The following is a 247316-nucleotide window of genomic DNA, read 5'->3' on the forward strand; positions in this document are numbered from 1 at the left end:
CCCCAACCCCCCATTGCACTTCCTGGCTGAAGGGCCAAGAAACGGAGATCAGCACCGCCGGTACGGACTGTAAAGTCTAATGCCGTATCCTTTACCTTTTTTTTACCTTTTTCTTTTTGACCCACAGATGACTCAAACCAATAGTCTTGGAAAATGGGTTCATTCAGCGAGAAATTGAAAGTTCTAGGGTTCTTTTTAAGTGGCCAATTAGATTGCGATAAGGGAAAATGGTAGTTTTTTGTGCTATCTATTTGTATCAACTACGATTTTGACCCAAATAGGACTAAGTAGCTATAAATTGAAAATTCGTGAGGTAACCAATCAATCTAAAAGTACCGAAAATCTACATTTTGAGCATCCTAGTTGTGGAGGAAGCAATGCTACACGGTCGCATTTTTGTTCCTATATTGCCATATATTTCATACAACGTAATGGGTATATTTCATACAACGTAATGGGTATATTTCGTACAACGTAATGGGTATATTTCATACAACGTAATGGGTAATTTCGAACCTTGGCTTACCTAGGTTGATTTTATTGATAATTCATAAAATATTATGCTTTTTTCAGAAGAAGGACCCATAAGAGTTCATCGGAGAGAAAACTGACCATAAAAAGCTTTCTTCAGGATTGATTTTTTATTGTTAAGGGGATTGCTCCACGGAGGGGAATTTTAAGGCCTTGTTTGCAAAAACTGTTGGAAATTAGATTTAAAAGGTATTTTCTTTTTCAACTGAAAGTTAAAAGTAGCGTCAAAACTTAAAATGAACAAAAATTTCGTATATAAGAAGGGCTGTCCCATCTTCTACCCCTTGTTCGTTATACTAAAGTATTTAAAGTTCAAAAAAGCTTCTTAATCCAATTTGTCGGCCTTTTTGTTTCAGCAGTCATTCCTAAAGAATTAGGATAAAATGTCAAACTTTTTGTTTATGTGATGAGTATAAATATGACAAAATAAGTGACAAACAAGCAAAAATCACATCCATCACATCCTGGAAAGATTTGGCTCTAATCCAAGAAGATCACTGCTGGGATTAGTTGACAATTTAACCAAAAAAGGATTTAAAAGATAAGAGAACTTGGTGGCAACGCAAGGTTTTGTGAGCTGTCAATACAACCTCAGCTCTCCCCCCATCCGTCACAGAATCCGCTGCCCCGCCGAACACAAGAGGCTGCCTACTTCCATTGATTGGCCAATCATTAATTTTACACTTAATAGTTGGACATTGTTCAAATCAACACATTACGAGCCGCATACATTATCATTAGTTCTGTGCGACTATACATAAGTAGAGATCCACAATTATGATTATAATATGACCTGGGCATAAGATCCTTAAGAGTATTTTTTTGTGATTTTCATGTAAAGTCAGTAAAGAGCTACTATCATGAGATTAAAATTTCGCTGAAGTATGTGCTCTTTTTGCACTGAGTAATTGATAATTTATATGCAAAAATAATCAAAATATTCAAACAGCATCATAAAGCAGTCTGAATTATTATCTGAACATTTGCAGTATCATGTGGATACTTTTATGTGAACTTTTGAGTTTTTTTTTAGGAATACAAAAGTTTGTATGTGAATTATTTTTTCCGAATTTTATTTGTACTTTAAAACTGGTCATTCAAACGGCGAAGTTAGTCAATCTCTAAATAATTACTATATCTACCTGTGGAAATTAATTTTAGCGTCAATCCTAAACAAATTTAATTATTTAAACAGAAGAATGACTTGACATCTTTTGTGTATGTTTATCTTGTGTCGAACTTTCATCCCCCTGGTAACATTTGGGTTGTATTATTCTTTAATACAGCCCTTTATGTCGGTTAAACCATCTCTGTCGGTTAGTGTTTTTTTTTATTGTCAGTTCTGTCTTTACGACGTTTATAGCAATCTTTGGCCTTTATTAACTGTTCTATGAGAAAGCTAACCTGAAAAATGCAGCGTAAAGTACTTATAGTGTAATTATTAGATGGCGTTTGCTCCGTCATTATGTAGTGTAGGTAAAATATGCCTCATTGCATCATGTTGATGCCCGGGCCACACTTATGTCGCAAGATCCAATGCATCCTGTGAATAGTTTTACTCATTTAGGGATTTTAAACTTTAAAACGTAATTTTTATAATTCACAAATTAAAATGAAGATGAAGGTAGATTCTTTTATAAGTAGGTAGTGCTACCTAAGTAAAGAGTAATGTGGATACAGTGTATTTTTTTTTTCACTTAGTCAATTTGTTTGGAAGGAGCTGTCATTGAAATTTTGGAAGAGGCTCATTTGATTAGAAATAAAAAGTCTTGGTGTTCTTTTCCAGAGCCAAATGTGATTGGAAGGGAACCAACCCGCTCCCTCGCACTTTTTTACCCTAAGACACATGAGCAAAATTCTGAGATAGGAATTTTGTTCGTCATAGTTGAAAAGTCAAAAAACTATGTCTTGAGGGATGACAGATCCCCGCACCCCTTGGGGTAGGGGCTGTAAGTTAGGCAGTTAACCCGTTGTTTATATATAGCACTTGTTATTAGCAAGGAGGGGGATGTTTGACCTCTTGTGTCCAAAAAGACAAAGGTCATCTACGTGAAGCTGTCAGGGAATTTTGAGGGGACCGTTGAACTAAATCAAAACACACTATGTGAATACCGGTTGTAAGAAGGACACTTAGGAATGGCTTAGCGTACTAAATTGAAACTTCCAGGGAATGCTGAGGGAAATGTTAAGCCTACCAAAAGGCAATATGTGCATACTTCTACTGCTACTACTAATAATAACACAATTACTTTTACCCCTACTACAGCTTTTATGACTTCTAACACTACTAAGGCTAAGGGTACGAATGTGAAACTTTCAGGGAATATTAAGGAGAAATTTGAACTAAATAAAAACAAAATCTGTGCCTACAGTTTGTCAAAAGTGCGGATTTCAGTAATGGCTTACGGTATTAAGTTAGATCTTTCAAAGAATAATGAGAGGCGTAATCAATTGACGAAGAGGCAATAAGTTCAGGATGTTACTGCTATAACTGCTTCATCTGTTTTGACTGCTACTGAGGCTAGAGATATTAAGGTGAAAATTCAGCAAAGATTCAAGAGAAATTTGAACTAAATATAACATTCTACGTGCATACAGGCTGTCCAAAGGGCATTATCAGAAATATCTTAGGAGCCGCTTAGACTTACTTTTTTTTTACTTTCGGTTGGAACCAGACGAAGAACTGTCCTGCACGGCTCTAACGGACTTTGGAATTACGTGTGACGACCACTTCGATTGCAAATTTTTTTTCTGGTCTCTAGAAGACAGGGGTAGTGTCAGCCCTATCCCTCCTAGTGGCTGCTTGTTTTGAGCTTGAATCGGTTATTTACTGCAATTTTGACCAAAGATCCCATGCTCTTGGATGTTGACCATGGGGAAAACCCCGAGGATCGACAGTCCTGTATTAGATTGAAGATACTTATATGTGTTTCACAAAGTACATATCTCCACGTAATTCTGTTCTAGAAATTTACCCACCTTTGAAAATTTTGCCGGCTGCAGGCCTTCGTGAATTCTATGTACTGTGGTCTATTTTTGGACTGCAGCAGGATATTCAGCTTCGCTGTTTTGGTGATTTTTGTCCATTAGGTCTACTGTTCATTCTCACGATACTAGGGGTAGTGTTGACTTCCATGTATCTAGAGGTATTTCTTCCTGTTCATTTTTTTTCTGTTTTCTATAGAGGTACACGGAAATGGAATAAATAAACTAGTGATATTAAGATTATTGGAGACTCCAATATATTGAGAAAAACCATTAGGAACTGATTTTTACTGAATAAAATTTGATCCAATAGATAAGGATGGTATTTCTAAGATGCATATGCCGATTGAATTCACCCCCCTTGTATCTCACTTTCAGCTTCTTTTTCAAATGTGTCTATGTACTTCATTCGTACCTGAGAGTTTTCTGTGTGGCACTGTTTCGTCAATTTTAAAAAGGGGAAAGTCACCGACTGATTGTTCTTGCTATCGACCTATTACTGTATCTTGTAATATTAGTAAGGTTTTTGAGTATATCCTTCTACCATTTTTGACTAAAAATATTATTGAGGATGAGAACCAATTTGGTTTTCGGAGTGGGGTGGGTTGTCAGCATGCGCATAAGATTCTGTCTTCTCTATTGACTGATAATTCTTCCAAGGGAAATGGTCTTTATATTTGTGCTTTGGATCTTTCGAAAGCGTTTGATAGTGTGGTCCATAGTCAGCTCATTTTTTCCTTGTATAATTCTGGGGTCAATCTCTCTGTTATAATGCTTCTTAGGTTTTGGTATTCAAATTCGTTTCTTCAATTAAGATCTGCACCAGACACTATTATAAGAATGCGAAGAGGAGTTAGGCAGGGTGGTGTTCTGTCCCCTACGCTTTTTAAGATTTGTATTTCTAGTGTGCTGGCTAAGATTTCAGGTACATACCTTCCTGGTCTTGCGGATGTTTCTTATCTTGCGTATGCTGACGACTTGCTTCTGATTAGCCGTTCCAAAAAGGGTTTTTCCAAAATGCTCTCTATAGTTTCTGATGCTTTCTCTGATATTGGCCTTTCAATTAATATAGATAAATGTGAGTTTCTTCCTTATAACTGTACTACTGCTACTCCCCTTCACTGTAATAACTTCACTATCCCTCTTGTTGATTGCATTCGTTGGCTTGGTATCTCTATTACTAACAATCTTTCGAGCTTACGTCAGCGTACTGTTTGTGATATAAGTAAAAAGATTCAGATTGGTTATGCAAAAATTGTTGCAAATAGAGGGAAGTATAATAGACGTGCGCTGGCTAAACTTTATTCTACTTTCTGCGATCATTCTGTCTTTTATGCTTCAGGTCTTTTCCCCCTTCTTAATAATGGTAATTTAAAAAGAATTCGGATAAATTATTTCAAATTTTGCAAATTTCTTCTGTATCTTCCACCTTGGACAAAAAACCGGACTCTTGTTAAAATATTTTCAGTTCCTGGTATAACTTTAAAGTTGGAGATTCTTCACAGACAACTCTCCAGTACAGCTTCTGCGCGCCTATCCCCTTACCACCGTCTTATCCGTTTTTTTCGTTGACTTTGTGTGTGGATTTGTTTTTCTCTTTGTGTTTTTTGAATTTCATTTTTTGTGTGTATCTAATGTTCTTTTTTTTCCATAGTTCGTTATTTTGTGTGTTTATTAAATTTTTTGTATTAACGTAAAAAGTTTCTATTGTCATTACTTTTCATTTTTGTATGTTTCGCTTATTTTGTGTGTATTTAATTGTTTGTACTCCACATTTTAATACTTTTATAGTGTTGTTGTGGGTAAGAAATAAATTATTATTATTATTATTATTATTATTATTATTATTAATATGAGTTTTGATTGGTTTATTTATTTATTGCAGGGGTTTTGCTGATATGATGTTCCCGGAGGAAAAGTGTAATATATGATATTCTTTTGTATTTATTGTTTAGTGTAGTGGTATTAGTGGTGTCGGTGGCAAAATTTCTTTTTGTTTTAAGGATTTTGTTTTCTCTACCTCCCCCACGGACAAGCTTTCTTTTTTAGGGGAAGTAGCAATTATTTTTTGTTTATATGTTTTGTCAAAAAATCCTTCTCCCTCTCTCTCTCTCTCTCCCTCTATCTCTTTCTCATTAAAAAAAAAAAAAATTAGATAGTTAGAGAGCTAAAAAAGAAATATGAAGATGGTCTGAGCCAATCAGTTTAATTTAATTTGTTTTTTGGGGTTTGGTCGCATATTTAGGCTTTACGAAAATGTTACATAACGCACTTTGAATTAGAGTAGGCAGTGATAGTATCGTGAAATAAATCCTTGAGTGTCCGATTTCTTCAAATGTTGGTCGTATTGGGACATTATGAATAATGCATTGTCTTTTCATGTGGAAAATGTAAGGGAATCGTATGGGAATCCTTCCTAAAATAAAACTCAAAATTCCTTTCACGTACCCTAAAAATTTCTTCTGCATACTCCCAGGACAGTGGCGTTAATTGGGGGAGGATCCTCCTAAATTTCAAATTGTACCTTTTTAGAGATCATAGATGCTTTTTTAGATGCTTTCATTGAAAAATATTTGCAAATTTCAAATCCCCCAAGATTTTTTGTCCCACCCCTTAAATTTTCATCAATTGACGCCACAGCTATAGGGGTGCATCTCTGACCAGCTCGAAGTCTACGGTATTCTGGAAATTGGTTGAAAGTATAGGCCTATACTATTTTCGAGACCTCGCTAGAATCGCCCTTATTCGGGATGGTTTTACCATCTCCCAGAAATTTCAGCGTGATAGAGCTGTCTTTTTGGAACATCCCAAATTTCAGCCTCGTTCCATATAATTTAGGATATCCTGCATTCATGAAATGTCAAAAGGTTTAAAATGAAGTATATTCCAATACATTTTCCTCAAACCAGATTTTGCTGAAACTTTAAGTGGGTAGAAAACAGATTCGATTCTCACTGTATTAAAGGGGTGTTATAATAGGCTTAACTTGTTGTATCAGTGAACGAATCTATATGCTGTATTACTTTCTCAATCAGGAAAAGAGGGGGGCATCACCCTCGTAATCTGAGATGCTACTTAACTAAACACATATTGAAAATTATAAAAATGTATCATAAGAAAATTATAAACACTATTTGAAGACCGTATCAAAAGTAAGATAAAAGCCGCCAAAGATGGATCTTTGAGTGCTATTTTTCATGTATAGATTTTTCAAAACATTAACATTTCTGTAGCTCTGTAACGGCTCCAAAATAATGTGTTGCATTTGTTCATTCAACGGCATTACTGTTTAAAAAAAGGCTATTTTTCAGTAGCCTTCTTTTCTTTTCATTCTTACTCTTATTATTTTTCCAAATTAAGGGGTGCTAGGGGGTTAAATCCTACCTTAATATTGACCTGAAGGATAGTTCACAAGAAGCGGGAAAATATGGCTCAAAGGGGTGTTTGAAGTCTAAAGATGTTGCATTTGCTACACCTGGAATACAGAATATACACAACTGGACCAGTCAGGGGGAATCTCCTACCTGAAAAATTAAAAACTTGTAACCTGCAAATGCACATTTATCCTATTTTGACATCCTCTCCTCACCAGGAAGGGCTAAAAAATTTTAACATAAATATGATCTCTATCTCATGCTGCTACATTCCCCGAAAATAGCAAATTCAACTTTGAATCTCCCCCACTATTAATGAGGGGCCAGCGACTTCTAGACACCGTTTTACACCGTTGCGACTATCTTCGGGGTTACGAGAATCAGTAAACCAGGCCTTGAAGCAGTTTTTTCCGAATGCTATTTTGTTTTTAACATTTTTCCCATATTACTTTGTTAAGTATAAAAAAAATGAAAGGGTCCTCAGATGGGTATTGAGAAGAATTTTCCTCTGTGTTCCGCAGTAGTGATATTTAAAATGGTTTCAAAATGATGCGGAAAAATACAAAATTGGATCTGATAGTTGTCCGTCCAACAATTCCTACAAAAAAAAAGAATAGCTTTTGTTTGTTTTTACAAGACAATCCGTCATCTATTTTCTTTGTTATCTCAAATCTACCTTAACTTATGACTTAAATATTACAAACTATTGAGTTAGCCGATCAAAGGATGCCGCGCCTTTATTTTGGCTCGGAGCGATGAGATTTCTATTTGCGACAAAGGTCCATCATTATTATAACTCTTGTTGACTTTCTCTCGAAAGAGGGAGAAATCTTGCTCATTAAAGGATATGATGTTTGCTGATGTCCCCCCTTGTGTAACTTTATTATCCCTGCTCTGATTCAATGCTTGTATCAGCGCCACCAATAGTGACTTTTAGGGTTTGCAAGTGGCTCTAAATCCGTTTTTTTCCTCAGAAATATATATAAATCGAACAAGTTGTGTCATCTTAGCACGAATTGGCAGAACAAAAAGCACTTTTTATGCTCAATTTTTGGGATTTTTTCGGCAATCTTTCTGTATTAGTTTTGAGCACTGAAATTAATCGAGCTGTCTTCTATTTATGTGATTTTCTTAGAAATATTTAAATGTATCAAATTTGGTCCGTCTTAGAAGTGATTAAATAAGAAAAACAAGTTCTTTTAACTGCAAGTAAGGAGCGACATTAAAACTTAAAACGAACAGAAATTATTCCGTATATTTAAAGGGTTGTCCCCTCCTCAACACCCCGCTCTTTACGCTAAAGTTTGACTATTTGTTACAACTCTACTTTTTAAAACAATAAAAATACTTTAGCGTAAAGAGCGAGGTGTTGAGGAGGGGACAACTCTTTAAATATACGGAATAATTTCTGTTCGTTTTAAGTATTAATGTCGCTCCTTACTTACAGTTAAAAAAACCTGTTTTTCTTATTTAATTTCTGAACGTTTTTGAATTAATGGATGTTGTGATTTTGGCTCACTGCACATGAATAATTAAAAAAAAATTTGCATATTATTTTTTTTTAGCTAAATCGCTTTCTCATAGTTTTGATCGCAAAGTTTTGATAAAAAAAGCGGTGGGGGAGGAGGCCTAGTTGCCCTCCAATTTTTGGTTACTTAAAAATGCAACAAGATTTTTTTTATTTTATTTTTTACGAAAATTTTTGTTAATAATAAACATACATACCTTACGAATTAGCTTACGTAACAAACTTTTATATTTGTGTATTTTTATCATGTATATCAGGGAGTTCACCCCCTCGTCAATACGTCGCTCTTTACACTAAAGCTTGAATTGCGCCCCAAATCTTTAAGAATGACCCCTGAATCACAAAGGCCGTTGAATAATTAGTTGAAATTACTATAAATACATTAGCGTAAAGAGCAAGGTACTGTGGAGGAGACAAACCCCCTTATAAACGTAATATCTTATGTTCGTTTTAAGTTTTAATGCTGCTCATTACTTCCAATTGAAAATTTTTTTTTTTCATTTTTTTTAAATAATGCTAGGAAATCCTGCGCCCCCTTCATGGAAATTTTCTTCCCTCGTGATAAATTCTTCCGTGGAAATATCCTCCCACGTAACCCCCTCCCCCCTACCCACCCCCCACCCTAACGCAAAAAAACCCCCCTGAAAACGTCTGTACACTTCACATAATAACCATTACTATATGTGAGCCATGGTCAAAGTTTGTAACTTGCAGCCCCTCCCCCAGGGATTGTGGGGGATTAAGTCGTCCCCAAAGGCATAGTTATTAGATTTTCGACTAAGCTAAACAGAATGGCTATATCAAAATTTGGAGCAGGTGACTTTGGGTAAAATGTGTGCGTTGGAGTGGGCCTATATGCCCTCCAATTTTTCAGTCACTTAAAAAGGGCACTAGAACTTTTAATTTCCGTTAGAATGAGCCCTCTTGCGACATTATAGGACGACTGGGTCGATACGATCACCCTTGGGGAAAAAAACAAACAAACAAATAAACACGCATCCATGATCTGACTTCTGGCTAAAAAAAAAAAAAAAATCCACATTTTTGTAGATAGGAGCTTGAAACTTCTATAGTATTGTTCTCTGATACGCTGAATCTGATGGTTTGACTTTTGATGGTTACTTTTGATGGGTAAAACTAAACTTGATGAAACTGATATATTTAAAATCAGCATTAAAATGCGATTCTTTTGATGTAGCTATTGGTATCAAAATTCCATTTTTTAGAGTTTCTGTTACTATTGAGCCGGGTCGCTCCTTACCACAGTTCGTTACCACGAACTGTTTGATATTGAGCTGAGAGATATTCCAAAATTAGCATTGCCTACGTTAATAAAAATTTCATATTCCAAATGGGTGGAACCAGAGGGAGTTTCTATGCTCTATTTTTTGGCATTATCAGACTTGGACCTGTATTTGGACGTTTCACGGGAATAGATTTAACCATACAGGTCTCCACTCCCTGAAGGCACCCTCTGCGGTTTGACCTAGTAAGAATTGGGATAGGGAATTCCGACCGTTTCCACCTGACTACCACAATGAGGAGACCGCAGTACGATTTTTCCTATGTTTAACTAGGGACGAAAAACATTATCAGAGCACTGATACGAATTGACCTGTTTTCTATTTATGTAATTTTTATTTATTTTTATTTTTATTTATTTTTATTTTTATTTAATTTTTATTTTTATTTAAAAATAATATTTATGTTTAATTATTTAATTTTTTTATATTTATATTTAATATTTATATTTAATTTTTTTTTTATTTATGTAATTTATGTAATTATGTAATTTTCTCAAAAATATTTCAATTAGACAAGTTTTGCGATCTTAGCAGTTATGTTGAGCTGAGAAATATTTCAAAATCAGTATTTCCTACAATAATAAAAATTTCGTATCTCCAAATTGGTGGAACCAGAAGGAGTTTTTATGCTATTTTCTTTGAAATATTTAAATGGAACAAGTTTTGCGAACTTAGCTGTGATATTGAGCTGAGAAATGTTGCAAAATGAGTATTTCACGCATTACTAAAAATTTCATTTTCCAACGATACCAGAAAATGTTTTTATACTAAATTATTTTGTATTTTAGAGCAGTGAAATGAGCTTAATTGTTTCTTTAATTTTCTGGAAATATTTAAATAGAACAATTTTTGCGGACTAAGCAGTGATATTGAGCTGAGAAATGTTGCAAAATGAGTATTTCACGCATTACTAAAAATTTCATATTTCAAATGGGCGATACCAGAAAATTTGTTTATACTAAATTGTTTGGTATTTTAGAGCAGTGAAATGAGCTTAATTATTTTTTTAATTTTCTGGAAATATTTTAACAGAACAAGTTTTGTGAACTTAGCAGCAATATCGAGTTGCGAAATATTTCGTTATAATCATTGTCTACATTAATAAAGATACAATATTTTAAACGGATGGAACCAGAAGAAGTTCTGTTCTCAAATCTTTGGCATTTTTTTTAGCACTGAGATGCATTTTATTGTGTAATTTTCTCGGAAATATTTCAATGGAACAAGTTTCACGTGCCTAGCAGCAATATTGAACTGTGAAATATGTATTGAAATATGTGTATTGAAATGAAATATGTATGTATTACCTACACTAATAAAAACTTTATATTTCAAATGGGCGGAACTAGAAAAAGTTCTTGTGCTAAATTTTTGTCATTTTGGGTATTTTTCAGTATTAATTTTTAGCATTGAAATTAATTAAGTTTTTTTCCATGTGTTTTTCATAAAACGGGCTATGCAAGCTCGGCAGCGATATTGGGCTAAGAAACACCTCGAAATGTGATTCTTCCGCAGACCAGACCAAAGCCGGTCAATTCAAAATGATAAAAAACCTGAAACCTAATTAAAGTAGAGCCAAGACAGATCCTCTCGGTGAGAGGCAAGGTTGGTACAGCTTTTTTAAGAATTACATAAAATGACAAATTTCGATTCTTTATGATGGTCTATCATCCTAAGGCGGAACTGCTGCAGTTAGTCATAGTATTTCCTACATTAATAAAAAATTTATTTTTCAAATTGACGGCGCCTGAAGAAGTTTTATGCTCAATTTTTCGTTTTTTTTTTTTTTTTTTTTTTTTTTTGTCGGTATTATTTTGATGAAATGAGCTTGGCTGCTTTCTATTGGTGTATTTTTCTCAGAAACTTACTGAAAAATCAAACAGTTCGTGGTAAAAAACTGTGAGTAGGGAAATGACCCGGTTCAATAGTAACTAAAACTCTAAAAACGAAATTTTGATACCAATAGATATATCAAAAATAGCAGCTTATTATGCTGATGTCAAATATATAAGTTTCAGTAAGTTTAGTTTTACCCATTAAAGGCTACGAACAGGAGAAAATTTGCCTAATTTTCGAAAAAAGAGGAAACACCCCCTAAAAGTCGAAAAATCTTAATGAAAACCACACTATCAGACTTAGCGTACCAGCAAACCCTACACTAGAGGTTTCAAGCTCATATCTGCAAAAATGTGGATTTTTTTGCCAAAAGAAAGATTGCGGATGCGTGTGTAATTTTTTTTCTAGGGATTATCGTATCGACCCAATGGTCCTGAAATATCGCGAAATGCCTCATTCGAACTGAAATATAAGTTCTAGTGTCCTTTTTAAGTGACCAAAGATATTAGAGGGTAACTAGGCGCCCTTCCCTGCCCCTTTCCCCAAACTCGTCCGATCAAAATTTTTATACAGTCATTTTGTTCGTCATTGCTGAAAAGCCCAGTAACTATGCCTTTGGATATAACGTGATCCCCTAACTGCCCCAGGGGAAAGGTCCTTAAGTTATAAGATTCGCCCATAGTTTACACATATTATCTTTTTACTTGGATTTATGTATATATTTTCGGGTTGGGGGGATGAATTTTCTGCTTAGGATTTTTCCGCGGAGAAATTTTCCTGGGAGAGAATTTTTCAAAATATTGTCCGATCAAAATGTTGATATAGCCATTTTGTTCATCATAGTTGAAGGGCTCAATAACTGGGCCTTTGGATATAATGTGACCCCCCAACTTCCCCAGGGGAAAGGTCCTTAAGTTGTAAAATTTGCCATTTACACATATTATTTTTTTATTTGGATGTATGTATACATTTTCAGGTGGGAGGGACGAATTTTCTGCTAAGGGTTTTGCCACGAGGAAATTTTCCTGTGGAGGGAATATTTCAGGGGGTAAACTTGTCAGGGGAAATTAAACACTGGGGGAATTTGCCAGAATATCTATACAGAATTATTTTTACATGTCTCTATCTTTTCCGTCTCAATTTTACGCAAGGAGTATTAGTCCGACGTAAATTTTCACTGGGATTGAACTGTCTAGGGGATATTTTCGTGGGGAGGGGGATTTTTCCGTGGAGGTGGGGTCAGGTTTTCCGGCATTATTTAAAATAGATCGGAAATTAAATACAAAAAAAACAAGTTTTTTCAACTGAAAGTCAGGAGCATTATTAAAACTTAAAACGAAGAGAAATTATTACGGATACGAAGGGGATTGCCCCCTCCTCAACACCTCACTCTTTACGCTAAAGTTTGAATTTTGTCCCATCTCTTTAAGAACTACTCCTGAACCACAAAAGTCGTTTAATTAGAACAATAAAGAGCTCTTTTAAAAGTACAAAAACATTTTTACGTAAAGAATGAGGCGTTGAGGAGTGGGAAATTCTCTTCATATACGTAATCATTTCTATTCGTTTGAAGTTTTAATGTTGCTCCTTACTTTCAGTTGAAAAAACTTGTTTTTTATAGTTTTTAAACGAAACGGGTTTTGCTAATATAGTAAAATATTACTACCCCCAATCAAACAGTTCGTGGTAACGAACTGTAGTAAGGAGCGACCCGACTCAATAGTAACCGAAACTCTAAAAATGGAATTTTGATACCAATAGTTACATCGAAAGAATCGCATTTTAATGCTGATTTTAAATATATATGCTTCATCAAGATCAGTTATACCCATCAAAAGTTACGAGCCTGAGAAAATTTGTCTCATTTTAGAAAATAGGGGGAAACACTCCCTAAAAGTCATACAATCTTAACGAAAATCATATCAGATTCAGCGTATCAGAGAACCTTATCGTAGAAGTTTCAAGCTCCTACCTACAAAAATGTGGAATTTCGCAGTTTTTGCCAGAAGAGATCACGGATGCCTGTTTAATTGTTTGTTTTTTTGTGTTTTTTTTCCCAGGAGTGGTCGTATCGACTGAGTGGTCCTAGGATGTCACGAGAGGGTTCATTCTAGCGGAAATTAAAAGTTCTAGTGCCCTTTTTAAGTGACTAAAAAATTGGTGGGCACCTAGGCCCCCTCCCACGCTCATTTTTTCCCAAAAGTCACCGGATCGAAATTCTGAGATAGCCATTTTATTTACCATAAGGGACAACTTAATCCCCCGCAGTCCCCGTGGGAGGGGCTGCAAGTTACAAACTTTGACCTGTATTTACATATAGTAATGGTTACTGGGAAGTGTACAGACGTTTTCAGGGGGATTTATTTTGGTTTAGGGGGGAGAGTTGAGGGGGGCTACGTGGGAGGATATCTCCATGGAGAAATTGCTCATTTGGGAAGAGATTTTCATTGAAGGGGGCGCAGGATTTTCTAGCATTATTTGAAAAAACAATGAGAAAATAAATATGAAAAGTTTTTTCTACTGAAAGTAAGGAGCAGCATTAAAACTTAAAACGAACAAAAATTATTACGCATATGAGGAGTTTACCTCTTCGTTATATCTCATTCTTTACGCTAAAGTATTTTTAGTAATTTCAACTATTTATTTTTCGGCCTTTGTGATTCAGATGCCATTCCTAAGGAATTGGGACAAAATTCAAGCTTTAATGTAAAGAGCGAGGTATCGACGAGGATTGAACCCCCTCATATACGCAATAAAAACATACGAATATAGAAGTTCGTTACGTAAGTTATATATATTTTTTACCAGTGAAAACGTTTGTAGAAAATTAAAAGTTCTAGTTGCTTTTTTAAGTAATCGTAAAATTGGAAGTCAACTAGGCCTCCTCCCTCGCTCCTTTTTTTTCAAAATCTTCCTAAAATTTTCAAAATTGCAATTAATTAATATGCAAATTTCTTTTTAATTATTTATGTGCGGAGAGCCAAGATCAAAACATGCATTAATTCAAAAACGTCCAGAAATTAAATTAAAAAGACAATTTTTTTTAAATGAAAGTAAGGAGCAACATTAAAACTTAAAACGAGCAGAAATTACTCCGTATATGAAAGGGGCTTTTCTCCTCAACGCCCCGTTCTTTACGCTAAAGTTTCTTACTGTTTTAAAAATAAAGTTAAGACAAAGAGTCAAACTTTAGCGTAAAGAGCGGGGCATTGAGGAGAATAGCCCCTTTCATATACGAAGTAATTTCTGCTTGTTTCAAGTTTTAATGTTGCTCCTTATTTTCATTTAAAAAACTTATTTTTCTTTATTTAATACACTCAAATACGAGCAGAAACTTGGCTTCCTCTTCGTTTTACCCAGAGTTCTTTTTAGATTCCGTGAATGTCAAATCTTTCCATTTCATCTGAGTAAAAGAATTTATTTTGCCTGAGCTCCCTATAAAATCTCTGAGAAACTTGTTCAGATACATATTTCTCATCCAAAACCTCGTTAATTCGATAATGAAACTGGCCTTTTCGTTTCGATCCATGAATTTTAACAGAAAAGGTATATATTCAAAAATGTGCAGATTATTACACTTTTAAATCCTCTAATAGATTTTTGAGAATTAGTATTTTCTTTAAATGAGGAACAAAGATTTCCCTTTTCATCGTTCTAATAAAAACTATTGTTATCAAGTTTTGCTAAATCAAGTTTGAATTAAAATCGAATAGTTGTGGGCATTAAGTCATTGCTAATTGTAGAAAAAGCCAAGACAGATACTCCAATTGAGTGAGATATTTGTTTTCTTATGCTGATAGCGAAATTCTCTAGCAAGCAGATCGTTCATAACGATGAAGACCACACTGCCTTTCCATCAAAAACAAGAAGAACAATAGGGAATTCTTTTCGTAAGACAGTAGAAACCTAATTTGAATGAATATTTCGGCCCGATGTCCAAGGGCCGTCCTTAGCAAAACATAAATATATAAAACAAGAATTATATTTCCATTGTCTTATGAAAAGAATTCCATGTTGTCTTCTTGTTTTTGATGTTTGAGATCGTTCAAAAATAACTGTTTTGTATTTGAAGAAGAAGATTGAAGTATCGAAGAAGAAGTATTTGAAGTGCAATATTCCAAAAATCGACGTGCAAAAATCGACGTAGGATAGCTCAGCTATGTAATTAAACCGATTGAGAATCTTCTTCTGTTAGTGGCCTGTAAATATCTTCAGAGATAAGCTAGTCCAATATATTGTAAGTAATTGTTTCCTAAAGTTTCCATTTTGTTCAAGTTCCTGAATAATTAATATTTAAATATAGATTAGAAATTACACACGAGGGGTTACCCCTTTCAAAAATGCCTTACACCGAGAAGTGTACACAACACGTGGTGGAGTTTTGCCACACGTTGCAGAAGTGAACCACGCAAAGCAGAACAATTGGAGTCTGAAGATATACACCAGATGATGGAGAGTGGACAATACGGAGATTACACCCTAGCATATTTACCTAGAACATAAATTATTTGACATCTGCTTGTTCACTGTTCTCACATTTCTATCCTTCAAAGCCTTACTCGAGCATTTTGAGTCTTATCACAGCAACCGTCTGCTTTATGCTTAATTTATGTGCGCATGTCTTAAAATTATGGTGAGTCCAAATAGTAAAGCTATTAAACTTTTGGGTAAAAATTATCCGGTTTTCATTAACCGGTGAATTCAAAATTTTAATGAGTTAAGCATGTGATAAATTTCAAACTGATAAAATTAAAGACTTCACCAGCTAACCAAAATTTTATTTTTAAGTTTTAATTTGATTTTACTCCAATATAATTTCTGCACGCGAAAGTGCATACACATTTGTGGATAATTCACATAATAAGTAGCCAGTAGCATCCAGAAAATGTTCAATGAGAGTTTTTCAGTACAAAAAACATCAAATAAAAAAATTATTCGCCTTTTTTGTTTGGGGACAAAATTCTGAAATCAAAAAACCAGTTGTCCACCGTCTCGTTGGCAGCATTGTCCAGCCGTTATAAGGGGGGGGACGGACTCTGCTGAAATGCACATTGTGAAGGATAAGGCTGGAATAGACCAATCTGAGGACTCTTCGTCGTTGAAAACCACAGTTTTCTTATAATTTTCTTTTATTTGTTTTAAAATTATGTGGTTTTAAATCAGTACCACATTTTCGTTAGTGTTGATAAATCGAATCGTGGCAATAAGCCATCAACACTGAATAGTTAACTTAAACAATGCTTTTCACTCGTAAAAAGATTAACAATTTGTTGATTCCAGGAGCGGATCTGAGGGGTAGATTTGGGGCGTGTTCCTCACAAACATTAATTCTGGATCCACTCCAAGTTGACATTTACACTTTTCAGAGGAAAGTGGCACCTTCTTAAGTAGCTTTAAAACACGTGTTTTAGATTATTTTTTGTTTATTTTTCACCAACGTGTCTTTCTTTAAACTTGGCGCCCGGAACTACCAAAAATGCATACGACGGCCTTTTTCATTCAATGTCGAATCCCCAATTTTCCAATTTTTTCAAGTCACATATGGCCATGCCTTATCCAGGAACTTTTTGGGGAGGGGATTTTTTCCGGTAGAGTGGAAGTGTACAAAAGAAACTTTAAAAAATACGTCAAAAATGTTTTATGCATTTTTTTTACGTTTTTACGAGTTACACAAACATCTTAGGGCGGGGTTGGAGGGTTAGGCCCCCTACCTTCTGAATACGGCTTTATATATGGCCAGCTTTCTACCAAACCAATTCAAACACTCATAATTAATTTTCACTCTCCTTTGTACGTTATCACTAAATAGCATAATGTTCAATTTATAAGTCAGTCAACAGCTTTCATTACTTGCAGTTTCCCAATGTGCAGATACCACGCAAAGGGAAGAGGGGTGTCGGGGAACAGTCCCCCCAATCCTGAATGTCTTGGCACTCATTCAAATTATCAAATAGGATATCTCTTATTGTTGGGCTTTCTCCCTTAAAAAAAGTATTTCCGCGTACGTGCCTGATAAAAAGGTACATGTCATAAAAGTCGTGTGTCGCTATACTGAAAGACACTGTCATGATGACTGTAATGAAATTCATTCTTTCGACATTTCCTAACTTAAAATTTGAAAAAAAAAATTCAAGTGATAAATCTTTATTTTCCTTTAATTTATCACTTTTTATAAATTCTTTACGCACAATTCAGAAAAAAATGACTCAAGAGGTGAGCCTTTACTGAATCGAAAAGTAATTTTAGGAAAAGAATCAAGTGGTGAGCTTTTACATTGTTTTTTATTCATCATTTTGACAAGTTCTTTACGCACAATTCAGAAAAAAAAAATCAAGAGATGAGCCTCTACTTTTTGAAGTACTTAAAAAGCAATCGACATTTCAATTATTGTTCCAAACGACAAGAATCTCGAGAGGTCCAATACTTTGTCCGCAGATGTGACAGATACAACACGTCAAAAGGGATTTGAAAATCCATTTAACTCGAATTTGCATTTCAAACCGTCCAGAGAATAAATATTACCCTGGGGTAAATTCGATTGTTAAATGGGGCATGATATTAGGATTGGAAGTGTCAACTCAAAATTATTTTTAGATGATAATTTTAAGCGGTTCTTCAAGAGCTGTACGAAATATCGATACTTCTATTCTATAAAATAAAATTTGTAAATTTATAAATTTCCCTAACTAGCAGCCAAACCTATCGGAAGAAACTTTTCATCTAGCGTGTTCGGGTTTGGCGAAGAGTAAAAACCGTAGCGTATATTTTTTTGCAAATGACCAGAGGAAAAATTTCTAGCACCCCTCCCATGGACACGAGATTCCACGAGTGCCCCTCAGACAAAAAAAACTTTTGATGTTATATCTTGAACCCCCTCTGTGCAAGAAATCACAGCACACTTTCAAAGAACTACGTATAAAATCTCTAATGTTTTAGGAGAACCTATTGACTACAATTTGCCCTCTCGTCCCACCTCTGAGACTTAAAAAATTAAATTTTCGGTAGTTTCATTCAAAATGGCTTTTTGGTTATTTTCATTGAAAAATTGAAGAAACGACAGAATTGCTTCCCTCAAATTCAAAAAAAATTCTTTTCCCCCCAACAGTCTGTGAATTAAAGCCACTTTACGAGTGATATTTTCAATTTACGATTCGAAAAAAAGCCTTACTCAGATTCACATATATTGATAAAACTAAAAGTTTGACAAGTTAGTTCTTATTTATTATTATTGTTTACTTTATCATTATATCATTTTGCATATTTAGTGGTAATTTGGCATTTAGTGCTAAGAAGGTAATGACCTTGTTTTTCTTTTTTTTTGTTTTGTGCATTCAAATTTGTCAATACTTATTAGTCAGGGTGACAAATGGAGTCCACGGCTCTCATTCAGGTCACCCATTGTTCTTGCAAATTTAGACCATCGCTTTCAACGAAATGGCACAGTTTCCACTTGTCACTGAAACTGCTCCGCTCCTCTAAGTCAGAAGCACTACTTTCATTTGATTTCTTTGGAGGAGGGATAATAAATACGACAATAATCTCTGAAAGTAATTTCTTACACATTGACGGCAATTTCTCTTTTTCTTTAAAACTGCTTCGTTTTAATAACCTTGGTTAAAATTTGTAACAAGTACTCAATGTATTTCCAGTTCCGTAATTCTTTCTACCAATAAACAAATGGCTTACCCATGGGTGCGCCTATCTCCGGGTTACTGGCGAATGTTTGTGTAGAGCATATCGAAAATTGGGCATTAAATTCGTACTTTTTGAAACACATCTTTTAGGGATGTTACATGGATGACGTAATTTCACTTTGAAATTATGGGGAAAATGAACTTAGGGTTTTTTTTAGATCACCTTAATACATATGATAGGAATTTACAGTTTACTTTAGAAAATAAAATTGCAAATAAAATCTCATTCCTAGATGTGCTAATTATTCGTAGCATAGATGAACTCAATTTTGCTATTTACAGAAAACCAACACAATACAATAGATATTTAAATTTTAATTCAATACCCCCTACAAGTTAAAAGAGCTGTCGTAATATCTCTCATCGACCGCGCCCTAAACATTTGTTCTGATTCCTACGTCACAGCTGAAATAGACTTATCATGGACATACTTTTTGGAAATGGGTATCCTCTTTTATTTATTAACTAGTTGGAGGGGGCGCTTCCCCCCCCCAAAAAAAACCCGCGCGCGTAAGTCGTTACGCGCCATATTAGTTACGTGCTATTGTAGTTGTGTCCCTGTGTCCCAGTCGTCATTTATATTCCCTGTGTCCCGGTCGCTATTTGTGTCCCGGTGTCCCAGTCTGTAATATCTCTTTGAGTGTCCCGGTCGTCATTTATATTCCCTGTGTCCCGGTCGTCATTTGTGTCCCAGTCTGTAATTTCGTCAGTTGACAAACAACTTCATGACGACATACAGCTCAATCCTTATAATGACATCAGTCGACAAACATGACGTCAGTCGACACACAACCATGACGTCAGTCGACACATACGTCCCAGTCGTCATTTGTGTCCCGATGTCCCAGTCTGTAATTTCTCTTTGAGTGTCCCGGTCGTCATTTATATTCCCTGTGTCCCGGGGTCTGTACATACATTCGTTTTTGAATTGGTATATGATGAAATAAATTTTATGTTTTTTTCCTTTTTTTCTTTTTAGTTTTTCTTTGGTTTTTACCTTTTTTTAGCTTTTTTAGTTTTTTTCTTTTTAGTTTTTTTTTGTAGTTTTTACCCTTTTTTTTAGTTTTTTTTTTATTTTTATTTTTTTAGTTTTCTTGTTCTCCTTCATTTTTTAGTTTTTTTTCCATTTTTTAGTTTTTTTTTTCTTTTTCAGTTTTTAGTTTTTTTAGTTTTTTATTAGTTTTTAGTTTTTTTCTTTTTAGTTTTTTTTTGTAGTTTTTACCTTTTTTAGTTTTTTAGTTTTTTTTCTTTTTTAGTTTCTAGTTTTTTACCTTTTTTTACTTTTTTTTAGTTTTTTAGCTTTTTTTGTTTTTTTAGCATTTTCTTTTTAGTTTTTTTTTGTAGTTTTTTTTATTCTTTTGTATTAATGCTAAAGCCAAGGTTCGAACCTCGAACCTCTCGGACCTAGAACCTGGAACATAACGCTTTACCAACTCAGCTACTTCGACTTGAATACATTCGTTTTTGAATTGGTATATGATGAAATAATTCAGACGCCATATGCGAACAGACAGACAGACACACAAACAAACAACTATATTATATATATATATATATATATATATATATATATATATATATATATATATATATATATATATATATATATATATATATATATATATATATATATAGATAATACAATTAACCATAGACTGAAAAGACACTCCCTTAAAATCAACGATAATTCACCATTTGAGAATCCCGATAAGCCCCAAAACATAATTTACCTCCCATATTTCCCAAAAATCACTAGGAATCTTAAAAAAGTATGCACACAAAATAATCAGTATGTTGTATTTACCAATAATTTGAAAATCATAAATCTCCTAAATTCTGGTAAAGATAGAACTCCAGTTACTCGCCAAAAAGGTGTCTATCAAATATCTTGCGACTGTGGCAAATTCTATGTAGAGACAACTCACCAGAATTTCGAGAAACGCCTACAACAGCATAAGGATGATATCACCCAAGCTCTGAATTCTAATATTACTTCTGTTTCTTTTGATTCTGCTTTAAGCAGCCATGTTTTTGAAAATCCTATCCACAAAATACTTTTTGATGAATCCGCCATTATTAGCTATGACCTAGGCATAAAGCAATCAGTTCGAGAAGTAATTGAAATCAGACTTTAGATTAGCGGATCAGACTTAGGACTTGGGAGAATATTCACTAAATGCTCTATACCCAAATTTAATTAAAAATGATCTTACAAACTACTATAAAAAACAATAGATATTAACACAGAACCTGTCAAACAGTTCGTCGTAACAAACTGTAGAAAGGAGCGACCCGGCTCAACAGTAACCGAAAGCCTGAAAAACAGAATTTTAATACCAAGAGTTACATCAAAAGAATTGCTTTTTATGATGATTTTTATGTATCGACCCAGTGGTCCTAGAATGTCGCGAGAGGATTCATTCTGACGGAAATTAAAAGTTCTAGTGCCCCTTTTGAGAGATCGAAAAATTGAGGGCACCTATGCACCCTTCCCTGCTCATTTTTCCCCAAATTCATCGGATCAAAATTGTGAGATAGCCGTTTTATTCAGTATAGTCAAACAACCTAATAACTGTGTCTTTGAGGATGACTTACTCCTCCAAACTCCTCGCGGGAGGGGCTGCAAGTTCCAAAGTTTGACCAAAGATTACATATAGTAACGGTTATTGGTAAGAGTACAGACGTTTTCAGGGGGATTTTTTTTTGGTTTGGAGGGGGGAAGGGGTTGAGGGGAGGAGTTTATGTGGGGGAACTTTCCATGAAGGAATTTTTCATGGGGGAAGATAATTTGCATGAAGGGGTGCAGGATTTTCTAGCATTTAAAAAAGATGAAAAAATAAATATGCAAAAGTTTTTTCAACTGAAAGTAAGGAGCAGTATTAAGATTTAGAACTAACAGAAAACATTACGAATTCGAAAGGTGCCCCACCTCCTTATACGTCGCTTTTTACGCTAAAGTATTTTTAGTAATTTCAACTACTTATTTAACGGCCTTTGCGATTCGCGGGTCATTCTTAAGGAATTGGGACAAAATTTAAGCTTTAGTGTAAAGACTGAGGTATTGACGAGGGGGCGAACCCCCTTATATACGTTGTAAACACATACGAATATAGAAGTTCGTTACGTAGGTTAATTCGTAGGTTACATATATTTTTACTAATAAAAACATTCGTAAAAAATTAAAAGTTCTAATTGCCTTTTTAAGTACCAAAAAATTGGAGGGTAACTAGGCCTCCTCCCCTGCTGCTTTTTTCTCAAAATTGTCCGATCAAAACTATGAGAAAGCCATTTAGCCAAAAAAATAAATATGCAAATTTGTTTTAATTATTCATGTGCGGAGAGCCAAAATCAAAACATGCATTAATTCAAAAACGTACAGAAATTAAATAAAAAAACAAGTTTTTTTAATTGCAACTAAGGAGCGACATTAAAACTTAAAACGAACAGGAATTATTCCGTATATGAAAGGGGTTGTCCCCTCCTCAACGCCTCGCTCGTTCCACTGAAGTTTTTTACTGTTTTAAAAAATAGAGTTGAGAGAAAGATTCAAACTTTAGTGTAAAGAGCGGGGCGATGAGGAGGGGACAACCCCTTTCATATACGGATGAATTTATGTTTGTTTTAAGTTTTAATGTCACTCCTTACTTGCAGTTAAAAAAACTTGCTTTTTTTTTATTTAATCACAAATGGACCTATGAGATCAGCAGCCAAAAAAGCAAGGATGGCATTAAAAACGTGTTTTTAAATCATTCTCTGTCATTTCAATGAATTGGTTCGTTTTATCACAATTTATTTATCAGTCCTGGTTAAACTTTGCTGAGGTAAGGATGCTGGGACTGTTTTGAAAAACTTTTTTATTTTATCTTTATTGATTTTGTCCTGTTGTAGGCTGTTTCCTCTTATATATTTTTGTATTGCTGAGGACGGCCCTTGGACATAGGGCCGAAATATTCACTCTAATTTGTTTCCCACTGTCTTTAGAAATTCCCTATTGTTCTTCTTGTTTTTGATGTCTCTTTTTCTTTATGTGGTTACACTCCGCAAAGTCATGTTTTGGTTCCTGATTATGAAATATTTTCCACGTTTTATCAAACTTAACTAAAATTTTAGACAAAACAGTTATTACGTAGTAAGATAAATAGCAATTTTGTGGAAGTTCAGCGATACCATCTTCTGATTGGCTAAGGAGGTGTGACCCGGGCTGCGACCCCTGTTGATTTATCACTATTTCAAGTGATTTTTATATTATGTAAAAAATCACTAAATCAGCACATAAATCACTAGATTACTGAACAAAATCACTAAACCAACCAAAAATTACTAAAACCCAGTGATTTGTTTTTACCGGGTAGCAACCCTGGGTGTGACCCCCCTAAATTTACTTATTATTAAATCTTACGCCAAAATTGAATGCCAGAATAGATCTCGAAGGTTTTTTTTCGCAGTCTTAAAGTACCAAAGTATCTTTCGTCCGCCGGAACCAAAGTATATTCATGCCTGAAAACTACAATCTTCAAATATGTTTCTTCTGGGTGGTTTCAAATTTTGGAAGTTATTAAGGGAGTCTCAGCGTTGCCACGTTGAAATCGGGAAAATAAATAAACAACTCAAAGGAAAGTTATACTTTTTTAATGTTTTTGATACCATATGGTTTTAGCTGATTCCTCACCCACACTTCTCTTTTTTCTTTAGTATCCGCTTCTATAAAAAACTGCATAACTGTATTTGGAGGTCTTTTTTTTATTAAAAAATTCAATTCCTGGTTTTTACTAATTTTCTTAGATATATATGGTTGTGTGAGTTTACACTTAGCCTATGCAAACAATTAAATTTTCACTAACAGTGAACCTACAGGGCCAGTTAAATTTGCATTTTTTGAGCTAAAGACAACCGCCTTCAAGGGTCCATTGTAAATTTGAATATTTGTAAAGAAAAAGCAGGTTAAATCTGATGTTTTCATGAGCCGAAAAAGCCATGTTATCGGCTAACGCACACAAACTTTTAAATGCTCAGACGCAAACCATGCTTGGAGCTAATCTCTGGCCCTATAAACTCTTAGAGTATAGATAGATATTGACCCTTTTCATAAAAAAAGAAGAAAGCTGAAATATTACTACTGTTATGGCTGGTAACAAGTCACTGCAGCACCAAGCTGCCTGAGGCCCAGAGGCGCCATTTGGGGGGGGGGTCAGGGGTGGGCAAATGCCTTCCCCAGATTTTCCAGGGGGCCCAAGCTTCCACCACAAAGGGCCCTTTGCCGGCCATAATAATCTATTATGTCCAACATAATCCATTCTGTCTAATTGATTTGAAATTCCTGCAGGCCTATTAACCAAAGAGCGTAATTACTTGACGACCCTTGGGGTAATTACGCTATTTGCAATTAATTATTGTAAACTTTGAAAGTAGGTAAGATACATAACAAAATTCTCGAGTTCTGTCAAATGTCCATTTCCTAGATGATTACGCGACACGAAGTGAGTTGGGGGGGGGCAATGATGGAGTTTTTGCCCACTTCAAGGTTTGGTCCAAATGGCGCCTCTGCTGAGGCCCGCTAAGCTAATCTGATCAAATCCTACACATAATCTGACCAAAACCTCACTCTTTATACCATTCCATGATCTTGTGATTTCATTTAAATCCTTTCTTTTACCTCTTGGCCTGAGAAGGATCAAAGGCCTAAGGTGGTTTGATTTTGTAAGTAATGAGACGCTGTTACAGCTCACCAAACAGCCTCGGTATTCTATCCAAGCAGCCGAGCTTACCATACGATGGTTTGGACACCTACTTCGAATGCCCCTGCACTTACCCGCAAAGACAATCTTTGATTTCGACCCTATGAAAGCCGGTTAGAAGCGATTTCGCGGCTGATACAAAAAACGAAAGTCTGACAGCCTGTCCAACCCTGTCATAGAGTTGGACAGATGACAAGAATCAGACCTGGCGATGACAAAAATCGGACCGAGCGCAGCACAAGCGCTCGCACCGGACCGAGGCGTGTGGAGGAAACAGACGTCACTCTCTACGCCTAGCAGTGCCCAGCAGGATACCTAAGTCAAGTCAATTTATAACCTCTTCCCATCTTGTTCGTTGACAATCTGCTCTTGGTTTGGCCCCAGACGGATGACCAAAAATAAAAGTTCTATCATTTATTTATCATTAATCTATTATCCTTATGTCCGTAAAACGTGGCATGTCCGAATTTTATTTTGTTACGCCCGTAGAAAATGGGATCAAGCCTCATTTTTGTACAACTAATTGTTTTCATCAAACAAGTGCCTTAAGTTACCGATAGTTAAGTTACCGGCACTTAAGTTGCCTTAAGTGCCTTAAGCTAGACGATTCCTCTGGAAAACGTCCAGCGTATCTTCTTCAACTAGAGCTACAAATCAAATCCAAGAAACAGCCAAAACTGAAAAAAACCACGCAAGATGTCATTATATTCTATAATGGTGCTTAAGGTTATCATCTTTTTTCAGTATTTCTATCCATATTTTATTTTCTTATAGATAAACTTCTAAAACCCGCTCCCAAAAGTTCCCAAGTTAGAAAGTGGGGAAAGATTTTGACATGTTTACTTTTCAAGCCTGCCTTTCTAATATCCTTTTCCTGACACACCAGGCCCTATTTTCCCAAGATGCATATTATCTAAGCCATGTTTAGCCTTTGGGGAAAGAGGGCAAACTCATATAATCTCATATTTCTCAAAGTTGCCCGGAGCAAAACGTTTCCAACCATTAGAGGAATAGGAATTATAAGTATATAATTGTTTAACAATCATCTTATGAAACTGAAACTTTAACATGGGCAAATAGTCATTAGAAATAGGTTTTAAACGTTTTCAAATTGCACAGAGAACATGAACATATGAGGGATTTCAGTTGTGTACCATTTTCAATTTGATGATGGATTACTTGTATATGACAGTTACGGTAATTACAAAAACCCTTCTGGTAATATCGGTAGATGTCTTCTCTATTTATCGTAATTATTAGATAAGAAGAATATTCCTAGTTATTATTCGGTGTATCCCCATGCTTAATGATATTGACCGTATCGTAGTTCAAAGTCACCGTTTAGATTAGTTTTGGTAAAATTCTCCACTATATATCACCATAATTGGTGGCCAGAAAAGTAATAATTATTGCCGAAATATTATAGAACCATAGGATGTGCAAACAAACTCACACAAAGTATAAAAGTTTTGGAAGGCGGAAAAATGGTGCTGGAAATTGGCGAATTATTGCAAAATGGCAGACACTGCTGATCTTATCTCAAGATTTCACGTCTAAGGTCCTGATGATTTTCAAGCCTGGGGCGTATGCAATGACAGCTCCAGCCTCTCTTGCACCCGAGGTAAAATCTTAATCAGCCCCTCCCCTTCTTATCCAAATTTTTTATTGCAAATCTTAGCAAAAATAATCGGTTATTAACAAATTTTCATTTATTAACACAATTTTTTTTTATTTATATCTGAATTTTCTTACTTATTTATTTTTTTGATTATTTATTTGAAATTTTACACCCCTGAAGTTTCTGCACCCGGGTCAAATGCACCCTCAGTTCCCCTCCCCCTAAAACGGTCTTTTGGTGTATGCGCCTTTGTATATTTATGTACAAAATAATGATACAGAGACAAGTAGCCTAGATTGCTGGCTATTATCTTTGACAACCTATAAATAAGATTTAGTGTATCTCGACATATCTAATTTTTTTTTAGTTCCATGTACAATAGTTCCTCAAAAAATACTTGATGGCTCACGGACACTTTAATTTTTTGAATGAAGACAAATAAAAGGTATTTTTCAATATTTAGGTGGAATGCACCTTTTCTGCATTCAATTTGACGTGTTTCAATAAAAATAACAGAAAAAAAAACTGATTTTTAAAGACTAGGGTGCGAATTATCCTACTAGCGAATTATGTGCAGTCATATAGCGGCAATCTGAAGCTAGTATTTCTTGATGGCTCAAAGACCCTATATATAGAAAAAAACTACAAATCAGTATCATCATGTGCTAGGGTGCCAATTTACAAAAATATTTGGGGGAGAGCAAGAAATTTTGTTTGATTTTTGGAATGAAGATGTATGAAAAGTAGCGTAGGCTACTATTCAAAATTTAGGGGAGGTATTTTCTTTTGTTTATCCATATTTCTTCCTTAGTAGAGCAGAATATGACACTTCAAAATAATTTTTTTGATTTTCTTAACCTTGACTATGGTATTTCTTATTCTTACATTTTTTTTTCAAAATTAACAGTTTCTATTGCTCTTTGTTATTAGAAAGGGATTGTTTTGTTGTTTTTGTTTTTTGTTTCTTTTTTTGTCACCAAAATCATGCTACTAGTAAAAAAAAAATGAAGAGATGAATAAAGAGAAGACACTGATGTTAATTCGCGTAAATACACCACTACTACTACTAATAACTCACTGCAGCACCAAGCAACCTGAGGCCAACACAGCTACGCACGCTCCTCCTCCGACCTAATCTATTCAAGGCCTCCCTCTTTACACCCTCCCACGAAGTTCTCATTTCCTTTAAATCTTTATTTATGACATCTTCCCAACCCAGACAAGGCGACCTGCTTTCCGTGTAGCCCCAGACGGTTGGCCAAAAAGGACTTTTCGGCAATCTGTCTTCTTTCATCCGCAGAACTTGGCCTAGCCGTCTCAACCTTTCTTTCGTTATAACCCTATAAAGCGGAATTGAGCCACGTTTTTCGTACAACTTACTGTTTGAAATACAGTCAGTCAGCCGGGTATCCAGAACAATCCGTAGGCAATTTCTCTGGAAAACATCTAGTAAATTTTCGTCCGCTATTCGGAGCGCCCATGCTTCAGAGCCATATTTGACCACTGTCATCACTGTAGCTTCCAATATTCTAATCTTGGTTTGCAGACTTATCTTCCTATTCTTCAAACTTTATTTAACTGTGAAAAAACACCCTGAGCCTTAGCTAATCTGCTTTTCACATCTTCACTGCTCCCACCGTCCTTACCAATAATACTACCAGGGTAAGTGAAACTGCCCACCTGAACAATCTTTTTGTTACCCAACGTCACCTTCTCATCTTCACTTAATCCTAGCCTTAGTGACTAGTCTTCTTAACATTAATTTTCAAACCTATTCTAGCACCCTGAACTCGCAAAACCTCTAAAAATTTATTCATTTTGCTCATACTTTCATCTAATATGCTTAAATCATCAGCATAATCTAAGTCCAGGAGCGTTTTTCCTCCCCATTTGATTCCGTGGTCTGCAATTGCCTTTCCTGTAGAGTGGGTAAATAAGAATGTTTCAAATATGGGGGGAAGGGTTTTTTTTTACTTTCGGTGGAAACACAATGAAAACCTTTTTTCAATGACAAAAACAGAAAAGGTGTTGTTCGTATCTAAGGGATGCAAAATATCATGGGGAAAAAGGCTACCCACGCCAATTTGGGCCACTGAGAGAAGGAAAAATGACAGGACATTTCACCTTTTTTAATTTAAAGAATAATCTAAGCAAGGAAATAACAGCTTCTTTAATTCGTATTACAAGAGACGAGAGAGGTCACTCCTTAAATCCCTGTAAATGCGAACGTAACCCCGCTTGATTTTACAACACCAAGAAAAAAGAGCCAAAAACTAACACATTGTCTACAGATCAGCCAAGAATGGGTAGGATTGTAATTAATAAGGGCAAATTTCAAACAAAAGGAACATAAAACACTAAACATAAAAGTAACTAAAAGAACATACAAAATGAAAATAAAATTTCTTAAAAAACGATCGCAATGTTTTATCAAGACCCATCAGAGAGATATCGACTGTAAACACGGTCCACAGCTGTACATTAAAAAATATATATATATAAAGAAAAAAAAAGTAGTTTATATGACTGTAAACTAATACGTACCAATATCTTCACATTGGCTTGGACACAAAAATGGTGATTTTTCTATATTCCTTACTCAAAAATGTGAAGCATATAGATATGCACCACAAGGCCATATAATCTATTTCACAATTATTTTGTGTTATTATAAGCTATAGTATGGAATGTAAACTTCATATTTGTGTATCATTTCTAGTGTTTTTCTTATATATTATATATATATATATATATATATATATATATATATATATATATATATATATATATATATATTTACTAGCAACACCTAGTTAGTGGGGGCACTTCGCACCCCCCAAGCCCCCGCGCGCGTAAGCCGTTACGCGCCATATTAGTTACGCGCCATTGTAGTTGTGTCCCTGTGTCCCACCTGTGAATATAGATAGATATATGTATATATGTTTTTAACTACGTAAAACTTTCGAATATACAACATTCTTCGCTGTCCCATTGTCTGTGCATATAAATAGATTGTCAGGTTTACCGACTCTTGAACATGCAACATATAATTGTCCATGGGAAAAAACAATCCGCGTTCAAATTTATACCTCACTATTCTAATGATTGTCCTTGATCTTTGTTGATGGTGATTGCTAATCGAACATTCCCTGTGTCCCCGTCGCCATTTATATATTCCCCTATATATCCCCCTGTGCCCCCAGCGTCCCCGTTGTAGTTGTGTCCCTGTGTCCCGGTCGTCATTTATATTCCCTGTGTCCGGTCGTTATTTTTGTCCCGGTGTCCCAGTCTGTAATTTCTCTTTGAGTGTCCCGGTCGTCATTTATATTCCCTGTGTCCCGGTCGTTATTATATATATATATATATATATATATATATATATATATATATATATATATATATATATATATATATATATATATATATATATATATATATATATTTCTAATGTAGAAGTTATCAGTGGCATCACTCCACGAAAACGTGCAGGGAAGGAAACAAAATGTGTTTTTTAAAAATCTAGAGGGATATATTTATTTTTTTCTACTGAATCAATGAAAACACCAAAACAGGAACACCCAAAAAAAGGTATTTTCAAAATATAGGAGAGACAAAAATCTCATGGGCACCCCCCCCCTACATACAATTGATGCCATTGGCATTCTAAAAACACACAGAAGATTGAGACAACTCCAAATGAATTTTCTAAAATACATCAACTCCCAAATGCGGAACCATTAAACTCAAAAGCCTATTACGCCTTTGCGAAGTCCTTTAAATCGGTTAAAGAGTAAAAGTTTCTCTATATTCATCGAAAGATTCGAGACTCGCAATTCATAGATTAAATAACACTAGCCCCTCAGTCTCGCTAATTACCCTCCCTTGCAAAAAATAATAGCTCAATTTCTTTTGTTAAATGCCAGACGAATTAACCTATTGCCAAATACACTTCCTGTGACAATCCATCCTCAGCAATGATTGAATATGAAGGATTTTAAGGTTCAACCAGGATATTTTTGAAAAGAGTAGGGTCAACTTAACAACTGTTTAGGGGTGCAATTACACATCATCACTTCTAGACTTATTAATATTGACAAATTAAAAAGAACAGCTTGAGGGAAATAAAATGCAAGAAAGCTCATAATCAATTATTAACCTAGATAATGCACGATTCATATACATAGACTACTTAATAAATAAAAGTTTCGTATATATACTACTACTACTAATAACTCACTGCAGCACCAAGCCGCCTGAGGCCAACACAGCTACGCACGCTCCTCCTCCAACCTAATCTATTTAAAGCCTCCCTCTTTACACCCTCCCAGGAAGTTCCCATTTCCTTTAAATCCTTATTTATGACATCCTCCCAACCCAGACAAGGACGACCTGCTTTCCGTGTAGCCCCAGACGGTTGGCCAAAAAGGACAATCTTCGGTAATCTGTCATCCTTCATCCGTAGAACGTGGCCTAGCCATCTCAACCTTTCTTTCTTTATAGCCCCAGAAAGCGGGATTGAACCACACTTTTCGTACAACCTACTGTTTGAAATACGGTCAGTCAGCCGGGTACCCAGAACAATCCGTAGGCAATTTCTCTGGAAAACATCTAGTAATTTCGCGTTACATAATGGTGCACTTTGTTTAATATTTTTTAGGATTAAGATTTTTATTTTCACATTCACAAATAAATAAACAAACTAAACAATACTTTCGCGCTGGAGAAAATCATATTGCCACTGTTTGAATTTTACGGACGAAACGTGTTGTCAAATCTAACTATTTCGTTTCGCTTACCGTATTTTAACTTTTTCAACGTGACAACACTGACAACAATGTTGTATTACCCTTATCTTACAATTTTTATCAAATGCGTCTGGCGAAAAAAGGGTGTCATGGAGGGGGGCTAGTTGCCCTCCATCACTGTTGACTCCTTAAAGAGAACTAGAAATCTAAATTCCAATCAAATAAGCTATTAAACGCAACTTATTTAACAATGCAAAATACTTTACTGCAAAAAATTAACAGGTCAAAAACTTCTCGTTGCTGGGTCTTCCTAATACTTCACTAAAACTTAGCAATGTCTTTTACTATGAAAATGGTGAATTCGAAAAGCTGTTTTATTTGAAAGAAAAGAAGGTTATAATTTAATCAATACTAAATGCGTTTTTGAGCAATGAACAGGTATGTGATAGATGTTATAAGCCCGATTCACAATATATAATCACACTTGTTACTACATAATGCTAGGCCCGACTGAGTACTTCTATTATTCGCCGTGGTTTCGCCAAATTCCCTCGAAAGAAAATTTCATTCTCAATTGTCTCCGACAATTAACGTTGACGAAAATCAACCATATTTAAATTGTGTCAGCGTTCGTGTATTTAAAAAGGTTAATTTTAGGGGAAATTTTTGAAAATCTATTTTTCTGTCAGGGAAATTTGGGGAATCCCTGCAAAATTTGGGGATAAAGGAAGCATTGGCGTAACTAAAGGGCCATTTATGCTTCACATTAATAATTTCGTGATTTGAACAGAGTTTAGGTTCAATCGTAAAATTGTTTACTGATCGATTGAAGTGAAGATTTACAGCATATTTTTTGAAAATAGATAAGATTATCAAGAGTAAAATAAGATTTATCAGTCCCAAAACAAAAAACATCAAAAATCACCCCCCCCCCACATGGCTCTATGGTCGGGAATACAAAGAGAAAGAAGAAAAAACAAAACAAACAAATGACAAAAAAGAAACAAAAGCAGAAAGGGAGAAAAATAAAACACACAACTACTAAAAAGGAAAAAAAAATAATCAGCCGCCAACTGACTTTTCTCTGGAAACCAAGCCGGGGCAAAGTGCCATGTCAAAGAAACAAATTATACATATATAAGTACCTTATATATGTATAAAGTATATATATATATATATATATATATATATATATATATATATATACATAATGAAAAGAGAAATCACCAATGCAACAGAACAATCACATTAAAAAAAAAAAAAAAAAAAAAAGGACAGAAGGAGAAAAGGAAGACTGTTTTCCTACATTAGTGATTAATATAGATCAACACTTGAATGAGGCCTTAACCCAACTCATCCATACAATCACATAGGTCAAATAGCATAGCCATACACAATCAACCATAAAGAATAATCCAGGGACAGGCAGTCATGTCCTCAATAAGTATAAGTCGTCATTTACCAAACAATAAAAACTATAAAGACAAATAATTCAGAGGCAACAATATATTTATTATATATTTTATATTTTCGATTTTTCAATAAAAGTACCAATCATGAGTATTTTTCAAATCTAGGGGGGCAATAAGTTATAGCAGGAAGCGTGAGAACAAGTAGTCTACCCTCCCTCTAAATACCCTAAATTTTCTCAAATTCCTAGACTGTCAAGATTCAAATTATTAACTTTTATTATTATGTCCCGCAACAAAAATTCACATGTACGTGCCTGACTGAAGGTGTACCCGATATAATCAAAAATTCCCCCCGCTTAGGTCTACTTGTTTCCAGTGTCGCCCCTAGAGAATTTTAGTTAAGTTAGAGACCCCTCAAAGGGGATCATCAAGATAGTTCGGTTGCAATTACAGAAGCATTAAAGATTACTATCAATAGTATATTCCGAATGTCCAGGATGAGAAATTAATAAGAAACTGCAAGTTAATTCATCAACTCAACTTTGATAGGTTGAATTTCAAGTGTCTCTGCTATAATCACTCATAAGCAATATAAAAAAAAAAAAATTGAGAAAGAAAAATAATTACATACTTTAAAAATTGGTGGCTGCGCCGTAAAGGCCGATATAAATTTTTGGGTCTACTAAGTAAGACGGAAACCGTACTTACGTCCAATTATGTACCTTGTTCAGCATCGTGAATTGAAGGGACATAATTATGGAAAAACTGATCCCACGAAAATGATAAACAAAGTAATATAAGCTTCAAAAATAAAATGTCAATGTGCAAAGAAGAATCAAGTAATAGGAACTGTACAAAAACTTGCAATGTAGATAAATACTTAAAACAAGGAGTGAAATTTGAAAAGAATCGGAATTATTTCAGGAGAAATTGCTTTACAAACAAAGACGAACTGCAAGCACAATCTGGGGAGAGTGGTGGAAATCTAAATGTCTTGAGGGACCGAGGCTCAAAAACTCTCTCCCCAGCGTAAGGTATGTACTCGGGACTATTTTTTGGAGGGTACCAATACAAAATCAAACATTATTTGATAATTTCACTAAGAAATGTCCAGAACTTCAGGAAAATCTAGGATTTCAGGGAGTCCCGGGCATCCAATCGCTCCTCTTGCGTACGTATTTTATTGAGGTGAATAATTGAATTAAATTGAATTGCTTACTAAGCTGATTTTTTCCCGTGGGTAATAACGTGGAAATACAGAGAAATTTGAACTAAATCAAAAGATACTGCGCGGTTCCCGGTTTTTAAAAAGGGTGTATCAGCAGTATCTCAAGTACAGCTATGGGCAATACTTGAAACTTTCAGGTTATATTGAGGAGGTTATTGAAAAGTAATCGAAGAGCAAGCATTACTACCTCAATGCCCTTTCAAAATGCTCCCCTTAATACTGACCAAAATTTTAGGTATATTTATCAGAGAACCCCCTCTCGGTGGGTCGTACCCGCAAGGATAAACCGCACCAGATTCCTAATACCAATAAAACGCTTATTCCTCAAAAATTTTCCCAGCCACAAGTATTCCCCCTCATATTCTCCAAGACTTCATTTCTTAAATTCCTTTAACTCTTCACACTTCTGCATAAAATGTAATAAATTTTCCTGCCGGTCTCCACACATCAAACATCTACAAGGACCATTCTTTATTCTAGCCTTTCACAAATATCTTCTTATTTATTCAAGTGGGATGAAACTACTTCTTTACGAAATCACTTTTTTAATATCATCCCTAGACAACCCAGTTCTAAAACAACCCCTCTCTCCGTTTCTTTTTATGTTAGAATACAAACCAAGAGAATCTGACCATCAGATCTAACACATCCACCTTCGAAATTCCTGATAAACTAAAATTGGATACACCTGTTTAGAAACCTCTTAATTCCCTATCCCTACCATAAAGTGCTTTGAACATTGGTTAGATACAAAAAATGGAAAAATGAAAAATGGCCACTTTAGTAAAAAAAAAAAAAAAAATTATATTTTGACAGATAAGGGAATGAAACTTCTGTCACTGAATTCTTTAATATGCTGAACTTGATGGTGTAAATTTTATCAAGGTCACTGACCTTTTTAGGGATGTCTCTCTTTTTGCAAAATTGAACTTAATGAGTTTTCTATATTAGGAATAACCGTAAAAGCTGATTCTTTCCATCAATATATTTTTATGAATTGTCATTAAAGCTTCGAATACTATTATCACGAGTCGCATCTTACAGTTCGTTACAATCAACAATTTAAAAAGGGTTGGATGTGCTTCTCAGTGATTTCCATTTGGTTATTTCCTATTTTTTTCTTCTGTTTTGTCTATCGCATAGAAATGGCATACTTGACACCCTCCATTGATAAAGATGAATGGTTTTCTGATGCTTGGTTTTCACCAGTAAATACCGATTTTGCACAGAGGTTCAAAAATTACGCCATCTTTACAATTTTTTATTGCACTCAGTGCAAATTAGTGCAAGCGGTCAAAGTTGAATATTAAATTCTACAAACAGTTCGTGATAACGCACAGTAAGTAAGGAGCGACTCGGCCCATTAGTAACAGAGCCTCTAAAAAAACAGAATTTCAATAGTAATTGATATATCAAAGGATTTTTTAATGCTGATTTATTTAAAAACTTTTCCAACGAAACCAGTTTTTCAAAGAAAATTAAAGAGTTCCATTAAACCAAAAATGAGCAAAATTAAAGTCAAAGAATCTTCCAAGCGTAAAACAACCACAAGTCACTATCAATAAATAAATGAAACCCAAAACGAACAGAAATTACAATAAATAACAGAGTCAAACGCAAAAAAGAGCGAATATTAATATGAATAGTACTGACAAACCCCATGCCTTCTCAAGATCAAAACATGATTTGTACTTTACTGAAAACAAAATACATTTTAAATGTTTTCCCTTTTTGACTTTAATAAATAAAAAAAATATTGAAACTTGGGGTAATAAACATCAGTATATGTATATTAAACTGACAATACACGGTCATTTTTCTATCAGTAAAGTGCAAATTATGTTCTGGTCTTCAGGGAGCACGGGGGTTGTCAGCACTATTATTGTCAGCATAGGCGATGCCTATGATTCCCAGGGTCGTATCCAGGGGCTAGTAGGGATAGAACCCTCCCCCAAGTTTTATTGGCAGGAAGGGTGTGCAAAAATTAAAGGACGGCTGGCCCCCAGCCCCCTATTGCACTTCCTGGCTGTAGTGTCACGAAACGAAGATCAGCCCCGTCGGTTTGAACCTTGAGGGTCTAGTGACATCATACTTACTTTTACTACTTTTTTTTACTAGTTTTATTCGATGGGTGAAAACGTAACAAAATGCATATGAATAAATATCTGGTGCGTTTTCTATAGTTTTTTTTTGTAAGCCCCCCTCCCTCCAAACAGAAATCCTGAATACGGCCTTACTGATTCCAATATACAAAATTCATGACGCCTAATGTTACCATTCAAAAGGTTTGACCTTGAGACAATTTGAATGGTTTTGGAAATGGGGGAAAATACCCCCAAAAAGTCAATCGGCTTTAATGAAAATCAACGCATTAGATTTAGAATATCAGTGAACCCTACAGTAGATATTTCAAGCTCTTATATGCGTGTTTATTTGTTATTTTGGCGTTGTTATTATTTTTCCCAGAGGTGATGTCCCTTCTTCAAACCTCACTCTCTACGCCAAAGGCTTTTCGTCGGAATTTTCCAAGAAAGACTTTTCAAAAAACAAGGGCCGTTGAATTTGAATGAGAATTATTTTTAAAGAGTAGTGTAAAGAGCGAGAATTGAGGAAGGGAGCCCCCCCCCTTATATATGGAATAATTTCTGTTTGCTTTAAGATCTAGTTTTACTTCTTATTTTCAGTTCAAAAAAAAGTTTGTTTATTTAATTTGTACCCGAATTTTGTCGTTTTAATTTGTGCCTAGATTGTGTTTTGTATACCCGATTGACTGGCCGTATTTTCAAACATTCATGGGAGAAAGGTAAAGACGGCTAAGACATGTTCTATGGATGAAGAATGAAAAATTGCCAAAGATATTCCATGTCGGGCTACCGTCTGGGACCAAACGAAAAGAAGGTTATCACCGAAGGGCGTGTGAGGAAGTCGTAAGGAAAAACTTAAGGAAGACACAAACTTCTTGGGAGAGTATAAAGAGGCAGATTTAAAGTAGATTAGGACGGAGGAGGAGTATGCATAGCTGTGTTTGCCTGAGGTGGCTTGGTGCTGCAGTGAGTTTTTAGTAGTAGTAGTTCTAGTTATAGTAAATTCTATCAGATTGTGAAATTTAAGATATATTTCCTTAAAAAACACTGAATCTCTTTTACAAACTAGAAGCGTGTCCCAACTGCCAATTATTATTAATGGCATTTTTTAATACCCCTATCCTGAAAATGGCTGGTAACTATAAATTCGCCCCTTATTTGCAGATGATAAGCAAAAAGAGTTAGTATTTTAGTTCTTTCGTATAATATCTAGTTTACTCATTTTTTTTCCATTTTCTATTTTGAGGAAAAAAAATAAAAAATAATTGATAATCGTCATTGTTACTATTTTTCTCGAATGCTCCCTATGAGTAACCAGGATATACATGTCACTCTTAGCTTGAAAATTCGTACAGGCGAATTTACATGATCGGCACACGAATTTTCGCAAGGATCAGTGAAAACAAGCATTATCTTAGAAATTTTGTTCTATGTTGCACAACATTTGAGTTTGAATGTAAACGTCCCTGTGCATCCCTATGATTAAAAACTACAAGCAGAGTAAAAGTTGCTACCGCCTTAATCCCTGCCTTTTTTTATATCCGTAAAATCTTCCATTGTTGCTTAGCTCCTGACGGAAAATAATCGGATAAAAGAAAACTGACAATAACTTAAAAAGCTTTTCAGAAAATTACTATTTATGGTCATACGGGAAAATTAATAAGTCTCAATAATTTTAATTTCCGGTACAGTTACAGAATCTAAATCTTTATGTGTTGCGTTTTTAATTTAACATGTCATGGTCAGTGGTTATAATTAACTCGACTGCGCGGAAAAAAGTACTTACTTGAATAGACCAGAAATGACTGGTAACAAACCAAGGTGAATAAATAAATAGGGGTAGAGAATCTGGGTTTTGTGAATGAATAATTGTTAAATAAATGCCCATAATTGACCATTTTCATAATCAATCTCTCAATAGGAAGAAGCTTATATTTTTGTCCCCTTTCAGAGGTCGTATGCACACCCGCGGTGGACATGTTCTGTGCCTAACGGGAAGGACGCAGAGGGGTGGATATGTAAAACATGTATAGAAGTGAGTGGTACTTTGAGATGTAAATCAGGGGGGTGGGAATTGGGTAGACTCTATCATTTTCCTTACCATCGTCCCTGGACAACTTTCGTTATTAGTTCATATGGTCTTACATATGTCTAATGTTTCAGACTTAAAGCAGTGGCTTCAACTCGTGAAAATTTAGGAGGGGGATTTATTTTTGAAAATATAGGGGGGTTGACAAATTTGTTATTTTCCAATGAAAATAGCATAAATTATTTTTCAATGAAAATAGGAAAAATTATTTTTCGATGAAATCACCCTCTCCCCCCCTCAATAAAGAAGATATTTTTGAAATTTATGGGGACAAACAGTCTAGGGGGTACATTCACCAGCTCTTCCACCAAATTCACCTGCTTCAAAGTGGTTTTTTCTTTATCCAAATGAACCTAAAAGTGATGATAACCAAACAGTTCGTGATAACAGACAATAGGTAAGGAGCGACCATTTCAAATCTATAAGTTTTATTGAGTTTTGTTTTACCCATTAGAGGTTAGGTACCTGAGAAAATTTGCCTGATTTTCGAAAAATGGGGTAAACACCCCCTAAAAGTATTAGGATCTGAATGAAAATCACATCATTAGATTCAGCGTATCAGAGAACCCTGTTGTAGAGGTTTCAAGCTCCCATCTGAAAAAAATTGGAGTTTTTTTTGCCAGAAGAAAGATCACGGATACGTGTTTTTTTTCAGGGGTGTTTATATCCACTCAGCTGGCCTATTACATCGGGAGAAGGCTCATTCTAACATAAATCAAAAGTTCTAGTGACTTTTTTAATTGGCCAAAAAGTTGGAGGGTAACAAGTTCCCTTCCCACGCCACTTTTCCCCAAAATCATCCAATCAAAATTTTGATATAGCTATTTTGTTGAACATAGTTAAAAAACTCAATAAATATGTCTTTGGAGATAACATGACCCCCCAAAGCCCCTGGGGAAATGTTATAAAATTTGCCTACTGTTTACTTATAGTATTTGTTATTAGGAAGTATACATGCATTTTCCTGTTGGGGTGTATTTTGCATGGGGAGAATTTACCAAGGATATGGAAGTTTCCAGGGGGTGAACTTTTCAGGGGAAAGTTTATGCTGAGGGAATTTGCCAGAATTCTTATAGGGAATTTCTTAAGATGTCTTGCGTTCTCTTTACCGACTCAGTTTTACGCACGAACATGTTAAGGGAAATTGTCCGGGGTGAATTCTCACCAGGACTGAATTTTCAGAGAATGTTTCTATTGGAAGGGGGAGTTTTCCACCAGATTTCCTGTTGTTATTTAAAAAAGACCAGAAACTAAATAAAAAAGAACAATTTTTTCAGCTCAAGGTAAGGAGCAACATTAAAACGTAACGCAAACAGAAATTATTACGTATATGAGGGGGGTTACCCCTCCCCAGCCCCTTGCTCTTTACGCTAAAGTTTAAATTTTGTCCCAATTCTTTAAAAATGACTCCTGAAAGACATCGTTTAATTAAAACAATAAGTAACTTTTTTAAAGTGCTGAAAGACTTTAGTGTGACGAGCGAGGTGTTGAGGAGGGGGAAACCCCCCTTATATACGCAATAATTTCTTTCCATTTCAAGTTTTAATATTGCTCCTTACTTTGAGCTGAAAAAAAAACTTGTTGTTTTTTTCACTTAATTTTTCATCTTAGGTTGATTCGGAACCTGATATGACAATTCGCTAACACTTATGAAATGTACTGATTTGGGACAAGAGCTCGGTCGTGGAGTTGAAGCTTATCCAACCAAACCAGAGTCTTGAGAGTAATCTTGGCTAGCTTTCTAGTTGTAAGCCTCCAAAAGGGTGACATAAATGTGTTAAAAAATTATCTTGGTACTCTTTGCTCCTCCCTAAAAATGAGCTGGTTCCCTCGTGTAATATACTCTGGTGTCTAGTCCCATCTATACACATCCACTTGAGATTCGCGTTTTTGATAGCGAAGAGGATACCGATAGACATAAATATTTTTCAAAGTGTCCAGTGCTCCTGTGGAACGTTCTGAACTCAACAACTCAAGAACTCCCAGAACATTCCCAGAACATTCCCAAGAACATTCCCAGAACTCAATAACAGTTGGCAGTAAGACCAGGCAAACGAAAAGTCTAGAATTAGAAACAATGATTTTGAATCTTTTTTAGCTTGAAACATTTGTGAACATCCTTATCGTTTAACATCTTTTGACGGGACAAGTTCATCTCTCAAACCAATCAATTTGCCACGATCTTTTAGATAGCCAGCTAGAATTTAAAGATATATAAATAGAGACATCGCTTTAAACAGAGAAACTGAGTATACTTTTTAAGCCCAATTTACGATAATTTAATACAGAGAGAATCAACTTACATTCTTCCATTTTAAAAGGAGATCAGTTGACAGTATTAACACAAATCAGGTCAGTGGACAGGCAGCGTTAATCGCTAGGAGCAGAATTCTTGCCCAATCTAATTTTGAATGGTCTTTCATTTGTTTTGGCTTGGTTTTATTTCAGTATTTCCTCTGTCTTGTTACAGTTTACATCGAAAGGTTGTTTTTTTCTTGTTTTACATTTAGCTTCATTTTTTCTTTGCTCTTTTTTTGTGCTGAACACTGACGACGGCTTGTTGGAGGTCCCAGAATATTTCCTTTGTCTTTTGGTTCGATTTTCCTAATGGCTGAAAATCACCCTCGTTCTTTATTTCTTTCTATCATTCTTATATTTTTCAGTTTTTAGTCAAACGTCATGACGATAGAGAGAATACGATCAAGACGGTGTTTCATTTACAGTATGTTTTTGGAGGGGGAAAGGGACAAAACACTAAATATGTGGGAATTACCTTTAAAATTTCAGAAATTATAGGAAGCACGGTGCAACTCCTATGACTACTCGTGTGGGGGGGAATGGACCCCCCTGAATATATGCCTGGAAAGATGTAATTGATTCATTGTTTTCAATTAACTAACGTATAGAAATAGTTAGAATTATCTTTCAGTGCCTCCACTGTTTAAATCTAAGATCAAGACAAAGTAGTTTTTTATTTAATTGGGATTCTGAAAAATATTCTATAAATTAATTGTTTTTCTGGATTTGTAGCACGATCAAAAATGTATTTTTTGATATTTCACGGACACAAATATTGCGTCATCAATAGTTAATTGATTTCGATATGCTGCAGAACATCAAAATGATTTTGTTTCATTTCTCCCAAACAATCATACGCCCACATAGAAACAGAATGACTACTTGTAGATCAATCTCCCAACCAAAGCCTTTTGCTTTTTTTTCCTCGTAAAAAACTTTAAACAAAAGAACTAATCAGGTGGATCCACAGGTGGCTTTAAAACTTCCCTGGTTTTTAAGAAATTGGTGCTATTGTATCTCCAGAAATAAGGAATACAATTGGTTCTGGAAAATACGTCATAGACTTAAACTAATAGAGTTGATGTACATTTCTTACCACGGAATTACATATAAGTTTTATCACTTTCATATTCTCTTTGAGTTGCGTTGTAGCCTATCTCTAACAATTTTAGTCCTGTGGGCAGAATTATAATCTCCACTAATTATGGTTGGGATTATTAGCCAAGAAAAGGAGTTGTAGCAGGGGTTAAAGTACTTCTTTCCTGCATCAATTTCTCTTGAAAAATTTCTGGAGGCTAAGTTACCTGTGTATCAAACAGTTCGTGGTAACGAACTGTAGTAAGGAGCGATCCGGCTCAATAGTAACCAAAACTCTAAAAAATTGAGTTTTGATATCAATAGCTACATCTAAAGAATCGCATTTTAATGCTGATTTTAAATATATTAGTTTCATCAAGTTTAGTCTTACCCATCAAAAGTTACGAGCCTGAGAAAATTTGCCTTATTTAGGAAAATAGGGGGAAACACCCCCTAAAAGTCGTAGGATCTTAGCGAAAATGACACCATCAGATTCAGCGTATCAGAGAACCCTACTATAGAAGTTTCAAGCTCCTATCTACAAAAATGTGGAATTTTATATTTTTTGCCAGAAGACAAATCACGGGTGCGTGTTTTTTTTTTTTTTTTTTTTTTTTTTTTTTTTTTTTTTTTTTTTTTTTTTTTTTTTTTTTCCAGGGGTCATCGTATCGACCAAGTGGTCCTAGAATGTCGCAAGAGGGCTCATTCTAACGGAAATGAAAAGTTCTAGTGCCCTTTTTAAGCGACCAAAAAAATTGGAGGGCATCTAGGCCCCCTCCCACGCTTATTTTTTTCCCAAAGTCAACGGATCAAAATTTTGAGATAGCCATTTTGTTCAGCATAGTCGAAAACCATAATAACTATGTCTTTGGGGATGACTTACTCCCCCACAATCCCTGGGGGAGGGGCTGCAAGTTACAAACTTTGACCAGTGTTTACATATAGTAATGGTTATTGGGAAGTGTACAGACGTTTTCAGGGGGATTTTATTTTGTTTGGGGGTGGGGCTGAGGAGAGGGGGCTATATTGGAGGATCTTTCCTTGGAGGAATCTGTCATGGGGGAAGAAAAATTCAATGAAAAGGGCGCAGGATTCTCTAGCATTACTATAAGAAAACAATGAAAAATAAACATGAAAACGTTTTTTCAAATGGAAGGAAGAAGTAGCATTGAAACTTAAAACGAACAGAGATTATTACGCATATGAGGGGTTCTAAAAATACTTTAGCATAAAGAGCGAGGTATTTAGGAGGAGATAGATACCTTGCTCTTTATGCTAAAGTATTTTTAGTAATTTAAACTATTTATTCTACGGCCTTTCTGATTCAGGAGTCATTCTTAAAGAATTGGGACAAAACTTACGATTTAGTTTAAAGAAGGAGGTATTAATGAGGGTACAAACCCCCTCATATACATAATAAAAATTAAAGAATATAAAAGTTTGTTACGTAAGTTAATTCTAAAGTTACGTATAATTTTTGCTAATAAAAAAATTCGTTAAAATTAAAATTAATAGTTGCCTTTTTATGTAACCGAAAAATTGCATGGCAACTAGGCCTCCTTCCCCATCCCATATTTCTCAAAATCGTATGATCAAAACTAAGAGAAAGCCATTTAGCCAAAAAAGGAATTAATATGCAAATTTCATTTGAATAGTTTACGTGTGGAGAGTCAAAATCAAACATGCATTAATTCAAAAACGTTCAGAAATTACATAAAAAAAAACTAGTTTTTTTAACTGAAAGTAAGGAGCGACATTAAAACTTAAAACGAACAGAAATTACTCCGTATATGAAATGGATTATCCCCTCCGCAATCCCTCGCTCTTTACGCTAAAGTTTGACTCTTTGCCACAATTTTGCTTTTTAAAACAATTAAAAGCTTTAGCGTAAAGAGCGAGGGATTGCGGAGGGGACAATCCATTTCATATACGGAGTAATTTCTGTTCGTTTTAAGTTTTAATGTCGCTCCTTACTTTCAGTTAAAAAAACTAGTTTTTTTTTTATGTAATTTTACCAGAAGATGAAAATGGAGATACCGCTCGGTAGCGACGGTTATGCTCTCGAGTTTTTTCTTGTTTTTTTTTTTTTTTTTTTTTTTTGTAATATTGCAAAAACAGTTAAAATATTTTGATAAGTAAGGGTCTCGGTAGAATGAAAAAATTGCTTTCCTATGTCCTATATATATATATATATATATATATATATATATAAAAAATCAGTTTGATATTCTTCACAAAGTAACGAAACAAGATAAGGAAAAAAAAATAAGAAACAATTAATTCAAATATTAGTACCAAAAATACGAAAAGATTATAGCCTTTTGAACATAGTTGAAACAAGATATACTTATTTTGAAATCATTTGGCATGATTTTAAGGTAGTGTAGGCCTGTGATTATTATTTCTATGAAAATTTGGAAACACCTACTTACGGGGGTGGGGGACAAATGTCATAAATGCCAAAGGATAGATAAAATTTTATTTTGTAAATTGGTATCAAAAATCAAAAATTCCAATATTTTTTTGGATTTGTTTTTGGGTAATTGTTGTAGCGTTAGTTACGCGTTTGGTTTCTTCTTTTTTTGAAAGATTTTTAGAAACATAGAGACCCCTTGGGTTCAATACACAAAGTAATGAAATTTTTATGCTCATCTTAAATATATAAGCTTTGTTATGTTTAGTCATATCCATAAAAGGCTACAAGCCTCATAAAATTTACCTGATTTACAAAAGCATCTTAATGAAAATCCCACCACCAGATTCAGCGTATCAAAAAATCCTGCTGTAGAGGTTTCAAGCTCATATCTGCAAAAATGTGGAATCTTGTACTTTTTGCCAGAAGAAAGATCGGGGATGCGTGTATATTTGTTTGTTTGTTTGTTGCTGTTTTTTCCAGGGGTGATCCCATCGACTCGGTGGGCCTAAAAAATCGGGAGAGGGCTCATTCTAACGGAAATCAGAAGTTTTGGTGTCCTTTTTAAGTGACCCATGAAACTGGAGTCCAAATAGACTCCCTCCCACACCACTTTTTCCCAAAATCTTCCAATCGAAATTGTGAGATTTTCATTTTGTTCAGCATAGTTGGAAGGCCTAATAAATATGTTTTCCGACATAAAAAGACCCTTCATAGCCACTTGGGGAAGGTTTATGTTGAAAGTTTAAAGCTAAAGTTTTTTTTTTCCAATGCTTGAAAAACGATTCCTTAAACGCAAGCATTATTTAATTAGAACAGTAAGTAACCTTTTTTAATATCGAAAAATTTTAGCGAAAAGAGAGAGACATTGAAAAGGGGACAATCCCTCTCGTATAGGTAACAATTTCTGTTTGTTCTAAGTTTTAATATTGCTCCTTACTTTCAGTAGAAAAAAACTTGTTTTTCATTTAATAAATACTATAAAAACAGTTCTTATCAAAATCTAGGATGACCCTTGCCATCCCGGTTGATGCCCCCAGATCCACCTCTAAAAACATCAATATCTTTAGTCTTAGCCCCCAATTTCCGGATATATTTGTAGAAGCATGTGCAAGAAAAATATACACCTTTGATCCACCTCCTGTATCTCTTATCCTGTCTATTGTACCTCTATTCCTCCTGAGACTGGAAGAATTTGGTATATATATATATATATATATATATATATATATATATATATATATATATATATATATATATATATATATATATATATATATATATATATATTTACATCCACGTTCTTGTTCTTCTGTCGTGACCTTTAATTTTGGCTGAGGGAGTCTAAGAACAAAGTACCAAAAATTATGTAAACTTCTTCGTTGCGGTAGATCTACAGACAAGAAAAAATTACATGTTGCAAAAACAAGCTGGAGGCAAATTTAGGCCCTTGTTCCTCCACCATGGCCTGAAATGGCTTGATGACGTGGATATCTTAAGAAGCAGTATGTTACAAATTATGGATTTTTCTGGAGAGTGAAAACCTAAAAACGCTTTGGGTTTTTTCGGTTTTATTGGCAAATATTGTTTGCCCAAAAACTATGAGATAAAACAATTGCAATTTAATTTAAAAGTTTAACATTCAAATTAATTCTGCATTTCAAAAAAGAAGATATAAGACTTTCCTAAAAAGAAACATGGACTCTCCTAACTATCCTTAGACCCAAAAAAGATGAAGAAATGCAGATCGGACTGATCAATCTAATTTGTTTCATTATGCGGTCGATTATAAACACCTCTTTAACAAAATGCGTCACATAACGCCTATTAAGCTATCTTGGCCGATGTTGTAATACTACACCCTTTGTGGTCCATTTTACTTGTGATAATTTTGTTACTATTTGACGTAAATTTGGTATTTTCTTTTTCTGCGGGGTAGTGTTTGTGGCCTTTGAAAGAAAAACGGATTTCGTAAGACAGTTGATTATGTCATTTAATTTGAAATAACTCATAAAAGTTAAGAGCCACAGAAAATCTGTGAAATTCAAGAAACAGAGGAGAAATCTCCTAATAAATCTCCTAATAGGGATGCGGTCTTGACAAAGTTTAGGGATCATATTAAGCATGTCCAAGAACCTTATTGTCCAGATTTTAAGCTCCTAAGTGCAAAACACTGAATATCAGAATATTATCAAATAATTATTGCTATCCTATCCAAGGAGGCAGATGAAGAGGGGACTTCGCAGGATCAATAACGGTTTCAAACCTCATAAACTGGGGGAGCGGGTAAAGTATTCAAAAATTACTGCTGCGGCAATTTTTTAAGTCAATTAATTACATTAATGAGAGTTATAAAATATGAAATCAAAGCAATTAATTGTCAAATGTCATTAAAACTGGGGGAAGGGGGTAACTCCACATTTTTCCCATGCTTATAACCGCCAGTGTGTGGAACCAAAAACCATGTATATATATTTGTCTCAGGTAACATTCCCAAAAGAGGTCGAATCTACCGTTTGGCACATAAAAACTCTAACTTATTACTAAATATGGGCTTATCTTATTGCTACGGAAGGAAACTTGAGGAAACTCTACTACTTGTAACAACAATATGCGTATGTTTCTTGGAAGAGCGACTAGATGTTCCTTTATTCTTCTCGCGACAGTACTATTTGGACCAGCTTCTTAAGGACTTGATCGTGGAGCAAGACCGTCAATAGGGGTACCAATTAGGGGAAAGTATGGGGCTATTTATTTCCAATGTTTTTTGCCTCTTCTTCCTATTAAAAAACATTTTTTCTTGGAATTTCACTGAAGAATCCGTTTTGGGGATTTTGTTGAAAAAAAAGCCGAATTACCCCCTTCTCCAAGATTTTAAAGCATATTTTGACATTTTTTCATGAATCGGTATCTCTGGCTGCCACTCATTGAGATTAATTTCAAGATTATAAAACTTCAGTCCTGAGGTTAGGATTTAACAAAACATATTAAAATAAAAACCGCCCTCAGAAAGCATTGCAAGCATGTGCATTATTTTCATTTAATCTTTCGAAAACATTGAATTTCTGACAAGAGAATTTTTAAATGCTGTTAAATTTTCAGGGGCAGTCTTACCATGGAGCAGACGAAGCAGACACTTGGCAAAAACAAAAAAAAATCTGATATCTCGGTCTTCGTTTTATTATTACTAAAAGATGTCGAATCAATCATTTGGCGCATGAAAGCTTTAACTAATGCGCGAGAAAGTCCAGCCCCTAAGCGAAAGCTACTGGCTATGAGAGATACCTTCAAATTAAAAACGAAGATCTCAATTTTCGAAACTGCCCTCGCATATTCAAGAACTGTTTCAAGTGTACCCGAACACATTCACATTTTATCCCTGAGGGATATTTATCCCTTGAGCAGTGAAGATCTAAGATAGTCTAATCTTAGCAGTGAATCTTTTTTTTTCTAAACTGGATACTTTGGAAATTTTGAACTAGTTAACGAGCCTATTAGTGATTAAAGCGGAAATTAAGGATTTTAAGATTCAGTGGTATAGTCTACTGTATAATATAGACATCTTAAAAAAAAAATTCAGAAAGCTTTCAGCATAAATTCTATTATAATAAAACCAGATAATATATAAAATTACAAAGGTTGTCATAATTTCAAAATATAACACCAGAGATTTTATTCAGAAATTGGGGAAATCATTCCCAATAAGGCCTTCTGTGTTTGCCAAAGTTAAGTACAGTTTTGGACACTTCACGGTAACTGACAACACTGTTTCAGTTTATTCAACTACTTCGGTTTGTGAATGCTTATTTTTGAATAGTATTGTGCCTTGAGTGATTTAGAGATTTTTGGCTACCGTTTTATAAAGGATAATAAAGGCCCAAAAATTACACTGTCACAAGAAGCACCGTCAACCCTGGACGCAAACCAGCGTTCGTCATGCGCAAGAATGGGAGGATGGCTAGGGGAAAGCCATCACCATTGGCGACATGGCGCAGGAGCAAGGGGTTCCATGCCCTTTTTTGCACTGGATAATACATCTTGGCAGGTAAGATTTTGATTTTCACATCTATTTTTCTTTAGCTAAATCTGGCAATTTTATAGCCATAACCTTCGTATTGCAGGCAAAAGTGTTGTTTCTGCCACAAAAGTTTTTCTTAATATGCCCTTGCCACACATAGAGTCATATGAAAGAATTATATGAGTATATCCCTGCATGGGATATAAATTATACCCCTGCGTAGGGTATGATTTTTAACTTTCCTTTTATGCTAAGGTAAGGTACAGCCACAAGTTTGCCGTTTGTATTCAATTCCCTAGCAAAAGTGCAAAATGTGCCGTTAAATCTATTTTCGCAGTTTCTTTGACAAGTAGGAAATATGTCAAAAAGGGAAGTTTAAAGCGGCAAAGCCGTCATAACGCCTTCATGTTAAATTGATCTTTTCCTGCGTGAGCTTTAGTAACGCGAACTAAAACTGTTAAAAAAAAAAAAAAAATATTGAGCATGAGAAGCTGCTTCAAACTACATGTGATTATATTTAGATTGCTAGAAAGGATTGTAGGCATGTTTACATTTGAATTTTCAGAAATAAATCTGTTATGTACGTTCCTATATACTGAACTATCTTTCTTGTATTTGCTCTGGAATATTAATTCGGAAGCACAAAAATACTAAACCTATTCTGGTTGCATTTCAGAACTGTTATGTCTTATTAATATTGCTATTATTGTGGGTGGACTTACAAAGTCAAGGCTCAGGCTACAAAGGCCCATCACCATCCCACCAAAAAAATATACCAACAATAATAATCATGATATAGCGTCTTTGGCCACAGGGTTATTGATGCTCCCTCAAGGGGTACTAACATTTGAAAAAAGGCTTGCCTATCTCTTTTCTTCTATTCTCTTTATTCGAGAGCCCCTTTGTAGCATCAGGGTACCCACCATTGTTTTCTTCCATCCTGAGACGAACGGCACCAGGTCCACAAGATCAGTTATATCAATATTGTTTCTTTTCCTTATCTTGGATTGTTCCTCATGGTTATTTTTTGGACCCAAGATGAGTACTTCCTCTATTGGGGGAGTTACCCCCCCTGAATGGCTTTGACCGCTATTAATGGGTTCAATCTATCCAATCTCGACAGGGTGTTCCACACAACACCCTGCCTCATGGGAAGGACAACCAGTGGCTGGATTGTGACTGAACTTAGCAGTAGTAGGCCCTTTCTGCGCCTACTACTCTCAGGGGTACTGCGAGAAGGATGTCACCACCGCTCCTTGCAGTGTCTTATGAAAGCTATCCATAATAATTATCTTTTAAAACAGCACCAAAGTTCTAATTATTTTGATTTTAACCGAAATAATCAGGTGACCCTTGCTGCTTAAGCTATCATTTGGTAAAATTCAGGAGCTCTCCTTCTTGAGCGCATGTTTGAATTTCTAAAAAGGTTTCAAATTTCATAACTGTTTTTATTTATTTAAAAAAAAAGTGATCTTTTCTCTCAGTGAGCGTTTTCAAATGTGTTTTGGAAATGTATTTAGCTTAGTTAAAAAAAAGTCAACATCAGTAGACTTTCGATTAACTTTGGGTTGCCACAAACGATTCAAGTAAGGTCGTCCCACTAAATATTATGAAGACGAATAGGTAGACAAGGGCAAGGCCGACTCCACGGGTGAGATTATCTGGTTGATTATCTAGTTTGAGCCCCCCCCCCCCTCCGGAAATTTCTTTTTCTTGTAAATTGGTCTTAAAATATAGGTGAAAACAACCCTTATTTTGAACCTTTAAGCAAAGTCCACGGGAGGTAAACACCTTCTTTTTCGTTCTTTTTATGCTTCACCCCTGAATGAAAATTCTTTGATAAAATTCCCAGCAAAAATCATTTGGTATCCCACTCCCGAACGAAGTTCTAGGATTCGAAGTTCCAGGATTTAAAATCAAAGAGCTCGGGAGAAGTCAGTCAAATTACTTGAACTTTCACTCTAATTTTCCTTGGGTGCAAATTCTTTGTGTTTAAAAATTCTAGTGTCATTTTGTGACTATATTTTGAAGTCAGTTGAAACAGGCGAACTCTGATCCTGGCCTCTCTTAGGTGTACAAAATCCTTTTTTTTTTGTTGTAGTTTTTTATTGTTATTAAATTAAAAAAAAACATGCTTTTTCAACTGAAAGTAAGGAACAAAAAAAAAACTTAAAACGGACATAAATTATTTCTTATATGAGGGCACTGCTCCATCGTCAGCCCTTGCTCTTTACGCTAAAGTCTCAGTACTAAAAATACATCTTATTAAAACTCAACGGTCCTTGTGTATGAGTGGTCTTATTTAAAGAATAGTGACAAAAAATCAAATTTTAGAGTAAAGATTAAAATAATCACTGTTCGATTTAAGTTTCATTGTTGCTCCTTACTTTCAGTTGAAAAATTATTTCTTTATTTTATTTCTGACCGTTTTTTAAATCATGCTTGGGCCTCCCTCGCTTAAAATTTCTCTTGGAAAGTTTCCCCAGGAAACGTTTCTCCCACTGAAAATTTTCCCCGTGGAAAATCCCCCTGTAGAAAATGTGTCCCGAAAAATTTCCGTATATTTCCGTATGACAGATGCTATATGTGAACAATGGGTAAATTACATAACTTTTTATGGGTAAATTACGATAAATTACGTAACCCTTTACGCAGAGACTATGAGAGTTCATGTCATCCCCAAAGGCTTAGTTATTGGATCTTTCAACTGTGCCGAATCAAAAGCATATTTCAAAATTTTGATCAGATTGTCTTGTGGGGAAAAGGACATAGGAAGGGGGCTAGTTGCCCTCCAGTTTGTTTTTTCACTCAAAAGGGCACTAGAAATTTCGATTTCTGTTCGAACGAACCCTCTTTATATTATATAGGACAATTGGTTTGATACAACCGCACCTGAAAAAATAAAATAAAAATAAAGACGCATCCGTGATCTTTATTCTGGCAAAAAAAAAAACAACATTTTCATAGATAGGAGTTTGAAACTTCTCCAATAGGGATCTCTGATATGCTGAATTTGATGGTGTGATTTTCGTTAAGAACACTTGACTTTTGGGGGCTGCTTTCCAAGGGTTTATTTTAGGAGGGATAGAGGGGGCACTTCCCCCGGTCACAGGAATTTTAGGAGCAAAAATTCAATAATATTCTAACAAATAAAAAAGTAAGAAAATGGGAAAAATTGTTAATAAATGAAGATCTTGTTAGAATTCGGCCGAAAATTTTGGGAGACAGTGGGGAGGGGGCTAATCACGATTTTTCTCCGGGCACAAGAGAGGCCAGAACCGCAACTGTGCCCCCCTTTTTTCAGCAGCTTTTAATATGGTAAATATTAATTATGTATATTTCAAGAGTCAACACAGACATCACATCACAGGCACGATATCACAAAAGAAAATCACGATATCGAGATATCAACAACAAAAAATGCATCGTTTTGAACAAGGTTGGAAAATCGATAAATAACAAGATATGAAATTCTTACTTCTTTCTTGTTATGCTAGGCTGATGCAATCTGTGTCGAATGAATCTAAGCTTTTAAAAGTTTGGCTTCAAGAATTCATAAATTTAACAAAACAAAGGATCCTTTGTTGAAAGCTTAAAAAAGTTTTACGGTAACTTTCAATTTTATAAAATATTAATTATGTTTAATTATCAGAAAAAAAGAAACCAAATCACCACTTTTGAAGCCACAAAAAAATTTCATTTGTTAGAAAATTATTTTGTGTTTCTCTTATTTTCTACTCCAATTTTCGTATTGTTACCAATCAATGGAAAAACCCAAGAAAACTATACCATTTTGAACGACAAATCCTCTCTCCTGAAATTCTTACTGGAAAAAAATCTGCGAAATTGCAGCCATTTTTATTATTTCTCACAAACCTTCTTTTTGACTTACTCGACCTAAAAACTCTGAAAAAATAGTAATAACAGCGCATATACAGTCAAAAAGATTGATAGATCTATTAGAAAACAGTCAAATAGGCTATATACCAGAATTTAAAATTGTCAACAAATAAATAACTGCAAAGCAAATAATTCAGCAAAGCTGAAACATGATGCACAGAACACTGTTAACGGTTAAATAAATGTTGTACATGACAAAATAAAATAGTGCATAAAAAAGGTAAAATTAGTGCGTTTGAACATTCCACATACAAAGAATAGCCTGACGAGCTTCACCGCGAAATCCAAGCATACATGAAACTGTATTTAATAATTATCAAATACAGATATTAGACATTATGATCAAGATTATACATTATTGATAATAATATGATAAAAAATAATCTATTATATTTGGCTATAAAAAAAGCAAACCCGAGTAAAATTATTACAGGTGAACATTTGACATATCTATTAACATACGCTTAAGGATAGTGCTTATTGGCTGGCGAAATATAACATCGCAAAAACAAACCATTAGACTTAAAGTACATTTTAAAACGAAAGTAAAGAGCAGCAATCTCTCTTTTTTTTGGTTGTACCGTTTATTGCTATTTTTCTTCCTTTTTTTTCTTTTTTTTATTGTATCATCTTACGAAAAGAGTAAGTTAACATTAACTGCAGTAATTAAAAAGTATTATTTGACTCATGTTTCCTTTCCAAAAATTTAGAAATAGTTTGACTTTTGAACTTTTGATATAAACTCTGTTTATCTTACCTTGAAGGCTAAATAAAAATCTTTCTTGTAAAAACAAATGTTCGCCAATAAAAACCGAAAAACTCGAATATTTTTTCAATTTTTTTTTCTGCTCTCCTGCAAAATGTATAACGTGTCGCATACCGCCTTTCGAATTACTGCTAAAACATGTCCTGTGATGAAACCATGTAGCAGAGAAGGCCCAAATCCACTTCCATTTCTCAAAGCACTTTACTCCAAAAAACAATTTCGTTTAACCTGTCCTTTTCCAAAGACGTTTTCATCTCAATTCTAGACAAACAAAATTGATATTCAATCACGTGCGGTCATCCTCCGATTTTATATTTCTCACGGTATCCAACCACTACTTCACCTTCTTCTTGTTTACATATTCTTCAACTTTTGCGCTAATCCCCCCTTAAGTCAGGTGGATTTGTTTCTTTTCACATCATTAATCAACCAAGGGTCATAGGGTCTTCTTATTATGTCAACGAGGGAGGGACACGTGCTGAGCTTGCGACAGTTTATCAGTGTTTTTAATTATTTGGTATTAGTGGAAATAAGACCCGGGTGATTGATTAACTAAGAAGTGACAACATAGCGCGTAGAGAGTAACCTTAACCTAGTGGTTTCTAGACGTTATTTTATTAGAGATACGACCACAAATCACCTATGTGGAGAGAAGGCAGGCGGTGTCTGGGTGGGAAGTGTCTTTTGGGGAAAATGTTTTCAGTGCGAGGGTTTGATATTGCATTTTTTTGCAAAACGGAGGCACAACGTTGCAAAACGGAGGCACAACTGTTTTAGAAGGAGTGAGCATGGTACCTTAGCTTCTTTGAAAATTATTCTTAGGGCTGTTTCAGAATATACCAATTAGTAACAATAAGTAACTATATAAACAAGTTACCTAGCAGTAACAGAAGTTACCAATCAGTAACTAAGTCATCAGGGCTGCAAATCAGAAGTTACCAAACTTCTGATTTAGGGGTAATTTTTGCGAGGACGTGAGGATGATGAAAATCATCTATCCATGCTTCATTCGTTAAACATTCCTCCTGCTTCTGTTCATCTCTCGTTGAACTAAACGAGGCACTCTCGTTCAATTATCTCAAATTTAATTTTCAAGTTGGAAGACCATCAACTACATCTATTTGTGAATTTGGGCCACATCTATTAGTGGTAGATCAACCACATCTATTAGGTTGCTACCGAAGTTGCCTTCCCTTACAGACTGGGACAAGGGATGTTCAATGGGCATAACTTCAGTTTTATGCCAGTTGGTCAACAAACCAACTTTTAAGGCTTTCATCAGTTAAACATTCGTCCTCCTTCCGTCCATCTCTCGTTGAACTGACCGAAGTAATCTCGTTCAGCTCTGCTTTGAGTCTCGAGTATAGCTCAGAGTGGTGTCAACTGGGGGATGGGGGAGGGTGGGTAGGGACCCTCTAAGCCGTTTAGCCCTCCCCTCCAGATTTTAAAAAATATCTTGTTTTGGTATTTTAATCGAAAATCATTTTTTTAAATATCTTCTTAGGTATTTTATTGACACAATAAAATTGAAAACAAAAAGTGCTCCACCTCCTAGATCCTGAAAATTATGCCCCCCTTCCCTGCATGAATTGACGCTGCTGAAGGCTTAGCTTGTAAAGATGTTTGGATATAATTGATAAATTTAAAAAAGGAGTCTGAAACATTTCAGGAATTTTTGATACAGAAAAATGAAAGACATTCTTCAGTAAATATGGCTTATAATAAAGTGTTTAAAGGTTCCCTATCTGACCTGAGAGGCTTGTTGAGATGGATTTGTGGTTTTGCTGCTTGTTCAGCTAGATGAAAAAAATCTACCTTTTTGCTGAGAAGAATGGTTACTTTTAAAGAGGAAGGGAGTTAAATAAGAGCTCACCTACCGTCGTTTTCAAAGTCGGACCTAAGTTGTAAATGGTAATGCAAATTTTGGCTTAGGTGAGATGTATGATTGGGTGTCCAACGATGACCAATGCGATATGAATCTTTACTCTGACCCGGGCTTCACTCAGTAGCTCTAATTGGGGGTGGAACAGAGGGGATGGACTTGCCCAAATTTTTACCCCTTGGCTTATCTTTAGAAAAATAGCTTGTTTTAGTAAGTTTATTGAAAAGTGACCTTTTTTCTATGGAAACGTTCAAAAATTAAAAATGGCCCTTTTCCCTAGATATTGAATAATACATTTTCGCCCCCCTTCCCATCCTAAATTCCTCAAACTGACGCTGCTGGCTTCACTACACACAGAGACAGCCAAGCCGACAAAATTTGTTTGGCATCAGTAGTTTCTAAGCTTTGTGCCTAACCCTCCCGGTGGGTAGGTTTTAGCTGATCCTCACACTTTTGGCATGCAGGAACATATGGAACGATTACAGTTACAATGAAACTGAGGGGAAAGTTGAAATCGTATGACAGTCAGTATGTATCGGGGGAATGGAGCATCCTAACCCCTCCCACAAACTACCGAGATTTATTTGATGCTTTCCAAATAATTCTGCAATTTTTCACATTTTTAAGTTGCCTTTAATATACAGACAGTAAATTCTTACTGGATACTGACAAAATGTGCACGTTTTTTGCGTATTTTACGTTCTGTGAAGGGGATGAATGGATCATACGCTCCCTGTTCTCTTTTTGGTACCATTGAAAAAAAAAATCATTGAACTTCGATACTTTTACCCTATTTTATGAATATTTTTTCATTTATCACGCTACTCCTCCCTTAATAAATTTAGAGGATGGGGATGAAATGGAAATCCTCTACCCCTGCCCTGTGCCTACATCGGCACAGCCATTTAGAGAAACATTAATAAAGTAATAGTGAATTAGTCTATACACGCTTGTAGAGTGACAGATCGGCTATATTTTTTTTTGGTTACAAGAAAAATAAAGAAAAAATCTTGAATATAGAAACATTATCTAGATCTTTTTTTGTGTATTTTACATTCTTTGAAAGGGAGATGTGCCATATGCGCCCTCCTCTTTCCTTTTCAAAAACAAACTCTCGAATGAGCTACATTTTTAAAATTCAAGCCCATTAATTAGTTTATTTCACGCATGTTTTTGCACCATCTCACACCAGTTCCCCTCCCCCTCCCATTAACAAATATATGAGTCCATTTCTTCGTCCAGATAAACATTCAGAGAACCACTAATAAATTGAGAGCAAATTATAGATCCTTGTAGCATGACAAATTGCCATTGCTGCGGTTACAGTCCTTTGGTTTCAAGAAAAGTAAGATTTTGCTGAGTATTACAAAAGTATGCAGAAAAGCAAACTATAAGAAAGAAATGTATTGAAAAATAAAACTAAGTCCACCTTTTTCGTGCATTATGCATTCGATGAAGGGGATTAAATGTGTCATACTCCTTCTCTTCACTTTTTTGTCTCTTTGATCCTCCTGAACATATTTGCGCTTTAAGTCCCAATGGGAATTAGAGTTTATTCACGTCTAAGTATTGGAGTAAAGCACTTAAGCAAGAAAAGCAAGATTTTGCTGAGTATTACATACTACTACTACTATTACTACTACTAATAACTAACCGCAGAACCAAGCCGTCTGAGGCCAACACAGCTATGCACGCTCCTCCTCCAACCTAATCTATTCAAGACCTCTCTCTTTATATCCTCTCAGGAAGTTCCCATTTCCTTTAAATCTTTATTTATGACATCCTTATAAATAAAGTGTTACAAAAGTATGCAGAAAAGCAAACTATAAGAAAGAAATGTATTGAAAAATGAAATTAATCGCACCTTTTTCGTGCATTTCACATTCTATGAAGGGGATTAAATGTGTCATATTCCTCCTCTTCACTTTTTTGGTGCTCATGTAGAAAAAAGGGTTTTCCAGAACCTTTTTTTTCGAAACTCCACTACATTTATTTGTCTATTTCTTTAATATTTTTGCATGTTCCTATACTGTGTCCCTCAATAAATTCTGTGGTCCACCTCTGCATTCATTAAAACATTTAATGAAGCATCAATAAAGCGAAGGTGAATTGGGAATCAGAGAGGCTTGTCAAACAGTCCGTGGTAAAGAACAAGTGATTCGGTACAATTGTAGCAATACCAGCAACGGTAGTAACAGAATTTTGGTAACGATATATAAATTATGAGAGATGGATTTTTTTAAGCCAATTCTAAATATACAAATTCATTATGTTTAATCTTACACATCAAAAGCAACTATCCTGACAAAATTTGCGGTAATTTGAAAAAAGGGGGGAAACGACCCCCTTTTTATGATTTCGATGGTGCGATGAATATCGCACCATCAGATTCAGCGCATCAGAGAACCGTGCGGTAGAATTGCTCCCATTTGCAAAAATGTGGAGTTTTTTTTTGCCAGAAGAAAGATCACAGATGCGTGCTTACTTGTTTCTTTGTTTTCCCCAGGGGTGATCGCATCGAGCCAAAGGTTATAGAAGACTGGAAGAGGACATATTTGAACAAAAATAAAAACTTCTAGTCTCCTGTATTTAGTAACCAAAAAGATTGGACGGCACTTAACCCCCTCCCACGTCCCTTTTTCCTTCAAGTCATCTGATGAAAATTTTGAGTCAGCCATAGTTGAAAATTACATCAACTATGCCCTTGGGGATGACGTGACCACCCAGAGCCCCTGGGGAAAGGGCTGTAAATTTGCCCATTGTTTGGATATAGTATTTGTTATTCGGATGTATACATACATTTTGGGGAAAGATAATTTTTTCGTGGGGGAGATTTTCAACGAGGAGAAAATTTTGTGGGAAGGGAAGTTTCTAGGGGGGGGGTAAATTTTCCGGGGGTAGGGCTGCTCCCTCTTCAATATTTCATTCATTACACTAAAATTTGACTTTGTTCCATTTCTTTAAGAGCGACTCCCAAAACACAAAGGCGGTCAAACTAGAATAAGAACCTTTAAATACTACAAAACTTTTCCGTGAAGAGTTAGGGATTGAGGAGGGTTAGTCCCCCTAATACACAGAATGCCTTATGATGGTTTTAATTTTTAATGTTACTCCTTAATTTTAGCTGAAAAAAAAACTTTTTTTTTAATTTAATAGCATGACAGATTGACGTTGACATTAGCGACAACAAAATAAAATTTTTGCTGAATATCACAAAAATATGCACGTTTTTTTCTATATTTTGCATTATAAGAGGAAGATATTTGCCATATATCTTCTCCACTCTTCTTGATGCCTATGCTAAAAAAAAAGTAGGTTATTCCAAGGGGCTATATTTTGAAACTTAAATATATTCATTGGTCTATTTCGGAAAGATTTTCGAGTTTTCTCACACTTCCTCCAGCTCTCCCTAATAGATTCCACAGATACTATCTACGTTTAGAAAACACTAAACAAATTTACTCGTATATATTTGCATCATGATATTGCAAGATTGCATTTAATAATTTATTTCATAAGAACACTTTGAGTTTGTTTTTTTTTTAAATGCCTCTCCTACCTCTTAATAGGTGCGTCAATTCGCAAAAATATAGGAGGAATAGGAATAAAATGTGTTTTTCAAATCTAGGGTGTTAATTAGTTTGTTTTACTTGTTTCAACGAAAATACCAAAGAAAGTCATTTTTCAATGAAAATTGTACAAAAGGACATTTTTCAAAATCTAGGGGAGTTAATTTATGTATTTTTTCGCTATTTTTCCATTTACAGTACAAAAATAAGATATTGATCAATGAAAATAGACTTTTTTTCACTGACAATAGGCATCAGTCAGTGATAATGCTGATTTTTTTAAATAAAGTGGTAGGGGGCTATTTTATTGATTTTAAGTTGTTTTTTTTTTTTTTCAACGACAATACCAAGACCAGGTTATCTCTGAACGAAAATGCCAAAATAAGGCATTTTCTGTGAAAATACAAATAAAAAGGTGTTTTCAAAATCAACAGGAGGGTAAAATTCTACAGGAGGGAATGTCGCCTCCCCTTTAATAAATTCCTGAGTCCGTACTTACATCTAGATAAATGTTTAGAGGACCACTAATAAAGTGAGAGCAAATTATAGATGCGTGTAGCGTGACAAATTGCCATTGTTACAGTAGACCGGTACCCTAAGAACGCCTCTGTAGTGAGTAATGTGAATACTTAACATTTTGATGAAGAACTTTATTGACACTTTAACATATTAACTCTGCCTTTGAAATAGGAGTTATCAATTATTACAAATTCATACGGTTCATCTTGAAATTTATTCCGCCTTTACAGCTAATAAAGGAATCCCAGTACGGAGACGTTCTAGAAGTTGAACATTTGCATAAATCCAGATTTGACTTATTGAGATGTTGAGCAGTGAATTCTTAGAATATCTCTGCTGTTTAGGCAAGAGGGCATATTGCACGCAAAGATTACCCTATATTTATGTGAAAACTTTGATTTTGCACTTTCTATGAAAGAGCTCAGGGACAAACATAGAAGGGGTAAGGCCTTCATACCCAACCCCACTCTCAAAATCTAATTTTCCGAATTCTGGGGTATTTTTATTTAAAATACAAAACAAGTTTTATTTTTACTATTTCCCCTCTCTCCCCAAACAATTTAACTTACGTAGCTGGGAAGAGGGGGCTTAAACCTCTTCGGCGCCACCTGTTTAAGTGAAAGTAGGTTAAAGTGTATATGTGATCTAGCACAGCGCCGACTGATTCCTGTCTAAAAAAATATATTTTTTTTTCTTTTCTGAGTGACTGTACTTGGTTTGCATTCCTCATGTCCTTTGGAACTTCAAAGCCACTGTTCAAAGGCTGTATTTTTGAGGGTCGATGTATTTTTTTGTTTGTTTGTTTTTGTTTCTGTTTTTTTGTTTTTTTTGGGGGGTTGTGGTACAAAAAGTGTAAGGGCACATAATTTTTTTTTAGCTTATATACGTTTTTGCACATTATAAAAGTCGGGCAAAAACTCCGAGGGTGGGGGGGGGGATCTCAAACACTCTAACTCCCCTGGATACGGCCTTAACATGTCCTGGGTTTGTTGTTTGTAGATGGATTCTTTATTTCTTGAGCAGTCCCACAGTTTTTCTTTTGTGTATTATTCTTCTTTTTTCCTTTTTTTTTGCAATGAAGACTGCTTCGAAGGAACCTTACTAAAATACCTGCCTTGTTTTTTATTTTTAATTAAATAAAAAACAAGTTTTTTTTTTAACTGTAAGTAAGGATCGACATTAAAACTTAAAACGAACAGAAATTACTTCGTATATGAAAGGGGCTGCTTCCTCATCAACGCCCCGCTCTTTACGCTAAAGTTTGACTCTTTCAACTCTGCTTTTTAAAACAGTAAAAAAGTTTAGCGTAAAGAGTGGGGCGTTGATGAGGAAGCAGCCCCTTTCATATACGAAGCAATTTCTGTTCGTTTTAAGTTTTAAAGTCGCTCCTTACTTTCAGTTAAAAAAAACTTGTTTTTTTTATTTAATTTCTGAACGTCTTTGAATCAATGCATGTTTTGATTTGGCTCTCCGCAGATGGATAATTAAAACGAAATTTGCATGTTTATTTTTTTGGCTAAATGGCTTTCTCAGAGTTTTTATCGAATGATTTTGAGAAAAAAGAGCGGGAGAGGAGGCCTAGTTGCCATCCGATTCTTTGGTTACTTAAAAAGGCAACTAGAACTTTTAATTTTTTACGAATGTTTTTATTAGTAAAATATTTTAGTTAAAAGATTTTAGACTTTACTTTTTATTAGTAGTTTTTATTAGTAAAATTGTATTACTTTATTATTGATAACTTACAAATCAGCTTACGTAACTAACTTTTGTATTCTCTTGTTTTATTACGTATATGAGGGGGTTCACCCCCTCGTCAGTACCTCGCTCTTTACACTAAAGCTTAAATTTTGTCCCAATTCCTTCAGGGTGACCCCTGAATCACAAAGTCGTAGAATAAATAGTTGAAATTACTAAAAATACTTTAGCGTAAAGAGCGGGGTATTAGGAGGAGATGAGTCCATCATATGCGTAATAATTTCTGTTCGTTTTAAGTTTTAATGGTTCTCCTTACTTTGAGTTGAAAAAACTTTTTCATATTTATTTTTTCATTATTTTTTTTAATAATGCTAAAAAATCCTGCGCTCCCTTCATGAAAATTATCTTCCCCCACGAAAAATTTCTCAAAGCAAAGTTCCCCCAAAATATCTCCCTCTTCTCAACCCCCCCCCCCAACTCCAACCTAAAAATCCTCCTGAAAACGTCTGTACACTTCCAAATAACCATTACTATATGTAAGCACTGGTCAAAGTTTGTAACTTGTAGCCCCTCCCACGGGGACTTTGGGGGAATAAGTCACCCCCAAAGACATAGTTATGAGGTTTTTCGACTACGGTGAATCAAATTGCTATCTCAGAATTTTGATCCGGTGACTCTGGGAAAATAATTGGCGTGGGAGGTGCCCTCTAATTTTTTGGTCACTTAAAAAGGGCACTAGAACTTTTCACTTCCGTTAGAATGAGCCCTCTCGCAAGATTCTAGGACCACTGGGTCGATACAATCACCCCTGGGAAAAAAAAAAAAAAACAAACAAAAAAACAAATAAACACGCATCCGTGATCTGTATTCTGGCAAAAAATGCGAAATTCCACATTTTTATAGATAGAAGCTTGAAACTTCTACAATAAGGTTCTCTAGTACTCTGAATCTGATGGTGGGATTTTCGTTAAGATTGTATGACCTTTAGGGTTTTTCCCCCCTATTTTCGAAAATGAGGCAAATTTTCTCAGGCTCGTAACTTTTGATGGGTAAAACTAATCTTGATGAAACTTATATATTTGAATTCAGCATTAAAATGCGGTTCTTTTGATGTAACTATTGGTATCGAAATTCCGTTTTTTAGAGTTTTGTTTACTATTGAGCCGGGTCGCTCCTTACTACAGTTCGTTACCACGAACTGTTTGATACCGGCTCAAAAATTTTCCTCGTTATTGTCTTTATTTTTTTTTTCCTTTACTTTTTATTCGCTGTTTTGTGAATTTTATCCAAACATAAAACAATATGAATATCTTGCTTGATGCATATGGATGAGTAGTAACTGTGGAGGACACCTAGACACAAAAAGGTAGGCCTTTTCCTATTGCCACCACCTCCATGCAGGCCCGTACGCTGGAGTTTTTTTTTTGGGGGGGGGGTACCCAATAGAATTTTTTTTCGAATTTGAATAAAAATTGTCCAGAAATTCGAAAAGGCTTAGGGTAAAGTTTTAGGGAAAAGTTTAGACCCCGAGCCCCCTTTCCCAGTGTGCTTCCCTACCCCGTACAAAACATAATAAATAAAGTCCCAGGTAAATAAAAAAAATGAAATGGTCTGTGAAAATTAGATAAAGTTAAAAGAGTGGAGATTTGAAATTCATGCGATAAAATGTTTCCTTCACTTTTTTTTTATTTTGTATAAGTTATTTTTAACCATTTAAAATTTACGTCAACTAAAATGAGAAGATAAGGTTTTCGAAGGAGTGGGGATTCAAGTAATAAATTACATTCGTTACTAGGCATTCCTGTTTTTCTTTGAACTCAGTTTTGGTTAGTACAACAAGAAAATTTAAATGAAGGTAACTTTTTTTTTTGTTAAAAGACTTGATAACTTTGGTTGCGTATGACCATATTATATAAGAGTTATTTTTTGCCTGTTAAGTCTTTACGGGTAAAGAGGCATACACGAGTAATATACGAGTAAGGGGTTCTTAGACTTGACTACGCTCGATATCCCAAGAATTACATGAATGTTCTTAGCAACTTCCGTCTCTTCTTTTAATTATTATGCTCTGTGCACCTTTTAAACTCTCCCTCCTTCCAGAAATCTGCATAAGGGCATGATCTGAGAAAGTCGCAGGGCGTTATTCCTAAATTCTTTCGGGACTTTCATGAAGCAATATAAGCAAATTGGATTGAATTCCATGGCAAAGAACTAAGAAATTTTCAATCCATCTAAGAAATAATAATAGAAGAGGTTTCTCATAAACTAAACGCAAAAAATACGTTGTTGCGTTATATTTAGAATCAAAGCCGTATTCAGGGGGATAGGGGTTTGAGCCCCCTCCCACAACAAAAAAAATGTTTCTCCGATTCGTCGAAGTGTAACAAAAACGAATATAAACAAATTTTGATGCGTTTTTACAGTTTTTTTGTAACCCCTTCCCAAAACGATATCTTTTTGTAACCCCCCCCCCCCCCAACCGGAAAAAATCCTGGATGCAACCCCGTTTATAAAATAACTTTAGCAATAAGATTTTATTGTAACCATTCTTCGGGACTTTTTCGAGCCAAAATAGGCTATTAGATTGAGTTACATAACAAAGAACTGATAAAGTTTTCAATCCATCTAAGTAATCATAAAATTAAGAGGTTTTTCATATACAAAACACAAAACACATTGTTACTTTAAATTTGCAATACAACTTAAGCGACAAGATTTTCTTTTAACTATCAAGAAAATATATTATTTGGTCTGAAATAGTCACCCGGTGTTATTTCTAAGCGATTTCAGGACTTTTTCGGGCCAAAATAAGCTAATTGATTGAAAAAACTAAGAAAGTTTTTATCCATGTAAGGAATAATCAAACAGTTCGTGGTAACGAACTGTAGTAAGGAGCAACCCGGCGCAATAGTAAGTGAAACTCTAAAAAACGGAATTTTCATACCTATAGTTAGATCAAAAGAATCGCATTTTAATGCTGATTTTAAATATATAATTTTCATCAAGTTTAGTCTTACCCATCAAAAGTTACGAGACTGAGAAAATTTGCCTTATTTTAGAAAATAGGGGGAAACACCCCTTAAAAGTCATAGAATCTTCACAAAATCACACCATCAGATTCAGCGTATCAGAGAGCCCTACAGTAGAAGTTTAAAGCTCCTATCTACAAAAATCTGGAATTTAGTATTTTTTGGCCACAAGACAGATCATGTATGCGTGTTTATTTGTTTTTTAGTTGTTTTTTTTTTTTTCCCAGGGGTGATCGTATCGACCCAGTGGTCTTCGATGTCATCAAAAACATTGCAAATGGGGCTTTCAAACAGTTCGTGGTAAGTGGCAACGAACTGTATTAAGGAGCGACCCGGCTCAATAGTAACCAAAACTCTAAAAAATGGAATTTTTATACCAATAGCTACATCAAAAGAATTGCATGTTAATGCTGATTTTAAATATATAAGTTTCATCAAGTTTAGTCTTACCCATCAAAAGTTACGAGCCTGAGAAAATTTGCCTTATTTTAGAAAATAGGGGGAAACACCCCTTAAAAGTCATAGAATCTTAACAAAATCACACCATCAGATTCAGTGTATCAGAGAGAACTACAGTAGAAGTTTAAAGTTCCTATCTACGAAAATATGGAATTTAGTATTTTTTGGCCACAAGACAGATCATGTATGCGTGTTTATTTGTTTTTTAGTTTGTTTTTTTCCCAGGGGTGATCGTATCGACCCAGTGGTCCTAGAATGTTGTGAGAGGGCTTATTCTAATAGAAATTAGAAGTTCTAGTGCCCTTTTTAAATGACCGAAACAATTGGAGGGCACCTAGGCCCCCTCCAACGCTCATTTGTTTCCCAATTTCACCGGATCAAAATTCTGAGATAGCCATTTTATTCATCATAGTCGAAAACCATAATAACTATGTCTTTGAGGATGACTTACTCCCCCGCAGTCCCCGTGGGAGGGGCTGCAAGCTACAAACTTTAACCAGTGTTTACGCATAGTAGTGGTTATTGGGAAGTGTACAGACACTTTCAGAGGGATTTTTTTGGTTGGGGAGAGGGGTTGAGGGGAGGGGGTTATTCGGGGAGAGCTTTCCATTGAGGAAATTGTCATGGGAGAAGAGAATTTCTACGACGGGGGCGCAGGATATTTAGTATTTTTTTAAAGAGCAATGAAAAAATAAATATGAAAGAGTTTCTTCAACTGAAAGTAAGGAGCAGCATTAAAACTCAAAACGAACAGAAATTATTACGCATATGAGGGGTTCATTTCCTCCTAATATCTCGCTCTTCACACTAAAGTAATTTTATTAATTTCAACTATTTATTCTACGGCCTTTGTGATTCAGGGGTCATTCATAAGGAACTGGGACAAGATTTAAGCTTTAGTGTAAAGAGCGAGGTCTTGACGAGGGGCGAACCCCCTCATTTACCTAATGAAAACAAACGAATTTAGAAGCTGGTTAAATAAGTTAATTCGTAAGTTACGTATATTTTTACTAATAAAAATGTTCGTAAAATTGAAAGTTCTAATTGCCTTTTTAAGTAACTAAAAAATTGGAGGGTAACTAGGCCTACTCCCCCGCTCCTTTTTTCTCAAAATCGTCCGATTGAAACTATGAGAAAGCCATTTAGCCAAAAAAGAAAAAAAAAAATATGCAAATTTCGTTTTAATTATTCATATGAGGAGAGCCAAAATCTAATCCAAAAACGTTCAGAAATTAAATAAAAAAGCAAGTTTTTTTCTAACTGAAAGTAAGGAGCGACATTAAAACTTATAACGAACAGAAATTACTCCGTATATGAAAGGGGCTGTTCCCTCCTCAACACCCCACTCTTTACGCTAAAGTTTTTTACTGTTTTAAAAAGTAGAGTTGAGAGAAAGAGTCAAACTTAAGCGCAAAGAGCGGGGCGTTGAAGATGGAATATCCCCTTTCATATACGGAGTAATTTCTGCTCGTTTTAAGTTTTAATGTCGCTCCTTACTTTCAGTTAGAAAAAAACTTGTTTTTTTTATATTTAATAATAGAAAGAGGTTTCTCATATACAAAACGCCAAAACACGCTGTTACTTTATATTTACAATATGACTAAAGGGACAAGATTTTCTTGAAACTATTCCCCCTCATTTGGTCTCAAAAAGTTGCACGGCATTGTTCCTAAGCCATTTTGAGACTTTTTCGAGCCAAAATAAGCTAATAGATGGAATTTCACAACAAAGAACTTTGAAAGTTTTAATCCATCTTAATAATAATATAAGAAAAGGTCTCTCAGCTGCAAAACACAAAAACGTATTGTTGCTTTGTATTTAAAATATGATTTTCAAGACAATATTTTCTTGAAACTATTCCCCTCTCATTAAACGAAACGTGCTTAAGGGAGCCTTTTCAGACGAAAAAACCTATATCATAGTTTACGTTGTACTATACAAGTAGGCTAATTACGTGGTCATTAATGTGTTGCCGAAGTGGTTCCCTTAGGGTAGGTTATTCTTGCTGTGAGTATCCCTTAGGGGGGCCACGTGCTTTAAAAAAGGATTTAATTAATGCGATGGCTATATTTTGCGTGATTTACTGCTGATAGTATCGGAAGCATTTAGACTCAGTTTGGTAAAAACGGCGAAGGATGTCAAGAGGTTAACGTGGGATATATCAACATGGAGGTCAGAGTGTGATCATGCTCAGGGTTAATTACATTTTCTCTCATTTAAGCGAAAACACCACTTTGAATTTTTGGCTAAATCGAAAGGCTTCCTTTCAGATTTGTGAATAATTATCTGGTATATAATTCTCAATCTGGGGAGATCTAAAATTTATCTCGTATCCGTGAAATTGCATTCTTATGGCTTTGAAAGCAAACCATGAAATCTCAAATATTAAAAGCATTTTAAAATAGCTCAGGGAGGCAAGAAAGTGAGTCTTTATTTTAATGTCTACTTAATAACCTATTATCAATGCCATATTAGGAAAAGAATAACCAATATAAAAAAAGAAAAAAAAAATGGGTCTCAAACCAACGAACTAACGCAGGTATGAAAAGAAGAACATTTCAAAGCACAAAAACTTCGACATTTTTAGGTTTTTTTCACAACATAAAATCGACGATTAAGATTAAAGAGACACCTAATTTTCTAAAGCAATTATCATATATTTGTAACACGAGTTCTCCAGCTGCAGGAGGTGGTTTGGAACTGGGATGTTTTTGTTTCCCCGTTTGGGGGAGAGCTGGCTTTGGTTAAAGCAAACAAGTGTGTTTCGTGACGAAGGTGGCACATTTATTTCATTGTTATATTTTTTTTCTTGTGTTTTTTTTTAGAGATTTTAGAAGTAAAAAGCAGCTATCCCTTGCTTCCTCCAGTGGGAATTCCCGAAGCTAAACAGCTTCGATTGAATCTAGCTGGGTCTTAAATACAAAAAAAAACACGGCATAAATAGGCTTCTTCAATTCCTTCAGGAACGGTTTGCAGCCACCGCCAGCCCCCCCCCCCTACTTTTGAGTTCATTACTAAAAATAACTCAAAATTCGATCCTTTTTCGGGGAAGAGTCCCATAGCCGCTATGGAAAAACTGCATTGCACTATGCAACTATGACGTTTTCATTGCTACAGAATGGCTCTAACTTCAATCCTCCCTCACCAATCTTCAACAAAATCTATTCATGTGCCTATAAAAGCTAGAGGTGATTGAAGCTCAATCAAAACTGTAGGAAGCAGGTAAAATACATAAGAAGAAGAAGAAAATAAAGTAATTGTAAAAACACACGCGAATCCAGCAGATTCGACCCGGAGGCTCTTTCTTGGTAATTGAGTTCTAAGTCCAGTTCACCGTGTGTGTGGGTGTGAGAGAGGGGGAGGGGGATATAAGGATATAAGGAAAGGGAGAGTAAAAAAGAAAGAAAAGAGAGAGATTGGTTAATAAATTAATTTGTTTCATTAGCAAATTGGCGTCAATTGGGGGGGGGGTAGATTTTGCAAATCCTCCTTTTTATATTGTTTCCATTGAACAAAAACAGTGTCCCCTAGATTTTGAAAAATACAATTTAACCCTCTCCTAATTTCGGGAATTAGAGCCACTGAAAACGAATACTACTCACGCTTCACCTGTAAGTACCCGTAATTAAGTGATGGTCAGTCAAATCTTGCCGTAATGACTTTATCAAAAAAAAACCGCACCCATAGGAGTAAAAACACATTGTCATGCCCAAGACTGATCGATGGGGGGATGGTTAGGGGTAACTCATCTGCAAAGCTATAGATAAGAGGAAGACTTAAACGAGGTCCAGTATTTTCTTTTAAAGAACGAAGGGGCAAGAGGCGAGAAGAGATTCGACAGCTCCTAGGGCAAGGGCTATGGCAAATGTCCGTTCCCCTGAAACAAAGACACAATTCCATAATTATTATGTGTTTAAAGAATTTGTTGTTCAAAATTTCGTAGCGGTCAAAAACGAAAGTGAAATTTAACTTTTCAGATGAATTAAGTGTATTTAAAAAAAAAAAAAAAAAAGCCCAATTAACTCTTTGAAAAATATGTGCTGCTACAATACTTTTGTTCATTTTCGCATCAGAAATAACTTCTCGTCACTTCTACAGTGAAATTTTCAGGTATTGTTTAGGGGGATTTTGAAATAAACCAAAAGACCCTTTACGCATCCAAAAGGTCAAAAGGGCGTATTTGCAAAACCTCTGGAACAACTAAGGGTATTAATTTGATACTATCGGAGAATGATGAGCAGGAGGATGACTATTGTCAAAAGTTCACCCGCCAATATCTCAGAAACGGCTATGGGAGTAACGAAAAGGAGTTGTAACTATATCAAAAGACACTATCTGCGTTCAGGATGTCAAAAGAACACTTTTAAAATATCCAGGGAATGGCTAAAGGTATTAGTTGAAACTTTCAGTATCAAATGGAGTGTTGAACTAAACCAAAAGACGCTATGTGCATCCTGTTGTCAAACCATGTATCTGCAATATGTTTGGAACGGCTATGGATATTAAGTTTAAACTCTCAGTGAATGTTGAGCGTGACGTTGTGTTGTCAAGAAGATGAAAACACGTGACCCTAGTTGTCATGAAGATGCAAATGTGATACCTTAGAAACGGCTAAGGGTATCAAAGGCGAAACTGCCGGGAAATGTTGAAGAGTTTGATGAACTAAATCAAAAGAAGCCATTGACATCCAGGACGTCCAAGGGGCTTCAGTCTTACAGAAGGCCAACAATCATGCATATTTTCAATCTATTTATTTGAATAATATTCCCCCTATCCATCCATCTATGTCAGGACTTCTATTAAAATTTGTTGCAAAATTGTTTCTGAAATATAAATAGCAAGCTAAATCTTAGTTCCTTTGCAGAGAACCAAAAAAAAAACTGTATATCTATTCCTCTTATTAACCAAGAACAAACCAATATCCAAAAAGGAACAGAAATTAATTTTGGAAAAAAAATTCGCAGAAAGAAGTTTTCCTAAGAAAAGTAAAGAGCTGCATTAAACAGTCTAGTAGAAATAGAGTAAACTATAGTTAAAATTTAAAACAAAAAGAAATCACAATCAGTAAACAGATGAGACCCGAAACGAAAAGAAATTACAATGAATAGTCAGTTCAATGTAAAACAAACATAAATTAACAGTAACAGGGGTAGCGTCAACCCCCCCCCCTAAGCCTTATAAAGACTAGAGCACCATTCGTGCTTCACTTAAGACAAGGTATAATTGAAAGTTTTTTATAACGCTAATAATTCCAGTTAGTTTACTTTCATCACTTCTTGTTTGGAATCTTGGTTAATATGGTGATTTTTTTTTTTTTTGTTGATGATTCTGCAGTAAAGTGCAAATGGTGCTCTGGGTTTTGGAGGGTTTAGGGACCTTTAGCCCTATTCTCGTTTGCGGTAATAATGAAAAAAAAAATCAGACAATTTGAAAAAATGCTCCTCTTCAGAGGGGAATGAGCCCCCTCCCACTCCCCCATTATGTGGTTGTATCTACCTTCCCTCGCTAAATTGCCACATTCTTCTTCTCTATTCTAGATTAATATTTTTCCCTTTTGTATTATATTCCATTGGCGCACAATCCATATAAATTTTCTTTTAACTGGCTTATGTCGGAGCCATGTAATTTCTGGATTAATGTGGAGATTCTAATTATTGGTTTCTTGCATTGTCTCCTTATTATTCTTCTAAACTCTAAGGATCTTTTAATGCCATTTTGCATATATTAAATGTCTTACCACTAATATGTGGTAATTTGTGAATTCAAGGGAAATAAGCATTTACCAGCTTATGTAAAGATATCATTCAAAGAGATTGTGGATATATATTCCCTCGTTAGGGGGATATGAAAAGATGTTGTTTGGCACAAAAAGGATGGCTCGGTATATAATCAATAAGGGGTGTTGTTAAAAATGTGGAGTAGAACGTTTCAGAATACTAAAATGAGCTGAATAAGGCTTAAATATTTAGCAATGCTTTTGTCAAACATTGCGATACCTCTATAAAAAAGGGAACAAAGTGACCTAGTATCTGTTCCCTGTTGTCAAAATATTTAACAATGTTTTTGTCAAACCTTGCGATAGCTATATAAAAAAAGGGAACAAATTGTCCTAGTATTTGTTCCCTATTTTCAAAATATTTGACAATGTTTTTGTCAAGCCACGCAATAAATCTATAAAAAAAAGGGACATATTGTCCTAGAATTCGTTCCATATTGTCAAAATATTTGAAAATTTTTTTGTCAAACCTTACGATAAATCTATAAAAAAGGGAACACATTGTTCTAGTATTTGTTCCGTATTGTCAAAATAATTGACAATGTTTTTGTCAAACCTTGCGATAAATCTATAAAAAAAGAAACAAAATGTCCCATTGTTTGTTCCCTTTTGTCAAAATGTTTGACAATATTTTTGTTAAATCTTGCGATAAACCTATAAAAAAGGGGACACGTTGTCCTAGTGTTTGTTCCCTATTGTCAAAATATTTGACAATGTTTTTGTCAAACCTTGCGATAAATCTATAAAAAAGGGAACACATTGTTCTAGTATTTGTTCCGTATTGTCAAAATAATTGACAATGTTTTTGTCAAACCTTGCGGTAAATCTATAAAAAAAAGGAACAAAGTGTCCTATTGTTTGTTCCCTTTTGTCAAAATGTTTGACAATATTTTTGTTAAATCTTGCGATAAACCTATAAAAAAAAGGGGACACGTTGTCCTAGTGTTTGTTCCCTATTGTCAAAATATTTGACAATGTTTTTGTCACACCTAGCTCTATAAAAAAGGAACAAATTGTCCTAGTATTTGTTCCCTATTTTCAAAATATTTGGCAATATTTTTGTCAAGCCTCGCAATAAATCTATAAAAAAAGGGGACATGTTGTCCTAGTATTTGTTTCCTATTGTCAATATATCTGGAAATGTTTTTGTAAAATCTTACGATAAATCTATAAAAAAAGGCAACAAATTGTCCTAGTATTTGTTCCCTGTTGTCAAAATATTTGACAATGTTTTTTTCAAACCTTGCGATAAATCTATAAAAAGGGGACACGTTGTCCTAGTGTTTGTTCCCTATTGTCAAAATATGTGACAATGTTTTTGTCAAACCTTGCGATAGCTCTATAAAAAAAAAGGAACAAATTATTCTGTATTTGTTCCCTATTTTCAAAATATTTGACAATGTTTTTTTCAAACCTTGCGATAAATCTATAAAAAGGGGACACGTTGTCCTAGTGTTTCTTCCCTGTTGTCAAAATATTTGACAATGTTTTTGTCAAACCTTGCGATAGCTCTATAAAAAAAAAGGAACAAATTATTCTGTATTTGTTCCCTATTTTCAAAATATTTGACAATGTTTTTTTCAAACCTTGCGATAAATCTATAAAAAGGGGACACGTTGTCCTAGTGTTTGTTCCCTATTGTCAAAATATGTGACAATGTTTTCGTCAAACCTTGCGATAAATCTATAAAAAAGGGAACATTTTGTCCTAGTAGCGTCAATAGACAAGATGTTTTCTGTTTGATGACATGTTGACATAAATTATCGTACAACAGGAATACGACAGTCATTTATGAATTTATATAAAATTATTTAATTTAAAAAACAGTTCGCAAATAATGCTTTGCTTTGTGTGTTAACCTCTAAAGCTGCTGGTAGAATATGTATTTTAATCAACATTTTTTCCCAAGTTTTTTGGAAAATTTCCTAAATATCATAACTATCGTTGAGAGAAACCCTAAAACCAAATTAATTAAATACAATAGCTTATTAGCTTCCACGAACTCACAAAATTTTGTATCAAAAATAAACGTTTTTTTTTTTAAATTCTTCCATCAAAGCTCTTGCGTTTCTGTCTTGCGGTTAGGTCGACGTAAGATCTAATGTAAGGCCATGAGACGTTCCGGTATTCACTGTACAGAGAGAAACGAACACCAAAAGCTAATGTGATGGATCCTTAATATTCCCATTCCCTAGCATAAGCTACGTAATGTAAAAATGCAAAACGGTCTTTAATTTGTCAGCCAAACAGTATCCATCAATCAAAAACGAAGTTACAATCTTGCAACCTTATGTAAACCGAAGTGAAAACACTGTATCTATGTCCGTGGAAGAAGAATCTGTACAATTGACATAGCCTGACATAGCCTGCAACAAATCCGCCAAATCATCTATCATCTCCGCTACATCCATTCTATCATGATTGTCTCCTATGACGCATTCATGAGCCAACTATCTCGTCATTTCTGTATTTTTAGTGACCAACACAATTTTTTCATTCATGGTTCGATTATTATCTTAGATTTACCTGGTCTTTTTCATAAGACATCATCTTCTGACAGATCACACACATTTCTCACGTAACCAATGAAGTATATAAGTATACGTGGAGATAAACGGGGGTAATCAGACAGATTGCTGAAGATTGTCCCTTTTGGCCAACCGTCTAGGGCTAAACGGAAAGCAGGTTGTTCTCATATGGAGTGAGAGGATGTCATAAGGAAAGATTTAAAGGAAAAGGGAACTTCTTGGGAGAGTGTAAAGAGGGAGGTGCTGAATAGATTGGGGTGGAGGAGGAGCGTGCGCAGCTCTTTGTGGAAGAAGACTCTTGACAATTGACATAGCCTGCGGCACAACTCTAGATGATTTATTTTTATCTATCTTGGAAAGTGGTCGAATTCAGTGAATGAAACAAAAATGAGGGGGGGGGAATGTATTTTTCAAGATCTAGGGCCAGGAAGTTTTGTTGTTTTTTCGACTTTTCAAGGAAAATATAATAGAAAAGAAACTTTCGAAATCTAGGGGTGAGGTAAAAAACAGAAAAGGGGCACTTTGAAAAATATTTTTTTGGTAGTTTCATTGAAAAACAGCTTTCCTTTTACGCTCTCATTGAAAAATAAAAAAAAAAAAAACAGCAAATTGTATTCTCAGTGTGTTTTGAAAAATATATTCTGCCCTCCCTCTATATATTTTCGTGAATTAGTATCCCTGATAATTATTGAAAACTTAAAAAGAGAATAGAAATCTTAACTGATTAACGCCTTCCTCCTCTGAATTGATGTTGATCTATGTTACTTTTCACAGTTCTTCGGTTTGAATGTTTTAGAGTAAGACGACAATTTTGCTGTCATTCGATAGCTTGGATTCATTTTTATCCTTTTACCGAATTAAATTTTAAGAAAATTCGCATAATATTTTCTAAATAAAAAAATGTGTTTGAAAGCTTTTCAGAAAGAGGTGAAAAGATGGGAAAAAACGGATGTTATTTTTATTTTTATTCTCTACAAAAATTTTGAAATAATATTATAATTCCGACTTTGTGAAGGAATTCAGGCTCAATGAAAGGATGAGACTGAAACCAATGTATTTATTGATAATAGCATCTTGTTCTTTCTTTTCAAGTCACAGCTGTAGGATTGTCGCGGAATTACGTGTCCTACAGGAATATAATCGTAAAACCTGCTGAGAGCTTTGCAATAATAGGTAGCGTGCATGTATTCTAATCTCGCAACCATGGACTGACCGAATTCAGAACTAGAACAGATACAATGGACAAGTTTTTGTTATAACTTATCTTGTAGTAAGTCCAATTTTGCCAATAAAAAAAAAACCTACCCAGTAGATATTATAGAAACAAAGTATAGTATGATAACACAACACGATATATTTTTACAATATAAAAATTTGCTTAAAATAATACATTTTAGGCAATATGGTACATTTAATGATAATTTGTACTAAAGCACATAATAAAGCTGTCATTCAAAATGAAGGTTCAGGACATGATGTTGTCCTGATGCACCAAAATAGTAGTCCGCACATAGACTCAGAAGACGATCTGAACATTATCGATGAAAAGCGCTACATAAAGAGATAGATGACGTTGTTGATCGCTTTTTCTCGAATGTCTTGTTTAAACGCAATTCACGTCGAAAATAATATTTGGCGGCCCTTGCCTTACCAACTTAATATTGATCAACTGAAGTATACATATACCCAGGCATGTGTGCACCACCAACCCCCAATAGGTTTCTGGTCCACACATTCCCATTAGGGGGTACAAAAAATGCGGTCTTTATACGATGTAACGGACACCCCCCCCTCTAGAAAGCTATTTGTCGCCAATTAAAGCTATTTGTATGCGAACTGAAAGCGAATTTATTCTCGGGATCTCTTTTTAATAAGCATTCGAAATTACACTTCCAATCGTTACACTGACACCTGGGTTTCCATGCCCGATACAATAAAAGAAATAATTAGTAAAAATAAGGTTTTCACTTTCTTATGTCTCTTAAGTCGAGATTTATACCTCCCCTTTCTACACTCAGAACCCTCCAGCCCATGGTCCAATCTATTTTTCGATACACTCTTTTGGTTTGGAAGAAATTTATCTATTTTTGTTGTTCTGAAAATGTTTCATAATTTATGTTTTCTTGCCAGTGAAGATTGGTGAAAATCGAAGCTATTATAAGTTCAACAGCATTCTTATTAAGCAATAATCAACATACAAATTCAAAATTGTTATTCAAAACATAAATTCAACAACAAAAACCTTACTATTATCAAATTATCAATTATTATCAAAGAAATTCTACCAAGGTAGTTTTTGTCTTAAAGAGCTTGGTAATTTACCTTAAATTATTATCACTTCAAAAGCTTATAAAACAGTTTGGCTTACTCAACATGATTCGGCATCTAAACCAGCTACAATAAAAACACAATTCTAACTCCATCATTTTCAAAGAAGCTCAACATAATTGATTTTTATAATCACCTTCAGTTGAATGCATCCCTTCCCCCCTCCCTTCATTGGGGTATCTAGAATAAAATCGTGGGGGGCACTTTGACAAAATTGACAAGTTTGTTTTAAAATAAGGGTAAACAGAGAAAAACAAATGAGGGCGTCAGAAAAATCATGGGGGGGGGATGGTCCCCTTAATAGATGTCAAGCATCATTTGGATAAACACTAAGTTTGATGGTTTTGTTGTTTAAAAAAATGTTGTTTAAACTTTTTAAATGTCTAACATGGTACCTTTTAGAATTGCTCCGATCGGACTACTCATTCAACCGCTGAAAACCGTTTTTGGTTGCTGCTTGTTCATTAAGTTTCAAAGCTGAAGTTTAAATAATTTAAATGATTAAGTAATTAAAAAAACTTAAAATAACCAAATATATTTGAATAAATTTGAATATAAAAATAAATAATTACAGTTTTATTGCTGAACTTCGGGAAATTGTTGATATCGACTCCTACACTTGGAAGTTTCAAAATCGTCTAATGAAGATTTTCATTTTTGATTTGATTGTTTTAATTTTTTCGATTATTTGGTTTTTGTTCCTAGCGAACAAAAAAAAGAAGCTAGAAATAGATTTCTGTCAGCCTGGGATGTATTTATGATTTTTCTGAGAATATATCTGAGTAAAAAGCCTATTTTATTCAAAAATTACTATTATTATTTATCGTCACCCGTGCAAGGTTTTCCCTTTTGACTATATGAGTACAGTGCTCAGAAACTGTTTCAAGAGTTCAGAGTTTCAGACAGACTAAATTCTTATGCTAAAAATAAAAATCAAGTACAAGTTTTGCTCTAGTATTTTTATTCATCGCAAATTGTCAGAAATTATTGTATTCCGCTCCGATGTTTTATAACATCTTTATTCATTATTTTATATTTAATTAATTAATTTATTTGAAAACAAGAAATATTTTCAAAGTTGCATCTTCTACTTATTGTTAATTGAATTACTTGAATTAATTGAATATTGTTCAATTGAAAAATAAAGTAAAAAAAGCTATTTTATAGATAATAGATAATCTTTATTAGACGACTGTGAAACATCCGAGTACAGGAGTCGATATCAACAATTTCCTGAAGTTCAGCAATAAAACTAAAATTATCTATTGTCTATTATCTATAGAATAGCTTTTTTTGCTTTTTTTTTCAATTGAACAATGTTTTATTTGAATCGAGCCATAGTTTCAGACGAAAGTTGAAGATGAAATTTCAGCCATGGTTTCAGCCATTTGGCTGACAGCTTGTTCCATTTGAAAACTTGTCCATACATTTTCGAGTAAAATAAGTGAACCAGAAAGCGGCTCTTCCATACTGTTTTTATTCGCCACATCAAATCAGCAATCATGAGCTCTTTGAATCATGAGTTATTCTTAGAATTATGCCATGGGTAGTATGATTAATATGCAAAAGATTGATTAAAATATCCTCGTTGATGCTTACCTAATTGAGACAGGGATGAACTTTCACTGCAACACGTTCAATATTTTCAAATTAACCACCAAATCTCAGACTATTTCATAGATGGCTGTCAGCATTGCTAACATTCTTTCAAGCCTGACAGTCAGCAAAGCGGAAAAATTATTTTGTAAATGCCTTGTAATCGTCAGAAGCAGAGTTGCCACCCGGTAAGAAAAATCACTAGATTTCAGGGATTTTTTTGGTTGATTTAGTAATTTCCTTCCATAATCTAATGATTTATGTTTGCTTATCGGTTATATAATAGACACTCTGGAAGTGAAGTTCGATTAATGCTAATGAAATGAAAGAAAATATGACGAATATATAATAGTTTATAAGCAAATTTGAGCTATATATTTGCACATTAGGGGGGTGGGGGGTAAAGCATAGCGTATGTTAAATACATAATTGTTGTATTTAATATATTCTATGCTTTAACCCCCCCCCCCTAATGTGCAAATATATAGCCCAAATTTGTTTGTATAAACCAAACCAAAACACAAACTAAATACTTAAATAAAATATAGCTACAATTTATTTTGCAACCAAACCAAAGCTAATTGTGCAGTATAAAGACGTTGCTTGACCACTTTCTTGGGTCATGCTTGCACCATGCACGATCGAAATTGTATAATGTCTATTATATAACCGATAAGCACAGATTTATGTGCTGATTTAGCGATTTTTGAGCTTAGGGACTATAAAAAATCACTAGAAATAGAGATAAATCACAAGGGGCGGCAACCCTGGTTGGAACAATGTTTTCTACTTAGATTACAACACATAATAAAATAATATTATATATTCTACAGTCGGACTGTGACAAATAAAAAGGCTATACGTGGTGCTTCGGCTGAAATAAATAAAGTGAGAGAAAGCGAACTTCAGCTGACCTCTGCCAAAACCTAGTATTGGCATTTTCCGAAATTTCAACAAAATCTCAGTGCCGAATTATTGCACGAAAACAAAAAAAAATGTTTAAATGAAAAGAACAAAAAGGGTATTTTATAATACCTAGTAGGAGGAAGGGGTAAAAACTCTTGGGGACAATTGAATCCCCCTCAATTGACACACCTGCTCATTAAAGTCCGGTCCCTTCTAATTTGATTTTTTCCAAATTTATTGGTACTTCTTATTCGAACATCAAACAAAAATTCTTTTATTCCCCCCTCCCACAAACACATTCTGTATATGTCTGCGTTGGTTGGGAAATAGAATTGTGTTTGTGCTATCTTTAAGTGCAGACGAAAACCTTTTCTTTACCTGAAAAAAATTTTAAGTTCGTTAAAAATAAAACAAATGTAAAATGAAAACAAATGTTTTCTCTCCTTTCAAAGTCATCTTGTGTGACATACCGCCTTTTGGATAGCCACAGTCAATTTCCCACGGAGGAATAAAATAAAAGATTTGAAGCCGAGCTGGGCTACCGAAACATAACAAAGAAGCAAGCCTTGAAAAAACGAGTCTAATGCCATTAAGATGAATAAGAACTTAAGTTGTTTCTAGGTTGTTTCTGTTGTTCTTGCTTCTAGTGTACATAGTGCGCATGTAATTCAACCCTGTTCAACCCAATCCGTTTAACTCTTCCCCTGCTTAGCTCAATCCCCGCCTAACTCTACTCCCATTCAACTTAACCCCCGTTCAACACAACCACCTTGTAATTCAAACCTACTTTACCTCAATCGCTATACAAACCCGCCTAAACCAACTCTCATTCAACTTAACCCACGATCAACACAACCACCTTGTAATTCAAACCTCCTTTACCTCAATCACTTTACAAACCCGCCTAACCCAACTCCCATTCAACTTAACTTACGTTCAACACAGCCACCTTGTAATTCAAACCTCCTTTACCTCAATCACTTTACAAACCCGCCTAACCCAACTCCCATTCAACTTAACTTACGTTCAACACAGCCACCTTGTAATTCAAACCTCCTTTACCTCAATCACTTTACAAACCCGCCTAACCCAACTCCCATTCAACTTAACTTACGTTCAACACAGCCACCTTGCAATTCAAACCTCCTTTACCTCAATCGCTATACAAACCCGCCTAAACCAACTCCCATTCAACTTAACTTACGTTCAACACAGCCACCTTGTAATTCAAACCTCCTTTACCTCAATCACTTTACAAACCCGCCTAACCCAACTTCCATTCAACTTAACTTACGTTCAACACAACCACCTTGTAATTCAAACCTCCTTTACCTCAATCGCTATACAAACCCGCCTAAACCAACTCCCATTCAACTTAACTTACATTCAACACAGCCACCTTGTAATTCAAACCTCCTTTACCTCAATCACTTTACAAACCCGCCTAACCCAACTCTCATTCAACATACCCCACACTCAGCTCAACCTCCTTGTAATTCAAACCTCCTTTAATCTAATCACCTTACAGCTGTGAATATGTTTGAATTAGCGCAGAATAAAAGCTCAAAATTTGCCGCCACATCGCTTCCAGTTTGTAACTTATATTGCAATGCCCGAAACTCAAAGTCTGATTTCATGTTTTAGTAATTTTATACTTCTTATGCTTTAAGTTAACTCAGGATTTTTACGATTTTTGTGGCAAATGTTTTGGTGGTAAATTGATCGAAGTTGCAACTAACTTGCTAGTTGGAAGATAAACATACTTTGCTGATTTCAAACATACAAGACAGAAGGATAAATTGTGTTTTTTTTAAGGCAAGGAGGGGAGGATAGAGTTGTATTAAAGCTGTAGACTGTACGATAATAAACAAGCACTTGGCCACGAATTAACCAATGAAAAAAGATGGTTTCATTAAAGTAAATCTTTATCACTTGCAACAGAATGGGTTGAGTTACATCTTCTAGTTATACTGTTGATTTAAGAGATTTGAGCTGAAGGGATTGATCTGAAAGTTAGTTGAGTTGAATAGGGTTGGGTTAAACGGGGATTGAGTTGCATCGGGGTGCACCAAATGGAGTTGAGTTAAATGAGAGTTTAATTGCAGGAGGTTAAGTTGAATGAAGGTTGAGGTAAAGAAGGCTAAGTTGATGGAGGTTGACTTAAATGGGATTTGAATTAAATTGGGGTTGAAAAAGAGATAAAAAGAGTCAAGTTAATCGTAAACTGAGTTAAATGGCTTGAGTTGAACGGGGTTAAGTTAATCGAGGATTCATTTGCATCTTAACCCTATTGTATGGAGTAGTTTTTGTAGACATTTGTTTGATTTTTTTTTCTATTCTCTTTTTGTTTTATCTATTTTAACATTTTGTTTAAACACTTTCCCTTTTTCAGTGATGTCTTGCTGCATACACGTAAAATAATTTGTTTGAATGTCCTTCTTCTTCTTCTGGCATATACTCTTTGTTTACAAGGGGATAGAAAAATTATATTGACACAGAAAAATTGGCGCCGTTAAACCGAATCCGTAGTAAAGTCATTAATAACTGACAACATTGCTGGAATAACCCATTATAAACCAGTAAAAAGTCAAAATTTTACAAGATGTAGATAGACTAGTAGGCGTAACTTACTTTAAACACACCTCCTTGTCGACCTAATATATAGTCGATTGTAAATGAATAAGCTTTTTGCCGCTAATGATTTTAAATGTTGAATTATGAGTTAATAGTGGACTTAAATTTTTGCTGTGATGGGAAGAAATGATAAATAAGACAGAAAATTAGATTTCGGAACATAATTACAAAGTCCTAAATTAGGTATAAACTACATCTTTGACCCTAGGTATACTATCCTAAATAACACAATGCCAACAACTTAGAAAGAATTCGCTTAATCATTATTATTCGTTTGGAGGAGGGGGGTCTTATGCTTGAAAAATAAAATTTTATTCCCAAATTTCTAATGTGTGTTCATATGTACAGGCAATGAGAAGTTGTTTGGGCTTCTTGTAGGGGGTTGGGGGATTTGAAAGAGCTTACAATTTCATGTCGAAAAGATGACAATTCCCACTCCTTCTGCATTTAGAAAAAGGAAATGTGACTTACTTTAGAAAAGAAAATTTGAAAGTCCTACTTGATTATCTTAAGATCCAAATAAGGGTAGGAATGTATTAAACCAGTCAGGTGCATTTCGTTTACCAGGGTGAAAATAAATTCCGTTCTTGAAACAAAAGTCTCACATAACGTCATTTTAATCGATGTGACTGACTTTATAGGAGTAACGGAGTATAGGACTCCGTATAGGAGTAACGAGTTTATAGGAGTAACAACTTTATAGGAGTCGGAGTAACGAGGAGTATACGAGTACCGAGAAGTTGTACAAACTTCATATTGTGATCCTTGGACATTTTCAAAAGCGCCAAAGAAATCAAAATCAATTTTTTTTCCTACCCGAGCCCTTTGTTTTTTTAACTGAAATGGAATAGTTGTGGGCATCAAGTCATGACTAAATGTAGAAAAAGCCAAGACGATAGTCCAATTGAGTGATAAGCAATTCTGGCAAAAATTCCCCCCTTATTAGGATTGTATAAAAATGATATTAGTTCATTTGTTATTAGATATGTCTATCTATTACCCGTTCAAGCGTCATTCCTAGGGCATTCAATCGTAATCTTTGGTCCATTCAATCCTAAAAACGTTTTTCTTTTCTAAAATTTTCCAAAGATTTTTTTTTCAAAATTGTTCATAATATTCGTATGTTTTTAAGACAGTTAACACCTTTCCAACAGTTTTACCATGTTCATGGAAATAATAAGGAAAACTTATTAGTTAAATTTGATTACAGTTTTTTTTTACAAGAATTCAAAGTTCAAACTTTGTTGATTCTCAAAGATGACTACACTTTCAAAAGAACTGTACCTTTTTGAGCTGCTTGACACCATAACTATTTTTAGCTTATCTTATAGTAAACTTTCACTCGTGTTTTTCTCCTATGTATAGGTATGCTTAAAATAATCACAACATGCTTATAAGAGAAGGCTCCAAAAACGTTATTTTCCTTATTTGTGGACACGCGGTTCCAATTGAGTAGTCGAGGGAGGTAAAATTAATTGCCTTTGGAGTTTGTTATTGCTGTTTTAGTTAATTATGATTGGTCGTTTAGTTACTTTTGTAAGCTTTTTTTAGAGTGGCTGGGGGTGCAGTTTAAAATTTCAGGTAATTTAGGGGGACGTGACTTCAAATTTTGTACTTTTTTCTGGGGGGGGAGTTGCTAAAATTGTTGTTACCATGAAGAATGCTTGATTTGTAGATGCTTCTTTTTAAGTTTTTTCCTCTCTATCAAACGGTACGGGTAAGACTATGTGCACGCTCGTCCTCTACCCCATCTATTCAAAGCCTCCCTCCACAATTTCAAACATCTATTCAAAGCCTCCGACCACATACAATTGAATCCACGATCTATTCAAATTCTCCGACCACAATTTTTCCTCTCACGAATTATTAAACACCAAGGACCAACAGAAACTTCCAAAAGGGGTTTTAGACCATGCTTTCATTTCCCCTTCCTGTCTCCATATATTTATAACATTACTAGCTGTTGGTGTGATGCTTCGCGCCACACCTACACCTAGTTGGTGGGGGCGCTTCACGTCCCCCCAAGCCCCCCCCCCCCCGCGCGCGTAAGTCATTACGTGCCATATTAGTTACGCGCCATTGTAGTTGTGTCACACCTGTGAATATATATATATATATATATATATATATATATATATATATATATATATATATATATATATATATATATATATATATATATATATATATATATATATATATATATATATATATATGTGTGTGTGTTTTTAACTACGTAAAACTTGCGAATATACAACATCCTTCGCTGTCCCATTGTCTGTGCATATAAATAGATTGTCAGGTTTACCGACTCTTGAACATGCAACATATAATTGTCCATGGGAAAACAATCCGTATTCAGATCTATACCGCATTTTTCTAATGATAGCCCTTGAGTTTTGTTGATGGTGATTGCAAATCGAATATTCCCTGTGTCCCCCCCGTCATTTATATATCCCCCCTGTGCCCTTTTGGCGTCCCCGTTGTAGTTTTGTCCCTTTGTCCCGGTCGTCATTTATATTTCCTGGTGCCCCGGTCGTCATTTGTGTCCCGGTCTGTAATTTCTCTTTGAGTGTCCCGGTCGTCATGTATATTCCTTGTGTCCTGGTGTCCCAGTCTATAACGTCATAAAGTCTTCAATGGCTCTGGTGGTGCAGCCAGTTGAGGAAGTTTAACTTTTCCTGAGGCGCAACACATTCCCATTGTTTCACCATTAAATTCCAAGGCCTTGCAATAAGGACAAATTTTAGACATAGTCCCGATTTGAACACATCTACTCAAGCTATAATCATCGACGGGGCTGTACCTGAATGCCAGGCGATAATTTTGACGTTGTTCTTGTGATTCCTCGGAACGATTTTTTTTTTGTAATTTATCTTTGAGACGCAAGCTTGTTTTCAAGCTGTTCTTGTGATTCCTCGGCACGCTTTCTTTTCTTACTTTCTCTATTAGCCGCAAGCCTTTTGGCATTAACTCTTTGAGCAGCTTCCTCGGCTGTTTCTTCTGCCATTGTAGGATTTATACTAAAATTTCTCTTTGAATCGCTCCCTTATATACTTATAATGACGTCATATACAAAGCCCTATATATTTATAATGACGTCATATTCGTACAAACAAACAAACATACAACTTATTTATATATATATATATATATATATATATATATATATATATATATATATATATATATATATATATATATAAATATATATATACATGTATATATATATATATATATATATATATATATATATATATATATATATATACATATATATATATATATATATATATATATATATATATATATATATATATATATATATATATATATATATATATATATATATATATATATATATATATATATATATATATAGATGAATCTCTAAAAATCGTTACAGATATTTTCCCAAGAAAATGCCTACGGAATGTTCTGGGTACCCGGCTGACTGACCCTATTTCAAACAGTTGTCTGTACGAAAAGTGCGATTCAACCTCGCTTACTGGGGCTATAATGAGAGAAAGAATGAGGGGGTTTGGGCACGTTCTTCGGATGAAGGATGACAGATTGAACATTGTCCTTTTCGACCAACCGTCAAGGACTAAATAGAAAGCAGGTCATCCACGGTTGGGGTGGGAGGATTTCATAAAGAAAAATTAAGGAAAATGGGAACTTCTAGGGAGGATGTAAAGATGGAGCTTTTGAATATATTGGGGTGGAGGAGGAGTGTGCGCAGCTTTGTTGGCCTCAAGCTGTTTGGTGCTGCGGTGGGTTTTTAGAAATAGTAGTTGTAAAAATCGCAACAGATATATAATATTAGCTTCATAATCAATATTCTGATCTGGACTTGAATCAAAAACTTGATTCACTGGATTATGACTTCAAGTTGTTGCTTGTAATTGATATTACAGATTTTAACCCAAATATAAAAAATTCATTAGCAAAATGCGTACTTTCATCATTTCGCTTAAAAATTCCACGAAATAACTTTCTACCTGTGCATACTAGCCACGTACACAATTATGCTACAATTGAACCATGTTTGCTTATTACTAGCGTATTCATAAGAAAAAAAGAAACTTAAACCTATCTTAGATATATCAATTCTGGATGGATTTGAAACTTGGGTGATTCAAAAGATCGAGGAAGATATGCTAGATGTTTTCCAGAGGAATTGTCTGAAGTTGGTACTAGTTTGACTGACCGCTGTATAAAAAAAAGTGGTTCGATTCCACTTTACAGGGCTGTAACGAATTAAAATGGCTAGATCACGTTTTAAGGATGATAGTCATAATTTGCAATGTAGAAAGGAATAGCCTTTACAATAAGGAAAGGAAGGCAAAAGTTACTAAAGACAAAGTTCTGACGACAAAACACGATTTCTGATCCACTCTTATTTTCTATCAATATCTGGATCCTCGACTAAGCCTAAATTATTCGTTACTATTGCGACAAAATACCTAAGGAATCACCCACTTTGAAAATTGCCACTTTGACTCAGTCAATATGTGTGTTTTGACCCCCTCCTCCCTAAAAAACCTTTTTCATTTCACAGGCAGAGACAGCAAAATTTTAGCAAAGGCAATGTCAGTTCTTAGCCAGAAAGTGAGGCCAAACCCCAAAACAGCGGATTTTTATGCTTACATTTTTTTTTTCCTAAAGAGATTTCGCACCCACCACTCTCTCTTGTATAAGCATATATACATCCAGGTGCTAGACGAATTCCTCCCGGAAAATTGCCCTCCTTACGTGGAAAACTCTCACAACATGCAAAATTGAATAGCCCGAGAGAAAGTATAACAAATAAAAATAATGAGGAAAGGAAGCAGTTTTGGAATATTCTACATATTTTCCAAAACATGGGCAGAATGCATGGTTTAGAACAGGGCCGTATTCAGTCTTCTTTCGGGTGGGGGGGGGAGTTACAAGACATGAAAAATTTGTTTATATTCATTTTTATTACGAACCGGACAAACATTTTTTTTTGGGGGGGGGTCAAACCCTCTACCCCTCCCCCCCGGATACGGCCTTGGTGTAGAATATCCTATTGTATTTATCTTGTCATTTACAATTCTTGTTCGGGCTTTGGAGGGTTGAGTCATAATATCACGGTGTGATAAAGGCAAGATGGTTCATATTGGAAATAAGAAATTAATGGAAACTGTAGAATAGTCGCCCCATTGCCGTGGTCCTTTGATTGTCCTATGGTTCACACATATCCAATGTATGAACCTAACAGACTGGGAGTTAGAAGTGCAAGTAATTACCTAAGTGGAATTGGTATGGTACCAACCAGAAGCGTGAATAGCCAAAATCTTTGGGGGGGGGGAATGGATTTCTTACCGACTGAGTTGGGTGATATTTCTCTTGAAAATATTTCATCTTTTGTTCTAAACCAGCTGAGACTGATCTTCTTTCTTTGATTTTGCGTCATATATTCCCATTAACTCATTTGTCCTAATACACTAATTGAGCCAGTAAAATATTTTATCCGACTGGCTAAAAATTTTGGGTAAGGGTTGCCCCCTTCCCTCACGTCACACCCCTGCCGACAAGTGTAGTACATGATACCAGTTCACCCTTTGCTATCGAGAGCGCTCCCACTAGTGGTACATTAGAAGACTTTACCGTCTGAAGTACTTTCACTTGTAGGATAAGGACTACGTGACTTTCATGAACGAGTGCGCCAAACGTGCGGTGTTACTTGCTCTGCAACTGGGAAGCTCCATATACTATTTTTAATTCTTTTAAATTGATTGGCTGTCTCAGAATTTTTAATCGATAGCGACTTGGACCCTCCGTAGGGCAAAATCCTAGTTTGGTTCTATAAAATAGCAGAAAACACCACTTTCCCATGGCAAAAGGTTTTGGTTGATTTGAAAGGGCTCTAAAACTTTTCAGTTGAAATGTGCCCTCTCCTGATCTTCTAGAACTGCTTGGAAAATTTTCAGAGCGAGTTTTCTGTGGAAGGGAATTTTTAATGGGAGGTTTTTCCATGGTAGGGGATTTTCTGGGGGAATACACCGGGCCCCATATATCCAATAGACAATTATGGAATTTCCAATTCGTAGCAAAATGAGAACTACGCACTTTTTAAATTAAAGTTTATCAAGAAATCAAGTATGATGGTTCATTCTTGTTCAAACCATCTGCAAAGGAATTTCAGAATAAAAATGAAAGCTTATGTCAAGGTCACCAAACGAAACACTTTTCGAATTAGATTATATTGTTCTGTTGATTTTACAATAATTTCCGCCTAAAATGAATAGCTTTGGGCTGTTTTGGTTTTGTCATTGAACAAGAGATTACAAAATTTGATTCTGTAAAATAAAAGCTCAGCATACTCTACGAATAGACATTTATTGGTTTTTGTTTTTATTTTCTATTAACTAGTAAGAACTTAGTGTCAAGACAAAGAAGCTATTTATTTCAGGCAGCAGGGAGGGGGGGGGGGGGTCAAGTAAAAAGAAATGCATTGTCATAGCAAATATGAGATAGCCTGTATTGACAAAATGTTCATATAAATAAAAAACAGTCATAGGTCTAGTGGATTTTAATGCCTATTTATATTGAATCAAAGCAGAAAAGGGACAATTAATGATGAAGCCAACGCAATCATTAGAAAAAAGGAAATATGAACAACAATAATTGTTAATCTATTTTCTCTTAAGAAAATATTATTATCATAGGTACAAACAAGACCGTATCCAGGGGGTAGAAGGCTTGAACTCGTCCCCCTGAAATGTCTGTTTGACTCGTATGAACGTAATAAAAATGCACCAAAACACATTCTGATGCGTTTTTAATTCTCCTCCTCCTCGTCCACGAGAAAACAATCCCCCTTGAACAAAACCCTGTATAGGACCTTGGGCACAGGTCCTATTTATTTAGTAATAACAAAACTAAATAAATACAAAAATGATAAAATGCTCTATGCTGGATTGGCTCGCCCAGAGGTGTCAGTCGCTAAGCTTCTTCAAAAAAATTGTTAAAAAATTTCTGGTTTCTCTTTAAATGTTTATTATGTGTGTGTTTTTTTTTTTTTTTTGCGCGGGATTAATCGGAGTCTATTTAACATTTTTACCATATTTAATTATCTTCTATTTTAGTTGTGTTATAGCCTTTGTGATCCCTTTTTTATTATTTTTTTGTATGAATAAATGTTTAAATCATGAACCTTTGTGGGGATTAGTGCCGTACAGAGAACCATGAGAACCACAGAGAACCATGTGTGCTGGACAGTTCAACCACGCGTAGCACAGTTCCACGACAAATGGTTTAGCCCTGCAATGCTTGGCACAGTTTTGCCATGCTTGACATTATTTCGCCACACTTTTATTCTCCACCATTTGTACGTGATTTATTAATGTCGGCAACCCCTCGTTCACTGTATATTTATTTCACTATGAATAAATGTCATAAATCACATAACTGTCAAAATTTCCAAGATTCAATATTATAGCTTGTAATTTTTGCCGTTGTGACAAAATTACCCTTCACCCTAAATAAAGACAGAAATTTCAGCAACTGAAGTGTCGAGAGTTATCAGTACGAATAACGCTGAACAGCCTCCGCGGTTCAAGTACAAATACACGTACGAATTCCTCCGTAAGTGCCAGACGTAGCTCCATACTGGTTAGCTTATAAATCGCGACTGTACTAATAATATTAGTACGGCGGCGATTTACAAGCTATCAAAGCATAGAACCAAGTATAATTAAACGTTTGTTCCTCTCAACTTAAATACTGTTTTCTAAAAAAAACTAATTTATTTCATTTGCTAGTTATGGTGTGTGTCAAATTTTAGGAATATGCAGAGATACTGAGTGAATTAATTTACAGTCCGCCTCCTGTTGATCTGACCTTTTTTTGGGCAATAATCTTGCGCAATTCAACTGAGAATGGCCATTTTCGGACCTGTCAATTTTCCAGTAATGCAAAAGGCCATCACGCTATCTGTCTATAACCCATCAGATTTTTGACATAAATCTAATTTAAAAATAAATAAGATGCATACCATTTCCAAAAGCTCCTTATCCGTCACAACCTGGGTATCAAAAGTTTGTATATGAGTCGTGTGAATTATGTTTGTGTAACCAAATTCATATGGAGACAGGGATTTACGCAGCGGGGAGGGTGCCCCTAACCAAAATTTAGTATTTTCTCAAGTTTCATGGCACTTCTTACTAACATTATCAGGTGGATTTCTTTTTTTGCCCCCTTCCCTCCCGACAAAAATCCCGCATAGGTTCCTGTCTCTTTCTTTGGGGCAGATACATCAGTTATGCTCAGAACCTCAGGAAAATGTTGTACTTTATTTGCATAATTTACGTCACATTCCACCTTTGCATAGCTGATTAACGCTACGTTGACAAAGACGATGCAGTGCCAATCTAACTGTCTAAATATAATTAGCTCACGCGTCCAAAGCGTGAAATCAGCGGCATTTCAAAGAATTGTTTGGGCCTTTGAGTGATTAAACAAAAAAAGCAGTTTTTTCAACTGAAAGTAAGGATCAACATTAAGACTTAAACGAACAAAAATTATTACGATATGGGGAGAATACCCCCTCCACAATATCTTGCTCTTCACGCTAACGTTATTTAGAATGTTCAAAAAGCTATCTTATTCTAATTTAACGAACCTTGTGTTTCCCTTCTTGTTCGTAGAGGATTGGGATACAAAATCGAACTTTAGCGAAACGACAAAGTATTTAAGAGGGGGCATCCTCCACATCCTACCATTGAAGATTCCCCCCGAGGGATTTTGCATCCCAAAAGCTATCTTATTCTAATTTAACGAACATAGTGTTTCCCCTTTTGTTCCTAAAGGATTGGGATAGAAAATCAAACTTTAGCGAAAAGAGTAGATTATTTAAGAGGGGGCATCCCCCATATCTCGCCTCTGAAAATTCCCCCAGGGAAAATTTGACTCCCGAAAAATGTCTGTTTACTTCCCAATAACAAATGTTATGTGTATGCAATAGGCAATAGGCGTTTCTTTTATGAACTAAATGAAAAAAACAAGTTTTTTAACTGAAAGTAAGGAACGACACTAAAACTTAAAACGAACAGAAATTATTTCGTATATGAAAGGTTCTGTTCCCTCCTCAACGCCTCGCTCTTTACATTAAAGTCTTTGATCGTTTTTCAACTGATGCAGGTTCGAATTAATCTCAGCCTACATGAAAACATGAAACTAAATTTGCAAATTAATTTTGGAAGATTTATTCCTTATATGAAGGGTTGTCCCCTCCTCATTACCTTACTCTTTACGCTGAAGCTGTTAGCATTTTAAAAATAAAGCTTCCTATTCTAGTAAAAAGCCCCCATTTTTCAGTAAACGCTCTTAAAAATTCGAACAGTCAAACTTTAGCGTAAAAAGCAAGCTATTAAGGAGGGGAACACCTTTCATATACGGAGGGGGCGACCCTCTCCCACACAAAATATACTTCGGTGAAATTTCATCCAATGTAAAGTAAACCTTTCCCCCCCCCGTCAAATTCCCTCAACAGTTCCTTCTTCGCTGAGAATCCCGCCTCCCTGTAAATTTGCTTGCGGACGATTCAGCCTGAAAAATTCTCCTTAGAATTCTTTCATTTGAATAAGACTTTAATCTCTAATCGGTTTCTGAATAACTCCAGAAATGCCCCTTTCCTTGGAAATCATTTCCTGGAAATCAAAACACGCGGAAAATAGCCCCCAAATAATTCCGCCGGAATATCTTCACATGAAAAATTGGCAGAAACTGTAATACTTTCGGGCCGGCACTGATGTTTTCAATAATTTAGTATTTCTTATTAAAACATTTATAATATTTAATGCTACTGTTACTACTACTAACAACTCATGGCAGCACCAAACCACCTTAGGCCATTGACAAATTTGGGCTATATATTAGCACATTAGAGGAGAGAAGGGGTAAAGTATAACGGGTCTGCATACAAAATGTGTTAGGTACAATTATTCTGCATATTATGACGTAAGAATTGTTTTCTGACTTCAAACTGTTCATATACTTTACCCCCCCCCCTAGTATGCAATTATATAGCCTAAATTATATATTTTCCATTTACTCTGTCACTTTTCTTTGTCTTGTCTCGCGCAAAGCTGAAAGAAACTAGCGAAGTCATCCGTTTTTTTTTTCTTACTTTTCAACAGCGTAAACCTGAGTGAGTGGCACATAGTATACAAGTACCAAAATTGCTTCCCCCTACGGGTAAAAACAAACAAAGAAAGCTCACATAAAGTTTCCAAATTTAGAAAGCCTTATTTTCCACGGGGGGGGGGGTATTTTCTGGGGGATGTTTTATGGGGGGGATTCCCATGGGGGCATTTTCAGGAGGGTACTTTCCGTGGGGGTATTCTCCTAGGGGGCATTTTCTCCGGGAGAGGGGAGTAAACAACTATAACCATGAGGAGGATACCCCCTCCACAATACCCCGCTTTTCACGCTAACGTTATTTAGAATTTTCAAAGCTTCTTATTCTAATTTAACGAACCTCGTGTTTCACTTGTTGTTCGTAAAGGATTGGGATACAAAGTCATACTTTAGCATAAAGAGCGACGTATTTAAGAGGGGTCATCCCCCACATCCCACTGCTGTAAATTCCCCCAGAGGAAATTCACCTCCTCGAAAAATGTATGTTTACTTCCCAATAACAAATGCTATGCGCAAGTAATAGGCGATAGGCTTTTCTTTTTTGAATTAAGTAAAAAAAACGAGCTTTTTTAACCGAAAGTAAGGAACAACACTAAAACGAATAGAAATTATTCTGTATGTGAAAGGGGTTGTTTTGATTCTTCAACACCTCGCTCTTTACACAAAGAGCCAAGTGTTGAGGAGGGGACAGTTCCTTTTATATACGGAATAATTTCTGTTCGTTTTAAGTTTTAATGTCACTCCCTACTTTCAATGAAACAATTTTTTTTTTAAATTTAATTTCTAAATGCTTTTCAACTAATGCATGTTCAAATTTGGCTCACCGTACAGGAAAAATTAAAACAGAATTTGCATATTAATTTTGGGAGATTTATTCCTTATATGAAGGACTGCCCCATCCTTATTAACTTGTTATTTACGTAAAAGCTGTTAGAACTTTTAAAAAGCTTTCTATTCTAATTAAATGGCCCTCGTGTTTCTGTAAACCCGCTTAAAAAGATTATTCCTTCCATCTTTCGCCTTGTCAAATTTTAAACTCTATAGTTTAGTATTCAACTGTTCCTAAAAAGTATTCAACTGTTCCTGAATACTCTCTCCCGATCTTCTGAGACTATTATTTCAATAGGATCTCCCCGGGAAATATACAACAACGAAAAAAAAAAAAAACAAATAAGCACGCATCCTTTGTCTGTCTTCTGGCAAAAATAGCAAAATTCCACGTCTTTATAGATAGGAGCTTGAAACTTCTACAGTAGGGTTCTCTGGTATGCTGAATCCGATCGTGTAATTTTCATTAAGATTCATTGAATCTTTGGGGATATTCCCCCTATTTCATAAATCGGTTGATTCTTTTCAGGCCTGTAACATTTGATGGATAACACTAAACTTTATGAATCTTATCAAACAGTTCGTGGTAACGAACTGTAGTAAGGAGCGACCCAGCTCAATAGTAACCAAAACTCTAAAAAATGGAATTTTGGTACCAATAGCTACATCAAAAGAATCGCATTTTAATGCTGATTTTCAATATATAAGTTTCATCAAGTTTACTCTTACCCATCAAAAGTTATGAGGCTGAGAAAAGTTGCCTTATTTTAGAAAATAGAGGGAAACACCCCCTAAAAGTCATAGAATCTTAACAAAATCACACCATCAGATTCAGCGTATCGGAGAATCCTATTGTAGAAGTTTCAAGCTCCTATCTACAAAAATGTGGGATTTGTATTTTTTTGCCAGAAGGCAGATCACGGATGTGTGTTTATTTGTTTGTTTTTTTTTTCCCCAGGGGTGATCGTATCGACCCAGTGGTCCTAGAATGTTGCGAGAGGTCTCATTCTAACGGAAATGAAAATTTCTAGTGCCCTTTTTAAGTGACCGAAAAATTGGGGGGCACCTAGGCCCCTCCCACGCTAATTATTTTCCCAAAGTCAACGGATCAAAATTCTGAGATAGCCATTTTATTCAGCGTAGTCGAAAAACCTTATAACTATGTCTTTGGGGACGACTTACTCCCCCACAGCCCCTGTGGGAGGGGCTACAAGTTCCAAGCTTTGACCAGTGCTTACATATAGTAATGGTTTTGGGGATGTTTTGGTTGGCGGGAGGGGCTGAGAAGAGGGGGATATGGTAGGGGAACTTTCCATTGAGGAATTTGTCATGGGGGAAGAAAATTTCCATGAAGGGAGCACAGGATTTTCTAGCATTATTTGAAAAAAAAACAATGAAAAAATAAATAGGAACATTTTTTTCAACTGGAAGTAAGGAGCAGCATTAAAACTTAAAACGAACAGAAATCATTAATCCTATGAGGGGCTCACCTCCTCCTAATACCTCGCTCTTTACGCTAAAGTATTTTTAGTAATTTTAACTATTTATTCTACGGCTTTTGTGATTCAGGGGTCATTCTTAATGTAATTGGGACAAAATTGAAGCTTTAGTGTAAAGAGCGAGGTACTGAAGAGGGGGTGAACCCCCTCATATATGTAATAAAAACATGAGAATACAAAAATTCGTCACATAAGCTAATTTATAAGCTACGTATATATTTTACTAATAAAAACATTCGTAAAAAATTGAAAGTTCTAGTTGCCTTTTTAAGTAACCAAAAAATTGGAGGGCAACTAGGCTTCCTCCCCCGCTCTTTTTTTCTCAAATCATTCGATCAAAACTATGAAAAAGCCATTTAGCCAAAAAAACTATATGCAAATTTCGTTTTAATTATTCCTCTGCGGAGAGCCAAAATCAAAACATGCTTTGATTCAAAAACGTTCAGAAATTAAATAAAAAAAAAAGTTATTTTAACTGAAAGTAAGGAGCGACATAAAAACTTAAAACGAACAGAAATCACTTGGTATATGAAAGGGGCTGCTTCCTCATCAAAGCCCCGCTCTTAACAATAAAGTTTTTTACTGTTTTAAAAAGAAGAGCTGAGAGAAAGAGTCAAACTTTAGCGTAAAGAGCGGGGCGTTGATGAGGAAGCAGCCCCTTTCATAAAAAAAGACACGACCCTGTTGATACCGTGCCCCTCCCCTCTATCCTGGGTCCATACCAGACTAGTAATAAGTGGGAAATATAGAACTTCATTGGCATCTCATATTTATGAAGCAAGATCCTATGATACATACAAGCTATTCTCAGACCTATTTTTTTCCTAGCTAACTAATAAGTAAAAAGTAAAGTTGCCTTTCATTTCCAAAAGTAAAAATTAAAGTTAGAGAAGACAGTCGTCGAATGGAGTAAAACAGAATCCTTCGGTAACTAGCTGGACCAAAGACGGTTACCCAGATTTTTTTTTTTTAATGTTTAGTTATGGATTTTGCCGTTCGAGACAAATAAATCACTTTACTGGTTGTCTACAGTAAAGAAATATTTGGAAACAAGAACTAGTGGTGGTCCTTGCATCTCTTGACCCCGGGGCAAAATCTTGATTAGCCCCTCAAATTTAAACAAAATTTTCATTTACTAACAAAATTCGAATACGAAATATCACAGAAAACATTAAAATTAATTGAACTCGTTTTACTTACTTCTGTTTTCAAGGAATGGTGAGGAAGATATGGGAAACATGAAAATCTCGGCTTCAACTTGCTTATACTTACGGCCAACTGCAACCTCTACTTTAATAGAAACAACATTTCAAAAACTACAAAATGATTATAACCGTTAGACAATTTATTTCAAATTTTTCACTCTAAAATTTCTGCACCCGGGGCAATTACCTCCTCTCCCCCAAAAAAACCCTCTGACAAGAACCAAATCTATTCAAAATAAATTAGTTATCCAGAAATCTTTTGCCGAGCCTTGTGAGTAAATGAATTAAAATAACGAACAAAGTTTTTTTTTTCTGATGGAAGTAAAGACCATAGATTTAACTTAAAGCGAACAAATATTGTTGCTTCACAATTTATGCAACATAATATGCTGCATAAGCAAGCCAGCCCACGATTTATGGGACTTGCTAAGGTGATGGGAGGGAGAGTATACAAAAGGAGGATTGTAAAACCAAGGTTTAATGTTTTTGACCATAGGGATTATGACAGTATCCTTTAGATGCTTCCTACCCTTTTCACTCCAGATAAGGCACGAGAAAGGGCCACATGGCAAATTGTGACGGCATTATCGAGACAAATTTAGAAAGTTATGTAGATATAAAATCAAACAGTTCGTGGTAACGAACTGTAGTAAGGAGCAACCCGGCTCAATGGTAACCGAAACTAAAAAAAATGGAGTTTTGATACTAATAGTTACATCAAAAGAACCGTATTTTTACGCTGATTCTAAATATATAAGTTTCATCAAGAAGCTTTTCATCAAGGTTTGTCCCCTCTTCAACGGCTTGTTCTTTACACTAAAGTTTTTTTGTTTTTTTTTTAAAGTTGAGTTGTGAGACAGAGTCAAACTTTAGCGTAAAGACCAAGGCATTGAGGAGGGAACAGCCCCTTTCGTAAATGGAATAATTTCTGTTCGTTTTAAGCTTTAATGTCGCTCCTTACTTGCAGTTAAAAAACTTGTTTTTTTATTTAATTAGCTTTTAAAGGAGACCTTAAGGAGCTTTCTATGATGTTGCTGTACCCTGCTAGTTTGGTTAGTCATTAGAAGATTTATTAAAAATATTAAACGGAGTCCGAGGGGTATATACAAGAGGGGTTATTGTTTGCGTCAGGTTTAGGGTTTTCAACCATTCAGATTATGGCGGTACACTTTCCATTCATCCCAGCCTTTCTATTCCAAGAATGACTCTCAAAGTGTATTTTTTTTTATGGCGTTATCAAGTTAAATTTATACAAAATCGATTAGATATAAAAATAAAACTTCAAATGACCTCCTAAACAACTCCTTCTGATGTTCCAGTGCCCCCCCCCCTAATGGCGAAGAAGAAATAAAGAAAAAAGGGACACATCACCGTGATTTTTGTAAAATCACGAAAAGGGATTTGCTTTGTTCTTCGGGGCGGGGGTTATAATTTTCCTGGTTTGGTTTTTCAAAAATGGTATTCCAATACTGTATTTTTCATTGCAGTCTGACACCATTTTCGAGGGGTTTTAGGCTGTTTTTAAAAACCCTGTAAATTCGTTTTTGAAGGAGAATTTTACTGTTAAGATTAACTATAATAAGAGTTACTATTTCTAAATCTGCTAGAACTTACATTTTTTCAAACAAAGCGGTATTTTTTAGAACACATATAAAACTTTGGGCTACTATGGGTCACGGTTTTCTCTTTACTAGGCAGCTGTCACTGCAACCATGACAATGCGGCACATTGTTACATAGTATTGAATTGAATGTGCCGTTCAGTCCTCCCTTAAAGGGAGAGTGATAACCCCTATCCTTCCATGTGGGTCCGCTGTTGAGGGACATTTTTATTTTTTTTGTGGCCCGAAGTAAGTTTCAGCTGGTGTCTTTCACCAACAGTAGCGTCGTAAAAAGTCTTTGCTTAACCTATTATTCTTGGAGCTAAAATTCTGACATACAGCTTGCTGACCCATGAATGTATGTGTTCCGACCCTTAACTGTAGTTAATCATTGTGAAGCAGCAGTAAACTCCAAATGTTTGGACATAACAGTCAACAGCTCAACGAAGCTACCCTGAGCGTTTGCTTTGTAACTATGATGCTATTTTGATAAAATTTTTGCTGGGAGGATCCACTGATTGGTATAGGTGCTTTGAAAAGTTTAACAAATATACATGAATTACTTTAATGCCGAACCTTTCAGTCAGACGTATACGGGTTTTTATGGCACTTGGTATTAACCAACTGACATATAGCAATCGCAAACTCTGTCGGTCTGTCTGTCTGTCGGTCCCGGTTTTGCTACTTTAGGTACTTCCAGGTAAGCTAGGACGATGAAATTTGGCAGGCGTATCATGGACCGGACCAGATTAAATTGGAAATAATCATTTTCCCGATTTGACCATCTGGGGGCGGGGAGTGGGGGGCCCGTTAATTCGGAAATAAATAGAAACATTGAAGTATTTCTAACTTACGAACAGTTAATCAAATCTTAATGAAATTTGATGTTTGGAAGGATATCGTGTCTCAGAGCTGTTATTTGAAATCCCGACCGGGTCTAGTGGCATTGGGGGGAGGGAGTTGGGAGGGCGGAACCTAAAATATTGGAAAACACTTAGAGTGGAGGGATCGGGATGAAACTTGGCGGGAAAAATAAGCACAAGTCCTATATACATGGTTGACATAACCAGAACGGATCCGCTCTCTTTGGGGTAGTTGGGGGGGTGGGAAGGGTAATTCTGAAAAATTAGAAAAAATGAGGTATTTTTAGCTTACGAACAGGTGATCGGATCTCAATGAAATTTGATTTTTAGAAGGATATCATGTCTCAAAGCTCTTATTTTAGATCCCGACCGGATCTGGTGACATTGGGGGGAGTTTGGGGTGGGGGAACCTAAAATCGTGGAAAACGCTTAGATTGGAGGGATCGGGATGAAACTTGGTGGGAAAAATAAGCAGAAGTCTTACATACATGATTTACTTAATTGGAACGGATCCGATCTATTGGGGGGGGGGGGTAATTCTGAAAAATTAAAAAAAAATGACGTATTTTTAACTTACGAAGGAGTGATCGGATCTTCATGAAACTTGATATTTAAGAGGACCTCGTAACTCAGATCTCTTATATGAAATCTCAACTGGATCCAGCGTAATTGGGGGGGGGGGCAGTTGGGGGGACCGGAAATCTTAAAAAATACTTAAAGCGGTGAGATCAGGATGCAACTGGATGGAAAGAATAAAAACCTGTTTAAGATACGTGACTGACATTACCGGACCGGATCTGCTCTCTTTGGTGCAGTTGGGGGGGGGGGGTAATTTTGAAAATTGAGGTATTTGTAACTTACGAAAGGGTGACCAGATCTTAATGAAATTTGATATTTAGAAGGATCTTGTGCTTTAAAGCTCTAATTTTTAATTCCGACCAGATCCTGTGACATTGGGGAGATTTGGAAGAAGAAACCGGAATTCTTGGAAAACGTGAAAATTGGGGTATTTTTATCTTACGAATAGGTGATCGGATCTTAATGAAATTTGATATTTAGAAGGAATTCATGTCTCAGAGCTCTTGTTTCAAATCCCGACCAGATCTTTTGACATTGGGGGGAGTTGGAGGGGGAAATCTTGGAAAACACTTGGAGTGGAGGAATCGGGATGAAACTTGGTGGATAGAATAAGCAAATGTCCTTAATACGTGATTGACGGAACCGTACTGGATTCGCTCTCTTTGGGGGAGTTGGGGGGAGGGTTCAGTGATTTGGCGAGTTTGGTGCTTCTGGACGTGTTAGGACGATGAAAATTGGTAGGCGAGTCAGGGAGCTGCATAAATTGACTTCATAAAGTCGTTTTCCCAGATTTGACCATCTGGGGGGCTAAAGGGAGAGGAAAAATTAGAAAAAATTAGGTATTTATAACTTACGAGTAGGTGATCGGATCTTAATTAATTTTGACATTTAGAAGGACATCGTGACTCAGAGCTCTTATTTTAAATCCTGACCGGCATTAAGCCTCTGATTTTCCTTTTAAATGAATCCATTGATTCATAGAATTGCCCACCCCAGATTTTCCAGTGGGCCAAGCTTCCACCACAAAGGGCCCTTTTCCGGCCATAATTATCCATTATGTCCAACATAATCCATTCTGTTCAAATGATTTGAACTAACTACACGCCTATTAGCCAAAGAGCGTAATTACCTGACTACCCTTGGGGTAATTACGCTATTTGCTGTTAATCATTGTAAACTTTGAAAGTAGGTTAGATTCATAGTGAAAGTTTCAAGTTCCGTCAAATGCCCCATGCCCACCCCAGGATTTGGCCCAAATGGCGCCTCTGGTGGTATACATACCTTAGAAAGATAGTTACTTCTAAATTTTGGCTCAACATATCTTGTTAAATGTTAAGATCTTTATTTATTGGCTACGGACCCATAGCCATGCTTTCAATGAATTGTCGTGATTTTTTTCTTGTGAATAGCTAGTTACTAAGATGTCATAAATAGAAGTACAAAAATTTGGGGTTGGACCAAGGGGGTGGCTCCTTCACATTAACCCTTCATCCCCTCTTCACAGATTGGCTAAGCTTGATAACTGGTAAGTCGCTTCTAGCGCCTCAATAATGTGAAAAAAAGATCGGCACAAAATAAAGATGGCGCCTCCCTTAGCCCCCCCCCCTTCATACTTTGGCTACTGATGATAGTCAATATTGTTTTTTCTTATAAGATCCAATAAAAATATCAAACATCAAATAACCCCCATCCCCCTGCAAGGCTCTATGGCCGGGAATATAGGGAGAAACAAAGAAAAAACTTTATTTTGTAATGCTTTATCTTAAGAAACGTATTGAGCTGAACCTACACAATAACTAAAATCATAATTAATGACTCACAGAAAAATAACCTTCCAAAACACTCTGAAATCTAAATTAAACCTAAGAGAAATGAAGCTTAATTTGTTTCATCTGACATTTAATTATCCAACCTTGGTCGTAATTAGTTTGTCTGTCGTTAGATCTAGGATTAAGGCTTCCTTATGTAGATGGACCATCATTATTACTCTGCTGAGAAATGGTCTGTATAGTAGTTTAAATTTGACAGGTAATTCTCAAAGTAATTTGCAAGAAATAACCAAATCGAATCTGCAAATTTCGTAACTACCGCTACTAATAAAAATTTAAGGCGTGTAGGAAGAAGGCAAAAATTTATTTGTAGCTTTTCCTTTGGCAGTGGAAATGAGAGGTGAGAGCCAAAATTTCCCAGGGAAGCCTATGAGTTCAATAAACCCTTATGCTCCTCTTACAAAGGGTCAGATAATTGGGAATTCACTTTTTAATGAAAAATCCCCACATTCGGTTTTTAGGAGTAGCGGGTGCCAATTTTAAAAAACAGCAGTTGTAAATAATTCGTGAAAAAAAAACGAAAAAAAGAAAGCGCAAAGAAGAGATAAATGTGGATAACACAAGCCAGTTAAAAACGTAGATTACAATGCAAATATTCCGTTCAAGACCTCCGTTCGACCGTCCTCAGGGTACAATATTAAAAAGTAAATTACTGATAAAAACCCAAAGATTATATAAGAAACCAAATCTTAAAAGAAACAAAAAAACTAAATTATGAAGGCCCTCTCAAAATAACGGTGGGGCAAGGGCTTTTTTCATGTGCTTGTATTTCCCTTATTTCTCTCTTCTTTACGTTTTTTTGTTTTAAATATAGGGGTTAAAAATCAGCAAAAAATAAGCTAAGAACATATAGTATCAAACAGTTTAAAGAAGCGTAGTTTTCTCCTTTGATGGTGCAGTTGTCTTTGGGATTTGGCAGATTCATTAAGCATGAATTTTTACAGACTAAAAGCATTATAAAATTTAACTAATTTATTTTAATTATTTTTTTTCTGCTCATCATGGCAGCACATGTGGTACTACCCTAAAACCTTCACGATTTTGAAACAAAAGAAAAAAAACTATAGGAAATCGCCGTTTTCAGTTATTAATAGATCTAAAATGTGTTGGCAAAAAATATTTTGATTTAATGCGAGGTATTTGAATGATGGAATGTTTTTATTTAGATATATCAATGCGAGAATTGAGTTGCAGCTTTCCGTTTTAGAAGGCGAGGGCCGAAATTTTCGAAACCAAGGCTGGAGTTGCAATAAACTCCTAGTTCCAATCATTTTGCCTGTTATCCATAAGTACGCTATGAGAGCCTGTAACACACCTTAAATACCAATACAGTTATGAAAACTCCTATCTTGCCCATGATAAGCCTTTGGTACAGAGCTCTGAACTTGGCGCCTCCTCCAAGCCCGCGCTCCGACGCGTAGATCGTACTACAACACTATACACGGGAACACAATTTTGTTTTGTTGCATACTTATCTTAGATACCAATACTGGTATCTAAGCTGTGCTCCGACTTTTAGATTCAGACTGCCAGTTTCCTGTCTCCAGCCGCTAGCATCGCTACTGCGACTGTGTCCTAAAAATAAATCGAGTTTTCATAACTGTATTGGATCTAAGCAGTGGCTTGTACAGAAGTTTGATCCTGGTATAGATGGGATTGTCATCAGGCCAGTATTCGTGAGGACTAAAAGCGGTGGGGTAATTCAAAGGCTGTTATTTGATACTTTTTGTCAAAGGGGTATTTATACCCAATCCTAGAAACGAAGTACTTTAAACCACAGTCTAGTCACCGTTTTGAATCTTATTATTTGGGATTAATGCTTTGGAAAGAATGGATTTTCAAACAGTCCATGATAACGAACTGTCAGTAACCTATTATAATCGAAACTCCAATCCACGAAAGTGCGGCACCATTATGCACCTACAAAGAATATTCTGATTCAAAATATGTAAAATGTATTAAGTTTAAAGGTAGTCATTAAATATTATTATCATGTGTACATTTGTATTCTTTGATGACCAAGGAGAGTAACCTCCAAAAGTGATCCGGCATCAATGAAAATCTTAACATTCATTTTTGGGCGCCCAAAAACATGTCAGAGAATTTTGAAGCTTTCAACTATAAAAGAGCGATTTCTTAACATTCATTTTTGGGCGCCCAAAAACATCTCAGGGAATTTTGAAGCTTCCAATTGTAAAAGAGCGATTTCTTAACAATCATTTTTGGGCGCCCAAAAACATCTCAGAGAATTTTGAAGCTTCCAACTATAAAAGAGCGATTTCTTAATATTCTTTTTTGGGCACCCAAAAACACCTCAGAGAATTTTGAAGCTTCCAACTGTAAAAGAGCGATTTCTTAACATTCATTTTTGGGCGCCCAAAAACATCTCAGAGAATTTTGAAGTTTCCAACTATAAAAGAGCGATTCCTTAATATTCTTTTTTGGGCGCCCAAGAACATCTCAGAGAATTTTTAAGCTTCCAACTATAAAAGAGCGATTTCTTAACATTCATTTTTGGGCGCCCAAAAACATGTCAGAGAATTTTTAAGCTTCCAACTATAAAAGAGCGATTTCTTAACATTATTTTTGGGCGCCCAGAAACATATCAGAGAATTTTGAAGCTTCCAATTATAAAAGAGCGATTTCTTTTACTTTTGTTTCACAGGTGCGTGTTTATTTGCTTTTTTACGAGGGGTGACAGTATTGCACCAGGATTTCGGGGAAAATTTCATTTAAACGGAAAACTTGTGTTCTAGTCTCTTTTTCGAGAGCAAAAAATATCTGGATGACATCTAGATTTTGTTCCGAGGCCGATCGCAGCCAAAAATAGCGTCACGTCAAAACTTTAAGGTAGCCGTTTTAAAAAGATTGATTAAAAAAAAAAAAAAACTTCGCAAAAAAGAAGTTTTTGAAAGAAAAGTAAGGACCATATTAAACTTAAGAGCGGAAGAAATAAAAACCTACAATAATTCAAATTCGTTACGATCAATAATTACTATAAAAAAAGGAAACTCAAACTAAATAGAAATTAAATTAGCAATCATAGCCCAAACAATTTACAACATGTACCAATATAAATGAATAAATAAATATGAAAACCAATAAAGCTTAAATTGAATATGCAAATCAAGCTTAAAACGAACCAAAGACTTTGACTATTGAAGTATAAATGAAACCCAAAACGAAAAGAACTTAAATAAACAATCATAGCCAGCAAACATACAACAGGTACTAATATAATGATTAAATAAATTCTAAAGCGAGTAAACTTAAATTAAATATACAAATCAAGCTTAAAACGAACAAAATCAATACAAAAATGAGTTTGGGTACTCTCTCCTTCCCTAACTATAGTAGTCTAAAACCCACTGCAACTTATGGGAGCCCTAGCCTAAGCAAGATCGGACCCCCACACGCCCAAAATTAACGATATTTACTCTAAAACTTATGGGACCTAACCCCTGTCTCTCCATCAGACACACTTCAAAGGACCTTTCTGTCCCTCCATCACCAGAAATCAAAGTTCTGGCTCCCTTTTTGAGCGACCAAAAGTATTGTAGGCCAGCTAAACCCCCTCCCATGTAGGCCAGCTAACCCCCCTCCCATGCCGTTTCCCAAAGTCGTCCGATTAAAATTTTGAGGCGGCCATTTTGTTCACCATAGTCGAAAGATCTAATAACTATGTCTTTTAAAATGACTTGAACTCCCACAGCCCCTGGGGGAAGGGATGAAAGCTATGAAGTTTTTCCATTGTTGACATATAGCATTGACTATTGGGAAGTACACAGATACTTTTTTAGGGGGTTCTGGCCAGGGGGGTGTTACGTTGAAGGATCGTTCCACGGAAGAATTTTTCGTGTGGGAGCGTAAAGAGCGAGATATTCTGGAGGGGCGACCTCCCGTATATGTTTAATAATTTCTATTCGTTTCAAGTTTTAATGTTGAATCTTTCTTTCAGTTGAAAAACTTATTTTGTTGTTGTTGTTGATTTAAGTAACAAAAAGATAGGCATTTTGTACGATTTTTGAGCTAAAATGATACAATGATTCCTAATCTGTATAATTAAAGAACTAAACTGGGCCCTTGGCTCTTCCAGCATCATCCAGCACTAACAACTTCTCATCAGAATGGTTGACTGCTTGTCTGAAGGACAAATTAGGCCCTCCGACACCATCCCTCCAGAAAAATTTTCTTTGTCGATTCCAGCACATGTAAACAAATGTATATTATACCATATTACTACCTTATTATACCATACCATATATACTTTAAACCATATTACTATGGTAGACACTACCAGAGCAAGACATATGTAACCCCAAGGACGACAATTTCTAAGACGTCATTGAGTAAAGAATTCAACTATAAATCAGAAAACAGATTTTAGGGCTCACAGTTCCCCGCTATGAAGATATTTATAAACTTTTATGTCACAGAGTCATAGGTGTTCTTGATCATCTCAATTACTGCTAACAATTTCTTAGCAACTAGTTTTGTACCTGGATGGAAAGATAAATATTGACTAACAAAATACTGTTGCCGACAATTTACTTGAACGGATGATCTGCCAAAAAATTCAAATGCGAAACCACGAAACAAACAATTATTCAAAATAGCGTTTACAACTCAAAATAAGCACAAAATTGATATGCAGAACCCAAATACGAAACACAGGAAAAATAATGACAATAAACATATCTTTTTTAATCGGGTATGCTAAATTTAGAGTCACGGGTGTATTTATTCAAAGAAACTATTTTTCTTTTTCACAAAATTTGTTACTATTTAATAATCAAAACTGAGCTAGTGCTGTGTGACAGGCTGAGCTAGTGCTGTAGTGAACTAAGTCATCATCCAGTGTAAAATCAAGTTGAGTTTTGACTCAACGCAGAAATAATTAACTCCATGATGCACTCCGTCCTCCACCATGGCCAGCTTTATTAGCAGTGATGTAGGATGATAGTATTTTGTTCAAATCGGAAATCAGTACCGATTTTGTAATCTCTATGGTTAGAACTAAAAATAACAATCCAAAAAGATTTTGAAAATACTTTTTTTCTATTTTCATTGAAGAGAGTTAAAAGAAAATTAGCAAAACAAGCCCCTAAATTTTAAACAATAGATTGTTGTGTCATCAGTCATGAATAATTAAGGTTTCTTTCCCCCCCCCCACTACATTTTCATGAACTGGCAACCCCGGACTTGAAGCGCTAGTTTTCTATAATCCTGCAAACAAAGGGAAATATCACCAGTTGGTGTATTTGCACTAGTTTTATTGATACTTTTTTTAAACTGAAAGTAAGGAGCAACATAAAACTTTGAACCAACAGAAATCACTACGTATGTGAAGGAGGTTGCCTCCTAATGAACACCTCCTTCTTTACGCTAAAGTTTTTTAAGTAATTTTGAAAAAACCTTCTTATTGTTCCAATTAAACGAACATAGTGTGCCAGAAGTCGTTTTTAAGGAATTGAGACAAAATTCAAACTTTAGCGTAAAGAGTGAGGTGTTGAGGAGGTGACAACCCCCTTCGTAGTCGTAGTAATTTTTATTGGTTTTAAGCTTTTATGTTGCTCCTTACTTTCAGTTGAAAAACTAGCTATTTTATTTAATTTCTGATCTTTTTTAAACAATCCCAGGAAACTTGGCCCCACCTCCACGGAGAAGTGCCCTCTCTTTGGATATATACTCTAGACAATTCAATCCCGGTGAAAATTTATCCAGGGCAATCACCCTTAACAAGACCACGCGTAAAATTAAGACGGAAAAGAGAAAGCAAGAAAAATATGAAAAGAACTTTGTATAGGAATTCCGGCAAATTCCCCCAGTGTATAATTTCTTTTGACATGTTCACCCCCTGGAAACATCCTTCCCCATGGAAATTTCCTCCGTGGCAAAAAAAGCAGAAAATTCGTCTTCCCACCCTAAAATGTATGCATGCTTCCCAATAACAAATACTATTCGTAAACAATAGACGATTTTTATATCTTAAAAGACCTTTCCCCTGGGGCTCTTGGTATATCCAAAGTTATTGACCCTTTTAACTATGATAAACAAGATGGCTATCTCAAAATTTTAATCTGATGATTTTGGGGGGAAAGGGATGGAGAGGAGGGCCAGTTGCCCTCCAATCTTTTTGGTCACTTAAAAACTTGGCACTAGAATTTCTGTTCTAATGAGCCCTCTCACGATATCCTAGCGCCACTGGGTCGATAGATCACCCCCAGAAAAAAAAATAATAAACACGCATCCGTGATCTTCTTTCTGGCAAAAAAATACAAAATTCCATTTTTATGCAGATGGAAACTTGAAACCTCTTAGCGTTCGCCGATACGCTGAATCTGATGGCATTATTTTCATCAAGATCCTATGACTTATAGGGGGTGTTTCTCCCTTTTTTTCAAATTCTCTCAGGCTCGTAACCTTTCATGGGTAAGATTTTAATTTCCGTTCGGATGAATTATCAAATTTTTCTCTAATGCTCTGGTAACCCTCTAGCCCGCTAATAGGAAAAAAAATAAAAATAAAAAATAAAAACGAGAAACACATCAGTACTACCCATGCAAAAAGGAATTTTTTTCTTTTTTGTTCAAGGTGGAGGACTGTAGTTGTCCTATGTAAGGTTTTTGATCATGTTAAGTCCAATGTTGCACTGATTATTTCAATTTGGCACCATTTGTGAGAGGTTCCAGGATCTTTTTCGAGATCACCACAAATAACCATAAAATCACCTTTCGCAAATAAACTTTTACTTTTTAAGATTAACCGAAAGAATAGTTAAGCTTTCTGATTCAGTGTCAGATGGCAATCTTTTCTCATTGGGGATTTTTTTTTTTTTAATTTTTTCAACTTTTGGTTACGGTGGGCTGTGGTTAGCGCGGTGGGCTGTGGTTAGCGCGGTGGGCGATTTTCCCTTCGTCACCTTTAGCTGTATTTTTCTCAACTTTGCCTTGTTTAATGATAATTAATATAATTTTTAAAAATTTATTTTAGTTTCATCCTTAAAAACTAAATTTAGTTTACTCTAATATTTAGTTGTTAGGTGATATACAGCTTTGGTCTAAAATAAAAATCACAAAATATTTTAGCAATAATTCTATTCAATAAATCCAAGGATAAAAATAATTTCTATGATACTCTACAGCTTTTTGGACAACAACCGTCTTTAGACAACATCTTAGGCATAGTATACTATGTTCGAGCTGGAATGATGCACATATTTTCAATCTGTATAATTATAAACATAAAAAAACAAGTTTTTTTAACTGAAAGTAAGGAGCGACACTAAAACTTAAAACGAACAGAAATTACTCCGTATATGAAAGGGGCTGTTACCTCTTCAACGCCTCGTTCTTTACGCTAAAGTTCGACTCTTTCGTTCAGCTCTACTTTTTAAAAAAAGTGAAAAACTTTAGCGTAAAGAGCGGGGCGTTGAGGAGGTAACACCCCCTTTCATATACGGAGTAATTTATGTACAAATACAGTAAAAATGTGACACCATGTCTGAATGATTTGAATGGGTCCTACCCCGCCATCCAGTGGGTCCTACCCCACCATCCTTCCAGCAGAAATATAGACATCATTTTTGGTTCCTCCAATCGGCTTGAAGCTTGTGAAACAACTCAATCCATTTTATAATTCCAGTAAAATAAATAAATAGACATTAAAAGCACTATATAATGCCAAGGTGTCCATGAATAATGCGCTATTCACCTCAGAAAAGAGTTTATAGTGAGGATTTAGGATGCATCATTAAGCAAAAACTTTAATTCATATTGGAAAGCAAATTTGACCGCTTATAATTACATTTTTGATTATATTGCTTTGTATGCTTCATTACATTGCATAACGTTTTTCATGATTGCCATTTTATTATTATTCTTAGCAACATTTATTAAAAAAAAATTCAACTGAAAGTAAGGAGCGATATTAAAACATAAAACGAGCAGACAATCTTCCGTATATGAAAGGGACTGTCCCCTTCTCAACGTCCCGCTCTTTACGCTAAAGTTTGACTCTTTTTCACAGTTCTACTTTTTAAAACACTCAGACAAAAATTTTTAAACACAAATTACGAAGTTCCACATTTTTGTAGATAGGAGCTTGAAACTTCTACATTAGGGTTCTCTGATACGTTGAATGCGATGGTGTGATTTTCGTTAAGATTCTATGATTTTTTGGGGGGTGTTTTACCCCTATTTTCGAAAATAAGGCAAATTTTCTCAGGTTCGTATCTTTTGATGGGTAGGCTAAGAATGAATTTGATGAAAATTATATATTTAAAATCAGCATGAAAATCCGATTCGTGTGCTGTATCTGTTAGTATCAAAATTCCGTTTTTAGTCTTTCGTTTACTATTGAGTCGGGTCACTCCTTACTGCAGTTCATTACCACGAACTGTTTGATAGTCTACATTACGGGCTCGCTGATTCAGCCAACACGGCCAAAATTAATTGAGAGAAAATCTTTTAATGTTCTAAGCTTAGTTAGGGGGATACGTCACATAGGGATGCCTGTGTAGCTTAGTTGAAACCCATTTTTACGAGGATGTGAGCTAGGTGGAAGTCGTCTGTCCACGTGAACCTATGTTTTTGCGCCTATGTTAGATTTGTTCTTAGAACCTATGTTAGATTTTTTCAATAAAAGTTTCAGCTTTTCCCTCGTCTCATCTATCACTTGTTGAACTTAACGAAAAGCTCTATTTCATTTTTGCCTTGAGACCAGAATAAGGGCGTAATTTGCTATGAGTAGAGGGGGCAACTATCCCTCCTAGACCACAGTTTGCCCCCTCAGCTGAAATTTAGTTTCTCCAAAATTATTTTCAAAACTAAGGTAAGCTTGCAAAATTCAAGCATCCATTGAAACGGGTCAGTTTTTTTAGTATACCATTACCTTTTTTGTTACTATATGCCTCAATTTTCAGTTTTCACTTGATTTGGAAAAAATTGGCTTGAACTTTGCCCCCCCCCCCAGGATTTGGGCGAAATTACGCTACTGGACCAGAATTGAACTGGTGAGAAATATCCACCTTTGTGTCACATAATGGTTGTTTTCATGAGGGCGAAAGGTGAACATGAATTCAATTCCCACCCATTTGGCCCTTGGTTTTAAATGACTCATTTGCACACTTGATGAAATAAAGACGCCATAGGGATAAACAGACCAATTTTAAGACACCTTTTCATAAATTTTCGAATATCTCTGAAATTTGAGCTAATCTTTACAAAGAAGAATAATCTGTTATACTCTAAAATTTGAAAATAATTTTAAGCTTCCTGTGAGTCAATGATACTACTTCTATTGTTCAAAATGAGCAATTTTTCAGTAGCTATGAATTTAATTAAAATCCAAAATCAGTTGGGATTTTCCTAGTATTTCCAAGCTCAGTTTCAAAGCGATTTATCCTTTTTATTGAAGATAACGGTCAAACTGAAAATTTATGGAAAAATATTGCAACGCATATTCTTGTTTTATATTAAATTTTATTTAATATATGACAGAATTCCCCATCTTTAAACTAATTTCACATGTAATCAGTGAATTGAAAACATACAGACTATCTTGGGAAACAAATTCAACAAAAGGAAAGTTTATTTTTCAACTATAATGGTAATACAAAACACTATTTTCCCTTGGTAACCTACTTGTGGTTGTTCTGCGTGATCCTCAGGGTCTTCTTGGTTAATGTGAATGCTGTTCATTCGTCTCCCTAAAACGACCTTAATTTTTTTTTTCTATTTCTTTGAATAACGGAGTGGCCAGGTTCTGAAAACGAAAAAGACAAACAATAATAAAAAAATAACTAGAAAATAGAAAAAAAAAGTAGTTTTAAAAAGTAGGGTTGAGAGAAAGAGTCAAACTTTAGCGTAAAGCGCGGGACGTTGAGGAGGGAACAGTCCCTCTCATGTACGGAGTAATTTCTGTTCGTTTTAATGTCGATCTTACTTTCAGTTGAAAAAACTTGTTTTTTTATTTAATATATGACAGATACAGTTTTTGATGTTCTTTTTATTTGCGGTACCTTGGTATTGCGCCGTGTAATAAAAGAAGTCCCACAGTAACTCATAGAACAAAAACTTCTAAGCAAATCGGAGACAAACGTTTTTTGGGCACCCCTCATCCCGCCCACAAACAGATAATCTGAAATCCCCAAACACTCCGTGAAAGTTTCAAATCAATCCCGATTTTCCAATTTGGTCTGGTGCCATAGGGGGTTACGGGGATACCCAGGGAAAAGTCAAGAAAGAGTGTTAGTTAGCCTCCATTTACTTTTGGCCCTTAGAAATGGTAATGGTGCTTTCACTTCTTATCAAATGAACCCCCTTGCAAGTTTGTAGACCCACGTCTTACATACAAAGTGATCAAAAAAAATCCATGGAAGGCTTTTGACTCTTTAACGCTTGTGCATTATCTCTGAAAGATGTAAACTTTCACGTCTGTAAGTTAATTAATCCTTGTCCCAATTACATACTTAATTTAATAAGACAAAAGTGGGGAAACTGATTGGATCACGATTTACATACAGTTTCCTCAAATTCACATAGTTGTGCTAATCTGTTCCGTAGTTCCAGAAAGGTGATAATAAAATAATAATGAAGTTTGACTTTTGTGACTATTAAATAAAAAAAAAAAAAGTTTTTTCAACCGAAAATAAGGACCAACATTAAAACTTAAAACGAACAGAAATTATTACGTATATGACGGGGTTCGCCCCTTCATCAATATCTCTCTCTTTACGCTAAAGTTCGAATTTTGTTCTCAATTCTTCAAGGATGTCCGCTGAATCACAAAGGCCGTTTAATTAGAATAACAAGCTCTTTTGAAAGTACTAAAAAAAAATCTTTAGCTTAAAGAGTGTGGCATAGACGATGGGGAGAACCCCACATATACGTAATAATTTCTGTTCGTTTTAAGTTTTAATGTTGCTCCTAACTTTCAGTAAAAAAAACTTGTTTATTTATTAATTTCTGATCGTTTTTTAAATAATACTGGGAAATCCGGCACCCCCTTCATGGGAAAATTCCCCTGAAAACGTCTGTATGTTTCTCAATAAACAATGCTATATACAAACAATGGAGAGAGTTCATAACTTTCAGCCCTTACCCCGGGGACTGTGGGGGATAAAGGCATCCTCAAAGACAGAGTTATTAGATTTTTCGACTTTGCTGAACAAACTGACTATCTCAAAATATTGATCCCGTAAGTTTGTGAAAAAACGAGCATGGGACTACAGTAGGGTTCTCTGATACGTTCAATCTGTTGGTGATTTGCATTATGATATTATGACTTTTAGGGGTGTTTACCCCTTTTTCGAAATTAAGGCAAATTTTCTCAGGCTCGTAGCTTTTGCTGGATAGTATTAAACTTGAGGAAACTTATATATTTGAAATTAGCATAACATTCAGAACCTTTGATGTATTCTTTGACAGATCCCCACGATCTGTTTTTTTAGAGTTTCGGTTACTATTAAGCCGGATCGCTCCTTACTTACAGTTCGTTACCAGGAACTGTTTGATTTGAATTTCAGGTTTCAGAGGAAGCTAAAATTCGTTAATGTCACTACTATCCACATTAAAATTCATAGAAGTCAATATCTAATTTTTAAATTGTCATGACCCAGAGCCAGAGGGGTTGTGCATAACTTTGTTGGCACCGGAAGCATGGTCTTATTTATTGAAGTTTCCTTGTGAACGCATTTGAAAAAAGGTCAGTCTTTACTCTTAAATATAAGAGATTTAGGTACTTTTCTGTTATAGCGCCTATGTTAAGTTCTTCATCCATTGTCACACTATAGAATCGGTTTCTTGATTAGTTTCTTTCAGCTTACCGTCATACAAAGGCAAGAGACAGAAATATATAGTTTGGGGTATATATTTGCACATTAGGGGGGTGGGGTAAAGTATTTGGACAGTGTGAAGCTAGAAAACAATTCTTACTTGTTGCAGAATAATTGTACCTAACACATTTTGCATACAGACCCGCTATACTTTACACCCGCGTCCTGATGTGCGAATATTTAGTCCAAATTTGTTTTGAAAGTATTATATTTTCATCATGTTCTGTGATATTTCATTATGATTAATAAATTTCATTCAATAGAGATCGCAAGCTCAATGAAAACCGGTTCTACTTAGCTTTTCTACACATAGGCGATATAACAGACAAGTACCGAGATTTACCTTAATAAAATTTACCACAGTTACCATAATCGCTGGTAAAATTTTAGTTCAGGGGCTTTTTGCCATGTTGAAAAGTAATAAGAGTTAAGTGAATGAAACTCAGGAATACATCCAGAACCTTAATGTTCTCATGGGAAGATATTTTAAAGCACCTACCTCCACTCCTTCGCCCTCCAAAGGGCAATGGCATTGATGACCTTTAACAATCTTAGTGTTATAAAAGTACAACCTTCCAAAAAAGGTCTTCTGCTCAAATGAGGCACACAAAGAGTGTTACGAACCTCATACCATTGCTCAATCCCAATTTATAAGGTTTTAAAGACATATTTCTGAAATTTTGGGAAAAACCTTGATATAGCTTCAAATTCTACTGAAATAACAGGAATGGCATTTAAAAAAGCAAAGCCAATGAAAGAGACTGAAAATTCAGCTAAAACGTTTTTTTGTTAAAATTTAGGCATGTATAGAACTATTACTTATGGAATTTGCTGAGCCCTAAACACGAGAAAATGTAGATATAGCAGCTTGGGAATACATTTTTGGCCCCGTACTCATTCCTGAAAGTCCCTTTAAACTAACTCAACTACTTTCCAAGACAGCATGAAGCCCGTAATCTGGATTTTTACCTTTTTTTACATGCAGCTTAATAACAGGCACGTACAATTTTTTTTTTTTTGGGGGGGGGGGCATTCACAAAAAATGTTCAGCAAATATCACTTATCACATGAAATTTGTTCATCATCTATAAGAAACATAAATCTTGGAAAAAAATAAGAATTTTGGTGGACGCCCTAATTTTTCGGGCCAAGTAGGCTACATAAAATTTCCCTGAAGTTTTATAAACTTTATGGTGAAACATCCCTCCTTGCGTAAGGGCCGGTATAGATGACCCTTTTCCGTTTCCAAAAAGTGCTTATTGGAGGGGTAAAAAACTTCTAGTATCTGATTAAGATACTAAAACCATGAAGCGTACAATTTCAAACTAGGTATTGAACACGCCACATCGGAAAAAGGCAGAGGGCAAAATTTCTGACCCAACAAACCAGCGAATTTACAATTAAGCCAAGTAGCTTATAGCTACTGGTTGATTGAATATGAAACATATTCGGGTAAATGTTTACTTTCGTCACAGGCTGTCTAAACTGGAAACTAGGCTGATAAGCAGACTCGTTTCCATACTATAGTACTTAGAAATGCTAATTCTAGGAGCGCATCTATTTCTAGTTGACGCTCCTCCTCCATGGACAAACTAAAATGCGTAAAGTGGGCTTGCTTACAGGTAACATTACCTGTAGAGTGAAGCGTATTAATCCATGAGCCCTGCAGGTAGCAGGGCGAGGTCTCTATTCTATATTTATTTAATAAACCTCGTTCGAGGTTTTTCTTTTTAGTTTTATCACTCTTTGTTGAATAAATATAGAATACAGACCTCGCCCCACTGTCCACGGGGCTTGTGGACTAATATGGTTCGTTCAATAGGTAATGTTACCTGTAAGCAAGCCCATTTTACACATTTTTAGTTTCGTTGGAGGGGGATTTTAGAAAGCTAAAAAATTGATGCGCTTCTCTAATAATGATAAAGAAACAATACGCGACCATCAGGATCTTGCTATATGCAGTCATACGCACTTCAGACAGCTTCTGACGAAACTAAAAACTTACCCATATTCGTACGTATCTATAATGGAGGTGGGATAGTATACCCTTCGAAATTCTTCCAAAGAACACTTAGAAAATTTGGGCCAGAGAACGGGCTTCTTGGGATTTTTGAGTATCTGGAAAATGATTGTATTTGGCTATCTCGTCTTACCAGTTCTATACACTGGATTTGATTTAGCTAGTTAGGCTACTAGCCCCCTCCCCTTCTCAACTAAAGTTTAGACCTTTGTATACCAGTAATTTTACTGGTATACAAGCTGATATGCCCCCCTGTCACGAATGTGGTTTTATTATGGTACTTCTTTTTACTCTCCCCCTCACAAAACAAGATTAAAGTTCTTCATCTTGCCAAGCAGCCTACTAAAGAATAAAATCGCTTACAATTAATTTATTTGATATTATTTTTTCAGAAAAAAGGAAAGAATTGGGTAGACGTATAGTTAGTTTGGTTGGATGCACACTCTTGGGTTGGCTAGGTTTCAAACGGGTATTCTTGCAATACTTCAAGGATTATAAAATACCTTTTCTCCTTTTCCGCCCACCTGCAATGGGCGGGTAGTTTCTCCCGCTTTGCTTCAGGTAAGCAGAACCCAAATGCTTCAGGCCTTTCACTTGTACTGTACAAGCTTCGCTGATAGCATATTTTTGCCTTAGGGCCACTATATATATTTTTAGTTTTATTTATATTAATTGTGAAATTGTGATATTTGTGACTTTCGTATATTTCTTAGCTAAATCGTGGAATTGCTTGCGAGGTTTGTTTTATCACAGTTCAGTGATATATCTGTTTGAACACAATAAGTGCCTTCGTTTAGATCATCTAATATTGTGCAACGAATTGAACTCGAACCATTTCTGTTGACATTTTCGGTCATTCACTGAACTAAGGAAAACAAATGTCTGATACTCACATGGACGATGATATGGAAATGGAAAACTCATCTATGTCCCATCAGAAACACGAAAGAAATGAGGATGATGATAATGATGGCAATGGTCGACAACAAACAACAGCTGTTGTAACACTTAATAACAATGAAGTAACTACCGTCCCTGTTTTTCTTATCGACGCTTCGGCCCTCCAACATGCCCAGTCCTCGGAATCCGACGATGTTGATGTCGACGAGGTAACATCTGAAAATTATCCTTCTTACTAATTTAAAGGGTAAAATTGTTGATGAAGAACTTTTTGTTATCTTAGAAAGTAATTTCCATGAAGATGCCAAGCTTTTGGCTATATTCTAAGCTATTCACCTAGGTTTCTTTAATCTACGCTTATGATTTTAAAATCATATCCAGATCATCAGAATTATTTTCAGAATCTAGAGCCAAAAGAAGAGCAGACAAAATCTAGAGGAATTTATTTTGTTTGCCGAGTCTAGCCTAGATATAGGGAATGAGTAGGCCCATCGATATAGAACTTTAAAATTTCTCGTGAATAGGCCTACTATCGGGGCTGTAGTCTAGGCCTAGATCCAGAAACTTTCATGCACCTAACTCAATAGCTATACTATCTAAGATAGGCCAGTTCCATCAATCGTTTAGTATTTTACCATTGTTGTGCGGTTAGGCTGCTTCAATAAAATAGCCTAGCCTATTGCATCAAATATGTTAAACTAGCCAAATTATCAAGTTTTTTCACTATTCGTAATGTGCACCTTGATTTACTCTTTTATAACAGCCAAATAATTTCACTATTCTGTTTTTAGACTTATATTTACGTGGTCGTTGCAATTGACGAAAATACTTTTCTTGACCTAATTTCTCAGTAGCCTAGTTTGAGAGATTCAATCAGTTCAGTAACTTTATCGTTTTTATTAACCTTTACCAATCAACAGCGAAATAGAAAAAAAAAAAATTAAAGGCATTTAACCTAAAATAATACTACCATTAATCATGAAACAATCCTAAAATGTTATTCCATCACTATATACGTCCAATACAGTTTTAACGATTATTTATTGGCATCATTGAGACTATCTTGCTAACACAATCACAATGAAAATTCTACTTGCCCCTATTTGTGATCACTTTCTGTATTGACCAACAATCTTTTACCTAAAGGCTAGCAATGAGCGCTTTAAGGAAAAGCCCTTAGGAATTTTTTAACTTGTTCATTCATAAAAAGGCTTATTCTTTCCCCGTCTTTATAACGTGTTTTGTCTCATTACCAATTCTTTACCTTTTGGGTAGTGTATCCTAACGCGACAACTTTTCTTGGGTGACATCATTTGGGCTTTAGAGTTGCAAAGGGGTTATGAGCCAATATTTGACGAATATAAATAATGACTGCTTATGTTTTTCGATTGTATGAGAACAACGGCTCCATACTTTCTGTTGAGGGTAGGTATGACTCTAAGTTTGCCCCAGGCCCCTTGTGTTCGGGCCGGAAGACTTCAAACAAATGCTAGGGACCGTTTGAGATACCCACAGGAGTAAAGATAAACTTGGGATTCTACCTCGGATTGAGGATACAATTTAGAAGTTTATACGTTTGTTTAAGTTTATCAGCCGTCGAAAAATTTTTTGGCAAAGGCGTGTCGAAATACCAAAAATTTAAATTATGGAGGCAATAGCAAAGCAGAGGACATTTAGGGTGGACGAAAACAAACGCTCCTACTCTTTAACACACATTTTCCTGGGAGTACCACTAGGTTGAGTGGCCTGCTAAATTCTTCTGACATGTGTAGTGCTACCGCATAGCAGTGTTTTAACGCCACCGTGGTTTTCCGCCACCTTATAATTCAGGTAGGTCAGAATTGACATAGACTAACCTAATCTGTCTATTCAGAACCAACATTGATTTCATTGATGATACAAGATTTCCTGGGTGGCGGAAAACCACGATGGCGTTAAAACATCCACTCCGTGCTACCTACCTACCTGAGTGTTTAAAGATTACTGGCGGTGGCCTTTGGGGATGGGAATGTGGTTAAGACCTTCCTAACACTTGAGGCTCTTGAGAAACGGCAAAAGAAGCTTGGCAGGGAGTTTTCCTGTGCTATTAGATAGGCTTTGAACTTGTTTCATGATTATTTATTAAATAAAAAAACAAGTTTTTTTAAATGAAAGTAAGGAGCGACATTAAAACTTAAAACGAACAGAAATTACTCCGTATATGAAAGGGGCTTTTCCTCCTCGACACCCCGCTCCTTACGCTAAAGTTTTTTATTGTTTTAAAAAGTAGAGTTGCGAGAAAGAATCAAACTTTAGCGCAAGGAGCGGGGTGTCGAGGAGGAAAAGCCCCCTTCATATACGGAGTAATTTCTGTTCGTTTTAAGTTTTAATGTCGCTCCTTACTTTCATTTAAAAAAACTTGTTTTTTTTATTTAATTTCTGAAAGTTTTTGAATTAATGCATGTCTGATTTTGGCTCTCCGTACATAAATTACTAAAATGAAATTTGCATATTAATTCTTTTTTTGGCTAAGTGGCTTTCTCTTAGTTTTAATCAGACGATTTTGAGAAATAAGGGGTGGCGAAGGAGGTCTAGTTGCCCTCCAATTTTTTGGTTACTCAAAAAGGCAACTAGATCTTTTAATTTTTAACGAACGTTTTTATTAGTAAAAAAAAACGTAACTTAAGAATTAACTTACGTAACAAACGTACATAACTTACGTAACTTACGTTACATTTTATCCCAATTCTTTAAGAATGACCCCTGAATCAGAAAGGCCGTAGAATAAATAGTTGAAATTATTTAAAAAATTTTTAGCATAAAGAGCGAAGTATTTATCTCCTCCTAAATACCTCGCTCTTTATGCTAAAGTATTTTTAGAACCCTTCATATGCGTAATAATCTCTGTTCGTTTTAAGTTTTAATGCTTCTCCTTACTTTCAATTGAAAAAACTTTTTCATGTTTATATTTTCAATGTTTTTTTTATAGTAATGCTAGAAAGTCCTGCGCCCTTTTCATTGAATTTCTCTTCCCCCATGAAATACTCCTCCAAGGAAAGATCCTCCCATATAGTCCCCTCCCCTGAACCCCACACCCAAACCAAAAAATCCCCCTGATAACGTCGGTACACTCCCCAATAACAATTACTGTATGTAAACATTGGTCAAAGTTTGTAACTTGCAGCCCCTCCCCCAGGGACTGTGGGGGGTAAGTCATCCCCAAAGACATAGTTATTATGGTTTTCGACTATTCGGAACAAAATGGCTATCTCAAAATTTTGATCCGTTGACTTCGGGAAAAAAATGAGCGTGGGAGGGGGCCTAGGTGTCCCCCAATTTTTTTGGTCACTTGAAAAGGGCACTAGAACTTTTCATTTCCGTTAGAATGAGCCCTCTTGCAGCACTCTAGGACCACTTGGTCAATACGATGACCCCTGGGGAAAAAAAAACAAAAAAACAAATAAACACGCACCCGTGATTTGTCTTCTGGCAAAAAATACGAAATTCCACATTTTTGTAGATTGGACCTTGGAATTTTTTCTATAGGGTTCTCTGATACGCTGAATGCGATGGTGTAATTTTCGTTAAGATCCTATGACTTTTAGGGGGTGTTACCCCCTATTTTCCAAAATAAGGCAAATTTTCTCAGGCTCGTAACTTTTGATGACAAAGACTAAATTTGATGAAATTTATATATTTAAAATCAGCATAAAAATCCGATTCTTTTGATATATCTTTTAGTATCGAAATTCCGTTTTTTAGAGTTTCGTTTACTATTGAGCCGGGTCGCTCCTTACTACAGTTCGTTACCACGAACTGTTTGATATTTTCTTTTGTTCAACAAAGAAAAATCATCGTATCTTTAAACCTCCTGTGCACAACCACCTTCTTTCCCTGTGTTTAATGGGTATACATGGGCTTTATACCCGCGATTTCATGTAGTTCCACCAGAAAATCCAAGATGACATGAGAAAAGCAAAAACGAGTAAAAGAAAATTATCCTCTGCAAGTTATAGCCTACTGGTATGGTCAATGGCTGAAGCTTGGCATAGTAATCCTCAAAACACCGTTCAGCCCTCCCTGTTACAGATTTCAGTCATGACCACGAACCTCTTGTTCCTCCACCCTGTAATAACTACTAAGGCTCTCGACCCGTTCTTGGTAACCTAAGTCAATGTACTTGTTGTCGTTTTTATTCTTGTTTTTTGCAAAAAGTCTACTAAATGTCTAAAACATTTGTTTTTGTTTGCCTATTTTTGGAGAAGTTGGTCGGGTTTTAGCAAATAGATTTTTGTTAGTGCTAGATAATTAAAAGTTTCTATTTTCTATATTTCCCAAAAAATTCCATTTTATTCCCGATAACGAGTACTATAAGTGAACAATTGGCAAATTGAGTAAAATTGGAAAATGGGGAGTCATGTCATCCCCAAAGACATATTTATTTGATTTTTAGCTGTACTGAGTAAAATGGATGTCTCAATTTTTTGATCAAATGTCTGTGGGGGAAAAGGGGGCGTGGGAGGGGGCTATTCGTCCTCCTATTTATTGTGCACTTAAAAAGAGCTCGAGAACTTTTTATTTCCATTCGAATGAGCCATCTCCTGATCTTTTAGGACCATTGGTTCGATACAATCACCGTGGGAAAAGAAAACAAATAAATACGCATCCTTGACCTTTCTTTTGGCAACAAATACAAAATTCCACGTTTTTGTAGACAGTAGCTTGAAACCTCTGCAACAGGACTCTCTAACATGTTGAATCTGATGGTGTGGTTTTCATTAAGATCACTTGGATCACGAGGATTTTTTACCCCTTTTTTCGAAAATCATGCGAATTTCGTCAAAACGCACTAGTTCATGTATTGTTCAAAGAAATGAATTTAACAGGTTATGAATTTAAACAAGCTATGATCTTTGTATGAGGATTGTCCTTTGGGATTGAAGTGATCACGGGGCACATCTGAGGGGGAACAAGGACCACACTTAGGGTAAGAAAGCGGTGCCTAGTTCTCTCCTAGTTTAAAATGAAGGGTAAAGGGGTAAATAACTCCATTTAAACCAGGGAGATGGAGCTGTTACCCGAGGTGAGCCTGCATTGCCATATGTGCTAGTAATGAACTGTCGGAAGAGGTAGCTACGCCATAGCAACACGTACGAAAAAGAAGCGTTAAAATATCAGAGAGTAGAAATGATTTCACACCCTAGCTTGCTAGCACGGGTCACTATCTTCGTCTCACCCCTATTTCTTAGTACAAAGAAGTTTTTTCTGTTTCTATATTTATCATATGCTTCGCTTTCTTCTTTGGGTTGATCTAACGAACTTAGGCGGCCTCCCACAAAATCTATCCTACAAACACCCTCGCCTGCCCCCTCTATTGTTTTGCTTTGGGTAACTTCCCTGCTTGGATTGTAGATATAGGATTAAGTAGTAGATATACAGTTCCAGAATAATTTGAAAATATCCCTTTAGACTATAATGTATTTTGTTTTACAATCTTTATGTTGTTAATAAGTTAATAATTTTTTTCTGTTTCCTCTATTCAGCATGAAATGTGTTTGTTTTGGTAACCTCTTTGGGTCGAAATGCACCCCACGAAAAAAATCTTGTTCTCAAGTTTTTTTTTTGTTTTTTTTAATGACTTCTGAATTTCTCATCCAGCTTTATTTTCTCATTAAATTGTGGTTTATTCCGTTCCTCAATGTATATCCTGTTATACACAATTTACTTTGTCATATAAATGAATGAGTAATTGAAGATAGGTTTGTCTTCGAACTTCAATGAGCTAAAACAAGGACAATTTCTTAATACATTTGTTCGGTCGCATTCTTTGAATTCAAAGCTGTCACTTTAACATTGGTGATTTTTCGCCCAGTCGATTACTATGTGTTACCCAGGTGTCTGGTTTAAAATTATGATACCATTAAAGTGAAAAAGCGCCATTTTTCTAGTGAAAATGCGCAAAATGAACGATTTCTGCAGAAAAAAAATCGGCATCATGCACCGATTCAAAAAATTAATTCGCACCCCCCCCCCCTAAAAAAGCACCCAAATGGTGCAAATGTTCCCCATATGGCAACTCTGTTTCTGACCCTTCGAGTAAGTTAAGCACTTGAATTACTTTGTATATAATCTAGGATTTACCAAGGCACATCAGCAGGGGGCTTACGGACCTGTTTTCTCTTCATTTTTTATGTCTTTCTCCCAACATAGTCTTCTCATCTTCTGCTAATTTCGAATATAATTCAACTATTTTTTGTATTTTTTATCTAATACTTACACCCCCACCCTCAGTGTGTTCAAATAGCACCCGTCGAACACAAATCCTGGGTGCGTGCCCGCATTCACCATATTGTATTTATGTTACCGTGGCTGTCCGAAATTCGTCAATTTTCAACGGTGAACGTCCGCAATACCTTTTTTATTCTCCTTGGATTTAGTCAGCGTTGCCAGTCAACTTTTTCAGTTTAATGAAAGGTTTGATGATGACAGGTTTGATTAGGTCAGGTTTTCTAACCCATTTCTCATATTTATAACCAAATTTAACGTAGCCTAAATAAACAAAATACCTATTAACTGTATATGCAACAAACGTACAAAATATTAACTCGATTTGTTTATTATTAAAAATATTATATTATTCTTATATTAATATTAGAGGGGTGCAGCAATTATTTTGAAGTTGTCTAATTGAACACTGAATTTTATAACTTGCGTTAATTCGAAATCTTTAGTAACAATCTTAGTTTATGCCTTGATTGATATAAAGCACGTACGAATATACATAATTTTTTAGGGGGGGGGAGGCTCATAAAACGTAAAAACATGGACAAATCATATGAATAGTATTATGAATAAGCAATGTTTACAATAAAACTTTGATTTTGAGGTGGGGCATGGGGTCAAAGACCCTTCTACGCACTAGGCAGATGTTTTGTTTTGTAGTTTTTGTGTTTATATTTATTAACATATATAGCAGGTGGGAAAACTTGATGGTTTGTGTTATTTTGAAGAAGGCGTTAAGGAACCGAGAATAGGACTCTTTAAGTCATATTGAATTCACCACTATAATTTTACGAGATCTAGTAGCTTTTTCGACGGGGGTGCAGATAGGTGTAGGAGGTGCAGATCTAGTAGCTTTTTCGACGGAGGTGTAGATAGCCCCGAAGCTGGACGGAGGAACGCTCTAGACCACTAAAGTATCACACTTTGGTAATTTATGGCATGATTTTAGTAGGATTTTTCAGTTTCTGTCCTTCTGACAACTTTTAAACACACCCCTGCTAATCGGGCCCATGATATAACTACAATATGTGTGCCTACGCGAGATTCCTGTTTTTTTTTTTTTCTAGTCTAAATTACCTGTTATACTTAGGAGGAAGAATATCGGATTATTGAATTGATTATTGAACCGTCACACATAAGTAAAACTTCTGCTATAGTCGGAGAAAAAGGTCTAGGCGGGGGGGGGGGGGTCTGTATCTCGGCTTTTACCTGAACGCCCCCGATTGCTCCTTGGCACTCTCCCAAAACTGATTTCAAAGATTGTGTTTGCGAATCTTTTAGCTAGAATCGTTCCCAAATGGTGAAGCTGGAGAGCGTTTGTGAACTCTGTTTCAACCTTATTGTGCAAAATATATCGGCACCTATACGGCTGTATCGAGGGGGAGGGGTTAAGGGGTTGACCTCCCCCCGAAATGTTTGTCCGACTCGTAAAAACGTAACATAGATGTATATAAACAAATTTTCCATGCGCTTAAAAAAAATTACCCCTCCCCCCAGAATTAAAATCCTGGATAGTCCCTTGTCTATCCAGGCATTGTCTATCCAGGAGTTGTTACTTATTCTAGACAGTATTGAGTTTTTAGTCTGATTTCTCAAACCATGTTTTCAGACAATAATATGCTTGTTGTTACCCGGATGAATTTATTTAAGTCAAATAAGATCATTAATTTGCTTCCTAATTTAATAGAATATGTTACCTCGAGGAATTTAACTGCGAGTCGGATGCATGGTTTCGCGAATGTAAACTTCCCTAGATAGACAATTGCTTGGTAAGAAACAAAGATTTCCATCAGACACGTACACAGAAGTTGTTTCGTGAGGGGGGGATAATGAAAAAGGGTACTTACGAGTTATCTCGACCATACTCAAGCTCTTGATCTGAATAAAACCGGTTTCTCTGTCTACATTCGGAGATAATCAACTTAGCCTCAGTGAGTAAATTGCTATGCAGGTATTTTTTTGATTAAATATTAGTATGTATAGCTGGTTAGGTTAGGTATTTAATATAATACGTTCTGGGCGGCCTGCTTTCCATAATTCTCTATTGTAGTTTCCATAATTTTGTTACTAAAGTATTATATTTTCATCCCATTTCGGTATATGTCATCAGGATTAACCTAACTTCACTTCTTGAGTGTGGTCGCGATAACACGTAAGTGCCTGAAAAAGAATTAATAACTTGAATAAGGACTGCCTAAAAATGTGTAAAAATATTTTGGGGGGCCAAGCTCCTCTGTGTACGTGCCTGATCTACATATTCGTTTCCATTTCGTCATTTTAAAACCGAACGAACAAAAAATATCAATATGAATTAAAATTATTTAGTAAACAGTGTCATTTCTAACAGGGCTGTGGGGTTGGTTATAAATTATAACCAACTCCGACTCCAGACATTTTCGATATACCCTCTATGACTCCAAGACTCGGACGCGACAGCCCTGTTTTAAAGCTTCATTTAACTAGATTTTATAAGTTATAACCGACTCAAGACGTTTTCAATATACCGCCTCCGACTTCATTTAGCAAAAATTTACTATAACTCCGACCTCACAACTCCAACTCCACAGTCGTTATTTCTAAACAAATATTGTCGATGTTACGCCTAAAGGTCGCGTCTGACATCTTCATACTCCTGATATAATTTCAAAAATCGGCTGCTAAGCTATCCTCTAAAGGGAAATCAATAGGGCACTGTAGATGCCGAGGATCAATGTGTGACTGAATATCTATTGCCCTGCTGATCCTCCCTTTGAGTACAGCTTTAAAAAATTTAAATGTCAGAATGGACCTCTAGACGTGACAGTAACGATATAATCCGTTGCTAAGTCTGAAGTTTGGTCTGGTAGGTTTAGACCCAAAATGTTGCTCTGGTGGGAGGTACTTTAGCCTGTTTTCGTGTATTTTTCATTCCATTGTGCTTTCTTATTTTGGGAAAAAAGTCAGTGCATTAAGATTACGTCGCAGTATTGTAATCACGGTTCAAGTATTTCTGAAAAAAAAAAACTTTTTCTGAGAAAAAGAAATTGGCGTGATAGTAGTCTTGGTGGCGTAAAGCTTTTTTTGTAATGTTTTTTTTTCAAGGTTTTTTTCCACGAATCATACTGCATATTGTCTTCACGAAGCAATATTACCCAAGACTTTGTAAAACAAAAAACGAAAGAGGAAATCGCGTAGGATAATAATCTGACAGAATGGATTGTATTCTCATTCAGTAGGTTTATTTCTTGTCAACAGTAAATGATAATTATCCCATCAGTATTCAGCATTTTTTTTTTTTAGTTTTTTCTACCATATCTATTTTAAACAAGGATATTTTAAAGTATGATAATTTATTAACGTAAATGTTATGCTTTCCTTAACTTATTTGGCCGTCTGTCAGGGCACCAATCAGGGGGGAGGGGTGGGATGAATAGTTCCCCTCTAGATTTAGATTTTTTTTGTATCTACATAGAAAAATCTTTGCCCCTTCGCAACATTTTTGCCAGAACTCGTTCTCTCTCTGAAATCATGAACACTAGGTCGCGTGCGCCAACCGTTTCGGGGATTGTGCCAAGCATGACAGAATAGTACCAAGCGTAGCAAAACTGTAAGGTACATGTGGCTTTCTGAGATTTACACCAGGTGGAGGGAAATCAGCGCCCATTTGCATTTTAAATGAATAAATACAGGGTCGTATCGAGGATTTTTGTTTGGGGGGGGACTTAAAAACGCATAAAAAACTAGATATTGGGGGGGCTTAAACCTCCTCCCCCTCCTGGATACGGCCTTGAATAAATGTCCTTGCTATCTGCACTTCTGAGTTGAGCTATTAAATCTACTGCAGTAATTCAAAAGGCGATATGTTACGCTTTTTAAATTTTACAGGAGATCGAAAAAATTAAAAATTATGCTTTGAATTTTTGGATGTTTTGAGTTTTGGATAATGAACAGTTGGAAGGTTTTCATGTAGTCTTCAAGAAATAACAAATATAGTTTTGATGTCCAAAGCTAAAACTTTTAAGACTCTCTGCTCCTCAGGAAGGGCAATATTTAAAAAATAAGGGCCTCATAGATTTCTTTACCAAGCTGAATCTCCTCTGTATCTGAGCGATTTCCTTTTTGTAAAAGATGCAAGGTGACAAATATTATTTTTTATTTTCAACTTGTAGCTTCTCCTTTCGTAGTCTGGCTGATCACTAGTCACTAATTATCACTGATCACTAATTTCGTCCATCGTATCTAAGCCTAAGTATATATTTTTCAAAAAGAGCTGTTTCTAATCATTTCAGGATCAGCTGCCATTCCCTTTGTTTCAACATATGTGGTCGAGGGTTTTTTCAAATAACCACGGGTGTGTCTAGGATTTTGTTTAGGGGGGGGGGTGCAAAACAACCTAAAATATCCATAAAAAATTTGTTTATTTTTGTTACGTTTTTACGAGTTTGGCATTTTAGAGGGGTCAAGAGAGTTTACGAGTTTGGCCAAGAGAGAGGGGATACCACCCCCTCTCTCTTGATAACGGCCTTGCATTCAAGAACAAGTGCAAATGTAAAATTCCTAAAATAAAGCTTTAAGGTTCCCGTATCTGAAGAATCAGTATTGTATATGCATGTACTGAGAGCCATTAGCCGTATTGCAAAAGTCTTTGAAAATTCCAAAAGTTCTGTCTCGTTGTGCGTTATTAGAAAACTGATTATAAACCGACCTTTATAGATCTTCTAATGTTCACTCCCATATGTCTTTGTTGTAATTTTTATAATTTTGTTGGTAAAGTATTATATTTTCATCATATTTTGTTTTATTTGATTAACATTAACCAAGCTTCACTTCTTGACAGAACTCGAGTGTGGTGGCTATAAGGCACAAGTACCCAAATTCCTTTTATGAGTCAGGTACCAAGTTTTCATATCCGCACCTTTTGCAAAAAAAAACTGATGGGGGACGGGTGTTGTGGATGAGCTACAAGCCCAGTTTTTTCCCAATCAGGTTCCCGAAAGCTTCAGCTAAAAGTTTTATGGGAAGATGGTATGGCGGGGCTGGAAGGGCCTTGAGCCCACTCTTTGCCTTCAATCCCACAGATTGTAGCCCATTGCATGTTTCAGATTAAACGGGAATAGTAAGCCAGAATAGCCTGAAACCAGAATAGTAACCACAACAGTGAAGTTGACAACTTCCGGAAATTTTCAAATTTCACGAGTAATTTTTGTAAAAAAGAGGAGTTGAAATAGAATATCGTATACTTTGATAATTGATTTTAAAAATTATCTCCATTACCTCGAAGGCTGATTATCTTTCCATGGCAAACCTTCTAATATCATTAGTAAAAAAAGAAGCAAAAAACTACCTTCCGTTTCTTTAAGAGAGCTATTTCAATGTAGGAGGCATGTATGTTACCATTCCTTTTTATTTCAGTCCAAACGCAAAAAAAAACGAAATGATAAAACTCGGGCGAAATTACACACCTTTTAACCGCAGACGGTGGCATTTCCGAACCTGTGATAAATTGCGCTTTTTTCGATTTAGCTGTTTCCTATGTTAGAAGGTATATTGGTGATGGGAGCCTGGATGCACCACACATCTTAAGCACTTTTAGATTTTAGTCTGACTCACTCGCAGCGTCATCTTTCCTAAGTGTAATGTCACTTTCATCAATCTGGCCTGTGGTCGACACTTTCTAAAAAAAAAACGCAGAGGCTAGGCATTAAATAGATTTCCTACTAAACTAAAATTGTTGGTTTAGAAAAAAAGGAACAAAGCCAAAGTGCTGGTCCCATAACACAGATATTGTTAACAACCAGTTGTTAGGATGGTAGAAACAACTATTTAGTCTGCATTGCGATGTTGAACTAAGAATATAGTCAGATTTTGCCAAATAAAGGCTAAAAATTGGTCAAACCTAGCTAATGGCAAGATTTTAATTAATGCTGGTCCTGTTCATAACAAAATTTAGTTCTTTTGAATTAGATCTTAAAATTTTTGAATTCATCTTTTTAAATTAGATCTTCTAAATATTTAAATTTTCAATCGTGTTGTGTAGACAGAGGACCCCGATTTCCAATCCAGATAATCCTTGGAACACCTGAAACTAGTGTCTTTAGCCGCACGTCATCTGTACTTAAAATTAATATATAATTTTAATAGATGGCAGGTAAGCTGCCAGTAGAGAATATTCCGAATAGTAAATGTTTTAGCTAAACGCTATTAGCATGCCCTGAAAATGATATTCCAGAAGTTTTAAAGTAAGACTCCCTTTTTCTCGGAATAAATTCAAAATAGAAAAATATGACAAAGAACGGTGAATTTCAAAAAGAATAACCTATATTTTCTTTTTTTTTAATTTAAATATCGACTAGTTACCGTAACGCTAGTTAAAACATAATTTCTAAGCACAAAATACAAACAGTGAACTTAGCCCAAATCATAGGTTTGTTGTTTAAGACTACTTTAAAAATTGTGCCAGAGAAATACTTTATAATACTTTCTCTAATAATATCTTTCTCAGAACAGCTTTGATGTCATTTATTTTATTCGCTATAGAAAGTAAAACCATCAGGGTATTGTTCAATTTACACTTTGTGTTTGCGTTTGTTATTGGATAATTTACAATAAATTTGCGAATTTAAGAGGGGTCACTGACTCTTAGGAATCACGTTCACCAGATGCTGCATGTCAGGTGTAGAAAACTGTGCCAGTCGTGGCAGAACTGTGCCAAGCGTTGTAAGAAAAAGTACGACGCATGTGGCGCTCCAAAATGTACACCAGTTCCCTTGATAATTTCTATGAACGCAAATAATAAGAACCCCGTTGTTGTAAAAATACAATGCAAATGAATAGATGAGGAGGAATTAGAAATAATGAGATAGCAAAAAGGATTAGTTTTTAAATATGTATTAAAAGCGATTTTTAGGGAAAAATAAACCCCTCTCTAAATCCCTGCCATTTGAATTGGAATCGCAAACAAATTCCATAATCATTATGATTGTGTTCAGACTTGAATGTCAATTCATAGGTTCCGTACTCCTGCCCAGGAATTGCGTTTGGATGGGTAACATTAGGTAAATTGAGGACAGGTACATACGTTGGAATTTTTTCGGGGAAAAATTTATAAAAGAAACATTTGTTTTTTAGAATTTGAATAAGAAGTGTCCAAAAATTCAGAAATATTTAGAACTTCGATGCTGGAGGCCAAGTATCCCCACCCCTACGCAAGTCCCCGGTCTTATTGGACATGGTATTAATATTGACACTTAAAAAGTAAACTTAATGTCAAGGCTAGTTCGTTGGCATTTGACTTTCGTCACTTGTTCATATTTCCCTGATATTGGTACTGAACCAAAGATTTTTACACATTTTGAGAATTTTGTCCAACCCTATTTTTTGAATGTTTCATATTAACTTTACTAAAAAATGAATAAATAACGGCATTGTTGCTCTATGTCTGATCCTCTTACTCCAGTTTTTCAGAAATTACAACGATTAACCTGCTTTATCGGTTAGAGTCGTTACACGTGTTTATTTCTTCAACTGTAATTTTGGTTTTTTCGTGATGAGTAGCCAAGTACATCAAATTACCACCAATATATTCTGGAATGATGTTTGCCAATTTTTTTAATAATATTAACAGTTTTCTAACGATTTTTTTTTCTGATAGTACTATATTTTATAATTAGAACACTGATCGATTATGATCTGCCTGATATTCATAATTTTGGATATCAGGACAGAAGGAGATTATAATTTATTCAGCATTAGCAGTTTTGTATGTATTAGAACAAAATGAGACCGCAAACAGTCCAATTTTTGGAGTTATGTATAAATTACAACACTAAGATATTACAATTGTCTAATAATAACTGTTTTATATACATTAGGATACAAGAAGATTACAATTTCTCTGACATTAACAATTTTTTAAGTTCTTGTCTGATATTAACACTTGTTTATCTGACTAATTTGTCTGATATTAAATAAAATACTTAAATGTACCCGGCCGCACGAATTTAGAAATTAAAAAATAAATCAACGATTCAGTGTGTAGTAGAACACAAGGATAGGGTGTAGAAGAACACTAGGAAATAACACTATAGATAAATAATTTTTATATTTTTTGTCTTATTTTTTGTTTTTTATCAGACGATTTTTCCAATATTAAGACTTTATATATTAGAACATATGCAGTTTATAATTCATTCGAAATGAAATGTTTGATATACCTATATTAGAACGCAAGGAGATTGCAATTTGTCCGGTATTAACAGTTCATATGTTTTGACTCATATTTTTGAATTTGTAACGTTATGAAACTAAAAGTTACAATTTGCTAAAAGCTATTCCGAAAAATATTTGGAAAGGTCTTTGGATCCGGATTTGTAAAAACTAAGCCAAAGTATGACAAAGTCCATTCCACTATGTAAGCAAAGAAATAAGTTGGTTTGCATTGAAAATATGTTTCCATGGCTATTGACTTGTCAGAAAACCTCTTTTATAAAACAATCTTCTAATTTGACAAGTTGGAAGTATTCTGACATGGAATTATATATCAGAAGGCACTTTCCATAACTGTTTGATAATACAGTGGATTGATGAGCCCAGGGGCCGATCTCTGCTGTGGGGGAGTTGGGTGGTTATGTTGCTACTTGTCCTTGACAGCAACTGAAACGCCACTTCAGTGCCCTACGTGCCAGGAATGACTCCTATCTTCTTGTCTTGCAAGCTTGTTTGTCTGTATACCCTGGAGATTCCAGGGATATTTATTTCAGGGAAATGGGGACTCTTAACCTCCCTTGTTAAGCTATGCTTGTGGTCAAATATTGAATATTTTTCCGTGGTTCAAGAATCGCATCAAATAAGTCGAGTCCTAGTGTCGACGATTGTTTTAATATGTAGGCGTAAAGATATAAAAATAGACTAAAAGCAATTATAAATTTTTTTATTTTACATCTTAAGATTTAAGCCAGGCACATATGAGGGGGGGGGTATCTTCCTTGAAAATATCTGGATTTCTCCTATTTTATATTTGTGGTTAAAATTATCTGTTATATTTGTCATTTTTCCTTTGGGAAAAAAAAAATCCTGCACATGCACCTGTGTCTTGCCTTTATTAAACTGATTTGAGCTAAAAAAAAAAGGATTAAAAAACTTTATTCGTGTTACTTGGAATTTATCTCCATGACTAAAATTTAGATTGGAAATAGTCGCTGTGGCTTTGTTTTCAACTAAAATAGGGTAGATGCAAAGATTACGGAACACTGATGGAAACTCAAGTTCGTCTTGAAAAAAAAAAAAAAAAAAAGAAAAGAAAAAAAAAAAAAAAAACCATCGTATATCACTTAGCAAGTCCCAAACAATAGCCTTGTTTGTTTTTATATCTCTGCTTTAACTTATGCCAAAATGGCACAGGAAGTATTTGTTCACAATTTTTAACTAGTCTTTACCCTGCACAGTAGACAAGCCCATACTATAATCAATAAAAGAACAGTTAAAAGAGAAGCCTATCTACTCTCAGAAAACGGTACGCTCAAAACGGTACCAAAACAATTTGTTCCGGACAAGGAATACGGTGTTCGTTCTATTTATAGCAAGCGAGTTTGTGACAAGCCTGCAGCTCCTATTTTTCTTTTTTATTATAAAATTAATTTTGTACTTGTGTTCTATTTGGGGTATTACCTCTTAATCTTGCGATTTTCAATTGTTTTCAACATTTTTTATAACCTCTACGAGATTTGGAAAAATGGCTTTTGTTTTCCTGACCAGTCCTATTATGTTGGCTTAGGTTTTTTTTTTTTTTTTTTTTTTTTTTTTTTTTTTTTTTTTTTTTTTTTTTTTTTTTTTTGCCGATTAACTGGAAAATGTGAAATCGGTCCATCTAGACTTGTGATACAAATTTTTCAGAAACGAATCTTATCGTACTTGCACTGAAGGACAATATCCTTATTCACTAAATTCATTAGTCTCAAATCTATTGATAGATTGAGCAAGAATTATAATATTGAAAATACTTTTTTATAGAGAAGGGTCTAAAATTAGGAAGATTGTCCTTTTTCAACGATTTACAAAAATATTCAGTGCATTTTTAGTGTGAAAAACTTCGCATACCAATATAAAATTGAATTCAGTAGATGGACAGAACTGAATTTCAGCTATGAAGTAGTAGGGAAATTTTCTTCCCTCGTTGTTATATTAAAATTGGCGAAGAGCAGGGAAATGAAAACATAGTATAACTATTACAGGGAATACAGACCTTAATGAAAAAAGGAGATATTTAGTGATCTCACTGACATAGCCAACTGACGCAGCAGGGCAAAAAAAAAGAAAAATAATTTGACCATGCCATACGGACCACGCGTGACTGAAGTGCGCCGCTTATGTCGGGAAAGATACAGTGTAGTAGACGTGTGGCTGTGTATGGCACGGAGTGCACCACATATGGAAGCACATGAGGTTCCGAGTTGAACATCAGGTGGTGGATAGTCTGTAATACCTCATAGTGGGCAATCATTGCGCCTAAATCAAGCCTGTGTCACCACCTTAGCCTATATCTTATATAGGGTCCCCAAAATCAAAACACTTCTTCTGCGAAGAGAATGTGTTTTAACGCAGTCGGTGAATCATCATTATAGAGGACTCAACGCTAAAATCTTGCTTAGAAGTGTCATTTTTGTCCTTAAACAAGGGACCACCTTGTTTAAGTGAGTAAGTAAGAAAAAGAGTAAGTGAGAGTAATAATGAGTAATAATGAGTTTAAGTGAGAGTAAGGAAGCTCAGTGCCCAGTCATGAACTGTGAAGGAAATGCATTGAAGCACACACGAGAGACTTTAAGAACCGCTCGTGGTTATCTATATGATCGTTTTTTGTCATCAGATAGTAGTAAGCTAGTTGTAGCATTATAGGTCAATTATGTACGTTTAAACACAGTATTCAATAATGCAAAAAAAAAAAAAATTACTACTTTGAATTTTGTCTTTTGTCTCTTCCCTGCGAAAAAAGAAGCAAATTTAATTTGCTATCCTATCTTGACTCTTTTAATTAGCATATTCAAAACCTAAAAGATTGTCCAGTCGTCCGCGGGATCTTCGGGAACTCAAGGGTATTATCCTAAAATAGCTTATTAGATGAGAAAGTTGATTTTATCCTGCTGCTCTGGCCCTTGTGCTGGGCAGGGGGTTTACTGGGAACGACATTTCTCTGTGGAGGGGGATCTACAAAAAAAGTCAGAGGGATACAGAAAAGATTAGTGACTGTCAAGGTTTCTGTGTGCAAAAATTTGTTTACATGTATTTTTGCTCCTTTTGTACCAGTCGGACAAAACTTTTGAGCGGGCTTAAACCAGGTAACCCCTCCCCTGAATATGATATCGGTGCTAGATATTAGGTTTTTCTCTGTTAGTTGTTTATTTTATTTTTGCTTTGTTTTTACAGTCTTATAATCGTAATAATAATTGAACTGTATTGTTGAGATTAGATAACCCGGTAGCTTGTCACGAATGAAATTATTTCTTTTTGCAACATTTTTTTTTTCTGATTAGGCTGTAGGGATTTTCTTTTTTTGGACGATTTATTTTTCAGCAGAGCCGTAAGACTGTTTCTTTTCAAATTAATAATTATAAAGCCCTGAACTTGAATCTTGGTCTAACCCAACACAAAAATGTCTGTCTTTCTTCTACCCCCTTCCCGTATCTGCCCAGGGTTACGCTATTAAAATAGTTTATTCTGAGCTGTGTCTTGAATCTTCAATTCAGCCTATTTGATAATCTTGAGAATTTTCATGGGTAAGTTTTAAATCTAGTGTCAAACCATAAGGAGAAATCAGGGATTTTTCTGGGGGAAGACATCAAAGCTTAAAAAGCAAGATTTTCTGTATTTGTTTTCTTGATTGAATTAAGTTGTCATTTTGACTCATTTGAAAGGGTGGCACAATCCCCCCGCTCGAGAAAACGAAAAGGCATTGATACGAAAAATTAAAATCTATACGAGAAACATGGAAGATTTTGGAACTTGGCGGAGAAGGGATACGGGCCAGGTCCCTTTCTCATCCTGTGCTTGTGCCTCTGATTTGGTTGCCTCTGAAGCATAAGCTACAGTTTGTGGTACGTTTAGGGATAACTGCAATTCCAAAGTCCTCATTCTACCGTAATAGCCTATATGTTCAAATTTCCGATTCAACCCTTCCTTTCTGGACTTATTGTTCTCTTTGCCACTCCGAACCGGAGTCCTATGCCCTTGTCAAGCTCTTGCTTTGGCCAGGAACAGCCACGGCTTGGGTGGAAAAACGACAAAAATTAAAGAACCAAGAGACTCTCTCCATTAAAAGACCATAGAAAGTTCCGATTTCTATACTGCATATTTAAAAAACTTGACCCATTTTTAAGATGTTGTAACTCATGAATTATTTAGCCATAGGAGGGACTACTGCCCTCCTCCATATGGCGTCTCTAGAAAATGTATCAGGTTCGTCAAGTATCTGATGCGAAGGGTATTCTTAAATTATTCAATAACGGAAATTATTTTGTAATTTTACCATATTACTCCGGTTTTGGGCCATCTGTCGACATACACTGATTTGTTGCGGAATTTCTGTATCACCTGATATTTGTCATATCCCCCAGTTTGATGGATTCATTATTTGATCATCATATCATTCTATCTAATAAATTCACATCATTGAAACATTTTTGAATCCAAAGACTTTGATTAATCAGCTTTTAGATTAGTATAAGTGAATTGACAAGTAAGAAAGACGCATTAGTTAAATTGCAATACAAATTAACTGGATTTATTGATTTTTTATTAGGTAAAAAGGAAACTATTGGAGGGATTTCGGTACACATGGGAGGAGTCGACAGTCTGAGCCTAAGGCCGAAAAATGTTTTATAGTAGGAGGGGCTTTCAGCGTTTCGGTATTACAGGTGTAAATTTACCCTCCAGTCCTAATCTTGTGTTTACAATCTCAGTGTTGGATTTGAGTTTGGAATTATGTCCACACTAATGGAGGTAAATTAGGTGGTGGTGTCCAAGTGGGGTTAAAGAGCTGACTTAACAAAAGTAAAAATGCTATTTGATTGTGAAAGACGCTACCTGGATAGAACGGATCAATGGGGTCGAAATCAACCTGCTTTGGTAAGCTTTGCCCTCGCAAATTAGTTCCCTTCTCCCCTCCAAATAAAGTAAAGAAGCTTTGTAAGTATAAGAGGTACTTTTAAGGACAATACGAGCCGGAAAGCCCCCCCCACCGCCACAAAAAAAATAAAAAATAAAAATGTGACGTTAGCAGACTCTTACGCAGGATTTTTTTTATAAGGGGACAATACTACACTAAAAATTTTTAATAATCTGAATAAGAAGCTATAATAAGTTTGGGGGTATCTACATATTATATAGACCACAGTTGGAGTGAGTCACTTGGAGCATAGCCATATATGTCATTTATTTATCAATGTATGGTGATTGTGGAAAGCTAAATCTCGGTATTAATAAAATCTCATTCTGAATGTGCCCTGACCTGACCCTGAGTTCTTCTTTGATTAATTCTGTTCCTTTCCTTTATGGCATAAATATGGACAAAACTACCTAGTGCACTAATCTAACCTAAGCTTTCCTCTATCGCTATACATTGCAAAAATGAGTTATGGCTATATTCCAAATGACACTGTACTAGTGTGGTCGATATAATACGTAAGTCTCAGTTTGAGAAAAATTTAGGATTTTTGGGGACCCAGGCACCAATTCCCTGCGTACTTTTCTGAACCATAGTCACCTTTGTAATAATCCGTAGACTTAAATATAACAATTATTAATCCAAAACTCCGTTCAGAATCAGAGTTGCCACTTCGGTTTGTCAAACTGACCATCTAACCTACAAAAAGAATTACAATCCGAAATGCGTTCTGTCTTAGAAAATTTTTCGGTACTTGCATGGTATACCCCTGACCACTCAAATTGTTGATTCATTGACGCATTCTAGGCTACAACCATTTTTTTTTCGTTAGTTTATTTCAGCTGCGCGGGAGAAAAGACAAAGAGAAGTGACAGAATAGTTAGAAAATATATAATTTGGGCTATATATTTGCCCATTAGGTGTGGGGGGGGTAAAGTATTTCGACAGTGTGAAGTTAAAAAACAATTCTTGCTTCATAAAATGCTGAGTAAATTTACCTAACATATTAAGGACGGAGACCCGCTGTACTATACCCCATCCCCCTAATCTGCAAATATATGACCCAAATTTACTTCTAAAGTATTATATTTTTTATCTTACTTAGGTATGTTTCACTAGAATTGAGCATCAGAGAAGCATATTAGAAGAATATTAGGTCGGGGGTATATCATACAAGCACCAATTTTTCGTGTGTGAGGGACTGAACTGATAAAGAACACTAAATAAAGACAGAGAAATTAAAATTTTTCTCAAAATTTAGTAGTTTTAACGATAAGTACAGAAGATTAAATCTTCTTCTTCCCTTAGATTCATGCGCAAGTCACTGTTTCAAGACCAAATATGCTGCAAATATCACAAATATAAGATTGAAGTTACTTATTACACATAAATTAGATATAAAAAAAGAAATATAACACTAACTTCTCCATTTAAAGCTCTTTTCAAATATAATAATCCCTGCCATTGCAATTGCGTCCCAATCTCTCTAATGGATATTGTGATATCTATTGAAACTTTGTTGAAACGTTGAAGAGCTTTGTTACGAAGCGTCCATATGTAGCCTTGCATACTAACGAAAGTTTTCTGATTTTGTCACCTTTTCGAGGGGCCACCCATTTTGTGTCAGCTGGTGTACCTCTGACAGTGCTACGTGTGCCGTACACTTCCACCATGCATGGCACAGTCCCTGTAACGCTTGGTATGGTCCACGTAACGCTTGGCACAGTTCCGCCACGCTTGGATCACTTTGGCCACACTTGGCACGCGTCACCTGGCGTACGTGATTTCTGAAAGTTCGCACCTGGTCGATTTATTTTGGCTCATTTCTTGTCTATAGTTGGTTCACAATGCCGAATAAAGGCAATCTGAAAACAATGGCAAACTTTTTTTGTACATCTTAAGATTATATTTGGGCCATTAGGGATGGGCTGGGACCCAACTGCGAAGGGAGAGTTTTGAATGGGGAATCATTTTTTCCTATATTATTTCTGTCCAAAAATTAACCTTGACTGAATACACTATCTGTGGCAGGCATGGCCGTATCCAGGGGGCTAGGGGTTGGACACCCCCTCGAAAATGTTTGTCTGACTCGTAAAAACGTAGCAACAATGAAAATAAACGATTTTTGATTCTTTTTAGTTTTTTGTACCCCCCCCCCAAAAAAAAAAAATACCATACACCTCACCCATCTCCTCCTAAAAATTTTGGATTGAACGCTGTGGCAGGCAATCCCTCTTACAACCCTTTAAATTTAATCAAGTTTGCAAATTTCTCTCCTCGCCCACGCTTGTGCCTAGTGTCAATAGGTAAGAATAAATGAGAACAGATAAAATTTCTTCTTAGAACTCAGTGGCTTTAGTGCCTTTTGCAGGGAGGGGAAATAACTGCCTTGAGCTTGTCTAAGCATTCCCGGTTTCCTGAATTTAAAAAGTGTATTCCAGCAATGTGCTTTGTGCGTTCTTTCATCTTAGAAAGCTAAGACGTCACTCAGAGTTAATTGACCTTGTTCCGCATTGGAATAAGCTGTAACTTATTCAGCAATTAATCTAACTAACAAACTAACTGGGCACGGGGCTGGGCTTCATTAAAAGAGTTATTGTCGTCAAAAGTTAACGTTGCTTGGAACACAAAAGTTTTGTAACTCCCCAACCCCCGAAAAAAATGACCCCCTCCCCCAAACAAAATCCTAGATGTTTTTCTCTAATCTAAAATTGCTTTCCAGTTGTTGTTTTTTTGTCAAGGCGTGCTGTCGTTAAAGTGTTGTATTTATGGCTTATTTTGGGCGCAACTTGGCACTTGTGCTAGAATCCATTTATGGTAGGAAAAGAGGGGGGAGGATTAAAAGTAGGAGAACCATAGAAAAATGTGGGAAAGTCGTTTTAATCACGTGATATACGGGACTTGACATGTTCATGAATATATTTATAGTCTTAAGAATAAAATCTCGAAAACTTCGGAACAATCTAAAAGAGTGGTAGTACTTTTCAAACGTTTAGCTTTTTTCTCTCTAATGAAAATAGCCTGTTCTACAGATTATCAGTTAGATCGGAGTTCTAAAAGGGAATAACGTTAGGCTGTAATCAAGTATTTCTGTGAAACTAAAAAAAAAAAAAAAAAAAAAAAAAAAAAAAAAAAAAAAAAAAAAAAAAAAAAAAAAAAAAAAAAAAAAAAAAAAAAAAAAAAGATGAGGGAGGCTAAGGTTTGCAAACAGACACAAAAACCAGGTGAGGTACCCTGGAATTATCAAACAAATTTGCTTCTCCGTTGAAACTCTAATATTTCGGTCCGATCAACCCCCCTTCCTCTGTGTATGTGCCTGAAGTGAGCTACTTTTTCTATGAGAGTCTTCTCATCAGTACTGTTTTAGAGTGAGAGTCAGTTTCATATGAAAAATAGAAGTGGGGGCTTTGCTGGATTTCAGGCAATCTGTAGACTGCTTTTAATCGAAGGAGGTCCGCATTTTTTCAAGTGTCGGTGACTCTCACTCATCTGGTATAAATCTTGGTATGCAAATTGTTCTACCACGCGTGGCACACTTCCACTACGCATGGCGCACACCACTATTTGTCAAAGTGGTCAACTCTTTGCAGATGTATTTTATCATGTTTAATAGTATATAATAAAAATAATAATAAATTTTTATTGCCCACAAGAGTGTGCAAAAGCCCAAAACTGACGGAGTAGGAAACACAAAAACAAGACACAATGAAAATAGATTCGAAACTTAACTATGACAAGCCTATAGAAATACATTCAGGAAAGTAGAATCAAAATTTAGCCACTTTCCAAACGACTCAGTTCTTCTTCGGGTAGTGGCTAGTAAAGCTAGTAAGTGGCTAGACATCTAAGGAGCTAGTGACTCCATATCTGGAGTCACTATATATATATATATATATATATATATATATATATATATATATATATATATATATATATGTATATATATATATATATATATCATGAAAAGAGAAATCACCAATGCAACAACACAAACACACAAAAAATATATATATATATATATATATATATATATATATATATATATATATATATATATATATATATATATATATATATATATATATATATATATATATATATATATATATATATATTAGTTATTATTAATCCTTCGACAAATGAAAGTTGTGGATTCTCTATAGGCGTACATTAAATTTTACTAATCTATCTTAACTTATCAGATAGATTTCAAACAAGTGTATCATTTATTTATGCAAAGTGTGTATTGAGAGATATTTTGTTTAAAAAGGGCACGCCGCTTTGTTTTCAAAACTGTTTTCATCACCATCAATTATATTGCTGTTGATTGCTTCATTAAGAGTGACTTCTGATGAAGTAGCTTTTCTTAATTACTACTCCTAACCTACAACATGACTATGAACTTTCAGGTTTAAATCATTCCAATTGCGCACTTCATAGTTATACTTGTTAATAGCTTCGTCATTCGGAGGAGGATTAGGGTGCAATCCCTCTGGTATCGCCAAAGGTCTCATTAATTGGGGTGATAAAATAATTCTGAAGTGTTCTCGCTATTCATGTGTGCCAGCAAACAATTTGTGTGGGGTGACCGTCATTTTTTTTTTTGGGGGGGGGGGCGAGGCGGAGGTGATCACGGTTTGTAAAATATGTTTTCCCACATTTATTGAATCCTATAAAGTTATGAACTTTTGTAGACAAACACCCTTTCTAACCTGGCTAGCAGACATCCATACCACCCATTTCAAAATTAATAGTTTTCGTCTGCTTCCAATACAATTGAAATCCTCCTCATTTAAAGAACTCTTAATAACAACTGACAAACAACAAAAGTTTTGCTTTTATTTTTTTTTTGTTTTTAGAAAAGGTAGAAAAATAGGTTTTTACAAAATTCATGCTTTTTTCTGTTCTGTAAAATTTATTTTTTGGACCCTTTTACATTCCTTTTATGTTAATTTTCTATAATTTTATTTAGGCTGGCAAAATATATACCAGCCGATAAAGATGAGGGGGATTATTCAACTCAAACGTTGATCCAGATTATATCCCGGAAAATTAATCTCTGGTGGTTCTTTTGAATTATCCCAGTTAAAAAACGTAAACTGTACAATTGTTCCAGCTTCTTGGAGACGTACACCAGGTATCCTCCTGCAGGAATATCGTAGTTACCATCAGGAGATTTGGTTGAAAGAAGACTAAAAAGATCCAGATCACTAATTGTACAGAAATGAATCCATTAATCTATTAGGGATAGTGTGGTCACGGTTTTTCCCTATTGCTTATCTTTATTTTTTTTTTTTTATTATTATTTTAGCTCTGGGCTGGTTAATTATTTAAGACTCTAAGCTGACAATCGTAGCTTATATTTATAATCAGAGTTTACGAAAATTACCACTCTGTGCCAGTTTTAGTTACATCCACGTGTATTTCCACACCACAATGTCTTTTTAGTTCTGTTTACTTAAAACTGTATGGCAGAGGTCATTGCACATTACGATTGTTTCCTCTTTTATTTTTGAGGAATATAATTGTCTTTATTGATTTTCCGAAGTGTTCTTTTATTGTTCTTTTGAAGTAGTAACCCTGAACACGAACTAAAGGACATCCAAGCAAGAAAAAATTACAACAGGGACAACGGCAACCAAGGAAATTTCTCCAAGAGGAAAGTTTTTTAATGACGGGGAAGGGGAGGTAAAAATCTTTTAGAGAATTTTCCCCTTAAAAATGCCAAGGACAGTAAAATTAATACTTTTTAGTTTAAACAGTAAATTAATGCACAACTGCATCTTAAAAATTTGAAAAATTGTTAATTGAAGTTTGAATGAATAAGACTTTCATCTGCAGTTATGTAGTTTTTGGCAGTCGCGAGTGGCAGATAAAAAAAATGTAGATGAAAAATTAGCAAAAAATAAGATAAAACATATGACACCAAACAACTTAAGAAGATGTTGCTTTCATTTGAAGGTTTATTTGTCTTTGGAAATCAAACGATTGTAAACCTTCAAGTTTTAACGGACAAAAGGCATTGTCAAATTTAGCTAGATAGTTTTATTCACTTGTTCACATATTTTGATGTGGCAATCCTGGCGAAAACGTGGTGTTGCTCTAAAAACTTGATACTTTCGAAACGTCATAAATAATTAAATATTTAACGGCTATTAATATGGATTCTGATGAAAATTGTATCGAGTGTGTGCATAGTTAAAAATAACAGTAAAAGATACTGTCACAACACAATCTCCATTCGAAAGGTACCTTACTTTCCCAAATAGGGCGACCAGTTGAGAATTCAACAATTTTAAGGAGACATTGACCTGAACATTGCATTCAAAAATTCAAATAAAACGCAAACTTTTTCAACTATGGCAAAGTCAAAACCAGCCCAATTTTAGGGGTATGGATGTTAATAGGACCCCCTGCTCTTATGGTTACTTTTATACTGGAAGGACCCACCAACAACTTGGAGAGAGATTGTTGGAATACAAATCTTCCATCGACAAAGCCACGAGTCTATGCCAAAGCTAGGGTCGTATCCTGTTTTTTTGGAGGGGGGTTACAAAAGGTTTTCTTTTTTTTTGGGGGGGGGGTACAAATTTTTTAAACGTATCGACAATTTGTTTATTACTCGTTTTTGTTACGTTTTTACGAGTCGGACAAACATTTATTTTTTTTGGAGGGGGGGGGGGGTCAAACCCCCTAGCCCCCTTGGATATGGCCTTGGCCAAAGTCCTGGTAATTTTAATTCCGCCTATCCCAAACATTTACGATAACAAACACAATTCTTTCTTTTTGTTCAAAAACACCTCCTTTACTGGCGCCTTTAAAGGTCTCGTGCATGTTTTCGAAGAGCCAGTCGAAATTAGCCCTTAATAGAGATACTGGAGAAACTTATCTGAGCCCATTTGTAATGAACTTATTAATACAGAATTGTACCTTTTGTATATAATCATTTCGCATCTTAATAAAATGTTAGGTGATGTTAGGTCACCTTGAACTGTCATTCAGTGGTGGATTTTTATTCAGTAGCCCTTTCACCGTTGCATGCACAGGGCCTTCTTTTACTTTAATGATTGTTTTTTTATGATTCGTTTTGTTTATTTTAGTGGCCTTTTTTTGTGGTTTGTTCTTATTTTTGCACTGAGGACGGCTGAGTGGAGATCTTGGCCAAAATATTTGCAATGTTTTTCATTTTCACTGGCTGGAAATGCCCCCTTTTTTTTCTTCTTCACGAATATTTTCTGCGCTTTTTGAAACAAGCAAAAGAAAAATCTTAGAAAATCCATGAGGCTACGCCAAAGCTAGGGTCGTATCCTGGGTTATTTTCCATAAGTATGAATAGACCTAAGATGAATCCGCGGGGGCATATTATTTGATGTCCTTAATGCTTTAATTCTGTAAATTCTTAAAATAACTAAAATTTCCACTTATTGCTTGATAACAGATATATCCCATTCCGAAGTCAAATTTTTCGTCTTTAGTCTGCTATACCCAAATATTTCCCAGAATTGAGGACTGTCAAGTAAACTGATATATAGGCTTAATATTGCAGACTGCTATCTAAGTAGGCACAGGGGCAGTTTTAGGTCTAGGCAAGGGGTAGCTGCCCCCTTCCCCAGTTTTCTGACATCTGGTATTAAATTCCTTTTATTTTATATTTTTACATTCCTATTAAGGCACTATTTTACACTCTGTTGACACTTAATTGACTAACAATTGTTGCAATCTTAATTTTTGTATACCTTTCTCCCCCCCCCAGTTTATGGGGTCTAAAACTGGTACTGAGTAGGCATACGTATTTATTAATTTGTCCATCCCTCTCTTTATTTGTAAAAAGCTCTCATCTTTTGGAGATTATTTGATCTCTTGCCGTGGAAGGACAGCGCACTCCATACGTAATCTAGTCTATCTGATCGTGGGAGCAGCCTATGTCGGACTTTATCGATGGATGGGACCTTTTTTTTTAGAATATTAAAAGACGGAAATTATGTGAAAATTGTAGGAACTTATAGGAAGGGGAAAATTAAAAGTTATTGGCGGAGGTTTACTAGCCTTCTAACGATAAACAAAATTATCAAAGGAATAACAGTCGACGGCCGGTAAATGGTGTGGAATGAAATAGCTGCAATTTTTATCTGTCAAATATATTTATTTTTCTTGTGGATAAGATTTTGACTTAGAAATAGCCTGGTTGCTACCGGTACAGATTACAAATGGAATGACACCAAATGCCTTCAAAACCGTAAATATTTTTGTTAAAATATTTTATAGTGTTGTCACTGTTTTTGGTCTTTTTTTATAGCTTTTGGTCTCTCTTTTTATATACTATATAAATATTTTATGGATTCATTAATTAATAATATGTAAATATAAAATCTAAATTCTTTAATTCATACAACTGAATCCAATTTCTGTATACTCAGCGGGGCCATAATGCCCTTTTAGCGCTGTTAAAAATCTTTTTTATGCTCTTGTTTTTCACGTTGATTTGGCTACCGTTCTTCGATTTCATGTTTTGTGTGTTATGGATTTTATGGATTCATTCTTGTTTTTCACGTTGATTTGGCTACCGTTCTTAGATTTCATGTTTTATGTTAGATTTCATGTTAGATGTTAGCTTTTTAACATAGCACCATTTTTAACATGTTAAAATGTGATTTTTAACATGTTTCATGTTAGATTTCAACATTTTATGGATTCATTCTTGTTTTTCACGTTGATTTGGCTTCTTGTTTTTCACGTTGATTTGGCTACCGTTCTTAGATTTCATGTTTTATGTTAGATTTCATGTTAGATGTTAGATTTTTAACATAGCACCATTTTCTCTTTTAGGAGCGGGTATCAGGGCATGGTGGCTCAATTGGTCAAATTACAAGCATTGGTGGTGGTGCTACGTTTGCTGGCGGGGCACGCTTATCACATACACCTAATGCTGATTTTCAGCCACCTTATTTCCCACCACCTTTTTCACAAAACCAGGTAAAAAATCTTTATTTGTTGCAGTTTTTGGAAGGAATGTTTTTCTTTTGTATTTCTTATGTGCAAAAGAGTAAATGAAGACCTGGCAGTGCTGGAGATTCATCCAGTTTTATGATAATTTTCTTATTTCGAGTCTCCCACTTGAGAGGTAATCAATGAAGAGTAAAATGAACGGGATAGGGGTAGCTTTTCCGATATAATTCCAAACAACCTACTTGGTGATTGGGCTCAAAAGATGTCATGAAGACAAGGCCGTATCCAGGGGGCCTAGGGAGGTTTTAATCTCCCCCCCCGGGATGTTTGTCCGACTCTTAAAAATGTTACATAAATGAATATAAATAGATTGTTGTCTTTTATTGTACCCCCCAGCCGAAAAAAATCCTTGATACGGCCCTGCATGAAGATGAAGGATGTTGAAGTTAAACTCGGAAGTATTTTTTATTTGTAAGGATTGCTCTTTTTTTTTGGAGGGTTAAAATAACAAAAAAGAGTAAAATTATACACGGGCGGGATTGGGGTATCTTTTTCCAAGATAATTCTAAACAACCTACCTGGTGACAGGGCTCAAAACAAGTCATGAAGACAAGGATGTATCTAGGGGGACTAGGGAGTTTTTAGCCCCCCACCTCCGGAATGTTTGTCCGGCTCGTAAAAACGTTACATAAATAAATATAAATAAATAGCTGTCGTTGTTTGTACCCCCCCCCTAGCCGAAAAAATCCTGAATACGGCCCTGCATGAAGATGAAATATGCTGATTTAAACTTGAAGTATTTTTATTTGTAGGGATTGCGCTTTGTTTTTGGCCGGTCAACTTACGACAGACAGTGCGTAGACCCTTGGTCGGTACAAAAATATAAAGACAGACCGAAATTGACACTTCCCTAAATTACTTCATGGGTTTCTCACTCCAGATTGATAAAAGGAAATAAGAATCAGATTGGATTTTTGATGTTCTGTCTTTCCCTTTTGAAGTGCGAGTTAATTGCTGTTTTTGTTGTCGATGGGGGGTTACTGCTCAAGTCTGATGAAGAAAGGGTTAAAATGTTGTCTAGGTTCTATTGGGTCATGTAAGGCTTCAAAGAGAAGGAACAACCCTTTGTGAGACTAATTTTCAACACTTTAGCCTTTCTATCAGAAAATGAAGCTAAAAAAAATGGAGTGGTAGAAAAGATTTGGACGTATCTAAATGTTGTTTTGCATCAGTAATGATTATGTAGTAGTCTATCGTAAGCAGTAGAACAAAAAAAAAAGAAATTTTATGGACTATTTTGGGAATTATGGGACAAAATATGAAAATCTAGATAGTTGTTGGGGTGGATATCTACCTACGCTATTTAATGCTTAGCACACGTATCAAGATCCCATAGTGTCTTTATAATAATACCAGACGTAAAATTGTGCTAATTTCCTGTTTGTGAAGAAATTTTTTCCTGACAAAAAGTCTAGATAAGAAAGAATTATCTGTCTCAAAATATTTTTTTTATCATATTGATACAAACATATAAACGATGATATCAAAATTCTCTTGTATTGATGCAATTTAAACTATGTGGCACAGTTGAGTTAATATTTCCTTTTTATTGGAGCTGGTGTCCATAGTATCTAAATGCTAGTTTTTCCTTTACCATAATTTTATTTTGTTTCGACCATTATATACTCTTATAGAATTTAAAATGGGAGGGAGGGTGGCTAAATAGATTGAAAAGCATTGCCTATGCCTAAAAAGCGTACATTTATATGTGCACTCTGTGGAACATGTTTCATTACTCGTGCCTGCAACTTCAAACCATATGGGAGAAGGGGTTTAGTCATGGCTAGGGTAATGGATTCCTATTACATAGTTCCATGTGGAAAAGTCCGTGAGGAAAGGTGTTTTTTTTACCTTAATAAGGGTTTTGTTAAATTAATCAAACAAATACATCGAGCACCAGAGGCAAACTGGTTTAGGCTACTCGCCCATAGCAAACTATTTAAAAAATCCATTATATCAAACAACAGAATAATAAATACAAGAAGAAAAATAAAGTAGATAAAAAGAAATAACGACAATAGTGGCTCAACCTGACTCGTAACGCTTCAGAAACCACAAAATACTATACAATCACGTTCCTTTCTCTACATTCTCTCTCTAAAAAAAGGGGGGTGGTGAAAATAAAGTCTGGTTGTTTGAATTGGTTAAGCAGAAAATTACACGAGTTTATATGGTGCTTGTAGGATATAGCCCCGACCTGGTATTCTTCATCTAACTAACCTGATCTATTTAAACTATAAGATTGATTCCTGCAATTTCCCCATAGATTTCTCTTGCACAGAAAACACACACACTTCACGGAGGTAGTTAGGTAAAATTCTAGTTTAGGTACTTTTTACTATCTTGGAAAGGAGTTGGGTTAGGAAAATGTAACTTTCATGGATGGGTCTACAGACTTGAGTATGTCCTGAGAAGGTATTTTGAAGTACCCCTCCACTCCTTCTCCCTCTAGAGGGCAGTGACCTTTGATGACATTTAAAATCTATGTTATGAAAGTGAAATCTTGCAAAACAAACCTTCTGCTTAAGTGAAGTATAAGGAAACTTTTTTCAGCTTCGCAACTTTGCTCAATCACAATTTCAAAGATATGCAAATACATTTCCTAAATTTAGAAAAGCCATTGATATAGCTTAAAATTCCACTCAAATGACAGGAATTGCATTTTCAGAACCAAAACCAGAGAAAAAGAAACTGATGCCTGAAAATTTATGTAAAATGTTGATTTGTCAAAATTTCAATAGGTATAGACCTGTCAAGTAGGCGCATTTGTAAGACTTAGAAATCAAGTGGGTTAACATGGAATCTTGGGAATACTTCTCCAGAATATGTTTTTGGCCCTGGATTTATTGATGAAAGTTTCATTTTCCTAATCTAACTCCTTTCCAAGATAGCAAAAAGTAGCTAAAGTAGAATTTACCGGTAGTTATTCCAATTGACAACTGGATGTTAACATATGTCTAGCTCTCATTCAAACCAGGCTATAGACTACGGTTCGTAAACTCACAAATAAATGAAATGAATCGCACTAACAAATTATATTCTAATTAGATGAAGAATATTAGGTCGGGGCCATATCATACAAGTACCGTATATATATCTATAAAAAATAAAGAAAAACTGTGAAGTTTAATTGTCAGTGAAAAGACGCCCATATTCAGATTTTTGGGGGAGTTGCACAAAGTTTTGTGCAACCCCCAAAACAAAGTTTTGGGGAGTTGCGGGCGCCAAATTTTAAAAAAGAAAGAAAAGTAGATGAGAAATCAGCCAAAAAAAAGAAGAATTTTGGCCAACGAAAAGCATTGTCATATTTAACTAAGTTGATTTGCTCATTTATTTCCACGGCTTAGAGTGTCAACGCTGTCCAAAATGTGATGCCACTGAAAACTTTCATTATTTTGAAATAACCAAAATAAAAGTCTTGGATAATCGCAGTTATATGTTATCAATAGGCCTAATGTCCTTGCTACTTCAAGCGTTTGTATTCATTGCAGGTTGGAGTAGAATTTCACCACGTTACGGATCCATATACCCAGTTGAATTTACACCAGACTCATTACCAGACACATCAGATAACTCAAAGGACAAACTCCCATGACGGATTACGGAGGTCTGACAATGAAATCCATGTAAGATTATATATATTTTTTATTTTTTTTATTTAGTGCTTCCTGTTTTATCTTCCTTCTTACTTGCTAATATATTATCAGGACGCTTTTCTCATCAAAAATTATCAATTAATTTTAGCTTTCGATAGGCATATCCGCAAAAAAATGTATTGAGGTGCGTTTCAGACAGGGCAATATTTGGAAAAAAAAAACGTGAATTCTGTTCAAACATCAGTAAAGAATGAACTTTTCGAAATGGGACTAAGGTCTGGCCTTCTTAGGCAAATATCCTTTCTAAATATCCGATCTTTTATGAAGGTCTTGCTTTCTTTGTCAAAGATTTGCCTGAAAAATCTATAGCTTTATCTTGTTTTCAATTGGTTGGACGGCTTACGGATTATGTAAGTTACAATTATCCGAGAACAGGAAAGCGAAAAATTTTGGCCGATTTTAAATAATTATGCTCCTTTTTATGTTCTTTGGTAATAATTATTGTTTTTTTTTATTATAATATACAACTTTTATGTTCTTTAATAACAATTATTTGTTTTTATAATATGTTTTATAATATGGCTTTTGATAATTTTTGGGTTGACGTCAAATTTAGTATAAATTTTATATCTGACAACGATAAATCATTTTGCAATTACATAAAGCTCTAAACTTAAAGTTTTTAAAATGGATTTTAATTGTAATATGTGACTTTCCGTTCTAAAAATAAGTAATTAGGGCCCCCTCAAGGTGGCACGTATTCCCCCAACCGGTTATATCATTCCACAGGTGCACATCAGTCTGACCCTTAAAGGGGGGGGGGGGTCAAACAAATTTTTTTTGGGATTGTCGGTAGATAAAATGGAAAATTACGTTCTTAAGCCCCTTTTTTCAAGGAGGTATTCATCGGACCAATGTCGGTGGGGTCTTCAATAATGAAGTATTTTAGGTAGAAATAAAACACGAGATAAAAATTAATTTCTGTGCAAACTGCGAACCCACCTACTGTCCTAATTCTAATTAAGAACAATCTAATGTACATCCCGTAGCGAATCTCAAACGATATTTTGTTACGATGATGTCAGTAAAAATGTCACAATTACTGTGTTTTTTTATGGCACTTGCTATTAACCAAATGACATATAGCGATCGCAAATTCTGTCGGTCTGTCTGTCCCAGTTTTGCTACTTTAGGCACTTCCAGGTAAGCTAGGACGATGAAATTTGGCAGGCGTATCAGGGACCGGACCAGATTAAATTAGAAATAGTCGTTTTTGCAATTTGACCGTCTGGAGGGGGGTGTGGGGGGTCGGTTAATTCGGAAAAGTAGAAAAATGAAGTATTTTTAACTTACGAAGGGGTAAGGGGATCTTAATGAAATTTACTATTTGGAAGGATATCGTATCTCAGAGCTCTTATTTTAAATCCCGACCAGATCCGGTGACATTGAGGAGAGTTGGAGGGGGAAACCGGTTTGGGGGGGGACCTAAAATCTTGGAAAACACTTAGAATGGAGGGATCGGAATGAAATTCGGTGGGGAAAATAAGCATAAGTCCTAGATACGTGATTGACATAACCAGAACGGATCTGCTCTGTTTGGAGGAGTTGGGGGGGGGGGATTAATTCTGATAATTAGAAAAAATGAGGTATTTATAACTTACAAAGGAGTTTGGGAGAATATCGTGTCTCAGAGCTCTTATTTTAAATCCCGACTGGATCCGGTGACATTGGGGGTAATTGAGGTAAAAGGATACGGCATTAGACTTTACAGTCCGTACCGGCGGTGCTGATCTCCGTTTCTCCGTTTGCTGATCTCTGTTTAATTGAGGAGGGGAACCTAAAATCTCGGAAAGCGCTTAGAGTTGAGGGATCGGGATGAAACTTGGTGGTAAAAATAATCATAAGTCCTAGACACGTGATTGAAATAACCGGAAGGGATTCGCTCTCTTTGGGGGAGTTGGGGAGGAGGGTTAATTCTGAAAAATTAAATAAAATGAGGTATTTTTAACTTACGAAGGAGTGATCGGATCTGAATGAAATTTGGTGTTTAGAAAGATATCGTGTCTTAGAGCTCTTATTTTAAATTCCGACCGGATCCGATGAAGGGGAAGTTGGGGGGGGGGGGGGGCTAAAATCTTGGAAAATGCTTAGAGTGGAGTAATCGGGCTGAAACTTGGTGAGAAAAATATGCACTAGTCCTAGATACGGAATTTTCATAACCGGAACGGATTAGCTCTCTTTTGTGGGAGTTGGGGGGAGGGTTAATTCTAAAAAAGTAGAAAAAAATGAGGCATTTTTGACTTACGAAAGAGTGATCGTATCTCAATGAAGTTTCATATTTAGAAGGACCTCGAAACTCAGATCTCTAATTTTAAATCCAGACCGGATCCAGTGTCATTATGGGGGGGGGGTCTACGAAAACGCTTAAAGCGGAGAAATCAGGATGAAACCTGGTGGAAAGAATAATCACAAGTCCTAGATAGGCGACTTACATAACCGGATCAGATCTGATCTCTTTGGTGGAGCTGGGGGGGGGGGGTAATTCGGAAAAATTAGAAAAAACTAGGTATTTGTAACTTACGAAAGGGTGATCAGATCTTAATGAAATTTGATATCTAGAAGGATCTTTTGCTTTCGAACTCTCATTTTAGATCTCGACCAGATCCGATGACATTGAAGGGAGTTGGAGGGGGAAACCAGAATTCTTCGAAAACGTGAAAATCGAGGTATCTTACGTATGGGTGATCGGATCTTAATGAAACTTGATGTATAGAATAAGCTTATGTCTCAGATTCTCCATTTTCAATTTGAATCGGATCCGGGGACATAGAAGGTTGGAGGAGGAAACAGAAATCTTGGAAACCGGAAATCTTGGAAAACCCTTAGATTGGAGAGATCGGGATGAAACTTGATGGGAAGAATAAGCAAAAGTTATAGATACTACTACTACTACTAATAACTCACTGCAGCACCAAGCCGCCTGAGGCCAACACAGCTACGCACTCTCCTCCTCCAACCTAATCTATTTAAAGCCTCCCTCTTTACACCCTCCCAGGAAGTTCCCATTTCCTTTAAATCCTTATTTATGACATCCTCCCAACCCAGACAAGGACGACCTGCTTTCCGTGTAGCCCCAGACGGTTGGCCAAAAAGGACAATCTTCGGTAATCTGTCATCCTTCATCCGTAGAACGTGGCCTAGCCATCTCAACCTTTCTTTCATTATAGCCCTAGAAAGCGGGATTGAACCACACTTTTCGTACAACCTACTGTTTGAAATACGGTCAGTCAGCCGGGTACCCAGAACAATCCGTAGGCAATTTCTCTGGAAAACATCTAGTAAATTTTCATCTGCTTTTCGGAGTGTCCATGCTTCAGAGCCATATTTGACCACTGTCATCACTGTAGCTTCCAATATTCTAATCTTGGTTTGTAGGCTTATCTTTCTATTCTTCCAAACTTTTTTTAACTGTGAAAAAAACACCCTGAGCTTTAGCTATTCTACTTTTAACATCTTCACTGCTCCCACCATCTTTACTAATAATACTACCAAGGTAACTGAAGCTCCCAACCTGATCAATCTTTTCGTTACCTAAGGTATTAGGTAATAGATACGTAAAAGTTAAAGGTAAGGTAAAAGTTATAGATACGAGATTAACATAATTGGTACAGATCCATTCTCTTTGAGTGAGCTGGGGGTTGTTAATTTGGAAAAATCGGAAAAATTGAGGTATTTTTAGCTTAAGTACGGGTGACCGGATATTAATGAAATTTGATATTTAGAAGGAACTCATGTCTCAGAGCTCTTATTTCAAATCCTGACCAGATATTTTGACATTGGGGGGAATTGGAGGGGGAAACCAGAAATCTTGGAAAACGCTTATAAATGTCGTAGATACGTGATTGATGTAACTGGACTGGATCCGCTCTCTTTGGTGGAGTTAGATGACGGGGTTCAGTGCTTTGGCGAGTTTGGTGCTTCTGGACGTGCCAGGATGATGAAAATTGGTAGGCGTGTCAGGGAGCTGCACCAATTGACTTGATAAAATCGTTTTCCCCGATTCGACCATCTGGGGGGCTGAAGGGAGAGGAAAAATTGAGGTATTTTTGACTTACGAGTATCTTAATGAATTTTGATATTTAGAAGGACTCCAGAGTGAGTCCTTGAGAAAATCCAGCATAAAAACAGTTGTGAGGGAATAATAGAAATAATACTAATATTAAGTAAAACAATACTAGAATAATAAATTATCGCTATTGTTTATCAAAAAGTATTGGCATTATATTATTGATAAAAATAGCTACTTGATTAAATTATTCTTAATAAAGTAATAATAGAAGAATAACAACGAAAAGAAAATTAACAGAATGCCAGCTTAATACACTGAACAGTCTTTTTTCTGGAAGAGGGTAAGCTTGCTAAATTTTCTGTAGGATTAAGGCTTGGAAGTTTTTTTTGTCGATAGCGACCAATATATTTTCTGAGTATAAAAAAATTTTCACTTTTGACCTTCCAAAAATGGGAAGGGGGATATTCGGCATGTCCCCGTGATTCAATAACGCGTGAAGTCAATACCTTCTGGCGTCAGGACATTTTTAAGGGGAGGGGATCTGATACTTTGACCGAAGGGTGTTGGAAGACGCATAACGCCCGATTTACCTAATATGCAAGTATCGGGCGATGAATGTACCTTGAAAAGTCTACTGATCTGATTTTGATAGTAGGCCCAATGTCTAAACTGGCGTTTCTAATTCTTCAACTCTCCCTGTAAATGTGGATTTAAAGATTGCTTTTACGAACGGTGCCTCCAAAGGGCATTTTTTTATCTTATATTCTCCTCGAAATGAATTATATAGGTAGGTATGCGTTTATTTCATCAAATAAAAAATTACTAAAATTGCACTTACAATCAATAATATGCTGCTCAATTTAGGGATCTAAAATGTCCCTGTTCAGCAGCAAAACTACAACAAATAAATCATAACTATTCATTCAAAATCAAAGAAATACAAAAAAAAAAAAAAAAAAAAAAAAAAAAAAAAGACAAGACACTATACAATCTCTAAACAGCCATCTCTCATCATAAAAAAAGAAAAAAAAGGGATAGAAATTTAAACACTATAATTTATAATTTATTCAAAAAATAATTTTTTATTCTTACTTTAAATAACATAAGATTTTCAGAACACCTAACACTCTCTGGAATTGAGTTCCAAATAACAACACCTACATGTTTAATCATAAACCCAGATCACGTTGTATGCCTGATTTCACTAGTCAGCTGTAGGCTATAATAGTATATATTTTCTAAGAACCAAATGGTCATTTAAAGATTTAACCTTTGTTTGTGCTGTATTTTATCTTTTTCCTTATCCTCTTATATTTTCATTGCTATAGTATTTCCCCACTCTATACAATGAAATACTGAATTAAAAATATCTTGTCGCCACTGTTGCCTTGGGCTGTTCTTTAGTTAATGTCTCCTGGCAGGGTTGTTTCTGGAAACCCCCCTATTGTTTGCATATCGCCGACCCACCTTCTTTGTAGGAAATTCGAGAACAACCACCGGTTGGACAAAGGCATTTTCTAGACCAGTTTTCTTAAACAAGTTGTATGACAAAGTTCTCATTGGAAATTTTGGATTTAGAAAGATTTTAGAAACTTGTGGAAAATTTGAATTTAGTGCTGGAATACATTTGGATTAAGAGCTATTGTAATCAATGCTCATTGGTGGTTTTGAATTTAGTGACAGCTTTTGTTTTTTGTGACTAGCTCGTAAAACTCTTGTTAGAAAACTGGATTATATGGGTTTTTGTGAAATTTAGGTCAACTACAAAACTCCCATAATTAATACTTGGAAATAGTTGGAACTTCCTTTATATTTTATTTTGATTTCCTAATTGTAATATTATCTAGGAAATTTTTATATTAGGTGTAGCAAACTTCCAACTTTATTATTATTTAAATAATTAATTTCAAAGATAATTTTAGATTGAATTTAAACTAATTTTTTTAGCCATTTATAGTCCGATATTTTTGTGCTAAAAAATAATTTATTGAAGAAAGGAATATAATACAATTTTTAACATGAAGATGGGAGAAGAAATGTTTCACAATGGAAGCCCCACTCCTTTCCGATCTCTAGATTTTTCAGGAAGTGGAATTTTAGTTGTACCAGTGGACTTAAACCAGAATCAAAATTCTACTTATGCAAATGTAAGATGTTTTTCATTCTACAATTTTTTAGATTTTTTCTTCCTATTTTATCACTATTCTTATTTTTCCTTCTATCCTTATTGTTATTTCACTGAAAATCAAAAGCCCGCAAATGACAATATTGAACCCACTTTTCAATTTTTTTTCAGGTGTTTCTCTTCTTTTTTCGCTCTCTCTAATTCTACTTTCTTTTCCCAGTAATTCAACATTTTTTTTTCTCATCGCATCTGTTAGCGTCTACTAAATATAGCATGATGAATTGTGCTGATTCATAACGCCTTCAAACCTTTTTATTCTTTTTCTTCCTTCCTGTTTATTCGTTATCCCTATTTTGTCTTCCGTCCGCATTGTAATTTAGATGAAAATCGAAAGTCTAGTGAATAGTCTACTAATCTTAGATAACTTATCTTTCCATTTGCCTCTCACTAGTGTTCTTCTTTTTGTTACCGTTTATAAGTCTTCAATCTTTTGTCAGTTTCTTGTCCACCATTATTTTCTGTTTATAACACAATAAGTTAAACATACAGATGTTAAGCATAGTTATTTTCATTTTTTATTGTTCTCCCATGTTGACCTCTTGTTTTTTGTTATTTCTGTTTCCAGGCATTGAAAAATGCTCAACATTATTTCAGACACGAGGTTGCCCCAATTCAGAGCTATTATTTGACATTGGCAAATGGTTATTTATACCCTACCTATGAAACAAAATACGAACGGTCGATTGGTCGAGCCCACGTTCCTAAATGTTACTTGAGTCACACAAAATAAAATAAAAAAACATTATATATTAGTTGAAGTCGATCCACTTACTTTTATTTTCAAGGAATGGTAATGAAGATATCGGAAAAATGAAAATTTTGGATTGAATTTACTTATAATCACTGCCAACTGTGCCTTCTACTTCATTTTAATAAAAATTACATTTAAAAATAAAAAAAAATAATTGTAACCGTTAGATTATTTATTTGAAATTTTGTACCACAAACACCTATTCTGTATCACCCCCTGCCTATTCCAGTTAGATCTTGTGCATATAGTAGAATAATATGTTATCCATAATTAACGTTAAATGTTTTAGCTAACTTCGTTGTCGTAGGACTTAAAATTTCTTTGTGGAATCGAAAACAATTTTTTTCCAACAGTTGACCTTACAACAGTTTTACTTGCAGGGTAATGTACATGCCACAGCCACATTTACGTATGACCCAAATCGTAGAGAGTATATGCGGCGGCCGGATGTACTTGTGGCATCTGGTCACGTCACCATAGATGGGGAAACACTGGTGATTCCTGCCCAATTACCTTCCCATGGTATGGACGACGGACAGGTAATTTTTTTTTTTTTTATTGATTATCCGTAACTGACAAAAGCGATAGGGAATTTCGTTACCCTCGCCTTGTGATCATTTCTGTACATAGAAGTATTAAACTTAGTAGTCGGTAATTCTTATATCAAAATTATGGCCTGTTCCAGTTCATGGATCAGGTTGGATATAACATCCCTGTTGTAAGAAGTGTCACATAGCACATTTTGAATTACTGTGTCTGAACTTTAATGGCTGGTTAGATATGGAAACATATGGCCCTTTTGGGATTGAGTTCAACCATCATAAAAAAGTCTTCAAGTCTTGGAAACTATAATCTTCGCAATAATTGATTAAATACTTTATCGTCAGCTAGAGAATAAGGGTCATGTTTTTGTCCTGGGGATAAATAATTCTGGTTAATGTTAAAAAAGTCTCAAAAATTGACAAATCTTATCCCCCCCCTTCTCGCAAAAGAAAAAAAGCCATGATTTATGACCCCAGTTCCAGAACTAATAGCATTTGTCTCCTGTAGAAATTTCGATGTTTGATAAAACATGACTGACTAAATTTAAAAAGAACCAAAGTTGAAATTAATTTTTCAAAGGTCATTGCCTTATTTTAAAATTAAAATGAAAATTCGCCAGCCATTCTTTGCAGAACAAAGGATAATTGATCTAATCAGATCTCAAAGCGCAATGACTATAGTTGACATGTGAAAAAAAAAGTTTTGTCCCATGTTTATTAGGTCCTAAGATGATTATATTCAACCTTTAAAGGCTTAGAAAAAACAATATCTAATAAAATCGTTACATCCAAGTTCAAAAGGTCGTATCTGCAACTCGAAATAATTTTTATTTCACGTTCAACTGTTCAAAAAAAAAACCTTCATCTTATTAAAACATTGAAACGGATTAAAAGTTCTATTGTTTACTTATTTGAAAATTGATGTTCTTCTCTAAAAGTAGGCGAAAGATATCAACTTTGTATCGTGGCGTCATTACAGACACAAAAAATAGATGGTGGGACCAAGTACCCATGAATACAATCTGAAAGGTGGAACTTTTATTTGGAGGGAGGGGCAAGCGAGAAAGTAAGCAAAAAGGTAAAAAAAAAAAAAGGTAAAGGATACGGCATTAGACTTAACAGTCCTTACCGGCGGTGCTGATCTCCGTTTCTTGGCCCTTCAGCCAGGGAGTGCAATGGGGGGTTGGGGGCCAGCCATCCTGTGCTTTCGCATACCCTTCCTGTTTACCTTCCCCAGATTTCTCCAGGTACCCAATTAGAGCTGGGTCGACTCTGGCTAAGCTTACAGGGTCACACCACTGACCCCCGTCCCAAACCGAAGAATTGGGTACACTGGGATTCGAAGCAAAAAGGGGCAAATTAAAATGAAATTTATAGACTAAGTTATAAAACATTTGTTTTTGGTCCCTGGATCTGGGAGGACTTTGCTTATTGGTGCCAATAATCACTTAGAACACAAACCCAACAGTGGCTCTAACTCAAAAAAATATTAGGATGAAGGCAAGGTTTTTTGTATTTTCTAAAATGAAGTCACGGAAAAGTATTTTATAGAAGGCAGGGAGCGTGCGTTCGTTTTGTTTCAGTTTTTTTTTCAGTAGAAATGCCCAAAAAAAATGTTCCAAGGCTATAGGGTAATCATCCCTCCTGCTTCCGATTGGTACTCCTGAAATCAAGATTCCACTTATAGTTTGGAGATAATAGTTTGTATTAAAATCGAATAGTTGTGGGCATCAAGCCATGGCTAATTGTAGAAAAAGCCAAGACGTATAGTCCAATTGAGTGAGAGGCAAATCTGGCGTTAACCCCCCTAATTAGAATTGTATAAAAATGATGTTAGTTCATTTGCTAATAGATACGTCTATCTATTATCCGTCCATGCGTCATTCCTAACAGTTTATTGGAGCTTTGGGTGGAATCTAGTCATGTCACTGTATTCACTATAAACTTGTATTTCTAAGGGTATCAATAACTGATTTTTCGTCAGAAACACTAGGTTAGTGATAGTGTCCAATTTCACATATTTATGACTCTGGATTAATACCAAATTGCTGTTTCAAGATTTCAAGGTAATTTTTAGACAAAATATTAAAACGTGAATATTTATTTATAAAGTGTATTATTTTAAATATATTTTAAAATACATTCGAGCTCCTTGTCAAATAGAAAAATTACTTTCAGTAGTTGAAATGAATTTTTCTGAATTTCATTTTGAAAAAATAATGAAAAAAGGGGAATATTTTTTAACGTATCAAAGAGAGAGAAAATAATTGAATTTATCAAGTCGGAGCTTATACAAGCATATGGGTCGTAAAAATTTGGAAAAAACATGGAATTCCATTTTTAATGGAAAACGTACATAGGAAGTTATGTAGTTTTGGAGGTAGTGGGTGACTAATTGAAAATGAAAAAAAGGAGGGTGAGTGGAAAATCAGCCAAAAATAGATGACATCAAAGGAATATCAAAGCACAGAAGGTACATTTGTCTTTGTGAATAAGATTAAAGTCATAATTCTTGATAAGATTAAAGTCTAAAGTCATAATAACTAGATTTGCTTGTTTATTTTCATTGTTCGACATCGCAGCACTAACACAATTGTGGTACTGCCCTAAAAACTTCATAGCTCAAAAAATCTTCGGAAATTGCAGTTTTTATGTGGGATCAAACTTTAAAAAGTTTGTATTTTTTGCTCTTGGTAATTTAATCCCCAATCCTTTGAATAACGGCTGACAAAAGGATTATTAATTTAGCAAAAGATAAGCCCTTCTGTCCACAAAGACTTGTAACTTTTTATGTGTGGCTTTGGCAAGATTCGGAAGCTGAAATTCAAATTAAATTCAGTTTCACATTGGCATAAGCACATACGTAAACAGATTAATATGCAATTAGATGTATTATGATATTGTTCAACTGTCATGTATTTGACACATAAACGTTATGAGAATATTAGCGAAAGATGTACAATTCAGGGTTGAAACTCTTGGGTAACGCCTAGACACGGGGTGGATTTTAACATAGGTAATTATCGGTTATCATACCCTGATTTGCATTTGTTGCGGGCAGTTTTGGTAATTTAGTTTGATTCTGTGTCATGTCTTAAAATTTTTCATGAGTTGTTGGGAAATATTCTCTACAAACGACTTATTTTCGAAACACAGTGGAACAAACAAGAGTTAGATTTAGAATAAACGAAATTCAAATAAAACCAAATTTTAGGATTTTTCTGTTTGCCATGAATATAAATAATGTATTTCAAAAAAAAAATCGTAAATGCAATAATTTAAAGGCTAGTAGGAAAAAAATAGATTGAAGAAAGTAATAGAAAAAGTAAAAATAAAAAGTAGATGATTTGTAAGAAACATCACGTTACGTTTTCTAAAAAGTTCTTCTAAGATAAAAAAAAAAACGCTTGTAAGATATATAAACAGGGTTGTCAATCCACGATAATGTAGGGGAAGGGAGGAAAATGTAATTTTTCGTAATTTGATGGAGTGATAGTTTTTTTTTGTTTATTTCAATGAAAATACTAAACAAATATTTTCAAAGGTAGGGGGACGGGGTCAATAATGTATCGTTTCGGTATGCACCTCAGCCAACTGTCTGTGCCACCAGTTGTACACATAAACTTACAATGCTTTTATTGAGGATAACCTTGTAAAAAGCATAAGTTGTAGTACCTTCAGTCAATAAAATAGGTAGTTAAGTAGGAAGATGTATACCATCTCTTTTATTGATGATGTTTATTTGTTCAATACTAAAGATTCTTAATTTCGTGCGTTTAAAAATGATTTAAGTGAAACAAATACGCCAACCGGCAGAAATCACATAGGTTAAAGTACCGAGAACAATGAAAATGAAATGTGATTTTGTCAATTGGTCGTTTAGAAACATACAAAATCATATATGGCTTAAAAAATAGGAAAAATAGCGAGAGTCAAATAAAAAAAAAATACTTAAGTAAAAAATAAGCAAAAAAATGTCACCAGATACATTAAAAAGCTTTGCTCTACTAAAGAACTACTAAAGAAGTTGCTGCTTTAGGAATAAACATGTTGTCAATTTTTGAATTTTCACGGATGAAAAACGTTGTCGAATTTAACTAATTGATTTGCTTGTTTATTTTCACGGTTCACCACAGCAACACTGATGAAACTGTCACATTGCCCTGAAACTTAAAATTTTGGGAAAAAATCCTAAAAAATCGAAGTTTTCAGATATGAATAGGCTCGACCTAGGATAGGCCCAGAAGATAAAAGTGTTTCTATTTTAGTGTCCTTGGTGCTTTAGGGATGTCTCCCTTTCTAAAAATAGAAAAAAAGTATTTGCACTCATTATCAATCACGATAAAAAAAAATCGCAACATATGATCAAGACAAGAATTAAATAAAAAAATGTAAAAGAAAATGGCTTGGATCAATCTTTCACAAACATGGTGCAAAACATCAATAAGATATGAAAAAATTAAATAGTTGGCTATTATGAAAATTTTATCATCTGAAAAATATGGTTGCGTTAAAATTCAAGCACTTATTCATACAAATATTTTGTTTGTCCATAGTTGGGAAGGGTATAGTATTTTCTAAATCAGCAGAAAAGGACCGGGTCCTTCCCCAGTACTACAGGTATTTTTAGTGAACTGTTAAATGTCGATATACTAAAATTGTATATGAGTGATAACTGCCTTGTTTTTAACAAGAATATGTTAAATTATCATAGAATATGATAAGAAAAAAGCACCTGAAAATCTTGTCTTGGCCAAACCTCGTCCAATTCTTTAAAAAAGATTTAATAGTAAAAATATTGCATCATATTTACTACCATTGATATCATATCGCCACAAATAAATCTTTCAAAGGCTATTGAAAGCTTCAATGCAGTAACCCATGAAAAGCATACTATCTTCTAATTAAAAGTGTAGTTAAGAAATCCCACAAATAGAATTTATCTATCGACAGTTCAATAGCGAAAATTCAAGCACCTGGCCCTGCTATATCCCTGATGCGATTCAATAATAAACTATAACTAATAAATTGGTTTCCAAAGTGCTTATTTTTAAAGTAAGCTAATGAAGCCACTTTTTGAGTGTTAATTTATGAGATATGGTGTCAGTAGTTTAAACCTTGTGGGAGCTCCTTTTTTTACTGAACTTTTTCTTATTATAGTTAATATATAGGTTCAATTTTCTAGTTCTTTGAACTTTCAGTGTGAGACAATAGTTGTTGGATTTGCGCCAATAGTGTTGAATTAATGTTTTTAATGACGCAAAAAGGAATTGGCTCTACAGGGGGTCCAGGATAGTACAGCCGTCGAGAATCAGAAGACGGTAAATGTAAAATCAGATTTGGATCAAATAGCAAAAATTAATAGTCTTTTTAACTTGTTTCAAGTTCTGTTTCTCTTTTTTTCTCTTCTTTATTTTCAAGTTCACTGTTTTTAATTACGAATTGGACTTAATGAAAAGCCGTGTTGTAAAATACTAATGACTTAAAACTAAATTATTTGACAGGTAACATATATAATTTAATATAAAATAAATCTATTTTATGTAATTATAAAATATAAATTTAATAAAATATAAGATCCGTCTTAGGTCTATTCATACCTGAAAGACTTGTTTTTTTTTTACATTTTTGTTTTTTGCTGTTTGAAAATTATGAAGTTTTTAAGGCACTAGGACAGTTTCGCCAGTGTTGCCATTGTGAACCATTAATATAAATAAGCACAGCTGATTAGTTAAATTTGACATAGCTTTCTGTCTGTATAAAATTCAAACGTTAACAATACCTTCAAAGGAAAGTTACACCTTCTTAAGTGGTTAGGAGCCAAAATTTTTAGCTGTTTTTTTGCTGATTTTTCAACCATGTTTCTTTTTTGTAATTCGACGGACCCTAGTAACAAAAACTGCATGACTGCAAATGGGGGTATTTTTGATTAAAAATGAATTCTCAATTTTTTCCTATTTTTGATGACATGTATTGTCGTGTAACTTTTCAATTAACAATTCATAAAATCCTATTTAATTTTTACTGTTACTTGTACTTGAACGACTAAAAAAGACAATTAGATGGAAACATTTTTAAGTTGGGTTTGTGGTATTAAATGAATTATGGTAACCCTGGGTTAAGTCCGAACTAAGGCTTCTTCGTCCATCGTAGAAAAAATGGTTGTTGAATCCTTGTAAACAACTAATCACTGTTGCTTGAACAATTGGTTGCTTAATCATTAATCATTCGGATCTCATCCAAAAATCTTGTTGCGTTGAACATGATTTTAATTTATTAAGCAATCTCTCATAAGGAGCATATTCTTTGTCAATATCGAATATCTGATAATGTTCCTTTTCATCTCTTTTTTTAGAATGTTGATGGGGATGGCGGCTTCATGCAAGGAGAATTAGCGCTAGTCAAAAAAGAATATGGTAAGTTTCATTTTTCATTTTTTTTTTCGCAGTATTAAGATTTTGAACAATTGGTTAGATAAAACCTTGCTTTCTAAAAAAAAAAAAAAAAAAAAAAAAAAAAAAAAAAAAAAAAAAAAACAGCTGCTGTACATCAAGCTGTTCTGGTCTCAAGGCCGTCTCCAAGGGGGTGGGTTTGACCCCCCTTCCTCCGCACTTTTGACCGACTCGTAAGACTAATAATGGTTTGGTACTTGTGTATTATTCGGTACACACTTGAGAATGGGGACTTATAGATAATAACCGGTTTTTTGGCCGGGATTATCCGAAGAAAATTAGCTTAGGCTCAATTGAAATATTGGTTGTAGGTTTATTTTTGTTTAATATTTATTATATAGAGATGGCATTTCAATGTGGTTAGGTTAGGTATTATAATCCGTTTTGTGCCCCCCCCCCCTCACACACACCATAATTCTTTGTTGTAGTTTTCGTAATTTTGTTACAAAAGTATTTTCTTTCCGTCATATTTCGGTATATTTCATTATGATTAACCTAACTTCATTTCTTGTATGTGTACCGAATAATAAACAAGTACAAAAGTTTTTCTTGTAAACCCTAGTAAAGTTTTTTTAAGTTTCATTTTTTCGCAGTATTAAGATTTTTTTGGCAATGCCGAAAGACTAATTCGTCTTTGTCTTACTTGCAAGTTTTGTCTTACCTGCATATAATTCCAAGAAAAAGAAAAAATTTAGGAAGCTTGCAAACGCAATGAGCTCAGTAATTCGAAAGACTTTATGTGACATATATTTCGTCAAAGGGTATTTAACCCACCCTAATTAAACACAATAGGCTTGACCGACTAGTCCATTCCATCTATGTCGTATTTAGTTGGGTTGAAGTCTTTACCGAAGAGGGGGGGGGGGGTTAAGTCTTTTTTTGTGAAATTGGAAATAGCTAGAATTTTAATTTTTGACATCAAATTCTGCTCTTATCTTGATGACTAGATACAAAAAGAACACCTTTATACAAACAACTTTACGTGTATTTTGTTATTTTAGTATGAGTCGGACAAAAATTAACGATGGGGATCTAAATAGCTAACCCTCTCCCCCGTGGACACGATAATTTCGCTTTTTAAGGGGGGATTGAAATGAAATCGGACGCAATGGGGAAAATGTAGAGGAAGTTGCAATTGTAATTGAATAATGGCAACCCAACCAGCGTTTAAAATCGATTTTAATGATTAAATTTTTCGTGTTATTATAACAAATACTATTATTGCCTCTTCGCTGTACATTTAAGCCAACATAGGTCGATGTACTGGCAGTAAATACTTCGTTAAGCCATCGCATTTTAGCAAAAAAAAAGAAGGGCAAACTTGTTTTACGATTTGACAGTTTAAGAAAGGGCTAGTTTTAAATTATTGCATTTTTCACAGGTTTATAATAAATCCAATTTTGGTTTTTTTTTCCTTGTGATAAAATAAACTTGTATTTCTCAAGGTCTCATTAGAGATTCAAATGTCACATGTTTCTTTCTTTCTCAATCTTATAACAACGTTAAACCTAACCTTTTCGTAGGCTCGTTTCAAGCAAGTACGTGGGATTTTTTGAGGGGGGGGATGAAAATACTATTTGATAATTCGAATGGGAAGTGCCCATAAATCCGGAATGTTTAGGATCCTCCCTTTGTTGCTTAAGTCCCTAGCTTTTCACTTTATAATAAATCGTTATTTTATTTTTAGTAGTAATATTATGTTTGACCATATTAATAATTCAGTTTTGCGTAGCTTTTGACAATGGGTTTGGACATTTGCTTTTTCCTTTTTTTTTTAGTAGGTTCATTCACAAAGAGATATACCTGATGCAGAGGTTTAAGGCGTTTTCCTAAACTGAGTTACCGTTAAAGATAATTAATTATTTGTTATTACTTCTTTTTTGTTCCAAGACATTAGATAAAACAATAAGCGATTTGTATTGCTGCAAGTTCAAGTCGGGCTCCTGAGCCAAGCAGGGGCAGATCCAGGGGGCGGGGTGCGCAGTACAATAATAATCCAGGGGGTGGGGTGTGTAGTACAATTCTCCTTTTAAAACCCAGTTTTTTTGTCTTACACTTTTTCTGGGCATCTGTGATTCTTACTTCAAGGACTTTGAAACTGTACTGATTATCCTTTTGACAAACCTGCGAAAAATCCAGCATAACAACAGCAACGAGGGAATAATAAAAGTAATAATAATAAATAAAACTATTAGAATAATAATATATAATAAATAAATTATCGTGATTATTAATAAAAAGCAACAGTACTATATTATTGATATTAAAAGTTTCTTAATGTAATTATTATAAATAAAGTGATACTAAAATACCAATAATTATAATAACAAAAAGCCTTTCTTCCGAGAGAGGGCATCTTTGCCAAAATATTCTGTAACTTAGATTTGGAGTTCATTTTTGGTCCCAACAACTTGTATATTGTGCCCTTTAGAAAACTGGGTTTATTACGCATAATTATAAGCAATTTGTAGTGCTTCAAGTTCAGGTCCGGCTACTACGTTAGCCCTTTTTATGCATCTTGTATGTTTTAGAGGTTAAATCTGTTATCTGTCAATCCAGACTGAAGGTGATAGTAAATAATTAATGATGCTTGAGTTCTGGAAGTCAACCGTAGTTGGCGGCTTTCAACCCTTTTATAATAATATTAATCTGATCGGATAGTTGAGATAAAAAAATATTCACCTTGTGCCTAAATTTCTTTGTTTTATTTTGGCTACGTATTGACAAAGTTCGATAATTAGCTGTCGAAGGCTACATTCTAGAAGAGTTCGAATTCGGCGCTTGCTCTTCCAAGCTCTACAAAATCACTGAGTTGTATGATGAACGTGTCCGCCCGAAGAAATACTATGAGTATTCTAAAAAAAAAACTTTCAAAAATTCAAAATAAAAAAAAACTCAAAACTTTTTATTCTTTTTACTGGTTTTCACAAACAAGTGAGGCTTTAGAAAGACGAGACTATTGGCTTACGAAAATTGCATTAGTCATAAACCAATGAAATTAAAGCATACCTTTTTTTCATGTGTCTGACGTTAGTCAAATCTCGTTGCTAGCTAAGCCTTGCCTAATCTCATTGTGATTGAGGCTAAACCACAGAGAAACAGAGGGACTATTTGTAAAAAACCTTTTCATTCCAAAACTTTGCTCTTGACTGGCTCTTCACTTCATACAGAGAAGAACCAATAAGGTGGAATATAACTTTTCTCTTTTTTATGGCTTATGGCTTACAATTTCACACAGAAAACCAATCCAACTACTGAAAGATGAGGCTATTTTCGCCTCTAGAAATTGCGCTTCTCATTAACTACTACTACTACGGATAACTTACTGCAGCACCAGGCCGCCTGAGGCCAACACAGCTACGCACGCTCCTCCTCCAACCTAATCTATTTAAAGCCTCCCTCTTTACACCTTCCCAGGAAGTTCCCATTTCCTTTATATCTGTCATAAATCTTCCCATTTCCTTTAAATTCTTTACGACATCTTCCCAACGGAGACAAGGACGACCTGCTTTTCGTGTAGCCCCAGACGGTTGGCTAAAAAGGACAATCTTCGGCAATCTGTAATCCTTCATCCGCAGAACGTGGCCTAGCCATCTCAACCTTTCTTTCATTATAGCCCTAGAAAGCGGGATTAAACTACATTTATCGTACAACCTACTGTTTGAAATACGGTCAGTCAGCCGGGTACCCAGCCACTTCTCCTTAAGGAATAATGCGATTGGATTACAAAATGTGTCACAGTCGTAAGCTTTTAGAGTTAGGAAAGTAATATTCCTACTACTCTTTGACTAAAAGAGGTCCGACATTTATGCGATCGTCATTATTTTCTTCCAGTCATATTACCGGGAATTTCTCCGCAATTTGTCTTCCTTAAAAGGGAACTAAAATACTTTGTACTAATTCTTTAATAAGATAGCAAATTACCAACTTGGAATGGAGATCAGCAGTTGGTCTCAAATTCTTGCTTTGTTTTTCAGGCGTGTGAAATTACCTTAATAATCTATAGTAAAGAAATTATTTATTATTCAAAGGCTTTGCTGGTGTTCTTATAGATCATATTTTGCTCTTTTTATTTAAGATATCCCGTTGTTTCTGTTTGGGAGATAGGTGGCATGTCTTGAATCCTAATTGGGTTACACAGGTTGAATTGTTTCGAGAAATTCATTAATTCCTTTTATTCGGATTTCATTGTTTATATTAATTTACACAATGGTTACAAAAAAAAAATAAATTATGCAAATACTTCCGTAACATTTAAAAAGTTTACTGAGAAAGAAATTGAATGCGAAGTCGATCCTATTAGAAGCTAATCGGGTCAAGTCCACTTCGTGCATTTTAGAGGTTTTAGTGTTGAGATACTTGATTCAATCTTAAGCTTCCTGTCATCAAACCAGGTGTGGTATAAAACTACATAAACAATCCATATCGTACTTTCTGATTGCCGCCACGAACCATACATCTACATAATTTCATAAAACTTATTATTCTTTACCAATACCTGCATAAAATTAAAATTGGCCTCTTTTAAAATGTAGCTAAAACATTCGGGGTCAAGCACACTAAAAATCAAAAGTTATGGCTTTTTTTCTTCAGATGATTAATACATTAAAATCGTACCCAGAAATTGATCTTCTTTTTGATTTTTTTCCTAAGATTGTCTTGCTACGGACTTCGGCAAGTTTGCCTGAGAACGATTCATATTTACCCATTTTATGGAAATGCTAAGTGTAATTTAAATTCTAACGGTAATAATAGTTAGTGATATAAATTTTACGGTGATAAAGAAGTTGGAAAGAATGGGTAGTTGGGGTATGGAGCGTAGAGATCGTTTTATTTAATTTATTCTTTAGCTTAGAATTGAGGGTTTGTTTTGCTTTTTAATTTTACATTGAAGAGATTTGTTGCATCATCGCCCAGGCATACTTTTAATGTTCATAAATATCTTTGAAATTTAAATCAATTTAAAAACAAACATAAACCATATTTGATCGTTCTCTGTGGTTTCCTGAGTCACATAGTGAGTGGGAGGGAAGGAGGTTACAAAACTAAATTAACGTCTTATTGCGGGTAATAATCCCTGGTTTGTTGAAGTATTTGACGTCTTGGGAAGAGGTTTGCTGAAACCTAGGCCGTATCCAGGTGGATTGAGCCCTCCCCTTTCGAACTGTTTGTCCGGCTCGTAAACTCAATGAGATGCCTGTAAACAAGTTTTGAACCGTTTTTTAAAAGTTTTTTTTGGACTGGGCAACTTGGGCCACCGTTTTTGGTACCAGGGTTGGCAATTTGAACACTTTGTGTGAAATGCGCACTTTTTTACGTAATAGGGGAGACGAAGAGTGAAAATTACTCTTTTTGAGTGTCAATTTTCATTCGCTTTAAGCGACAGTAGTTGGGATATTCGTCAAGAGTGTATTTAACCTAAGGAACAGAGTTGCCAACTTGCACATTTTTCGTATTAAATGCACTCTTTTTTTACCTTAGAGGGGAAACAGAAAAGCGGATGCACAAATTTTTTGACTTGCACTCTTTTTTGGCCTTCAGTTGCACTCTTTTTAGACATTGCCAGTTGGCAACCCTGTTTGGAACCCCACGTGGATTGCCACACTTGGAATTCTGGGCACGTGCCACCTGGTTTGTGGGATTTCTGAAAGTTATCTGGTCTTCAAACCTACTTTTTTCAATCTTACAATGAATTGTTTTTGTTCAGTGACAATTGAAATGTTGCAAGCCGTGCCTCAAAAAACCCAGTATAATGGAAATTATTTTAGGCTTACAGAATGGGCCCAAAGATTCAAAATAAGCTAACAGCTTTGCAGTATGTAAGAAAAACATTTCAAATCGAGACTTGTTTTTACTCAGAACTATTTGCTTCCTATAGCAAATTGTGGATTTAATTAAACTTGGAACTATCGCACCTTAAATTTCTTCAATTATCTTTATTTAAAGAATATCTTGGGATTGGTAACGTTCTTCCTTCCATGAAGCCGTGTTCTGGGATCCTCTTGAAATTTTGATCATGTCTACACAAAACACGCATTTTTTTTGGGGGGGGGGCGATTTTGAGTCACTCTCCTTTAAAATCTTTCGTGACACACTTTTAATACAGTATTTTACCTCCTTTGTATTTATTACCATTCCAACACCCCTAAGGAAGTAAGCACTTACCAGAATGATACCTCATATTTTGGTAAGTCGGTATTAACCAGTTAAGGACCAGTCAGAGTTGTCAGAGTGAAAACTCAACATTGTTTAAGCCTAAATTTTAGCATGGCTTGTCCCTCCTTCGGTGTATAAAGACGGTAGTAAGTAAGAATCAAGTGAAACTTAATACTCCCTTAAAAGGCTTTTATGAGAGAATTGTAGTACGGTATTACATCTTCTCCTTATTTTAAAACTTTGTTACCTTAAACGAGGTAATTACCTGCTAGAATGGCATGCATGACATCAGTGTCATGCATGACACAACACATGACATCATGTGGTGCATGACAGCCAGTGTATTATTTCCAGCAATGAACACCATGATAAGCACCAGCTGGTGAATTTTACCAGTTTAGGCCTATCGTCATTTGCTGCACAGATTTAAAACTTAAAAATCGTGTGCCACTTTTTAACGAAGCTATGTTTTCAGAAGCCAACAATAATCATGATGAACACCAACTGGTGGCTAAAGATATGATGGCACCTATTATAGTGTCACCAACAGATGTCTTCTGCAGCGTTCCGGGTCGTCTTTCTTTATTGTCTTCCACATCCAAATACAAGGTCACTGTTGGTGAAGTTCAGAGGAGGCTGTCTCCTCCTGAGTGCCTCAATGCCTCTCTTTTGGGCGGTGTCTTAAGAAGGTCAGTCTTGCGTGCATTTCCATTATTCCATATCACTATCAAATGACTAGGTACTTTGAAAAAGAGGGAAACCAGTCAAAACGACTCTGCAAAAAAAAAAAAAAAAAAAACACGTAGGAACAATGCTTCTATAAATTGTAAAAAATAAAACAAAACAAACCGTTGTTTCATTCCATTTGGGCAATTATTTGGACAAGACAGCAGATTTTTTAGCTTCCGAACTTTTTGAAATTTGTTGATACTAATTAAAGGTAAACCAATAGTTGGTTTTCAGTGATATTGCATTATTGGATTACCGAAAACAGTTTTTATTTTCACAGAATCTTCTAATTATCTTGAGATTCAAATAAGCTATAGGATCTCGGAATCGGCCAATCGACGAGAGTGTATCTTGTCTAATGAGATAATTACAATTAAGCTTTTGAAAAAATACGTCACATAAAGCTGATCCAGAAATCTGGAAAAGATTAATTTTTTTTTCATAGTCACCGAAATGTCGTGAAGATTTCTTAAAGTTTGTTAACCCAACACCTATAATTGAGTTTAGTTCAAAAACAGTTTTTACAAAAATGTACTTTTTCTTGGAGGCTGGGACTATCCTTTTGCTCCACTTTGTTTCAGTGCTGTACGTTTTTGCTCCACTAGACCTTGGAAATTTTGATTTTTCAATTTCGATGTAAATATTTTTGGTTTTTCTGTTTTAATGGCAATAACTGTCTCCATTAAGTCAAGTTTTAACTGCTATGTTCTTATTTATTGCAAAAGAAAAACACAGTCCATCATTACAAACATACCCTGTAATTTAGCCCAATTTTATAAATTAAAAAATACAAAGCTTGACTTTTCCATTTCGCTAAGCGTAGCATGCCAAATAATAATACAAGAATTTAATTTTATTGACGGACATACCCAGTAACTTCAATGAATATCCCATATTGGTAGATCTGTGTCGGCTGTTTTTTCTTCAATAGTTAATTCTGTATTTGATAGTATGTTCTAGGAATCCATAGCAAATTGAAATTAACCATGGCAGAATTGGTAATAAGTCATTTATTTCCTTTTTTGAGACTACTAATTTCGCCATAAGTTCCAGTAGCAGTAATTACTACCCAACAGAAGTTATTCCTCTTTTTATTGTACCACTTGAATAGGTTTTTTTTTACTACCTAAAGACCAGCCTATCTTGTATAATTTAAAACTTTTATTAACATAAATACATTTATTTATTGTTTAAGAAAGTAAGTATTGGTACATGTCTTGCCTTTTAATTATGGCGGGTAGTTGTATTTATTCTACTGTTCTTAACGTAGAAGGCGCATCTCAAGTCTGTTCATATTTTTACATTTTTGTGTGTTATGAATATCCATAATTATATTCTAGTGTGCATTTTACCATATTAGAAAAGTGTTAGAAAACACGTTTTAACCATGTCAGATAATGTATACACCTTGTCAGAAAAATATTCTGCAGTAGATGAAGTGTTGTTGATATTTATACTACAGTACTTACCATGAAATGTGTAGTGTTATGCATACATGAACATATTTCGGAGGGGGGATATTGTGGGATGGGGGTAAAATACCCCAAAGGAAGGTAAACTACATGGAAAAAACTAAAGAATTATAAGTTGAACCGTAAAAATGTTTAGATTTTGGAGGTGGACATGGGCCTAAAGGCTTCTATTCTCCCAACGTGTCCCATGGAGTAGCTCAGTTATTCCATGTTTTTTTTTGTAGCAGAACTTAGCTTATTCCGTTAGCTCATTTTATTCCGTTTTTTGTAGCAAAACTCAGTTTGAAATGAACTAAAATTTATGTAGCAGATCTCAGTTAGAAAGGACCTAAAGCTTTTGTAGCAGAACTCAGTCAGAAATGACCTAAAATTTCTGTAGCAAAACTCAATTAGAAATGACCTAAACTTATGTAGCAGAACTCAGTCAAAAATAACCTAAAATTTATGTAGCAGAACTCAGTTACAGATGACATAAAATTTCTGTATCAGAACTCAGTTAGAAATGGCCTAAAATTTATGTAGCAGAACTCAGTAAGAAATAACCTAAAATTTCGGTAGCAGAACTCAGTTAGAAATGACCTAAAATTCCTGTAACAGAACTAAGTAGATTTCTGACGTACAGGCTAGTTTGCAATGGGTATGGAATAACTAAGAAACATAAGAAGTATAACCGAGTATGCATAAAAATATTGACGAACTCACTAATTGTTACCGAAATTATATAATTCGCTTAATTTTGTGTTTTTGTCCCCTCCAAATAAGAAAATGTATGTGTATGTACGTGGCATAAGTTTGTACGGATGGGTGGTCTAACTCTTAGAACAGTGCCAACTTATGCTTAATTTATGCTCTTTATGCTTAAGAACATATACTTATGTAAAGCCCTTTTGATTTCATTGTAGTGGTTGGGGCTAAGAACCACTGTCTGATTCGTTGAGTACTGATACTACTATTACTGACCTTTCGCTGCTGTGCCAGGCCCCTTGCGTCTATTTTAACGCAAATGGGCACTCCTCCATCCCACTATGTTTAGAGCTTCGTTCTTTACTCCCCACATGAAGGTGGCCCTCCCCTAAGTCTTTTCTTATGGCTTCTTCCGACCCCCTGCGTGGATGTCCTTCATTTCATTTGGTCTCATCTGGATTGCCAAATGGGCAATTTTTCATCCTCCATCCAAAAACAAATTTCTTTTTTTTTATTCCATTTTGCAAACAGAGTAGCAAATTAAAAAACATTTACTCCTTAACTAGTTTAAGAATTTATCAAGTTTTTTTTTTTTTTTTTTAGTGGACGGATCGGGCGTTTTGTAACTCAAAAAGCTTTATGTGATGCTTTGTGTGAAAGGGGTATTTATGCCCAACCTATTTAATAGAATACGAAAAGCTGCATTCCTAAATCTTTTTTGGGCCTCTGCACAGTTAGGAGGTTCTAAGTTTCGTTCTAAATGTGCAATTTTGGGAGTCCACACTTTCGTTCGAAATACATCGTTTCTGATTCTTATCTTTTATATCTTTTTTACATATGCAATTTTTCTATATCTTTCATTTCGATCTGACGTCATTTTTAAGGGTATTCAGGATTTATTTTGGAATTTCAATAGATTTGTTTTCGCAAAAAAACTTACTAATACGACTAACTGGAACAATAGTTATCGTTTCTGCATCAGCTTCAAATGACAACTTTTTCTCAAGTTTTTTTTCAAAACGTGTTTTAAACTTCTGGTTACTATGGGCCAATGTAGGCTCCTTCCTATGTTGCAGCTATTGCTGCAGCCAGGATAGAACCCATCTTTTCCACGCCTTTTTTATGTAAACTGCAGGAATAGTTAACTTGAACTTTTAACATAATCTCTTTATCATTTCTTAAAGGCTAGACATAAAAAACTTACACGTTTTTGTAAATAAACACTGAAATATAAACATGTACATCCAACTATTCGTCAATAACAGTAAAAAAAAAAAATGTAATATTTTTGACAGTTTTTCCCTCCTTTGTAATATTTATAATGAGCAACAAATCGCCTTTTGAATTATTGCAGCCGACTGTTTAAAAAAAAGGCAGACCTTTTATTCAAAAAATCTTAGGGGATAAGAAGACGTGACCTTGCTCACGAGTCATTGCATTTTGCTGTCATTATTTCCATAATCCGTTACAAATCAATTCTACTATGCCCACCTTCATTTACTCCGCTGGTTTCTTCTACCCTGTCAGTTAGTTAAAGTTGCAGTAATGATCATTAATGGTAAGTTAAAATACGATTGAACAGGTGGTTATTCTGGATAAGCCATTATAAAAGGCGTGAAAAATGGAATTTAGTTGAAAATAGGTTTTAAAAACTGCTAAATGCTTATTAAAATCGGCTATAATAAGATTCCAGGGGTTTTCTCGCACGAGCAAATTTAATTCAACCCTTTTCCGCTTTTCTACTGATTTAAGGAGTTATCAGACGATTAGTTTAGTGATTTATTTCAAGGGTTGTTTGGGTTTTCTATATGATATTTAGAATGATGGACAAACGCCAGAAAAGTTAAATATGAAAAATGAATACTTAGGATTGCTTAAACTGTAACTCAAACTTCTCTTGGATTTTTTTTTACACTCCTGATACGGGATACTCAATGTTTTTTTAAGAAAAAACATAGGGCGATTGGTCTCTTAAATTTTGAAAGAACCTTTTTTGTCATTGATTTCCCCCTATCTCTTGTAACAACAAAAAAGTCTTTATTTCTAAATATAAACTCTGAAAAATTCTTTTTTCTTATTATTGACTGAAAATCACCACGAAGAACAAGAGAAATGGATGAGATAAAGTAAAATAATATAAAAAAAAATATAGCTTATTTTCATTCAGGGTGTTATCAAAACCCGAAAAAGAGGCGCTTTAGACTACAGTTTTTCTTGGGTGAGTTTTCAGACCAATCTTGAAAGGGGACATCCACCCCAACCTTATGAGTTGGTATTATTTGTTTATAAAATAAAGCTTCCTTTTAGAAAGGCAAGAAACTTCAGGAGTTGGGTTTTAATGATGCTGATAATGGGGCAGTATTCTATTAGCCCAAAGAGTTATTGCCTTCCCTAAATTTTTGTAAGAATACATTTTTTGGTGTATTCACTAGAAAATTGTCCCTTCTAGATTTTGAACATAGCCTACTATTTTTTATCTTCGTTTAAAAAAAAGTAATGAAAAGAAACCCTGTCTCAATTACACTTTCGTAAATTGGCACCTCTGTTGGTTAAAATACGCTTTTCTTCTTTCAATCTTTTCAACTAAAATTAGTTTTAAAAGCTTTTCTTTAGGGTATATAATGTTATTAACTCAGTGGCGGTAATTTAAAAGGTTGGACGTTATAAAACTTGAAATTGACCGGAGATCAGAGAACTTTAGAAAATAGCTTTTGGGTTTTTCGTCTTTTATTAACGAACAACTGTATGTAGGAGGAGGGTTTTCGTCTGCTGGTGTATCAGGTCAAGTTGTTGATTTTTGAAAGACACTATCACTTTCAAGAAATTCCATTTTCAAGAAACTCCATTCCACTTTCAAGAAATTCCATTTTTTTCAACAGTTTCAAGAATTTCACACATTTCATATTTTCAAGTATGATTTAACTTAAAATTAAATAAAAAAACAAGTTATTTAACTGAAAGTAAGGAGCGACATTAAAATTTTAAACGAACAGAAATTACTTCGTATATGAAAGGGGCTGCTTCCTCATCAACGCCCCGCTCTTTACGCTAAGGTTTGACTCTTTCTCTCAACTATACTTTCTAAAACAGTAAAAAACTGTTCATTGTAGTAGACCGCTCAAAGCGACTGACGTTTTCGTCTGGCCCTCTAGCAGGTCAAATTTGCACACTAATAATTTTACTATTGAGACAGGTGATAAAGGTAGATATAACGTATTTTTGAAGAAACATCAGTGGATTGTCTTGAGAACCAATCTAGACAAAGGAAAATAGATAATACCAATTTTAGCCTTTTCTCATCTCCACGGTAACCTCCCTGAGCCCCTTAATATTTCATTGTCTTTTACCACTGGTAAAACTAATTATCACCTTCGTAATATGAGTCATATTCAAACCCCTTTTACTACATTCGTAAAGTCAGACAATCCTGTAACAGTAAGTCACACTGTATGGACTATGATGCCCCAATTAACCACTCGTTTAGCTTCTTAAAAAACTGTTGATTTTTTTCGCCTATCTCTAATTTAATCTTTTTTGTTTTATAATTCTATATTAATTATATAAACAAGTAAAAACTTTGGTGGCACAGTAGATTAAAGCAGAGCCCGAGGTTCAATTCCTGCTGTCGCAAGGTTGGGCGAGATGTTTTTTTGACCTGTCCCTTTAAAAAGAATATAGGAACTGAGTAAGGCAACTTTTGGTGGTCTTAATAAAATAAATAAACGTAAAATAAAAAATTAAACAAATTAGTAAATAAAAATAAATAAATAAATGAAATAATTAAAAAAATTAAAACATAAGTAAAATTAAAATCGTAAACGTTAAGTTAAAAACGTTAAATTAGAAACGTAAAACAAGTAATGAAAAAAAGAAAAAAACTTCATTAGACTCTTCATGTAGGCTTTTCAGACCGAACAAAGTGATCAGTGATCAACACATAGAAGGTGTTGCTTGTTTACCTTCTGAAAAAAAAAACGGTTGGAAATTTTTTGGCTTCTTTCTAAATTAATTTTTTCTTGTTTTATAATTTTATTTTAATTATAATAACAAGCAAAAACCTCTTGTGGCATAGTGGATTAATATTCTGCTTGGCAATAAGTACCCCGGGGTATTCTAGAATTCCAAGCCTGATAATTATAAACCTGATAAGATGGGCTTTAAATCTAAGTTTGCTAAACAGAAGTCACATAACATCTTTTGAATTCCTGCATACGGACTAATTAAAAGAAGTACAATTTCTGGGATCAAAGAATGCTTTCAGAATACGCTATTCATTTCTTTCAAAAGGGAGTACCAAGTTCAAGACTACGACAGGTGAAAAGGGTTATAAACAACAATCCCTAAATTGGCTATTTCACTTGCAGATTACCTTCAAGTCCAAATTGCCTTGTTTTGATTTTAAACGTTCAGAAATTGGCAGTTTCTTGTGGTTTCAACCAAAGAAAATTACTGTATGACTTCGGAATAAATTGTTGGTCTTCTTGTTTTTCAGAATCGAATGATTTTAAATTATTTCTTCGAATAATTATGTTCATCATGATAGATGCAAATAGCCCAGGTTTAGATGGTATCACAGTGTTTCTTCAAAGAGGGGGGGGGGGGTGATGTTATAAGTGTTTGTAAGCAGCGATATGCTAAAAATTTAACTTCTTAGATTATTTTCATTATTTTCCTGGGATTTGTGGATTGCAATTGAACAGGACACAGCTATCAGGGGGGTGTGGGGAGGGGGTCTTCTGATCTACCTTTCAAGTTTCAGATTTCATGGCTTACCATATATTTTGTATATAATTTGCCTGTTTCGGGAATTTTTACTAATAAGCCCTCCTTCCGGAAATGCAAGGTTCCCTTCCGAAAAAATATGTTGCATATCTGACTTGAACGGTTCTTAGGAAAGGGATCACTGGCTATATGGAGACATAAAAATTCTCTAGATATACCTATATTTACCTTATCAGTAACTACAACTGCAAGGCTGATAATTTTGTAGCCTATACTAGTTATATATGCAGGAATTTATGTGAATAGGGACGGGGGTCAGATTTTTCAAAGAGCTAATAAGGGGCAATTTATATAAAAACGGGAAATGTGAAAATCTGAAAATTTCAAGTCGCCACCTAGGCTCCTTTTTGTACTTACCTATCCAGTTGAAATTGAACATAAAGTTCTTTTATTCAAAGTGAAGAGTGAATATAATTGAAACTTAAGGGATAAAAAATGTTGTTACGGTTTGAACTCCAAACTTTCCAAAATCAAATAGGGACAGCAATGGTAACATTTCGTTATGTTCAAGCGTAATTATAGACCTATCTACTCTTTCTTCTCTTAACTATTTTTGTTAGCAGGTTATTCAATTTCTTTTATATATGATTTTTTTTGTTCAAAAGTTTAAAATTCACAATTAGCCTGTTCATTATAGGTTTTGGAATTTCCATCTTCCGGTTAATTAGCAATCGAAAATCGTATAGAATCTGTTTGGAATTTTCTCTCAATTTCTTATTTCTCTGCTCTCTTGCTTCGGTTTTGTCCATCCCATATTTATTCCCTAAGTTCCAATTGGTCAGCCCTCCGGCGAATAAGATGTAAAATTCCCCTCTGGCTAACAGCTCAAAGTATCTCATTTCCGGGGAAAATAGTCCCGGGAAAAGCAGCTTCAGGCTAATTGGGAAAAGAGACCTAAAGAGATGGAACGTGGAGAACATTTTTCGAATTCTCGTAAAATGAAGATTTTAAGTGTAAATATTTCGAGATTTTAGACGAAATCTTTTAAGTAAAATCAACAGATTACAACATTATTTTTCGTTATTTTTATTTATTATTTGTTATCGTCCTCATCTTAAAATAGCTAATTACTCGAGAATACATTGGGTTCGTTCCAGAAGGTAATTCATTTAACGATAATTGATTATTTATTTCTATTTGTTGTCCAAAATGTCAGATAATGTGAGAAATCATTAATTCTTTTTTCTGTAAGTTAAGAAAGAACTAAAGGGGCTAATTTTTATAAGGCAAGCAAATGGATCAGTCACTTTCTAAAGTAATACTTAGTCACTTTCTTTCAGTCACATAATAGGCTAAACGAAATAGTTAAGTCTTTTTTTTGTAAGTTAAGAAAGAAACTAAAATGTAAGTTCAGAAAGAGCCAAAGGGGTTAATTTTTATTAAGTGATCATATTAACCAGTCATGTACGCAGAAGGTAGGGTGATGGTTTTTAGGACCTGTTCTCTGCTCTGAATGTTTTTTATTTCTCTGATTCTGTATTATATTATTTATATCACTCGTCTATTTTTCATATATATATATATATATATATATATATATATATATATATATATATATATATATATATATATATATATATATATATATATATATATATATATACAGAAAGGGAGCAAAAGAAAAAGGACCTACGAGCAATTAGCAACAGTGGTTTATCTAGCACAAAGTAGAAATTCCTACAAATAAGCTTTGAATAAAAAGGGTACTTTCTATTCATTGTGAATAAGCAGCAATTGTTTTATCTATAGTAAATAATTATACACTACTTGCAAATAAATTTTTCTATGATGCTTCCCATTTTTCTTAAGTTAAACTATAAATTCATATTTAGGAAAACTTTGTACCAGTATATGTCAAGTATTTATGTAAACATGAAATGATTTATCAAAGCCGGATGGATTTGGAAGTACCTGTTTCCCAAAATTAATATATGCATCCAAATTAGTTGTAATTATAGAGGCGCTTCTGAAGAAGGAAGTCTGGCTCTTAAATTGTTTCAAAAAGCTAAGTAAAGTTTGGGTTTCATGTAATTATAAATTCTTTTTTTTCAGTAAAATGAAGGGTTGTAAAATTTACAATTTAGTCGTTTTATTCAAAGAGATGGAAAATGACAGGGATTGTAATAATGATAATATAAAAAGAATAATAAAGAGACCGACTTATTTCAAAGTGCAAGTAAAAATAAAGATTTAGTTATTTAATAATCTGTAATATTGTTTTATAAGCTGTGATTATACTTAAAAGCTGAGTTTTATTTAAAAATGATGGCTCAAATACACTTTTATTAGGAACTCTGTGATACAATTCAATGTATTTTACATTCTATAAACATAACATATACATATAAACATAAACACTTCTCGCAGTCATAAAATTTCATTACCATTTTGTTTTCATTGTAAATTTTGTTCAAAGTTAATACCTAAACCTTAGTTTTTAGTTATAGTACTTATCAGCGTTGTCAAATCACGAAAATGTAGGAGGGGGAGGTAAAGTTTTTTTCTAAGATACCAAAAGGTGTTTTTCGTAAAAGAGGGAAGAATGGGGGGATTTTTTATGTTGAAAATACAATAAAAGGTATTTTTGGGGAGAAATTGTCCCACCTCCCCACTAAATAGGTGTCTTTTATATTCGATAGCCTGCCATTGAATCAAACGTTTGAGCAGAAAAACTTTGGTCATATATTGTAAGCACATTATAAAGATCTAAGCAAACAAGTAAATTGAAACAAGTCAATAACTCAGTTACTTAGGGCAAGAACCGTTTTGGGACCAAGGGTAATAATTTTTGTTTGGGGGGGGTACAAATTTTTTAAAGCACATTGAAATTTGTTTTTATGAACTTTGGTTGCGTTTTTACGAGTCAGGCAGATTTTTTTTTGGGGGGGGGGGAGAGGATGTGGTAAAAGTCTAGTTTAGTGACTTATTGCTATCTTGGAAAGGGGTTAGGTTAGGAAAATGAAACTTTCAGGGATGAGTCTAAAGGCTAAAGTATGTCCCGGGAAAGTATCTTGAAGTACCTACCCCCACTCTCTCTCCCTCTAGAGGGTCCTGACTTTTGATGACCTTTAAAAATATGTGTTATAAAAGTGAAACCTTGCAAAATAGATCTTCCGCTTGAATGAAGTACAACAAAATTATTTTCAGCTTCACAACTTTGCTCAATCCCAATTTATAAGGTTCTAAAGACATGCAACTACATTTCCTAAATTTTGAAAAAAAAAAAATTGATATGGCTCATAATTCTACTCAAATAACAGGAATTGCATTTTGAGAACTAAAGGCAGAGAAAAAGCAACTGATAATTAAAACTTAAGGTAAAATGTTGTTTTGTCAAAATTTCAATAGGTCATGCATTCCTGTCATGCAGGCGAATTTCAGGGCCCTCTAGAGGTAGAAGGAGTGGAGGTGGGTACTTGAAAATACCTTCCTGGGATATACTTTAGCCTGTTGACCCATCCTCGAAAGTTTCATTTTCTTAACCTAACCCCTTTCTGAGATAGCAAGAAGTCACTAAACTAGAATTTTACCGTGGATGTTCCAACCCCGACCCCAGCCCCCCCTAGATACGGCCTTGATTGGGAACTTTTTTTGACGGGCAAGAATCAGGGCTTGATATGGAATCTAACTAGTGCATGGGTGGATAGATGTATAGAGCGTTTTCAATCAGCCAATTTTCAATCAGCCTCCTCAAAATTTTCAATCGGCCTCCTCTGTGTTTTTATTCTTGGCTGTCCTCGATCTATCGTTCCTTCGAGTATAATTTTTTGGGAAAAATAAGGAACCATTCTCTTGACCTTCCGAAATCACCGTTTTTGATGCCGTTTGATTTATTTGTGATTTTGCCAATAAACACGTTGTAAGATATTAAGTTTCGTCCTCCAATTGACACTTCTACTCCGGTGCCAAGCAGGTGAAATCCCTGCTGCTTATAGTTACCAGTTTTAATTGAGATCCAGCTACGTCCTTCTTATAAATGCAGAAAACGCCCTTCCCTCACAAAGGTTTGATCGAGCTGGGGGCCCCGACATCATAACTGTAGCTGTTGATCTGTAGCTGTTGATCTGTAGCTGTTGATCTGTAGCTGTTGGCTTTGTAGAATGAATTCAGCAAGCCCGCCTAATGATTAGTCATATGACCAGATATATTGAAATCCTCTAGTTCCCTGACACAAAGGTTGTGGTAGAGATATTCTATAAAAAACACAACTATGAGCCTAGCTCTTAGTTCTGACCAAGTTTGGTGAGGTTGCGACTTATCTTTTTAGTAGATTGTCCATGACAAGAATTTGTTGAACCCCCCTTCATCCTCCCCAAAAAGATATTGAATTGATCACAAACTTTGAGAAGGCAAAAATATGATGTTAACTGTTACTACTGACCAAATTTTGTTGTTTTTCAACAACCCCTTTTCGTAGATACCCTGCTGAATTAAATTTAGGTCCTACCCCCTTCCTTTTAAAAGGCCCCATATTGGTCTTGGACACTCTCAAAGCACAACTAGAAAGTTATCTACTGTGATACGGTTCCTCATGCGGCCACTTAAGTATTCACACTATTTTAGAGATAAGAAGTTTCCGTTAAAAAAACCGCTTGCTTTAATAACCACACAAAAATTTTCCAATAGGTTTTCTGAGAAGCACATTTTGAGGTTACACGTACAAAAAAAAGATTTAAAATTCTCCTGAACCGGTTGCAATTCCATGGTTGTCAAACGCTTGATTAATAATCAAAAATTATTATAATCAAAAAGTGGTTCCTACTGTTAAAAGAGTACTTGAGAACAGATGTTTACAATCTAAAGAACAACCATGTCAGTCTTAGAATAGTAACTTCAATAGATTGATCGCGATAGTTTTAATACCCACTAGGGTGCCATCGATTTGTCCAGTATTGTGGCCTCACGTAGCGACAATAAAGATGAACGTGTTGTGTCTAACTTTTCCATCAAGCTATTTCAAAAGATTCTGGCTTTTGTCTTCTTGAGTGGAATTTCTATGATCTGATACGGTATTCAATATGATACATTAGGTTGGTGGCCTGTAAGCTACATTTAGGATGAGTTCACGCTAATTTACTGAAATTAGTTGTTAGAGGTGAGGCGAAGTGCAGCTAATAGGGTACCTTATAATGCCAGAAATTGCAGCGAACAGTTTAATCAGTGCTTCCATGATTCCCTAATTTTTGTGATCTCTTAACACCTGGTGCGCATCTCAGAACGTCATGTGTGTCACACTGGTCCGCCATGCTTGGTGCAGTTTTTGTCATGCTTGGCACATTTCTCGTCCCGTTTGGAACACTTCCGCCACGCTTGACATGTGCCACCTGGCATACGCGATTTCTGAAAGTGGGCACCTACTCAATCGCTAATTTTGGCGGATTCAGAGAACTTAACCTTTTTTTCTCAGGAAATTTGGGAATATTGCAATTACTGAGTTTAATACATTTTTTTTTTAATTTTGGCTTTCTTTAACGCGTTGCATACTACGGTTGAAGTTATTTAGAATGAGTGAACATCAGGGCCAAATCTCCAGTATTTTTATTGGGGGCAAGAGGGGTCCATACCCGGATAGCCAAGGGGCATGGGATCCCCCCACATTATTGGGGGGACTTCACCCCTTGGCCCCCCTTCTGAACGAGGCCTCTGGTGAACGGGAACCTACTTTTATTTTTATGTCTGATTGTGTTCAAGATTAATAGCAAGTCCATGGGTATTTTTCCTGTCGGAGAGGCAGAGGTTTGAAAAGAATGATTTTTGCCCGAAAAGTATCATAATGCTTCTGTTCTGAACACCGTTCTTGAATCGGGTACTTTTTGAACATTCAGGTCTTTTTGGGAACAGGGGCAGTTCAAGTATTTCTTCCGTGTGGACACCCGAAATTAGTAATGTGTTTGGGTCGTCGTAATTTCTTTGGAGCTGGGTGTGGGGGGACTGCAATATCCGGCACGTCTGTGACAATTTGCGTTGGGGGAGCGAAAAATCTTTGTGATATTAATCTTAAAACCACTCTAAAAACGGCCAATTTCAAGTTGTTGGGGTAATGGGCCCAAAGCCACCCTTTGGGGCTAGGTGTTGTAACAGCCAAAAAGCTGACTAATTGTACGAGCAAAATAGGATGATTTTGAACAAATCGAGAAATTATGTGGATTATCAGAGTAATTAGCTCCTGAATAAATTAATAAATTGACTTTTGAATAGATCTGAATAAGAAAATTTTGAATAATTTAACTGCTTAATGCAGCTAATAAACGTGAAATTTAATGCCTTCGCATTTTCAGCGTCCTTAGCAGGGCGATGGTGGGTTCCTTCTGAAGATCATGGTTTTGTGTTCTTTTTTTTTCGTTGCTGTCGTTATTTCTGTGTTTTTGGTATTACTCTAGAAACTTAGGGTTTTCTTTGCTTATGTTACTATGGTACTAAGAGCTGGGTTTCATTGGGCTGGTTTTATGGTAAGGCCCAAGTTTGGACCTGGATCCTATCCCTTTTGTCCCAGTTTATTTACATTCTAGTTTTTATAACTTGCTTTACTAAGTCAAGTATCGTCCCTAGTGTTAACAAAGAAAAGAAGGAACGCTAGCCACCAGAAATGACAAGCCTTGAGAATAAGAGTATAAATAATTTCATCAAAATCTACCAGAAAAAAAAAAACAGTTCATAATTTTTCTTCTGAATATAAACACAAATTTCAGCCAACAACAGCAACGTTGCTTCAGTGGTTGTGGTTAGTCATTGAAAATTAAAATTTAAAACGAACAGAAATTATTATGCATATGAGGGGGCTCCTCCTCCTAAACACCTCGCTCTTTACATTAAAGTTTGAATTATGTCCCAATTCTTTAAGAACGACTCCTGTAACAACATGTTCGTTTAATTAGAACAATAAGAGGCTATTTTTAAGTTCTGAAAAACTCTAGCGTAAAGAGCGAGGTGTTGAGGAGCAACCCCCTTCATGTATGTAATAACTTCTGTTCGTTTTAAGTTTTAATGTTGTTGCTTAATTTCAGTTGAAAAGATTTTTTTTTTGTTTAATGTGTTAAAAAAGAAAAGAAGAAACGATAGTCAACAGAAATGACGAAATTTAAAAAAAAGAGTTTATCCAAATCTAGCAAAAAAAAAAAAAAAAGAAAAAAAAAAAAAATACGATGCATAATTTTTCTTCCGTCTATAAATACAAATTTCATTCAACGCTAGCATTTTGCAAGTTCATTCAGGGGTTTTGTCTAGTTAATTGTTGCAGCATTAGCAACAATTAACAACAATTAACTGCAACGTAGCAAAGAGCGAACATCAGCTTATAGTTGCAAAAAAAACATTTAAAATATGAAATGTCAAAATTGGAAGAGATTTAGAGCTGAAAATCATTCCCAATGAGCCATTACTAGGACAAGCCAGAAAAAGCCATAAATTTTACCTTAATTTTAAAGAGCTATTCAATTGAAATCTTACCGGGAATATTATGATTGGTCAACTGAAACTAATCTCGGACCAGTTAACCGTGAGTTTAAGATTCGAAGTCTGGATTCGAAGGCTAGCTCTATTTTGATTGTGCACGGGTGGTTCAAATAATTCGAAGAATTATTAGGCTACTAGCTGAACCAGTACTTCCTCTATCCGTAATATTTTCGGGTTTACCCCCATTCCTTCTCCCGTAAAGAAAAATTGAGTTGTCTAAAAATTATCCGAAAATAAACGTTTGTAAATGCATAAACATTAATAAAAAACACAAATTGTTACTTTTCGTTATTGTCAGTTTTTTGGAATCATTCGGGAAATATTTACGAAATAATTGATATTTTGTTGGAATATAGGGTATCGGGGGATACTCTTAAGAAATCCCCCGATAATGGAAGCGCTGAGCTGAATTTCGGTGTCATCAAAAACATTGCAAATGGGCCTTTACTATCAAATGCATTAAAGAAACTTACAATTTCGCCACTTTATATTATAAATTTCATCTTTGAGGTTTAATTATTTTCATTTTCTTTGCAGAGCCAAGTCCAAGAATGGCGGACGCTTGCTCCGTGAACGACTTGAGAAAATCGGGATGACGCTCCCAGCTGGCCGCAGAAAGGCTGCCAACGTCACGCTACTCTCTTCTCTGGTTGAAGGTAAGTGAATCTCATATGGTAAATTCAGAAATGTTGAAGAAACGGTATCCTAGCCCGTAAACTCGGCTGCTTACCTTTTGTACTTAACAGAAGGTTGGGGGTAGCCTAAACTTAGAGTTTTCACCCCCATATTGATTTTGAAAAACACATTTTTTTTTTCGGTGTTTTCATAGAAAAATCGAAAACAAACACCCCCATCCTATATTTTGAACCATACACTCCCTAGATTATCGTGGATTGACGCCTCTGACCTTGCCTGGGGGGACCACTAATCCTTGCGTTTTTTACTTGGCTCTGCCAATGCTACAGGAAAAATTGCTTCGTAAGATTACTTAACGTAACATAAAGTCTTAAGTTACTTTAGCCTGAAAGCTCCTACGGATTAATGAGAAAACTCCATTAACTTTTTTGTACTTTACTTGATTATAATTATTTAGAAAAATGATTTGATGCGAAAATTTTAATGTATTTGAAGGACCATAAGTATTTGAAGGACCATTCTCATAGATATAAAAGAAAATTGAGCTAATCTCATCCTCAAGACAAAAGAAATAGACTGACCTAAACAAAATCAAAAATTTCTCTGAGGGAGGGGTCGGAAATGTCAAAAATTGAATTTAGACCATAATTCAAAATTCTTGGAATCATAATTGTATAAAATTTTAAGGGGATACTCTATGAACAAGCCTTCTTCTCATGGGAAGAAATAACCATATAAATGATATTTAATTATCGGACCTGACGTAACAAACAGCTGTAGTTAACAACCAATAGAGACAGAAATGGCTAGTGAAATATAATAAAATAATAGCATACTTTATAGAATGTGAATAAACGAAGTGATATATCTCGTTAAATACGTATATTCTCTATCCAGGGAAGGATAGAAGTTATTTTGGACATACTGGAAAAAGATTTTTGATTTACATGCACTTCATGATTGCGTGCAGTGAGAGGGGGAAACAGAGAGAAAATGAGGAGATTGACACAGGGATTAAAAAAGAGGCAATGTCGGCATTTATTTTTAATGTTAAATTTATCGAACATTTTGATTGTTTAGATGAGACAAAAGTGGACTTCGAGGAGCTGATGCATTTAAAAAAAAAATCTGTCTTCCTATCACAGTTTTGACAAGCTTCAAAACAGGCTCCTTCACATTCGGGAGACTGTCGGTCTTCGCTCTGATCAATTTCCTAACAATCAAATGATATAATATCGTGAGTCAGAGATCGAAAAATCGTATCTCCATAATTGTAAATTTCAAGAAGAGCAAACAAAAAACCGCAACTTTTCTATTTCTCCTCTGATAACTGTAAAACAAAAACGGAATGATATGTATTGATTTTACAAATAGATCTGTTTCTATTTAACGGTTATCGGACGGGAAATACAAAAGTTGTGAGGTTTTTTATTTCCTCTTCTGAAAAAATTCAATTGTGGAGATACGACCTATTTATACCCGACTGAGAATATACTATGTACCACAATATCTTACGGATTGCCTTAGTCGAGCTTTGACGCCTCCAGAGTTCCTTTTCTTGTTTTGGTTCACCTTCAAAAGCAGTCATGTGTGGCTATAATGAACATTAAAAAATTGCTTTTTCCTTGTAACATATAATGTGTAGACAAAAATTACCTCAATTATTTTCTTGCATGCAAAGTTCCAGCTGACTCCAAGTTAAAAAATCATCAAGACCCATTTTGAAAATGTCTTTTCCAAGAAAACAACTGGCAATTAGTACTTGTAAACTTTTGCTGCTTAAAAGCAATTAATAACTGAAAAAGAGGATAATTCATTCTAAAGACCGTCTCAAGTCTCCCAAGTGTCTTCCTATAATTTAACGTTTCAAGACATGGCACCTCTTTTCCTTTTGAGTCATAATTTTTGGGAGTGCTTTTCTCAGGAGTGATATTTAGAAGTGACCACAATAGAGGGAGTTTCTCGAACCCCTCTATTTTTTAAGTCGATAGTACTTAGAAAATAGATCGTGGGTTCTTAGCCTCTTTTCAAGAGGGACTGAGGTTAGTCGTTTTAACTTGAATCAGGTCTTAATGTGCGGAAATTACTTAATTATTGTATCCTGCGGAGCTATTTATAGTCTTGATATGTGGAGCTGAGCCCACTGAATGATACTTCAGTAGTGGCTCTGGCTTTTGATTCCCCCCTCCACTCTTCCCTTGAGGCTCGTATCTATGATGGTAGTTAAAAAAGAGGAGGCGTGGAAACTTATTTTAATCCTCGTTAACTGAAATTTAAGATAGAAAAAAAATGAAGACTTAAGGTGCAGTCAGACAACAAAGGAAAACAGAAAAAGTTAAACAGAAAAACAGAGGAGTCTAAAGGCACCACCCCTTCGTATCTGCCTGATATATAAATATGTTTAAATTGCCATTTTACCTCGTATGGATGCACATAAATATGATGTTTTTCAGGTCTGTGTTTTAAATTTGAGTTTTTAAGATATAACGGACGATGAAAACTAAACGTTTTTTTTGGGGGGGGGGGGAGGGTGTGAAGAATTCTAGTAAATCTGCTTATCAATAAATTTCTTGTGTCCGTTAAATCCAAATTTTTGTGGCTTTCGAAAGTATTTTCTGAAAATTCTCTTTGGGGAGTTCTGGAATTAACCTTCGGGGGAATTGCCCTGTTTTCTTCCCAGTTTCCCCAAAGCACCAACACAGTGAATACTGATCGCTCCAGTAAATTAAACACAAAATGTTTCATTTAGAAGGGTCAAACTTTTGGCCCAAATATTTATCCTATTCCGAAGTTCTTATTTATCTATTTTCTCCGTAATATATTTTCAGATGCATGACATGATTATTTTGAGACGTCATTGGATATAATAAGCCTTTTAAAATAGGTGATTATTTTGTCAAGTGTTCTTGTTAATATTAACTTTTGCCCCGAGTCTTGTCCTCGGGCTCCATTTCATTCATAGAAAGATTTTGCCCCGAAAAGCCACATCTCCTTCGGCAACCCTTGTAGCAATCACGTGTATAGGCCTGTAAAGGATAGTTTTTTGCACAGGTCCTGATTTGGATATGAACATTGTTTTGATGCCGTGGGGTCGATTTCTTCAGCGAGTTGCTCAAGTTGATTTGTTAAAATGTGGGTTTTATTGCGGCTGTTGAATTAGAATGGGTCACATTTTTTCAACAGTGTAATTGTAAGCCATTGATGCATAATTACCAAGTATGGTAATTAGTTACATGGACAGGAATTTATTTTGGGAAGAATAAGGAATGCGATAATTTTTAAAAGTACGCAAAATCTTGAATGAGGGTGTAAAAATGAAGAAAATGTGAAATATTTCTCTTGGTTTTTTTGTGAAATTGCGAATTTCTTGATATAAATCTGCACCTTCACTCTTGCCTCCGACCCTGTCAAGTGTTTCAACAGTGACACATTTTTTCAACAGTGTAATTGTAAGCCATTGATGCATAATTACCAAGTATGGTAATTAGTTACATGGACAGTAATTTATTTTGGGAAGAATGAGGGATGCGATAATTTTTAAAAGCACACAAAAACTTGGAGTAGGGTGTAAAAATTAAGAAAATGTGAAATATTTCTTGAGCTTTTCTGTGAAATTGTGAATTTCTTGAGTTGTCTGGGGTTCCCAATTTTTTATTATGTTCAAATTTTGCTGAAAATTCGCCATGTTGAGGAGTTGTGTACTGTCTGACGCCAGGTCATGTAAATCTGCACCTTCACTCTTGCCTCCGACTGCCAATTGCTAAGACTTTTAGAAAAATAATCACTATGTAAATCATCCAAAGACACAAAAATAACTCAAAACGCCAACATATAAAGTTGTGTTCTCTTAGCCAAACGAATATCTTCGAAGCGATGTTCAAATGCGCGTCTTCTTAGACTTGCATGTCTAAACACGTGTTTGTATAGACATCGATATCGAGGCAGTTCTCGTTTGCATTTGAAAAATGGCGCTTGAATACAACTAGTCCCTCCATTCGTCATTTACGCCTAAAAGTGGCGCTCACATGCATGTCTCGCTGGACTTTCATGCCTAAGTAAGGGGGTCAGGCACGTAATTTCGTCAAAATCCTGGGGGATGGGAATTTGGAGCCAATTTCTCCCAGTCGAGTGAAAATTAGCCATGTAGTACTATAAAGGCAAAGGTATACTAAAGAAAACTGATCTGTTCTGTAGATGGTTGAATTTTTGAAGGACTACCTTTGTCCTGACAAGATTTTGAACGCACTAAATTTAGCTTGGGGCAAACTGGGGTCTACGGGTAGTTGTCCCCTTCTGGCCTTTAGCAAACTACACCCTAGAAGGACATGAAATGAGAAACATGTTGAGATATGAAAATCCCGCTGAACTCGTAGGGTCTCCCACTTTCTGCCACCTGGTATAAATTTCGGACCACTATATGAGCCCAATGTCTCGGCCACGCTTTGAAAGATTCTGCCATGCATGGAACAGTCTTGTGACTCTTGGTCCACTTTTGTCCCGCTTGGTACGTGCCAGTCACCTATTGCAATGATATTGAGTGAGATTATGACCTGAACTGCTTAAACACCGTACCTGGACTTACATTTTTCTTACGGGGAGTAACAGTACCTTAGAGGTACTTGTCGGTTATTGGAAACACATTTAATAATTACGCTTAGGTTACACGTCAGAAAACCAGTTTCATAGCAATAAAAACAAGTGATGGATGATACAATGCATTGGACTTCGACAGTTCCATTGAACTTGTATAATTTGAGCCATATATTTGTACATTATGGGCTGGTGGTGGGGTTTATGTTAGGGTAAGTTAGGTTGGATTATGTTATGTTTCCATTATTTTGTTTCTAAAGTATTATTTTATCATCATGTTTTGTTATTTTTCATGAAGATTTACAAAACTTCACTTCTTGGGTGTGTTTCCATTACTGACAAGTACCACCTTGGATTTTGAATTTAAATTGACCATTTTCTAAGTCAGAGAAAATGTCGAAGTGGCAGGGTTAAAAACTGCTTCCCCTCTTGGGATATATACTTCGTTGGGTCTTGATATTTGTTATTTATTGGAAAAGCCGTCTGAGAGTAGACAATGTTTAGATTTATCGAAACGGTCTGCAGCTAACGTAATGTGCATACAAAAACTTAATCAAGAAACGCAGAAATTTGACTCTTTTTTCTCTACCTCTATTGAGATTCTACTGAGAGAAGTAAAAATTCCACAAATTGTATCAGAAGTTTGAATAAATTATAAAATTAACCCTGTTGCACGAAACCCTACAAAAAGAGAATTGTTTTAGAATATTTCGAAATTCCTTAGTTTCGTGTCTTTGCATATAGGCGTGTGCATATCATTGTGACTGACTCAATGACAGACTTACTCCGCCTCCTTTCATGATTTCAGAATAAGGGGGTAAGAGCTGCTATTCCATGCTAGATTTAAAATCATTGTGTGAAAATGCAAATATAGGACCGTGGCTAATACATAAAAACCTGAAAGTTATACTAAAAACTTGGGAAGTAACCAAAAACTAGCATCAAACAGTTCCTGGTAGCGAACTGTAAGGAGCGACCCGGCTCAATAGTAACCGAAACTCTAAAAGACGGAATTTTGATAGCCACATATATATATAAAAAGAATTGGGTTCTTATGCTGATTTTAAATATATAAGTTTCATCAAGTTCAGTCCTACTCATCAAAGTTACGAGCCTGAAAAAAAATTACCTTATTTTCGAAAAAAGGGAGAACACATCCTAAAAGTTACATAATTTTTTACATATTTTTTGCCAGAAGAAAGGTCACGGGTGTGTTGTTTCTCTGTTATTCCCCCAGCGAAGTTTCATCAAGTTTAGTCTTACCCATCAAAGGTTACGAGCCTGAGAAAATTTGTCTTATTTTAGAAAATAAGGGGAAACACTCCCTAAAAGTCATAGAATCTTAACGAAAATCACACCACCAGATTCAGCGTATTAGAAAGACCTACTGTGAAAGTTTCAAGCTCCTATCTCCAAAAATGCGGAATTTTGTATTTTTTGCCAGAAGCCAGATCACGGGTGCGTGTTTATTTGTTTGTTTTTGTTTTGTTTTTTCCAGGGGTGATCGTATCGACCCAGTTGTCCTAGAATGTTGCGAAAGGCTCATTCGAGCGGAAATTAAAATTCTAATACCCTTTTTAAGTGACCAAAAAAAATGGAAGGCAACTAGGCTCCCTCCTATGCTCATTTTTCCCCCAAATCATCGGATCAAAATTTTGAGATGGCCATTTTGTTCAGCATTGTCGAAAAATCTAATAATTATTTCTTTGAGGACGACTTAGTCCCCCACAGTCCCCGGAGTACGGGCTGCAAGCTATGAACTTTGCCCATTGTTTACATATAGTATTGGCTATTGGGAAGTATACAGACGTTTTCAGGGGGAATTTTTTCTGGTGGGTGGGGTTAGGGGGAGAGGGTTACGTGGGAGAATATTTCAATGGAGGAATTTTTTATGGGGAAAGAAAATTTTCCATGAAGAGGACGCCGGATTTCCCAGCATTATTTAAAAAAAGATCAGAAATTTTAAAAAAATCAAGTTTTTCAACTGAAAGTAAGGAGCAAAACTCAAAACGAACATAGATTATTACGTATATAAGGCGGTTCACCCCCTCGTAAATACCTCGCTCTTTACGCTAAAGTTTTTTTTGTACTCTCAAAAGAGCTATTTATTCTAACTAAACGTCCTTTGTGATTCAGAGGTCATTCTGAAAGAATTGGAACAAAATTCAAAATTTAGCGTAAAGAGCGAGGAAATAACCGGGGAGCGAACCCCCACATATACGTAATATTTCTGTTCGTTTTAAGCTTTAATGTTGCTCCTTAATTTTAGTTGAAAAATAAATTGTTTTTTTATTTAATTAAAACAAGGATCTGCGCTAGAATTTATTCCAAGAGAGAGTTAAATAATAATTGAAAATAATAATGGTCATATGATAATTGTATAGAACGTTCGAAAAATCGTAAGAGTTGAGAAATAGAAATATTTCTGTAGATGGGAGGGGGCGGAGAGGGAAATCAAGCTCACTCCCTACGAATGTGCCCTTTTTTAGGTATTTGAACATTTATTGGACAAATTAGTTGGGAATAAAGGAATGTTTCAGTCCCTTATTCGTTTGGGTGTTGTTTCTAGCCCTTTATGCAAGGGTATGTTCTCCCCGCAAGATCTCGAGGCTTTTGCGATGTTTGCTTTAATTTTGGATATTTTGTTGGTAGTTCGCTTGTTTTTTAATTTTTTCCTGATTTTTAACCGCCTCCCAATTATGTTACTTCATTTTTAAGCTCCTGGTTGTGATCATTAGAGCAGCTAGGGAGTAGGAATGCCCACCACGCAAAATCGACATTGCCTCTGGATGCTGAAAAGTCACCTACGCCTCTGGTTGTTATCATTCCAGTAGTCAGCACAGTATATCCTTGAATTTGCGACATATCCAAATACTTAATAATTATTTTTCGGCGTTTTAAGCACCAAATATACAGTTTACCCAACCATAAATTGTATCTGTAAAATATATACGTAAGCGAAACAAAACGAATGGAAAAAAGCGGAACTTTTTTTTTCTTAACAGGGCCAAAACAAAATTAGCTTTTTTTTCCCAACCCGTCTCTAATAGTCGTCAACAGCAAGACACCCACCCACACACACACACACACACACACACACACACACACACACACACACACACATACATATATGTATATATATATATATATATATATATATATATATATATATATATATATATATATATATATATATATATATATATATATATATATATATATATATATATAAAGCTAGGTCAAAAATATCTAAAATATAAGTCAATAAACTTACCCCCTTGCTTTTTTTCCATTTCATTGATGTAGAGAGTGGAATTGGGCCTTTCTGATCGAAGTGAGCGCACCATTTGCTTAGGCCAAAGGACCGAATACCTGCTCAAGCTAAGCGAGGGCAGAAGGTCCGAGCACCGCCCAAGTGGAAGTGATGTCACGTTTGCAAGGGCTGAAGGCTCAAGCTCATTATTCGTAAGGGCTGAAGGTCCGAGCTTCTGATCAGAGCGAACAGAGGGTTATGATGAAAACCACTTTAGGCGGCCATTTTCCTACACAAAGAGTTGGCAAAGTCGATCCTATGTGTCAGAGTAAGGTGACGAAACTTGGGAAGTAGAAATTTTCGAAGACCACACTGCCTTTTCATGACATACAAATTACAGTTCAATGTGGATAAATCATTTCATTTGACAGCGAAACAACAAAAACATCTCTAGATATTTCGGGAGGGGTGTAGCTCCAGCATTTTTATTTGGGAAGGGGGCAAAAGGGTCCTCATCCGGAGAATCATGGAGCATGGGCTATATAATAATTTGTTCGCCAAAATGTGGGGGGGGGGGCAACTGTCCCCGGAACGATGCCACTGCATTTTGGGTCATATATAGAGTGGCTGTCATTATTACTTTATCTGCTGATGATGCCCACTGTATATATATGTGACTGAAACATCCTAAGACTTATTTGCTGTTTCACTGTCAAATAAAAGGATTTGTCACTATTGAACTTTTATTTGTATAGCCTAGGAGGTTTTTAAGCTAGACTATTGAAACTTTTAACGCCTAAATTGGTTGTAATATAGTTCAGCCTATATCGAAAGAATGTATTTTTTATGTTCATTTCAAATTTATAAAATTGCCTTAATTTTTATCTAGTTTGCATTTACAGTCTACCATGTTTCACATGTTTTCATCCACAGGATCTTGTTGAAAATTCAGGTATTGGATAAAATGCCTTATTTTCTCGTCTAACTGCCACGTTTATCCATCACCTATACTCTGCCACCTCTTTTGCCACCTGTCATAGGTGTAACTTGAGCCGAAAAGAATTGCTTATCTCATTGGTAAGGTGTAATTTGATCGAAAAAAGATAATGGGGTACCACGTCACATCCAAGGCCCAGTGGATACCTAACACTATCTATCTTTAAATCGTATGATAGTGATCAACTATCATTATGAGTTGTCAAAATTGTGTTCAGGACGAAGTTGGCTACTTATCTTTTTCGGGCTTCCACAATATGTCTTTGCTGAAAGAGCGTATTCATTTTGCGGAGTGTATTCATTTACGGTTATATAAAAATCATCTACATTCTAAGGATTGTTATATTCATAATCAGTTTTTACGGATCCGTGAAGAACATTAGGCCTATAAATAATAAAATTTTAAACAGTTTAGAAGCACCCGATGAAAACTATTCTCAGGAAATACACAAAAACAGAAAATAAAATTGAAATTTTGACCTAAAAACACACTTATTGAAAGTAGTTTTTTTTTCTCATTGGTCAGATGTTCTGACCTAGTGGCGCCAATTCAATAAAATTAATGGGGATATTTTTCAATATCTAGTGAGGTGGGGGGATATGTCGTTTTCACAATTTTTCCAATGAAAAAACGATGCCAACATTTTTACACGAAATAACGCCTCCTCCCTAAAAAACGGGGTATATTTCAAAGTCTATGGAGGCGAAAAATAATTGAGAAGCAGATGATTCTATACCTCCTCAATTGACACCACTGCCTGGGGATCTTCCACCTAAAGTTCGAATGAAACATATGTTAAAATAGGGGCAAATCAGATACAAATTTGGTTTTATTCACTTTTGACCTCCAAAGATATTTATTGCCTTCCCCCTCCCCCCCCCAAATGTACAGTGCCCCTGTTGATGGTATTTCGATCATCATATAGAGAGGAGATTTTTTTACGCCTTGATAACTATACATAATTCCCCCTTTGACAAGTGTCCAAGCGTATCTGAAACTCTTCCAAACAAAGCAATAATTTTCAACTGATTTTGAGTGAAATATATTGTCATTCATAAAGCTAATAAACGTCGCATCTGTCACTTATGGTCTTTAAACAACTTTACACAAGGCCCTAGTTGTTCTGAAGTCAACCCCTCTTTAGATTGAATAAAGGGGCAATTATGGACACCCACAAAGCTTTTCTCATTCCCTTGTAATAAAAAGTTTGTGTCATAATGATGATGATAGCATGGACATTTGTTCATAAGAGGGAGTGAATGCGTATTTTCCGGGTCAGTGAATCGGTGCTGTGCTTAGGCCGAAGGAGTGCAACACATTTGTGTATTTTTGCCCCTTAGAGGAAAGGATAAAGGAACGAGTAGGTCTAGTAGGGTGGCATTAAAGACTAATTTACATCTAGTGATTTAGGTAAGTAGGGGGGATGATATAGTATATATTTATATATATAAAGATAGTGTGTATGTGTATTGTAGTAGAGTAGTAGTGATAGTGTGTGGAGTGTGAGTAGTAGTGTTAGTGTGTGTGTGTGAGTAGTGTAGAGTGTGATGTAGAGTGTGAGTGTGTATAGTGTGTGTAGTGTGTGTGTGGATGTGTGTATAGATGTGTAGTATAGTGTGTGAGAGTGAGTGTTGATATGTGTATAGTTGATAGTAGAGTATAGTGTATAGTGTGTAGTAGTGTGAGTGAGTTTGTGTGATATGGGGTAGTATAGTGATAGTGTGGTATAGTGAGTGTATGTGTGTTATATATATATATGAGTGAGTAGTGATAGTATATATATATATATATTATATATATATATATATTATAGTTTGTATATATATATATATATATATATATATATATATATATATATATATATATATATTTATATATATATATATATATATATATATATTATATATATATATATATATATGCGGGTGTGTTTTTTTTGTAGTTGCCCCTAAACATAATTATGTCAGTTTGATATTTGTTTGGTTTGGGTTGCATAACTTAGTTCATATAGGCTACGGGTCTGACTTACTCGTTCTTTTTTTTTTTTTCTCTTTGGGGGCAATAAAGAGGGACAGTTGGATAAGCAGACAGATTCACTGATTCACTATATAAGCAGATTCACTGATTCATAACTGATTCAGATTCATAAGCAGACAGATTCACTATATATATATATATATATATATATATATATATATATATATATATATATATATATATATATATATATATATATATATATATATATATATATATATATATATATATATATATATATATATATATCATTTGTTTTTAATTATGTATATCTATAGGCACTATGCAGATCTTGCAACAAGTTTGGAAAAGGATCATAATAAGCAAGTATAAATTTTTAATTCGTAATTCCAAAATAATTTTACTCTGCAATTTGAATTGAAATAAGCTAATGACAGTTAAATTACCAATTTCTTCTAAAATTGTAATTTTAGATGAAAAATTCCAATTCCTAAATTCCTAGATTCCAATTCTAAAATTCCGAGATCAATACACATGGCGCCAATTCACGAAAATGTAGGATGAAACAAGGATTTTTTATTTATTTTTTAAGTGAAGATACAAAAAAAAATGAAAATGTCAGAGGAGGGATTTTGTTCTATTTTTTAAATTAAAATACAGAAGGGGTATTTTTCAAAATCTAGGTCCGAAAATTTCCCACCCCCTGTTCGTGCTATAGGCACCATTGTCAATAGAATAAATAGTGGACTTTTTTTCGTAAAAAATACCATATTATTCATAGAAGAAACATTGTTCCCTTTTGGGGGTGGATGGTTTCTGTATAGGTACGTCTAAATAATCTTTGATTAGTGGCGGTAATTCAATCTGTTGGTATAAAGGGATTTGATAAATTGCCCTGATACTCGTCAGATTGAAAGATTTAAGATATATTTATTCAACAAGTTGCCTTATCGGGATTGCATCTGAAGTATAGGCCATCTGTTCCACATATCATATACTGTATGCTTTTAAACTGATATTAAGTTCTTAAATCTTATGCTAATAAAAAGTGTCTAATAACTGGCTTTGTATATGGACTATATGATTACTAGTAATCAAGTAAATCTGGATCATCACCAGGACATGTGTCACTTTTTAGTTATTTTTCCCAGATGTGCCATTTTATCTTAAAGTGTAGGTTGACACCGGCATCTTTAACCTGTGCTTTTGTTAGGTTACAGGCAGATCTTGGTGAAGGAAGTCCTTTGATATCACCAGGCACGTGCGAGGGAATAATTTTTGTTGTGGGGTGGAGGGAGGGGGGGGGGTGAAAAAGGCAAAAATGGGTGAACTATTGAGTTTATATGACAGATCATGAAAATCTCGAGGTTTTTTGTACCAAGAATGGACCGGGGGTACCCTCTCCTACATACGCGAATGGACATCCCTCATTGTTGGCCTTGGCTTGTCCTCCATATAGACAAATTTTATATCCTTAAAATATTTTTATTCTGGAATATTGGAACGTACAGCCTTTTAAAATTCCTTGAAATGTGAATAAAGAAGTAACAGATTTTGTACGTGTCATCCTGTTTTTATTTTGGAATGGAGTAGAATATAGGGCCATTTAGTAGGGCCATTCCAACTTGCTTAAAATTTGGGTAGAAGGATAATGGTTTGGGCCATTTGGGCCATTCCAACCTGCTTAAAATCCGGAAGAAGGATAATGGTTTGGGCCATTTCGGCAATTCCTACCTGCTTAAAATGTGGGCAGAAGGATAATGGTTTGAGCCATTGTTCAATTTTTTGCTGATACGAAAAATATAATTTGGCTAATATGTTTAATAAAGTTTGCCCAACGGGGTACAAAAGGACAAGTGAAAATTACAAAAATAAATCGTATAAATTGACGGGGTACATTATCGTATAGGTAGACAGAGGATTCCAGGAGTAGGAAAAAGCAAAAAAAAACGTATCTGACATTTTCGTAATTTTACAGAAGAATAAAATGCGATTTTTAAACATTTAGTATAAAGAGTATTTTTGTGGGATTTAAATATGAAGGATTTTGGACATGTAGCTGAGTCAAGAGATTGCTCAGCTCCCTGGTGGAGAGGGGACATCTCTGAGTGACACTTGTTCGGCCAAGCCTGGAATATTTCTGTCATATCACGACTTATTCATGCCACGTATGGCAAACTACCACCACCCCATGTGCCACCTGACATGCGATTTTGAAGTTATCGAGGTGAATAACTAAGTTTCAGTTTTTGTGCAAGTATTAGAGCCATAACGCCATTCTTATACAGGTCTCTCTTAATTTCGTGAAATGAATGCGCTTTCGTAGATGTTCCCAGTGGATAAGACTAACCACAAACCGTTTGAGAGTGCCACGGCTTAATTTTTAACAAAGTATGAGATACGCACTTTTGCTTTTGACGAGGATTTTCCAAACTCTTTTTTAGTTCAAGGTTTGATGGGAAGTGGATACTTGTTTACTTTCAGGATAAAAGGCAGGTAGATAGGGAGCTTACTAGTAACAAATGCTATAGCTCAAAAACCTTTCGTTATTTTTATTGGCTTAAAATTTCATCCAAAAGAATCAATCAGGTTTCTTCTTCTTTTTTTGGCTTAAAATTTGACACAGTAGGGACTAGTAAACATAACAACCGGTAGTGGCTTCCCTTTTTTGACATGCGATTACGGAATAATGTAACTAGCTAAAAAGCAATATCTATGATTGACAGGAAACAAATTAAACAATAAAATTAAAGGGTACTTCTTGCACATGATGAAGACAGTCAGGTTTTTTTTTGCTCTTTGGACAGATAATATTGTCAGTATTTTTGTCAGCGAAATTTCTCCTGGAAAATGTAATGGACATATTTTATACTTTGACGGTGTCTTAAATTACACAGAAATTTGCACTTTGTAACTGTCAGCAGAAATTGTGCTATTTGATGATTACTTATGCTATTTGATGATATAGTAGCGTTTTCGAAGTGTTTTAAAACAACTTTTAAAATAAGGCAAAATAAACAGCTTGTTAGAAGAAAAAATAAAGAAAAATTTCTATTATGTCAGGCCAGTATAGTCTTAAAACAGTATAGTAATGGGCATCTTTTAGAATTGGGTGTTTTAACGCCACCGCGGTTTTCCACCACCGTATGCTTTCCGCCACCCAGGAAATTTTGCATCATCAAGAGGATTAGTTTGGTCAGAATAGACAGGTTAAGTTAGTCTATATCTGTGTTTTTGTCTATATCTGTGTCTATGTTTATCTCTATGTCTATGTCTGTGTTTGTTCTTATGTCTATGTCTATTCTGACCTACCTGAATTAAAAGGTGGCCTAAAACCGCGGTGGCGTTAAAACACTGCTACCATTTTTTATACTTTGACGGTGTCTTAAATTATGCAGAAGTCAGAACTTTATAACTATCAACAGAAATTGTCCTATTTGATGATTGCTACTGTTTAGTCAAATCGGGATGATAAGGCGAATTAAAGTTTTTTTTTTTATTAGAGGAAGTTGTTCTTCATTTCCTAAAACGCTTTCCACTGAATCGTAAAATGAGAAAACGTATTTATGGCTTATAATTTAATAAATTGAACATGCCTGAGCATCATGATGAAAAAGCCGTGTGAGTATCTAACAGAACATAATTTGAGGTCATTTAAAAGTATAGAATTTTTTGTTATGACGTCAGTAGTAGTTGACGTAGAAATTACAAGCGTGAAATGATAACGGTATTTTATGTATCTAATAAATGGGTTTTGCTTATTGTAAGATCATATTTTTTGGTTATTGACTTTTGTCCTAATTGTGATTTATTGATGCGACTTCCGCAACGGTAATTCAAAAGACTATGCGTCAGTTTTTGTCAATTTCCTAATCTTATTTTCAGATTGGGAAATTAGGAATCCTATGTTTCTGGAAAAAATTAAAATCCCTAAAAACCCTAGATTTTGGATTTTCTTGTGTATTTCTTTTGGAAAAAATCGCCCTCTCCTAGATTTTAAAAAACTTTTTTTATGTCTTCATTAAAATTTCTTTTCAACTTTTTGAATTTCTTAGCTTATATTTGCTGAATTTCGCGCTTTTTTTGGCTCCTGTTACTGCCAAAAATGAATAGCTGTATATAGAGGTTTTTTTCATTAAAAATTCAGTTGCCGATTTTCCTCGTTAAAAAAAAAAATATATGGCTGCTTAAGAGTCCACTTAATCAACTCAGAATTCGTTGTTACTGTCCTTGGAACTTTGAAAGGTTACAGGATGTTTATATACTGTAAAAGAGTTTTATTTGATTTTTTTTTTTTTACAAACTGGAGACAGTATACCATCAGGGCCGTAGTTAATTTTTTTTTGGGGGGGGAGGGGCACAAAAACTTACAAAAACACATTAAAAATTTGTATATATGCATTTTTTACATTTTTACGTGTCTGAAATAAATTTTAAGTGGGTGTTAAAACCCCCTGGGTACGACCAAGGTGCCACCCCCTGCTCTAACCAATTCCTGAGACCCAGTCGTGACCCTGATTTGGTCATATCGTTATTGTTTTCTCTACGTTAAATTAAAGAAGAAAAAGCAGAGCTTGTATACCAGAAGCGCGAAGATTTACGCAGCTGGATAGATTAAGCTGCGTTCGCCGTGAATGTTAAACGACATTAAAGGTCACAGGTCCTGTCTAATTTAGCAACCATGGGCCACCGGATATTACATGCCCACCTGATGCTATTTTCTTTATGACGGGTAATTAAGTACAATTCGAAGCTGTTACGGACTAGTCTGGGATCAACAAAACGGAATGAGAAAATGGCGTGATATAGTTAATTCTCTTTAAATGGTTATATTTAATAGGATAATCTTCATATTTTATTTAAATGATGGCCCAAAATGACTTTTCGTACTTGATATAGGTGACTTCTTGTATCTGAAGATGAACAAAGGTTTATTTCTTTGGTTGTGAAAGTTAATAGGTTTGTATTAGTTTGTATTAGTATTAGTTTGTACTATTTTTATATTTTTTTTTATATTTGTATTAGTTTGTATTAGTTTGTTTGTATTTGTATTAGTATAATAGTTTGTTAACAGGTTGTACCTAAAAGTTGTCTTAGGGGGGGGGGGGATTTTTAATGGTTGAAGGGTAGATGTTCTTATAATAATACAAGAGAATACTTCTTTGAAAACAAAATTATATATTTTCCAAACTTTCAGAAAAAAAATCTAGCTGCCTAAGCATTGATTGAATTGGGGCTGCTGGAGCTGTTTTTGTAAACAAATTTAATTTTGTATAACAAAAACATTTTTTCTTTAGTAATAACGATTATCTAATGATATAGCACTATTATGCCAAGAATCACAAGGGGAAGAGAATAGGGAGTTTGAACTGATTTTGTCTTCAGCCCTACTGTTAACAACGTCTTGCTGAAGTCTTTGAATTTTTGTACACCTCACATAAAGCCTCTTTTTTACACTCCAATTATTTCAGACAGCAAGAGACAGAGAGGGGGAGGAGGAGGAAATGATATTTTATGCCATTTTGTCAGCGTCTTCCAGAATCAAAATTCTGGAAATTGGAATTCCTCATCAATAAATGCCACCGGATTATAAGTAGAGATCAGGTCTCGCGTACTACTCCCCGTGTTATGACAAAATTTGCTACTTAATTTTACATAAGATAACAGAATGTCTTAAGCTGTGGTTGTGCGAAAAATTTTAAGTCGTAGTTTAAAAGAACCATTATCAACTTCTGATTTCTGATTGATAGAAGGCATGGTACTTATTAATAATACGGAGCACATTCAAGAAATACGCTTAGGTTAGTTCTCAGAAAACCTGTTTCATAGTAACAAAGACGGCTGATACAACATATTGTATAATTTGGGCTATATATTTGTACAATAGGGGGCTGTGGGTTAGGTTAGGTGGGCTTTCCAAATACTTTTCCTCCTCTCCCCCCTAATGTAACCAAAATTATATCTGGGTTACAGCGGTAGTTAGCAACCTAGTATTAGACGATCATGTCCAATACTTGGAAACGTAATAGCCCATAACCCCTGAAAATAGTAGATCAAAAGAAGAAGTACATTGTTAGAACCGCCTGTTCTGAAACCCCTATTTAGGAAACTTATCGTGCCTTGACTTGAAGAACGAACAAAATATATTGGTTTGAAAAACAAGAAAAATGGCTACAATCACGATATTCTGTATATATGGCATCTTTTTTTTCCTCCCCAGATAGATTGGTACTGGAAAATCGTAGAGAATTGTTTAATGGCTCATTTTAAAAGAAATTGATGTATTTAGAAACCCTTTTGTAGCTAACAAAACTAACTTTAAAATAAAATAAATTTTTTACGAAAAACTGCATTTTTGTTCAATACTGTAGTAGTAAATCATCTTGCATACGAAAATCAAAATAGGATTTTTAACATTATAAAAAGTTTGTAAATATAGTTGAATAAAATGCAGTAATTTTTTTTATGGTTTAAACAAATATCTGATTTGTCAACTGAAACCAGAATAATTCCTGAAAATTCCCCCATGCTGGCTTTTAACCACACAATTTTAAAATACTTAATGTTATACTTCAATGACTATATCAAAATACGATCGTTAGAAAAACTAACCATTTTACATATTGGACTTAGTTTACTGCGGATTCTTTGAGGTTCGTCTCCTACTATTCCAAAGAAGAAAAAGCCTGTGGCTTTTTCCTGTTTGTAATCAGATATATATCTAGGTAGTGTGTTATCGGGGTTTTATAATAAAGAACGAACTCTAGCATATACTGACTGAAATGTTTAATACAAATTATTATATAAACTAAGGCTATATGAAGGTTCTATTTCATCAGGATTAACCTAACTTCACTTCTTGTGTGTGTTCTATATCATTAACAAGTCTCAAATGCAGTTATAGGTCTTGAATTGGGCCTGATAGCCATCTTCAAACTCCTTCATGAGGACTTAAATAGAATACAATCACCAAGACTAGCGGTGTATTATCGTGATTGATGGTGCCAAAATCTTGTTGTAAAAAAAAATAAATAAAAATGTGGCCCCGAGATTCATTGCCTTAAGACGCCACAGAGTTAATATCATCAACTTATGATCTCTGATCGATGGAAGGCAATTACAGACATAGATTTAGACCCGATATATAGACAACAAAACCACATTAAGTATTTTAGCTAATGCAAACAACAGTGATTTATTTCTGAATTCCTACCCTGTGATTTATTTAAAGAAAATGTTCTAAATCTTGAAATACCACGAGGTTGTTGAGTGTGACTACTTGTCTGCGGTGTATGAAAAAATCTTTTTTTTTATGGGTCATTGAACGTGTTTTTCTGCTCGGTCAACTAACAAAAGTTGACTACCTTTACCGCAAATAGCAGGAAGCAATCCGGAACCGTAATGACCGCCTTCGCTAACCGCATATCGCTCTTCTTACCACACGCCACTGTCCAAAACTTGGTATCCTTTGAAAGTAACTTTAAAAAGGATTGTTTAAAAACATAATTCATAAAAGAGTTGGTACCATTGAAAATATATCTCTGAATTGTTTCTCTGTCGTCAGGTGGCGTCAATTCACGGACATGTGGGGAGGGGGGAATATATTTTCAAATTTTAGGGGTCAGTTTGTTGTTTTTTCTTCGATTTTTTAATGAAAACACAAAAAATGCATTTCCCAATGAAAATACCTCAAAAAAGTTATTTTTCAAAATCCAAGTTTCGGGGAAGGATCTAGACGAAAAACTTAACCCCCTCTACAATTGACATCAGTGTCTGGGCTTGGTTTGTATTCTTGTCCTCTGATCTTTTCTTAGTTTGTCTAAAAAGAAGAAGATTTTCTCTTTGAATATTTGCTTCGTCTCAATACCCTTTCAAACAAAAGTAATATAGCTTTTTTAAAATCCATTTAAGGTTGACATTACCCACGCCACTATCGAAAACTTCCTTTTAAGTAACTTAAAGAAGAGGATATTCTTATAAACAAAAGGGCTGGTAATCATTAATACTTTCTTATCACATCGTTCCCTGCGGTTGCTTGGAAGTTTTGATCTCCCATTTTTCTTGATATATCCAAAAAAGGAAAAATAAAACTGATTATCCCTTGGACATCTTTTCGAACCTGGTATAGTATCACATAACTTCAATTGATGTTTTTTTATCCATACAAGGGTTGATTTGTTTTTCAGGTAATGTGTATTCACTTTGTTCTACTGCAATTGGTCCGCATTCTTGCCTTTCGATTGTTTGCTTAGTTTCACTAAAACTGAGAGTAAGGATCGTCATATCATGGAGTGGTCCTTGAATTTTGACTGACCCAAGCTTATATTTTTAATTTAAAAAATGACAGATTGCAGTAAAAAAAAAATTGCTGTGTAATTTTCAGCATATTTGAAAATAAAAATGATAATAATTTCTTTTTTGGACAGAAAAACCTAAATTAATAACGATTCGTACAACAAATCTTCATTATAAAAACTCTGTAATAGTCTTTAAAAAAATTATCTTGTTAAAAAACCTTGCCCCGAGACCGCGCCTATCTCTCCGTTAAACAACCAATGCCCATAGCTACCTGGATATGATAAATCCCAGAATATTAAAAATAAATTAATAAATAAATACTCTTGATTATTCTGATACAGTACTTCAAAACTTTTGAAAATAAACTGCTTTTCTGTTGAGTTGAATTTCATAAAAAATAGATAAAACAAAGAAAAGAAGATATCGACAACCTGTAAAGAACTAAAAATACATCAATAGCCTTCATTACTAAGGATACATTTGGAAAGCCATAACATCAATATTTATTATAATAGCATCTATATTTATTATAATAACATCAATATTGATATTTATTAATAACGTTTTCATTAATTGATTATTAATAAAATCTATATTGTAAAAATATTTTCCCAGCTTCTGAACTATGCTGTATTAAATTAAAAGTTGTGATTAAAAGCCTTGGATAATATGGAAAAAACTCACACGTGACAACCTAAGGCAAAAAACTGGCATCACAAATGGAGTAGTGGCTTTTAGTATAGCCGACAGTTTTTAGTAGGCCTATCACTTTTCATATTTTTTACGCAAAAGTAATTACAACGACAATTAAACCTGCATAAATTATTATTCACTTGCTACCCAAAGGTGTAAAACTTTTTTAGAGCTAATTTAGCACAGTTCGCGGGCTACTAAAAAATGTGAAAAAATTTCGTCGGCCTCTGTCGGGTAATCTTTCTCTCCTGACGGCGAATCAATCATAAAAAAGTGGTTATGTTCTTGTATAATTAGAGCCTGTCTAAATACGAAAAAGAAACAAATGCCAACTTATTATGAGCTATTACAAGTGTAATATTTGTATAAGCAAGGGCGTATCCAGGGGGTGGGGTTAGGGTGTCGTATCCCCCCCCCCAAAAAAAATGTTTGTGTGACTTGTAAAAACGTAACAAAATACATAGTAACATGTTTTATGTGTTTCGAAGTTTTTACCCCCTCCCCCGCAAAAAGAAATCCTTGATACGCCCTTGAGTATAACTGCGCACTAAACTTATAGGGAGTGGGAAATAGATGCTACTTGGGAAGGAGGGGGAGATTTGACACTTAAAACAGTAGTTCTCAATTTTTATCTATTGTTTTTAGCGTATTTTTTCAATATTTTCCATTAGCTGGCCTTTGGATAATTTTAAAGGTGGTGACTAATTCTACTACCAGTTGCTCTCCAGTGCAAGTGTCATTATAATTAGTGCCACAGAAAATGAAGAAGAAACAAGTGCTGAATTGGAATGAGCCATTACAAGTGTAGTAAGGGGTGTAAATGGTAAATGCATGGGAGGTTGCAACTAAATACTATTTTGTGGGAAAAGAATTTGGAAAAAAATATTTCGGGTGCAATTTCATTGCTTTTGACGGACAAATATTTCTACAAGGTAGGGTTTTATCTAAACTTTAAGAGAAGACAAGCATGTTTTTATGTCAAAAGCTCAATGTCAATAGCTATTTCAGCATTTAAAGGATATTATAAAATATAAATTCCCAATTAAACCTAGATACACCCCCAACCCACAAAAAAAGAAGGAAAAACACAGAATACAGCTAATCGTTCGATACAGCTAATCGTTGGAATATATATATATATATATATATATATATATATATATATATATATATATATATATATATATATATATATATATATATATATATATATATATATGTATATACATATATATATTCGGCTAGACTCGTCCTAGCCGAGTCGGTTGGTGCGCTGGATTTGGGATCCTTTGTCTGAAAGGACGCGGGTTCAAATCCCAGTGTACCCAATTGTTCAGTTTGGGACGGGAGTCAGTGGCGTGACTCTGTAAGCTTAGCCAGAGTCGACCCAGCTTTAAATGGGTACCTGGAGAAATCTGGGGAAGGTAAACAGGAAGGGTGTGCGAAAGCACAGGATGGTTGGCCCCCAACCCCCCATTGCACTTCCTGGCTGAAGGGTCAAGAAACGGAGATCAGCACCGCTGGTAGGGACTGTAAAGTCTAATGCCGTATCCTTTACCTTTACCTTATATATATATATATTTACCGCCTTTTGAATTCCCCGGAACTGAAGCCTTTTCCTGTAGCTAGTTTATGTTGAAAATAAATAAGATAGCTATTCTGTTGAAAATGATTTGAAAAATGATGATGGAACTGAAAAAAATAGTTCTTTTTAAAGAAAGTCAACCCTTACACAACTTTCTCGACCTTCTTCTTTTTGATGTACGAAGGAGAGGGGGTCAATTTTTTAAAAGTACAAATGGAATAGTGAACATGAATCTAAAATAAAGTCTATCGCCAAAGTCTTCGTGAATCCAGGTTGGCCGCCAAAACCAATGGTCATTGGAACGCCAATTTTTAAATCCTGATTATCAGTTGTGACTGGATTCTCAACCAGATGTTGCTGACACAGTGGATCTCGATAAAAAAATTCCTCATTTATATATTTGTTTTTGTGCTCGAATATTGGGTTGTATTTTATTTAGTCACACTTCCCTCTTTTCTTAGGTGAAGCTATTCACCTTGCAAGAGATTTTGGGTATGTTTGCGAAACTGAATTTCCGTCTCGACATGTCGCCGAATATTTGTGTAGACAACATCAACAAAATGATCCAGCTGATACTTATAGACGTAAAGATTTAATCCTAGCAACCAAGTAAGTTTGTTATTTTTTTGCTTTTTTTTTCATGTGATATTTACTTTTAAGCTTGTTCAAAAAGGAATCATTATTTTGCTTCGTCAGCCGAATTTCGCATCCCCACAGGAAAAATTGTCTTTACGAGAATGAATATTTGGTTAGCTTCATTTACGGATCGAGGTTGTAAAGAAATTATGAACTCGTAAATTTATACCATTGCTACTTTTTTTAGATTATTTTTTTCATGCACTGTATAATCTTAAGCTAGTTTTAGACAGTGGTAGAACTTCTCTTCGTCGGCCGGGTTTCACGTCACCAGCGAATAAAAAATAAATCTTGGTGTGAGGGTTCAACAATAATAACAGTAAAAATTATTTGGTAATCTTAATAGGAAGTGCTCAGATATTTCTGCGAAACGTCCCCCTGTTTACTTCCCTAATCATTGAAGTATTTTCTATTCGACAAACTTTCTATTAACACTAGCGAATTTCGCATTCAATCAGATCTTGTAATCAGAATTCACACAGCGACGTCGTTCGGTTTTCATTTAACGAAATTTACCGTCCTCTACCAGAAACTTAGCCTTAGGGTACAGTGAACCACATGAAAAAGTCCTTTTCTAATTACTTTTTGTTGACCCTTCTAATAGTTTTCAAAATCGTAAAAATATGCAAATCAGTAACTACCTAGCAATTAAAAGTAGTTGTTCTAAACGCCAAATGTCAGCCAAGAGAGACTAAAGGGCATGGTTAAATATTGACCTCATTTTAAAGATCAAAGATTCATGACATCTATATGATGTTATTTTCTAATTTTATAGTTTTCTTGTCTTTTTTCTATGGCTTATTTAACCTTAACAAGATTAGTGATTTTTTTTATGGTTGCTATAATTGCCAAGCATTGATATAGGGTGCTTAAGCGGCCGTCCAGCAACGGGGTTTTTTAATTTTCTTCTTTTGACACATGCCTGACCAATTCTCAGGAGCTTCCCCCTCCCCACCATAAGAAGCAAAGACATAAATTAACAGTATTCTTAGATATTCTTCTCGATTCAGTAAGTGTTGAGTGAACTTTTCTGCTCTTCAGGGCCTTGTCAGTGATTGCAATGAGATCTTAAATATGGTTGAGGGCTTAATTCCAGGACCTCTTTTTAAACATTTTTGGGTAGTTACGGTTATGGTAATTCAAAGGAGGTATGTTACGCAACGTATGCTACGAAAGTACGTTGCAAATGTTACAGGAGATCATATAAGCTGACGTCCGTTTTTTACGTTTGATGACATTGTTATTTAATTATTCTATAATATCTCATCTTATATTTGTAATATCATATCATATTCACTATATATATATATATATATATATATATATATATATATATATATATATATATATATATATATATATGTGTGAATTATATATGTGTATATGTGTGAATCATATGTGTGAATTATAATGAATATAAACCTAGCGAATTTTAATTCATTTAAATTTATTTATATTATTATATAATTATTAATCCAACTAATTCTGCCAAATTCCATCTGATTCCGCGTTTGAGAAAAAGAAATTCAAAATTAAAACTTCGGGTTATTTTGGGAGTCAAATAGGACACGATAAAACAGATTCAATCAATTGGTTAAACTTGTCTGGCTTTGTAGGATGGTTATAATCCCCAGTTTGTCCAAAATGTCATATAGCGCCTTTTGAACTAGCGTAGCCATTAAAGAAAAAAAAACATAATTTTGATTTTTTTTTTGTTCTTAGCAGTGGTTATTTTTCAAGAACTCTTTTCTTTGTGTTCCCTTCTTCTAGTAATTAGTGAGTTGTGTGCCTACATGTTTGATGGCATAACGATTCTAATGAGTCTAAGGTTCATCTGATAATTTTGCATTAAAAATTGTCTGAGATCTAGCCGGCTAAGTAAACAAATTGAGGGAGGGGGGAGAAGTACAACTTTAAGAATCAATAGGTAAAATACGGCCAATTTTATGGATAATGTAAGAAAATAAAAACGGAAATATCATAATATTTTCGGATGAGGCAAGGGCATGACGACTCCCTCGTAAGTACGCACCGGTGAATTGGCGCGTACTCGATATTTTGTTAGTATGGGGGATCAACCCACTATAAATGTCCTTTATAGCCACTACGAAAACGAAATTTGTGTTTTATATAATTGATCTTCGAGTGATTTACAAGGGCCTGTGAAACAACTGCCAAAGTACCACTAATTTAAAGCCTAATTATCTTTTATTTCAAATTATTTTGAGGCTATTATTTGGTATGGCCGAGACTTTGAAATAAAATCAAAGATCTATTCAAGTACCCAACTTGAGTGAAGTAGAGTGGGAAAGGGAAAAAGTTGTAAAAAAATTTGTGTTAACAACCATCTGCTTTGTTTTCCTTTTAAGATTATAATGAATGCTATAAAGTCTCCGCTAAAACTACGTTTGAAACTCATGAAAAATTGAAGCGTTCTGTAAATGTGTAGAATATTAATCATGTCCAACGTTAAATGCTTGTAAAAAGTAGTTCTAAATTACAATTATCAACTTGATAATTGAAGCTCTTGGGTAAATTATGTTCCAAGTAATTACTCAATAAAAATAGTCGTAAAAGTATGTCGTTTGCAATATTTCTGCCGTGAGAATTTATTCTGTTTTTTTTTTAATTGTGTTTATGTGTGATATGCACACACACTAACAGGAATGTCAAAAATAGGGAAAACAGGTACTTACCGGAGGGTGAGGCCCCCTCCTAAAACCTCCTGATTATATAAAAGGGCTCATTTGAGTTCTAACACTTTCCATAGAATTTGCTGAGATAGGTGCTTTAGTATACGCCGGGTGCTTAGATGATCAGAATTTTTCAGAATCAAATGTATTGACTTTTGGAAGAGTTTAACTTTCCCTTATAGTGTTTTTACGCTTTGTTATGCGCATGTGTGTCATACGTTGAAGGTGGGCTGAGTTGAACCGTTTGAACCTCTCTCTGAAATCTTAAGATTATTTGGAATGTTGTAATTTCTAATATTTCTCATACAATACGCCAAAACAATATTTTAAACAAAGTTCCTGAAGTTTAGGTCATCTGACGTTTCAGGTACAAATGTCTGGGATTTGTCAGAATTTAGTTTCCCCCTAAAATCTCCAGTATCTCGTATCTAGTTTTTTCTAGTTACAAAAATATGGAGAAATTTGGAGGTGTTCGGTAAATGATAAACTTACGCAACTTATACTTTTGGCCGCATTCCAACGAAAAAAATATTCTCTAAAAAAAAAATTCAAAAAAAAAACAACGACAGTTATGAAAAGTGTTTTACGGATGTATCTTAATCTTGGAAGTCGTTTAACCGAATCACACTAATACTGAAGAACTACTGCAGCTGGTTGAGAGCCATGAGCACGCATACAGAAATGCATGGGGTGGGGAACTCGTCAAAGCAGCGTATTTTCAAGCCCAATATTTTGAAACACCGAGTCAGGGGTACATTTATATTCTCAGGGTTATTGGCTTTCATCGTATGTCCTAGCAGATCCTAAGCTCCAGTCTTAGTGTCACCCCTCAGAGCTTTGGGAAGCTCTTTGTTTTATTTATTATTACTTTTTATTATCTTTAAAGATCATGATTTGCAATATTACCCCATTTAAGCCTTTTTATTCAGTTTTAAATTAGAATTGTAAAAAAATTCTAAGAATTTATAGCTTCTTTTGTAACAATGATATTGTCACGTCATCAATGCTTTGAGAATTCCTTTTCTCTTTCTTGCTTAAAGGAACCGTGGAATTGTCATGTCATCTTTTTTAATCGGCCAGTTGATTCTTCTATATTAATATTTCATAGTTGGGATACACATAATTTTTTTTTACAAATAACAAATATAACTTAAACACTTTGTATTTTTTTATAAGATATAACCTATATTTTTCGAATCAGGGCAAACTTAAAAGTTCGTTTGCCTGAATAGGAGAAAGAAATTTGCAAGGTTAAAGAAAGTTTACAGAAAAAAGAAAAACGGGGCCTCCTAGGAGATATAAATGACCGAATGAATGTCTGCCGAGGGGTTTACACTAAACATTTGCCCCTCCCCTTCCTTTATGTTACCAAAAATAAACAAAATTACAGGACTTGGCAATGTCTGAAAAAGCATGTGCCCTTCCCTTGAATTGCTTTCGCAGGCTGGCTACTACAACTAACAACTTACTGCAGCATCAAGCCGTCTGATGCCAATACGGATGTCGACGCTCCCCCACTCCCAATCCTTTCAAAGGTTAACTCTATATTCCCCCTCTTGTGAGATTTGAAATTCATTTAAATCGTTTCTTATGACCTCTTATCACCCCATTCAAGAACGACCAACTTTTTCTTTGGCCCCAGATATAGCCTGCTTCTACTTGAACAAATTCCCAGCTTCCTTTAAGACCTCCACTCTACCTCCTCCTACCAACATTGAAATTTTTTATAAGAACAAAAAGTAAGAAGAGAGAAGGCAACTGATTTGTTGGTTTGAAAATTAGAAGCGTCGCCTCTCCCCTTAAATTACCTAACCACATCTATTTATAAAATACTGTAGATTTAGCTGTTTAGCCAAGACATTAAAATAAAAGGTGTTTTTTTTTGTGAACTGATCACTCTCCTATGGACTGTTTCTCAGACAATCCCGGGTTTCTTCCCGATCGAAAGAGATTTAACCACACAGACCTATTGCAAGGTCAAGAGGTCAGACAAATTTCTTGCCGTTCACTCTGCATGTGAAAACATCACAACTACCTACTTCCTTTATCATACGTGAACCTAAGCGGAAGTGGTTATAAACAATAATTTTTGAGAATTAAATTTAACTGAATTTGTAAGATCAAATTTGATTTTCAGGGTTGCCTGGATAATTTCATATTGTCATTTTCGTCTCATTAATATATCATTATAGGCAAAAGATAAATAAGGACGGAAAGAGACATGTCCATAGGTTCAAACATTCCATGCGTTTTCAAGAGAGACATTTGAAGAGAGTCGCATAGCTCCGAAATTCGGATTTTCGGGCGGGATGACTGGCTCAAAGGACAATCCCCTCCCCTCTCGTTTGTATATGCAAAGTTTTAAGGTTCTAGCATTTCGAGTTTAATGTATCATGCATCTTCACAAGTTCTGACGGTTTTCAGACGAGTTTTTTCAGACGGTTTTGTGATAGGAATAAAGAGGATCCTGAGCAGAGAGGGATGAGAGAAGCACCCTTAGCTTCCCTCTGCGTGCCTTTCTGGATATTTAATTTTGTTCTATGTAATTTTATAGTAACAACCCAGAAAAAGCTTCATTTAAAGTGGTAGCAATCAATGCGTTATACACAGTAGTTGCTATCATGTATAGTGAAACGAACAAATGTGTTGTCATGCCACGGACGTTGAACCTGTGTTTTCACTTGACAACACTGTTTTGACAACTTGCAAACCATGGTCAGCGTTTCTACTTAGAACCAAAAGGGTTGTGCTAATTCTGATATTGCTGTAATACCGGCCATCGCATAGAGAGAGCAGAGCAAGCTCCAGCGTCCTTAAGGTTTCTGAACTCATTTATTTTTCTGGACCCCATGTAGATACCATATAGGATATTAAGCTGATAAAAACAATTATTATAATTTGATCTTAAAAGGCCACGAAGGGTGGCATTGGTAGGGACAAATTTTTGAATATAAACGCTATCTATTCCACATCAGCCGAGATTTGCGAAATATTTGGAAAACAGAAGAAAAAACCAGAATAGATTCTTTAATTTCACAGACGTCAAAACAATTAATGTTTAGAATTTTCTTAGGGTTTGGAATCTGTCCTAAAATAAAAAAATAAAAATAATTTTTACTTCATTGAAATACGAAATTTTTAAAAATTACTTTTTGAAACCAAGAAAAGCCTCGTTTTCTGCTTCAACAAAATCTGAAATCCATCTAATTATAACTTTCTGCTATTAAAGTAAAGTAAAATGTTTTTTTATAGGAAATATTTCAGATTTAAACAGTTTACAAAACATAGACTCCTTTGAATTCTTTAAAATGAAGAACTTTAAAAAAGCTATAGGTGTTGTTGAATTTGTTTTGATAAGCTTTATTTGACAGAAGGTCAATCCGATGTCATTTTGACAGCTTGCCACTCGAGGGCCGATGAATTAGATTAAGTTCAGGGGTTCCGAAGGCTGGTCCAGAGGCGCATTGCCGTGTACACTTATGACAAAGTGTGTACATTTTCGTAATAACATCAACGAACCAGTTGAGGTACATCAAGCGCTGGATTACCAACTATCAGCTATTGACTTGAAAAAAAAAAAGAAAAAAAAAAGAAAAGAGAAAAAAAGTGCAAATTGGTAACTAGTTCATGTGTAATTTTATTTTGTATCCCCTTACCAGATTTTCTGGTTACTTCCTTTAACTAATTAAATTTGCTTTGTTTTTGAAAAGATTGAAATCCCTCAGGTAAGAGCAGAGAGGTGGATACCTTGCTTTCTAGGCTCCGGGCCTTTCGGGCACGTGCTTCCCAAAATTTTAGATTTTCGTCAATTTCCAATAGCAATAATATTAATGACAACTTTCAATGCTTTAAAAGCCCTACGTCTTGGCAATACAAACTAAAAAATATAATTCCAGCTAAATCACACTACATAAACAAAAACATTACACAAATTTCAAAACCTGTTTTTATGCTCCAATGACAGCCTGAAAAATCTTCCTGACCTTTTAACGCATACAAGACACTCATCCCTCACTAAACTCAGCAGCCATCTTTCATCAAACAAATACTCTGTAAACTTCCTTTCGCAACTCACTCAGTTCTTCACACTCAACCATCACATGACCCACAGTCCCACCAACATCTCACATAGACCAACATTAAGGCCCATCCTGCCTTTGCCTAATGCTTAAAGAATTTTTCCCCTAGTGGTAAACGATTTGCCCTCAATTCAATAATTTCCTTTAACTTTTTCTTACCTAGATTCACCTTAAAAAATCACTAAATTCACCAAAAATACTATTTTGAGGTTTTGACGTACGTCTCTTCTTAATTTTATTTTTCTTAATTTTAGGCAAATAACAAAGGAGTTGATGGACCTCCTGAATCAGGATCGGTCTCCTTTGTGCAATACCAGGCCTCAGATCATTCTTGAGCAGAATATACAACGTCATCTGACACACTTTTCTTTGATTACACATGGATTTGGAAGCCCGGCCATCGTTGCTGCCTTAACTGCTATACAGGTAAAATAAAAATAAGAAAAGATTATATTTCTATTTTTTTTTATTTATTCAAGTACCTGAAACGGAGGCGCGAAATTGGAATGATAAGCTTGTTAATAGCTTTCTCATACGTGTTACAAATCTGGATTTAAAAAGCTTCAGTTTCAAAATTTGCCTTTTTTAAAAATAAGTTTTTGAATTAAAATCGAATTGTTGTGGGGATCAAATCATGGCTAATTGTAGAAAAAGCCAAGACAGATAGTCCAATTGAGTGAGTGGCAATTCTGGTATTAACCCCCCTTATTAGGATTGTATTTAAATGATGTTAGTTCATTTCTTAATAGATATGTCTATCTATCTATTATCCGTCCATGCGTTGTTCCTAGCGCAGTAGAACTAAGGTAGATAGCCATAGAGCTAAAATAGTCATAGAACCTATAGTTTTCTAAGTGTTAGATTAAATGGCACGGGAAAACGGCAGGAGTAAGTGTGTTTCCTTATTTGACCAATACTTGTTTGTTATCTTTTAGCAAGTCACTTCCTGAAAGAGGAATTCTGAGTAATATCAGAATACTTGTTTCGGCTTTGTATGTTTGTATGTGTCCACTAATCTTATAAATGACTTTGTATGTCAAGGTGGCGGGTTGAAAAAATCTTGGGGCTCAGTCTGAATAGGGGGCCAATGTATAATTACTATGTGGGAGTTTTTATTGGTAGTTTCATTGTTTTGTTTCTTTCAAGTGAACAATCGCTTGTTTGTGTTCAATATTTCATGTTTCTTATTATTTATTTTTCAAGGAATAAATGCTTTTTTTTGCAATCCCGAAACGCAAATGCCAGAATTTTGTGCAGATGTTTTTGTACAAATGATTATTTTGTACATATGTACTGTACATAAATAACTACATGATATATTTTTCTTTATTTTTTAGATTTTCATTTATTAGCAAAATTTGAATGCTAAATATCTTTAAAAAAAAACATGAAATTAATAGAATTCGGTCTTCAAGGATTGGTGATGAAGATATGGGTAAAAGGAAAATTTTCGGATGCAATTTGCTTATACTTCTGCTAATTGCGTCTTCTACTTTATTTAAATAGAAATAAAATTTATAAAATCGCAAAATGACTATAACCGTTAGACTATTTATTTAAAATTTGGCGCCCCTACAATCTCTGCGCCCAGGGTAAGTGTCTCCTCCAATTTTATTCAAAACCCAAGCCAGACATCTATAAAAAATATTACTGATTATTGTTATTTTATATTTTTAACAAGAAAAAACGACAATATAAAATCAATTTTCGGCCTAGAATTTTGTTGTAAAATATAAATATTGTAATGTAATTATTGCAAATATTGTGAAATAAAATAATATGTATATATATACGTATTAGTACAATATATATAGCCATCAAGATAGACTATAAATACAATTCCTATGTCAAAGGTTGAAAATCGCAACTTTTTTGTGTTTTCGGAAAAAAGATTTAACCCATTTCAAAATAAGAACTAGAAACAACCAATTATATTGACACTAATAAGATAGAGGAATGCGGACTCGATCAAGCGTGAGAAGCGTGTTTCTCTTAATATTATAAGTCATAAAAGTGTTATATAACACGTTTTGAATTAAGGAAGTAAGCTTTCGATTGGTTTCTTTCTGCGTAGGCAGAATAAAATGTTTATTTTTGAAATACCTATCCCGGAGTATGGAATACTAGTATTGCCATCTATACAATGTCTGCTATGAAGTTGTTAACGGCATGTTCCACTCTATACCTTTTGTTTCGGCATTAAGCTACAATATGCTAAATGCAATATTCTGCAGGAACATCTAAGAACAAGAATTATATTACATCAAGTTTTCTTTGGGTAAGATACCATTGTAAGAAAAACTCTACTCTTTTATACGTCAAGGGTTTTGGAATTGACATGTAACTGAAGTATGAGCTGACGGTGGGGAGGGTGTGAGGATTCAGCACGATCGTTATAGTTTAACCGTTTATTTTAGATTAAGTTTTATTTCTTAGGGCTGGGGACAAGAGGACATTTTTTTTGTGTATGACAATTTGACGTGAATTTAGAATCTTAGAAGACAAACACGCGAATCTTAAAAAGGAAAAACGCTGTCTACGTGGAACCGAATACCTCGACTTTTCGATGCTCATATTCGCGACGCGAATCATTCGATGTTCGTGACGCGAACCTTTTTTCTAATACAATATGATCAGAGTGGGTTAGCTATTTCTAACTAGTTTTTGGTAAAAAACCCATAAAAGTCTACCCCCGAGATCTGTGACGATTCCTACGCCCCTACACCAGGATAGATTAAAATCACCCTCTACCTTCCCTTAAGGATGACTGATTATTTCATTAATCTTTTTCTTTCAGAATTTCCTGAATGAATCATTAAAATATTTGGACAAGGTATATCCAATGGGCCAAGTGTCAACAATGGAAGGGAAGCAGAAAGAAGGTGATAAAAAGTGAAAAGAAAAGCACAAGGTAGCTTAAAATCGAAAGTGTGATTAAACTTGGACTCCACAATGGTGCTTCATTATTGTTGCCATATACGACTTAAAAGACATTTAAAACTGTAAATTTTTGTCGTATTTCCTTGCATAAGCAAATTGTTGCGATGCAACATTTAGGTTCGAAAAAAATTGAGGGAAATTGTACATAATAGGTTTATTTGGAGGGGAGTGCTTAATTGTGTCAATAATTGTTAAATTTTTGCAAAGCTGAAATTATGAGATTAATTTTTTTTTTTTTTTTTTTAAGGGCTAGTCACGTCTATAGCGTTTGTCACTCAAGTCGAATAGATTGATTAAAGAACATGTTGCAATATATTTTAAATAATTTCAAACAAATATTTTTGCGGAACTGGCTTTAAAGAATCTTGAATAAGGGGGGTGGGGTCGTGACTGGGTTATAGAGAACAATTCTCTGGGGGGGGGGGGTCAGGTCAGATTTTTTTTTCTCAAATTTTTATTTTGAACCCTACGCATTAAGACTTTTTTGAATGTTTAGTCTTTCAGAAAGTAGACAGCAGGGGCGGGGCGGGGGCTAGAACTAGTTGAAAAGATAATATTAAATTTGATAGGTGTCGTTTAGATGTCGTGACAAGGCCACCTATAAATTTCTATTAATTTGGAAGTTAGGGTCTAATAAACAGAATGGGTCTGCCGTGATAGAATGGGAGAATACTTTAAGATATCGATTTTGATTTTAATCAACTGTACCTATCTACAAAAATAGCCCGAAGATTACTGCGCATCGACATTCATTTTGAAACCTTCTGCATTGTTATGAAGAAGACATATACCAGAGCAAAAACGGATATCAGCGAAAAAAGGTCTTAGTCTTGAGGTTTTGTTTCCGTCGCTTTTAATTTAGTTTTTCTAATTTGTAATTTAAAGTCAAGTATTGCGAAAAACTATGAAAATTTAATATTTCTCAAAAAAAAAATATCGAATAATGATGTCTTATATCTTAATGTCTTATAACGAACATGTCTTACAATTGAAGCTATAATAGTTTTGAATGTTATTGAATGAGAATGGAGGGTTAAAAATATAAATCAGGCTCATATAAATGTTTAAATATTTTCTTGGTCCAGTCAGTTTTGTTTAAATTTTATATTAAGTAAATATAAAATAAGCTGAATATTAATAAGTTGAATAAAAATCATTTTGAATTAATATTAAGTTGAATTAATTATTCTATTCTTTAAAAAGAATAACTAAGTAAATTGAATAATCATCAAATAATATTTGACTATATATTACTTGATCAAGACCAATAAAAGCCGTAAGCGGCCTTTTCGATTGTCAAAAAACTGAAATATATTTATAAGATGTGTTTTTTATGGTGTACACTAGAAACAAACTGTTTAAATCTGAACTTAATATCTGTTTTAGTTTATTCCCTAGGTCTGGCATAGATCCTTGTATATTTTGGGGTGATGGATATTTGTGTTCAGTAAGGTTCTAGTGAAAATGAAATCTTTTATTTGCCAACGAAATAATTCTCGCAAGCGGAAAAGAGATCTTATATAGCAAAATTATTAGTTAGATTTTTACAGTTTCCATTAAATAGTAAATAACTAAACAACTCTTTTGGAAAATTCCCCCCTTGTTACGTTTATGAATCCCTTTTCGATTTATTTACAGTTCAATTTAAAATCTATAAACGTTTGTAAATTCAACCAAAATGAGTTTGTTGTAGACAAACATAAAAGGATTCATTTCAAATATAATAATTGCATAAACATAAGAAATTTGTATTAAATATCGTATAAGTACTCCTTACGAATATTCTCGTATATGTTTCAATTGTAAAAAAATAGGAACTTGAAATTTGTACTTTTCCCCCCTTTTTTCATTAGTACGAATTTATGAAGAATACTCTAGCGATTGTTTTTTTTTTTCAAGTATTTTGATTGTTTTTTAATAAATGTGTAAACATTTAGATGCGGTTGAATTGTTCATTTTAGTTTATATTTTTGCTCGTTTTTATGGTATTTTAATGTTGTTTTTTTTTCTTAGTAGATCATGTATCTTAATTATAGTATTCAATAGTGGTACAGTTTTTTTTTTTTATCTGGCCAAGTTTTTTCGATACTTTATATTGAATATCCGGATTTCTTAACATATTGGTAGCTATTTGATATATCCTGCAAGCAATATTGAAATGGTTTTGGGAACCAAGATAAGGAGAAAATACCTTGGGTAACCCCAAGGCTCTGTCCCGCTTAATACTTAAATCAAGAGGACCCATTTTGTGTTTCTGCCTATACAATGTCATTTTGTTGATTAATATAATTGGAGTCTGGGGGCAAGTAGAATAAGCAGTTAATAAATGGTATTCATGTCTTTGTAAGAGGTTCCTTTGACGGAGATGGGTCAAAACATGACAAAGGGGCTTTTTTAGGGCCTACCTAAATTTCACCAAATAGGATTTTGGTAGACGCTATATTTTTGTGGCAAAAATGAACATGCCGATAAAAGCAAATCCAAAATTGGATAACAATACTCCCCCATTGCTTTTTGGGCAGATATTAGCGTTTAAAAATAATTAAGATGGTCTAATATCATTTGTTATTTACGTTTTCTCTAATTATTTTGACTTTTTACGCTTTTGTCTGCAGTGTTGCGAGGAAATAGTCGAAGTCATATTTTCGGTGAAACTGAGCTAGTAATGTAATTCAGTGCTATATATATATATATATATATATATATATATATATATATATATATATATATATATATATATATATATATATATATATATATATATATATATATATATATATATATATATATATATATATATATATATTATATTGATTAGTGCAATAAGATTTGCACTTATTTCAAAATCACGCCTGAAACTTCGGCTTAAAGCTTGAGTTTCAAAGTTGAAAAAGCCGCTAAAATTCACCTGGTAATTGAAAGGCAATTTACAATAATTTCTTGTAGTTCAATCATGTTGTTCCCAAACCACCAAAATCACTGTTCTAAAAATCGGTTGTTTCTGAACAGAAAAACAGCTGTTTCTACATTGCCAGTTATTCTGAAGACAGAAATATCACTTTAAATTTATGTAAATGAGATTTTCACAAGTTTTGTTTGACGCTGCTGACATCTACTGCGAATTAATACAGTTGACGGGGGGGGGGTGGGTCAACATAATCACTTTGATGTAGAACAGATCCAATAATTGTTTAAGTGAGTGTGATTTTCCGTCATATTGTTGGTTAAAATTTTCTTGATTATATCTCAAAATCTATCTTGACTATTATTCGGCCTGTAATTTTGTTGAAAAAGGTTTTATTTTAATGCCGTATTTTTTTTAACAGTGTTCAGTGTCTGTTTAAATTCTGATTCTTTTTCCGGTTGTCTTTAATTCAGCTCAGGAATGATGCGTTCTTGATTTATTTCAAATTTTTGTTTATCTGTGCAATCACGTTATGTACTTTGAATCTTTCTTATTATTACATTTTCTAAAGGCCATTACGTTTTTAGTTTTTATTCTTTATCAACCTTGTAGGGCAAAAAGAAATCCCTGGAAAAATATATGAAATCCCAAGAAAAGGCTCAGGAAATATCCTTGGAAATGAATTCTTTGGAAAAATAGTATGTTAAGTTTCCTGTAAAACATGTATTTCAGTGAAGAGTCTGCAGCCTTATACCACAAAGACAAGATACTTATATCATTGAGTTCATTTCTTCCAGATGTAACCATTCATCGATCCAGCCTTGTGATATTACTTGGGCTTCTAGACTTCCTTACTTGAGATGTCTATTAGAATCTTGGTGTGGCAAAATATATTATTATACCATTCGAGGAGTCACAAAAATCAGTTAAAACTCAGGCTAAAAGGACCTGTTGATATAGCCCCCCCCCCCAAAAAAAAAGAAGAAGCTTAACTAAGAAGATTAAAGGCTAATTTTTCCATCATAATGATACATCTTGCAAGTCGCTTGAAATTACACTCCATGGCCTCCAGCTTAGTATCCGATTCATGAAATTTTCTCAGCCGGAATCTACTCCTGGCTGGCTATTTATCTTCTAGATGCCTTCTTGCTTCCTCTGCCATCTCACATGTTTTCCATGACAACAGGGAACTAAAGGGTTTCAAATTGAAGAGAATCGGATGTTTTGCTTATAAGGGGGCTCAACACCCTAGGTTTTTATTTCTTAGGGTAAAAATAGACAGTGATTCAACCTAAGGCTCAGGTCCCACGTCAATTGTGTCTGAACCATAATATAATCATACTTACCGATAAAATAGAATTATGCAGGATTAAGGCTGCAATAATACGTTAGCTTCGGTAATACAAAAGATGTTATGTGACACTTTTCCAAGAGTAAAGATCGAAACAAGTTCGACCAATTGGCCTAGTGTGCATTCTTATATTCTATTTAGGTTTCGATATATCTAGGAAGTTCTGTTGTCAAACCAATTTTTGGGGGATTTTGAGCTTAAAGATATAAAGAATTTGATTTCAGGCCTGTCTACGGTAATGAATCTAATAAAATTGGAAACTGCTTCTTAGCATGGAAACAGAGTACCTAATTCGGAAACTGAGTATGGCGACTAAGAAAATGGAGTAAAATTTTTAAAACGAATCGAAAACAACTAAAAGACAATAAAAGAAATTTTAATTTAACCAAATATTACCGAAAATAATGAAAGAGGAATGAAAAATGGTCAAGCGCCAACATCTAAAATGAAATGCTGCTTTAAAAATGAATCAAAAGGCACCTTGCGTATGCTGGTCGCCCATAAGACATCTTGGGAAAATCCCCAGAATGATCGACGATATTAACTTCAAAATTTCGGGGCTACTTGTATTGCTACTTCTGCTCTTAGATTGAACAAAATCAAAAGAGTGTAAGTGTCTCCAGATTGTCCAAAAGTATAGATAATTTATTTGGGAATGGTATTAAGTTTCTATTTTTCAGGTCAATTAGAGGAGGTATGAAACTAAATTAAACAATACTATTCGTGTCAAGATTTTCAAAAGGGTGTATGTTGTTAAAGATTACGGACAAATATTGTCCAGAATATAAATAGCAGGCCATGCTATAAAAATTCTTCAATAAAACGAAAAGATTTAAACTATTGTTTTATTTTTCCCTAAAAAAGAGTATGTCTATATAAAACGAACAGGAATTAATTCCAAATACTTTTTCCAATTTTTTTTTCCAAAGAACAGCAAAGAACAGAAATTTTTCATGTTAGCTAGAAGAGGTATAAAAATAGATTACACAATATTATATTTGTCAAGATTTTCAAAAGGGTGTATGTTGTTAAAGATTACTGAAAAAGCTTTTCCAGCATACAAATAGGCCATAATACAAATTCTTAGAGAAAAAAACGAAAAGATTTAAACTATTATTGTCTTTTTCTCTAAAAAGACGATGACTATATAAAACAAACAGAAATTAATTTCAAAAAAATAATTTTTTCAGAGAAAAACAATGAACATTATTTATCCAAAAATAAGTAAACAAAAATCAAATAACCTACCATACGTAGAAGAACCGCAAATCAGCATCAAGAAATAAATTTAACCACAAATGAACAGAAATTACAGTAAATAACTCAGTCAAACTCAAAACGTGAAGAAATTAATATGAATTTGTACTTTACTGAAAAAAATACAAATGAATGGGCTTTGTCAGTTTAATTTAATGTGCTAATATTAATTCTAAAGTCCTGATAATTTCGGTCTATTAAAAATATACTTTTTTCACCCAAGTTTGAAAAAACTTGTCAAGCATGTAAAATGATTTTTTTTTTTAAGATCACTGAAAAAGTTTCTCCAGCATACAAATAATACTATTTGTAAGTACTATAATTTCTTATAGTTTATAATTTCGTATACTATAATCTCCATACTATAAATTCTTATAGAAAAAAAAACGAAAACATTTAAACTATTATTTTTTTTTTCCCTGAAAAAGACGATGACTATATAAAACGAACAAAAATTAAGTTAGGAAACTTTTTGAAAAAGCAAGTTTCAAACAGTTCGTGGTAACAAACTGTAGTAAGTAGCGACTCGGCTCAATAGTAAACAAAACTATAAAAAACGCAATTTTGATACTAATAAATACATCAAAAGAATCAGATTCTTATGCTGATTTTAAAAATATAGTTTCATCAAATTTAATCATAACCATCAAAATTTATGACCCTGATAAACTTTGGCTCATTTTGGAAAATAGGGGGAAATAAGGGGGAAACACCCCCTTAATATCATAGAATCTGAACGAAAATTCCCCCATCGTATTCAGTTGTAGTAGCAATAGTAGCATTAGTCACAGTATGCAAATAGCACATTTTCTTCAACATCCTCTACAACACACGAGGAAATTTTTAACTTAATACCATCAACCGGTCCTGAAACATTGCTGATACGTCCTCTTGACAACCTGTATGGGCACAGTGTGTTTCGATCTATTTCAATGCAGTTACAATATCGCCCGAAATTTTCGCCTTAATACCATTAGGTTTATTAGTAGTAGTAGTAGTAGCAGTAGCTATAGTAGTAGCAATAGAAGTAAAGTCGATAGTAGTAGTATTAGCTTAAGTAACAGTAGTAGTAGTAGATGCAGTAATAATAATAGTAGCAGTTGTAGGAATAGAAGCAATAGTATTATGATGCAAATTTTGTCTTTTAGTTAGTTGAACGCCCCCCACCACAAGCGTTGTAAGTTTTAATTTTACACCCGAAATTGTTCCTAAGATATTGCACACGGATGACAGGTTTTCATTCGTGCAAGAGAAATAATTTCTGAGAATATCACCTTCATAGATTGTGGATTTTGAACTAGCCGGATGACAGTGAGTGTATACATTTAATACTGCTTTTATGGTTGTAGTAATTAACGACACTAGTGGCATTAAGTTGAAACTTTTAGGGAACCTTCGGGGGGAGTCTCAATTAAACAAAAAAAAATAAATGCATGCAGGCATTAAAAGGGCATATAAGCAATATAGGGCATATAAGGACATGGGCAGCGATGCTTTACCATAGCTAGTAATATCACTGATATTTTAAAGGAGTTAATTTGATTGAAAATTGAAAGTTCTAGTGCCCTGTTGAGAGTCAAAAGTGATTGAGAGGCAATCAGCCCTATTCTTTAGCTCATAATTTTCCGGAAACTTTCAATAAAAATTTAAAGATATTCTTTTTGTTTAGGATAGCTGAACGGTCTAGTAACTATATATCTAGAGCTATTGAGTTGGTGAATCCCCCACAGCTATTTAGTTTGCCCATTATGCTTAAAAACCAAATGTTGCCTTAAATTCAAACCAAACAAACTGTTTTGTATGCTGGTTGCCAGTAAAACTAATGGTATTAAGTTTTATGGTATCAGGTCAACAAGAGGATGTATATGACTAAATTAAACACTACTATTTGTATCATGGTTTTGAAAAAGTTTTTCCGGCATACACATAGCAAGCCAAATTATAAATTCTTGAAAAGAACGGAAAAATTCAAATTACTATTCTATTTCTCCCTGAAAAAGACCATATCAGTAATAAAATCATAAAATAAAACGAACAGAAATTAATTGAAAAGACTACAAAATAAGTTTTTCAAAAACAGTAAAGAATTATTAAACCAAAAATGACAAAATAGAATCAAATAATCTACCAAGCACAAAAGTACCACAAATCAGCATCAATGAATAAAAGAAACTCCAAACGAGCAGAAATTACTATTAATAACCGAATCAAGCCAAAAAACGAGCAGAAATTAACATGGGTTGGGTTCAATGTGTATTTTCAATTTACTGTACATATACTGATATTTATTCCTTCAAATCTTAATTAATTTTTGATATCTTAAAGCTATAAAAGTGAAAACGTCTAAAAGAATTTTTTGGGCTTCATTTAATCCTTGATGCTGATTTTTACTGGTTGTAAGCTTGGTATATTATTTGATTCTATTTTATTCATTTTTGGTTTAATGGAGTTCTTTACTTTTTTGGTGAAAAACTGATTTTGTGGAAAAAGTTTTTTTTAAGTGATCTCAATAAATAATCGAGCCAAACTCAAAACTAGAAGAAATTAATAGGAATTTACGCTTTACTGAAAAAAATACAAAAGAATGTGCTTTTTCAGAGTAATAAACATGTGCTAATATTAATTCTAAAATTTTAATAATTTTGGTTTGTCAAAAACATTTAAAACGTTCTTTTTCAGTAAAGTTTAAAATTATGTTTTATTGTGTCGTAAATATGTCGTTTTTTTATGACTGCTGGCAAAGTTTCTCCAGAATACAAATAGCAGGCCATACTGTAAATTCTTATAGAATAAACAAAAAGATTTAAATTATTATTTTCTTTTCCCCTGAAAAGGACAATGACTACTTAAAACGAACAGAAACTAATTTGAAGATCTTTAACAAAAGTTTTTCAAAGAAAAGCAAAGAACATAAAAACTCTTGCTTTAAAAGCAAGAATTTGAACATAAACTTATCAAACCAAGCAAAGAAAAGCAATGATAAATGATTAAACATAAACTCAAATAATCTACCATGCGTTAAACTACTGCAAATCAGCATCAATAAATAAATGTAACCCAAAATGAACAGAAATTACAATAAATAACCCAGTCAAACTCAAAACTAGAAGAAAATATTACGAGTATTTTATTGACAAAAATACAAATGGATGTGCTTTTTGAGTTTAATATACATGTGCTGATATTAGTTCTAACGTCTGGAAAATTTTTCTTATCAAAAAAGCTTAAAATGTTGTTTTTTCAGTAAAGTGCAAATCACGTTCTGGCTTTGAAAGGGCGTAGGTTTTGTGAGTCCTACTTATGTTAATTTCTGCTCGTTTTTAGTTCGATTCGGTTATTTATTGTAACTTCTGTGTGTTTTTGTTTTCATGCATTTATTGATTCTCATTTGTGGTAGTTTTACGCATGATAGATTGTTTGATTCTGTGTTTGCTCATTTTTAGTTTAACAGAGGTCTTAACTTTTTTTGAAAAACTCTGTGGAAAATGTTTTTTTTTAAATTGATCTGGGTAAGTATTTAGGATTGTCGGCAGGATAGCAACCATTTCAGAAAACATGATAAGATGATTTCTGCTACTTCATTTATATCACGACCTGTTCCAAACTCAAGTGCAACCGAGCGTAACAGTGGACTTCATTCATAATTTCTTCTGCTTTATTTCAGCATTTCAGTTAGGGTATCAGAAATATTACTTTATTGAAGGCTGGTAAAACAGATATTGGTCAGTAAGACTTGGAGTCACCAGAGGGTAAGACAGTTTTTAAGCTGAAAATACCCAGGTAATCTTTCAAGCATCTGGGATTTTTTGGCTTGTCCAAGTAAGATTATACAGACTTAAGAGGGCAGTATGGAAAGCCTCTGGGGACTCAAAAATCCATTTAATGTAAATACCATCATATCCTGGGGAAAACTTAATATTAAGGGAATTGAGTGCTGCATTGAATTCATCTTGTGAAAATGGTTCCATCAAGGCCCTTTTATGTATAGACGTAAGAGGCAGGCTACAAAAAGGAGGTTAATTAAAACGAGAATCAGAGCAGTCATTTTTATAAATATCAGAAAAAATATTTGCAAACTTTCATATACATCTAAGCACGGCCGTATCCAGGTAGAAGGGGCTACCAGATCTACAACCCCCCATCTCTCCCCTTCAATAAAAGTCCGACTTAAAAAGTGACAAAAACACGTGTAGACAAATTTTCCTTATGATTTGTAACGTTTTTTTGTAAAACACCCCCGAGCATAATGACCCCTCCCCCTAATCGAAATCCTAGATACGGCCTTGCATCTAAGGGCAGGTCCTATCGTCTCTTTATTGAATATTTTAGAATATCAATTTGCGTAACGTCAAATGACTTAGTGTTGGCAATCTGAAGATTGGTCAATATCTTACCTGCTAAGGTTTTTATAAGTTTTCAAAGGACAAGTGTTTTGCCCACCCGGCCCTGGCACGAGGCAGGTGTCTATATATGGATTCTCATTGTTACTTGTCTTCTAACCGCAAACAATTTCAGTCTTTTCTTGACGTCATGAAGTCTGATGTCATAATCACAGGTTCGATACAGCCACCCTGGGAAAAATACGAATTCTTTCTCAAAGTTGTCACCTACTTAGATCTATTATGTGGCCCTTGGGCTGCCTTTTGGTCCGTCAATTTAAGCTACGCGAGAGTTGCTGTTATCATCTGTGTTGGGAAAACTTAGAAAACATATGGCCTGCTAGTCAGGGAGAAAGGTCGTTTTGACAAACAAACACTTGCTATAATTTATAATTCAATGTTTGCACCTCACATATTTTTCATTGTTCCATTTCTGAAGTTTTTGAGTAAAAGTGATAAAAAGTGTATCCGCGTTTACTTTTTCCGGTTTTGTAAATACTTTCTTGGAATTCCACTATGGTTCAAAAATGGGTATACGATATTTAAAATGGGTATACGCTATACGAAATTTCCAAATATTTGATGTTTCTGTTAAAATGGATCAACAATACGACCGATTTCTTAGACGATATAGAGAAAAAAAATTCTCCTTAATTGTCTCATTTAATTGAAAAACAGTTTTGTCGTCATTTCTGTAATAAAATAGATATTTATGCGCTATGTTTATGGGTGCTGTTTTATGAGTTATGTTACTATTTATCGGTCATGTTTTGTGAGTGGTTTTTTTGAGTTAAGTGAAAAAAAAAACAAAAAAAACAGCTATGATCTACTTATTTTCATTAGAAGTGTAATTTTTATATTTTTTAGTTTTCTTTTCATACTCCTCTGTGTACATCTTCTGTATGTAAAAATGGCATAAATAAATTAGTATTATTATTGTAATGAAGTCTAAAATAATAATAGTAGCAAGTTCTATATTAATCTTAGGCTTGCTGGTTATACCTAAATTGCCTTGCTTTTAGAGTCAAAACAAAACATCGAAATTTTTTGTTTTATTATTTTTAAGCCTTAGTACAAGATGATTTTATCTGCACATAGGGGAGATGACGGGAAGGGGGTTAAATAAAAATCCAAAGTACCCTAAGAAATCATGGGAAAAATGAGAACAAGAATTTGGTTTGAAGGATTTGACCCCCAACCCCTTTAGAAGAATCTTGTTAGTTCGATCTACTTTAGATTCTTATAGATGTAATTGTACACAGAAGAAAATATAGGCTTAAGTGTTCATAGACAAAGATTTAGGGGGAAAAATTTAGAGGATTCTCCCAAATACAGAAAAGGTTCTGGTACTGAAAAGCACATTTTATTTTTGGCCTCGGCCCAAGATCTATACTGTTTAGTTGTCTAAGTTCACAGCGCACTCCCAAAAGAAGTCCAGGATAATCACTGTTTTAAGTTGTGGGGTCACGTAGGAAATATCAACAAATATCGTGTTTCAAAAAGAGTTATGAAAAAGACGTGCCATAAGTTCGTTGATCTCGAGGACTATGCGATAGGATAGAAACTATAGATGACGAATTGAGTTCAAAATCAGTTTTTTTTTTGCTGGAATGCATTAATTTTGGACAGCAGTTAGGCCCATTTAACGTGTTTCCTATGAGATTTTGTGAGGGGAAAAAGAAAGCAGTAATAACAAACAGGTGTTTGAACAAAACTGAACTCCCATTCTCACAAGAAATAGGTTTTTATTATAGTTATTTCTGTAGGCAACATATTCATAAATGTCAACTGATATTGTGAACTCTTGCGCCCACATGAGTATTTCATCCAACTCGTACAAGTTGTTATGTTTTAACGAGTGTCTACTGTTTATTTTTCCAGAGTTTATCGATTATTTGAAATATAGCTTTTAGTTTCTTTTATCTGTGGACAATTATCCCGAATGGGAATACAAAATATTCGGTATCAAATCATATTGCAGTTTTCGTTCTTTTATCAACAGTTACTTACCGGTTTTTCGTTTTTTCTTCTTGAACTAAAGTAAAACAACAGAGGTGGCTTTAACACGAATTAGAAAATAATAGCACCCCAAATAGCAAAGCGTCTCCCAGTTGAATTGAAATAGTAAAAAAAAAAAAAAAAAAAAAACTGGAATAAATCGACAAATAATAAGTCACAATTACTACAAGACACACAACAACAACTACTGATACTACTAAGAGACTCAACTCACAATCAAAGGAAAAAATGCTACATAATAAATTAAAAATGAATAAAGTTCATAGAGAAGAAATACTACGCAACAAAACAAGCAACGCTACTAAGTAAAAGTAATGAACCTTTTAAAACTGAATAGATGGCAAGATCGATTTTTTATCATGATATCTATTGGTGCTTCTTCTCCTTACTATATTTGTCTATGCTACTCGAGAGTTACCTGAAACATGTCTCATATGAGTTCTTCAAAAGAGTGCACAAGGAGTAAGAGTCGCCGGCAACCATATCCAATCGAAATAAATAGCATGTTCAACAATAAAAACGCTTCAAAACATGTTTGTAAACATTTTTAAGAGTTAGACAAAAATTTCGTAGGGAAATGGGTTCAGACTCCGAAACCACCTCCTCCATGGATATGACTTCGTTTTTTTTGCATTGATTTGCTTTCATTTATTCGTACTGGATACAATGGATTAGGATGGGAATACTAATTTATGTTGCTAAGTTCTTCAGTGCACTCTCTAAGCCCTAACTTCTCTATGTGAATACCTCATTATCAAAATACATTGAAATATTCTCAAAAATGATCGATGAATCAAGTGAACATACCACTAGATGTCTTTTTTTATGCTCTCTCAAAATATAATTGTTTTTACTACAAATTCAATTTTAATCTTTAACACTAAATAGAAGACAAATACGATTGTTTATCTCTCGATATACTTTGGTGTTCTTTCTCCTTACTATATTTTTCTGTGCTGCTTGGAGATACCTGGAGAATGTCTTTCGCGAGTTCTCTCAAAGAGAAAACCAGGAGTAAGAATTACAGGCAACAATACTCAAGCGATATTTACAACTATAATCAACAAATTTCAGAAAGAAAGCTAAGCTACATAGAAAAGAAGGGAAATTTAAGACTCCAAGGAGGCTAGGATATCATCTAGATCAGTTGTTTGGTAACCAGTTTCCTCAACTTCTTAACCCTTATAAATATCACTATTAAAAAGAAGCATACGCTTTAAAGGCTCGAACGTCAAGAGTTAAGAGCTGCATGCTGACAACTTTAGCCTGAACAATAAGTTTTGAGTTCAACATGGGCAAGAACATACGATTTCAGAGCTAGCTCTTAACAATATTTATCATAGAAAAGATTCGCTCCACTATTTTATTGCCAATTGGCAAAATCAACATAATCAATGCAAACCTGGCTAATTCACGAAAAGGAAAGATAATGTAGGACAACTATCCATAACTGAGAAGAGTCTGAGGATTGTTCCCAAACAAACTAGTGACCTATAGGCGTATCATCAATTCTCAATGGGAAATATTTTGAATTAGGCTACTTACCTCTATCTCCTATTTTTTGTATTTTATCAATTTAAACTTTTAATAAATTAGCTGTTGATTTTTGAATTAAAATCAAATTGCCATAAAGCCATGGCTAATTGGAGATAAAGCCAAGACAGATTGTCTGAGTGAGTCTTGCCTTAATATGAGCAGCAATAAAATTCTTTGCAGCAATTGGAATAAGAAACTTGAAAATCATATTCCCTTAAATTAGCGCCAATCAACTTGCATTCTAAACGCAGTTGTGCAAAAATAAATCCCCTAAACGGAAAGCAATGTAGAATAGAGTTCCATGTGTTAAAACCACGGTGATTTTGGAATTATCATATGGCTCCTAACTTTCAGTCAATATAAACCCGTAAAAAAAAAAAAAATCACTTTCCCATCACACGCCCACTCCAGAATTCAACTTGCCCCTGACGGAATAATTTCTGTTTTTTTTTAAGTTTTAATGGCACTCCTTACTTGCAGTTAAAAAAACTAATTTTTTTTATTTAATATTTAATTGAAACTGTCTCAAAATGGTCACGCGAATGAGCGACATCAAGACATCCGTGAGTTATTTTCAGAAAATATGGAGGTGACTATTTGTGTCATCTTAGGAACGGCTAAGGTTATTTTCTGAGAATATGGAGGTGAATATTAAATGAAATTAAAATATACAAGGTGCGTCAAATTCGTTGAAATGGGATTTATACCATAACCCAGGAAGAGATTAGGACATATGACCAAACCTTGAAATATTTAGTTTCAAAGTATCAAGGGAAACTCTTTATCTTTTAAAAGTTTAAATCAATCGGCTTGGAACATAAATAGTCCTACTTACAAAATAATACATAATACGTTTATGTATTTATGTGATGCTATCTACCAACGGATTAAACTTAATTTTGCAATACCTTGTTGATTTATTTAATTTACTTAATACCTCCAACATACAAATATTTGATTCTGAAAATATTCGCACAAGTGATGTTACTTTGTGATAAAATAGAAATTATTATCATAAAAATTATTTTCTTCAGGATAATTTACCCTCCCTCATATGGTATGAATACGGAGTGGCAGAAACGCTTGAACATCCAAGCTTTAAATCCAAGCTTTAAACATCCGAATTTTGAAACATCCAAGCTTTAAATTCAGTCCTACCAATAGCTAGATTGTTTGCAATCACGTTGCTCTCAGTAAAGGAATATTTAAGTTTTGGAAAACTATTGGGAAAAATAAACACACAAAAATCTATGCATATAAAATCAAATGAATGATTGTGTATATATCTTATATACAACACTACACTGTTCGGTTTACCACCAAGAAACTTCTAAAACCTGTTGAATACATTCTTGGAAAGGTTTCAGGCGTAAACATTTATATTTTTTTTTTCACTGAAAAATTTGTTAATACTTTTTACGCCAGAAGTAAATATAGATTCCTGGTCATAGGCACTTGACGGTTTCTGCTTTTCAAATGTTACATTATTTGTATTTTCTGGATATTAATTATCCAACATCGCCCGACGGGTAGTTTGACCAAAATAACCTTTTAAAATCAAAAATACGATTTTATTTGCATATGGGACAATTTTCAGGGGAGGGGGGGAGGATTGTCAGGGAAAAGTTTATGCGGAGGGCAGAAATATTCCACGAGGAGGTTCCTGCAGGGGGGGGGGGGCTTTTTTTAGGGTAATCTTCAAGTGAGAGAATAATCTGTTGGGGAGAGGAGGAATTTCGGGGGATTTCCAAGGGTGAAGTATTATCCATGAAGAAATTTTCTGCAAGTGGAAGTTTTTGGGGGAAGGATTGTCTTTGGATTATAAATATCCAGGGAGGAAGGGATTCTCTGGGGGAAGAAGTTTAATGTGCAAGGGTTAAATTTTCAGGAATAAATATTCCAGAGGGGGAGGCTCATTTTTCTTTAAGGATCTTAGCAACACGTTATGCGTAAGCTGGATCAAATAATAAATAAATAAATAAATATATTGGAAAAACCCGTCACAATTGAACAAAAGACGGATAAAAAACAAAAGAGAAGAAAACGCACATACAAAACACAACGAAACTTCTTGAAATGAAAATAATCACGAAGGAACTATAATACAACTATGTAAGAATGGCGGTCCACTGGTGGTTACTCGCTTCTACTCTATCACGGTACTTTTCAAGACACGCTTCCACCGCAGTAAATGGGTCAGGTACTGAATACCGCCTCGTTAGGTAAGAATTACTTGTTCTTAATGGCATCTCAAGTAGGAACTTGAGGTACCTGAAGAATATTCTTCTTATAGTTACTTTATTCGAATTTGTAAGTAACTTCCAGAACGGCGAAACGTAAAGAACATGGGGTAAGGCAACAGCAACAAATATTTGTGCACGCAGCGACCTATTTAGATTACGCTTGGAGGAAACCGAAGCTCCATAAGCTGACCTGATCTTCTTCTCGATGTGCTTTACAAGCAGTGCTCGTGTATGCTGAAGAGTTTCACCGATCGGCAGACCCAGGTATACAATTGACTTAGAGGGCATGACCACCTGTGACCCTAGTTGGATTTCGGGTTGAGAGGCATTCCAGTTAAATAACAGTACTTCACATTTTGTCACATTAAAACTCAACCCAATTTCATCATACTCCATCTCCAAAATTTTAAAGTTAGATTCCAAAGAAGACAAAATTCTTGAAAAGTTTAGAAGGTCATCTGCAAACCCAACTAGGGACACGTCAATGCCTTTAAAAATACAGCAAGGGGCCACTTTTGACTGGGCCGTCGATATGCTGTTGTTGAACAGATCAGGTGATGATACGGCTCCCTGTTTTATACCTTTCTTCACCACAGCAAACCTACGACTTAATTTACCTGACAGTTTAATACGGACCTTGAGCCTACTATACATGTCGTTCAAGGGTTTGACAATAGCACGGTCAACTCCGGACTTTCTCAGCTCAACCATATTCTGAGAATGGATACCCGAATCAAAAGCCCGCCGTACATCATATTCACCTATAGCTAGGCTTTCTTTCGAAATGTGGGCATCCAGTAGAACATTTGCAGCTACATGCAAGGCATGGGCACATCCTAAGCCAGCTTGGAATCCAAACTGGTGGGGAGGCACTTTACAACTAGCTTTAATGTCCGAAATTATGAACTTTTCAAATAGCTTGCAAAACACAGATGATACAGTAATGGGTCTGTATGACGATGGTTCATGAGCAGGTTTACCCTTTTTCAAAACTGGAGTGATCACACCTAAACAGAAAATGTCCGGTACAATACCATGTGTTAGTATAATTTGGTAAGCTATTGCTAAATGCTCCGATAGAACTGGACCACCATTCAGTAGGTGTAGAGCACAGATTTGGTCGGCACCGGCGGATAATTTCTTCTTTAATTTTTGACAAAGGTGGGTTATTTTCGCACTAGAAATCACGAGGTAATTATGCTCTTTCGTCATAAGCTGATCGAGCTCTTCGCTAAACTTTTTATTTTTCACTTCATCTGGTGGGGAGAATTCAGCAGCAAAATAATCTACCCATATTTCCTCATCTATATCACTAGCATTTTGTCCCGTACTTTCTACAGGCCTGGCACGGAGCTTCCAGACCAAATTAGGGTTTTCAATGATTTTTGAAACTGTTTCCCGTTTGAGGCTACTACGATGTTTTCGTAGCTCTTTCGCGAACCGCCGTTTTGTATAAACCCGCAATTCATTGACTACCCCGCTTCTTGGCCGGTCGCACTCGTGCCAAACCCCCAGCCAGAACTTGGCAGCTGCTCTTGCCTTCACAAGCTCACTGTTAGAGGCCCATCCTTTCACTCGCGACCCACGTCGGACGCTACGTAATGGGACAGCAACCCTTTCAGCTACTCTCAAGGAGTGGCAAATTTCGTAGAAATACATGTTCAGTTGCAGGCGTATCTCGCTTTCCGTTAGGTCACAATCCCACTGTAGGAGGTGGAAAGGCACTTTAATTTTCTTCAGAATTTGTTCACAATTGAGCTGGAACTGCTCACGGACTACTTTTTTCCAATCACGTGCTGGCTCAGGCTTGGTTTTTGGAGCACACTGGGGACTGACGGCTGGTATTGCAAAAGAGAGAGGTAAATGATCCGAATAGGCACCGTCAGATCCAACCGAGACTGACTCTAGGTCCAGTTTGTAAGTTACTACATGATCAAGATTTGAGACGGTTTTTGCGGTACTGATATAGGAATAGCACTTATCCTTCTTAGCAACTTTAAATCCGCTTGGTAAGGCGTTCAGCAATAGTACAGCCCGAGGGCAGGAATGATCGTCGAGATTGCAGTTAAAGTCACCAAGAATTATAACAGGGCATGATTTCTGGACTAAACTGAGGAGGCACTTTCCGAGCTTCTGGCATGCTTTTGCAAACTTCTTTTCTGAAGCGATGTCATTGTAATTGGTTGGTAAATAAACATTTACGAAAAACACGCCATGCATTTTGGCAGCTTGGAACCATTCATTCTGCTCGACACACACGGGGGGCCCCGAGTTAGAGCGCGTGATTATGGCTAGGCCACCAGAGGGACGACCCCGAGTCCCAGATCTTCGCGCAGGTTGAACGAGGTAATGCATATCCGAGGAAAACTTTAGAAGGTTTACACTATCATCGGTCAGAAAGTGTTCCTGTATGCAAATACAGTTATATTCTTTAGAAAGGTCAGTTAGAAGGGGGATTCTGTCCAACACTTTACCGTTCATATTCCAGCAGAATATTCGATTTTCCATTTACGTGCTAGTGTTAGGCTGGGCTTTGTTAAAGGGGCAAGCAGCATGGTAGCAAGAGTGTCTACTAGAGCCGCAGTTTAGGCATTTTTGCGGATTACTACATGGGTTGTCCTTACTAGAGCTGTGACCATCGCCACCGCAGCGCGAACACCTTTCTGGTTGCGAACAGTCAGCTGCTAAATGACCAACAGCATGGCACTTGAAACACCTCCTCGGTAGAAAGCGGAACTCTTCAATCCTGAACAGTTCTAAACAAATCTTCAGCGGGTTCGCGATAGCGTTTTCAAGTGTTTGTCGACTTGCATAGAATAACTTGAACGCTCTCGTAGATCCGCATTGCGCCACTTTGTCGCAACCAGCAATTTGACAGAGTTCACTCTCGCTAACTGATGAGGGTACTCTTTTCATGATACCGACAAACTGGGGAACTTTGACTTTAGTGGTTATGTTCTTCCTTTTCATTGCTTCTGCAAGTTGGGTAGCGGCATCTCGAGACTGGACAAGAATCTTCCATTCATCGTTGCTACGTTTCAGAGTAAGAGAATCGGAGCTTACGTCGCTAGGGCAAACCTTTGCAAAGAAGTCTTTCCGGGATTGTGGGGACGTTAACTCAGGCGGCATATCGTTTGCTTTCACAACCACCGAGTAAAGTGGCTTTGATGGCGGATTCGCTGCTGAACGGGGAGTGGGTGAGCCCTGGGAAATAGCGTCGCTTATGGTAGTACATTGCTGCGATACCCCGGCGAGCTGCTGAGCACACTGTTCAGATGCAAGTTTGATCTTATCCGCGATAGCCCCTAATCCGGCATCAAACTTTCGACACATCTCGTTTACTTTTATTCTCACGCAGGCACTGACTTCATCAGGGCAGGTGGGCACTTCCTGCGGATCAAAAATTACGAAAGTAGGCAAGGGCTTTTTCTCTTTAGCGCAAAGGGCTAGGATTTTCGCCATTTCCATCACGTTATCAGAATCGTTTGCCGTTTTCCGATAGACGTAATCATAACCAATCTCATTGGCAAGCGTTATAAGTTTCTCCTTCGCACTAAGAATTTCAGCATGATCAAAGAACTCCACAGCTCGCTTAACAATGCTTTCAATTTTGTTCCCCGCTTGCATGGATCGCGTGAGAAAGTTCAGTACAGCATTGCGTACGAGAGTCCCCATTGCTTACGTCACAGCATTCAACGCAATTTTCGGATAGCGTACACAAGTATAAGGGAAGCGTCGGGACCTGCTCACCTATTCCCCGCAATTTAAGGGTAACTAAATACCAGCAGGTACGTACGGCTCTTGCGGCAGGCACCCGCCCCTCTTCTGCTTACAACCTGTGTACGTTTACCTATCGGGAATATTATTTCGCGGCTCGCTTTGCATGGAAAATTCTTCAAAAGAATTTGATTTTAGATCCAGATAATTCTTCAGACAACCAATCCTCACTCGACAGCCGATGAAATTCAGCAAAGTAACCTTGACTAGACTGAAGCCTATGCTGAAGTCATTTACTATCTAAATCTCTTGACAGAGGTCTTGTAAGTTTAGCCTAATTAGACAAACACATTTAAATCACACAATCTTCAATTCTCTGGTCTGTTGGTGGCTTTTAGACGAAATTTCACTGGACTTTGAATATGATAACCAAACTTTCCAAACGTTTTCGGCTGCCGACTTTTTGGCTGATTTTTCAAATTCGCCCAAAAGAAATTATATTGGCAACTTCGGAGCGGCAACAGCGACAAAGAAAAGTCGAAATCAGGACACGTTGAAATCTCTAGGGAATTACACTTATATATCACCAACTAGAAACAAATCAAACACAATAAAAATCCAAGGTAAGTAAGTATAGTATAACACTTTAGGGTCTATTAATAAGGAAAATAACACACTAGGTATGGAAAAATGTCTTTGACTCACTATTTGAGGCAATAATCCACAATTAGAAATTCGTAAATAACACATGGGTTTGTTGACGGTATTTTGAACTTATTTATTTAAATAAAGCTTCAAAATTTTGTTTTGTTCGAATTTTGCATTTCTTTAAGCCCGACCGTGTCATCAAGCGGTATTGCTGTCTTTAGAACTGGTTGCATTTTGTTTTGATCTCTTTAAACTATAATTTCTGTAGACTTTCCCCTTAGTGGCCTACGCTATTTTCTAGAATTGGGATGAACCTTACTCCCATTTCCTAATAACATACCTTATATATAATATATAGCCAACTGAAAAAACATACAGTCCTTGTCCCAAGGGAAGTGTTGTTCTCCTCGGAAGCATAGCTATTATACCTTTGGATTATTTTGAAAGAGAGGCTATTTTAAAATTTTGATAGGATGTCTTTGAGAGAAGGAGAGCGCTAAAATAAGCGTCAGACGGGCTCATATAAATCACGTAGACATAGTTATTTGACCTTTGGATGGTTCTGAAACCTAAAGATAAGTCAAAACCTGATCAGATGTCTTTAAGGAAAAAGGGCGCGGGAGAGGACCTGGCAACTTTTGAATCGACCCTTATAAAAAGAACTTGAATTTTCAATCCGATAAGCCCCTTCTGAGATTTCTACGAGCACTCATTTTATATAGTGGCCTGGGTATATAACACAGCCTTAAAAGACTTACTATATGGCCCTCTACTACGGGCAACCCTAGTGAGTCACCCTTTTATCTTCATGCAGTGACATTTATAGCTATAACTAACGTAATAGCTTAAGTATACTTATGAAGGATAACAATATAACATTGTCTAGTTATTATCAAAAACTGTATATTTTTTCTTATATAAGTGTTATCAATGATTTAAGACAATTAATAGCTATTTGCTAAGTACAATTTATAGTTCTGTAAAATTCCCAAGAGTTTCGTAAAATAGGCTATGACCCTTCCAGTTACTAATGCGAGGGACGGGCCGGTATTATTATTTTGAACAATTCCACTTTCTTTGCCATTGACTTAATACCAGAGGCGACCTTACTGATGCGCGGAGCCTTATGCAGCCAATACGCAGGGGATGATGTCCTGGTCACATTGTAAACGGGAGCAGTAATATTGTAGCCTTCAGGGGGAGCAGCATCAATGTGATTGATAGGATTCAGCAGGGGATCAGCCACGGATTGGGGGTGAATTAAATTGAATAAAAACACAAAAGATAGGGACATTTATCAGGTAAAGACGGACACAAGACTTTAACAAAGGGGGGATTTAGACATTTATAAGAATTTTTGAGTTTTACAACCTTTGACGCTGCAGAACATTAAAAAAGGGGTGGCATATTTGGATACTCCAGCCTTAGATTTTACTGCTTTTTCTGTGAGGCCACTCGTGAAGTCACAAAATCAATTATGTGATTGTAATTCGTAACATGTTTATTAGCGCGGGTCCCCACTGGGTTTTTAGAGCAGTGGGGTCAATTGGGTATTATGAGCAGGCCTGGTGGGGTTATACCACCTGCCACCCCAAAGGCTGACTCTGCTTAATACTTACTTATGAAAACAAGAGATTCTCAGCAATTACACACGACTCAAACCTTAAGAATTTATTTTATCAAGAGTCTAATATTTCACCAATGGCCTTGAGATATAAATGTCTACAAAATCGTCATTTTATAAATAAACTTTTTATAAACAAAAAGTAAAAACCAATTTTTTCTTTCAACTGAAATCAAGGAGTAACTTTAAAACTTAAAACGAACAGAAATTGTTACGTTTACGAGGGGTCACCCCACCTCAATCCCTCCCTATTTATGCTAAGGTTTTTGAGTTTTTAAAAAGCTTATTGTTCTAGTTAAACAGAACTTGTGTTTCAGGAGTCATTCTTAAGTAATTGGAGCAAAAAGTCAGACTTCGCATAAAAAGTAAGGTATTGAGGAGGGGTAGCCCCCCTTAAAACATTCTCTATAAAACTTACTACCATAATAATTAGCTCTCTATAAAATGTCTCCAAGATAAATGGGAGCCCTGATGCATCCTATTCCCCCCCAAAAAAGCAATTCTGCAAATTCTCCAAACTTTGACAATTACTCATAAAATGTTCTACGTCTCTCCCATATTCCTAACAAAGGGCACAAGAAGACCAGCCTCCCGGGACATTTTCATCATAAGAATCCAAGTGTGCCCTACGCTATGGCATAAAATTTGCAAACACCTACAACCAACACCTTAGCACGCTCCACGGTGGATTCAGTATCAACTAAAATTCCTCTCAATACATTACTTTAATCTGGTTATAAAATCATATGCTACTTTAATCTCCTGGTGGTAAAGAACCACATCCAAAATGCCAAGGAAATCATTAGGTTTGCAATTGGGACCCTGGTTATTATTCCATGCCCATGAGAAACCGGTTTATCGGGCAAATGTAATATCTGAAACAAAAATTTGATCATCTTGATAATGCTCTTATGACACAAATTTGGTAAACCCAGGTTTGCTTTAAGAGCCAAACTGCTTTCAAGCCGACTACTTTTTAAAATAAATACACTGCAGAGACTTCCATTGTCTCATTGTAGTGGCTCCCCACAATAAAATCATGAAACGCTGCCAAAAACCTAATAAGATGAAGATAGGCTGAAACAGAAAATTTAAGGAAAGCAAGAAATTTAAGGGAGATAATCATGAAAGAAGTTCAAACTCAGTTAATACATTGGTGCACCTTAAATTCAGTAAGTCAGAAAGGCTAGAAATATCTTCAAAAAATTGTTTTTAGCCTTAAATGTTCTAAAGAAATTTGACTCCTCGTTATAAGGAGCATCATTAAATTAAGCTTTTCAATACTTTCATTACAGCTGTGGCCAAGCCTCCCTCGTTAACCAGGTATGGCTCGAATGTGTAGTTTTATCGTTGGACGACTCTACAGGTTCCATTTTGATCTGTAGTTGGTCTTTATCTTACAAGACCAAGAAGTAACCTGGTACGCGTAGACATTCCGAGGGAGAAGGTTGGACGGTGCTTCTGGTAGCAATGGCACACCCTATGTGATGGTAAGACTTTATTTGTAGTTTTTCTATTGAACGACTCTAGTTTAGAAGAGAATACGACAAAAATGCAACAGATTTAATTTTATTCATGACTGAAAACAAAAATTGGACTGATTCTGGGTGCTTGTGAAGCGAACATTAAGCCAAATCTTCCTATAGTAATGGAGCATTATGAATATACTGGAGCATTGTGAATAGAGCATCTGTAGGGGCATTGTGATTGAGTTTGAATCCAAAGTAGTCTATACTGTTGTCCTGTGATTGTGTTTAAGCACCATCTATAACTCAAATCACGGAATAACAGTTAATAGACCTGAAAGAGAACAGAAAAAAAAATATATATTAAAATCTTGAAGCAAAGAGTTCAAAAAAAGAATAACTAACGTCTAATAAAGAATAGACAAATAAAAAGAATAAATGATGAAGAATAAAAGAATAACAAATACCTAAAATTAACCTAACTACCAAGGAGGCAGATGAAGCAGAAGCATTCAAAGGTAAGAAATCTTGGGCCAAAACTGATCTTACTTCTGACGTGAACCTACTTCTACCCTTATGGTTTTGAACTGCTTTGCTTAATTACTTGCGTTTCAAGCTTGTTTAACTTAGCTTAGTTTTACTTACAAAAAATAACAAATTTGAGTACTTTATATATTTGACATGCTTGTTGTCATAGTGTTGCATTTACATTTAAATGAAAATACTATAATGCTTTCATCTATTTCTTTACTTTTAATTAATGTAAAAACTTTTCCCACAAGACATCTTTTCAAAAAAAGTAAAGAGCTACATTAAGCCAAAAATAAACAAAAAAAGTTAATAATCTCCCAAGTGTAAAACTACCACAGATCACTATTCATAAAAACATGAAACTCAAAACAAACATAAATTACGATCAAATAGTTCGTGGTAAGGAACTGTAATAACCAGCGACCGGCCTCAATGGTAACCAAAACTGAAAAAAAATGAAATATTAATACCAATACTTACTTCAAAATAATTATATTTTTATGCTGATTTTAAATATATAATTTTCATCAAGTTCAGTTTTACCCATCAAAAGTTACGAGCCTGAGAAAATTACTGAAAAGTGAAAAAATCACTGAAAAATGAGCCTTATTTTAGAAAATAGAATGGAAGACCCCTTAAGTCATTAAATGTTAACAAAATCACACTATCAAATTCAGCATATCACAGAACCCCACTGCAGGAGTTTCAAACTCCTATCTACAAAAATGTGAAGTTGTGTCTTTTTTTTTGCCAGAAGACAGATCACGGATGCGTGTTTATTTTTTTTTTCCAGGGGTGATTGTATCGGCCCAGTGGCCCTACATTGTCGCAAGAGGACTAATTCTAACAGATATTAAAATTTAAAGTGCTCTTTTTAAGTGACAAAAATATTAGGTCTAAGTTGCAAACTTTGGCCGTTGTTTACATGTAGTAAGGATTATTGGGAAGTATACAGTCGGTTTCAGGGGAAATTTTTCGTGTTGAGGGGAAGGGAGTTACGTGGGAGGATCTTTCCATGGAGGAGTTTGTCATGAGAGAAGAGAATTTCCATGAAGGGACTGTAGGTTTTTCTGGCATTAATTAAAAAAAAGTGAAAAAAAAATTCAGCTGAAAGTAAGGAGCAGCATTAAAACCTAAGAAGAACGGATATTGTTGTGCAAATAAGGGGGTTCATCACTTTCATGATACCTTGATCTTTATGCTGAAGTATTTTTAGTAATTTTAATTATTGACTTTACGGCCTTTGTTCTTCAGGGGTCATTATTAAAGAATTGGGACAAAATTCAAGCTTTAGTGAAAAGAGCGAGGTATTGACGAGGGGGCGAACCCTCTCATATACTTAATAAAAACATACAAATATAGAAGTTAGTTACACAAGTTAATTCGTAAGTTACGTATATTTATTACTAACAAAAACGTTCGTAAAAAAAGTTCTAGTTGTCTTTTTAAGTAATCAAAAATTGGAGGACAACTAGGCCTCCTCCTCCTCTGCCCCCCTTTTTTTTATCATCAAATGTCCGATCAAAACTGTGAAAAAGCCATTTAGCCGAAAAAAATAATAATATGCAAATTTAGTTTTAATTATTCATGTGCAGTGAGCCAAAATCAAGACTTGCTTTAATTAAAAAACTTTCCGGAATTAAATAAAAAAATAGCTTTTGTTATTTTATATACGGAAATCATTCCGTATATGAAAGAGGTTATCCCTCCTCAACGCCTTGCTCTTTGCGCTAAAGTTTTTTATTGATTTAAAAAGTAGAGTTGTAAGAAAGAGTCAAACTTTAGCGAAAAGAGCCCGGTGTTGAGAAGGGGACAACCCTTTTCATACATGGAATACTTTCTGATCGTTTTAATGCCGCTCCTTGCTTGCAGTTACAAAAACCTGTTTTTTGTATTGAATAAATAGCTGAGTCAAACTCAAAATGAGCAAAAATTAACATGAATAGGGCTGATAATCTTCGTGCCTTCTCAAGACCAGAACGCAATTTGCGCTTAACTGAAAACAAAATACGCTTCAAATTAATATGTATACTTAATAATGTAAACCAGTCTTGAGATGTGACTTTGTCGCCTTTTTGAGAATTTTCATGTTCATATATAATTTTGATTTATTTGAACATCCGGCAAAATATTAATTGAATATTAAGAACTTATGCAACAAAACTACTCTTCATAGAAAATGTTGGCTAAACAATCATACCTTGTTCAAATTTTTACTTACAATCGAATGTTTGAATTCTCAAACTACAAAAAGCGGGAAACTCACAACCAATTTACAAGCATTGGTAAATTTACTTTTACAGGGATAAATGGTTTTCAATTTACCTTCTAATAAGCATTTGGAATTATTCAGGAGGAATATGGGTGGGGATCGGCCTGGGAAAGGAGGAATTCCCACAGGGTGGAAGTTTCCAGGGGAGAATTTTTTTTTGGAGGGGGGAGGGAAGAATACGCTTATTTCTGTAGGCAACATATTCATAAATGTCAACTGATACTGTGTAGTCTTGCACCCACATGAGTATTTCATCCAACTCATCTTAATTTATATAATTAATCTTAATAATTAATTACATCTTAATAATTAAGTTGTTCTTAACGAGTGTATACTGTTTATTTTTCAAGAGTTTATCGATTATCGGAAATATAGCTTTTAGTTTCTTTCATCCATGAAAAATTATCCCAAATGGGAATTCAAAATATTCGGTATGAAATTGTATTGCAGTTTTCATTCTTTTAACAACAGTTACTTACCGGTTTTTCGTTTTTTCTTCTCGAACTAAAGTAAAACAACAGAGGTGGCTTTAATACGAATTAGAAAATAATAGCACCCCAAATAGCAAAGCGTCTCCTAGTTGAAATGAAATAGTAAAAAATAATAATAAAAAAAACTGAAAAACATCGACAAATAATAAGCCACAATTACTACCAGACACACAACAACTACTACTGATACTACTAAGAGACTCAACTCACAATCAAAGTAAAAAATGCTACATAATAAATTAAAGATGAATAAAGTTCATAGAGCAGAAATACTACGCAACAAAAACCCTACAAAGCAAAAGTAATGAAGCTTTTAAAACTAAATAGATGGCAAGATCGATTGCCATATCCAATCGAGATAAATAGCATGTTCAACAATAAAAAACATTAAAAAACGCTTCAAAACATGTTTGTATAGATTTTTACGAGTAAGACAAAATTTTTTAGGGAAATGGGTTCAGACTCTGAAACCACCTCCTCCATGGATATGACTTAGTTTTTTTTTTGCATTTCATTTATTCGTACTGGATACAATGGATTGATGAATATGACATTACATTTTGGAAAGCTCCGCAGAACTCTCGCCTGGGGCCAAAAAGAATGGTTTTTGCTTGTCCATGAGCCAGAGCCTATGGTGTGCGAAGTGAAGTGGAGTTATATAGCCTATGTCAGAGAGGAGTATCTGAAGTTGTAGAGCCAAGCTTTCGTTTCATTACACAATGTTTCTGCTTTCGAGTGGAAAGTTTCGTTCTAGCAGACAAGCACCACTTTCAAATTGAAGATGGACTAAAATCTATAAGTGTTAAATATATGCGGCATTTACCCGGCCCCACAGCCAATATAAAAATGTGGCATTTTTCCACGGGTCCGAAAGTGCTGCCGTCTATTGTTTCTACCCATTTCTGTTCGTGATTTCAGCTGAATTTATCATTCGGTTTTTGGGACTCGGAATTGCGACAGAGAAATGGTATCAGATATGCCTAATAAACTTTAAATTTTCCCTCATTGCTAAAGAAATTGGAGCTTATCCTTTGCTTTCCAAGCGGTGACGTTAGAAAGTTGACTTACGGCAAAAAAAGAATCAACTTTTGAACTAAGACAGATGAATTTTCCATAGTTTCATGGATCCTTTTTGAGCCCAGGAAAATTACAGTTAAAAAATTATAAAACGTACTCATTTCGTTATGGTTCTTCGTAACTGCCATCTCCTTCAAAATAATCGGTCAAAAGCAGTTTCGAGTACTCTGTTAAAAATCTTCTTCGCTAGGTTTATTCCGAAATTCTTCATAAAATCTTAATCAAATTAAAATTAATTTGATTAATAATAATTTTATTTAAATAATAAATAATAATATTATTTGATTAATAATAATTAATCAAATTAATCAAATAATTCAAATGAATTATAATATCAAATTTATTAAAATCTTTAATAAATTAAGGCGTCAATGCCCTACCAAAAATATTGGAAAATGCTACTGCAAAAGCCACCACTTGTTAGTACCTAGGCATTGCTGTCTATTTCAACGCTTACTTTGCTTTTTAAAGAGTGCCCAGGAGTCGAAGAGACTCTGAGGTTCAGGAATTCTCGTGCTGTAAAGCAAAGTTTTGCTTATGCTCAAGAGCTGGAGCTAGGAATAAGAAATGGTGTGAAAGTTAAAATTTTTTGTCTACAAGTCACAATCATTACAATTATGGGTGGCATAAACAAATTGAAAAAAAAAACAACAGAACATTGAAATCACAACCTATAATTTCGCAGCAATGGATCTATTGATACTAGATCCGTTTTTTTTTTAAGTTTATGAGTATATAAAGGTTAGAGAAGTTACAATAATGAAAAAAATGTAGGATAACTGTGGGAAATATATAAAAACAACAAATTTATTTTCTATAAATGAAATGGAAGAGAAAACAAGGAAAGGATTTACATTTAGAATATCTCAGTATGGAACAGACACCAAAGGATAAAAGAAAAAAAAACAACAAACAATTAGACAAGAATCATATGTAATTTTTTTTTAAATAATATAGTCTATCTATAAAAAACCCTCTTTTAATGGTCGATTTTTGGCAGGATTTAAGAGTACGTTGCCGGACACTCCTAGTTTTCCGTTAAGATTCTGTCGAGTTCTTTTGCAGCATACTTGAGATTCTTCTATAGTATTTTCACTGGCGTTTCTATCTTGGAAATTAAATAAAAAAAAACAAGTTTTTTTAAATGAAAGTAAGAAGCAACATTAAAACTTAAAACGAACAGAAATTACTCCGTATATGAAAGGGGCTTTTCCTCCTGAACGCCTCGCTCTTTACGCTAAAGTTTAACTCTTTCTCTTAACTCTATTTTTATAAAGGTAAGAAACTTTAGCGTAAAGAGCGGGACGTTGAGGAGGAAAAGCCCCTTTCATATACGGAGTAATTTCTGTTCGTTTTAGTTTTAATGTTGCTCCTTACTTTCATTTAAAAAAAAACTTGTTTTTATTTAATTTCTGGACGTTTTTGAATTAATGTATGTTTTGATCTTGGCTCTCCGCACATAAATAATTTAAAGAAATTTGTATATTAATTAATTGCAATTAATCGGAAGATTTTGAGAAAAAGGAGCGAGGGAGGAGGCCTAGTTGCCCTCCAATTTTTGGATTACTTAAAAAAGCAACTAGAACCTTTAATTTTTTACAGACGTTTTCATTGGTAAAAAATATACGTAACTTACGAATTAACTTACGTAACGAACTTCTATATTCGTATGTTTTTATTGCGTTTTTGAGGGGGTTCAACCGTCTTCGATACCTCGCTCTTTACAGTAAAGCTGAAATCTTGTCCCAATTCCTAAAGAATGGCCTCTGAATCACAAAGGCCGTAGAATAAATAGTTGAAATTACTAAAAATACTTTAGCGTAAAGAGTGAGGTATAACGAGGAGGTAAACCCATCATATGCGTAATAATTTTTGTTCGTTTTAAGTTTTAATGCTGTTCCTTACTTTCAGTAGAAACAACTTTTCATATTTTTTTTCCCTTGTTTTTTCAAATAATGCTAGAAAATCCTGCCCCCCTTCATTGAAATTCTCTTCCCCCATGAAAAGTTTCTACATGGAAATATTCTCCCACGTAGCCCCCTAAACCAAAAACATCCCCCTGAAAACGTATGTACACTTCCCAGTAATCATTACTATATGTAAACACAGGTCAAAGTTTGTAACTTGCAGCCCCTCCCACGGGGACTGCAGGGGAGTAAGTCGTCCCTAAAGACATAGTTATTAGGATTTCGACTATGGTGAATAAAATGGCTATGTCAGAATTCTGATCCAGTGACTTTTGGGAAAAAATGAGCGTGGGAGGGGGCCTAGGTGCCCTCCAATTTTTTTGGTTACTTAAAAAGGGCACTATAACTTTTGATTTCCGTTGGAATGAGCCCTTTCATGACATTCTAGGACCACTCAGTCGATACGATCACCCCTGGAAAAAAAAAACAAAAAAAAAACAAATAAACACGCATCTGTGATGTGATGTTCTGGCAAAAAATGCGAAATTCCACATTTTAGTAGATAGGAGCTTGAAACTTCTACAGTAAGGTTCTCTGATACGCTGAATCTGATGGTGTGATTTTCGTTAAGATTGTATGACTTTTAGGGGCTGTTTCCCCCTATTTTCTAAAATCAAGCAAATTTTCTCAGGTTCGTAACTTTTGATACATATAACTGATCTTGATGAAACTTATATATTTCAAATCAGCATTAAAATTCGATTCTTTTGATGAAATTATTGGTATCAAAATTTCATTTTTCAGAGTTTCGGTTACTATTGAGCCGGGTCGCTCCTTACTACAGTTCGTTACCACGAACTGTTTGATTGGCTCTGGCCTTCTAACAAGAGCCTAGAGATACCCATCAAAACAAAGCAAGTATTCCAGCTTTGAAAACTTCTCCGTATACCCAATTCTACCGCCAACATAAAAGCACTGTATACACAAATACAATGCCACTTAAAAAATAAAAAATCCATCAAATTAAAATAATTATTTCTTTTCCGCATAAAGAAGCACAATTTTAAAAATTACGAGCATAAATGCACTCTTCTAAGTAATCAAACTGAAAGAACCGATTTACCGATTGACTGCATTATAATTATATTTGAAGTATTGACTATTTTATTTATTTTATAATAATTTTTCCATTAATTTAGCAGTATAGATTAACGAGCACAAAGACACGTCACTTCTTTTTCTAAGATAAAAAACAATGACGAATTCTAGAATTAGGATTATGATCAAGATTGTCTTTCCAATTGATTCAATCTTTTTATTAGGGTCTCTACCATAAAACCTACCTCTAGGGATATGAAGCAGTAAGTATACGATAAGCTATAAGAAAACAAAATAATAAAGTTTTAGTTAAACAAGTTTTTCAATTTTTATTAAAATAAAGGGAAAATAAAATGTCCTGGATTCTATATTTTTCTTGTTTGTTGAATCTGAAAGCGGTTTCCTGAATGAGGAGCAGAGACCATACAAGGAGCAGAAGAGCTTGGATGAGCAGTAAATTCGTTTATTGAGGGGAGAGCAAAAAAGATAATTTATTAAAAATGTTTAGGGTTCTGTTTCTTTCAAAATGTGAGAAGGGGAGAGAAAGGAGCAAAAACAAGAACTTTACGGAGAATTTAATGAATTTAAAGTTAAGAACCCTTGATTTTTATTTGAACTTTACAATTACTAGAAGTCTGTTATGTTGCAACGCCTTTTTCTGTGAAAATGAATGCTATCACACAAAAAGACGGCAACAGAAAAAGTCTTCCACAGAGTTCGTTACGAATTACTGCTCAACTCTAAAATTTAACGTAGAAAAGAAAAAGGATGTCAATCGATTGGAGATAAAAGACAAATAAAAAGTGATAAAAAAGAAAGAAGAACAGCTCTAAAACTTAAAACTGACCCTATATATAGAGGACAAAATTAAAATCTGCGTTCGTTTTAGCCATCCTTCGTTTTTAGTTCTACTAAGATGTCCTCACTAGAGGATCATTGGTGGATGCTGAACAAGAATGGAGTACAAAAAAATGGTCAAAATGATCTTGTCGTCTTTTGCTAAGCAAGAACAAGAAATTGGGCAGCAAGCAGAACTCTACTGAGTTAAGCAACTCGTGTATGAAACCGAGAAGCCCTAGAAAAGTACAGTATAATCTATATTTAAGACAGGAAAAGGCTAAGGAATTCCGGTCAGGGTAAAAAGCTTAGAAAAGATACAAAATGTCAAAAGGGAGCTAGAGAACAAGGTAATAGCTAGAACAACTCATCATATAGGGAACGGAAACCCCATAGTTAAAAAGAGGGTAAGAACTATGCTACGTCCAGACAAACTGCCAGAAACAAAACTTAAAATATGAGACCATAAATATTAATTAGCACACTTTCAAAATAGAGCAAAAAAGCATCATTAAGTAAAAAAAAGATTTATATGCATATTTTGTTTGAATAATATAGTCTTTCTACAAAAAACCCTCTTTTAATGGTCTATTTTTGGCAACATTTAAGAGTATGTTACACGACACTCCTAGTTTTCCGTTAAGATTCTGTGGATTGTCCCCTTGTACGAGAATCCTGAGACGCCAGAGGAAGAAGACCAGGAACTGCCTTTGTATTAATAAGTTTATGAACCAGAATGACATCACCCTGTCTTCTTCTATAAACCAGAGTTGGGAGTTTCAGCTTGCATAGCCTTGTAGGGTAAGGGAGCTCATGCAGTCCACTCACCATCTTAGTAGCTCTTCTCTGGACATCTTCAAGAATTTTAGCATCTTTTTTTAAAAAGGGGGGGTGCAAGGACCATGTCTGTCTCAAGCCTCGGCTGAACAAGTCCTTTATACAAAAGGCTCAGAATGTTAGGAGAATGGGAGGAAATTGTTCTTTTTATGAGCCCTAGTGATGAGCTAGCTGCTGCTGCTGCCTTCTTTGCATGAGTGCTAAATTTAAGATCATTGTCAACAATTACTCCTAGGTCACGTTCTCCCAATACTGGAGAAAGGAGCTGACCATAAAGAGAGTAAGTTGTATTGATATTCTTGTGCCCAAAGTGTAAAACATGACATTTTGACACATTGAAAGTGAGTAGCCAAGATTTCGCCCACACGCTAAGGAGATCAAGGTCATTTTGAAGTTGGGAAGTATCTTCAAGAGTGCTAGCTGGACCAATTACCTTGGAATCATCAGCATATAACGTCATCCTGCTTTTAAGCGCTAGAGGAGCATCATTTATGAAAATATTGAACATGGTGGGGCCAAGAACACTACCCTGTGGAACCCCACTGATAACATTCTGAGAGGATAGAATAGGATTGCCATCTGCATCAAACAGTCTTATATGCTGAACACGCTTCCTCAAGAAATCCAGAATCCATTTAAGAATTTTTATCCTCCAAACCAATAGATTGTAGCTTAAGCTCAGGTCTCCTATGACAACCTTTGTTGAATGCTTTTGAAAAATCAAGGAGGATCATGTCAACAGGGATTCCCAACTCCAGTAGTTTTGTAATATAGTCATGACTCAAGCAGATTAGTGTCAACTGATCTGTTGCATTGGAAACCATGTTGATAGCTGTTAAGAAGATGATTCCGATCAAGATGGTCAATAACTGCTTTGTTGACAATACGTTCAAGAAGCATAACAACAACAGAGGTAATACTAATAGGCCGGTAATTTTCCACAGAATCTTTCCTTCCCTTTTTGTGAATGGGGGTAATATATGCCACTTTCCACTCAGCAGGAAGCTTTGAGCTATCAAGAGATAGTCTAACGAGTTTTGAGAGTGGGTATACTATTTCTGTTCTGCACCCATGCAAGAGACAGGGGTGGAGGCCATCTGGCCCTGCAGATTTATTTACATCCAACAAAGCTAGCTGTTTCATAACAGATTCCTCAGTCAGCTCAAGAGGTGGCATTGGTTGAGTAACAATATATGAGGGGGGAGCTGGGAGCTTACTAGCAGTTTCTGATGTAAAAGCTGATGCAAATTGGTCATTTAGGATCTTGGCTTTAATAGCTGGGTCTGAAACTGTCTGACCATAATGAGTCAAATCAGGGACAGAGTGCCTATTTCGACATTTAACAGAAGCATACTGCCAAAACAGCTTGGGATTTTTTTTTATATTTTCAGCTAACCTATCTTCATGTTTCTTCTTCAGTTGTTTGATGGAATTGGTGGCCTCATTCTGTGCCTTTTGATACTTCTGATAGTTTGCATCTGTTTTCTTTTTATTGAAGTGTTTCCAGGTTCAATTCTTCCTATTCAGTAGTTTGCTAGTTCGACAAGTCATGAAGGGTAGTGTTTTTGCCTGTCTCCTCCAAAATGTTCTAGTGTGAGCTTTTTCAAAAAACTAGCAATACGGCTTTGAATTTCTGCCAAGATTCTTCGATATCTGAAGTGAATATGGTATCTCAATCAAAGTCAGCAAGTCTCTCAGAGATACGCCAGTAATCAATAACTTTGTGTTGTTTAGGAAGAGGTTGAGTAGTAGACAAGCGCAATTCTTTGAGGATAGCAGCATGATCACTGTTACCAGTCTGTTACAAATCTGGATTATTAAGAATAACTAGGTCCAGTATGTTGGATGCTTGACCATCTCTATACCGTGTAGGTTGGTCAACAGTTTGGAACAGCGAATATTCAGACAGACAAGTAAGAAATGGAGATTCCTGTTCTTTGGCTGAAAAACCAGAACCATCAACCCAATCATGATTGGGAAAATTGAAGTCTCCAAGAACCACTGCATGTTGGTTGCAAGAGTCTTTGATAATATCAGAAATGATATTAGCAAGATACTGTTCTGATTCAAGGCAAGAGGGAGTATTAGGACTACAATAAACCACTCCAACCACCATTGTAGAATTACCACACTGCAGTCTAACCAAGACATCCTCAACCCAAACACAGCAATAGGAAGAAGGAATCAAAGTGCTTACCTTGAAACTGCTTTTTACATATATTCCAACACCTCTCCTGCAGGCATCGGACTCAATGTTAGATATGAGTTGGTATCCACTGATTTCAAGTGCTTGGGCTGTAAGAGGCTGTTTCACATTTTTGGGGCATATCTCAGATATGGCTGCAATATCAACTGTTTCTTTTGCTAGGCGGAGATGGAATTCTGGAACCTTGTTGAAGAGGCCATCAGTGTTCACACTAAGAATCCTTAATGTTCCAATATCATTTGCATGACGAGTTGCACTTTTGGTTGCACTGTGCAGAGATGATTTATTAGCAAAAAATACACCAGTAGAAAGAGGCTCAGTTGATGAAGCACCAGAAGAAACTGTTGAATTAGCACTGAAAAAATG

General features: G+C 35.1%; 1 protein-coding gene and 2 long non-coding RNA genes across 9 annotated transcripts; 1 reads left to right on the top strand and 2 right to left on the bottom strand.

Moving 5' to 3' along the window:
* The first annotated feature begins 47060 nt into the window (after nucleotides 1-47060).
* LOC136033985 (transcription factor AP-2-epsilon-like) lies at nucleotides 47061-215222 on the top strand. 6 transcript variants are annotated; one of them, XM_065715020.1, is made up of 10 exons: nucleotides 47061-47996; nucleotides 141102-141248; nucleotides 144773-144907; nucleotides 152251-152421; nucleotides 158780-158840; nucleotides 165508-165721; nucleotides 180689-180807; nucleotides 202663-202810; nucleotides 209864-210035; nucleotides 212407-212944. In XM_065715020.1, exons 1-10 carry the CDS (start codon nucleotides 47898-47900, stop codon nucleotides 212503-212505), a joined length of 1365 nt encoding a protein of 454 aa, XP_065571092.1. In that variant the 5' UTR covers nucleotides 47061-47897; the 3' UTR covers nucleotides 212506-212944. The 6 variants fall into 6 exon arrangements, with proteins under 6 accessions (XP_065571092.1, XP_065571090.1, XP_065571091.1 ...); XM_065715018.1 differs by lacking the exon at nucleotides 47061-47996 and adding an exon at nucleotides 112425-113091 and having other exon boundaries at nucleotides 212407-212940; XM_065715019.1 differs by lacking the exon at nucleotides 47061-47996 and adding an exon at nucleotides 112428-113091 and having other exon boundaries at nucleotides 152263-152421; nucleotides 212407-215222.
* Nucleotides 107700-114112, bottom strand: LOC136033987 (uncharacterized). 2 transcript variants are annotated; one of them, XR_010619077.1, is made up of 3 exons: nucleotides 113980-114112; nucleotides 112876-113098; nucleotides 107700-107891 (listed from the first exon to the last, which is right to left on the bottom strand). It is a non-coding gene; the product is annotated as an uncharacterized LOC136033987 (long non-coding RNA). The 2 variants fall into 2 exon arrangements; XR_010619076.1 differs by having other exon boundaries at nucleotides 113853-113987.
* A 20559-nt stretch (nucleotides 215223-235781) lies between the features above and the next one.
* LOC136033988 (uncharacterized) lies at nucleotides 235782-247309 on the bottom strand. The gene is made up of 2 exons (XR_010619078.1): nucleotides 246942-247309; nucleotides 235782-236028 (listed from the first exon to the last, which is right to left on the bottom strand). It is a non-coding gene; the product is annotated as an uncharacterized LOC136033988 (long non-coding RNA).
* Nucleotides 247310-247316: the final 7 nt, after the last annotated feature.

This window comes from Artemia franciscana, chromosome 12 (genome assembly GCF_032884065.1).
Source record: "Artemia franciscana chromosome 12, ASM3288406v1, whole genome shotgun sequence".
Lineage (NCBI taxonomy): Eukaryota > Metazoa > Arthropoda > Branchiopoda > Anostraca > Artemiidae > Artemia > Artemia franciscana.

Bases quoted from the DNA above. Each gene is read 5' to 3' on its own strand.
- LOC136033985 (XM_065715018.1), top strand. From the start codon at position 112,861: ATGTCTGATACTCACATGGACGATGATATGGAAATGGAAAACTCATCT. The intron at 113,092-141,101 runs GTAACATCTGAA...TTTCTCTTTTAG, and splicing joins ACGATGTTGATGTCGACGAG to GAGCGGGTATCAGGGCATGG. The intron at 141,249-144,772 runs GTAAAAAATCTT...TATTCATTGCAG, and splicing joins CACCTTTTTCACAAAACCAG to GTTGGAGTAGAATTTCACCA.